This window comes from Triturus cristatus, chromosome 11, assembly GCF_964204655.1.
Source record: "Triturus cristatus chromosome 11, aTriCri1.1, whole genome shotgun sequence".
Classification (NCBI taxonomy): Eukaryota; Metazoa; Chordata; class Amphibia; order Caudata; family Salamandridae; genus Triturus; species Triturus cristatus.
The window spans coordinates 74,478,255-74,710,771 of record NC_140594.1 but is presented as its reverse complement, the minus strand read 5'-3'; the positions used below and the strand labels follow the sequence as shown (position 1 = coordinate 74,710,771).

General features: G+C 46.8%; 1 protein-coding gene across 1 annotated transcript; it reads left to right on the top strand.

Moving 5' to 3' along the window:
• Window positions 1-77,096: 77,096 nt before the first annotated feature.
• PPM1F (protein phosphatase, Mg2+/Mn2+ dependent 1F) lies at window positions 77,097-208,169 on the top strand. The gene is made up of 8 exons (XM_085636038.1): window positions 77,097-77,367; window positions 87,548-87,831; window positions 138,284-138,408; window positions 144,511-144,713; window positions 146,378-146,566; window positions 187,320-187,463; window positions 188,120-188,213; window positions 207,055-208,169. Exons 2-8 carry the CDS (start codon window positions 87,614-87,616, stop codon window positions 207,405-207,407), a joined length of 1,326 nt encoding a protein of 441 aa, XP_085492164.1. The 5' UTR covers window positions 77,097-77,367; window positions 87,548-87,613; the 3' UTR covers window positions 207,408-208,169.
• Window positions 208,170-232,517: the final 24,348 nt, after the last annotated feature.

Here is a 232,517-nt window from a genome sequence, read left to right as displayed (position 1 = left end):
TGAATGGCCATCTTGGGTATGTGCAGAATAACAGTGCAAAATGGCCAACTGACGCTTTTGGCTTTACCCTTGCTTGTGTCGCAGTTCTCCAAGCATTGGCAAAGCCAATACCAGCAGTGAACAAGGTTTGTCAAAGCAAAACCGAATGGCTTTGCTAATGCCTGTTTAGAAATGAAGCCTGTAGCCAGCTAGCCAATCTCAGATTCCACAAGAGGTCAAAACTCTTTCATTTTGTGGATCAGAATCGGCAGTCGCAGTAGAAGGCTGGCATTCTGTGTATATAAGGTGCTCAGGGATGTGATCTTTGTGTTAAAATCTTTTATTTTGTATAGCACATGTTTACAATATTACAGGTCCCGCAGCTTCAAATATTACACTATGATATATATGGGCATTGGAAAATAGCAAATGGCTTGGGCAGGAACCTTGGGCAACTGAAGATGACAAAATGAAGAGAGCGAGAAGCAACTTATGTCCAAGTGTTGCGCAAGCTTAACCAAATCATTAATCTCCATTGCTAAATCCTCTTCTCCCCTCAAACGCTATCCTGAGCAACATGATGACGATGCCCGGGTTAACGGCGCCAAGGGAGTCAGATCAGCTTCTAATTCCATACCTAGCCCTTCTTTCTGCCATGTACTGAAGTGTTGACAAAGGACCATCTGCCAAGCAAAATCCCTCCAATACTGAAAGTCAACGTCCTTTTAAGGAAGGAGAGGAAGGCAAGATACTGTGAGCTAAATCCCTCCCTCTGCTCCTTGCTTCCTTATTTGTGCAACCCCATATGCCCAAGCGAACCTGAACAGCAAAATATCACACAGAGGGGTGCATTTCCTTTCTCAAGTCCATGCACATATTAGGTGACATTCTATGTCCTCAAAGAGAAGATGGGGTTTGCGGCCTTGAATGGAAGAGAAAACATCAAACCTTGGGATGGGGAGAGGTTGGTCAAGGGACCTCACACCTTAACAGGAGGAACAGAGGCAAGGAATGACTCTTATCCAGTATTAGGGGTGTCTTTCATAGATTCACATGCCTGAATCATTCCCCGTCGTCGAGACGGGAGCCTCCGGTACATAAAAAAGTAATGTCCTATAGACATACATAGAGAAAAATAGGCCTAAGGGCCTCCCCTTAGCTGCCTATCCTAGTCCTTATGTAAAAAGGACCAAACTCTTAGAGTCAGCCAATCAGCTATCACCTCCCTCTAGAACCTTCCTGGCAGGAGCCTCAGTCCCTCAGATTTTCTACCGCACGTTGTGCTAGGGAGTCTCCAGCCTGAGTTCTCCTCAGGATCTCTTCCAAGCCAGATTATTCACGTTTTTTGGTGACTTTTTCCTTCGGGATTTCAACGCTGACTACTTCAGGCCTCTTATTGCTGCAGTGAGTGTTTATTTCATCTACAACTCCTGGCATGTCTGAATCCCAGAAGAAAGCCCTTTTCAGGGCTTGTTCTTCATGTGGGAAGAAGAGGCTGCATGTGGACGACAAGCATGAACTATGCTTGTATTGCCTTTATCCGGACCACGTCCCTAAGGACTGTAAAATATGTAGGTCTTTTCCACATAAGACCTTGAGAGACAGGGAGGGCCGCCTGCTTATCTGGCTGGACAGGCTCAAGGACAAAGACAGTGTGGTGTCCTCAGAGGCGAGCTTTTCCGGAACCTCTGAAGTCTCCCTGAAGAGGCTGAGAGTGACATCTCCTGGCCCCTCAGACGCTCCTCCTAAGAAGACACACAAGACGTCTTCAGAGGCAAGATCTTCGAAATCTTCAGCGTCTGGCAAGGTCTCTCTCACTTTCAAGAAGCCTACTCTGTCGGCCACAAAAATTGCGACACCATCCTCTGCGCAAAAAAGGCCATCAGGACATGTCTCCACAGCAACGACGACCGTGTCCACATCCACGGCGGCGTCAGTCCGCTCGTCGACGACGACAACCCCTTCATCATTGTCTGCAGGTACCCCTATCTCGTCTATTATACTCTTAAAACCGTCGTCTAAATCATCGTCGACGACGAAGATAGTCCCGTTGAGGACCTCGTCAATGAGGAGCCCTCCGTCGACGGAAGAGTCGACGACGAGGATATCAATTACGAGCGCGTCGACGACGAAGGCATCGTCGACGAAGATGTCGACGAAGATGTCGACGACCAAGGCATCGTCGACGACCAAGGCATCGTCGTCGAAGGCGTCGACGACGAAGGCGTCGACGACGAAAGCGTCGACGACGGAAGCGTCGACGACGGAGGCGTCGACGACGAAAGCGTCGACGACCAAGGCAACGACGACGACTGAATCGTCTACGAGCGCATCGTCGACGAAGTCTTCGTCGACGAGGAAATTATCGTCGATGGGGACCCCGGTGGTGACAATAACGGAGCCATCGACGGGAATGTCGTCGTCGTCCATGGGGCAGAAAACCACGGAGGTTTCTGTGCAAGGATCTGCTGGCAAACTTTCCAGACCACAGATTACCCCGGAAACAACATCTCCAAGCAAGGTCCAAACCAATTTACCTCTGGAGATTCTGCAGAGTGAGGAGTCCGAGGAGGAACTCTTTCAGCAAGCTACTTCCCCTTCCGAGCTGTTTGTCAAATACCAAAGCACGGACGAGGAGCAGGAAGATTCAAGCGCGCAGGAGCGCCCCGTCCAGGAACAGGTCCGCACGGAGGTCACTCCAATGGTCTGCCTCCCTCTGGCAATAGTTAAGGACCTCAAGTTCCTTATCAGGGATTACAAACAACGTTTCCCAGAACCACCAAGGATGGATACAGGGGTCCCAATACCAACTACAAACCCCCCATCGACAGCCCCAAGGCAATCACGGCCGGTTACGAAGGTCTGCCACGAGCCGCCACCTCAGGTGATAGAGTCATCGGATGAGGAGGCTGAGGAGATGGAAGAGGGAGAGGTCCAGGGAGACCAAACAGACCAGGATGAGGAGGAGGAGTATGTAGCATCTTCACCACCTTCCCCGCAACCGCGCCAGGCGGATTCACCACCTGTGGACATTGGTGGTTTTCATAAGCTCGTTGAACGGGCTGCAACGCGCTTCCATATGGTCATGGAGTCGGCGGAGACGGAATGCTTCCTCCATGACTTTAAAGAGCAGACAAAGAAGACGACCAAATCAATCCCTATCATCGACTTCCTCTGGGACCAGGGAAAGAAGTTGATCCTGACGCCAGCCTCAGTTCCTGCGGTTGTTCCGCGCCTGGATAAGAAGTATAAGGCACCGTCCACGGCACCAGCTTGCCTGACTGGCCACCCGAAGCCGGATTCTGTCGTGACTCAAGCAGCCCAGAAAAATTCTCGAAATCCCTCCTCGCCTCTGTCAGCACCACCGGACAAGGAGGGCAGAAAATTAGACACTATAGGCAAAAGGTTTTCGACCACTTCGGCAATGACCATCAAGGTGGCCAATTCCATAGCCCTTTTAGGGCGTTATAACCGCCAACTTTGGGAGGATATTGCCCCATATTTAGAAGAACTTCCGAGTGCGGTTCATGATGAGGTGAAGGCACTACTGTCCGAAGGCCAGACTTCTGCGGCCGAGATTATCGACTGCGCCATAGATGTAGCCATGACAGGCTTTCGCCAACTGGCTGGGGCTGCAGTCCTGCGCCGTCAAGGATGGCTCAAGGCGACATCGTTCAGGCAGGAAGTACAGACGAAGGTGCTAGATATGCCCTTCGACGGACAGCATCTATTTGGAGATAAAATAGACGAGGCGCTACAAGCCATTAAAAAGGACACGGACACGGCTAGAGCGCTTGGAACCCTGCAGGCAAGGAACCAGTCCTTTCGAGGCAACAAATCTAGAGGTCAGTCCTCCTACAGAGGATCCTTCCAGAATAAGTCCTCATATTCTTACCAGAATAAGACCCAGTACCAGCAAAAGCAACAACAGGGTCGACAGTCATCTTACGGAAGATCTAATTTCAAGGGTAAGAACCAGAAGAGAGGCACCGGCGGACGCCAGTGACCGCTTACTCCAGCCAGTCCAGCTACCATCTTCTTCTTCACAAATTGGAGGAAAGTTGACCCATTTCCTAAAAAATTGGCGCATCATCACCTCAGATCGTTGGGTGCTCCAACTCCTCAGATTCGGCCATTCCCTAGAATTTACCGCCATCCCACCTACAACCCCTCCCCGCAAGTTTCCACACAGACATCTGCGGCTGCTGCTCCGGGAAATATCGGAGATGTTACGCAAGGGAGCAATAGAGCGAGTTCCATTAGCTCAGAAGGAGAAAGGATTCTACTCCCGTTTCTTTCTGATACGAAAGAAAGAAAAGAAGTGGAGGCCTACCTTGGATCTCAGAGCACTCAACTCTTTCCTGAAGAGTCAGTCGTTCAGGATGGTGACGCTCCAAGAAATCCTAGGCATTCTGGAGGAAGGAGATTTCATGACATCCTTGGATCTTCAGGATGCTTACTATCACATCCCGATTCTCAGGGGGCACAGAAAGTTTCTACGTTTCGAGGTGGCAGGACAGCACTACCAGTTCAAGGTCCTCCCGTTTGGCCTCAAATCCGCTCCGCGGATTTTCACCAAGTGCCTTTCTCCTGTGGCAGCTTTCCTACGTCAAATGGGTCACCAAGTTTTCCCCTACCTAGACGACTGGCTGGTCAAGGCGCCCACGGCCGTAGGCGCAACCAAATCCTCCAACGCTTGTACCAATCTTTTCCAACATCTAGACTGACACTCAATCTTCAGAAATCACATATGTCCCCAACGAGAAGCATCACCTTTCTCGGGGCTACCTTAAATACGGAATGTGCGAGAGCATTTCCTTCAGACGAAAGAAAACACAGGATCATATCGCTGGCCAAGACGGTGGCATCAAGGAAATCCCTGAGGGTTCGCACCTTCAAGTCACTCCTGGGAATGATGTCTTCATGTATACTACTGATCCCTCACTGCAGGCTCCGGATGCGTCCACTGCAGGAGGCCCTCTCGAACCAGTGGACTCAGAGTACAGGTTCGTTCGAAGACATTATAAGCATAACACCGCAAATATCCAAGAGTCTCGAGTGGTGGAAGGACTCCACAAACCTCTCGAGAGGACTACCGTTCCTGCTCCCAGCAGCGCCACTGGTGATCACCACAGATGCATCCCTAGCGGGCTGGGGAGCTGTCCTTCAGGACCTCAGAGTAAGTGGCAAATGGTCGGATCGGGAACAACGCCTCCATATCAATCTGCTGGAGTTGAGGGCCGTGTATCTAGCGCTGCAGGCCTTTTTACCACGCATCCAGAACTCCCAGGTGCTCGTCAGAACGGACAACACCACGACGATGCATTATCTGAACAAGCAGGGAGGAACGCGTTCGCTCACTCTATCGCGCGAATCGCAGAAGATCTGGAACTGGCTTGTTCTCCATGGGATCACCCTCAGGGCGGACTACGTCCCGGGAAAGGACAACACCATTGCGGACGCCCTAAGCAGGCAGAAATCCCTCTCCCACGAATGGGAGCTCAACGAGAGTGCACTAACATACGTATTCTCGGAGTGGGGGGTTCCAGGAATCGACCTGTTCGCCACCAGGGAGAACGCCAAATGCCCAAGCTTCGCAAGTTGGCATCCCCAACCGGAGTCACTCGGAAATGCCTTTTCCATAGGCTGGTTCAGCGTATTTGCGTACGCTTTTCCACCGTTCCCGATGATTCCCAGGGTCCTCAGGAAGATGAAGGCGGAGCCCTGTACTCTAATTCTGATCGCCCCGTACTGGCCGAGGCAGCACTGGTTCTCGGACCTTCATCGCCTCTCCATCAGGACTCCGATTCGTCTAACACAGCACCCGAACCTACTGACGATGTCCAACGGGCAGGTGCAATACCCGAACCTCCAATCGCTCAGGTTATCGGCCTGGCTCCTGAGCACAGAGAGTTCTGCCACTTGAACATCCCGCAGGATTGCAGGGACGTGCTAGCGAAAGCAAGGGCGGACAGTACCAACAAAACCTACTCTCTCAAATGGAAACGCTTCTGCGTTTGGTGCTCGGAGAAGGGCCTGAGACCACTTCATATCACGCCCGAACAGATATTGCCATACCTCTTGCTCTTGGCACAGTCCGGATTAGCGCATGCATCCATAAAGGTGCATCTGGCGGCAATTTCATGTTTTACCAGGACTTTCAAAGGCCCGTCTCTCTGGTCCAGTAGACTTGTTAAACAGTTCCTTAAGGGTCTTTATAGGTCCTTTCCAAGACCTCGAAGGATTCCACCGACATGGCACCTCAACTTGGTCCTTAACCAACTCATGAAGCACCCCTTTGAGCCCATCCACCGAGCTTCCACCAAGTACATCTCATGGAAAACGGCTCTATTACTTGCCCTAACATCTGCCAGGAGAGTCAGCGAGTTGCAAGCTCTCTCCATTCAGGAGCCCTTCATGCAGTTCAAACAGGACAGGGTGGTGCTGAGGACAAATCCCAAGTTTATACCGAAAGTGCCTTCAGACTTTCACCTCAACGAGCCGGTGGTCCTACGCTCCTTCTTTGCAAACCCTACCACGGCAGCAGAAAGGACGCTCCATTCTCTGGATCTCAAACGGTGTCTTAAGTTTTATATAGACAGGACAAAAACCTTCAGAAAGTCTTCGCAGTTATTTGTGGCCTACAGCAGACCAAGGCTGGGTATGCCACTAACAAAACAGAGCATTTCAAGGTGGATCTCTTCTGCAATAACGTTCTGCCATGAAGGGGCCGGACGGCCGTTGCGAGACAGGGTGGAAGCACACTCCACCAGAGCGATGTCCACATCAGCAGCACTGTTCGCTGGAGTGCCGATTTTGGACATCTGTAGAGCGGCGACGTGGAAGTCACCGCATACCTTCTCCAGACACTACTGCCTGGATGCCGAACTTACGAAGGATGCGGCAGTGGGCCAGGCGGTGCTCCGCCATCTGTTCCAGTGAGGTGAGCCTTCCAACAACCCGCCTTCCTGGTATGCACATTCTTTACTGTTTTACTGTTGGTGGTATGCCAATGTTTCAAACTGTTATGGTAATATGTGTATTATCTAAAATAACTATATGGCATGTTACCTCAGAAATGTGCATAATGTATTGCTAACTACTCTGATTCAGGCATGTGAATCTATGAAGCTCCCGCTTTTCTTACAGAGGGCCGATATCACAGCACTGCTGCAAAACCGCCACCCTGTAAGAAACACAGGGTGAAATTTTACTTCGCCAAGCACAAGTAGACACAGCACCGGTACTGCTCCAAGCTCCGCTCCAAGTCGAAAGCTCATTCCTGGAGTCGTCAGAGCCGCTCTCAAGGCCGGTTTTCATTGCGCTCTAAATCCTTAGGTGAGCATAAGAAACAAAATAAGTTGAAGCGGAGTTCTGCTCCTTCACGCCATTCCTACTCCCCGAACAAAGCACCGAGTGCCGCCAATGGTTCCTTTCACGCTCTGTAAGTCGGCCAATTTAAGAACCAATTTCACTACTGGTTCTGTCACAACCTGGGTTTCCAGGACCTTCAGCCACACAGCGTCAAATAGAGTTTTGCTCAGCCATGCTCCAGCTCTTAAGTTCTTTACCAACTCCATCTGGCACAGCTTCAGGTCCCAAGGAGTCGACAGGCCTACCGCTTAGATTACCGCCGGTGGGATCATTGTTCGTGCCAGCCAGACCCTTTGTGCCAAACTCGCCCTCGGGACCCTTACCCAATCGAGGTCCATGCACATTGATGCCAATGCCGACTTCGCCGCCCGAAGAGGTGGCCCCAATTGTCCTTTGCAACACCAACTCAACGCCACTCTGAATTCGACTCGGGTCTCAACCGAATCCGACAGAGGTTTCTGCTCTCGCATTACAACTGGCAGGCAACAATCTTTATATTCTCTTTTTGGCATATTCTTAGACAATGATCCTGACCTTGATGCTCCGCCCTATGCCGATGACATTTGGAATGAGGACTTACATTAGGCTAGTATGCTAGACACTGCCCCAGAGTCCTCCCTTTTCTCCACTTCTGTTCCAGCCATGGAAGAAATCTGCCTCCTACGCCATGGTCATGCGTAGGGTGGCCGAAGTCCTTATCCTTGAACTCTCCACTATGGAGGTCAGAACGAACATCTTGAATGAAGTCCTGCAGCCTGGCCAGACTGTTTCTGAGACTCTCCTCCCCTTCAACGAGTCCTTGACAGATACCCTTCTGTGGGCCTGGGCTAAACCATGAACCAGCACTTCAGTTAACTGGCATGTTGCCAGTACATCTCTCAGCACCCCTTTCCACAGAGTCTTGTGGTCCAAGCTTCCAATAGCCAGACCAATCGTAACAATTTTCTTGAAATTCCTACTGACTGGGAATCTTGGAGAGTAGAGACTGTTGGAAAACATTTGTTCTCCTCCACTAGTTTGGCTCTGCGATCAGTCAACATCTCCTGTTTACTGGGCCCTTATACTCGCAGCCCCTGGGACTCTGTGGCACAAGTCCTCCCTGATGTTCCGGAAGACCTTTGCCCTGTTCTCTGAGGCCATCCATGATGTTCGTAATGCGACCAGTTAATTGTGGGTTGGACAGCCCCGACTTCGTTGGGCGGGCCATATGCACTAGCGTCTCTATTCGTCAGCATGCGTGGCTACAATCCACTGGATTCTCAGGCGATGCCAATCCTCCCTAATAGACATGCATTTGATGGGACTTGCTTGTTCTTGACAAGGCTGACTCTGCCCTTTAATGATTAGAAAGAGTAGGGCTACTGCTTCCACTCAACTTTGCCACCCATACTTCCAACATTACTTTTGTGGCTTCAGCAGTCATTCCCTACCGCCAGCCTATCCCACCCCAACAGGGAACCCAATGAAGGCTATGGTACCCACCGCCAACGCATCCATGGTCGGCGTGCCACTCAGCCCGCTGCCCTCCTCCTCCGCAGCCCCACCTGCTAAGCTCCTTTAGTGTACCCTTACAGGGTCCCAGGCAGTCCGTGGGAGGCAGAATCCACAGATTCTATCTGGGTTGGCAGGCAATCACATTGGAAGGTAGGTCCTTCAAATTATTCGCAAAGACTACGCTTTACCCCTGCTTTCGTCTCAGCCCACCTTTCACTGTCTACCCAATGACTGACAGAGGACCATCTCTCCATTTTGCTGCAGGAGGTGCAAGTCCTTATGGCAAAGGGGCTACCAAGAGGGTGCTTGGAAGTAGGAGGTGGTGGTTGTTCCCGCTACTTTCTTGTGCCCAAGAAAAACTGAGGTCTTCGACCTGTGCCCTCTCCATTTCTTCCTCCGCAAGGAGAAGTTCAAATTGCTGTCCCTGGCCCAGGTGTTCCCTGGTGACTGGATTGTGGTAAATATTCTTTTTTTACCTTGACTGAATTTCATACAGAATCTAAAATAAAGTAAAATAGCTCAGAATAACAAGAGGCAGAATCCGTGGTATAAGAGATTTTCTGAATGGGCTTTATTCCAAAATGGCCGACTCGAGTGGCGGCCTTCAGGTTCCGTCACCACGAGGGTTCAGGAAGTGAAGTACAATACTTTATTGACAAGAAGTAACTTTTATAGTTCATACATTACAATGAAATGAATGCAAAAGGCGTAACAATTGATAAGAGAAATGACATATTGGTGCGTAATCGAAACTAGGCGTAATAAGGAGCAGAAAGAAACATGATTGGCTCTGATTATCATGCATAGGTGGATCTATAAGATAATACTTAACATAGATGCGCGCGCAGCAGCATGACGTGTGATTGACGTGCAACTAGGGGGTGAAGGGGACTTGACATTTAGCTCTACATGTGGAGACGAGAAGTCTGGGGGGTCAAGTCAACCTAATCCCAAATCATATCTAACATCCTATGTTTAGAGAACTATGTTATCCACAAGAAAAGACTCTCGGACAGAATCTATTCTATACTGACTGTGTGTGCGTGTACAAGCGTCTAAGTGTCTATATGAGATGCGAGGGGCAGAAAACTTTCCATGGCAACAGGGCTATGAATTACTTGCAGGAGGACGGAAAGGCCGAGTCCTTTGCTTGTGAGCTTAGAGGAAATGTTTACCTAAATCACTGGACAGGAATGCATCGGCTGAAGAGCAAAGTAGATAATTCGAAGGTGAAATACAGCTTCTTGGCAGGCAGGCAAAACTGGCCGAGGCAGGCACCGTTAGCTGCACAGGGAGTAGGACAAAGTTCATGGATACAGATGCGAGCTCAAGCTGAAGCTGTCAGAGACAGAGAGCAGGGAAGGCTTTAAGGACAGGATCGGGCCTACTTGCCTGAACTGTAAAAATGGAGTAACTTAGCCATATAAAGTCGGTGGCCTTTCATACTTAGGAATCGAATATCCAGCCCATTGATGGCGGATCTGACAGAGAACATGTTGACGGTGGACGCACATATGTTTGCGTTTTGGAAACTGGAACTGGAGGGAACATACATGTACTTGTGACATGCACATAGAACCGTTGGGGTCCAAGATAGGGGACATAACTGATCAGGAAAATCCACATTTCCACATTCCCTCCTTGTCCCCTACTTGCCCTTCAAGAGATATCAATCTTCATCATTCCATCGATTTGCTCATGGAGCATCATTTCTTCTTCCTTCTTCTTCCGGTATTTTGAACGAGAACCTTGATATGGAATGCATGATGTGGCACACAGACCACAAATCGCTGGTCCACATTGCAGGCATAAACAACAACTGAAGAGCATAAGAAGGCCAATACCTAGGAAGGATAGAACTCTCCATCCCCAGGCTGATATCACACTCCAAAACCACCCGGACCACGTCCAAGTGCCTGGATTTTCGTGTATCTGGCTCACAATCTTATGAAGGCGTGTTATAGCTTTATATACAGATGGCGAATTTTCTGGTATGAATATGCAGCAGCTGGATCCGATGACCCTGCAAGCTCCGCCCCTATCGGCCAGGATGACGTCAAGGACAAGACGATTCTGGAGAACAACAATTCTCATTACTGATTGTTCCTCTGTCAGATTGCCTAGGGCGGCTATAGTCTCGTTTACTACAGCTTCGAGAGTCTTGGTTAGTTTACGTATCAGCTTACTATTTGATATTGTACCTATATAGGGAAAGATACCTTTATTGAAATCTACATACTTGTCCCATGCCGTCTCAGTATAATCGACAACTGGGAGATCTCTTCGCTCTCTATTGTGTACTAAATGAACATTCCGATAATAATCAGGTGGAGCTAGGAAAACAGGTGGCAGAAGGAATGCTATGTAACAGGTACCATCCCAATCTAGAGGCAGACGCATATATGCCGTCTGACCACATATAAAGTAAGAATGGCGAGAAGCTCTAAATGAAGATTTACCTTGATCACTATATTCTACTGTAGTAACGCATTGGCTATGGCCCATATGTATGGAACCAACTTTTCTTACACATAATTCACCCTTAACTGAAAATACTGACATAGTGGGCAGAATTAGTTCAACTTCGGATTTGACATTCAGAATCATAAGATTAGGTGTAAAATTACCTAATTTATACACTTCATTTTCTAGATCAGTTCCTGTTCTACTGGGGCGACCCTCCTTATTAGGATGACAGACTTTGAATAAAACTAGATTCAGATTTCCCCATATCCAATGTTGTTGATAAACTGCTGTGTCTGGGTCTATGGAGTTTAGTAAACTAAACCATGCTCCACAGGAGCCATTGTGTGTGAATGGATGTGGAAAGAAAGGCAGAACTCCTTTGTTATTCTGATAGGGAGGGAGTCGGCCACACACCCAACAATTGGTGGCATTACTAGTCTGATGGGAATGATGTAACATACTAATGAAAGTGTTATTGCGCAGCGCAAGTCTATAAGATAATTCATGTGGCGGTAGGTCACTAAAAGAATGTTCAGCAGCAACATTATAAACATGTCTAGAAATAGGATGATATATGTGCAAAATCACACTCGTAATAATTACTAAAACACTCAATAAAAACAAAATTAATAATGTCCTCATACAGTAGCTACGCAGTGATTTACAATACGCCTGTCGTTTCAACATTTCTCGGGTATTTTCTCTACTCAGGTCCAAGGGATACATGTCGGAGACAATTCAACCGCTTCACCTTGGAGAGGACTTAAACAATCAAATTGCTCGACTGTTTGGGCCTAAGCTTTAATTTATAGCACTGAGAGTCATTCTGTTCAACAAAAGGAAGTTTTGAATCAGTCTGTGAGGGAGTGCAGGGCACAGTGTCTATATCCGAGGATAGTCCATGAAATTTCTTAATGTTGCTGGAATGTATCCAGCCCTTGCGGCCCTCAACTTTCACGGCTGTTCTTGTGGTCAGCAGGACTAGCTTCGGTGCTTTCCACCTGGGCTCCAACTGGGTCTTCCGATCAAAATTTCTCACAAACACCAGATCCCCCGGAGCAACGTCATGGGGTTTCACCTCAGTGTTGTCAGGAAAAGCTGCAGTTACCTGTGAACGACAAGATTGTAGTGCAGACATCAAGGAAGCCAAGTAATCTGTCAGCATATTACAATTAACATCAGTTATTTTACGTGGTATAGGCGTCCCCCACATATTTGGTGGTCTTCCGAAGATCACCTCATACGGGGATAGCCCTGTTCGAGAGTGTGCTACCATTCTTATGTAAAATAGTGCAACTGGTAATGCTACTATCCAGTCAACACCCTTCTCCTTACATATTTTAGACAATCTGATTTTCAAAATTTGATTATGTCGTTCCACGAGACCTGCTGCCTCGGGGTGTCGGACACAGTGGAATTTCCACTGATATCCCAACAAAAGTGAGACATGTTTCATTAATTCGGATGAGAAAGGCTGGCCGTTATCTGAATATACAACACGTGGTAAACCGTACCGCGGGAAGAATTCTCGAACTAACTGTTTGGCAGTAGTCGGGGCCGTGTAATCTGATACTGGGTACGCCTCAGTCCATCGGGAGAGAGCGCAGACAACTACCAGAACATATTTGAATCCTCGACATCGTTCCATCTGGATATAATCCATTTGGAGCACTTCAAAAGGATGATCAGGAGTCTGGAATCCACCCTGTTCTACGGGAACACTTTTTCCTGGGTTGAACTGACAACATATCATACAGGTACGGACTTTTTGTTTAGCTGCTGCTCGTAAATGTTTGTTGAACCAAATGTGTTGAATGCTATCTAGCATAGCTTTCTCTCCTAAATGCGCTGGGCTGTGAATTGTAGCTATAATGGCCTGGACCATAGAGTCAGGAAGAAACCATACAGATTTCTCCTTCGTCATCCATCCCTGATCTGTCTGGATCCCTCCTAGTTCAGTCCATTTCTTTAATTCCTCTGCAGTAGCATGTGTCTGTATGTCAATTACGTCAAGTGCGGGATCCTTAATTGTCATACACTGTGTTGGTGTCTGAACTATTGGCTTTGTCATGTCTAATGTGCGATTCTGAGCAGTCTGTTTAGCTGTTCTGTCAGCTAAATCATTGCCTTGAGAAATGATATCAGTAACCTTCGTGTGTGCTTTACATTTCATAATCGATATGGCAGTTGGTAGATGTATTGCGTCTAACAAGGCATGAATGAGGGTTCCGTGCTGAATGTGGGCACCATGGGAGGTTAAATAACCTCTCTCTCGCCACAGCACGCCGAAGTCGTGTACAACTCCGAATGCATAACGTGAGTCAGTGTATACATTAACTTTCTTATTTGTGGCTTGAATACAGGCTTGTGTTAGAGCAATAAGTTCTGCTGCTTGGGCTGACAAAGTATCTATACAATTTGTCTCAATAACTTCAGTGTCTGTTGTGACTGCATACGCGGCCACTAAGTTTCCTGTACTTGCTCTCATGCACGATCCATCTACATACAACGTCAGGTCTGGATCTAACAATGGAACGTCTGTCAAGTCTTGTCTAGGTTTCGTCTTTATTTCAATAATTTCAACACAATCATGAGCTAGTGGGTCTGTTCCAATTACAGGTAATAGTGTAGCAGGATTCAATGTATTACACCGTCGGATCTCTATGTGTGGCTGAAACAATGTCAGTTCATAACCGGTAAGTCTTGCTATGGTCAAGTGTTGTGTTTGTGTTCGGTTCACAAGAACTTCTACTGCATGTGGTACTTGTACTGTCAATGGATGTCCTAACACTATGGCATCGCTTTGTCTGATTGCTAAAGCTGTTGCTGCCACTGATTTCAGGCATGCGGGCAAAACCTGAGCTACGGGATCTAATGTACTGGAAAAATAAGCACATGGCTTGCGTGATCCTGCTTGTTCCTGTGTGAGTACTGACAAAGCAGTACCTTCGCGTTCTGTGACAAAGAGTGTAAAATGTTTGCTATAACATGGTGTTGCTAAAACAGGTGCTTGACATAAAGCTTCCTTTAAGCTTTCAAAAGCTTGTGTATGTTCCTGAGTCCAAGGGAGAACAGTCGATGTGGCTGCCTCCTGTGTGGTTAACTGAATGAGTGGTTTTGCTAGAAATGCGTACTGAGGGATCCACTGCCTACAATATGAAGTGAGGCCTATGAAAGCCCGCACCTCCTTTTGTGTCTGGGGTATTGACATGTTAGCAATTAACTGGATGCGATCTGGTGTAAGCTGCCTTCCCTCCTTGGACAGCGAGTGACCAAGATAAATAACTCGCTGGGCACAGAATTGCAGCTTAGAGGGAGACACTTTGTGCCCCTTGTCGGCTAGAAAATGTAAACTGTCAGAGAAGCCTTTTCACATTCAGGTTCGCTTCTCGCGGTGATCAGCAGATCATCGACATATTGAAGCAGTGCAGTATTGACTGGCATGTGGATACTGTCAAGTTCTCGTTTCAGTGCTTGGCTGTAGATGCTGGGGCTTTCTGTGAATCCTTGGGGAGCGCGTGAGAATTTAAAGCTGCGCCCATTTAAACTGAATCCGAACAAATATTGGCTTTCCGGATCTATTGGGACGCTAAAAAAGGCATTCTTGAGATCAATTACAGTAAAGAATGTTGCTTCGGAATCAATTGCTGTCAATAATGATGATATATCGGGGACCACAGGAAATTGTGGCACAATGCACTTGTTTAGTTCCCGCAAATCAATAACCAATCGGTATACTGGCGGAGCAGTAGGGTCAGTTCGTTTAAGAATCGGAATTATCGGTGAATTACATACATTGGAGTCTGTTTCTACAACTACTCCTTGGGCAATTAACTCATCAATGATTTTCAGCAAAGCCACTACAGCATCTTGCGGTAACTTGTATTGTCGCATTCGTGGTAATACCACTCCTGCCTTGAGTGTAACTCGGTATGGTGTAATGTTCATGCAACCAACATCAGTAGGGCCTTGTGCCCATAGATGTGCTGGTAAAGTCTGTAGTCGGGGATCCATGTCTCTAGACACATAGTGACCTTTAAAATCACGTAAAAACAACCTTATTCCTTCCGGAGAACAACATATTATGGCTCCTAGGGCTTTCAGAGTTTTAATTCCTAACAAATTTTCTGGGCATGATTTAGTAAGCAATAAATCTGTAGTTCGTGTCAAAGGTCCTATCGTAAGTGGAAGAGGCTGTGATACTTCGTTAACAATAGGTTTTCCTGAAAAACCAAGGGAAACATTTTGAGAGCCTGAGAGGGGTGCCCCTGGAACTTCACTACGTTTTATAGTTGTACGACTTGCCCCTGTATCGAGTAAGAATTTTCTATCTTGACCTAATAATTCACTATGTACATAAGGTCCTTCTTGATCTACAGGAATCTCGATAAGCGGTAAGTCAACTTCCCTCTCTAGGCTGGTTCATGCGTAACGCTGATACTCAGGATATTCATACTGTGCAGTCTGATACATTTGTCGTGTGGTGGTTTGTGTGGCAGTAACAGGCAACGGTGGTGCAGCTGGCACAAACTGTATTGGCTGTTGTGCGGCTGGCATGGCCTGGGAATGTGGCATAGCTCCTTGTTCATTCTGATCTTGTCTGAGTGGCCGTGATCTTTCTTGTGTTTTACCTATGGCGATATTGTGTTTTAAAACTGGACAATCGTGTACGTAATGACCTGGCTTTTTGCAATAATTGCATGTCCCTTTTACCGGTCCTGCTGAATCGGACTGTGTCATACCCTTTTTATGTCCTTCAGCCGGTACTGTCTGAGACACTAGCATTTTCATTTTTGTATCTTTCATACGTCTTTGTTCGTGTTCTTGTTCATCTCTAATTCTATTGTGATGATACTGTAACATTTGTAGCATTTGTGACGGAGTGTTACTTTGCCAGGTACTCTCGAATTTCAATATTCTATTCTTTACTGGAGGTAATGCATTTTCTACTAATTTTGTCACAAATAAATGTGGATACGACTCACTACTTGTTTTTATACCACTATTTATTCCAAAACATTTTTCAAATCGGGCATAATAGTCACTTGTGTCTTCATCATGCTTTTGTTTACAGGCCGTGATTGCACCCCAATCTTCCTTTTTCGTAGTTAACAAACGTGGCAGTACTTGTACTAGTAAACCTGGTAATGCTTTGACTTTATCCCCGAGCCCTGAACCTGCAGCTCGGGCCTTTTCTTCCGTTTCTAATGCTGTCCAATCTATCTTTTGGTCTCCCACTTCCCACTCTTTTTCTTTCAGTTTTTCATAAATACCAGCAGGTAAGAGCACCTTTAATATCGTCATAATATCAGGATAGGTATACTCTCCCATCAGCAACATGTCCTTAATTTCTCGGTGGAAACCCGCTGGGTCTTTGTCATGACTTGGTACTACTTTCTTCATTTCTAACAATTCAATTTTTGATATGGGTGTGTATACAAATACACGGTGAAACTCATTGTCTTCGCCTTTTATTGGGTGCACTTCTCGTAAGGGATTTTGTCTATCCATATAATACGGCGTTCTTTCTCTGCGGGGCAGCGGGAAAGAATCCGGATTTACAAAAAGGACATACTGTTTACGTGACACTAATATTTCTTTAATCAGCTTGTTACTAGAACCTCTCCATCTGTTCGTGAGTAGTTCCGATAATATATCAGGTAAAGGACCAGGGTCAGCATGTTGGCTCTTATATAATATAAGGAGTTGCTGAATCATATAGATTCCAGCTAAACGTTGTTCATCTGCACTAAGGTTAAAAAACGTGTGTGCTACGGTCTCATCACCGTATTTTTCAGGACTGTCAATCCAGTGAACGGCTGATCTGGCCAATTCTTGCTCATCCATGGAATCGAGGAGGTGGTAACCCCTTCGTTCTCGTAGTAGTTTATCTGCGGCTTGGAACAGATGTTCAGGAGACTTTAAATTTATTACAGGCGTCGGATACGTTCTGCTATTATTTGGACATACAGAGTGTATGGGATCAGAAAAACATCTAGTATTATCACAGGATCTTCCTCTGCCTACATAGGCTATGGTCTCTGACTGTCTTGCGGAATTCCCTGATTCGGAGACTTCATCTTGCTCGAACTCGTCTATTTCCAATCTTTCTTCGTGAATGCGTTCTATTTCTCTACGGATTTTTCGGCACATGGCTATTATACAGTTTTTCTTATCGTGTCTCCCTTCTGATATATTCTGGCTCCATCTTGTAAGAATAAGCATTGTATTCGGGTCTACCCCCGGACGGTCTTGATTTCTGATCACGCAGTTTATGAGGAAACGTAACAGTTCCCCCTGTATCTCTACTTTCTGGAATTCCATAGCTCTGTTAATACATTCTGGGTCTCGCCCTGTTTGGACAAAATGATATATGTTATCTAGATGCGTAGTCATTCCTGGTAACCTCGCTAAATACTCTGCGGCTCGTCTGATACGTAATGATGCCAGGACCATTTCGTCCTCTTTACCGACCACCGGGTCATATCTACAATCTATAAGGAGTTCCTTAAGCGTACGTTCACTTACGAATTTGGGTGTACGTGAGTGCGCTGATTCTTGAAAAATAAGTTTATTTATTCTAGGTGGCGTAAAAGTATTGCTTGCACCTCCCGTGGCCCCTTCAGGGGCGTCGGGTGTGAATGGATTCGTCGAACGTGACACAGCAACTATAGGTGTCGATACCACTGTAGAATCGACTGCGGGGACAGATGCGGAAACAGACGTGCTTGCCGGAGCTCGCGTCGGGACTTGCTGTTGCACGGGGGCAGATACCTGATCCTGACGTTGAACCCCTCCGCCAGACGGTCTATGTGGTGTGGGGTTAGCATACTCGGGAGCTGCGTCATCTAGATATGAGGAAAGAAAAACATCTTCTGCGGTTCTGGGATGCCCTTTTGGATGTACCTTAATTGGAAATAATGGGGGTGGCAAGTCTTTTGGCATCTCTGGAACAGCCTTAGGTAGTCCTTCGGCTAGGAGGGGATACATACCACTCATAAGAGCGTTTCTTTGTCTATCTACTTGTTCTGATTTTACTCGGATACCTTCCTCAATTAATATATTTTCTTGAACTTCCTTTGAACTCTCTTTACTCCTCTCCTCCTGTCTACGTGCTTTTTCTGTACGTCTATGAGATTCTTTACGCCATAACTCAACAGCGTCTTTCTGTGACTGTCTGACTTTTCTTTTCCATAACTCTTCTTCCACTTTCATGATGCACTCTGCATCCCAGGTTCCCGCTGCGGGCCACCTTTGACTTTCCGGCAATCCCTTGGTATAATCTACCCATAGATCAAGAAACAATATGGCATCTAAGCCATGCTTATGATACATAAAATGCCCTGGGGTGTCCCTAGGAGGAATAGGAACTGCTTCTTCGAGCACCCCTTTTCTGGTAGTAATCTGTCTTAACTTCGAGAAGAGCGGCATCTCGACAACTGATCTGATACTTACTCTTGAATTCACTTAATACGGAAAACACAATAATGAACGGTGAACAATGAACAATCATTCATACCACAATATGCAAGACATTTGAACACTTTAAACATTTAAACATTAAACACTTTAAAAATGACCGACGATGATGACAGTCTGCATGACTAATCACCAAGCTGAATTCTTGACAATAACTGAATACTTCGGAATACTTGATATACTGCTAAACAGTACATATACACTGCTAAACAGTGCAGACCGGATTTGTGTACCCAAATCCGTCTTGACCGGCACAACCTATGTGCTGTCAACACGCCTCCCCGGCGATGGTACTCACCGAGTAGCTCCTTGAAACGGAAGGCCTCAGAGAATGAACGGGACTCGATGACTGCGGACAGCGGACCCTCTGGACATCGGGATTTCGAAAACCTGGTGGGCCTCTGTATACCTCGGATCTTGCTCTCTCAGCTCGGCTCTGGTCGGGATACTTCGCACTTCTCACCGCCTCGTCTGGGTTGATCGCAGCCTCAGTCGCCCCCGCTTGACCGGAGGGAGCTTACAGGAAATCCTGCTGGTACGCGTTTATGGTCCGTCCAGCTGTGGCAGGAGACCGGGCCTGCAACGCACCGCCGGCGCGTGAGATGAGAAAGTGTCCCTGTTCGGGCGCCATTATGTGGTAAATATTCTTTTTTTACCTTGACTGAATTTCATACAGAATCTAAAATAAAGTAAAATAGCTCAGAATAACAAGAGGCAGAATCCGTGGTATAAGAGATTTTCTGAATGGGCTTTATTCCAAAATGGCCGACTCGAGTGGCGGCCTTCAGGTTCCGTCACCACGAGGGTTCAGGAAGTGAAGTACAATACTTTATTGACAAGAAGTAACTTTTATAGTTCATACATTACAATGAAATGAATGCAAAAGGCGTAACAATTGATAAGAGAAATGACATATTGGTGCGTAATCGAAACTAGGCGTAATAAGGAGCAGAAAGAAACATGATTGGCTCTGATTATCATGCATAGGTGGATCTATAAGATAATACTTAACATAGATGCGCGCGCAGCAGCATGACGTGTGATTGACGTGCAACTAGGGGGTGAAGGGGACTTGACATTTAGCTCTACATGTGGAGACGAGAAGTCTGGGGGGTCAAGTCAACCTAATCCCAAATCATATCTAACATCCTATGTTTAGAGAACTATGTTATCCACAAGAAAAGACTCTCGGACAGAATCTATTCTATACTGACTGTGTGTGCGTGTACAAGCGTCTAAGTGTCTATATGAGATGCGAGGGGCAGAAAACTTTCCATGGCAACAGGGCTATGAATTACTTGCAGGAGGACGGAAAGGCCGAGTCCTTTGCTTGTGAGCTTAGAGGAAATGTTTACCTAAATCACTGGACAGGAATGCATCGGCTGAAGAGCAAAGTAGATAATTCGAAGGTGAAATACAGCTTCTTGGCAGGCAGGCAAAACTGGCCGAGGCAGGCACCGTTAGCTGCACAGGGAGTAGGACAAAGTTCATGGATACAGATGCGAGCTCAAGCTGAAGCTGTCAGAGACAGAGAGCAGGGAAGGCTTTAAGGACAGGATCGGGCCTACTTGCCTGAACTGTAAAAATGGAGTAACTTAGCCATATAAAGTCGGTGGCCTTTCATACTTAGGAATCGAATATCCAGCCCATTGATGGCGGATCTGACAGAGAACATGTTGACGGTGGACGCACATATGTTTGCGTTTTGGAAACTGGAACTGGAGGGAACATACATGTACTTGTGACATGCACATAGAACCGTTGGGGTCCAAGATAGGGGACATAACTGATCAGGAAAATCCACATTTCCACAGGATCGTAGTGGTGAACCTGCAGGAAGGTTAACTTTATATTCTAGTCTTGCGACCCATCTGGGCTACCTGTGATTTGTGGTGGGTGAGGAGCATTTTCAATTTGCTGTGCTCCCCTTTGCTCTCACCAGCGCCCCTCAGGTGTTCATGAAAGTGATAGCAGTGGTGGCAGCACACCTTCGGAGATTAGGGGTGCCAGTCTTCCCCTACCTCGATGACTGGCCGTTGAAGGCAGGCTCGGCCCAGAGCGTTGTCACCCACCTCCAGACCATGGCGAACCTCCTGTCAGTTTTGGGGCTCACTATCAATGTGCGGTAGTCACACACCTGACTCTTCCTTAGACGCTCCTTTTCATCTGGCTATTCTGGACCCAGTTTCCTGCCTTCACTCCAGGTAAGAAAGTCCAGGACATTCAGGCTATGATCCCCATCTTTCCGCCTCAGTCCTGGATTTCAGTGAGGTCAACTCTGAGGCTACTCGGACTGTTGACCTCCTGCATCCTGCTGGTTGAGCATGCCCGGTGGCATATTGCTAGCTTTGAAGTGGGATCTGAAGTCCTAGTGGGCCCAACATCAAGGGAACCTCTCTGACCACGTCCAGATCTCAGAGGAGACTGAAAAAGATCTGCAGTGGTGGCTATGAAACTGTGTTTGGGTCTGTGACAGACCCCTCTCTCACCCATGCACACAGTAATGACAGTGGTGACCAATGCATCACTTCTGGGTTGGGGCGGCCATCTTGGAGAGGTGGAGATCAGATGCCTGGTCTACGGAGGAGTTCCAGCTCCATATCATCCTTCTACAGCTGAGGGCTATCCGTTTGGTGCTGAAAGCCCTCCTGCCATCCATCAAGGGGAGGCTGGTGCAGGTGCTCACGGACAACACCACTCCATCTGTCACTGCAACAAACAGTGTGAGTGAGGTCATGGAACCTGTGCCAGGAGGTCTTGCGCCTCTTAACATGGCTGGACTATCAAGGCCGCTTCCTGGTGCTGATGCGGGCTTACTAAATGCCAGGGCGGACAAACTCAGCCATTGGTGCCCAGCAGATCACGAGAGGCAGTTACACCCAGAGGTGGTGGAGATGTCTTCTGCGAATGGGGAGAACCTTGGCTTTTTGCCACTGCAAGGGACTTGCAGTGTCAGCACTTCTGTGCATTGGAGTTTCCAAGAAGCCCCTCCTCCTGCCTTGAGTGCAACTCAGGACTCCTGTATACCTTTCCGCCAATACCACTCCTTACCTGAGTTCTCAAGAAGATCTGGAAAGACTGGGCCCAAGTTACCCAAGTGGCACCAAACTAGAGAATTTGGTATTGAGAACTCCTGGGCATGAGCATCTGTCCTCCAATCAGGCTGCCCCTCTTGGAGGATCTGCTACCGCAAGAGAACGGTCATGTTCACCATCCCGGCCTTCGCAATCTCCACCGTCATGCGTGGTGATTGAACAGCGACAGCTGAACACCTTTGACCTTCCTCCAGAGGTAGGTAATGTCATCCTAGCAGCCAGGCACTGACAAAAACTGGAACAATTTGTGGTTTGGTGCGGTGCTCGCCACATTGACCTCCTCTAGACCAAACTCTGATGTTTTATTATTTGTGCTGCCTCTTGCCTGGCAAGGCATTGTTCTGGGCACAGTTAAAGGTTATTTTATGGCCCTCTTGGACTTCCTACGGTTGCCTGATCAGACCTCTTTAATTAAATGACCTGTTGTGATGTGCTTCTTGAAAGGGCTGCAACATGTGTTTTCCCTGTCTCCGTTTCTGATGCCCCAATGGAACCTTAATCTTCTCCTTACATAAATGATGTGTACAACACAAGAAAGCCAATACAGCACACCAATACGTATATTCAAATAGATCATATAAGTTAATATATGTCACAAGTCAATAGTTTTTATGTGTTGACCAATTAGTCAGTCCATACAGTTCTGCAATGTTTCATAACCAGTATTAAAGACACAAAGGGTATTCCACCAGATTCTTTTCATAGAAAACGTATCCTTTATTGGTCCATTTCATTAGATCCCAGCAAATAGAACAGCCAACACGTGTTTCGTCTGTACATGTGGGTACAATGACTTTTTCAAGGCTAAATACAGTCAAAGTATATGAAAAGAAATGACATGGCCACAGGACAATCCTCTTAATAAAGAACCATGGATAGACCTATGTGTTCAAATGACGATTGTATCAAATAAAGTGCTGAAGGAGTAAAATAACGAAGAACAAACAGTACAGGGGGCCAATGTCGTAGAGCTCAAATCTTGGCAGTGTGTCTCCCTTAGCACATGTCTGACTTAAAAGAAAGTATACAAAGCGTTTATCGGAGATTCTCGTGTTAGCGCCGATGTGCGCGGTGGGGTTGGAGCGGCTGTGTGTAATTCGTATGGGCGTAGGACGTACTGTTGTCCCGCCCGCGGTGTCTCCGAAAAACGCTTTGTATACATTGGTTGTGTGTACATGGGCACCCTTTCTCCCGAACGTTGTGACACTGTTCTACGTCAGCCAATATATCACTGTCGGCGTGGACGATCAGCTCTGTGCGGGTTCGCGGGAGTGAAAAAAGACCAGGCTGTGCAGACGTGTTCTCAAACTGGATCGTGCATTGCATCAAGATCTGTTACGCACTGGCAAAGAAGCAGCCTCTGGAAGGACTGCATGTCCATTCCACCAGGACCAGAGCTGCTACCATTGTGTTAGCACGCTGTACTAGACATCTGACAGGCAGCTACGTGGGCGTCCCTCCATATGTTCACAAAGCACTATTGTCTGGACAGCTAAGTCTGCTGAGAAGAGTATTTTGGCTGCTTGGTCCTGACAGACTTTCTGGTTTGATTCCATTCACAGCCCTCCGCTCTTAGGTACTGTTTTGGTATCTATTCAAAAGTTGAGAAATCTGCGACTGGAAGTCTCTATCAGAAGAACATATTATTTACCTTCTGTATCGCTCTTCCTGGTAGAGACTCTAGCCGCAGATTCCTCACTGACCAGCACATCCTTCCCTTTCTGTGGTTGAACTTTATCCATTAATAAGATCCTTCTTCTAGGAATCTGCACACTTAGTCTACCGATTTGATTTTGAGGCTCCATTCCTGGAGGTATGGACGGTCTCGAAAGCAACTGACATCAGAATGTGGGAGTGGCCCCTATTTAAGCCCCGCATGTAATTTCAGGAAGGAGCAGAACCGCATCAATTCAGAGCTGCATGGTGCCAACTTCCAGCGCGATGAGGTACTACGAAAAAGTTTCAGGATCCAGTCTGACGTCTGGGGAATATTCAAAAGGTGAGGAATTTGTGGCTAGTCTCTAACAGAAAGGGTTTTATCAAAGATAAGTAACTGCTTCTTCGCAGCCTACGTCATAGAGGCATTGGGACAGATAGTTCAGGTCTAACTAGATGCTTTGCTGGTACCGCTGCTCTGCTGATTGAGACTTTGTAAACTCTGTGGTAAAATACCTTGAATCTATCTTTGAGCCATATGCTGTATTGCAGGAAAGTGGTTTGTGGTCTTTCTTCAAATTTGAAATTGATTAATATTCATGATTGACGCAGAAGATTGACGCAAAACTTTTGGGCTAGCAAGAGAAAGATCCGAAAAAACAATAGGTGGATTATGAAGTAGAGGAACTGTTGAAAGGTAGTTGTGGCTGTGCAGCAACCCATAAATCCAGGGCATGGAATTCTGCAGTTTTGCGGCGTTTTCTGCATAGTTATGAATTTGCAGAAGTTGTTGCATAGTTCATCATCATTTGCATATTTAAAAAAATTGCTTCTAGCTCAAACAGATCAAACGGTACTAACATTGCAGCAATGTGCTGCAGTGCAGTGGAAGGCCCTTTGCAAAGGCTAACTTGGGTCACATTTCTTTTGCTTATTATTGTATTTGGGAGTTAAACTGGTACTAACAAGGTGAAACCTTTGCATAGACAGTGTTAATATGTGTAAAAATGACCAAAGTAATACTAGCAGAAAAAGTGCAGCATTATTTGCCTTTTGTAGCGACATCATTTGGTCCTCCCCAGCCACATCATTCCAGTGACTCTTCATAAATCCCTCAAACTTTGAAGACCTCATTATTTCTTGCACCTGAAAGGAAGTAGCCACAGACAGTTCTGATCTATAGGTGTAACTCTCTTTGTGGGCATCGACTGGTGAAGGCAGTGATTAGGTCATAGATGTGCTTGTAATTGTTAAAAGGATGGGTTTTGCTGGGTGCAATTCTGTTGCACCCGCTCAAACACAATTGGGAGTGTGGACTGCGGCCATACGTCCACAAGTGTTCGCCCAGGTGAAGTTGTGATGGGTTCATAGAACTCTGTGAAGCTTTAAAAGGAGGCACATTACACACCTGGATGAGCTACCACAGAGAAGGCTATCGTGGGCAATCAGAAGTGAAGGGGGACAGTCAATAGATAAGTCACACAACTCACTGGGCTTTCGATCTCAAGGAGGGAACGCAGTGGGAGGCATATTTGGAGTAACCAGTAGGGGTGGGCGGAATTTGCAAAATTCACTTTTGCAAATTATCGCGAAAATGTTAAAAATCTCCGCAAACACGCGGAAATATCGCGAAGATGCGGACGTTTTTTTCCCGCCCGTTCGCGGTATTTTCTGCGTGGTCGCGGCTCGCCAACTTACCCAGGCGGTTGCTCGCGGGTGCGGCCATCTTGTTTTCACTTGTCTCGCGGTGCATGATCGCGAGAAGAAAGACGTGATCGCGCGACGAATGATGTTACTGCGGGCACGAACTGTCGCGAGAAAGAGCAAATGGCTACCAACAATCCAACATCTCGTGGAGAACGCGACCGGATCGGGAAAACTTGTCGGCGAACGCGGGGATTCAGGTAAGGCGATCGCGCGCACGCGAGAATGTATTATTTTACAGTGCAAGCAAGCAAGCAAAAAATTTCCAGTAAAATGCGGATTGCGGAAATTTTTACATTTTCGCGCTCTCCGCGGAACGCGAAAATTTAAAATTATCGCAATTTCCGCGAGCGCAACGGATTTTTAGCCCAGGCCTAGTAACCAGCCAGAAGATGTGCCACTCCTTGGAGCTCCCCACACACCAGCCCCGTTCATTGCTCCCCACATCCTCCCAGCCGGAGAGAACCCTGAGGCACACTGGATTGTATACCATGTTGCTGCGGTGTGTCGGGCGCTGTGCTCCCCGGGCTGCGGTTGGCGATAGGGGCGGGGCTGGTGAAGGGCTGCTGGGACTCTGTGCGCTGCTATCAATCCTATGACTAGGAGTCCTGCTGCAGTAGAGAGGGGCGGGGGGGAGTGAGCGCGGCAGCGTGGTGAACGCACTATTTAGAACAAGATTGCGTTGGACTGTCCACAGTCCGTACGGACACGAGCATGCTGTTTGCTGTGGACCAATGTCGAGAGCTGCCATGTTTGTCCATGCAGACGCGTGCATGAAAGCCCTCTGCAGAATCGATTCCAAAAGGTACACGCAATAGCGAGAGCAGCGCATGTGCTGCTTTCGCCAGGTGAGACCTATAAAGGAGGCACAGAGGGCTGGTGTGAAAGCTCCATTGACACAACAGAGAAACAAGAGGTAGGACAAGACAGAAAAAATGGAGCCAGAGTACGGGGTCAGACAGCTTGCTGATGTCCAGTTCCGGATAGACAGTGAGTGTTCTGAGCCCGAACATTGATGTATCTGCCCCACGCACCGCAGAGTGAGTGGGGGATGTGTGCCACATCTGACCATCTCTGTGCCTTGCATCTGTTCTAGCAACAGGGAAAGAACCCAGCATGCCTTGGGATCTGGGCAGAACCCACCAGCCTTGACTGTAACATTAAGCTTAAAGACTATCCTACCAATGGATCTGGGTGCCAAAGATGAACAACAGAAGAGGGCTTTGCTGTTGGAACACATTGGCAACTTCTTTGTTGGAGGAGACTGAGCCAGCCAGTGGCCAACAAGGCTCTCTTGGTGTGGCACTGGTCGGATGTCTTTTTTTATCCTCCCTATTGTAGAAATTGCAATGTCCTGTGTTTGTGTAGGGATGGATACTCTAAGTGAGGATAAAAAGCTGAGTTCCTCTTTGCCTCACCACATTCAAAACAATGTGCACCCATAAGAGACCCATGTCTTGCTGATTTAGCAGCACATGTCCTAGGGGTATCAAGGCACCTATGCTATAAACCAATGTCCACACCTAAAGTTAGAGTACACCACACTTTATTTCAACAAAACAAAAGTACCAATCTGCGGACACACAGTGGAAAATCCATGCTCAGGCGATGGTAGTCCAACTCCCCATGGCCAGACAAAATTACCAACAAACTTTCTCCCAGTGCCTTTCTTCAGCTGTAGATTCACCAGATCCTTTGTAACCAGTGTCCACTTCTTCCAGTTTCTCACAAAGAGGATAGTTCTCAAAGTCTCCAGCTCTTTGGGGGCTTTTCTGGATATTGGCATGACCTTCGTAGCCTGCTAGAGATCTTCCCAGACCCCAGGCTCCCTGAAGCAACGGCATATTTTGTATAGAATTTGCTCTTTCTGAGTCTTCTCACAAATACCCTTGCAAGAGTTTTCAATCATGGCACAAATAACTTTTCTCTCTGACATATATTGCAGACATGTTAATTATATTTTGTCCAAGAGAGTTTCTTCTTAATATAGTACTTGCCGTACCCTGTCTCTTGGTTAGTGGGGTTACTCCCTTTTTTTCTATATCTATAGACCTGTTAACTTACACAGTCTCAGCCCCCTTTCCATGATTTTGCGACCTCCCCAGGCCCTACTCCCTTCTCACACAAAGGGAGATTTGTTTTCACAATCAGCAGGTTTGACCTTTTCCAGTCCTTCAGACATATTCATACATTTAAATATCTAAGACCAGACCGTTGTGTGAGACCGTACATTCACGCCAGGTCATCTTACCCAAGAAAACACCCCTGTAAAATATGGCGAATCCCAGTCCGCTCAGAGTAGGCGGACCAGATGTTGAAAAACCAGGACATTGAGCAAAACCTAGAAGAAAGACTACAATTTTACATCAGCTGAGGGACACTGAATAATTTAAATGATGGCGCTCATCAACATAGAAACAGACAACGAGGCAGGGTCGGATTGGTAGGGCTGGCACGCGGGCAATGGCTGAGGGGCCGGTATCCGAGTTCCAGCTGTGGGCTGCTATTTTAGGCAGCCTGGGGGTAGTGCCCAATTTGTGCGGTGTCGGTGTTGTTCGGCCTGAGTTGCCTTTTTGAAGGCAGATGGGCGTCCATTACCTCCCTTTTTTTACCAACGGGGCAGTGGGTCACTCCCTTTCTCTCGCTGGGCTGGCCCTTTAATTTATACATATTCAAGGGGCCTGAGCAGAAGTTGCCTCACTTGTTTTCAGGTGTGTTTCACCAATGTGAACGAATCTGTGCATTTTTTTAAAATCTAAGTGAAGTTAAGAAAACATGCCTCCGTTAGAGATCCTCCTCCCCGCCCCCTTCTTTTCATAAAACTTCACCGAAGCAGTGTTTTGCGGAAAGGCAATATGCCAATTTGGGCCACTTTTTTTTTTTTACCATTCCTGGTCCTTTTTTTTATACCAAGCCAACCCTGCAACGAGGCACTATGAGACTAATTAAATGCAACTTTTAAACCCAGCTTCATGTGGGTTAACTGAATATCTCACTGATAAGAGCGTCTTGCTTAAAAACATGCCTCCCTCTGTTTTCAGTCGACCCTCTCCAAAAACATGCTAAATTTACTGAAATCTGCCAGGACAGCTTGTGAAGTACCAGGGCTGTCCCGGCAAATGCGGGACGCCTAGTCACCCTAGCTCAGTGTCTAAACCAATTCTGGGTACAAGTGCTCACCAAAACAAACATGGCCTTTTAAAAAAAAATCTGTTCTCAAACAGAAAACAGTGACGTCCCTCTCCAGACAGCCTACATATAGGAAGCTGTACACAGGACAGGCTTACACCGGTTACAGCCCAAGGGAAATGTCATGGGCTGCTCTATGGATGGACCCCAGCCTTGCCCTTAAGCTTCCCCGGATGTGACTGAGAGTAGGGCCCCTTTATTCTTCTCCCATTGGCTCTTGCAATTACTGCCATTGAGAGTACCTAATGTGTGAAAGACTGAGCGACGGTCCCCAAAGCTCTGCTCAGAAGCCTGCGGCTGGCACTATTAAATAATGGTGTTCCGAAAAGGTGATCGCCAATGCCAGGCAGGCTTCAGTCCAACTTATGTCTCTGCAATGCACCACCAGACTTTTCTTGTCTCTTTATCTCGCTCTTGCAGGTTTCTGCTTTCTCCCCTTGTGACAGTGTTTCCATCTTGCTCTTCATCTCTCTCTTTTGTGTGTTTTTCCCTCTCTTGCTCTCAGGAAATGTCTAATGAGGAAAAATAAGTGCCGGTCCTGAAAAATGAGTGCCTGTGGCCTCCAGTGGCAACCACTGGCTCAAATTAAGTACTGGGTAGGGTGAAGATTGGAGTTGTCAGATAGAGAACCTACACGTAGCCCAAGAAGTGGGTGGTACACAGGTAAGAACGCAGTGCTTAATTTGAGTGGGTGGTTGCAGGTGGAGCCCACCGGCACTGATGTTTTGGGGACCGGCACTTATCTTTCCTCATCAGACCTAGCCCCAGTGCAAGACAACTACAGAAACACTGTGACCAAAAAAAGAGAGCAGGGATGAAAAAGAACCTGAAAGAGTGACACAAAGGGGCAGGGAGTCTCTACTCGTGGATAAGAGGCACAAGGTGAAATAAAGACTATACAGCCTTGATATTCGATAGTGCCAGCCATTGGATTCTGAGCAAGCGTTTGGCCTCGGCATGTATTCTTTTACAAATTAACCATTGTCTGAATGTACAATGATTGCGAGATTGAGTAGTTCAAGTGGGGAAGAGTGTAAGGAAATATGAGGGAAACCCAGGGATTACTGGTTTGGCTAAGATCCAGTATACAGGTGCGATAGTTAATCCGGACACGTGTTTAATCTTTCAGGGCTTCTGCAACTCAATAGAGAACCTGACTAGTGCCAATACTCTGTGTAACTGTAGGTATCGAGTAAGCAGTTAATGTGACACTTTTCAGGAAGTATGCATGTTGGTCCAAAGAAACGGACTAAGCCTGAAAGCGGAGAATGTAGTGATATATTTATTTAAGAGTTTTATATAGCGCTGGCAAGGCCCTAGAATATCTGAGCACTTTACAGCATTTTTCAACCATTACCGTACAATCGTGGTATAGTCTACATGCATTGATAAGGTTTGTGTCATTACCAGTTCCAGTCAGGCGTTGCATATTTCAAGCTTTAGGAGGGGTATGTACATCCCATGGTGGAGGTTTAAGGTGCTGGTTCAGTAGGAATTCATGTAGTTGCCTCTTGAAGCTCATGAAGGAGGGATTGGTTCTGATATGTAATGGGAGGGAGTTCCAGATTCTGGGAGCATTGCCCAGAGAAAGTGCCTAGAACGGTTAATGTTCTTACTAGGTTGCAGAAGAGCTTGTATATGTTAGGAAGGTGTCTCTGTGGTGGGTGCATGGGCCTGTTGTCCCCTTTAGGTGGCCGTTCTCTATTCAGTCTTGTGGGGTGGGATAACTGGGTGCAATTTGAGAGAGATCCCCAAGGAAGGTACAGCACCTGGGAAGGATCCCAAGAGTGCAAGAGACTACCCTGATCTAATGGTTGATGATCATATGGGCATCTGATCTCAGCCCCACCACTCAGATGGGTACAGGGCTGATGACATAGTGCTGGGGTTCTGAATGGGAGACAGTAAGCGAGTATCCTTTTCTCTAGCATGCATGTGGCGCAAGGGTTGTTAGGCAATCCTTGTAACTAGCAGCAGGTATTGCCATGCTCCTTGGAAACAAAGGAACAAGATACTGCTGCAAGCTCATTGAGTTGCTAAGTACATCTGTGGCAAGGCGAAAGAAGGGGGAACACCTTTTAGGCTAGGACAGGAAAAGGGGTCCCCACAGAAAACTCAGCCAAAACCTATAATGGAGTCGGCACATCTATACACATTGTTGTCTTGAATACATGACCAAGTAAGACAGCGACTCCTGTTTCAGTTCACAGGTTGCTGCTCTTCTTGCTTTCCCATGGCGACTTGTCGCACTCGCTGCACAGGTCTTGGACTGGGAAGTTTAAGATCTACAGAGATTTTGATTGGGTTTGTTAACTCCGCTTCCACCCACATAGAGAAGTTTAAAATGATGGGGATGAATCTGTGCTAAACATATGGTAAGATATGCATTAGTCCCAGTAGGCCATTCTAAATGTATGTATTGGTATTCATATAGCACTGTACATTGCATGAGGGGGAGACAGGCTTTACAACCGGATGCCGTTACCACGACTATGCTTTTACCATGCATGCCACAACAAAATGTAAGTATATTTAAGATAAGTGAGTTTAAACTTATATATATAATTTAATTTAGGGGCTAGTAAGGGTATTGAGTGGTAAGGGTTTCGGGGTGAGTAGAGGTATAGGGTGGTAAGGGTATTTTTAAGGGGTAGAGGTATAGGGTGGTATGTTTTTAAGGTTTATGATGTGTAAGAGTATAGGGTGATAGAAGTGTTTTATAGGGTTTAGGAGTGGATAGGGGTATAGGGTGATGTTGTTTTTAGGGTTTAGGGGTGGGTAATGGTATTGGGTGCTTTTTAGGGTTTAGGGGAGAGTAAAAGTGTAGGATGGTAAGGTTACTAAAAGAAAACAAATATTTTTATAATCCATTTTTTTTTTAAATAGTGGGGTTTGAGGAGTCTCTCTCCCCCCCCCCCCTAATTGAGAACATATTTAAATTACAGCAATTTAAAAAAAATGGGGGGTTTGGGAGTTCTCACCACAATTTAAAAAAAACATTAACTTTAAGTTATATATACACACATACACCAAAAGGAGGGGTCTCACTTACCTTGTATATACTTAGCTTGCACTGTGAAGGCATGCGTGCTAAAGGCATTTGTGGTAAAGGATGCGTGTTAAAGGCATTCATTGTAAACTCATTCTCTATAATGCCATGCAACCCATGAGGGGGTTGGAGACACTCTACAAGATGGTATTCAGCAAGTTGGGATTGTTTAACTGCATTTGAGGCACATAGTGATTAAGTGATTTGCCCAGAATGTACAGACGGGGACATTAATTGATTTGCACATACTCCTAAAATGTTGTCTAGCGTCTAGAATTTGAACCTGTGACCCTGGGTTTCAAAGGGGCAGCTTGAGCTGCTAGGCAACACCTCTCCCTGAAGTTAGATTTGTAGTATGAGTGAATACAGGCACAGTTTAAGACATTTAGGAAGGGCATCTTAAATAGCAAAGAGCACGTGGAGGAAATCCAATCAGAAAATAGAGACCAGTTCCTTTGGGATGAGATTGTAGAACCCTATGCCAGTGGACTAACAGAGCATACATACCATTTGATAACAGTTGTATCCAGTTAACCCTGGTGCTGTGTATGTTGTATCAATTTGTATATTGCACTAATCACTTGAGAGGGAATTCAGGCACTTGATACAGACTGGAGAGAGTTAAAGCAGAACGTTTTATGACAGTTTCACATCATCCCGTGCAACACCAAGGAGCATACACCTTCCAAATTAGTGAAGGATACATTACAGTCTCTAAGATGAATTCTGGGATGACATGTAATGAGCATGGTTTCATAAATATTCCTAGAGTGCTGAAAGCCAAACTGAGAGCAAAAAGTGGTCTGCAGCAAGATGTCCTGCTGAAAAGATACAATTCCAGGTAGGATGCTTGGTCGAAGTTAGTACTTCTAGGTAGTGCTTAATTTGAGCCAGTGGTTTCAGTTGTGGGCACCGGCACTCAATTGTCAACACTGGCCCTTATGACACTCTCTCACACAGTGGTGCTGTTTGTCTAATTTAGAGATTAACACAACAACAGTTGTTTATTAAATACATATGCATTAAAAATGGCAAATACCTGCCACCCATGTCATTCTTTTAGCTTTGGGTGCCTGAAATACTCTGAAGTATAACACTTATAGGAATGTGATGTTTAGTAGTTGTGTTGGTACTGTCATTGGCAGAGCTGGCAGGGGCAATGGGTGATGTGAGCTGCAGTGGCCTCCAGACAAGAGACTTGGCAATTGTTTTTTAAACAAAGTAAGCACTGGTTCTAGTATGAGATGCATGTGTTGGTCAAGAACACGGACCCTGAGAAGACTGTTGAGGATAAAAGGCATTAAATTGTGTTTTATGATGAAAACAAAGAAGCAGAGTAGGCTTTGTCAATAACAATGTTATTAAGAGTGGAAGTCTGTGGTGAGAGGGGTGGGTGGTGGCGCAATATGGCAGCCACCACTCTGCAGTTATGCTGAAGGAGAGCACTCCTTTGGTGATCTGATTCTTATTCTCTGAATTGAATTGTTAACTATGGTGCAACAGTTATGTAGAAGTTTGTCCCCTTCTACGAAGTGGAAACTGAGTTAAAGACAGGATGAGAACCTGTGTATAGCTGTGCACTATTCACAAAGTGTCTACTCCGACACTAAGTTACTTTTACGCAAGTTGTACTTTTATTTTTCAAAGTTACAACCAGCACTTTGTACAAATGCATACCACTCTATACAATGCTGTTTCAAAGATGCTTATCAATGAGCAATACAATCAGCATTAAACATGGTAACAATTCGCAATCATTGTTGTACTTTTTGCATTCATAAACATACAAATAAAGTTGTTTGACATTAACAGATTAGTAACAACACGTATACAATTGCCCAATGTATTTCGGAACCAGCCGGTTCCTTCATCAGGGGCCAATCTGAAACAAGAAAATGAACAAATGCGGATGAATGTATACTGAAGGGCTCAATCTCAGGATTTACTTGTAATGCACAGACTTAACTGAATGTTATTACCTGTGTAAACGATCTGAAGGGTGCACTGTACTGGGAACAAGGAATGGGTATGAACGTTAGCGTCTGAGTCTCTGAATCATAAAAAAGTGGATAATAATTAAAGGTAGGGGGTCGTGCTTACCTGAAGACATGTAAGCTGATATCTGTGTAAACAGAAACAATAATGAGGTGTAAGACTGAACTTCGTTGTGTTATACCATAGAAGGTGTGCACAGAGTCTAACTAAGCTGATGCAAATGGGGTTAAACGCTCCCGAAGCTTACCTTAGTGTATGCGTTCGATGTGTTCTAAAGAAACAGAAGGTAATAAAGAGGAAGGAAACATCTCATGAATAAGCGTCCCGGCGCAAAGATACAAAACTTTGAAAAACGGACATGAAAGCGTCGTAAATGTCTTACCGAATAGAAAGATCGTAGAGTAAACAGCAGTGCACCGCCAAAAGAAAAAGCGAGTGTAATGCGCCGAAATGCTCGTGTTTATAAGTAAAATGAGAACCGGAAAAAAACTCCGAGCCGGAACATAGAAAGAGGACTGTATTGAGAATACGTAAGAACATAGTCGGATGGGCGCCATCTTAGAATGGCTGAAGATGCTCAAGGAAAGAGACCTTGTACTAAAGTAATGTGAAGTCGATCTGTGGTGGACACCATCTTAGAGCGGCTATGAATACAAGTGTATGATGCTGGAGCCTCTGACTGAATAAAGTGCTCTGTCAAATATCTGGAAATAAACAATAATAAAAATTGGTAGTACGCTGCCATCTGAAAGATGGAAGTAAAACTAAAAAGACTCTACTCAGAGATGTAGAAAGGGAATTGCTCAAGAGACCGCGAACATATGTATATGAATCAAGTGAATGAAACAGCTGAATGTCGGAAGCTGCACGTTATAAATAATGAAAAGTAAAAAGTAAAAAATAGATAGTAAAACTGGGTGCTATTGTGTTCTAAAGGTAATCAGAAGATGGTGAAAGGAACATAAATAGGCTATCAAGGGTTACTTGATGTGTATCCTGGGTTGATGGATCATGATGAGATGTGGTTATAGGTCATATTCATGTAGCATTGTATAACCACCTGTGTGGCAATAGGAAATGAATGTCAGGGAATAGAAAATGTTAAGCAGAAGAGGGTAATTGAGTGAAATTAATGAGACCCGGTGTGGTACTGTAAAGAAGATATCTGTGCACATATGTGATATTTGAAGATCCATGTATTAAATAAAGCATGACATGTCTAATCTGTCATTCAATCCTCTTGGAGACATTGTATCTAGATATTTTATCCAGTATACCTCTCTCTGCAATAATTTGCGGTGAGTGTTTACTCCATGTTGTGGCACAATATGTTCTATGATTTGAAACCTAAGTTGGGATATCGAGTGACAGGCCTCGTTCCAATGGATAGCCAGAGGAGAGTTTGTGTTCTTGGTTCTGATCCGACTCTTGTGTTCTGTAAGACGTACTTTGATTTTACGTTCCGTTTTGCCCACGTACAGTTTACCGCATGGGCATTTGATTCCATATACTACATTAGTAGTATTACAGTCACTGGTATGTCTAAGCAAAACGTCTTTGCCTGTGGTTGGATGTGTCAAGATGTTGCCTAGGATTATATTGTTACAATGTGAACAATTTTGGCATTTCAAGGTTCCTTTGTCAGTTGTTCTGTTTTTTGTTGTTTTAGTTGGTGCTATAAGTTCCCGGAGGTTTTGACCTCTTGTGTAGGCGTGCAATGGTGGTTGCTGGAAGATGTTATTAAAATCCGGTTCATTAGATAAAAGTTCCCATCTCTTGTTGATGATCTTTTTAATGGCTCTTGAACTTGTGGAAAATTTAGATATGAATACTACGTTGTTTTTGTTGGATGATTTGGTGGTTGCTAATAATTCTCCACGTGATTTTTGCATCGCTCTTTGTTCACATTCTTGGAGAATTTTTGTGGGATAGCCTCGTTGGTGGTATTTCTCTTTGTACTCTGTGATTTTTGCTCTGCAGTCCTGTGTATCTGAACAAATGCGTTTAATCCTGATGAATTGAGAGTATGGAAGATTGTTGATGAGACTTATTGGATGAAAACTTGCAGCACGCCCGCACTAGCTAACCATTAACATCCTGGAGCAGGCAGACTGTTGAGACCTGGAAAAAGCCACTCGTCAAGTAGCAAACGATCGGGGAATTGAGAGAGAACCTGGAGGTGCAATATAACCAACCCCCTCCTGCCAGGAACACAAGAAGCGTGGTGGTGGCGGCACTCAGCCACAAGGGAGCAGGCTGCGTGAAGCGAGGCCCCAGCCAAGCGGCACTGCACTACCAAAAGCCCCGTGGGGGACACAGAACCTCAGGCCTCCGGGCTGGACCAGCTGAAGCACCATCCCAAGGGCCAGAGGGTTGCAGGCATCCTGAGGAACAGCAACAGCAGAGGGGAGGAGAGACACTGCCAGGAGGGGTTGCTCCCACAGAGCCCACCAATTGCAAGGATTCCGGAGAGTGGAAGCATCTTGAGTGTCTGTGGCTGCAGTGTGGGCATGGGGGAGAAGCAGAGGCGAGAGTGAGGAGGGGCCCTGGCCCAAGGAGAGGAACAGAGGCCCCGTCCCAATGACTGAGGGGGCGCAGGCAGCCTAGTATTAAAGTGGCTGGAGGAGAGAAGGGCACAACTGGGTGGGGCTGATATATTGAGAGCAAAAATCAGATTCATCCTGGCCTGGGAGGGGTCCTGGAAACAGCAGGGACCGGCAAGTAGAAAAAGGGAACATAGTCCCCTCTGTTCTTTCAGCAACAGCCTTACAGAAGAAATCAAACCAGTGTCCTGTAGGTGCACCTAGGGAAGTACTGTGGCATCCCCGGTACCCCAAGGGCTAATTGAGAGATGCTCAGAGATAAGAGAGAGGCTGCCCGAGCCAGTCTCCTCCCCCGTGCCCCCCCCCCAAGGGCTTTGAAGTGAGGTCTGGTCGGCTGTGGTTGCTGAAGGCTACAGGCTGCAGGGGAGGGACTGATGCACAAGACAAGATTCCCCCAAACAAGAGAGGATGGATACATTTGCTAAGCCATTGACACTGCCTATCATGGTGCTGGCGGCAACCTGGGGGTCCCACTGAGGGTCAATCCAAGAACTCTGCTAGACACAACAAAAATGAAAAGGGACAAAGATCGAGTTAGCGGCTGAGCAGAAGACGCCGAGGGTCGCTCCCGGCGCAATAATTTACGCTTTGTGAGATTCCCAGAAGGCGTGGAGGGATCCTGGGATCAGGGAATAATTCCTTAAACATTGGCTGGGCACCTTTGTGCCAACAGAGAACCTTTCCTCCTATTTCCTCATTGAGCAGGCTCATCGTGCCCAGTTACGAAAGCCTCTGCCGGGAGCGACACCCAGAGCAGTCATAGCTCGATTCCTGAATTATAGGGACTCGAACCTCATTCTGCGCAGAGGAAGAGACTCTCCATTGTTCCGAGAAGATACTAATTTTCCTGGACTATATCAGATTGGTACAACAGCAACGTAAATCATTCAAAATGGTGAAGCATAACTGCAAGCTGTGAATGTAAAGTATATGTAACTCTCCCCTGATAAACTCCGGGTCAATTCCAGGGGAAGGATTTCTACTTCGAGAATCTGGACCAGGCATGGTAATGGTTCGTGGAACGATTCCCCAGGAACAGCCAGGATGAAAACTCAAGGGGCAGAGCGACCTACAGGAGGAAGGCAGTGACATGCCCATTGGGCAACTCAAAGCAGGTGATCAATGCAGCAACAAAAGGGGGTGACTGCAGAAATTCTGAGGCACACCACTGACGATCGATCCACTGACACGGATGCCAGAGATGGCCATGACACAGCGGGAGTTGGAGGGGCAATCAGACAAATCAGGGCCTCCAAGGAGTAATCAGCTTGCAGGGTACAAGACTTGAGGTTGGGTAAGTGGTAAAGCCACTGTAAGAGTGGGTTAACTGCCCTCTAAGTTAGTTTTGGGGTAGGATCATTGGGTAGGGGCGACAGACCTTTCCACAGTTGGGGAAGTGGGCAGTTCAAAGTCCACATACAGGTAAAGTTGGGAGGGGACACAGGGGATAAAGGTTAATGTGCAATACTTAAGACACCACATACACCTCAGCTATTGCAACACGAGGAGACGGGGGCACATGGAGGATAAGGGATCATGCCCTAGCCACAAAGCAAATCCTGATCATACATGCAGGCCTAGTGGATGACCAATTGAGAGTCCTTTCCTGAAATGTAAATGGAATGGGCTGCAAGATCAAAAGCGAACTGGTAGCGCAATACCTTTGGCGGTACTCCCCAGAAATAGTTCTGCTTCAAGAAACACACCTGCTGGGAAATAATTGTAAATACCTTCACAGCGGCAGGTACGCCCTGCTGGCACACACAGGCTTCACAGGAGGTTTGAGAGGGGTGTCAATACTAGCAAAGAAACATCCCCCCTTGCACGTTATTAAGCAATAGACCCTGAGGAGTGTTGTGTTGTAATACAGGGTAGATAGAACAAGAGATAACTCCTCATAGTGAATGTATATGCCCCTCCCCAGCTACAGCGCAGAACCCTGGACAAATTGGGTGCCCTATTATTTGACACAAGCAAACATGGTGGGTGGGGACTTTGATGAGGTGATGCATAGGCAACATGACAGATACCCGCTGAGTGCACAGCCACAACATGGAAACACGGGCATGGCGTGTTTTGTACATACCATGGGACTGGTAGATGTGTTGAGGGAGAAGCACCTGACGGACAGACAATATTCACTTTTGTCAGAGGCACATGGGTCGCTTTCACATCTAGACTACGTGCTCCTGCCGGCAGGTGAGCACTCTGTGGGACAGGTGGAATACCTAGCCCGGACTATAGCAGACCATTCTCCACTGCAGATCATAGGGGCATGCAGACCAGATTTGGCCCAACTATGGAGATTAGATATGTGGGCACTTCAAGCTAAGGATATAATTAGGACCTGGCAGGTAGACTCCTAGTTATACTATCAAGAGAATGAAGAGTCAGTAGACACCCTAGTGACTCTATGGGAGGCTTACAAGACAGTGCTTAGAGGTACAGCTCAGAACATAGTGGCCGTAAAGTGTACTGGTAAGGAACAACAGGAGCACAACCTAGAGAGACCACTTATAGCTTTGGAAAGGGAATGGCTATGATTAAGGGACTCCAAGACATATAGGCGACTGGTTGTAGCCCGGGAGCAGCTGTGCAACCTTATCTGGAAGTCAGAGGTACACGCTGGTACACGGCGCCCATCCACTATTTTCACAGGGTGGACACTGTCCACCCTGCAAGAAGCTGGGCCCTCTGAAATATGATGAAATTGTACAAGTGTAATTTCCGGGCAGGGCAGAGACAGCACTATGGCAGGGCAGAGAGAGCACTATGGCAGTCAGTGAGAGCACTATGGCAAGGCAGAGAGAGCGGGATGGCAGTCAGTGAGAGCACTATGGTAGTCAGTGAGAGCACTATGGCAGGGCAGAGAGAGCACTATGGCAGTCAGTGAGAGCACTATGGCAAGGCAGAGAGAGCGGGATGGCAGTCAGTGAGAGCACTATGGTAGTCAGTGAGAGCACTATGGCAGGGCAGAGAGAGCACTATGGCAGTCAGTGAGAGCACTATGGCAGGGCAGAGCGAGCGCTATGGCAGGGCAGAGAGAGCGCTATGGCAGGGCAGAGAGAGTGCTATGGCAATCAGTGGGAGCACTATGGCAGGGCAGAGAGCACTATGGCAGGGCAGAGAGAGCGCTGTGGCAGGGCAGAGAGCGCTATGGCAGGGCAGAGAGAGCACTATGGCAGTCAGTGAGAGCACTATGGCAGGGCAGAGAGAGCACTATGGCAAGGCAGAGAGAGCACTATGGCAAGGCAGAGAGAGCACTATGGCAGGGCAGAGAGAGCACTATGGCAGGACAGAGAGAGCGCTATGGCAGGGCAGAGAGAGCACTATGGCAGTCAGTGAGAGCACTATGGTAGTCAGTGAGAGCGCTATGGCAGGGCAGAGAGAGCACTATGGCAGTCAGTGGGAGCACTATGGTAGTCAGTGAGAGCACTATGGCAGGGCAGAGAGAGCACTATGGCAGTCAGTGAGAGCACTATGGCAGGGCAGAGCGAGCGCTATGGCAGGGCAGAGAGAGCGCTATGGCAATCAGTGGGAGCACTATGGCAGGGCAGAGAGCACTATGGCAGGGCAGAGAGAGCGCTGTGGCAGGGCAGAGAGCGCTATGGCAGGGCAGAGAGAGCACTATGGCAGTCAGTGAGAGCACTATGGCAGGGCAGAGAGAGCACTATGGCAAGGCAGAGAGAGCACTATGACAAGGCAGAGAGAGCACTATGGCAAGGCAGAGAGAGCACTATGGCAGGGCAGAGAGAGCACTATGGCAGGACAGAGAGAGCGCTATGGCAGGGCAGAGAGAGCACTATGGCAGTCAGTGAGAGCACTATGGCAGTCAGTGAGAGCGCTATGGCAGGGCAGAGAGAGCACTATGGCAGTCAGTGGGAGCACTATGGTAGTCAGTGAGAGCACTATGGCAGGGCAGAGAGAGCACTATGGCAGTCAGTGAGAGCACTATGGCAGGGCAGAGCGAGCGCTATGGCAGGGCAGAGAGAGCGCTATGGCAGTCAGTGGGAGCACTATGGCAGGGCAGAGAGCACTATGGCAGGGCAGAGAGAGCGCTGTGGCAGGGCAGAGAGCGCTATGACAGGGCAGAGAGAGCGCTATGGCAGGGCAGAGAGAGCACTATGGCAGTCAGTGAGAGCACTATGGCAGGGCAGAGAGAGCGCTATGACAGGGCAGAGAGAGCGCTATGGCAGGGCAGAGAGAGCACTATGGCAGGGCAGAGAGAGCACTATGGCAGGACAGAGAGAGCGCTATGGCAGGACAGAGAAAGCGCTATGGCAGGGCAGAGAGAGCACTATGGCAGTCAGTGAGAGCACTATGGCAGGGCAGAGAGAGCACTATGGCAGTCAGTGAGAGCACTATGACAGGGCAGAGAGCTCTATGGCAGGACAGAGAGAGCGCTATGGCAGGGCAGAGAGAGCACTATGGCAGTCAGTGAGAGCACTATGGTAGTCAGTGAGAGCGCTATGGCAGGGCAGAGAGAGCACTATGGCAGTCAGTGGGAGCACTATGGTAGTCAGTGAGAGCACTATGGCAGGGCAGAGAGAGCACTATGGCAGTCAGTGAGAGCACTATGGCAGGGCAGAGCGAGCACTATGGCAATCAGTGGGAGCACTATGGCAGGGCAGAGAGCACTATGGCAGGGCAGAGAGAGCGCTGTGGCAGGGCAGAGAGCGCTATGGCAGGGCAGAGAGAGCACTATGGCAGTCAGTGAGAGCACTATGGCAGGGCAGAGAGAGCACTACGGCAAGGCAGAGAGAGCACTACGGCAGGGCAGAGAGAGCACTATGGCAGGACAGAGAGAGCGCTATGGCAGGGCAGAGAGAGCACTATGGCAGTCAGTGAGAGAACTATGGTAGTCAGTGAGAGCGCTATGGCAGGGCAGAGAGAGCACTATGGCAGTCAGTGGGAGCACTATGGTAGTCAGTGAGAGCACTATGGCAGGGCAGAGAGAGCACTATGGCAGTCAGTGAGAGCAGTGTGACAGGGCAGAGCGAGCGCTATGGCAGTCAGTGGGAGCACTATGGCAGGGCAGAGAGCACTATGGCAGGGCAGAGAGAGCGCTGTGGCAGGGCAGAGAGCGCTATGACAGGGCAGAGAGAGCGCTATGGCAGGGCAGAGAGAGCACTATGGCAGTCAGTGAGAGCACTATGGCAGGGCAGAGAGAGCACTATGGCAGGGCAGAGAGAGCACTATGGCAGGGCAGAGAGAGCACTATGGCAGGGCAGAGAGAGCACTATGGCAGGACAGAGAGAGCGCTATGGCAGGACAGAGAAAGCGCTATAGCAGGGCAGAGAGAGCACTATGGCAGTCAGTGAGAGCACTATGGCAGGGCAGAGAGAGCACTATGGCAGTCAGTGAGAGCACTATGACAGGGCAGAGAGAGCACTATGGCAGGGCAGAGAGAGCACTATGGCAGGACAGAGAGAGCGCTATGGCAGGGCAGAGAGAGCACTATGGCAGTCAGTGAGAGCACTATGGTAGTCAGTGAGAGCGCTATGGCAGGGCAGAGAGAGCACTATGGCAGTCAGTGGGAGCACTATGGTAGTCAGTGAGAGCACTATGGCAGGGCAGAGAGAGCACTATGGCAGGGCAGAGAGAGCGCTATGGCAGGGCAGAGAGAGTGCTATGGCAATCAGTGGGAGCACTATGGCAGGGCAGAGAGCACTATGGCAGGGCAGAGAGAGCGCTGTGGCAGGGCAGAGAGCGCTATGGCAGGGCAGAGAGAGCACTATGGCAGTCAGTGAGAGCACTATGGCAGGGCAGAGAGAGCACTATGGCAAGGCAGAGAGAGCACTATGGCAAGGCAGAGAGAGCACTATGGCAGGGCAGAGAGAGCACTATGGCAGGACAGAGAGAGCGCTATGGCAGGGCAGAGAGAGCACTATGGTAGTCAGTGAGAGCGCTATGGCAGGGCAGAGAGAGCACTATGGCAGTCAGTGGGAGCACTATGGTAGTCAGTGAGAGCACTATGGCAGGGCAGAGAGAGCACTATGGCAGTCAGTGAGAGCACTATGGCAGGGCAGAGCGAGCGCTATGGCAGGGCAGAGAGAGCGCTGTGGCAGTCAGTGGGAGCACTATGGCAGGGCAGAGAGCACTATGGCAGGGCAGAGAGAGCGCTGTGGCAGGGCAGAGAGCGCTATGACAGGGCAGAGAGAGCGCTATGGCAGGGCAGAGAGAGCACTTTGGCAGTCAGTGGGAGCACTATGGCAGGGCAGAGAGAGCACTATGGCAGGGCAGAGAGAGCACTATGGCAGGGCAGAGAGAGCACTATGGCAGGACAGAGAGAGCGCTATGGCAGGACAGAGAAAGCGCTATGGCAGGGCAGAGAGAGCACTATGGCTGTCAGTGAGAGCACTATGACAGGGCAGAGAGAGCACTATGGCAGGGCAGAGAGAGCACTATGGCAGGGCAGAGAGAGCACTATGGCAGTCAGTGAGAGCACTATGGCAGGGCAGAGAGAGCACTATGGCTGTCAGTGAGAGCACTATGACAGGGCAGAGAGAGCACTATGGCAGGGCAGAGAGAGCACTATGGCAGGGCAGAGAGAGCACTATGGCAGTCAGTGAGAGCACTATGGCAGGGCAGAGAGAGCACTATGGCAAGGCAGAGAGAGCACTATGGCAAGGCAGAGAGAGCACTATGGCAGGGCAGAGAGAGCACTATGGCAGGACAGAGAGAGCGCTATGGCAGGGCAGAGAGAGCACTATGGCAGTCAGTGAGAGCACTATGGTAGTCAGTGAGAGCGCTATGGCAGGGCAGAGAGAGCACTATGGCAGTCAGTGGGAGCACTATGGTAGTCAGTGAGAGCACTATGGCAGGGCAGAGAGAGCACTATGGCAGTCAGTGAGAGCACTATGGCAGGGCAGAGCGAGCGCTATGGCAGGGCAGAGAGAGCGCTATGGCAGTCAGTGGGAGCACTATGGCAGGGCAGAGAGCACTATGGCAGGGCAGAGAGAGCGCTGTGGCAGGGCAGAGAGCGCTATGGCAGGGCAGAGAGAGCACTATGGCAGTCAGTGAGAGCACTATGGCAGGGCAGAGAGAGCACTATGGCAAGGCAGAGAGAGCACTATGGCAAGGCAGAGAGAGCACTATGGCAGGGCAGAGAGAGCACTATGGCAGGACAGAGAGAGCGCTATGGCAGGGCAGAGAGAGCACTATGGCAGTCAGTGAGAGCACTATGGTAGTCAGTGAGAGCGCTATGGCAGGGCAGAGAGAGCACTATGGCAGTCAGTGGGAGCATTATGGTAGTCAGTGAGAGCACTATGGCAGGGCAGAGAGAGCACTATGGCAGTCAGTGAGAGCACTATGGCAGGGCAGAGCGAGCGCTATGGCAGGGCAGATAGAGCGCTATTGCAGGGCAGAGAGAGCGCTATGGCAGGGCAGAGAGAGCGCTATGGCAGGGCAGAGAGAGCACTATGGCAGGGCAGAGAGAGCACTATGGCAGGGCAGAGAGAGCGCTATGGCAGGGTAGAGAGAGCACTATGGCAGTCAGTGAGAGCACTATTGCAGGGCAGAGAGAGCACTATGGCAGTCAGTGAGAGCACTGTGGCAGGGCAGAGAGCACTATGGCAGGGCAGAGAGAGCGCTGTGGCAGGGCAGAGAGCGCTATGGCAGGGCAGAGAGCACTATGGCAGGGCAGAGAGAGCGCTATGGCAGGGCAGAGAGAGCGCTATGGCAGGGCAGAGAGAGCGCTATGGCAGGGCAGAGAGAGCACTATGGCAGGGCAGAGAGAGCACTATGGCAGGGCAGAGAGAGCGCTATGGCAGGGCAGAGAGAGCACTATGGCAGTCAGTGAGAGCACTATTGCAGGGCAGAGAGAGCGCTATGGCAGGGCAGAGAGAGCGCTATGGCAGGGCAGAGAGAGCGCTATGGCAGGGCAGAGAGAGCACTATGGCAGGGCAGAGAGAGCACTATGGCAGGGCAGAGAGAGCGCTATGGCAGGGTAGAGAGAGCACTATGGCAGTCAGTGAGAGCACTATTGCAGGGCAGAGAGAGCGCTATGGCAGGGCAGAGAGAGCACTATGGCAGGGCAGAGAGAGCACTATGGCAGGGCAGAGAGAGCACTATGGCAGGGCAGAGAGAGCACTATGGCAGGGCAGAGAGAGCGCTATGGCAGGGTAGAGAGAGCACTATGGCAGTCAGTGAGAGCACTATTGCAGGGCAGAGAGAGCGCTATGGCAGGGCAGAGAGAGCGCTATGGCAGGGCAGAGAGAGCGCTATGGCAGGGCAGAGAGAGCACTATGGCAGGGCAGAGAGAGCACTATGGCAGGGCAGAGAGAGCGATATGGCAGGGCAGAGAGAGCACTATGGCAGGGCAGAGAGAGCACTATGGCAGGGTAGAGAGAGCACTATGGCAGTCAGTGAGAGCACTATTGCAGGGCAGAGAGAGCGCTATGGCAGTCAGTGAGAGCACTATGGCAGGGCAGAGAGAGCGCTATGGCAGGGCAGAGAGAGCGCTATGGCAGGGCAGAGAGAGCGCTATGGCAGGGCAGAGAGAGCACTATGGCAGGGCAGAGAGAGCACTATGGCAGGGCAGAGAGAGCGCTATGGCAGGGTAGAGAGAGCACTATGGCAGTCAGTGAGAGCACTATGGCAGGGCAGAGAGAGCGCTATGGCAGGGCAGAGAGAGCGCTATGGCAGGGCAGAGAGAGCGCTATGGCAGGGCAGAGAGAGCGCTATGGCAGGGCAGAGAGAGCGCTATGGTGCCTGCCCGTGGTCTTCTTTCTTGCAAAGCAGCAACATGCAGGCGGGGAGGGGGCTTTCATATTTCAGACTCCAGCTCGGCCCATCACAAAAGCCGAATTAAAGGGGCCATCAGGCCTCCTTTTGTTCCCCTATCCTGATTGAGAGCTATCTGAGTGGTCACACCTAGATGCAAGGGAGGGGAAGCAAAGACTTGCAGTTTTTTTTCCACAAATACTTGAGAGGAGTGCTTTTTACTTTCTTCAATCCCTGTATATAAGGGATATGCATGCACTGTAAGAATGTCAAATGTGCTGGTCTGTCCCAGTATCTACACACATAACATTTTAAATACCATTATTTTATTGCCTGAAGATATTTAAAAATGTGGACTTTGCAACCCATTAAGCAGAACAGATTTACTGCCACGTTTCTCCTTGGTGTCAATTTGTTTATGGCATAGTTTTTACAAAAATAAATGTATTGGTTGAGGCTCACATTTTGTCAGCAATGCGTCACTTTTTTGGCACAATCCCGACGCAAAATCTTGTAATGAGCTCAAAGGTACTCATGACAGACCTGCGAAACATATGTGTGAGGTGTTAGGATCTGATGCCACTTCCTGTGAGGTCATGGGTTGTGATGTCACTTCCTGTGAAGCCGTGCCATGCTGTCACGCTGGGATGTCATGCGCCCTGATGTCACTTGCCTACTGCCTTACTTGGTTAGTCCCCCCCTCACCATCATATCTCGATACAGAGAAAGTTGTATAAAGCAGGCGATAAAGCAGGCTGCCTAGTGGCATGGCTGGGCAGAAGAGGCAAGATGGTTTGAAGAAATTTGGACAGAACATGGAAAATTAGTCAACACGGACAGAGAGACAGCACAGGAGTTTGCACTGTATTTTTATATGTTATACAAAGTAAGGAAGGGTAGTCCGAACAAGACAATACAGTATTTCTACAGAGAAATAAGGGTCCCGTGGCTAGATGAGGTAGATTGTGATGCACTAAAGGCAGACCTATCCATTAAGGAGACAGAAGAAGCCCTGGTGGCCATGAAATCTGGGGAAACGCCAGGAGTGAATGGCTTCCCAGTGGAAATGTACAAGTGCCTCTCCCCACTACTTAAACCACATCTTAGAAATGTATTCCACGCAGCCAGGGATGAGGGGGGACTCCCACCAGACCTTACTCATGCTATCATAGTGGTAATTCATAACCACGGCAAACCCGAAGACCTCTGGTCCTCTTACAGGCCCATTTCATTGCTAAATACGGAAAGCAAAATATTGGCCAAGATCTGGCAACGAGAGTGGCTGGAGTAATCACATCTTCAATACATGAAGACCAGGCAGGATTCATGCCAGGGGGAGCCACTCGCCTTGACCTTAGACAGTTACGAGCATGGCTGGATGTCACTAAAAATTACCGAAAACCCAGAGCTGTTCTATAACTGGATGCTGAAAAAGGGTTTGACTGAATAGATTTGACATACCTACATCTGACTCTGAAGTGCTTTGGGTTTGGTCCTAAATTCTGCCAGTGGATTGCCGTACTATATAGGACCCCGACTGCAGTGGTGAGAGTGAATGGGATACTGTCAAACAAATTTCAGCTGGGTTGAGGGTCAAGACAGGGCTGCCCACTCTCCCCCTTATTTGCGCTCTCCCTGAAGCACCCGGCGTGTTGGGTGCGCAGCATTGCCGACTTATCTGGGTTTCCTGGAATGACCAGTGAACCAGAAGAAATCTCGCTATATGTGAATGATGTTTTAATATACATTGCCATTCCAGCGATGACAATCCCAGCATTCCTGTCCATCTTTTGTAACTGAGGAGTATTCATGTTACCGTATAAAGTGGGACAAGTCAACCCTGTATCATTTGGGGGACTGGGAGGGGATCAGATCCGTATTGGAGAAATTTAAAGTCCCAGTAGAAGGCTTCAGGTACCTGGGAATTGAAGTCATGTTTAACAGAGACAACTTTCAGGTAAACCATCTCGATGAGGTCCTGGATGGATATCAGGCAGACGTAAGGAGATGGCGCAAACTGACCTTAAAGATTATGGGACAGGCTGCCCTGTACAAGATGACCTCCCTACCCAAGTTCTTGTATATACTAAAAACCTCACCCTTTGAGATGCCAGAGGCCTGGTTTGGAAAAGTAGACAAAGTTTCGAGAAGGCTACTTTGGAATGAAGTAGCCCCGATGATACCGCTGTAGACCTTATACAGGTCGAGTTATCATGGAGGCGTCATCATCATCATCATTCAGATGCACAGCTTCAGATCATTAATGAATGGGGGTTTGTGCTGCGTAATGCGCCAGCAACCTGACTAGAAAGAGCCAGAATGGCACCAGCCACACACCTACACTACATATATGGGAGACTGGACAGGTAACATTTGCTTACCCTAACCAAGGCCACGCTAAAAGTGTTGGACGATGCCACTAGGGCCCTTGGATGGCATGGGACGATAACACTGGCAACGTCTTCGGGGAAAGGAAGGGTCTTTAAGGAAGGCCATAAACTGTGGGGCTCCACTCAATGGGATCTCGTGGGGGTAGAAGCACGTGGAGACATGATCGATGGGGGTGAGATGAAGACATTCGAAACTTTGCAACAGGAATTCAATAAGCACTCACCCAACGGTACAAGTATATCCAACTGATACATGTACTAAGATCAGACAAAATGACTGGTGGATGTCCCAGAACACTGGGTACTGCTAAACGAATAATACGCCTGATAACCTCCAACACCTGCGCACCAGATGGGAGAGGGCGATGAAGACCCTGGAAGATGTTGATTGGGAGGCATCCCTGTTTCATCCGAGGGAGATGGCTATCACAGTACGGCTGAGGTTGATTCACCTGAAAATACTTCACCAAATTCATTTTCCTAGACGTAAACTATTTAAAATGGGAAGGGCCGCCAACCACAACTGCTTACAATGCGTTACTGAGGAAGGTACATTCCTTAGCACACAGTGGGGGTGTTCCACAATTAAAAAATACTCTGAGGCAGTTTTTTGAGACTTAGAGGCCGTTTGGGAACTGGAAATCCCCAACACACACCACCTGCTGATACTGGGGATCCCAAGCAAAGCTGACATCCTTAGGGTCGCACTGAGTTATTGCATGCTGGACTTTTATCATTGCATAAAGGGATGTTGCACAAATGTGGGGCAAGCAACAAGTCCCCATATTAGAAAAGTGGAAGGAGGTGATGAATATGTGTGTGGAAGTGGAAAAGGTGGTCTACGAGGGTAGAGGATGTCCCAACAATTTAACAAAGCGTTAGGGAAGTGGAAGCCTTTTCATGGGCAGGATGTGGAGCCTGACGACTCATGGGAGGTCGAACCCTTCAAGGGACCTGCCAAAGGCGCTTGTGCAACCGCATTTATTTCAATTTTTCACAGAAAAGCTGCCTTATTTAGTAATGACAACGCAGGTGGTATTAGTTCTGTAGACTCCAGTTGCTGGGTCCGCAGTTTTCTCTTTCTTGCAGGATAAGTTTTATTAAGGGTTGTGAACAAGGCCCCTCAACAACTTATAACATACCTGCTATCAACATAAAAATACACTGCCCTTCCCTTAACTTGAAACTTTTTTTCTAGAAAGACATCTTCTACCAGTACAAATGAATGTGTAATATAAGTATTTTTTTCCAAATGTACTCATATAGCTCCTCAAAGAATTAAACACAACACATTAACAGTTGCAGCAAAATGGAAAAGAGATACCTGTACAGTAGCTGAATTGCATGAAAAAATGGTGTCAATCTCGGATTTTCTGCTGGATAATTTCTTTACTTCATCATTCTACTACACTTTACTTCATCAGTTCACTTCACTTTACTCCTTTCTTATGCACTTTACTTCATTTTTGACACTTACTTTACTCCACTCTGCTACCTTTTCCTTGATCATTTCATTTGAGAGTTTGTGGTGTATACAAAAACCTCTCTAGTGTTTGGTTTACTAGACTATGATGTTGTCGTACTTCTATTAATAATAAAGACCATATATTTGGGGTACATATCTGATTGCCTTTTGGTTCATGAGTGGCCTTGTCCAGGCATAGGAGGGGCGTTTATGAATGTTTCAAAGTTCATGTTTAGGAAACATCACTTGTACTAAATGCCACTGAATTAAGTTCAATAATCCAATGTATCAAAGTGAAACAGCACCAAATATCAAACAAAATACACAATACACTTTTTTGATTTTTGAGGAATGTTTATCATTTTTGTAAAGTGACGTTTGTTATGTTATGTTAGAGACATTTGTAGTGCGCACAGCTGCCCCAGCTAAGGGGCGTCCTGGCGCATGACAAGGTAAACATAGCTAACACTGAACATAGAAACAGAGAAAAAAAAAAGAGCGCAATTAAAAAAGGGAGAAATTAAAACAGGAAGGTTTTTTTAGCTTTACGGAACAAAAGAAGGTCTTCCATTTGTTGCATGATTCACATGCCATTTATTTTTATGACGTGGCTCATGCTTGAACTTTTAGGGCCATGCCAGAGCCCCAACTTGGCTCAGCTTCTGCATCTGCTGGCTTGCTTATGTTGGAAAAGGAATGTCCCCTGCATGGTGTGGAGTTTTATTTATTTGATCGACCAATAGCATGAACGTACACATCATGAAAATCTCAAATACATAGTATTGCATAGAAACCATTAAGAACAATTCTTAAAACATAGTTAAAACAGTGGTTTAAAACCTAGCTTAGCTCGACTGTCAATTGCACTTAAGACAGATTACAATTTTACAAATCTAAAGAAGACAGGAATATCAGTTTACGGACACATATATTACAGCTAGTTTAACCCCAACACTTATTATAATGTAACCATCGATCTCTGCCACCAAGCATATAACAGGTATCTGGTTATTGTAAAAAAAAAAAGCCACTTTGTTGTATCTGACCTTAATATGCGTAAAGCTTCAGAGGGGCGTGAGAAGGAAAGCAGTCAGCAGGCTGGAATAATCCATGATTTCCCTGAGCTTGCATTTGCAGGACAGAAAAAAATAAAGTGCTCTATGGTTTCTGCGGTAGAATGACAGGACGGGCACAAGGGAGATATAGTAACATTTGCCCAACTGTTTTTAACCATGCATTCAGTGGAAGAGTCCCTGTCCTAAACTGTATGAAAAGTGCTCGTGCCTAGGAGAGTTTAATATCATCCATATACATGTCAAACTTAAAACAACTTTTAACATTTAAAAATTGTAGAGTTAGAGTGCCTCGCGCTACAATATTAATACCATAAGAATCAACAAAGTCCTAATATCTCTTTTTTAACAGGGGGGCATTTTTTTAGTAATAGACTGTGGGGCCTCCCACATCACATCCAGGCCCTGTCTAAAGAGCCACTCTCTGACATTATTAAACCAGGCCAGTTGGCCTGTCTGTCTTTGGAGGGTTAATAATTCCACTACTGCTTCCTTTACTGGAATCTGGGTATTATTAGTCCAAAGTCTGACCCAAAACATTAAAGCTTTGAGAACAGCAAAATGTGTAATGGACTTAAGCCCTAAGTCAAGGCGTAGTGGCAGTATAGGTGTATTGATCTGGAGATTGAGGATTACCCCAAAGAATTTGTTTTCCGCTACCTCTAACTGTTTCATGTTCTCCAGCCCCCACAGTTCAGCCCCACAAAGGGCCGCACCTAGGCCTTTGGCCCTATGTATTTCAAGTATGGGAGAGATTGGGCAGAAAATTGAGCGTTTTGCCCTCTTTGCTATTGCGCAGTCCGCATGTTGAAGTGCCTGCTCACTCTTCTGGATTTTGGGTGACCATGATATATTATCATTGATTCTTACTCCCAGGTAGTCGAAAGCCTTAACCTGTTCTAGGAGTTGGGTACCCAACATCAGTTTCCCCTTGGTGGATTTGTAAGGGTTAAAAACCATGTATTTTGTTTTAGAGCAGTTAATCTCAGGGCGCCGATCCTTGCATGCTTCGGCAAACATTATTTAGGACATTCTGAATGCCCATCGGGGTCTTAGAGATGAGCAATGTATCGTCTGAGAATAGCAAGGAGGGTATAAGGCTACCTGCTAGTCTTGGTGGGTCGCCTCCACAATCATATAACTCTTCTATTAACCCATTTATGTGAAAAGGGTTGGGGCAAGCACACAACCCTGGCACACCCCTTTGGAAATGATTATGCTGTTAGAGAGTCTACCATCAGACTTCCACCTAACTTTGGTGAAGTTGTCATGATGTAAACGGACCAATAGGTGGAGTAAATCGCCTGGGACTCCTAAATTTCTAAGTGTGGTTCAAAGCTTGTTGCGGTCAATGGAATCAAATGCCGTTTTAAGGTCAACAAATACGACGTATAAGTGACCCTTCCGAATCTTCACTTCCTTCCAAATAAGCAACAAGAATCTAAACACTTGATCTAGGGTACTCGTGGATGACCTAAAGCCTGCCTGCAGGTGTGAAATAGTGTTGTTATCCAGTATTGGGGTATCTTTCATAGATTCACATGCCTGAATCATTCCCCGTCGCCGAGGTGGGAGTCTCGGTAGATAAAAAAGTAGTGCCAAAAAATAATTAGTAGTAGTAGTAGTAGTAGTAGGCCCAAAGAAAAAAGGCCCTAAGGCCTATATCTTAGAAGCCTATCTACTTCGTTATGTAAAATAACCCAAGAATTGGTAGCAACCAATCAGACATCAGCACCCTTCTAGAACCCTCTCAGCAGAGCCAGCTCTCCTCAGATTTTCACCGCACGTCGTGTGGAAGGGAGTCTCCCTGAGTGCCTACTCAGTTTCTTCTTTTCTTCAGTCATGTCTGACAAAAAAGCTTTGTTTAGACCCTGCAGGACCTGTGATAAGAAGAGGGTCCATGTAGACGACCAGCATGAGGAGTGTATTTATTGTCTACATCCTAAGCATGTTGCTAAGGATTGTAGAATTTGCCGGACTTTCCCTCCTAAGACCTTAAGGGACAGAGAGGCAAGAGTATTGTTATGGTTGAAATCTTCCTCGGCTGAGGAGGATGACAGGGCCTCGACATCTAGCAAGAGAGCTAGATCAATTGATAGTTCTTCCAGTGAAGGGAGAAAACATCATAAGGCCTCTCATGTAACTTCTGACCATTCACAGAAGTCACAAGACTCTGACAGATCCAAGAAGTCTTCAACTACAAAAACCGTGAGTAAATCTCAGGTTAAGACTTTGTCAGTGGGATCATCTTATACTATCTCTGTGACTTCTGCTGCTCCTCTGTCGACGGCTACAGTCTCCACTACTTCGATATCGTCACCTATCATGTCTCCTAGGACGTCTAAGACTCCGTCGACAGTTGCGTCGACGTCGAGCTTGAAGGAAGTTCTGTCAACATCGTCGATGACAACATCGACGACGAAGACCACGTCGACGACGACGAAAACCCCGTCGACGACGAAGACCGCGTCGACGACGAAGACCCCGTCGACGACGAAGACCCCGTCGACGACGAGGGCCCCGTCGACGACGAAGACCCCGTCGACGACGAAGACCTCGTCGACGATGACGATCCCGTCGACGGAGAAGACCCCGTCGACGACGACTATTCCGTCGACGGCGAAGACCTCGTCGACGATGACGATCCCGTCGACGGCGAAGACCTCGTCGACGATGCTCTCGTCGACGACGATGACAATCCCGTCGACGCCTCAAAAGACAGCAAGTCCGTCGATGAGGGGAAGCCCGTCGACGAGAGGTTTCCTTAAAGCGATTCCACCAACTACCCATGTTACGCCTATTGCGTACACGCATATTCAGCTAAAAACTTTTCATAAACAGGATTACAGCAATATTTCTCCTTTGCTGCCTTCGCATATCCTGGACTCATATACGGAAGGTGATGATTTTGAAGAGGAGGATGATGAGGGTCCTTTCGGGATAGCTAGGCACCCCTCGGAGTTGCATATTAAGTGTCAAGAGGTGGATGAGGAGGATGACTATCATGAGCATGCGTACCAGGAAGGCCTTGCTGCACCAGTTTACAGGCATCCCTCAAGGGATTGGAATCGTAGAGAATCCAGTCACCTCCCACCTACACTGATTCAGGACCTTCAGGCCATGCTGGCGGATTACCGCCAACGCTTTCCTCCACAACAACCTCTTCCTAATTTACAACCGACGGAAGAGTCACACACGGACATTCCAAATTCGCCGCTTCACCCTGCTGGTTCGGGGACACAATCGCACCATGATACCATTTCCTCTGATGAGGAAGATATCGAAGAAGGTGAAGTACCGGATAAAGACACCACTCTGGATCCTTGGGATGATTACATTATTCCCATGCCTTCTCCACCTATTCCGCAGCCATCGGATTCTCCTCCAGAGGATATAGGTGGCTTTCACAATTTAATGCAACGTGCAGCAGTCAGGTTTCAACTACCAGTCACTGTGGAGCATACGGATTGTTTCCTCCATGACTTTAAAGAGGAGCAAAGGAAAATTACCAAAGCAATTCCCATCATCGATTTTATTTGGAATGAGGGGTTAAAAATTATGAAGACACCTGCTTCTGTACCTGCGGTCCTCCCTCGTATTGATAAGAAATTTCGTGCTCCTCCAGAGACGCCCTCCTGTCTAATCGGTCATCCCCGACCAGATTCCGTTATATCACAAGCTGCTCAACAAAAGTCCAAAAATCCGGCTATGCCGATATCAACGCCGCCGGATAGGGAAGGGCGAAGATTGGATCTGATCGGCAAGAAGTTCTCTACGATGGCGGCAACTTCTATCAAAGCTGCAAACTCCTTGGCCATTCTTGGTCGCTATGACCGCCAGATGTGGTCAGAATTCTCTGAATTTATAGACCTCATTCCTGAAGATCGTCAACAAGAGGCAAGGAAAATACTTCAAGAGGGAGAACGAGCCGCATCAGAGATCATAGACTGTGCTCTGGATATTGCAAATACCAACTTTAGGCAACTTGCAGGGGCTGCAGTTCTTAGGCGTCAAGGATGGCTTAAAGCAACATCTTTTAGGCCAGAGGTTCAAGCCAAAATCATTGATATGGCCTATGATGGAGAATCCTTGTTTGGGAAACATATAGACGAGGCCCTCCTAGCGATCAAGACCGATACGGATACAGCTAAGTCACTAGCTGCTCTCCAATACAAACGGGGATCTTTCCGTGGTGCAAGAGGTCGAGGCTTTGTATCAAGAGGAAATTATCAAAATCAGCAAAACAGACAATATCAGTCTCAATATAGACAGCCTTATGGACGATCATCATACTGGCAATCTTCCTCGAATAGTTTCTCTCGTCAGGGAGGTAGAAGGCGATCGAACAATCAGGGTCGCGACGCCAACAAGAAACAATGATTTACGCTGGACGCCAGTCATCCCTCCTTCCCTCCCAGTGGGAGCAAAGATAACAACTTTTGCACACAATTGGGAGGAGATCACCTCGGATCGTTGGGTCATCGACCTAGTCAGAAACGGTCACACCCTGGAGTTCTCAAAACAACCTCCTACTGCCCCGCCCAGGGGTCCCCCTCCCCCTCGTCTTCACTTATTGTTCAAAGAAGCTTTAATAATGCTCCGCAAGAACGCAATAGAGAAAGTTCCTTCGCCCCGGAAAGGAACCGGGTTCTATTCTCGATTTTTCCTCATAAAGAAAAAGTCAGGGGAGTGGCGCCCGATTCTGGATCTCCGCAAGCTCAACAAATTTCTAAAGAAGCAGAGTTTTCGGATGGTTACAGTGGCCGAAGTTTTGAACTGCCTAAACAAAGGGGATTTTATGGCTTCTCTGGACATGGAGGACGCGTACTTCCACATTCCTATCCTTCCCAAGCATCGCAAGTACCTGCGATTTGTAGTGGCTGGCGTCCACTATCAGTTCAAAGTCCTTCCGTTTGGGCTGAAATCTGCTCCAAGAATTTTTACAAAGTGTCTTGCACCAGTAGCAGCGACTCTAAGGTCACAGGGAATACAGGTATTTCCGTACCTGGACGACTGGCTGCTCAAAGGCCCTTCGAAGCAGACTACCGTAGAGGCAGTTTCAGCATGCCTAAGTCTATTCTCAAACTTAGGCCTCACTCTCAACAAAAGCAAATCTCAACTGCTCCCTCTTCAAAGGATTCAGTTTCTGGGAGCAATGCTGGACACCAAACAATGCAAGGCATTCTTGTCAGAGGAACGTCAGCTTTGTTTACAAAAGCTAGCACTTTCAATCGCAAGAAGAAAGTCAGTTTCTGTCCGGAGGTTTGCGTCTCTTCTGGGGATGTGTTCATCAACTATAAATCTTGTACCTTTAGCACGGCTCCGAATGAGACCTCTGCAGGAACAGTTACATCTACAATGGAAACAGGCCGTGGGGTCGTTCAACGACTCCATCAGGATAACACCTCACATGATGGTCTCTCTGCATTGGTGGTCACAGATGGAAAACCTGGCTCTGGGCCTTTCTTTTCTAACATCTCCTCCAGAATTCGTGGTAACAACAGACGCCTCCATGGAGGGGTGGGGAGGACATCTCCAAGATCTACAGATTCAGGGACGATGGTCCCAGGAATACCGCCAACAGCATATCAACAGACTGGAGCTTCGCGCCATTTTTCTCACTCTGCAGGCGTTCCTCCCGAGGATTGCAGGGGCCTCAGTGCTGGTCCGGACGGACAACACGACCAGCATGTATTATGTCAACAAACAGGGAGGAACGAGGTCACTGTCCCTTTCGCAGGAAGCTCAGGAACTATGGGAATGGCTTACAACACACAAGATAACCTTACGAGCGGAGCACGTCAGGGGCCTTCACAACACGTTGGCCGACAACCTAAGCAGATCTCTGGCAGGCTGTCACGAATGGGAGATAGAGCAGAAGCAACTAGACGAAGTTTTTCAATCATGGGGCAAACCGGCACTGGATTTGTTTGCTACAAAGGAAAACAAGAAATGCCGCTATTACGCAAGCAGATTCCCTCAACAGGGATCAAGAGGAAATGCCCTGTCCATGAGATGGTCAGGGCTTTGTGCGTACGCTTTTCCCCCGATACCACTAATTGCGAAGGTGATCCGCAAAGTGAAGATGGAACATTGCCGCCTCATCCTGATTGCACCCCGTTGGCCAAGGCAATATTGGTTCCAGGAGCTGCTTCTTCTAGCTCACAGCTCCATTCGTCTAATACCAACGATGACGATGTTGACAAGGGAAAGGGGTCAAATACTCCATCCAGATCCACAGTCGCTGCACTTGCACGCATGGCTCCTGATTTCCTAGAATACAAAGATCTAACCATTTCACAGGAATGCCGTGAATCACGCGCACAAAGTACTTTAAAAACTTATCGTTTGAAGTGGAAACGATTTTGTCATTGGTGCGAGGGGAAGGATGTCCATCCTTTACAAGCTCCAGTAGAGCAAATCCTTCCTTATTTGTTATCCCTAGCCAAATCTGGGCTTGCATTCTCATCAATTAAAGTTCATCTTGCGGCTCTATCAAGATTTAGGAAGAGTACTTCTAAGCCTTCGCTCTGTTCCTCTTCATTAGTAAAACAATTTATGAAGGGGCTATTCCGTGTTTTTCCACCAATCCGTGCACCTCCTCCAGAGTGGGATTTGAACACAGTTCTAGCTCAATTGATGAAAAGGCCTTTTGAACCTATCCACAAGGCTGAGCTAAAATTTTTAACATGGAAGGTGGCTATTCTTTTGGCTCTTACATCGGCTCGAAGAGTCAGTGAGATTCAAGCGTTCACCATCTCAGAACCCTTTTTGCAGTTCTCTAAAGACTTTGTTACTCTCAGGACAAATCCACGATTCATCCCTAAAGTTCCGACTCAGTTCCACTTAAATGAGCCAGTGAAACTTAAAGTTTTCTTCCCAGATCCAGCCACTCCATCTGAGAGAGCGTTGCATTCACTGGATATAAAACGCTGTCTGAAATTTTACTTGCAAAGGACTAAGGACATCAGGCGGTCCAATCAATTGCTTGTAGCTTATGGTCAAGCTACACTTGGGTCTGCTGTGACTAAAGCGACTATAGCCAGATGGTTGGCTTCTACAATTCATTTTTGTCATGATAAAGCCAATAAACCATTACAAAGAAAGGTCAAGGCGCATTCTACTAGAACCATGGCAGCATCTACTGCATTGTTCGCAGGAGTATCCTTGGAAAATATTTGTCGTGCTGCAACGTGGAGGAATGTGCACACATTCACAAAGCACTACTGTCTGCAATCTACTCTGCAGGAAGATACAGCGGTAGGACAAGCCGTCCTTCAGCATCTTTTAAACTAAGGTCAGATATATATGTTTCTTCAATTTACTGTTTATAATTGCTATATTTTAAGCTACATTGTCTTTTCTTTATGTAAGATACATGCTTGGATTTTAACAGAAAACATCTTATGCCTTCTACTTATCAAATTGCGGGCGTAATTGGGAGTGTATCAGCAATAGTCTCCCACCATCCGCAGACGACTGTATGCTTGGCATACTGCTTGCTACTCTGATTCAGGCATGTGAATCTATGAAAGATACCCCAATACTGGATAAGAAAACAAGTTACTTACCTGTAACTACAGTTATCCAGTATTGGTATCTTTCATAGATTCACATGCACCCACCCTCCTCCCCGCAGAGTCAGTTCTCTATGTTTGGGATATAAGCTTCCCACTCGTGCTAGGAAAATCTGAGGAGAGCTGGCTCTGCTGAGAGGGTTCTAGAAGGGTGCTGATGTCTGATTGGTTGCTACCAATTCTTGGGTTATTTTACATAACGAAGTAGATAGGCTTCTAAGATATAGACCTTAGGGCCTTTTTTCTTTGGGCCTACTACTACTACTAATTATTTTTTGGCACTACTTTTTTATCTACCGAAACTCCCGCCTCGGCGACGGGGAATGATTCAGGCATGTGAATCTATGAAAGATACCAATACTGGATAACTGTAGTTACAGGTAAGTAACTTGTTTTCTTCTCCTCTATCCAATTTTGGAGACGAAGCAGAATTACTTTGCAAAAAACTTTTTGGGAGACATCTATCAGACTTATTGGTCTATAATTTGAAGGGTCCCCTTTGTCTCCTTTTTTAAAAATGGGAATTATTTCGGCTCCTTTCCAAGTTGGGGGGATGTCCCCACCTCGCTGGATGGCATTAAAGACCTTTTGGAGCAATAGGCCCCAGATGTTAGGCTCTGCTTTGTACAGGTCTCCTGGGAGTGTGTCTAGGCCAGGAGCTCTCCCTGTCTGGAGTAGGTTAATTGCTGTTATAATTTCCTTTGGGGAGAACCCTTCAGCGTATTCCTGTGTTGACATTAGGAAATCTTCCCCTGCTAATGATACTATTCCCTTCTCTGGGTCAGGGGCCACACCAATATAGAGCTTATTAAAATATTTTTCACAGACATGTGGTTGTATGTAATAATTGTCTTCACTAACCTGCTTAGTTGAACCCTTAGAAAGAAGGTGCCAGAAAAGCTGGCTATCCTTCCGTTTGGAAGCCTCAGCTAGTGTATGCCAATTCTCAGCTTCCCAACTTCTTTTAGCCCTGTCCTGGGCCTTCTTTAACATCATCCTTCTGTTTTTAATGTCGTCTCGTGTCCCCTGCTTTACTGCCACTCTTAGATTGTCCTTAGCTAATCTGCAATCTTCATTGTACCACAGGGCGAGGTTTCATTTGGACTTGTTAAAATTAAACAGTTTCCTAAAATAAGGTTTCATGCTGTTAGTTTTTGAAAACTGGCCACAATAAGATCATCCTCTTTTTGGTCTAGGTCACTAAGTGCCATAAGGGTTTGTGCCACTTCTTTATAAAGTTTTGGGAGTATTTTCCCATCTGTCGTAACCTGGGGCCATTTAATTCTCCTGTTATTATTCGTGGTTACAATTGGAGCTGTTATTTGGTGAGTTTGATTATGTAAGGTGGAAAGGCCAGTTAGCTCCAGAAGAAGGGCATTGTGATCACTGTCCTCACGGTTTTGAACGCTCATATCCTTAACATACGGCCACAAATCAAGGTCCACCATGATATAATCTATCCAACTTTTAATAGTCCCCATCTTAAATGTGAACCTGGCTTCCTCATCTGAGGGTGTCCACCCATTACAGGCACACACCTCATGGGCTAGAGTGAAAGACAGTACCTGCTGCCCAAACTTGGTGCATCTTTTAATAGGGGGAAACTGTAGCTTATTTACACCCCTCGCTGGCTCTTCTTCCTGCACTAGTTCTTGTACAAAATCTATTGGCTCATAAGTCGTATTAAAGTCGCCAGATAAGATAAGACTCTTTACTGCGGGTTTCAAGAAAGTTAGCAAGTGTTGTTATGGTTTCTGAGTGCTTGTGATGGCTACTGAACCTGTTCTATATATTGAATAGCCTAAGATGGATACTCCCATTGGGCCGTATCATATCAATGCTAAGAATCTCCCGGGATTCTACCTCTAGTAATTTAATTTTGCAATCCAATGCGGTCCTGACCCATATTAACAGTCCTCCAGCCGGGCGGCCCGCTGTTGATGGCCTAGCCTCAATACTAAATGTATTGAACCCCGTCCTGTACACCCACTCTGTTGCCCAGGTTTCCTAAAACACGCATACATGACTACTGTCCACCTTTCTGCCCCACTTAGGGTCACTTAGCTTAGATTTTATTCCTGCAATTTTCCAAGAAACAATCTGAAGAGACTGTTCAGCACCCAAGCTTCCCTGTTGCGGGCAGCTAGTTATAGAATTTACAGGTGTTGGATCTTGGGCAGGTGCACAGATAATTGGTTGGGTGGGTAGGGTGTTATTCACTATCTCATTATAGATGGTATTACCAGTTTTTATTATTCCCTCTGCTAGGATGGTTGTGACTACAGCGTGGGCCGGCATAATTTTACATTCCCTTGATTTAGTCAATCTTGGCTATCCAAATCAGTAAGAGCTTCATATCTATTACTGATTTCCATGGGGAAATGGGCCTTTCTGTTTGATGGTTTCTGGGCAGGACGGGCATTCAATGGGGGAGCTAACCCGGCTGGCTTAAGATGCTTATAGAAAAAAATGAGTGGCACTAGATCAACCCACCCAGATAGCTTCCTCCTACTTTGGAGTAGCTGCCCTGCAATATCTGGAGATCTGCAATTGATCACTATGCAGTCTCCTTTTGCAGCCTTTCGTAAGGGACCAACCCAGCTCACTCTTCGGACAAATAGGATATCATGGAAACAAGAATTAGAAAAAATCAGTGTTCCGTGATAGCCAGTGACATACTTTGGTTCTTCAATTGAGTGGTGGATTCCTTTTGATTACCCATAAGAGGCGGGACATTAGTTAAGATCACCACATATGGGCAGCATTCTGGGGGAGGTGAGGAATCACATCATTGCAGGTATCTGCCCCTGTGGGAGTATTGCTTAGTTGTGGGTTGAGCTGTCTGGAGGGTTCAATTCCTTCCCATTTAGTGGGGGACTGGTGGTGTTGGGTCCGGAGTAGTTACCAGAGTACCCCTCCTCGATTAGATGATGGTTGTGGACCATAGCTTTACGTCTAGAAGGGACTTCCTGTGTGTCATGACCATTTTCTTGAGCAGTGGTCACAACTAAGGGTCGTAATGAGTTACCGTGATGATTTTCCACCGTGGTATTGGGCTTCCTGTGATTTTTACCCCCCAGTTGTGCTACAGATTCTGGACATGAGGGGCCATAATTCCCTGTCTCTATTGCTAAGATGTATAGCGACTTTTTTATATTTTCCACTTTAGCTTTTAAGTTGTCAAGCCTATTCATAATGGGTGACAAACTATTTAGCATTATTTTTTTTTAATTCGTTCATTAAAAGCTTAATATCTTACGGAGATAGAACTGCAGGGACAGGTGGCACAGGGTGGGAGTGCGATACTGCTGGTGATACTAAATTAGAGCCATTTCGATTCACAATTAGGGCCTCTTTGGCTTTTCTCTTGGGTTTAGTATTAGCTGCTAGTAGGTGTTTTTGCTTCGTCTTCCTTTTGGCTGGTGGGCAAGGCATTGGAGATACTTGAGGTTGGGACAAAGGCTCCACAGGAGGAATATGTTCCAATACAGATTGATATACGGTGTAGCTCTCTAGTTTCATATTCTTTGTTTGGGCATTTGAGGAAATATCTAGGTTTGAGCCTGTGGTTGAGCCCCCCTCTATAGATAGCCGACGTTGTACTATGAATATTTCTTTGTCTATGTCTTTCACAGCCCGTGTTAAAAAACGTCAAGGGTGGAATTCTGGAAGGGTTTAGGGGTACTCTCCCTCTACCCTGTGCGCTTAATTTTTGCCATAAGCCAGGCTAAATAGAGTCACACTAGATAAGACTAAAATCAGTACAGGATGTCCAGCGGACTTACTTTACAGAGTTCTTCTTGAGGGTGAGTCACTGTTCCAGGCTGTACAAATCCAAGGAAAAATGAAACAGGACAGTTAGAAACCAAGAGGGTGGGCCCAGCCCGGCCTCATCGGGCTATGACGGGCGCAGACGGGCCGGCCCTTGGCCCAGGCAAGCCTAAGCGCGTCCCACGCTGCGGCAGCCCGCGGCCAATTTTATGGCACCTCCTGGTGCGATGACGCAAGCGGCAGCACGCCACCAGTAGAGCCTGGACTTGTGGTGCCTGTAGCGCGACAACAATCACCTAAACACTTTATATCTGATGATCCAGAACTCCCCGGAGAAGAGGCTGACGCTGTCCCAGGTAAGATGCCCCCTCCTATGACTTGTCTTGTTCGCCACTAGGCTCACTGCATGCTGTTAATGCCGCAACCCCGAGCCCCCTTTCAGGGGTCACACATGCTGCCTTAACCAGCTCTCATCCCTTCCAGGGCACTGTCACCAGGACACAGCTTTGATTATTATTTTTTTACTTGGTCCTAGACTAAAAATAAACTAGCGTGTGCCAGAGGTCTAGGTCTTTCCCTTCACGAGTGAGGCCCTGAACCTGTCCTGTGGCCTGGAAGGGCTCACCAACATGCCTTCATTTTCCAGACAGTGAACTACAATCCCTGTCACTGTCAATACGATGGTGGTGAGAATGTACAGTGCTTTGTGAAACCATAGTTGTGACCACACATTTTTATCTGTGTCACAGGAGAGGAGGCCTACCGGCCCACTCTTATAAAGTTTTGGTTATATCTACTAGCCCCGCACTAACACCCCAAGTGTATTTTGTGTGTGTGTGAGTATTTTGTCTGTGTAGTACATGTATGGTGTTTATGAGTGAACCAAAGTAATGGAGACCTGTGGGATCCTTTTTGGACACCCTAAGCATGGCATTGTGCTCAAGAAGGATGTGAAGTTGTATTCCCACACAATTGAAGTGTATTGATAAAGCTTGAGGAATGAGACCTGAACACTGGAATGTTGGAGGTGAGGCGAGGGGAGGGGAAGGGAGGGGAGGGACAACGCTTCTTTAGAAATTCAGTTAGGCCTTGTGCTGAACAGAGCTTCTGTTTATCTTTCTGAGGCACTGTCATTTATTAGATAGTGGGGTTGAAAAGTTGAACTCCATTCTCCGTTTTCCAAGGTGAAAGGGAACTTGTAGGTGAGGTCTGCATTTTGTCTTTTCACTCATCACTCTTCAGTGTAGCTTATGACAACCAGGTGCAGAAAGCTCACACCCCTTGGGTGCCTCTGTTGTGGGTGCTCCAGCCTGTGAGAAGCATCACTGTAAACAAAGGCTGTATCTGGAGAGCAGCCAGGAGAAGACACTGGGAAGAGCAATCACTGCAAAGCAGTTCTCAGATTGGAGAGAGTAGATCCAAATGTATTTTATACTCCTACTGCATAAAGATGAAAACCACTGGCCTACTTGTTATTCCATATCCAAGTACTCTATGAACAACTAAAGGAGTGCTCCACAAAGTACTCAAAGGACTACTATCAACCAGAGCTGGTTTCTGCCTGACGGCCAGCTTCCCAGAGGTGAGGGACCTCGCCTGAGTCCATCCCTAACTTCAACAGCTGATTACTTGTCCTGAAGTGCCTAGATGCCAGTTTGTCAGCTGAGAGTGGAAAGAAATCAGTCAACCCTTCAGAAGTGACTGTCCAGGAGGAGCAAGGCGCAGTGGATCATCAGAAGTGCAAGACTGGAAAGAGCAATCTGCGTGGCCTCAAGCGAGCAGGCTCCAGACTCCATTGTGATTCCCAGCGGCAACAGTGAAGTTGTGGCATGACCTGAGCCTCTCAGCCCAATCTATGAAGCTGTGGCATGACCTGAACTGCTCAGCTTTGCCTGTAAAGTTGCGGAGTGATGTGAACTGCTGCACCTGAATTGTGAAACTGTGGCATGGCTTGAAGCTCTGTCCCTGCACCGAGTTGCAGAATGACCCAGAGCAGCTGTGCGACCTGAGACTTCAGCGTACCAGAAGCTGTGGTCCACTATTCAACCAACAAGAGCTGTGCAAGGCCTCACCATCTGCTCAAACCCAGCCAGGTGCCGAGCAGCCCAAGGATGCACCGAGCACCCGCCGGACCAGTCGTGAGGAGATCCAGTACTCTCCTGAACAGAGTCCCCTATCTCTGCTGAATCACCCAGATGCAACCACTGAGCAGGCCAAGTGGAACTGCAGGCAACCTGGAAGATGGTAGCGAATGAGCACTGGAGAAGGCAGGCAGCTGTCTGCGAAGCACCTGTCTGTTCACAGACTGGAAGAGACTAGTTGGGAACGAATAAGTGAACTAAGTTAAAAAGACTGTGCGCTAAAACTATTATTATTATTATTATTATTTTGTGATTTCTAGAGCGCCTGGTGACCCGTAGGCATCCCCGCGCTGTAAATCTGTCAGGCCAGAAGGGGGGAGAAGGGGAAGGATGATATTAGTTAGGAAAACAGATGAGTCTTGAGTTTCTTACGAAACAGGGTGTGCGAGGGTTCCAAACGAAGGCTGTGAGGGAGTGCATTCCAGCCTCTGGAAGCTTTGACAGCAAAGCGGCGGCCGCCGGTTCTAGCCTTTCTGAATTTTGGTACAGTGGCCAGATGTCCGGTGTCAGAGCGGAGGGGTCTGGAAGCTTTATAGGGTGTAACCATGTGTTTTAGTGCGGCTGGACCAACTCCATTAATAAGCTTATGGGTGATGCACAGGGCTTTAAATTCTACTCTCTGCGGACAGGAAGCCAGTGTAGGGTTTTAAGGGCAGGCTTGGCTGAAACTCTGGGAGGGAGGTTCATAATAAGCCTGGCCGCCGCATTTTGGGTGCGTTGGAGTTTGGTCAGGGTGTGTTCTGGGGCCCCGAAATAGATGGCATTACAGTAGTCGAGCCGGGCTAAAACAAGACCCTGGATCAGTAATTTCCTAGATAGCGGGGGGAGAATGGATAGGATCTTACGCACGGATCGCAAGAGACCAATGCACGTACCAGCAGTCTTGGTCGCCTGCGTCTTCATGGTTAGGTCGGGTTCCAACCATACTCCTAGAGTTTTTATCTCCTTTTTAGGTGCGGGGATTTCGCCAAAGGAGTCAGGCCAAACTGAAGGTGGGATGGACGTCCATTTGTTGCCCAGAAGCATGATCTCGGTCTTTGCACCGTTCAGCTTCAAGGCCGAGTCACACATCCAGGTATGGATGTCCTGGAGACAGTTCAGCAGGCTGTCAGGATGGTTGTCCAGGTGAGACAGGGAGACGACTAGTTGAGTGTCGTCTGCGTAGTTTATTATTTTTATACCATAAGGGGCCACTACGTCTTCCAAGGGGGCCATATACACATTAAACAGGGTGGGGCTGAGCGACGAACCCTGGGGAACTCCGTTCTTGAGATGAAGAGGTTCTGACCGAGAGTTACCGTCCCACACCTGAAAGGAACGGTTGGAGAGAAAGGATTTAATCCATGCTCGCACCGTGCCCACAATTCCTGCCTTGGCCAAGCGATGTAATAAGACACGGTGGTCCACCGTATCAAAGGCGGCACTAAGGTCCAGGAGGATCACTGCCACCGATCGTCCTGTGTCCAAAATGCCCCTAGCCTCCTCGATGACAGAGAGGAGGGCGGTGTCCGTACCATGGCCGGGTCGGAACCCGGTTTGGGATTGGCGCAGAAGATGGTTGGTCTCAAGGAATTGGGACAGTTGCGAGTTGACCAGCTTTTCCGCCATCTTGCTGATACAGGGGAGCAGCGAGATGGGACGGTAGTTGGCCATGTCGTCCGGGTTGAGATTACGCGGGATAATCTGCACCCGAGTCTAATCATACTAGATTCAGACCTGAGGAGAAACTCCCTGGACCATAAGGTGGTGCGAGAACAAGGTTAATAGTGGGAACAGGCACTAACCTACTCTAGCACCAGGAAACTAAATTGCATTGTGTACATGTGCAGTATTTAGTTGTAATGCATTAAAGTACTTTTCTTCCTGAAAGTCAAGCACTGCTTTAAAAACAATCATTCATATAGCATTGTGTGTGTTAGACCTGGCACCATTGGCGTGGGTCTCCCTTCCATTTTTTGCTTTTGTCTCCTCTGTGTTTGCCGGTGTTAGATGCTTTGGGTGCTGTGCCACTGCCATTCAGTGCCACAGCGCGAATGCTCCCTATTGTAAATTGACTGTATGAATTGGTATAATCCTAATTGATCCAAGGAACATGATAGGAAAGTCGAATTTAGTATGCCTGAGCTCCAAATATTAAAGTGCATCTTTTAGTGACGATTATTTTTATATTCTGTGTTTAAAACTACCACTTTTGGGAAGTAGGTATTTTCTTGCCTAAGCCTTCCCGTGTGCTCTGCTGTTATATGGAGGGTCAGGGAAGGCTGAGTCCGACCTGGATTAAATAGAGAGATCTGCAGTTGGAATATGGGGAGGGGTGACCCTTTGATCTGAGCAGGGCTGTGCCTGGCAAGGTGAATGATGGCTCCACCTCCCACTGTGCGTCTGATGGCAGACCCCCTCTTCCTGAAAGGCAGGATGTAGCTTCGTAAATAAAGTGCTCCAGGACGACACCAAACTGTTTCTGGCTGGGTTCAGTGATTTGTGACTTTTTGAGAACAAAGACTTTTGGGGTATAAAGATCTGTGCTAAAACCCCTACATGGTGTGTTACTTCGGGATGTCAAGACGAACCTCTGTCCGTGTAACGAGAGGGAAAGGACTTTGAAACTTTTATCCATCTTGCTGAAGCAACTACCCAAGGGCCTGATTTAAGCTTGCCTCCTGCTGAAGTCTCAGGGACATTAGACTTCACCCCGTCAGTGGTCCGGATTCCTATTTGAGAGGAATTCTACTCGCAGGTGAGGCCTCTGTTGAGAATTCCAGGGCCTCTGGGTCTACTGCGGGGAACGCGGGCTGAAAGTCATCGCATCGCTATTGTGGGCCGCCGCAATTGAGGAGCTGTTGCCGCTGAGAGCCCGCATTTGCCTGTGTTACCAAAGTCATTGTGATCGCTATTGTGGGCCACCGCAGCTGAGGAGCTGTTGCCGTTGAGAGCCCGCCTTGGCCGTCCTACGAGAATCATCGCTATCGCTATTGTGGGCCGCTGCAGCTGAGGAGCTGTGCCGCTGAGTGCCCGCATTTACTATCCTACGAGAATCATCGCTAATCTATTGTGGGCCGCTGCAGCTGAGGAGCTGTGCTGCTGAGTGCCCGCATTTGCCGTCCTACGAGAATCATCGCTATCGCTATTGTGGGCCGCTGCAGCTGAGGAGCTGTTGCCGCTGAGAGCCCGCATTTGCCTGTGTTACCAAAGTCATCATGATCGCTATTTTGGGCCGCTGCAGCTGAGGAGCTGTTGCCGATGAGAGCCCACATTTGCCTGTGTTACCAAAGTCATTGTGATCGCTATTGTGGGCCGCCGCAGCTGAGGAGCTGTTGCCGCTGACAGCCCGCATTTGCCTGTGTTAACAAAGTCACCGTGATCGCTATTGTGGGCTGCCGCAGCTGAGGATCTGTTGCCGCTGAGAGCCCGCCTTGGCCGTCCTACGAGAATCATCGCTATCGCTATTGTGGGCCGCTGCAGCTGAGGAGCTGTGCCGCTGAGTGCCCGCATTTACTATCCTACGAGAATCATCGCTATTGTGGGCCACTGCAGCTGAGGAGCTGTGCCGCTGAGTGCCCGCATTTGCCGTCCTACGAGAATCAACGCTATCGCTATTGTGGGCTGCTGCAGCTGAGGAGCTGTGCCACTGAATGCCCGCACTAGTCACCACTTTGAGGATCTTGTTATCCCCTGCGGGTGCTGCTGGGTGCCCGCCTTTAAGCCCCGTCCCAGGATTATTGTGAGTGCATGCCGCGGACCGCTACAGCGGGGAGCTGTGGCCGTTGCGAGTCCGCCTGTGAGGCTGCGTGCCGTGCCCCTTTAAATCTCAGGGACATTGTGCATCACCGGGTCGCGTGGACCCCGGCCTCGAACTACGTTCGTTCCACACTCTTTTTGAGTGCCTTTATTGCTTTTGAAGTGAATCTGTGATTATGTGCATTGTGGTTTCTTGATTGCTTTTGAGCCTTGTGTTAAGCCTATATAAAGATACTTATTTTTCTATATCTACTTGTCAGGTGTCCCTTTGTAGTGTCTTCACTGCATTATTGTGTATGGTCATAAGTGCTTCACACATTGCCTCTGAGATAGGCCTGTCTGCTCGTGCTACGTTACCACAAGGTTGAGCAGGGGTTATCAAAGGGTGTAGCCCCTTACTCTGACTTAAGAAGAAGGATGCCTATTTGGACATCGGTGTCAGCCGCTGCCAACTAGAGATCCCCATTTCTAACATTGTGTATGTTAAGTGCTGAGCTCGAGCATCCCCACACTATATCTCTGAGAAGCGTGTAACTGCTCGCCATCGCTACTGCTGGGAGTCAAGAGCTGAAGGAGTTGTCCTCTGCTCAGTTTCAAGAGTTGTAGTAGAATAGAACACAAGACTGCAGAGACAAATAACCTCAACCCTCATGGTTAAGGGCCATGGCACTCTGGATTACATTCCAGTTACAGAGAACCTTTTGCAGCTAGGTCCTTGCTAAATAAACCCCTAATATGATGGTGAACTAGGTTGCAAAAAACAGACCCTGATTTACAGCTTACAAATTCAGTGCTTAATTAGTAAAATGAACGAGGCCAGTGCCCAAAGCTCTGCTGAGAAGCCTGCTGCCTGTGCAATTAAAAACTGGTGTGCTGAGTACCAGGTTGAGTAGTCTAAAATCCACCTTGTGCTGCTTTAATCAATTACCAGATGCTCCTGACCCTTTATCTCACTGTTGCAGGTTCCTGCTTTTTCCCATTGTGATAGTCTTTCTGCTCTGTGTTTTGCGCTCCATTGTTATGGGTCAACTTCTGACGAGGACAAATAAGTGCTGGTCCCCAAAAATAAGTGCCGGTGGCCCCCAACAGCTCAAATTAATAACTGCCTGGGTTAAAGTTTGCAGTATCCATGGAGAAAATATTATAGACCACACAGAGCCCAGTGACGCTAAAAGCTTTTATAAACAGTAGGACCTTCTCTATGTGGGGGTGAGGAGACAGCAGAGAAGGCCAAGGGAACCAAGGGGGCGGGGGCCATAGTCTACTTTGCCCTTGGACGATAGGGGCACAATAACAGAGCCTATGGTTTGAAGGCGACAGATGATGCAAAAGATACCCTTATTTATGGACTGCTGTGGAAATGGGGGATAGGCTTAAAGCCTCCGGTGTAAGGCGACCGCCTGCCATTTTTAGGTCGAGCCTAGCGCAGCGCGCATGCGGTGCTCTAGGAGATTACCTCTTGGAATCGGTCTGCACTTTTCTGAAACTTGTGCGTGTGGCGGCCTCCAGCTTGCGGGAGTGAGCAAGGGCGCGCATGGTGCCATCTGTTCCTTATCATGTTTCCAAGGGTCGCTTTCACTTTCGTGGCCACGCTTGTTTTTGTTACCAGAGACTTGACCCAGTCGAGCTCCAGGCCTCGATCTCTACCTCGTGAGGAGGGAGGTCTCAAGAACGAGACGGAGCAGAGGCTTTTAGAGCTTCAATCTCCTTGTGACCTCCCCCTCGGCGTTTGCCCCCACTCTCAGATGTTGGCACTGCTTGCTCATAAACTGTCTCTATTAATACCATGTCCGGGGTGGAGTTTAACTCCTTCTTGCCACGCTGCAGAATCGTCTCAGATCTCGCCGGCCTGGTTTTGGCGCTCGGGTTGCGGGTGGCAATCTCCATCTAGACTCCAATAAACGTGTCACACGAGAAGCCTTTAAAGCACTTTTCGCTCCAGCCTAATTGAGCGGTTCATGAGCGAAAACTAAGAACGTCACAAAATTTGCAGCATAAAATAAATCCAGGAACCACCGTTGTAACATTTATCATCACGGTCCCAGCGGGTTGCTTAGCTTGAAAGTAAAGACATCAATAACAAGCATTGGCATGGCCAATAGGTCTCGCTTTTGGGACCTTATAAGTGTTTAGTTATCCAGCACAATATCCTTGGTGCAACAACATCAACTGTTGCATGGCTAAAGACTTATAAGGTCTCAAAGGCGAGACCTATTGGCTATGCCAATGCTTGTTTTTAGAGGCCTGGCATGCACTTTTAAATGTAGGCTGATAAGAAAGGTGCCAGCCCGAGGGGCAAGGTCTAGAGAGAAATAAGATAGGACGAGAGATGAGTTCGAATGAGATAGTACATATAGAAAGGTGAAGCACAGAATGACAGGTCAGGTAAACAAAGTAGCGAGGCAGAGAGGCAGGTAGAGCCGGTGGGATAAAAAATAGAAAGATATGAGAAGAAGAGAGAAAAGGTGCAGATGAGGTAGAGAGATGAGGCTAATACAGAGGAAGGGCGAGGGAGAAGTAGAGAATGGTGAAATAGGGAGAGAGAGACAGAGGTAAGACAAATGTATTAAACAAGCAAGACATTAGAAGCAGAGAGAGTGAACAGAAACAGTGAAGGAGATAGAAAGAGAGATAAAAGCAAAGGGAGTGATAGATGGAGTGGAAGAGGTAGAGAGAGCATTGTAGAGAGAAAGAAATAAAATAATGGGAAAGGTGAGGGAAAGAGGACATCAATAAAAAGAGAGACATAGAAGGCCAATAGGTGAGGTAAGAGAGAGGCTAATGCAAGCAAGCACTCAGGATGTGGTAAACCAATGTGTGCTTCCCAAATTATAACACGAGCAGAAAACTCATGGCTGTGCAAACATCATGCTTGACTCAGACAGAGTGTCTGCAGCAAGGTTAAGAAACAATGCGGCCATCTTGCATAGGCGGAAGGGTTTAAAAACACACTAACCATCCACTGCACATGAATATATCAATTTTTTGTACAACTAAACAATCTGTTGCAGCAGGGCTCATAGATCGGAAGAGTGGACAGGACATCCCTTGCAGGTGAGCACAAGCATTCCCTGGCAGCGAACACATGCACTAGGAGCATGGACAAACCATCCCTAGCAGGCAAGCACCATAACAGTTCAACCTGAATGATATTCACAGAAGATGTGCATTTAAGGGTGAGGGGAAGACTGCAGTGAGGGGCCAGAGAACATCTTCCAGGGCTGTGAACATTCTCAGCTTAAAAACTGAACTGCTGTGCACGGAGACTTTATTTGGGCTAGGTGTATAGGACACACAGAACTCTTCGACTGTGCATCTCCAGCATGAACACCGTACAAAGAGGGTGTGTGTATGAACGATAGAAGTGGCACAGACATATCAATCCATCAGGAGTTGGTAAAGCACAACTACACACCTGTCAGGGTCTCAAGGTACTGGGTCACCCCCTCACATGAGCTAAATGACGGGTACAGACAGGCCATGCCGATGCTAATTGCAAGTTTGTGCATCATGTCTGGGGCTTGTGTGGGTATGCACATACAGCATGTAACCGATGGATCAAAGTAAGATGGCCCACAAGGATGGAGATCAGAGCAAGCACCATGTAGATGAATGAACAATCTTTATCTGAGCAGTTAAGTGCAACCATTGCAATTAATAAAATAGGCTTAGGAGGACGACAAATGTAAGTCAATTCATCCAGGCATTTGTTACAATCATAAAACCAGATAAGAACTAGGATTATAAAGTCCATGGCATCGACGACAAAAATTCTTACACAGCTAAAAACTAAAAACGCATACAACAACAATGTCAAAGCAAACACAATGTATGAATAGCGCCGTCACACCTCACGCAGTACGCACACAAATAAAATGTACATACAACTCTTGCAGACATGTGGAATGGAAACACCTAACAGCGTGAACATGTGGGAGGCCAAACTAAGAGAGCATCTGCAGGAAAGAGCACCACGATGATCCTGAATGAGACACTCTGAGCAGCCCTTACATGCAGCCAAGTAAGGGAGAGACAGTCACCTGCAGGCTGAGGGTATGCAGGGAGATCACAGATCCATCATATTTTGCAGGCGAACATTTGTAAACCAAACACAGTAATTCCAGATGAACATCAAGCATTGGAAGATAACAGAGACCGGCCCTTCCAGGCAAGGATCACGCAGGACGACACAGATCATGCTTTACAGGTGTGTATTGCACATGGGGAATAACACGGCCTGCCAAGTGGGTAATGGACAACACACTGAGCGCTCGATTGGGGCACAAATTGCCTCCCCCTTTAAAAGTATGACAGCGAGTTTCAGCCATGTGGGAATCACCATAGCAGACTAGCCCCTGCTGTCAGAGGCCAGCACATGCATGAGAGAGGTAGGCACACATGCAGCCTCGCTGGGCTGTGTATGAGCTTCACAGCTCGCTCTTTCCCAGCTGCAAAAGCAGCATACATAGAGATCATGTCTGTAAACGCTGGAAGGGAGCACAAATAGACCACCCCAGCTGGGAAAGAGCAGCCTGCGCGCTCAGGGAGGCGTCTGCGGGGAGGCGCGCAGGGCTTGGGCATGCCATCCCCGTGGGAAGGAAAGGAGAGGGAGGGTATGCAAAGGAGAGGGAGGGTATGCATGGCGCAAGAACCAGAGAGGTGACAGGAGTCTTAACATAACGGTGACAGTGAGGGCAGCAAATGATACCACAGGGTGGCACATACATGCAGCCACCAGACTCTAGTGTGTTATCGTGCGCAACTGCTCATGGGGAAAAAACAATCCGTGCAAATCACGATTGCAGAGCATTACTTCGAACAAACTACCAGGCGTGGTTGCCCTTTAAGGTACACACAACACACATGTCAGCCTTACGAAGTTAAAATGGGTAGTATCGGGTGCAGGTGGGAGGCGTGCACCCTTTCCCCGACAGCGCCTTGCATAAAGGTATTTTCTGATGCATGAATAAACTACGCATTTGCACCTGAGAAGCGAACCAGCAGCCCTGCAGCTCCCGGTGGCGTGCGCAGCCATGAAAGTGACGCGGCCGCCAAAGTGAAAGTGATCGTGACAGCCCGTGAGCAATGCACTTAATGAGCCATAATGATAGAGGAAAGCCAGATGGCGCCTCTGCTCGTAACTGTGCGCGTAACCGCACATGGGGAGCATGTAGGGCGGCGGCTGAGGAGGAGTGCAGGAGAGGGTATAACGGGGGAAAGCCTGGAATGAAAGGCCTGGGGGAAGCAGGGCGCGGTAAGGCATGGGCAAAGTGGGCAATTACCCAGGGCCCACCTTCCAAAGGGCCCCCTCTGTATCAACTCTATTTCTGTTTGCAAACGACTGTTCTCTCTGCTGCCCGCTTCACCCGTTTCTGCTTATCGGGGTCAGTTTAAGGAGTTGGGGCCCGGGGCAAATGCATTTTCCCCCTATAACGAAGTTGTATTGGTTTTTTATTTATTGGCAAAACCAAGGGTATGCCTCATCATTCTAATATAGACAAGAGATATTTCAACTGGTTTTAAGTGACCTCCATTCCCGACAGTTTGGTTGCGTTGTACAGGCCGGAATTAGCAGAAAATGGGTAATAAACGTCCCCTTATCTGGACTACTTGACGGGATTTATGTTTACCACATCATAAGACACTTCCATTTATTTTGCGTGAGAATATATTTCTTGGCTGTTTATTAACGGTGTATGTGGTGATAATTAACGCAACGGATCACCCCTGTCAAATTTTTAGGTCCGTACGGGATTTGTTAATCCAGCCCAAGTGCGCTTGTGTGTTATAATTGGGTCTCCTGACTGGAAAACAATTCCGAACTTACCATGATAATTTCCCGCAAAAAAAAAAAATTATGTGTGCCATTGTTAACTCCTTTTTAGGTCTCGGCTCTAGATGGTGCGCATGCGTTGTTGCGAACCGACGCTGAACATCCTGTGATTCTGGGCAAATCACTTAAACTCCCCGTGCCTAACAAAAATCAATGTGTCCTCATGTAACGCAACTGGTGCTATGTAAAACTCAGTTAAAAAAAAAAATCTGTTCTATGTTGAGATGTTCCTGCTACAATAAAAATTGTATCCGTAAAGTGCGCAGTTGCAACTTGAGGCCAGATCTGCGCTAGATCAAATATTTAGAACGCATCCTAAATGTGATGTTAGAATTATTGTCGCTTGAAGAAGGGGCTTTGATTTCAAGGCGTGGTCACATGTATGTTTATTATTGCTTGCTGAGTCCCTCTCCTGGTTATTTCGAACACCGTTTTGCTGCAAATAAAGTTGCTAATGCGCTTGTGGTGGGGCTGATGCCGTCTGCTTCACGAGGACTGTAGAATCTCTAATTATGATTGTATTCTGCACACCCGCAGCCATGGTGCAAATGGAAACTGCAAGGAAGTTACCAGTTTACGTTTTTTTCATGTTCCGCGCTCGATTATCTCCAGAGATGAAAAGAGTGTTTCATACGGCGCGGAGAAAAAAAGAGGGAGCACGAGGGGTGGGACTGGGGCAGTCAGGGAAGGTTAGAGAGGCCCTGAGCAGAGCTCGCTGTGCATGCTTCCCCCGGAAATTGCTGAGCAGAGTGAGCATTCGGCATTTGTGATTCTGCGAAAAGTTGCCTGAGAAATCTGGTTGAGGGATCGACCCGGAGTGTGCCCTTTTAACAGGCAATATGGAGATCAGCCACAAGATTCGGGTAGGTGAAAGTCTTTCTTCGATTTGAGAGATCAAAGGAGACTGTCGGTAGGAGATAAAGTTACACCGGTTGAATGTTGTAAAGGTAGCTTGGTAGATGAGCCAGAGAGAAGGAGCAACAAGACCCACAGCCGCGAGACGCGCTTTGTGGTGGGGGAGGGGCGTTGAAGCGCGAGCAAGGCAGAGAGGCGGAGCGAGGCGCGCACGCGCGCTTGGGAAACCGAGAGGAAAGCCAGATGGCGCCTCTGCTCGTAACTGTGCGCGTAATCGCACGCTCTATGCCACACAAAAAGCTGTGGCCGGCTTTTTAAAGCCCACTCGCTAAATGTCTCGCAGAGCAGCACATGCGCTGGCTCAGGCGAGACCTAAAAACACTCCAAGGAAAATAATATTTCACTTTGTAGCTCGTGTGTGCCACTTTAAATTAAATTTACTCCTAATGGAAAGCCAGTCTCCTCATAGGAATTCTCACTGCAGTCCCAGGCTCTCACTTGGTAGGCGAATATAACAATTTATCTCCTAAGACGAGAATGTCTAATATGAATATGGCATGCCACGACCCTTCTTTACTCAAATGTAAAGAATCTATGAGCATCCTCTGTCCTTTCACTCTGAGTCTCTTACAGATTTTAGGCCTGTGTTTGACTCAAACGCGCGTTCATGTTTTTTTTTGCAATGGCTTGGCACATAGGCAGCATTAGGGTGACCAACCGTCCGTAATTTTCACGGACAGTCCGTAATTTCGGCCGTCTGTCCGTTGTCCGTGAAGGATTGTTTAACGGACGCCATTTGTCCGTAATTTTAACCAGGCACCGGTCGCACCACGCTAAGCCGGCACAGCTTCCACCCACCTCCCTTCTTGACTCCGATGCTGTACCAAAGCTCAGATACCCAGCAGCACTGGAGAGGCACAGCGGGATGGCAACCCTCACACCTTCAGCCCTTGATGAGCTGTTAAGAGGTGCTTGAAGGTGACAGAGGGAGGGGCTGCAGCTTCAGGATCAGGGGCATCTATTCAGATGCAAACAGCCCTGATGCGTTATGTCTCTGCAATTTAGAGGGGCCTCACACATTCCCTTTCTGCCCAGGGCCCCAAACATCCTAGAACAGGGCCCTGATTTCACAGAGCTTAATTACTGTCACTAAATTGTAAGCAAACCTCGGTTCTTCAAACATGCAGTCTATAATGTAATAAATAAATAAAAAAGAAATGGCACAATCGCACCCACACTGATTAACAAAGTATGGAGGACAATCAGTTAAATCAGTTCTCTTGGAGTATCTCCTTTAAGTACTGTACATCACAGTGGGGGATGGCAAAACTAAAATTTAGGAAAGAGAGCTTGTCTTCTCGTTGTCCTGTCCAGGAGGGGGTGAGGATCCCTACCCCACCCTGGAAGAGACCAAGATGATACTAGTATACTGCATGCCCACCCCTGTGCCCACCCTGGTAGATCCTGTTCCCCCTCCTGTGATGGCTCCTACCCCCCCCCCCCCCAGTGATGGTTCCTGTCCCCCATGTGGTGACCCCTGTCCCCCCCCTGCCTGTGATGGCTCCTGCCCCCCCCCTGTGGTGGATCCCGTCTCCGCCCTGGGTGGCTTCTGTCCCAGTCCTGGAATGGCTCCTTCAGCGAGGGTGAAGTTCTTGATGGGCCTCTTCTCAAAAAGGCTCAGCTCAAAATGAATATGAAAAGTTGGGCAAGTGAGTAAGTGAAGGGATGGCTGGATGAATTAGTGAAAGGGTGAATGGACGAATGAAAGATTGAATAGATGGATAATGAGAGAGGATGGATTGATGAGTGAGTGGAGGGATGGATGAGAGAAAAGGTAAATAGCTGAATGTATGGGTGGAAGGGTAGCTGGATGGGTAAAAGGGTGGATGGATGAGTGAAAGTATGGATGAGTGAAAAGGTGGATGATGAGTGAGTGGGTGGATGGATGAGTGAAATGATTGACGGATTGATGAATTGATAAGTGCAAGGGTGAATGGATGGACGGATGAGTGAAAGGGTGGGTGTAAGGATGGATGAGTGAGTGAAAGGGAGGGTAGATGGACAAAAGGATGAATAGATGAATGAAGGAGTGAAAGGATAGATGGATGAGAAAGGATGGATGAGTGATAGGGTCAATGGATGGATTCATGAGTGGATGAGTAAATGGATGGGTGGGTGGATGGATGGAAGGAAGGAAGGATGGCTAAGTGAAAGGGTCGATAGAGAGAGAAAGGGAGGATGGATGGATGACTGGAAGGGTGGATGGGTGGAAGGATGAGTGACTGGGTGGATGGATGAGTAAGTGAAAGGATGGCTGGATGAAAGGGTAAATGGCTGGATGGATGGGTAGAAGAGTGGATGGATGAGTGTACCGATGGATAGGGTGAAAGGGTGGATAGATGGATAATGGATTGATGAGTGAAAGAATGGATGAAGGGATGGATGAGTGAAATGATAGATGGATGGATACATGATGGATAGGTTTGCAAATGGTTGAATATGTTTGGATATGGCTGGGCTTACTTATATACTATTTCGCGACCTCCTCTGATGTGTCTGTAAAACTTACCTATTGTCCTTAAGTTTTGTCCTGAATTTTGACCCTTTGTCCTGAATTTTTACACTCACCGTCCTGAATTTGCACCAATGCCAGTTGGTCACCCTAGGCAGCATGCCACAAATTCAACACAGCTCCACAGTTCCTAAGCCGTCAGCCACATCCAACTAACACACGAAAAAAGCCCACCAGCACTGCAAAAAAAAATCGGACTCCATTGCTAGAACACCCGCAATTTTCTGCTATTTTTACACGGCCCCAGCTACCACAGGGAGAACAAGCCAAACCCTGACCACTGTGCCCCCATCCAACGGTCAGCTGCCCCGGACGTCACGCCACATCCCTTCTCAGAGCATCATGCCCCCCACCCCCTTAACTCAGTTCCTTTCAATACACCAAAAAAAAGGCTACTTCGCCAGCTCAACGATCCCTGCACAAACCATACTGTCGTCTCTATCCGAACATCAGGAAGTCTCTACATTCCAGGCATCTTCACATGTGAAGAGCACTCCACACATTCCACTAGGTTCCCCAAGTCCAAGAGTGACTGTATGTCTGTTGGTCTTCGAGAGTAGAGATATCAATATATGTTTTTTCATTATTTTTTTTTTTTTGTTAACAAGGAGGTCAATCCGTAGTTTCAGCCTAATTTCCATTGTTACTCGAATCGTGTCGTGTAGAGCGTGACAGTAGCCCATGATAAATAATGTAAGCACTTCCGGCATTCACGACAGCCAATCCCACGGCTGGACATAATCGGGAGAGTAGGCGGGCGGCGTGATGTTTAAAATAACCTAGGATTGGAGCATCGATTGGCACCTTCACCAATCCCAGCGTGCTGCACAGGCTCCAGAGGCGCTGATTGGCCGCGGAGTCCGCACGTGCCCCTGCGGTGTACAAAACACTCACCGAGCCGTCCCCGGTCTCCGCCAGTGGGCGGGCGCCACGCAGCGTGGAGCGGGCCCGGTCTGGCTGGTGGAGGACCCATGGTGAGTCAATCACGGACGGGGGACCCAAGCCGCGGGATGACAGCCCGTCTCGGTCCAGCTGTACCCGCCCACAGGGGTTCCCCAGGGGAAGTCGGTCAATGAGAGGGAACTGAGCAACGACTGACAGCTGCCCGATTGACAGCTGCCCTAGCTGCCTTCACTGCTGCCCAGGTAGGGGAGCTCAGGCCTGTTGGGGGACTGACCTCAGACTGTGGGTGCAAGTCGTGTGGTATATTTAGGTTTACTCCACTTTTATGTCACCAATTGGATGGCACCGTAGGGTTACTTTGCAGCTACCTGCTCCTCGCCTGGCTTTCAGGCTGAGCAGGGCGGTTCTCGTTCTGCATGTCACTCATCCGCCAGGCTACACTGTTAACATTTGGAAATATATTATTTATCCTTCATGTGTTTGCAATGTTTATATTAAAAATTGATTTTTGCTTGGAATATGATACTTATAGAGTCGGACCCTCTTCCATTTTCCTGCATTGCAGTACATTTAATGTTAACGTTTTAAACAGTTAAATGTTTTGATGCTGTTTTAAGTACATATTTTTGTCTAACTATTTTGGGTGGATGATACCTATCTTAAGCTGTTTTCTGACTTAAACTGAGAAATGGTGTAAGTGATAGTACTTTAATCTGATTATTGTAAAAGTCTCGCTTATAATTTTGGTTTGTGATGAACCATCCTTGTTTTTAAATTAAAAAATCGGGTAAAGAGTGCGCATTTTAAGGTAGAATGAGGCATTCTGTAAGATCTTGAATTGAACAGGTATGCGTGTATATTCACACGTCACTTAGCAGGTGGGGAGAGAGAGTTTGGGAGGGTACGGGAAGAGGGATCCAGAGACAGTGAGTGAATTAGTGAAAACAGTTTCTTAAAACGTTAAAATATAGAGATCTCGGCTTGATGGAAATCTGAAATTAGGACGATGTTCTCACTGACTAGATGGATTTCACAACTGGACAAACGTCCCTAATCCCATACTAGCTTGGCTAGATCTATCAGTTCATTGGTACTCGCAAACATTTTCCCAGGGGCCAAAAAAGTTTGTTCTGTAATGTGACCGAGGGCTGCATTTATGTCAACATGGTGGCTGTCTTTGGGGAGGAGGGGGGGGGGGGATGGTTCTGCATGTTAATGAAATACTCATTGTTTGAATTTTGAGACCTTATCGTATTTTACACATTTCTGCACGATCGCTTTGAAAATGAAGGGGTTCCTAAATTTAAATGGTGCAGGACAACCTAGTTACTTCAATTAACCTTTAAATATAGGCTTTCCTGATTACCTGTTTATTTAACATATTTTTTTTGTATTGACGCGGAGTCAAGTGAATAGCAGCCCAGTGCTGCTGTTGATCAGGGGGCTGCATGCGCCCCCCCCGGGTCGTACTTCGGGTATCACTGAACTAGCTCTTCCGTGATTGTGGATTTTGTAATGCATGTACTACAGGCTTTCCTTGCTTAACCATCATAGACCAGATTTAATACAAATGTTGTGATTTTCAATAGCTCATGTATGTTTTGTAGACAACTCCCTTGTGTAATATCCCAAAAAGGTAATCCTTGCGTGTAAATGCCTGGTGTTACAAGTGCTTTTTTACTGCACTCCATACAGTTAGAGGCAGATAATATACCCAAAAAAAAATGTTGTGGCACACTACAGACAAAAATACGTTTTGTGATGTTTTTTAAGATTAATTTATTTTTTTTAAAAGAAAAGTATATTTATTACACAGTCCAATTTAAAAGAAAAAAAAACCACACAAGTGTTATTTTTGTGATGGGTCTTTTTTTGTCTGCCATTTGGAAGAGAGCTTAGTGGTATATTGCTTTAGTGAGCGCATGCTTTGTAAAGTAACTGATCAATTCTATTCCCTTCTACTGTTTCATCAGAGGTACTGTAGTATTATCTGCATCCTATTCGTCAAACTCACATTGATACCTCGAATCTGTACAGCCACCCAGATATAAGCAATGGACCAGGGTGCACCCCAACATAATGATGTAAATGGGAAAGCTCACACATCCGATCACATAATTCCTTACACAAAACCATAACAAGATGTCTGTCCACTATGCAGTTTAATCCTTTACTAGATAATGTGTCTGTCTACACTAAACATTCAAACCACTATCCTATAATTCACATCTAAAGAGGCAATCTCTGCTTTATATATGTTTCTTTAAGTTCCAAAACATAACACACTTGAGTGGTAACTAATCCCTATGATAGAGTCCCAAGAATCATTTCAGCTTCCTCACTCATGCGTCAGCCCAACAAGAATGCCACATAAGTATTTCAAATAAGCGGTCGACTTAGTGGTTTCCTGCCACTGCAGAGTACGGTACTGGCACTTGTTGTGTCTCATTAGAAGGCCACTCATTCACACAACGGATATGTTCTCATGGAATCACAACATAACTTGTGGATTGGCTGTTATTGTTGATCTTAAAACTTCCTGTAGTTTCCCCGGTCGATGAAAACCTCACGTTAGCTCTTGTGTCATTGTGCAGGTCCGCAAGGAACTCCACAATCCCCTTATCAATGCCTTTATCCCTCATGGTCTGCCACAGCCTCCCCCTGTTAACACAGTCGAAAGCAGAGGACAGATCCATGAAGGCAAGGTGAATTGTTCCTTTATACACAACAGTATATTTATTCAATATAAGAAACAAATTAAGACATTGAGTTATAGTTGAACGCCCTTCACAAAAACCATATTGAGAGGTCGACAGGATATTATTTTCGTTCGTCCAGCTTGTTAGGCGTTGAAGTATCACTCTCCCCATGATCTTCACCATCGAATCGATTAACGAGATTGGACGATAACACAGAGCACTTCCCCTGTCTCCTTTCTTAAAGACAGGAACTATTGTTGAGAGACCCCAAGTCCCCGGACAACCCAATATGACTGCTGCATTAAAAACAGCGGTCAGAATGGGGGCCCAGAAGTCTGGATCAGATTTGTAAAGATCAGGTGGTATTCCATCAGGGCCAGGGGCTTTATTAGCAGTAAGACCCATTATAGCGACCAAAACCTCATTTATATCAAAAATAATTGCAGTACTGTCCCTATCAGAGGGGACAGCAGCCATGGTTCCATCTGCCTCTGAATAATATAAACTTTTAAAATGACTCTCCCATTCCTCCTTGGTTATACAACAAACCAGTCCATCTCCCGGGTCCTCAGTCAAAAAAGGTTTCTTTACCAGACCCCAAAATTTAGTACTGTTATTCAAAGTAGAGGGATCAAGCAATTCCTCCCAGGCCTCTTTCCTCAAAAACTCTTTGCGGGCAGCAATAATAGCCTTATATTCCTTTCTGCAAAGTTTTACGGCCTCCCTGTTCCTCGGGGTTGCTGCCAAGGCTACCCTCAAATTACGGGCAGCTAGAGTACAGTCATGACTGAACCATCTCGGGCCTAAGTTAGGTCGGGGTTTATATGGGACCGATAGAAATGCTGATACCTTTTCCGCAATATTTTGGTAAGCTTCTAGGACCAACTTGGGCTCACCTCCCCCATTCATACAAACTTTAATATCATCTGCACATCCTGCAGTGATGTTCTTATAGAGGACATCCTCAGAAACCATAGACCATTTTAAGCGCCTCTTACCATCTGTTGTAGCCAAACTACCTTGCCTGATAATCGTACTACCTTTTTTAAACCAGGGGCAGTTTAAACCGATTATAAGAGGGTTGTGGTCACTAAATTCACTAAAGACAATGCTAAAAGAATCCACAAAAGTTTGCATCGTCCGTGAGACCAGTATATGGTCTATAAAGGTACCCCTTCCATGCCCTTTAAAAGTAGGGGTGTCAAAGCAAAATAGCGGGTCTTTAAGAGACATAGCCAAAGAGAGGTCATGGTCATTCAAGAAGTCATTACACAATTCCCCCTCCTTTGTGTGCTCCATATGGAGACAGTCTGCCCGATCACACACCATTTCTGGTAAACATTTGTGCAATGGGTCTATACAAGGATGCAAATTAAAATCCCCCATAATCAGGAGGTTATGGCCCACATTTTGCATAAAATTTGAGACAAAGGAGTTTAAAAAATAAATATGATTCCTGCCTCCACTATCGTAAACAGCATTATAAAAATTCACCAGCCCGACACGAACATTACCTCCGCTTAGAGTTATGCCCATTACACCTGTATGCTGTGCTACAATTCTTTGTACTTCACAGGGAATTGATATAGATACAAAAATTACAAGACCCCCCTTGGGCCTACCCCGCACAGATGGCAAGGCTGGCACAAAGAAGGCCTTGTACCCTTCTAAGAAGAGGTCACAGCCCAATTCCCAGGTCTCTTGTAAACAAATAATCGAAAATTGTTTAATATAGATCACCCAGTTTACATCAGACATTTTGGCAGCAAGACCCGCAATGTTCCAAGAGACAGCAAGACATCCTGGCAATTTACCTACCAAATTATCTGGATTAATAGGTTCACCTGAAGCCCCGATGTCCTGAGCTACAGGTGCCCCCCGTCAATCGCACAGCTCAAGACCAGATAACACTTCAAACCTATTCTGTGTGTGAAGATTCGGCCCATATTGATAGTGTCCAGCACTAACACTCCTATTAGACACACCCATGGGTCCACCTACACCACAGAAATTAGTAATATTATGTAGAAGATGGGTCTCTTGCACAGGAGTAAAAGGTTCACGTCCCCGCCTGGTTATATTCTGTTGCATTCGTGGTTTGCACAAGTGTGCATAAAAATAACCCAAGGGGCGTACACAGATACTATTAATATTATAAACCAGTGCAGAAGCTCTCAAAAGTACGGTTGCTACATGCTGGGGGTGTTTAAAATTTACGACTATACAATCCCCCGCACCAGACTTTTTTGACGGCCCCACCCAGTTTACACGCCTTACTGTCAGTATCTGGTCAAAATATGAAATCGGGAAACCACAATTTTTGTTGAGCCAGGACACTGTCTTATTTTTCAGAGAGATAGAGGATTCAATATAAGGAGATGCGGGATGGGTACCACAGGAGGGCACATTGGTCAGTACTACCACAAACGGAGCACAATCTGGTGGTAGATTAAGGTGACCATTGTGCCTCGCCAAACTAGAAGCTCTATTACTGTGGGGAATTATAGATAATTGTTGCTGCAAAGCAGTTTCCACAGGAATTTCCGACTGGGTAGAAGTTACAGGTCCTGGGATAACTGTAACAGCAGGTTCTCCCCTCCCCTTATTCTCTATATCATTAAGTACAGCAGTATCTCTCCTTTTCCCGCCAAAGTATTCAACTCCACTAGGCTGAGCAATCTCCCGAGACAATAACAGATCACCCAGCCTTGTCACTTCCTTAGCTAAATCATCAATCTTAGCGGTTAATGGTTTAATAAGCTCCTCCATTTTGACTGTAAAAGAAGCTTCTAGGTTTTTTATAAGTGAGGCAATCATATCCGAGTTTAGATTAGCTCCATTACCAATACCATTGGTGGCCGTGAATACAAAAGGGTTTGGTGTGACAGTACCGGTATTTGACTTACCGACCTTCTTTTTTGGCTTACAATTATTATGTTTCCCGTTCTCCCGTTGAGACCGTGTTCTACATGATCTCATATGCCTAATCTCAGATTGGGTCTCATTTAGCACATCAGCATCAGAACTTAACGACACCCGGGAATCAGAATGGACCTCCACCTCTACAAGGACGGGAACTGGGAGGGCCATAGAAATGGCACCACTCGGGTTGATCTCAAGGTCTTGGGGCTGGCTTAGAGAAACATTTTCTGATGGTGTATCTTCAATCACAGTGCCTTTCCCCAAAGATACACGTCTATCATTATTAATCTGTGTTACTTTCCTAACCAGAAAATTATCTAGGGTAGCAGGAGCCACCACCACTTTGTCAGTTTTTGATTTAACCATTTCGTTCTGTTAGAGGTTAAGCTTCCACCCAGATACCCTAGTGTCTGCCTATGCACTCACAAACAGGGCAGTCACATTAAAAAGAAGAAATATAGAAATAAAACATACGGACATATCAAGTGGCTAAGATAGTCAATGCGCAATAAAACACCAATCGTCACGATGTAAAGAACCTGGCCCAGTCCAGTCTCCTCAGGCCTCTGAGGGCCACAGAGGGCCCGCCCTTTGCCCGGGCTTAGCCCCGGGCGTCCCGCGACGCGGGAGAGGGGCAATGATTTATGGCGCCTCCAGGCGCGTAGCCAGCGTTTCCGGGTCCCGCCTTTGGTCCGCTAGGGTGTCTGGGTCCTGTAGTTCTTTCTCGCTGCGGCCGCGGTATTTGCAGTGCGGCGGCGAGAGGGAAGGCGGGAAGGAGCAGTCACCCCCAGGGCAGCAGCACAATTGAGGCAGGTGAGTTCGCTATGTCCGGTGCCGATTTCTGTATGGAACAGTCCCCCGCTCCACCGCAGAGGGGCAATGATTTATGGCGCCTCCAGGCGCGTAGCCAGCGTTTCCGGGTCCCGCCTTTGGTCCGCTAGGGTGTCTGGGTCCTGTAGTTCTTTCTCGCTGCGGCCGCGGTATTTGCAGTGCGGCGGCGAGAGGGAAGGCGGGAAGGAGCAGTCACCCCCAGGGCAGCAGCACAATTGAGGCAGGTGAGTTCGCTATGTCCGGTGCCGATTTTTGTATAGAACAGTCCCCCGCTCCACCGCAGAGGGGCAATGATTTATGGCGCCTCCAGGCGCGTAGCCAGCGTTTCCGGGTCCCGCCTTTGGTCCGCTAGGGTGTCTGGGTCCTGTAGTTCTTTCTCGCTGCGGCCGCGGTATTTGCAGTGCGGCGGCGAGAGGGAAGGCGGGAAGGAGCAGTCACCCCCAGGGCAGCAGCACAATTGAGGCAGGTGAGTTCGCTATGTCCGGTGCCGATTTCTGTATGGAACAGTCACCCGCTCCACCGCAGAGGGGCAATGATTTATGGCGCCTCCAGGCGCGTAGCCAGCGTTTCCGGGTCCCGCCTTTGGTCCGCTAGGGTGTCTGGGTCCTGTAGTTCTTTCTCGCTGCGGCCGCGGTATTTGCAGTGCGGCGGCGAGAGGGAAGGCGGGAAGGAGCAGTCACCCCCAGGGCAGCAGCACAATTGAGGCAGGTGAGTTCGCTATGTCCGGTGCCGATTTCTGCTTTAAACACGTTGGTTTCAAAAACGCCTAACCTCCTTTTCTCTCTCCAACAAGCCTTCTCATGGAATCACAACATAACTTGTGGATTGGCTGTTATTTATTCTGTCACGCACACTCTGCATTAGTTTTTGAGTAATTGACTTTATTATAAGCTATCCACTGTTGTTTCTGACACCTGCATTGTTTTTCCCTGTTAGATGTAGCACATTGTGAGCTGTACACAGAATATTTCACATGTACAACAGTGCTTAGGTTTATCTGGTGCTATGCTACAAATATCACCAAAGTTAAGCACGCACTATAAACCAATAAATACACATACAGACCTTTACCCCACACACATCCACTCTTCCTAGTCGGCTGTCATCGGACATCCTACAGGTTTCCTGCCAATCAGCACTTAGTGCAGAACATATTTCCAAGTACGCTTATAGTTTGCCTTTCCCAAATAGAGCAAGTTAGACAGAATCCAGACACCCTTCTATGCTAACCACAGCTCCACTGCAATGTAGTTGGCAGTGCTGCAACTGAACAACAGTCTCCCCTCAACACACCAACATAGATCATAAAACTATCTCATATTTTTATAATCCTGGTTAGCGATGCACGTCTTGAAGGTCTGCACAGGCCAGTAAATGGACAAGTGGAAATTCATCTCAACAAAAAACATGATTAAGCCCTTTGGCACAGCCACTTGTAACGTGAAGCACTGTAAAGATTTGTGTATATATACACCACTGTTTCAGTTGTAAGATGTCTCCCTCTTCCAGTAGAGTACACATGATAATTTGCTGTAATCATTGAATGCTTTCCTCATTAGTGAAGCGGTATTATCTCTGTAGTGGTGTTGTGCTGACTGCTAGCCTGCCCTCTATGTGCGTTTACAGTTGTGCCCTGAGTTGGCTGGTGGTATTTTCAGTTGTTCCATTATACTTTTTACACTGCCTTCCACTGACCATCTTTTCCTTCATTTTTTCGCATTGGCTCTTCGTCTCCGCCCCCTTTTTTATGATTTGCCTACCATTTGGAGTCAAGTACTAGGCTGCTGTTGGCCTGCTCTCCTTTGCCTGTTTTGGTGCATGCTATTCTGTTATGTCCTGTCTGCTTCGCCTGTTATGACTGTACTGTGTCTTCCAGACAAATTATGATGCAGCCATATGCTTGACTGCTGCTAGTTAAGCCTTGTTTATCCATTACAAGTCCATGTGTCCTGGTGGCAGGATGTTGAAGCCAGGCAGGGTTTCAAATTGCACCAGCCACATTTCTTTTCTAAAATTAGACAAAGCGTTTCAAAACAGGGAATGACGACGAATTTTTACGAGTTTTCACTCTGTTCTCCTTATATGACCATATCAGCTGTAGCGGCTACACCACATTACAATAGGGCTGTCTGGTCTGGAGAGAGCCTTTAAGGCAAGATGTTCCTTTTGTGATTTCTAATTCCTGAAAAGAAAGTGTGTATTACGCAAAAAATACCCGCATTTGTAAATGCAAATGTTTAGCTATCTGAGATCTTTGGAGTGAGAATTAATATTTTATGCCTTAACAAATCTTTCCCTTCAAATTTGCAGGATAAGGGGCAGAATACCATTTCTTCAGGGTGTTGTTATATGTAGACCTTCTATAATGTGCTCCTCAGTTAGTGCTGTGACCTTGTTCTCCATCAGACGTGTGCAATGTTTCTATGTGGCTGCATGCCACATGTATGTGTTGGTTTTATCTGCACATTTGTTTGTAGCACTACATGTGCTCCCTCACACTCCTGTCCTGTTTGGACCTTGTCATGTCTCCCAGGAGCAGTGCTGCAGAAGTCCGTCCCCTCGCACTCCTTCCGTGTCTTATCTTTGTGAGATGTCACAAGCTCGCTGGTTCCCCTTTAAAGAGCCTTTGCACCAGCAACCCTTATTGTTCGCCGCTTCCTGCCGAGCGTTTCCTCTTGCGAGGCACTTCCTACCCAAATCTTTCCATTATTAACTTCTGCTGCAGGGGGCGGGAGGGCGGTTGGGGGCCCTCCATGAAAGAGCCGCAGTGTGCCAGATGGCCTGTGCTGATTGCAGCCCAGAGAGGCCATCTGGCCCCTGCCCACAGCCCGGACAGGGTTTCTGTGCCCCGACCTCCGCGGGGACCACGGGCGTTTCCTAAAGACATGATACTGTGGCTCAGGAGGGATGCTGGGAGATGCGGTTTAAGTTCGGTTGCCAGGAGCCCTGGGCGGTGCTGCCGCAGCACCGAGACCAGGAAGGAGCCTTCAGTTGTCGGTGTGTGAGTAATCGCTGTGGTGGTGGTGGTGACCCTGATGTTTTCAGATGCGTTCTGTCTTCCTTGCATCTTCTGGCAAGAGTGAACTGCATTCCTGAGACGGGCATGTTGGGACAACGGGCCCGCTGTCCGCTGCACATTCTTCAGCCTTCCCCTATGGATTCCTGCCCCCTGCTTGCCTCGGCGCTCTCGCTTCTAAGAGGAAAACAATCTGTGGATTGTAGCTATATATAACACATGCGTCATAACTGTTGGTGTGTAGTACATTTATTTTGTGCCATTTCTTTACAGTTAATATTCGCCCGTAGTGAACTTTGTTGGGTTAAGTTCGCCTAGGCCCAGGTTTTTCGCATATTACAAGATAAATTTCACTACGAGATAACTTCACTCTAATCAAATCCATCTAACTACAAACATGTGTGCAGACGTGTTCTTTCCAAGTTTCTTTTCGGGTGTTTTCTACGTATTCAGAATTTTTTTTTTATGCAAGTTTCGTGTTTGCAACGTGTTGCTGTAGAGACAGTTTTCATGTACATGCGGCAAAGTATAAAATGGTTATCCACACATAATTATCCACGGAATTTCATGGAAGTTACAAAAATTAACCTTTTTGCATGTTTGTGTCACAAAGAGATGTATGTGTAAGTCACGTTTTGAAAGGAAGGTCTTCATTAACAGTCTGCCTTAAGAATATAATTAGGGTAGCAAAAAAATAGTTCTATTAACCGGCATTTCCTTTACACAACATAACTTTTTTGATAACATGTTGCCTGAAGAGGTGGACTGGATAAGTAGATTGTATTAGGTTTGGTTGCTAGATTTTTCTGCGTTCATTTTGACAGGATGCAGGACCAGCGATTGTCCAAGTGCTTGTAGTTCTCGTTCCATGGAAGTTGGCGGGATGGACTGCCTGCGTCAGAGGAACCATCATAATATCAGTTTTACTAATCTTGCTTCTATTTTTCTCTGCAGCATCTCCCAGCTTCATGATGTTGGAAGAGCGTAAACCATAGTCTGGGTGGAAACTTCTCTGCAGACATGACCACCCCTGAAACTGCACGGCCTGCTGCTGGAACGAACAGTGAGGCAGCTGAGGCTGAGATGGCGCGGAAGTTCCTGGATTCATTTCTGCACGAGTTCCCAAGCCCACCGGGACCAGAAGACCCTCTCCCTGTGAGCCTCCAGACCAAAATGCTGAGCCGTGCGGAAGTGGAAGGGGAAGTGATTGAGATGGCGCTGAGGCTGCTGGGTAGTAGGTAAGACAGGGCACACCCATGAAGCCGAAGGACCGCTTAGACTACTTTTGTCGACTTTGAGGGGAACAGTCTGACTTCAGTTGATGTTGGATTATATGGACTTGTTTGTAAAGGGCAGGGCTAGTACAGCGTGTTAAAGCTAGTGGGCTACCATATTTCTGGCTGTCCTGTGTTTTTTAGCATGACTCTAATGAGTAGATAGGTTCTTCGGGAAAACCTGAGTGACTACAAAGTTGATTAGGGTGCAATGAATATATATTGGCGTTTATATTTTCATTTCTGTTCTTTGCCACACAACTCTCAGCAGCTTTGACTAAGACTACTTCTCCAGAATTGCTGCAAATGCTTACCCGAATGGTAAAATGTTGCTGGCAATTACATTCAGTGGGATGGATGTGTATATTTTATAAATGGGCTTGTGGAAAAGTAACTGGACTGGTAAACATGTTCAAGGCTGCTGTACTGTAATAGACTTGGCTAAAGAAAAATGGATTTTAACAAATGTTGGTGAATGAGATAAAGTGAGGCAAACGTATTAATACTCGTAAACTATGGGTTATAACTATGAGTCTGAAGGGAGAGCTGTGTGGTAGTGACCGACAGTCATTCCGGAGCAAAACAGCACACTACCAGTGGGCCTTTTGTAGATGCAGCACAATATTATAAAGTTAAGAGTTCACCAACTTGAAGTAAAAGGTTTCCAGAGTGAATGATGAAGTTGCAGCAATGATCAGAAAGGCCCTTGTGATAACCACACAATAGGACTTGAATGGAAAAGGGGCTGATCCTTTGCATTCTTCACACCCCATTACTAGGCTGCCTGTCTGAGTTTAATTTTGACCTTGCCTAGTCAGGACTAGAAAAATCATAAAATGTTACTAGACCTACAGGTCTAGGAACTTGAATAATCTACTTGGCCTAACTGTAATGTACCTTACCCATAAACTGGTCTCAATATGTCATCCTGGGCAATTATTTTGTTTCTTTGCACAGCATATCACATTTCGATATAATACATGAAGAGCCAGCTTCCTACATCCACCAACTGGATGAACCTCAACTGCCTGAATCTCAACATAGACAAGACCGAGGTACTGATTTTCGGAAGCAAAAACTCCCCATGGGATACATCCTGATGGCCCTTAGATCTCGGACCTATTCCTACTCCCACTGACCACGCTAGAAACCTAGGCATCATTCTGGACAACAAGCTAACCATGAGGACTCAGGTTCACTCAGTCTCCTCCTGCTTCTTCACCATCTGCATGCTTAGCAAGATATTCAAATGGCTATCACAAAGCTCAAGATGCACCATTACGTAGTCCCTCCTCTCCAGCCGACTTGACTATGGCACCACTATCTACGAAGGGATCAGAGCTCACCTCCTGAGGCGACTATCGACCTTACAGCATGCTGGAGCTAGACTTGTCCTGGATATCTGTAGACAAATCCACATCATTCCTTACCTCAAGGAACTCCACTGACTCCCTGTACAGAAAAAAATACAAGTTCAAGCTTCTGACCCATACATATAAGGCCCTACACATCTGTGGACCCACCTACTTGAACTACCACCTGAACTTCCACCAGATTCCCCCCCCCCCCCACTCTCCCTCCTCTAACCCTCACACTGCATAGAATGCAGGTGTTCCCGTATGAGTTGACAGGGGCTTGCTCTAGCAATCCAAAGGTGCTTTTTTTTGGGGGGGGGAGGGGGTTAGTGTTGTCGATCAGCCTTAGGCTTATCAGAGAGGAATGTTAGACATCTGCAGATATGCACAACATTCAATAAATGATGCACACTAATCAATAAGGAGATCCACAATAATTGATGAAAATAAAACGTATCTTTGTATATGTTTAGGCATCAGAATGAATACGATTCGGTAAGCACGGTTTTCAAAAGAAGTACGTTTGCGTTTAAACAGTCGGAACTTGGTTCATTTTTCAGAGGTTGCAGTGTGATCCTATGGAAAGAAAAAAAAATTGTGGCATACAAGTTCTTTGCAGCAAGTTACAAGACTGACCTCTGGGACTTGAGGTGTGTATGGGGCAAAGTCCAAGACAGCCCTAGGAGGTCACCTCCAGCGGCACTAGGGCAGCCGGGTGTAGTGGTGCCAAACAGTGATGGGTGCCCGATGCAAGTCGATGGGGGATTGGCCTTTGGGAACAGATGCTGCAGTGCCCGACTGGGAGTCCAGTCGGGCTGATAGAACATGCTGTGGGGAAGGGGGGTGGCCTCAGGAAGTGGGGAGGACCTCATGATGCTCTGGATGGGGTGAGACACCTGGAGTCCTCTTCTGCATGGACCTGGGGCGATGGGTGCAAAGGTGTCCTTAGGTGTTGGATTTTCATCCCTGGGAGTGGTCATGGTAGAGGGGGGGGCCTGCAAACAGCGTTGAAGTCCACAGTGGGGAGACCAAAGGTGGGCTTCGTGTCTGGTGTGTTTGGGGACCACGTTGGCAGCATTGTCCCATTTTAGCTTGGAGTAGGCAGCTCGGGTATAGTGGTGGTTCCTGGTGTCTGGCTTTCGCACATTTGGAGCCTCACAACTCACCCTTTATTACCTGCAAGATGCAGAGAAATTGCTCTGGTGTTCCATGGGAATTCCTGTGTCTTTTGAATAAGGGCTGGCAGTCCTCCTAGGCTTTGGAGCATCAGCAGCTTTAGGGTGAGATGACTTTGGTGCAGTTGTGGAATAGGGGAACAGGTCGACAGGGCTGGTGCCAAGTCAGTTACTTCTTTGCAGTTCTTGCTTTTGTGGCTCTTCGGCGCTACTTCTTGTTGTCGGCAGGATTTGCTTTCTGGTACCGGAGTGCCCTAAATACTGAATTTAGAGGTGGGGTGGGAGGTTGCAGGCTAGTAGCCAATAGGCTACCTACCTTGGGATCGCTATGCCCCCTATATGACCACTTCCTGGGGGAGGTGGTCATAACCCTGTCCCAGAATTCCTGATTTTGCCATCACTAACCTGGGTAACTTTGAAAAGTTGCCTCCACCTATAGTACACCTTGGGGATGGCACTAGCCTGAGAGTGGACATACCTATCGGACTAGCTACTTTTTCCTGCTGGTCCAGGTGCCAAATGGCTCTTGACAGAAGGGGTCGGCTTCTTCTCCTGTGAGAGAAACAAAATGTGCATACTAAAAGTGGTAGTCCCTTTGAAGCTGCCCTGCCTTGGAATTCTAATCTGCAGGTCATCCTGTGGAAGTATTTGAAAACGCCCCCTACCCGAACAGGCTCGGTTAATGGCCCCCCGAGAGCAAAGGTTCCCACTCATGAGGGTCAGAAACTCATCTCTGGTGGCAGGCTGGCGAAAACCAGACGGACAGCATGCCAGTGGCTGGTAGGCTTTAAGTGGGCACCTCTAATGTGCCCTTAGTGTACATGTATTACTAAATCCGACACTGGCATCAGTGTGGTTTTATTTAACAAGATGTTTGGTACCAAACATCCCTATTTTCAGTGAAGCCATCATGTATCTGAGGAACTTGTTTTCACCAGTGTCCAGCACATTCTTTCGAAATGCCTTTCCTGATCTTTTGTACTGGCAGTAATGGTACTGACCAGCACAGGTGCCTATCTGCTCACACAGTTGTGCCCTCGCATGTAGTATAGTGCACCTTGCCATAGGGCTGTAAGACATGCAGTAGAGGTGACTGAGTTCTACTGCATGCTGTGTTGGCAGGTATGGTACACAGGCTGTGTGCCATGTCGTGTTTTCGCTTTTGTCCATCCCAGGACACGCAGCCTGCAGTAGCAGTTTGCATGAACTTGGTGAGGTGTCCCTTATGGTGGTACAGTTCGTGCAGCAGCCCTTAGGGACGCTCTTTAGTACCTCAGGCCCTTGATACCAGTGGTACCATTTACTAGTGTCTTCCAGAGGGTGCTAAAGGTATTTCCAAATGGGTAAGCAATTGCACAGTTTTGGCAAAGATCTGGCACTCAGGGCCTGGTTAGCAGGAACCCAGCGCACTTCCAGTCAAAATCACATTAAATACATGGCAAAAAAGTGGGGGTGACCATGTCAAACAAGGCACTTTTCTACAGTGGCGTCTGTCATGCAGCTGTGGAAGTTTGGTCTTGGTGGTGTCTTTGGAGAGGATGAATTGTGTTGTCAGTGTAGGATATGATGAGTCCGTGGGTTTTGGTGATGCTGGCCAGACGTGCCATATAAGTGTTGACGAGGTTGAACAGAGCTAGGATCCTAGGGGTCCTCCACTGATGATTTCCTTGGGGTTTGAGGTGAAGGGTGGAAGGCAGACTGTTTACGTTCTTCTGGTGAGGAAAGATGCGATTCATCTGACAGCGGTTGCTTTGATGCCTGTGTCGTGCAGCTTTGTGATGAGTGTTTGATGGGAGACTGTTTCAAAGGCTGCTGAGAGGCCTAGGAGGATCAGAGCTGATGTCTCTCCTCGGTCGAGTAGGACTCGGATGTCGGTAGCTGCGATGAGTGCTGTCTTGGTGCAGTTGTTGCTGCAGAATCTGGATTGGGAGGAGTTTAGTTGGAAGTTCCGTTCTAGATGTGAGGTGATTTGTTGGTTGATGGCTTTCTCCAATACTTTGGCTGGGAACGGGAGCACAGAGATCGATCGGTCTGTAGCTGTTGAGTTCATTGGGGTCTGCCAATTGTTTCTTTAGTAGGACATTGACTTCTGCGAGTTTCAGGTCCTCTGGGAAGGTGGCCATGGCAATTAAGGTGTTGAAGGTGGTAATTACATGGCTGATTCTGCCTTCCCTTAGGTTGAAGATGTGGTGAGGGCATGAGTTGGTTGGTGCCCCTGAATGGAACGAGTCCACGATGGAGTCGGTGCCCCATGGGGCGAGCTGGCTCCATTCTGTTGGTCGGATGTCTGTTGTGGTAACAAGGTCGTTGTGTTGCTTGAAGTCTGTGGCCTTGGGCTGGGGTTTGAAGTTTCTGTAAATGATGGTGATCTTATTGTGGAAGACGTTTGCAAGCTTGTCGCACAGTTCCTGTGGGGGGGGTAAGGTTTGTTGGAGGTGAGGGGTTGGAGAATTCTTTGATGTTGAAGAGTTCTTTCTGTTATTGGAGCTTGATTCGATGCGTGAGGCTAAGGCCTTTTTCTTTGATTCTCTCAACTGTCTGTGGTAGAGGTTGAGAGGTGTGTCTTGAAAGCAGTCTTGTTGGTCGCGTCCTTCCAGTTGTTTACAATGTTGTTTAGCGGTTCTGTTACAAGATAAAAACAAGATTTAAAGGTATCTTTAATGCTCTTTCACTTTGTGAGTTAACAGAGCACTTGTTTATCAGCTCGCCAGAAGGGACGATTAGGCCCTAAATATAGCTCTCCCTATTAAAATCGGACTCGCCATAGTGAATGGGCGAGTAGATTTATCGAGGACTGCTAGTCATGGGCTCCTCAGATTTTTGGGCCAAACCCTATGTCCAAACTGCCTGCTTAGACCATTTAAGGATCTGCACTTCTAACCTTTGTCTCCTTCCCATGGGCAGCTCTCCTCTGCCTGCTGGCTGTCACTCTAGCCATGTCATGGTTTCTCTGCCCCCAACGGGCAGCCTTCCACCGGTTTTCCTCCGGCCTCAGTCCCTTTTAACAAGCTCTTTCCTACTGTTCCCCATCGTTAGTGCCCCAACCCCATCTCACCACGTGACGAAAGTCCCACTCCGAGACTGCATGTGCCATTGTCTGTCTGACAAGACGTGCCTGCCGTGTATGCAGATGTTCGATTCGGGAGGACTAATGCTGTTAATATGATTTCACTCGATAATTAACAAGTAACCACCACCATCTTGCGGTCACAGGTGGGAGAGTTACAAGGCCGGGCCAGGGGCAGAACGTGTGGGTTGTGTATCGCCATTAAATATCCGATCCACTGTATTGACTGCCACTATATGGTCAAGGTAAGGAGCTATGGAGGAGCAATGATTAAGTATAATTCGTTTCTAGGCTTCTACTGGCCTTGACGGTACAGTGGTAGTCGGCATTTAGAATTTTATATATATATTTTTTTTATGTTTTTTTGGAAGGTCAGTAGTTCGATCACGGGGTGGTGACTCCCTACAAATGAGCGTTGTACAAATGGCCGTGACATAGCTGTACATTTCACGTCTGTCAGGCTGTCTTCCACCCGGGGTCTAAATGGAGGAAACTTGTGTGGGAAGCAGAACCAGGAACCGTTGGGCTCCTGTCTGTCCGGCCGTGCATGGAGCCCAGCCCCGGGCACACTTAACCTTTAGATGTAATTTACTGCGGTGCTAACTACCAGAAGACGACCCACCCGCCTCCACTACGAACTGAAGGGGGGAGGGGTGCTTGTGCCTGACCGGCTCCTACTTCGCCAGGCAGGGCAACTGGAAGGAAAGAGGAGTGTACTCATTTGCCCAGGATCACAACGCTTGGATTGTTTTAGGACCAAGTTCGAATGACTCGCATCTCCAGGCTCTAAGGCTGCGATGCATTTCAAGCCGCACGTCTCTTTATGGTGTGACGTCTCCTGCCCATTTGCTGCAGTCACTAGTAAACATTTGGTGTCCGTGTGCAGGCGCGCAACACCCATGGACTCACAGGGCTTCAGCCCCCCCGTCGCGTGTGGCAGCCCGGGATGAGACACCTTCCCGGGCAAAAAAGCAGCCGCACCCGAGCACTTCACAGGTCTTTAAAAGACCATCTGCATGTTAATGAGGCCTCGCTGTTGTTTCACCCCTTCTAAGAGCCCCTGCAGCTCCACTCTGCCTATTGCTTCAAGTTCAGCCCACCCCGAAATTTTTGCTCAGCCCCCCCCCCCCCCCGAAATTTGGCTCTAGTTGCGCCTCTGTCCGTGTGTGAGTGTTTTTTATTTTGTCCAGAAGGGTCAGCCAGTGCTTGATTCTAGGGTGAAATCCTTTGAACAGGGGTGCCTGGCGTGTGGATTGGAACAGTTGGGGCGCCATCCCCCCTGCTGTACCCCTTGTTGATATAAATGTAGCACTTCTTTCTCCTCCGCCTGTCTCTGGCAGCTGCATTCCTGCATACCGAGAGATTCACTTCCTGCCTCGGGCTGCTGCGGATTCCTTAGGGGGGGGGGGGGGGGGGAATGGTTAGCATGTTCGTGTGGTCTGCCGTTCTTTGCATGTGTGTGCTTCGCAGACGCACCTTGCAGTGTCCCCTCATTCACTGACTTTATAGGGGAGCCCCTCGGCCTCACATATCTCCACGCAACAGCGAGGCCAAAAGCTGGGCTGCACAGTAAAGCGCTTTAACGCCTCAGGTGTAGTAAGCGCTATATAAATACAGTTCGAGTTAAAAACCTTTGCTTAAGAACCGATCTACGTTGCTGGCCTCTCGTGCATACGCGGCTGCAGGGGTTGGGTTGGGTGTCGCCGCTTATCCGGATGCTGCTGTCATTGCTTAGACTATGCCTATGTACAAGTGCGTCACCACTCACCAGCCACTTAGCGCTTTTCTTCCCCCCTACTATAGTATCGCTAGCACATGACCAGTGGCAGTCTTTGTAGTGTGGCCATCACTCCGCCTGGAGGGGTCCACTCACTAAACACACATGCCTCCGAGCAGAGCCGGATTGGGATCAAAATCAGGCCCCGGCATTAAACGAAAAAGTGGCCCACACTTGTGCATAATGACTTTCCATAAAATGTTGGTTAGTTAGTATCGGGGGATTCATTTTACTCTCATAATTTCCTTTTCTCTTCCCTTCTTCTGTCATTCTTCTCCACGCCTCACTTATCATTTTGCTTCCACACTGCGTCGTCGCGCATTTAATTTTATTACTTCCCTTGGCTATTCTCCCTCCTTTGTCAGTTTGTCCCAGGATGAATGTTTTTCACAACAATGTGAAAAAATTGTTTTGATAACAGACTCCCAGTGCGACATGATGTACAATGTATTACTCTTTAGTGGAATGCATACATAGTGGGACCACTATTGATGGACGTACTGTGGACAGGCTTGCTTGTACATTTGTTTTTTTTACATGTGATACCTTGTTTTTAATAAAAAAACGTTAAAAAAATTAAAGAAAAAACTGTTTTGAGTTGCCCATAAAGTTTTTCTTTTTGCTTAATTTGGTTGTTAGCCGTATTTTTTTTATTTTCTCTAATTGAAAAACGGATGTCCTCTACCATTTTTAGGTCTCGCCTAGGCAGTGCTCGCGCTGTCTCTTCCAGACATGCTGTAATCAGGATATGGGCATAAAGCTCGCCCACTTTCTGCCCATCTTTTATTTTATTGGCTCCTGTCCCTGTCCTTTGTAAATGGTGGCTTTTCATTGGTCAATATGCTTAGTAGTCCTTCCTTAGTACCGCCTTGTCTCTTCTTGTAACCTCCCATGAGGACACCCCCTGTTACATGTGCCCAGACGGCCAGCCAGCTACGTAAACGTATTAGTCATTGTGATCTTAGCCAAAAGTCTGAAAAGCGATCAAGGCACTATCTTCTTAAAATACTTAAGGCAAGATACACCCTTGGTCCTAAGCTAGGCTGGCAGTGGTTACTTCGCTCACTAGAACATCTCACATTTATATGAGACAGTCTATACATTTTCCTTCATCCTCTCCACACAGAGTACAACCTAATCCGAAATTAATGTAATAATTGTTTTGTCACATTTTTTTTTTTAAACTTGTTTTTATTGTATTCATTAGCAGCAGCACAATACAGTAATCAGACACATAATTTTCCACAATGTAGAGCAATGCAGTAGCCCCTGAATGCGGCAAGTTGGCAGAAAACAGTTCAACAGCGGTACATTTCTCCAACATCCACCATCCCACTCCCCCACCCCCGGGCTCCCCCATCCCAGTCTGTGTCTGAGGCATCGTCTTCAGGGTCTGAGGGCGGGTCACAGATGTCACCCCTATAGGAGTTCCACGCTCCCCATACTTTACTCCATTTGCCAGGACAGCCCCGTCTAATAAAGGCCGACTTCTCTGCAAACATGGCCTCGTCCATGTCTGTGCCCCAAGCAGTGAGGCGCGGCAGTTCCCCTGTCCCCCATTTTTGAGCTATGTTGCATTTAGCTATCATTATTCCTAATGTGGCCCAGCCCTGCGCCAGGCGCGAGAGGTCGTTAGGCTCCCAGATATTCAGCAGGCAGCGTCTGGGTTCTGGCACCAGCGTGACTCCCCCCGACTGTGACAGCATGTTCATCACCCCCCGCCAGTACTCCTGAAGCACGGGGCATTCCCATATGGTATGGAAGAAGCCTCCCACCTCCCCGCAACCACGCAGGCAGAAAGGATGTGTCGCGCTGCCGATCTTGTGCAGTGTGTGCCTGGTGTAATAGGAGCAGTGGAAGATGCGAAGCTGCACCAGCCTGAGCCTCGATGGTATACCCGCCTCCCGTGGCGAGGCCAGCGCCTCTCGCCACTCCGGTTCGTCGAATTCCCCCAGATCACGGGACCATTTCTCGCGGAGAGAGCCCATTGGGTCCGGCAGGTTGTTAATCAGCTTACGGTATGTAAACGATGTGGCCCTTTTCGGCATATAATCCGTTAATAACCGGTCCTCCAAGGGCGATGCCTCTGGTACCGCCACACCCGGTGTTAGCCGTGCCAGCAAGGCGTGTTTAATTTGCGTGTAGCGGAACCATTTGGAGGGCGCCAGTTCATATTGCTGTTGGAGACGGTCGAATGTGATAACGTCATTCCCATGCCACATGTCGCCAATCGTAGAGATCCCTATAGCGTCCCACTTGTCAAATCCCCTGCTGTGCCGGAGCCTCCCAAGCTGCCTGGTGTCCCACAGCGGTGTGAGCTTGGTCAGCACCCCGCGCCACCCTAATCTGGCCTGTGCTGCATGCCATATGGCCACCGTTTGTCTGAGAGGGCCGATGAAAGCCGGAGTCAGCCCACCATCATACAGGGTTGCCAACACACCTCGCTCCCCCATTATGTCCCTATCTGCTCTGAATGCCGGGTCCGTATGCGGGACATGAAGCCACTGGTTTATTACTTTGATCTGCGCTGCCCAATAATAGAGCTGAATGTCGGGAAGCGCTATCCCCCCGTCGTACCAGCCGCGAGACAATTTTGACTGCGCTATGCGGGGCGGTCTGCCACCCCACAGAAGGGTAGTCACCTGCGCTGCTATCGCGCGGAAGTAGTCTGGCGGGACGCGATACGGTGTGTTTTCCAGCACGTAGACGAACCGGGGAAGGGCCATCATTTTAAAGAGGGCCGCCTTCCCCAGCAACGCGAGCGGTAGCGTACCCCAGTGGCGCACATCGCGCCGGAGACGGTCTAATGGGGGGTGCAGATTTAGTTGTAAGAAGTCCGTGAGGTTGGCCGTGATGTGGATACCAAGATACTTAAACGACTCCGTCACCGTCTGCAACGGGCAGTCCACGGGGAGCCGGGGAGTGGGGCCGCGCAGCACATAGAGCACCGACTTCGACCAGTTGATAGTATAACCGGACGCTCTCCCGAAAATATCACAAATGTTGAGTAGGGCAAGGATGGAGCGTCTCGGGGAGGAGAGATAGAGTAGCACGTCATCCGCGTAGAGGGAGATATGATCCTCCCAGTCATTTGTCCATTTAAGTCCCCGTATCTGGGGTTCCCAGCGGATCCAAGCCGCCAAGGGTTCTAGCACCAGAGCGAAGAGCAGGGGCAACAGGGGGCATCCCTGTCGGGTGCCACGCGTTGGGGGAAAGTCTCTCGATATGTGTCCGTTCACGGCCACATGGGCCAGCGGTTGGGCATATAAGAGCCGGACCCAGGCCCTAAATTTGGGCCCAAAGCCCAAGTGCGACAAGACGGCAAAGAGGAAGGGCCATTCGACCATGCCAAATGCCATTCGCGCATCCAATGAGAGCAGCACCGCCGGTTCCCGCACCTGTCCCACACGGGCCAACACTCCGTGTAATCGTCGCAGATTAAGGGCCGTGCTCCTGCCAGGCATAAAACCCGATTGGTCTGGGTGTACAATGTCCGGCAAATGCGGCGTGAGCCTGGATGCCAAGAGTTTCGCGAGGATCTTCGCCTCTGCGTTCAGCAGAGAGATAGGGCGATAGGAAGTGCATTCTGACGCCGGCTTGCCAGGTTTTGGGATAGCCATAATAGTAGCTGTCCGTTGGTCCTGCGGGAGTACACCCGCTCGGAGACTATCCGTAAACATGTTGAGCAAATGAGGGGCGACCGTCCCGGCCATTCGCTTGTATAGCTCGACCGGTATACCGTTAGGTCCCGTCGCCTTACCCGACTGCAGCGCAAGGACTGCCATTTGCACCTCCTCCACTGTAATGTCAGCCCCCAAGACAAGTTTGGTCACATTTTAAAGTTACTAATTGTGTATATGGACACAATTTAAATGTACTTGTAGTACTGTTTTGCATGCAATGCATTATGAGTAGGGCTCCCGGTTTTATGGTATTTATTTTTTTAGCATTTCCGTCTGTATTTATCCATATTTATTTTCTGCCCACTTTATCTGTATTTATCCATATTTATTTTGTTTCGCAGATAATTGAAGTGGTAAAACAGTACATTTCCATATTTGTTTAACTGATAGACGCGCACACATACTTTGTCTGTCTTTTTTAGCTATTTCAGCTGCCGCATATTATATAACAAAACATCCACTGGTAAATATTCGCATTCTACCACAAATGTATGTTGACACATGGCATTATTTAATGAAATTGCATCTTTTTTTTATTTTCGCGTGGTGTCCATCTGCTCAGGTGTTGCCAGATAGTTCATGAAAGGCAGCACAGAGTGACTTAAAAGAAGCCCAGTTATCTGTATTTATCCACTTTTAAAAATAAATGCAGACAGAAAACACATTGTTTTCTGTCTGTATTTATCTGTAAAAATCCGGAAAAGCAGGAGCCTTAATTATGAGTAGGGTGAATTTACCATATCTTCTGCAGGGTGCAGTACCATATGTGACCAAAAGAGGTCAGCAGTGCTGGTGCCTTGCTCACTAGGGACCTCTAGGAGCAGCTTGCGGTACTGCACCGAGACATACAATGCTGGTTCCTGGCTCACTATGCAAGCATTTGCAGTGCACTAGGTCTCGCGTTACTGAAAGTATGAGCTATAGGCGTTGCATTATTTACAACACCAATACCTCAAACTATCAGTAATGCGAGACCTATTGCATTGCAAATGTTTGTTGAAGATGGCAAGGTGGCAGCAGAGACCAGAGGCTCATCTGTCTGCTGCGGGATACAAAAGTAGAGGCTCTTAAATGGCCACCCCTTGTAATCTGACTCCTTGTACAACCCCCTCTCACTCCACCTCCACGTAACATTAGTGCTAGCTGTGATGCTCAAACTGCATTGCTACTCCCTCAGGCCTCTGTCCTACTGTAAGCCGAGGGCCAGCAGTTTTAGGCCTTTCGAGCAGCTAACGCTGGAGGTTTTAGCCCCTATACTTAGTCAGCACCCCATTCCCTTTAGTGGCCTCTTGGAGAAGGACGTTCTCGCACTTGAAGGCTGGCTCCAGGAGTGGTCTATGAAACTAGCCCCGCCCAAAACTCAAGTAGCCAAAACGGGCCAAGCTTCCGCCCCATGGTTCACAGAGGCGCTTAGAAAAAGAAAAAGCGCCTGTAAATGCCTGGAGAGACTATGGAGGAAAAACTTTGATCCCGTAAATAAAATTACCTATAAACTGGCTTTGAAGGCGAATTATGCCAAAGTCAGCGAGGGGGGGAAAAAGATCTTGTTTGGCCTCAAAAATTGAAAAGGTTGGGTATTGCAGCAGAGAACTGTTCAAGATTGTAAAGGACGTCTCCTCCCCAATGCAATTAGAGCCCTTTCCCCCCTACATATGAATGGGTGTTGGAGGGAGGACCACCGGGGGGTCAGGGGGTCCACTCAGGGGCACCTTCCTACCGCAAAGTTATAGCCGAGCGCCGCTGAGAAGCCTCCTAGGAGAGGTCTTTCTCCTATGATCGTACTAGGCCCAGTAACACCACCACACAGGACTCCGTATCAGTTGCTTATCTAGGTACTTTATCAATAGTAGTATATTCGAAATATTTACAGGGGGATCGAGAGATCCAGAAAGAGTCTCAATGTCTTTGTAGGGACAGGGTAGCGGGACAGTCTTGGTACCAGCCTGGTACGGGGAAGCTCTGCGCCAGACCTTGAGTTAGGCCGAAGGTGGCTCCGGGAATCGGAGCGGCAGGTGCTGGTCTCAAAGCAGCTCGGACGTGGAGAGCCGCGACGGTGTCTGCAGGGCTCGGGTGGTAGTTCCGCTTGGGTCGAGCCGCGACGAGGTCAGCTGGGCTCTGATGGTAAGTTCAACAAGGTCGGGCCGCGACAGTGTCAGAAGGGCCCCAAAGGTTCGTGAAGGTCTTTAAGCACGGTGGAGCCGCGACGTAGTCAGCAGGGCTCAGGGCGTGGTTCCAGGATGAGTCTTTCTCCGTAGGGTCAGCCGCGATCCGATCAGCAGGGCTCTTGACTCCGGGATACAACTGCTGTCCTGTCGCAGGGTCGCCCCAGATATAGGTCTGGAGCCCTTTGATGTCCAGACCCTTGCGCCGGGGGGGGCGGAGAGGCCGGGTCGGGAGCGGCCAGACGCTCAGCAGGAGAGGCGCCAGGCCCAGGAGAACTGTGGGGCGATCGCACCTAGGTGTGGGAGGACGGTTGGGGGTCCCATCGATACTGCCCTCCGCCGGGAGTGGGGGGAAGTGTTCACGTGGTACCCCCTGGCCAGTTGTTGGTGCCTTGATGTCGGGGCTTGCTGGGGGCCGAGGCCGGGTTGAGCGGGGTCACGTAGGCTGGTGCGCAGAGTCACGTACAATCCAAAATGGAGGAGCCCAGAGGTGCAGGGGACCTCGTGCGGCTTGGCGAGGGGGAACAGGACCACGCCACGAGGCCGGCTCCAACAATGGGCAAGCCACATTGCACAATACTTCTATAATAAAATTAAAACCATCCAGGATTCATTTGGGGATCTGCCTCAAGCCATCAGTGGCAACTTAGACTTGCCCTCCCCCCTCCGTCTACTCCAACTTAGATGGGACCCTCTCGGAGATCCCCCTCCCCTATTCCGCTCCCCTATTCCGCTGACCAGGTCTCTTAAAATAATGAAAGTGTTGAAATTCGGCTCTCCCTTGGACCATTGTCCAGCTAAAGTATTGGCATCTATCGCCGAGGTTATCAACCCAGCTGTTAACCTGGTTTTGAACCTTTCTTTGTCCGAGTTATTGATGCCGGATAGTTGGAAACATGAGCTCTTAAAAAAGCCCTCGGCAGATCCTTCTGTAGCCAGTAATTACAGGCCAATATCTCCGTTGCCCTACTTCTCCAAGGCTTTGGAGAAGTATGTGAACACTGTGGTCACTGATTTTGTAGAGGCAACTCCTGCACTGCATCCTAGCCAATTAGGGTTCAGAGCCAACTTTAGTACGGAGACGGCCTTATTGGAAGTCTCGGATACCATTAAAACCACTCTTGATAGAGGAGGAAAAGCGGTATTGATATTACTGGACCTCTCGGCGTCTTTCGATACTGTGCCGCACGATTTACTTCTGCACAGACTCCAGGACTGTGGCATCGGGGGCACGGTCCTTGGGTGGTTTTCCTCTTTTTTGGAAAGCCGACAGCAAACAGTATGGTTCCCCCAACCCCCCCCTTTTTTCTGCCTCTATCCCCCCGATGAGGGTAGGAGTGCCACAGGGCTATGTTTTGAGTACAACTTTGTTCAGCTTATGGCTCCCCTTGCACTACAGGCAGAGGAACAAGGAGCTAAAGTTATATCCTATGCCGATGACACGCAGTTGTTGTTTACCTGCGAGAAGGATGATGCTCCGAGAGGAAGTGAAATAAACAATTGCCTGACAAAGGGGTTCCCCTGGTTTAGGCAAAATCGATAGCTATGCAACTCAGAAAAGTCGGAAATCATTTTAATGGCGCCAATGGTGGCCCCAGGAAATGTCCTGCACGGGCTCCCGGTGCGAAAGAGGGTTCATTTTAAGGCCCTGGTGCGGTCCTTTAAAGCCTTTCACAACATTGGGGCCCCTTGTATCAAGAACAGAATTCAGCCTTATGCACCATCCAGAACCTTGCGATCGTGGACTCGGAGGTTGTCGATTGTGCCCAAGTTAGCTCGTGCGCGTATGCTCTTTCCAGGTTGCGGCCTCAAAGCTATGGAATAGCCTGCCGCCCTCCCTGAGACGGGTGCAAGATCTCCTTAGCTTGAGGAGAAAGCTAAAAATGTGTCTTTTTCAACATTAGATGAAGCACCCGCTGATGTGTACACTGTTAGGTCTATGGGGTCAAGCCAGCGCCGGGACACACTCAGGAGTAGCCCCTGTAACATAACATTGTGGCGCTCAGTGACTCAAGATGGGTGAAGACCCACCACATGGTGTGCCTATTCAGTTTGGCCCATTGTCCTACTGTGCATGACAATGAGCCACCAACGTTCTGCACTTGGTCATACTGATGTCTGACGTCTGCTCAAGGCCAGCCTTTCGGGTGGTGTACCATAGGCCAAGATGGCACAGGCAAATGTTGGGAGTTTATTTGCAGCTGAAAACAGAATGGCCAACAAGCTGGTCTTTGCCACAGGCCCCTCAGGCAATGGCCGATTGCCTGTCCTGCCAATCTGACCTGCCTCCATGGGTCTGCAAAGCCCAGTTTGCAGTCGAGGCCCACTGGTGAGATGCCAGGCACACACTGTTCTGAGTACTTCTGTCCATGAGCCTGTAGTGCCACCCAGGGACGGCTCCTGTGAGGTGAGAATAAATTCTGGTCAGCACCAGCATTGTGCAGTGTTTTCCTTCTATATGCCAAGAACTACTTTCAGTATTCTAAGGCCTGCAATGTATAACACCCCCAACATTATGCTATTGGTGCCTTTCCCCAGTAACTAAGAATTCCCTCTACGAGGGCTAGCAGCATATCGCAGCCGCCGCAGACAAGCTTTCACACACACTTGCATGTGGGGTCTCACTTGCACTCACACACATGCCCACACTCACTAATGCTCTCAAAGGCTCCCATACTCACTCTCCCATACTTGCTATCACTCTCATAGACTCTCTCACACACCCTTTTTTTTCTAGTTAACTTGTTTACAGAAGCTTGTGCTGTAGATTCCCCTGCTATATCCCACTTGCCTCCATGCGAAGCTTGGCAAAAACTTCGATGCAGTATTCAAAAGTCCAAATAAATGCCTTTTACAATAATTGTTTTCATGCGTGGTGTAAGTACAGTAGTGCACTGCAGTCCATACAGAAATGCAGAGGTGCTCACTCCATACAGTAATGCAGTGGTACTCACTCCATACAGTACTGCAGCAGTGATCCTTACATACAGTAATGCAGTGGTGCTCACTCCATATAGTAATGCTTTGGTACTCCATACAGAAATGCAGTGGTGCTCACTCCATACAGTAATGCAGTGGTACTCACTCCATACAGTAATGCAGTGTAGTGCTCACTCCATACAGTAATGTAGTGGTGCTCACTCCATATAGTAATGTATAGTAATGCAGTGGTACTCACTCCATACAGTAATGCAGTAGTGGTCACTCCATACAGTAATGCAGTGATCCTCACTCCATACAGTACTGCAGCGGTCATCCTTACGTACAGTAATGCAGTGGTACTCCATATAGTAATGCTTTGCTACTCCATACAGAAATGCAGTGGTACTCACTCCATACAGTAATGCAGTGGTAAATCCAAAATTTTCAAGAAAGATCTGAGAGGGAGAGGTGTGGAGCAGCGGTCCGGCAGCTGACTCCAGAGCACAGGGCTCATGGTTTGATCGCCGGTGGCAGCTCAGCACCATGTGACTCTGGCCAGTAACTCACTTAATCTCCTCGACAGCCCCCAGCACCTTGAGACCCTTAAGGGTGAGTAGTTTGCTCTTTACAAATACCGGATCTAGTTTTGTATTTCTAATTATATACAGTAAAGCAGTGGCACTAGCTCCATACAGAAATACAGTGGTGCTCACTCCATACAGTAATTCTGATGTACTCACTCCATACACTACTTCCATGGTGCTCACTCCACACAGCACTGCAGTGGTGCTCCATACAGAAATGCAGTGGTATGTACTCACCCCATACACTAATGTAGTGGTACTCACTCCACACAGTAATGCAGTGGTACTCAATGCATTTTGCTCACTCCATACAGTATGGCAGTGGTGCTCCATACAGAAATGCATTGGTACGTACTCACTCCATGCAGTAATGTAGTGGTACTGACTCCATACAGTAATGCAGTGGTACTTACTGGGGTTTACTCACTCTATACAGTACTGCAGTGGGGCTCCCTCTGTACGGTACTGCAGTGGGGCTCCCTCTGTACGGTACTGCAGTGGGGCTCACTGTACGGTACTGCAGTGGGGCTCACTCTGTACGCTGCTGCAGTGGGGCTCACTGTACGGTACTGCAGTGGGGCTCACTGTACGGTACTGCAGTGGGGCTCACTGTACGGTACTGCAGTGGGGCTCACTCTGTACGCTGCTGCAGTGGGGCTCACTACGCTGCTGCAGTGGGGTTCCCTCTGTACGGTACTGCAGTGGGGCTCACTGTACGGTACTGCAGTGGGGCTCACTGTACGGTACTGCAGTGGGGCTCACACTGTAGCAGTGGGGCTCACTTTACACTACTGCAGTGGAGCTCACTCTGTACGCTACTGCAGTGGGGCTCACTCTGTACGCTACTGCAGTGGGGCTCACTCTGTACGCTACTGCAGTGGGGCTCACTCTGTACGCTACTGCAGTGGGGCTCACTCTGTACGCTACTGCAGTGGGGCTCACTCTGTACGCTACTGCAGTGGGGCTCACTCTGTACGCTACTGCAGTGGGGCTCACTCTGTAGGGTACTGCAGTGGGGCTCACTCTGTAGGGTACTGCAGTGGGGCTCACTCTGTAGGGTACTGCAGTGGGGCTCACTCTGTAGGGTACTGCAGTGGGGCTCACTCTGTAGGGTACTGCAGTGGGGCTCACTGTAGGGTACTGCAGTGGGGCTCACTCTGTAGGGTACTGCAGTGGGGCTCACTCTGTAGGGTACTGCAGTGGGGCTCACTCTGTAGGGTACTGCAGTGGGGCTCACTCTGTAGGGTACTGCAGTGGGGCTCACTCTGTAGGGTACTGCAGTGGGGCTCACTCTGTAGGGTACTGCAGTGGGGCTCACTCTGTACGGTACTGCAGTGGGGCTCACTCTGTACGGTACTGCAGTGGGGCTCACTCTGTACGGTACTGCAGTGGGGCTCACTCTGTAGGGTACTGCAGTGGGGCTCACTGTAGGGTACTGCAGTGGGGCTCACTGTAGGGTACTGCAGTGGGGCTCACTGTAGGGTACTGCAGTGGGGCTCACTGTAGGGTACTGCAGTGGGGCTCACTGTAGGGTACTGCAGTGGGGCTCACTCTGTACGATACTGCAGTGGGGCTCACTCTGTACGATACTGCAGTGGGGCTCACTCTACGGTACTGCAGTGGGGCTCACTCTACGGTACTGCAGTGGGGCTCACTCTGTACGGTACTGCAGTGGGGCTCACACTGTACGGTACTGCAGTGGGGCTCACTGTAGGGTACTGCAGTGGGGCTCACTCTGTACGGTACTGCAGTGGGGCTCACTCTGTACGGTACTGCAGTGGGGCTCACTCTGTACGGTATTGCAGTGGGGCTCACTCTGTACGGTACTGCAGTGGGGCTCACTGTACGGTACTGCAGTGGGGCTCACTCTGTAGGCTGCTGCAGTGGGGCTCACTGTACGGTTCCCTGTACGGTACTGCAGTGGGGCTCACTGTACGGTACTGCAGTGGGGCTCACACTGTAGCAGTGGGGCTCACTGTACGCCACTGCAGTGGAGCTCACTCTGTACGCTACTGCAGTGGGGCTCACTCTGTACGCTACTGCAGTGGGGCTCACTCTGTAGCAGTGGGGCTCACTGTAGGGTACTGCAGTGGGGCTCACTGTAGGGTACTGCAGTGGGGCTCTCTGTAGGGTACTGCAGTGGGGCTCACTCTGTACGGTACTGCAGTTGGGCTCACTCTGTACGGTACTGCAGTTGGGCGCACTCTGTACGGTACTGCAGTGGGGCTCACTCTGTACGGTACTGCAGTGGGGCTCACTCTGTACGGTACTGCAGTGGGGCTCACTCTGTACGGTACTGCAGTGGGGCTCACTCTGTACGGTACTGCAGTGGGGCTCACTCTGTACGGTACTGCAGTGGGGCTCACTCTGTACGGTACTGCAGTGGGGCTCACTCTGTACGGTACTGCAGTGGGGCTCACTCTGTACGGTACTGCAGTGGGGCTCACTCTGTACGGTACTGCAGTGAGGCTCACTCTGTACGATACTGCAGTGGGGCTCACTCTGTAGCAGTGGTGCTCACTGTAGGGTACTGCAGTGGGGCTCACTGTAGGGTACTGCAGTTGGGCTCACTCTGTAGGGTACTGCAGTTGGGCTCACTCTGTAGGGTACTGCAGTGGGGCTCACTCTGTAGGGTACTGCAGTGGGGCTCACTCTGTAGGGTACTGCAGTGGGGCTCACTCTGTAGGGTACTGCAGTGGGGCTCACTCTGTAGGGTACTGCAGTGGGGCTCACTCTGTAGGGTACTGCAGTGGGGCTCACTCTGTAGGGTACTGCAGTGGGGCTCACTCTGTAGGGTACTGCAGTGGGGCTCACTCTGTAGGGTACTGCAGTGGGGCTCACTCTGTAGGGTACTGCAGTGGGGCTCACTCTGTAGGGTACTGCAGTGGGGCTCACTCTGTAGGGTACTGCAGTGGGGCTCACTCTGTAGGGTACTGCAGTGGGGCTCACTCTGTAGGGTACTGCAGTGGGGCTCACTCTGTAGGGTACTGCAGTGGGGCTCACTCTGTACGGTACTGCAGTGGGGCTCACTCTGTACGGTACTGCAGTGGGGCTCACTCTGTACGGTACTGCAGTGGGGCTCACTCTGTACGGTACTGCAGTGGGGCTCACTCTGTACGGTACTGCAGTGGGGCTCACTGTAGGGTACTGCAGTGGGGCTCACTGTAGGGTACTGCAGTGGGGCTCACTGTAGGGTACTGCAGTGGGGCTCACTGTAGGGTACTGCAGTGGGGCTCACTGTAGGGTACTGCAGTGGGGCTCACTGTAGGGTACTGCAGTGGGGCTCACTGTAGGGTACTGCAGTGGGGCTCACTGTAGGGTACTGCAGTGGGGCTCACTGTAGGGTACTGCAGTGGGGCTCACTGTAGGGTACTGCAGTGGGGCTCACTGTAGGGTACTGCAGTGGGGCTCACTCTGTACGGTACTGCAGTGGGGCTCACTCTGTACGGTACTGCAGTGGGGCTCACTCTGTACGGTACTGCAGTGGGGCTCACTCTGTAGGGTACTGCAGTGGGGCTCACTGTAGGGTACTGCAGTGGGGCTCTCTGTAGGGTACTGCAGTGGGGCTCTCTGTAGGGTACTGCAGTGGGGCTCTCTGTAGGGTACTGCAGTGGGGCTCACTGTAGGGTACTGCAGTGGGGCTCACTGTAGGGTACTGCAGTGGGGCTCACTCTGTAGGGTACTGCAGTGGGGCTCACTCTGTAGGGTACTGCAGTGGGGCTCACTCTGTAGGGTACTGCAGTGGGGCTCACTCTGTAGGGTACTGCAGTGGGGCTCACTCTGTAGGGTACTGCAGTGGGGCTCACTCTGTAGGGTACTGCAGTGGGGCTCACTGTAGGGTACTGCAGTGGGGCTCACTCTGTACGGTACTGCAGTGGGGCTCACTGTAGGGTACTGCAGTGGGGCTCACTCTGTACGATACTGCAGTGGGGCTCACTGTACGGTACTGCAGTGGGGCTCACTGTACGGTACTGCAGTGGGGCTCACTCTGTACGGTACTGCAGTGGCGCCTATACTCCTCACCAGGGTGAGAACCCTTCTGACCCCATCTGCCACCCCCAAACCTCCTGTGATCACGCCAGGTGGCTGCAGCAACAGCTGAACACGTGTGAATGAATGGGCAGAAGTCTCACTGCCCCTCGCACACCCCAGGCCTCGATGGACTTTCATGAGCCCCTTGGCTGAAGTGCTGCCGAAGCCCGCAAGATACAAAACTGCACACTGCAGCGTTGGCACACGGTGCGAGAGCCTCAGGACTGCACGCACTGCACATGAGATCTGTACATTGTATGAATCTGATGCCAGCTTGCACTCCATGTCGAATTTCCCTGCATTGAATGGTGGTTTCACTGGGCCTGAGGCGTTCCTTGCACTGCAAATGGTGTCACATGGGACCTCTACCCTGTATTCGTTTGAGGGGTCAAGGGCTCTACACCCACCATCTCTATACAGTGCATGATGGTTTAGACCTGCAATGGCTGCTCTTGCATCCAGCTGCAGTGAATGCATGTGGGCGCCATTGCAGTGAATACCTGCTGTGTGGGTATTGTTGTGACTGTGAAGGGGCAAGAACTCGGAGGCTTGTGGCAGCCACCCACCCACCCGCAGAGCCCCGACTTGCCTAAATGAGGGGTTCTGGCTTCCTATCACATGGCCATCAATGTATTAAAACTCTCACCGTTTTAAAGCATTCTGGATTAAGATAGGGCTGAGGTCCCCTGCAGAAGGGCAGACTGGATGTATCATGGTGGTGACCTGCGCGTCCATCATGGGCACAGGAAGGCATGTTTACTCTGCCCTTGGCCTTCAGCGGTGGACAGCATCCTCTGACAGAACAGGAACAATAGCTGGCAGGACGCCAGGCCTCTGCTGCCTGACCCTTCCTGCACCCGGCTGTCCCCCCTGCTCTGCAGCGTCACTGTTTGCGTGTCCAGTGGCCACAGCAATTATCCATGAATGAACTAAACCTCTTCCTCGTCGGAATAGCTGGTAAAGGCGGGAGCTTGTCCGCGGGTCTAGTGCCTCTTTGAGTTCTCATCTTACCACTTATTTATTTATTTAATGCAGTTTTATATTGCGCAGACTTTACCCAAAGGTGTCAGAGCGCTTTACAATAGAGCCAAGTACGTTACATAAGGCGATTTACATACTTAAACGTTACAAATACAATCAGGATAGTTAAAAAAGTAAAAATAAAATAAGAGGTGGCAAAATTAGGTTAGAACCGGTATAGAATACATTTTTACAACGTTGAGCTAAAGTGAATGCCAAGCGGCCTTGAGCGTCATAGTGTTGATTTAATCCTGGCAGTGTCTTTGGAAGAGAAGAGATTTGAGATCTGTTTTGAAAGTCCGGATAGAGGTGGTGGTTCGGATTATTTTAGAAAAAGAATTCCAGATTCTAGCCGCTTAGCCTGAGAAGGATGAGCCATAAATCTTTCCCTTTTGAAAGTAGGGGGCACCAGCAATACGTTTTCACCATTGCATGAAGGTCTAGAGCTGCCTGAGATTTCGAGTTTATTCACCAGGTGTCGAGGGGCGGAAGTGTGCAAGGCTTTGTGGGTGATACAGACAGTCTTGTAAATTGACCTTGCTTCGATGGGAAGCCAGCGAATAGAAAACAGTATGGGTGTGATGTGATCGTTTCTTTTGGCCCAATAAACACAACGTGCCACTGAATGGAGGACGGATTTAAGAGGGGAACGGTGGGTTTTGGGGATGCCAGCAAGGGGAGAGTTGCAATAGTCCAATCTGGAGAGAATCCGTAATTGGACCAAGTTTTTTAGGTCTTTAGGAAACGAAACGCAGAACCCCCCCAGAGAAGGCGAAGTTGGTAACGTGCATTCAAGGTAATGGAATTGATATGGGAGCGAGGATAGAGCCTTGAGGGACGCCTTGACCTATCGCCATTTAAGTAGAAGGACCGTTCGCTATTTTAATCATTTGAGATCGACCCAAGAGGAAAGAAGCAAACCATTTGAGCACTGTGCCCTCAACGCCTTTTCTTTGGTTTTAAGTGTTCAGAAGAGGGTTGTGATTAACAGTGTCAAAGGCTGCGGAGAAGTCGAGAAGAATCAAGAGACAGGACTCGCCCGAATCAAGTACATGCAGAGCATTGTCTATCACTTGAAGCAGGGCTGTTTCAGGGAAAGTTACTTCGCTACTCACCTTTATGTGATTTTCACAAGAAAAGGGAGGTTGATGATAGGGCAGACGTTGAGGTCATTCACATCAGCTGAGGTTTTTTTTTTTTTTAAGGAAGTGTGGTAACCTGTCCTGTTTTAAGGACAACAGGAAGGGAGCTTTGGTTGTAGAATAGGTTTACAAGACTGGTCCAATAGGAAAGAGTGTGGGTGTAGAAGTCCATTGCGAAGTCACTCTGGGTGGGGTCAAGAGAAGGGTTAGAGGGTTTTGTTTCAAGAATGCTTTTGAGGAGGGCATCTTTAGCGATGACGTCAAAGTTCTGCCATGGGACTAAGGTTTTGTGTTTTTTCGGGGGGGGGGGGGTCGGGGGTGGAGGGGGTGTTAGGGTGAATGACCTGATCCACCAGGGAAAAATTCTGCTGCTTTTTTCGGAGGGTGGTCGAACTTGATGGATGAGGGAGAGATATTGGTACTTTTGATGAGGTCAAATTATTTTTAATGCCTGTTCTTGGCTGAGTCGAGGGGGGTTTTGAAGTGCAACGCTTTTTCACAGGAGATGTTTGTGGTTGTTCAATCTTGCTGAACATCAATTATAAAGATTAGTGGTGGAAGGAGATTGTCTCAATTTTTTCTCCAGGTACCTAAAGTTCTTCATTTCCTCATATAGCGATTTATTGAACCATGGTGCAGGAGATGGCCTTTTCTTTTTACTATGTAGTGGGCAACATTTTCAATTTCGACTGAAATACTGTAGAGGTATTGGGAGGTAAGAGCGTTGACATCAGAGTTGAGGTCTAAGATTGGAAGTGATAACATAGCAGAATTGCACAGAATGTCAAGGTCTATGTTTTCGGTGTTACGGAACCAGGTATTAGTCCCTTTAGTTTGGCCAACACTTACAGAGTGAGATAGGTGCAGAGAGAAGGGGATGGGGAAGTGGTCAGATCAGTCTACTTGAATAGGGTTATCAGTAGTTGGCATATCTGCTTTGGGTATAACAAGGTCTAGAATGGAGACCTTAGAGTATGTCTATTTCGTGCAGTGTTGGATAAGATCATTTCCTAAGAGAAAAATGGCAAGCCTGTTGGCAGCCGAGTCTTCCAAGGAGCCCCAGTAAAGATTAAAGTCTCCCTGAAAAATTTGCCTGTCACTTTGAGAGTATTGGTCACTGGTAAAGTCAGTGAATTCCTCCATGAAGACAGCTCAGTCACCAGGCAGGTGATGAATGACATGAAATCTGAAAAGGGAGCAGTGTTCTACTTGAAGCTCCAGTAAAAGGCATTCGAATTTACGGATGGAGCTGTCGGGAAAACCTTGAATTGAAGGGAGTTTCTAAAGATAACTGCACTCCTCACCCAACTTTATCTAATCTATCATTTCTGATAATGGAATAGTTGGCGGGGAGCAGCAGATCGAAAGTAGTATGAGAGGTGTCATTGAACTAGGTCTCAGTGAGAAGTATGATAGGATTTGTTCCTAAATAAGGAGTATAGAGGGGAGTACTCCTTGGTTCTTTGCGCTATCTTGTGGACTCAAAGACACTTGTCAGCTGTTGGGTGCGGATCTCTATAGCCTCTGCCCTCTTTCTCTTGTGTTCATACTCAGTGAGAAGTATAGCAAGATTGTGAAGGTTGATGGCGTCTGAAATTTCTAGCTTGTTTGTTTGCAGATCTGCAGTTGTGAAGCAAACCGCGCAACTCTGACAAGACTGTTTTTGTGAAGGGGGTGTTAGGGCTTTTAGGGGCGATAGGGATAATGTTCCTTACTGATGGTGCCAGGGTAGAATAAGGCTGGTGTTTAATTCGGGCAGAGAAGATGGTCAGACTAGTGCAAAGATTAGTATTATCTGGAGAGGAGAGGGTGAGGCGGTTGGCGTTAGAAGTCTTGTAACTAGCCAATAAATTAGAGCTGTCTAGGGGGGACAGATTGTGTGTGGCTATTTTGGGGCGTGGGAGCAGGATACTCCTTGGGAGTTTGGGGAAGTGAGTGCTGGCCAGGGGGATTGGGTTGTTGAGTAAAGTGGATATTTTAGCTCTTAGGAGTGAGATGGTAGCGTCAAGCTGGGAGGAGGTATATCCCAGTCTGTTTTCTAAGGAGAGTAGGGCTCAGCACAGGAGGTTAAGTGGCTTGATCGGTTCAGGACGGAGTGCAACTTGAGAGGGAGAGCAAGGAGAGGGGGGAAGGAGTGTTTGGGTGTAGGAGTGAAAGGTGGGGGGAGAATCATATGATGTTGATTGGTAGATATGGTCGGTGCAGCTGTGGTGGAGATAATTATCTGGGCATATATTGAACAAAAAATAAGTATTGAGTTCAAGATTAGGAGGAGAATGCTGTGGTGAAAGGACTGAATGAGGTTATAGAGGGGAGTCAGAGAAGGGCAGGAGGTGGGGGAGAAGAGGAGTAAGGGCTGGAGAGGGCGCATGGGCATGGGAGAGGTGAATGTATGGGGGCTGGAACCAAGCAAGTTGGGGAGGATTGATCTGGAGGGTAGTCTAAGAAAGATTTTGGTTCTAGTAGGCTAGGGTATGGGGGAGGGAAGAGGAAGAGATTGCCATGAGAGGATAGTGGGTCGAGCAGCATTATTGGAGAAATGGGGGGCGGGGTGATGAGAGATGAAAGGGGTTTGTCCAGAGTTCAGGTTAAAGGGCGAGGGGAGAACGGGTGGGGTGGAAGAAAAGGGAGGGCATAAGGTGGAAAAGTCGCTAAGTGAGCTGGGAAATCAGGCTGTAAGGAAAATGGAATGGATAAGGGGGTGGTTAGCCTGGTGGAAGGGGGAGGTTGCTTCAGGATTCCAGGATGGTGCTGAGGGGTAAAGAAGAGTGCTGGCGATTGGCATGGCTGGTGTTTTGAGGGTAACGCCCCATTTGGAGAGGAGCAGATTGGGAGATGGGAAAGCAAGGGAGAAGGAGGGGAACGGGTCTGCAGGAGTGGGAGGCCTGTGCCTTTTGGGAGAGCAGTTTGGTGTCCAGGAGGGTTGGGGGAGGCGAGGGGGAGGTGGAGGAGGAGTTAGTTGAAGAGTCGGAGGAGATCACAGTCCAGGGCTGGGGAGCAGGGACCGAAAGAGGTAGTCTAAAAGAGAGAGACACATGTCTTTAGCTTGAATCAAGACTGTGCTGTTGTTTTAGAGTGAGAAAGTGAGTGAACCACTGAAACAAGTAGAGGGGGAGATGTTTAGTTGGTGCCACTGAGGGATAGAGGAGGAAGAAACGTTGAAGGAGCTGTTGAAGATAGTGGTCCAGGAAGGGATATCGTAGGTGAAGACAATGAGGTCCATTTTAGGCCTTCCATAATGACCGCTATGGTATTGGTCAACAAAGAGGGAGTCAGGAAATTGTTCAAGTGTGTTATGTTTGAAACGTTTTGCTGATGCTTTGGACAAATTGGGTGGGGTGAATGATCTTGAAGCAGTTGACTCCAGTCTTCACACGATTGGCTGACATATTTAAAAAATGAAGAGGGTGAGTATGATGGGGGGGGGGGGGGGGGGGGAGTAGGAAAGCGCCGCGAGGGTGAGTAGAAGCAGTGGGAGGAGATGGCGCGTAGCTCGGGGGAGCCTTAATTAAGACATGTAAAAGGAGAGGACCGGTATTGAAAACAACGTTGATGAAGCTGAGACACCGGGGCAGGAAGTGTACCAGTCACAGGAAGATGTACATTGATGTAGCAGACCTCCAGTAGTGTAGGAATAGTCCTTCTTTTGTGACAGAGGGCTAGTGCTGCTGAGACCTTACTTGATGCTCAAGGCACTCCAAGAGACCTAACTTTATTTAGTTTCAACCTTCACAGCTGGGGTGAGGCAGGGTCTGTTTTGCTACCAGTGAACAAACTGTGGGGCTGGGAATGAGTGTCTTTTGACCTTTTTTAGGCCGAGCCTGAGCCAGCGCACATACACTCCTCTACGAGGCTTCTTGTGAGCACTCTAAACTACTCTGTGTGGGTCTGACTCCTTCCTCACATAGGATTGGCTTTTGCATGTGTCTTTCAGTAATGAAAGCACGCAAATGGCTATAGGCGGGTTCTTCTCCCACCTTCTTTTTTTGATGTTCACTCCCACAGCGTTTTGCTCTCGGGAGCGAGCAGTGGCGAGCAGGGTAGCAGCTGCATTCCTTGTCGTGGATCAGGTTATTAATTAAACACAGCGCGGTCGCTTTCACTTAAGCGGCCGCACTTGCTGTTTTGTGTGGGCTTGTTTCCTAATTTCCTGTTTTACTTTGCTCCTTTCCCCCTTCCTGCCGTGTTCACTATGCTCCTGCCCCCTTCCTGCCGTGTTCACTATGCTCCCGCACCCCCTTCCCGCCTTGTTCACCATGCTCCCACCCCCCCTCCCGTTGTCTGGATTTCCTTTGCTCCTGCCCCCCTCCCGCTGTACTTTCGTTTGCAGTTTTCTGCTTTGACGATCATAGCCGGTCGAGCAGGTCATGGCACCGGCCGAGTCTGCTGCTGCTCACCCTTTCCCTTGCAGCGGCACGTGAACCACCCCCCCAGCCTTCTCGCCACAGTTTTTATTGAACTATGGCGGGCCAAGCACTCCCCTTCCCCTGCCATCATCTCACACAGCATGCCCCTGTTTACTGTTTACAGTGGCCAGTATTGCTGTTAATGGGACAGTCCCAGCAGTTTTATGGCACTGGCGTGAAAGGCTTGCACGGTGCTTTGAGAGTGTGCGAGAGGCACTTTATTACAGGGTGGGCCTAGTATAAAGTTCACAGGAGGGGTGGGGTCTTGTGAATAGCGTCCTCTTGGCGGGGAGTTCTTAAGAACTGCTCGTGCAGACCCTTTAGTCAGCCGGAAACATCAGGCAATGTCGCAGAAACGTGCTGTGTGTGGGAGGCAGGCAGAGGCCATTTATCATGCCACTGTTTGTTTAGGGCAGCCAGTAGTGCTTTTGATGGGACAGTACCAGCACTTTTCATCATTCTATTTAGCGGAGACGCACAGAGCTCTCTCAGCTGTTGGCAGTATGGATGGCGATTGAGAGAAATAAACCGCAGGTTGAACCCATGTTGCAGGGTGGACAGTGCTGTTTTGTTTTCACAGGATACACAGATCTTTACTTGTCTGAGAGCCACTTTTGGAAGGAGTAATTAGGGTTGTATGGGGAAAGCAGTGGTCTCCAGTGAGACTGCTGCATCTGTGCTGCCTGGTATTAAAACTTCCGAGACGTTTTGGGGTATTAGGCACCCTTGACGAGGGAGCAAACTTCCTACTTGGTACTGCCATCCAGCACTGCCTTTTTGCTCTATTGTGAGTAAACGTTTGGGCTAGCTGGGTGCTGTGTTGCCGGCATAAGCATGAGGTGATGATTAATGCACGTCGACGACGAGCGGATTACTTGTGCAACCGTGCTTAGAGACCTGGGCAATAGATAATGGGGAGTGTTGCTTTGGCTCCACTGCATCTCACCTGTCTGTACCTATTTGCTGGTGTCGGGCCCATCGAAGTATATGTATAGGTAAGTTATTTATTTTTTTCATCCTGAGGGTGAGGGCAAAAAGGAGAGTCCAATAGGGACCTGTCTCAGCATCTACTTTTAAAAACTACAGGCTACTGAGCACTGGCAGGACCAGGCCTCTTAAAGCTCTACCCCGGAGTATCAGGAACTCTGTGTTTGATTAATTTAACAGGCATGTTGTCAAACTGGGTCTTCCGCTCCCGTTAGACGAAACTGCAAAGTAGAACAAAATCTTTTATTATTAATTTCAAATAAACATGCTCACTTTATCCTTCATAGTTTAAAATAACTTCTACTGTGTCTTTTCCCTTAAAACTCGCCATGTGGCAGGTTTTCTGCCAACACCTATGCGTGGCCTTGTTTTGCTGCGCCATACGTGTCTCACTAATGAACTGGCTTTTTAGGTCGAGCCTAGAGTCAGCCTAGCTCTTGCCAAACACTTATAAGGTCCCAAAGGTAAGACCTATTGGCCATGCCATTGCTTGTTTTAATTCTGGGAGGGTATTATAGGACCTTGTCAGTTTCAATTATTTTTGCTGTGTGGTTGGATTAAGTCCACTTTCAGTTTCTACTATTAGTTCCTGTGAGGGTTTTCCCTGAATCCTTTCTTTATGGAGCTGCACGAGGCAAAACTGTTTAAAATGGCCACGATTAGGATCTTTGGATAAAAACATGGAAGGTTCCAGGTTGTCATATTATGGGTGCTGCTACGAGGTGAGTACTTCAGTAGGCAGCGTCTCTATGGTTGTTGAGGACATTGGAAGGTGAGACAGCAAACACCAGCGGTGGAGAAGGTCTGCTCTGCTTGCTTCTGTCTCATGCCTCTGCCCCACCCCCCTTCCTTCTCTCCTTCATCCAAGAAGAACAACAAATTCGTTCTGTTGGAAAAGGTGCACAGCTGGCAAAAGCATTGCAAAGTTCAACAGCAAAAATGCGAGACCTATGGCCTTTGCCCGCGCTTGTTAAAGAAGGGATTAAAAGCCAACTTTGTATAAATCAGAAACCGAGTGGGTTATTTGGTCGTGTTCCATCAGCACGAGAGAGAAGAATGCAACACTGTACACCCTCTTGGTTGCTTTAATACGGAAACCAGTGAGGCGGGAGACGCGCTGGATCTGTGTGTCAGGAGAAGGCTGGAATGGTGGAGTGGAGCCCGGGCCCGGTCACTGACGCAGGATTTCTGCTCTTTGATTTTTGTTTGCTTTATCTTCAAAGGAAACGCTGACAGGGAAGGATGACACTAGAGATGCATATTTTAAAAGCTTCTAATTAACACCAAGAACAAGTATTGGCTGCGCGGCCGCGAAAGCGATCGCGGTAAGCATGTGAGTGGGGCGTGCGCAGCAGTGATCGCGCTGGAAGGGAGGCAGATGGCAGCTGCGCGCGTGCACACTCACATGAACGCAAGCGCTAGGCCAGCCAAAGCATGGGGTAGCACTTTGAAAACCCACCAACTAAATGTCTCGCAGAGCAGTGAATGCGTTGGCTCAGGCGAGACCTAAAAAGCTGTGGGGCCTCAGCATTGCAGGCCGTGCAGGCGAAGGTTCTGCCAGTCCATTCAAATGGAAGCAAAATCACGCTGGCTGGGAAATAATGCTAAATTGCTTGATACACTAATGATAAAAAATCTACAAAGGTGTCGTTCGTCTCCCAAAATCAGCCTCTTCAGCCCAGATTCGCCTAGAGTTTGGTCTGTCTCAGCAAAAAGTGGAACTATAAAGTTTTTTTTTTTTAACTTTATTTTCAAATGTTTTTCATAAATCCACGATACATAAATGCTTTTTCACTGTCATACAAAGTTTCATAACAATAGTCAACTTAATCTCCTAATATAGCATTGTACTGTTAACACGCCATCGATATTTAAGCATCAGTCAACGCATGTTTAATATCATAGCCCCCGTGTCTCTTCCTGTCCCACTTTTCAGCCCACAGCTGTTGTTTTCTTCCGTCTCTGGCCCTCTTTTAACATATATATATCCTAGCCGTTAGATTAGATGCATGGGGCCGACCACTATGGCCACCCAATCTAATAACTTCTTGAATATATAAATATATATTCAAGTTGTTATTAGATTGGGTGGCCATAGTGGTCGGCCCCATGCATCTAATCTAACGGCTAGGATCCATCACCCTACACCCTCTGGCACCAAGCCATGTGCCAGTTGTGAGTTTGAGTTTTGTCGTAGGGATTCCACATATGACCTGTATGGGCCCCATATGTCTTTGGGGTGGGACGAACTCAGCATGATGCTCGCATAAACCTAGCTATTAACATTACAGTATGCCAAGCTGCGTAGCCAACCCTGCAGAGTAGGAGCCGTCCTGCAGCCCCACATCAGAGCTATTTCTCTTTTGGCCAGCAATAGACCAAGGGACGCAAACCTTCTGACTTTCTTGGAGAAATTAACAGTGTAACCCAACAACGCCACTTCAGGCGTGGGAATAAGAGTCCGATTAATCATGGTTCCCAGTATGCTTCCAGTAAGTCTGCAGTCTAGGACAATTCCATGTGAGGTGTGCAAAATCTGCGTGCGGAGCATTGCATTTCTGTCAATTGTGTGGTCTGAAACGGTCTAACCTGTGTGTTGTGGCAGGAGTACAGTAAATGCGGCATAAAAACTTGAAATGGAGCAGCTTGTGCCTCATGTTAAGAGAGACTTCCCTCGTTACCGCGCAGCACTTAGCCCACTGTTCATCTGTGATGACTCGACCTAGGTCATTTTCCCATTTCTTACAGACTTTATCATCGCTCACCGGACGCACGCCTGCACATGCTTTGTATAGTTTAGAGATGAGATGTGCACCTGTCTCTCCCTCAATGATCAATGTTAATGGCTCGAAAGGAGTTCAACAGGGTAAGTGGATAGTGTGGCACGCAGGGCAGAGCAAATTCGCCCTAGTATAAATTTATCCATGAAAAAGACGTCCTGGAAACACTGAGAAGAAATGCCCCTCCGGATACAAGTCTATTGTAATTGCCAACCGCGGTGGGGGGGGGGGGGGCGGGGGGGGGGGGGGAGTTACGGAGGGGTAGGGCAGATGAGTAAAATGTGGAGGCGCCGGAAAGCCGCTGCAGCTTATCCCATGCCCAACTAGTAGTGGATACTGTCTATGTATTTTGGGTCTCTAGAGACGCCCTTCGGCAGCACAGCGGCTAGCGTTTCGGGTGATTCAAAGTCTGCCTCCGGGAGTAGAAATGGGATCCGTGCGTCTGGATGGAACCAGGCATATGCATAGCAACATTGGGCCACTAAATGTTTCAACTGGAGGTCTGGGACTCCAAATCCCCCCCTATCAAATGGGAGGGTAAGAACCTGCCAGCGAACCCGCGCCTATTTCCCTCCCCATACCAGTTTGATGAGGTGCGTGCGCAATGTTAAAAAAAAAAAAAAAAAAAAAAAAAAAGTTTGAAAGGGGTATAGGAATACTGTTAGAAAGATTTTAAAAAATTGGGAAGCACTACCATTTTGAACTCTGCCTGCCATAGATGGCGGTAAACGCAGCCATCGTTCCACTTGAGCCTCCAAGGCACTTACCGTGTGCCTGTAATTCAAGTGCAACTATAAAGTTGCGCCATTAGAACAGGTCTGCACCTCTTGATACTGTCAATAGATTGATGTAAAGATTGCTTGAGGCAGAGCAACTCATGCACGACACGTGACATGTTTGGACGATCTATGCCTCCAGGAGGCATGGATTCTGGTGGTAAATCCGAACCGGTTTAAGAAAATGGAGAAAGTCAATGCCCCGGCTTAGAGCATACATGCGGACAAAGAAATCCTGTCTCAGCGGTCCCATGCCTCGATAGTTGTACCATCATACAGTTTCCCGGGGAAGCAGCCCTATCTGGCAAATGCATATAAAAACAGACTACTGGCTTTCCGGTTTGGGGTTCTCCTAACATTGTATTATCTACCAAAGTAGCAAATCCATCCGCCGGAGTCGAGATGCAGACTCTAGCAAAGTGTGTGAATCCTTCCACCATGTTATGTCTGTGGCCTGCATTACTTGAACCCCGTCAATGGCTGCTTTCGAATTTAATGCTGGTTATGTTTTTGTCAATTTCGTCACCTATGGTGAAGTCACAAGGTCAAAGGCTGAAATGTGCTCTGCATCCATTACCTGGGAGAGACAGGACCTTTGCCCAGCAATACTAGAAATTGGGTAGTTAAAAGATTAATTCAAGACTGCATGTAAATAGGACAGTAAGCACCACAGTGACCTGCCTCCCCCACCCCCCAGTGTTTTGAAAGATGCAGGTGTAATGGCATAACACAATTGTGATCATTCCGTATAGCTGAGCTTGTTGTACTTGTTAGCTTTGTTGCGTTATAGTTCATTCTTGGCCTTCATTGTGCAGTAGTCTGTGTTGGTACAGAAATGATTAAAAAACTGGGTAGTTCTATCATTTTTCTCAGTATTTTTAAAATGTTTGTATCCTAGTCCCTGTTTCTCAACGAGGCAGTAGCATCATATGTGGGTTGATACTGCAATGAGATTTGTCTCCGGTATAGCGCTGAATCTCCTATATTGACGAAAGACAGCCTTTTTTTTTTTACAATTTGATGTATTATTAAAAGTTGGTCCATCCTACAGTGATGTCTGCACATAGAAGTTTCACACATAAATAAACAAACTGAGCAACACCTAATGGGAAGAATGACAATGCCATAATAAAAATAGTTGCATTGGGTGAATTACTCCTAAGGGGAGTTTGCCATGAGCCATTTTTGCGTCTTTCCAGTATGCATCATCTAGTGATTCCACCCATTCCTCCAATTTGTGTCTAATGGCAGTGAATTTATCAGGGGAATATAGGATTGTTTTGTAAATTTGATTGGTTCTATCCTTACCTAGTGGGCTCGTTATAAGTTTGGCCTCCACGGGGATGAACTGCGGGTGATAGTGCAGCAGTGTGAAGTGGGTTGCAAGAGCATGTCTGAGTTGGAGGCATTTATGGAACTGAGTGGTTGATAATGAAAGTTGCAGTTGCAAGTCATGAAAGGACTTCAGTGAGCCGTGTCCGACATCACCCAAGTATGTAATCCCTATTTTACCCCACCCGGTAAACCCTTTCAACTGTGCGGCCTGGTGGAGTCTAGTAACATTCCAAAGTGTTGTAAGATGTCGGGCCTCTTTTCCCATACCATCATTCGAGCGCTCTCCTCCATATCTGAAGTGCCACTCTAGTGGGGGTGGGGGTTGGGGGGAGGGATGGAAGGAAGGTCATGTAAAATCAACCTGCCGTATAGAAGGTGCAGGATGTTGTCCAGACCTAGAAGCGACAATTCAGCCTTGTAGACTGGGTCTCCCCTGCCCCTGCATCCAGTCATTCATCAACACTAGGTGAGAAGCTCAGTAGTAATGCTCAATATCGACCTTGTCCAGTCCCCCTTCAAATGTTGGCTGGCAGCATTTATCCAGTGCAATTCGGGGTCAGGGGCCAGCCCACAAAAAAGAACGGATTGCTACAGTCCGGTCTCGCAAACATGCAACTGTGATCGGTAGGAGAAAATTCTGTAGAGCATAGAGAAAGCGGGGAGGATTTTCATTTTGAAAAGGGCAATTCATCCAAGGATCTGGGGAGGGAGTCACCCAGGGCTGAAAGTAGTCTTTCATGGGTGCTACTAGTGGCCTCAGATTGAGATTCCAGGTCCAGTTTAGCACAGGCATATAGGTAAGCCCAGGTATCCGGAACAAAACCATCTCACGTTGATGGTTGTTCGCCACTTGTCCACCTCCGTAATATGCTTTTTAGATTGAGAACAGCCTAAAGACCTAAGATTATGCATCAAAATACGTGTTTATTGAACATATCCACTACACAGACCCATGCCATCTGTGCTACCGAAATCCTGCATCTTCATGGAAATCATGCAACGATCATCCTCTGATTGAGAACTCCTCCCATTCAATGAGGCACATTTGGAGAAATCCCACACTCCTAAGACGAGCTTTCTCTGATACATATTTTTGTCCTCACACCACACGCCACAGAGTCTCGTGTTTCAAGAGTCCTCTGCCTGATTTAAACCAGACCCTTCTCCAGACTGAAGTTGAAAAGACAGGACTATGTGGGTCGAAAAACTTTTGCTCTTTGCAATCTAGCCCTCACATTGCCATTGCCATGTGCCCTCTCAGCCCTCCTGTCTATATACTGTGTGGGTTGGTGGAGAAAGGCCATTATCAGCCTCCCAGAAACCTTTCAAACCTAGCAGTGGTCTAGATCAGTACTTCCCAAACTTTTTATAACCACAACCCAATTTCTAGAACGACAAACGTTTGCAACCCACCTAGCTTTAATAGACACGAGGCAGGCATTTTTAAAATTAAAGTAACTTAAGCATCATGTGGTAGCACTCTGTCATTTACAGCCAGCACATTTCCATTGAAATGGCCACTAAGTTTGCACAGACATAACGTTTTAATGAGCTAACTGTACTGCACACACATGATCATGTTTGTGAATCTTGTTTCATTGAATATTTATCATTGTGCATCACCAAGAGTCTTGCTGTGTGTTGATCCTATTAAAATCTGTTTCCATCACACTTCAGAATTACAAAAAAAAAGTGCTTCAATTTTAGTTTCCCAACTGCTGAATGTGCACAGTTCATTTACAGGTATTTACATTTTGTCGTGTTTAACAAGAAAATTACATCCTAGGAATTTTTCTTTCTCACTCATTGCACTCCAGCGAGATAGTCACATACTTCACTTTACTTTTCTTTATCTGACTGCAAAGTGAGAGGAGTTTGTAAACTCCAATCCTCATGTTAAACAAATAAGCAGCAATTTGTCAGAAGACATATTCTGACATTTGACCTCTGTCATTGAAGCACAACAAATGTGACAAGATAAATACAGAATTTATAGACATCCTTATTTATTGCTTGGACTTTCATAGCTCACAAATCAGGTGGCGACCCAAAGTTTGGGAAACACTGGTCTAGTTGCCTTTAAACATGCTCAAATGAATTTGAGACTCCTCTGATACAGTTGCGGGATCTGTGTCTGCATCAGTTATTCTAAGCAGATGCACCCCACAGACAGTTTGAGAGATATCTAACCATCCTCTCATTAGCTTAACCTTCGATGGAGAGTGGTTCCTCAGGAAGACCATAATTGTGAATGCGTTGTCTCCCGTAGGAGTAACGTCCTTTACTCGGCACTCCTTTGTTGTCAAAATTCAAATAATGGTAATTCAATTGGTGTAGTTTTCTTTAACAATTTATTTTCTGATTCAAATTGTAGACGATTTCATTAACATTCATACTATTTCCGGCATAGTATTGTTCATAGTAAAGTTCAAAATTCACTGTGTTTCAGCCCTATGCATTTCGGGCGAACCCTTCTTCAGGGGACTTACATTTCTTTTTAAATTGGATTTCACCACTCTACTCGACTGATACTTGATCGCGAGAAATTATCATTGTTCGCCACGGCAGACGGGCAGAAAAGAATGCTTGTTTTTCGAAAGAAATGCAAGTCCCCTGAAGAAGGGTTCGCCCGAAATGCATAGGGCTGAAACACAGTGAATTTTGAACTTTACTATGAACAATACTATGCCGGAAATAGTATGAATGTTAATGAAATCGTCTACAATTTGAATCAGAAAATAAATTGTTAAAGAAAACTACACCAATTGAATTACCATTATTTGAATTTTGACAACAAAGGAGTGCCGAGTAAAGGACGTTACTCCTACGGGAGACAACGCATTCACAATTATAGTTTTCACCTCCTGGCTCAGGAGGACATTTACCAGGCACCCTAAATAAACTCAACAGCATTTACCACTAACAACCAGGAGTGCGACGTTCCACAATCCATTTGGAGTTTCACATTTTCCTCAGGAAGACCACCATCGCCTGGAGTGCTTAAAAGTTGCATCGCACACTTGCTTGGTCTGGTTTTATTATGAATGCAGTTCCATCAGCTGTACTGCTGCTTTCGTGCCTTTTTCAGGGACAACAGCAAATTTCTCAGACAGTCCAGTCTCACCAGGAGAACCACCATCAGCATCTTCAGCCTTTGCTGTTTTCTGCTGGATCTGCCACCTCCAAATCTCCCTGACTCCATAGTACCAACCCCTCCCCCACCCCACCATCTGCTAAGTAAGTAAGTTGGGAAGCTCTCCCTCTCTCGCCTAGCGTTGCAGCGCGCATGCGCTGCTTGCTCTGCCAGAGCTAATATGATTTCAGAAGGGGACTTGAAGCCCCGCCCCTCATTTTCATTGGGTCGCGTCAGCGTTTATGCTAAACGCTGGCTTCCCATTGAAAAGGATGCTTCTTAGTTGCCGCCCTGTCTCCCTTTTGGACAGCCCATCTGGACTGGGTAGTCTGCTTCATGGCTGTAGTGAAGCAATTTCTTATCTTTGGGGGCGTGTAGTGGCTGATCAGGTTTCCTTTTATTACTACATCCTTGGCAGGCACGGAGCTCGAAGGCGCAGGGGGTCATGGGGAGGACAGGGGGATCCCGGCATACTCTAGGTGCTTTCACTTTCAGCAGTAGTGCGTGGCGTTTGTGTGTTGTATAACATGTTAGATCGTTATGGCGCTTTTACTTTTACAAACCGCGGGGCAATGTTCTTTGTAATAACGTTTTCCCTCTTTAAGGTGCTTGCAGTTTTGCAAACAGTGGCGCAACATTCGGCAATATGCTACGTCGGACTTAATAGGCAAAGAAACAAGGCGCTGAAGTCCGTAGAAAAATCTTCCACGAGCGTCGTCATTTTGGTTTTGATTAACTTATTTGTTCGCTCCAGGGCGCCTCGCAGCATCTGTTCCGGGTTACCTCGCCCAGCCCGGGCAGTGCAGCTTCTTCTAAATAATGAAACTTCTTTTCGCAGAGCATCCTAAAATAAAACTGGGGTAACCATTGGATGCTGCCCGCATACCTGGCGCTGCCTTTTCACCTTTATTACATAGCCTTTTTCACACAGTAGCATTCATCCTTCTTATATATGTGCCACAACTCCACTAAACTGTTTCACAACGCGTGAGACACAGTGACACTCATGTTATCGTCATCAGGAAGATAAGAGGTCGAGTCAGTCTTGTCGGCGTTTGGATAATTGATCATAAATACAGATCCCTGATGAATGGCACAGCCCAGCAGACTATCTTGCTGGCTTGAAACGGGGCTCCCGCTCTCCAGGCCACCTGTGGCTTCACCTCGCACAGACACCACATTCTCCACTTTGTGGCAAGCATGACATTAAAGTCGTTGTCCGTCGTCTGATGACTCGCAGAGAAGGTGAAGATTGGTGCCCCAAGGAGGGACGTACAGCTTTTTTTTTTTTCTTTTTTTTTTTTATTGTTCTCCTCTTTTTATTGGAGACAACTTAACATTACTGCTCAATATTTTACTTTTTTCAATAATCATTTGTAGGTTTGAAAAATGTCTTTCACAAGCTAACAATCCCAAAATAAATGTATCCTATAAAAATACATAACAGATAACTTGTGTGCTATGGTCTTGCATTGCTATCTTGGAATACTTCAGACAGTCACAAATCTTTCAGCCTTTGGCCTGATGGTTTATTATGACACCAGAAATTCACCAATTATGCCTAGCTACGAACAACTTAACACGTCAACACCTTGCACTGCTAAATACCTCACACATGACATCACCAATGACATCTCAAATGACAACACCAACGGCACCATAGATGATATCACACATAAAATCCCCAAAGACAACATCCCTGACTCATAAATGTTATCAATTATGTAATTTGAGATGTCATTATTCATGTCATTGAGGATGTAATTTTGTCATTAGTAATGTTTTTTTGTTGTTTTTTAAATTTCTTTATTAGGTGTTCCTCCATATTAGCAGACAATATATAATAATCCACATCGATCTCTCCCACCTCAGCCGCGGTGGAGCACGGTTTCATAATAATACAAGTCAGAATTTAAACCACAGGTTGGGGACGTACAGCTTATATATACGAAGCATACCTTTCCACGGCACCCCCACCTCCTTAACTGCATCACCCCTAAACTGCAGAGCAGAACCATCCTGAACCGCTTACATCAAATGCCCCCTCCCCTACGAGGGCATTGCACCTCATCCAGCCATGTGGGCGACCACTGATGCCTCTGAGCGGACCGGCCTCTGGGGCGAGGAATCAACATGAGGTGGCCAGTCCTTGGGCACTGACGGACATGCCCCAGCTTACTACAGATATTACTACTCGTGCGATAAACACGTGACTAGTTGCTCTCTCCAGCGGTGTCAGTGTCATTACATATTTACTACTATTCTGTCTTCAAGTATTGTTTTATGCTCTCTTTTCCCCCAACCCCTCGTTTTTTCCTCCCTTATTGTAATATGTAACATCATAAACCGCTTTAGTTCTTTCAACATAGGTGAATAGTCTTGTAGATTTCTTTATGTATCGGTTATCTTTGTAACTCACCTTTATGAGACTGTATTCTTAATAAAGCTGATTAGACGCTTCTCTTATATTTAATGTAGGGGAATCGCTTCTCCAGCATACGAATTTCATATCAATTCAACCCTTTGAATGTGTTCTCGGTCAGTATTTTACAACGTACAGCTAGGATTCTTCCATATACATTTCCATATTTTCCCGACAGAGAGCCATCCATGGTAACGTTTAGGTTGTCTATGCGCACCCACAAGCTTTCTACAGAGTTAAACTTCACCAGTGAAGTCAACAATCTTTTTCTGATTTACCTCCGGCCTTTATTCTTGTGGAAACGTGCCTTTCAGAACTGAACACATTAGAACATACAACCCCCACCCCGCCTTCTCACCCCCACCCCGCCTTCTCACCCCCACCCCGCCTTCTCACCCACTCTGCCGTCCCACCTCCACCCTGCCTTCTCACCCGACACTCCACCTTCTCACCCCCACCTTCTCTCCCCCTTCCCCCCCCTCCCCCGCCTTCTCACCCCGCGCTCCAGAACGGCATATAGGGTCCTAGATATAATCTCCGGAAGGGGGCGCAGTATTTAAGATGTGGCCTCCAACCGAGTGGAGCACTCCAGACGAGGCCTCCATAACTCAGCTAAGTACCCCACATGGGCCTTTCGGGACTGAACACATCGCTCCAGACATCACCCCCCGAGAGGGGCACAATAAATTTGCATGCCGTCCCCAGAATGCAAGAGCGTCTCCAGATGGGGACCACGAAAACAGGACATAATGTTCCAGGTGTGGTTTCCACTACAGGACACAATGTTCTAGCCTTGGCCTCCAGAAGTGTGCACAGTATTTTAGAAGTGACCTCCAGAAATGGACACAGTGCTCCAGAATGATATTCCTTTTGATATATTCTTTGATGTGGACAGAATACTTTAGATGGGGCCTCCAGAACTACACGCACTGCTCCAGAAGTAGCCGCCAAAAGGACACAGTTCTCCAGAACTGCACACACTGCTCCAGAAGTGGCCTCGAAAAGGCAATAGTTCTTCAGAAAATCTCTCCAGATCTCAGGGCATTGTAGATGAAGCCGAGCAGTTTCTGCAGACAGCAGTTGCATGCACTTCCAGTTCTCTGGCTTCACTCCTCCTTGTGTAATGGAGGCTCTTTTCCCAAAGCCAGTGCACACAGACTCTAATGCGTCACTTCCTCTTGTTACTTCTGTTGTTACATGGTATGTGTTATTTAGTCTGTAAGCACTATTTTTCTTTAATGAGTTTCTCCTACTTCAAGCATGACACGCATTCCTGCAACATTCAGCGCGCTTTCACATTCCAAGCAGGCCAGGACAATGGCCACTGCGTCTTTGAAATGAAATGGGTCTCACATTTACAAGAGTTTGAGCTATTGGCATTTTAAGTGTGTTAATTATCAAAATAGATTTATTAAAGGCATTGTCATTTGCAATTTCAATAGCTTAAACTCTCAAATGCGAGACCTATTGCATTACAAATGCTTGTTAAAGGACTCTATTCAAACGTCTGCACAGTTGTGTTTTGCTAACAGTATTTTTGGTGGATGCTATATCTTCTTGCAGGTTCCTCACAACCCTCTCTTCTCCCCTGTAAGTTCTTTGACTAGTTGGATCTCAAGGTGTGCAGATTTATGTAATGATGTAATCGGTGGCCAGTGCTCTCGTTTCACTTCCGTATGCCTCCAAGATGCGCAGAAATTGTTTTAGGTAGTGATGTTATCATACCAGTCGTCGCCAAATATACCATGATGATGTATTTGGGGGCAGCTGATGCACTGATCCTTGCAGCACTGGAAAGCTATTGCTGAGGGAAAAGAGTTTTCAGATCCAGTCTAGTGGGGAGTATTCAGAAAATTGAGCGTTGATCAGAAATATTGTTTCAGAAGGTAAGTAACTTATTCTTCTGTGTTAGGGCCTTCTGATGTCAGAAAGCATCTGTAATCAGAAAATTAAATGAATTACAGGAGTTTGTTCCTAAAGGAATAGTACTGACATAAATAATATGGGACCTGATGTACTAATCTCTGTTAGCTTAGTACAATAGGACCCATGTGTGCAAACGCCACACGGATTGATTTAACTGGCTTTCCTTTGCGAAGCAGCTGATGTATTTATCAGTCACATAACAACAAAATGTTTCAAAAGCCCTTTTGCAAGTGTGAAAGACTTTTCCAACTTGCAAAGTGGAGTTTGTACATTGCACAAGAGAGAAAATCCTCTTGGAGATAACCAAGGGGCTTCAGTCCCAGCACCGCAAAGATTGTGAGACCTTTACCATGAAAATGTAAGTAAACAGTCACCATTAGATAGTTATAGTTGGGCCCTAGTTTCCATGGGAAGAGCATTTTTTGATCTGCCAATAATATTTGCGCCGTTTGATGAATCTTCATGAAATTTTCAGAGCTGATATGACGCTCACTTCAGCTGCTATCTTGAAAGTTTCGGGTTTATCCGTCAAGCGGGGGCCGAGAACCAGGGGGTTGCGTAAAAGCATGTTTTACTCCTGTTCATTCCCATAGGACCTTTAGGCATGACTACAGCCCGAACTGCTGAACAAATTTACACCAAGTTTGGTCGGAAGGTAGATGTTGGTCCAAGGAAGTGCCTTTTTGTGATTTGGTGTAAATGCGTTCAGTAGTTTCGGAGTTATTTAAAGAAATTACCAGTTGTGTATGTGTGTGTGTGTGTGTATATAATATATATCTTCAAGGCATGTGAGCTGTATAGTGTTTGGTCCGGATGTTTGCACTTGTTTTTCTTCGAAGAAGTCTTTCCAGTCATGAGGTAGGTGACTCCTCCTTTCGATGATAGTGCAAATGGGCATCGACTCCATTGTTGTATTTTTCCACCATCGGGTTTGGATGTCTATCGCTGCGCTCCGGTTCGACTCCGTTCCTTCATTTTCCCTTGGTGCGCAAGATACCCTCGACGGTATTCTTTTCAATCGCGTTTTCCTTTTATCGCGTATCGTATTTCCTTGCAAAAACCAAACTTTTGATCGGAAAGCTTGTGGAAAGTGTCGGGCCGACCCGCAGTCGATGGAATGAACTCCCTTTAAATCCTGCCCTCGATGTCAGGCGAAATATTCGCGCACCATCTCACACAAAGTGTGTAACCTGTGTTTGTCCCCCTAAAACAGAGAACAGGACTGCGACGAGTGCCCGGCTTTCCGCTCCAAAAGACTCTTCATGACCGTCTGGCTCGACGTCGCGACATGTAGAACAAGCACACAAGCTCTATTCCGGACAACAATCTGACGAAGAGGCCGGCAAGGCCATGGGAACCGAGGAGGAGCAGGAGCCGAGCGTCATCCCAGAGCTCGACTCCAACCAAGAGGACAACATCCCACATGGACAATGTACCGAGAGTACAGCTCCCCCCTCGTCCAAAGACCCAACTCCACAAAAGAAGGCGGCTCCGGTCCAACCCGTGCCCTCGGGCTCCAGTCGGCACTGAGATCATGCTTCTGACGCCCTGCCTTCTGGCTTGGCACCGAAACCTACCAAAAAGCCTTCCGGCTCCGAAAAGTCACCCTCCAAATAAAGTTGGGAGCCGTGAACTTCAGGGTTGCATCACAAGTCCGGCGCCGACCCCACACATTCGGCACTGAAACACACTTTGGATCCGGAAACATCAACATCCAAGACTTCGGCACCGAAACCTTCAGCGCCCGAACTGTCAGATCTGCCGTAATCACCAAAAAGGCACCATTTCGAGTCTCCGACCGACAAACCAAATCCGAAACAAACGCTATATATTCATCCTCAAACTGGACATATCGGAACTAAAGCGACTTTAAAATGAAGGACTGATACAGAGGAAAAATACCACATTCCTTTAACGAGAACAGTTGGGACTAACCCTTCCCCCTCCTCCTCTTTCTCTTTCTTCACCTCACTCACCTCCGTTTCAGCCTATTTCACCTGAATATTCACCACCGCATACACCTGACAATCAGGATGATAATGGGGATGGGGATGATAATCAACCAATGCAAGACCCATGGGATGATTACAATACCAATTCACCCATGGGCAATTATCCTGATTTATATCCTAACCAGGCTCCTCCACCAGATGACAGTGTAGGTTACATTGAGTTACTGGGTAGAGCTGCCAACTACCATGGGGTTCAGCTACATCAGAAATCCCTAGAAGAGGATTTCCCCTTTGAAACCCGCAGTACCACGCAGAGGTCATCACATACACTACCTATGCTCAAAGGGATGATCAGGCATGTAGATGACATTTTTAACGACCCGGTCAGAGCTCATATTCTTACCCCTAGAGTAGACAAAAATACAAGCCAGCACCATCAGATCCAGTATATAATAAAGGTTAGTTGCCTCTAGACTCCCTGGTTGTGTCCAATGCAAGGAAAAGGGTCAGCTCTCAGACAACAGGAGAGGCTCCACCCACGAATAAGGAATCCAAACTTATTGATGCTTCCGGGAAAAGGATAGCCTCTCGGGCGGCCGATTTCTGGCATGTGTCTAAAACTCGGGCATTGCCAGCACGATATGGCCGTGCACACTGGGACGAGGTGGAGCAAATAATACAATATTTGCCACAGGAACATAGATCTAAGGCACAAAACCTGGTGCGTGAAGGGCAACTCACTTCCAATAATGCTATAAGATGTTCCCTAGATGCTGCAGACACTGCTGCTAGAGCGATAAACACCAGTGTCCTCTTGAGAAGACATGCTTGGCGTCGCATATCCGGGTTTAAACCAGAGGTCGAAACCTCCATTTTAAACACTCTCTTTGATAAAGAGCATCTATTTGTCCCAATGGTAGATTCTTCACTTGAAAAAATGAAGGACACTGAAGTGGCCAAATCCATGGGAGCCCTTCAGTCAGCACAAAGCCGTGGTACCTTTCGGTGCTCCTTTTACTGCGGAGGCTCAAAAAATACCTCCTCGGAGACCATCACTTAAAAAGGGTAATAACCAACCCTCTCCATCTAGGGGTTACTTTAGAGGGGTGAAGAACCGGAATAACCCACTTACTGGGTCTCGGCGGCGGGGGAACTGCCCAAGTCTTCCATACCCTCCATACGTAGTAAAAGGAGACACCGGGGCCTTCGTCTGCAGGAGGAACCCAGATTTATTCAAATAGCCCGGGCTATGGAACAGAGTCCCAAGCTAGTCGGAGACAAAACCCAGGAGGCTGCTGCTTTACTCTGCAGCTTACAAGCCTTTTATACTTTTTCATTGCATTCTTTTGGCTGTTAGTCCATTGTTCAATCAGGGCAGTGTTTGCAGTTGATAACCAGATCCAGACGATGTTTGTAGGTGGTGACCTGGTCAAGGCTTGGTACACCAATCATTGTTCACTCAGTGTGATCAAAGCTGGTCTTGCAGGTCATTGTTCACTCAGCTTGATCAAAGCCCGGTCTTTCAGGTCATTGTTTAATCACCCTGATCAAGGCCCAGCAGACAGACCATTGTCCAGATAACCTGATCACGGTGTCAAGGATGTTTACCAGGCTGGGAGCAGGAGATGGAAAACAAATCATTTACCCAGGGCTTGAGTGTCTAATGGCTTTCTGTTGAACTGCAAAGAACAGGGGGGTTGGGTGTGCGACAGTTCCTAGGCAGAAATGCAGGCTGCAAGATGGTTTTTGTCATGTCAGTTAGAATTTTCCCAGGCATCAGCAGAAACGACCAGGTGGGTCGTGTGGAAGTGTTTTGACACGAGATGGCAATGAAAAAACAATGGAGTCTCGGTACAAATTATGCCGATCAGAAGAACACTTTTCCTCAGGGGGTTACAGAGGTAACAACGGCAAAGACCGGGGCAGGGGTTCAAACACACGCACCTCCCCCTCCAATAAAAAGCAGTGACTTGTCTCCACTTCCCCCTTAACACCTGTCGGGGGAAAGCTGTCAGATTTCCTACCAATCTGGCAGTCCGTAACAGACAATTGGGTACTACAAATTATTCGTTCTGGTCACTTCCTAGAGTTCATCAACACTGCTCCAAACATTCCACCAACGTCACACAAACTTTCACCACATCACCTACACTTGCTCAAACAAGAGGTTCAGTCTCTACTTCTAAAAGGAGCTATAGAACCCGTACCACCGCAACATCACGGGTCGGGCGTATACTCTTTTTACTTCCTAATACCCAAAAAAGATGGTTCTCTCAGACCAATATTAGATCTCGGAGAACTCTATCTTTATATTCAGTTAGATCATTTCCACATGGTAACACTTCAACAAATACTTCCTCTGCTGAAGTAAGATGAATTTCTGTCTGATCTAGATTTAAGACACACATTTTCATATTCCAATCCACCCTGCTCATCGCAAATTCCTCAGGTTTGCGGTAGCGGGTCAACACTTCCAGTTCAAGGTACACCCATTCGGAGTCACCACAGCCCCGAGAGTCTTCAAAAAATGTCTGGCGTTAGTAGCTGCTCACCTAAGACAAAGCTTCCATGTCTTCCCATACTTGGACGACTGGGTCATCAAAACCAGCACATACCAGCAGTGTCTTCAGCACACTTTCAGAACGATTCAGTTACTACATCAACTAGGGTTCACAATCAATGTGACAATCACATCTCCAACCAGCCAATGCTCAGGACTACCTTGGAGCCACAATAGATACTCAAAAGGCTCTCGCCTTCACCAGCGCAGCCAGCATTCGAAATATTCAGGCTTTAGTTCTCCAGTTTCAACTAAATCATTGGATTCCAGCCAGAGTTTATATGCAACTGCTGGGAATGATGGCATCTTGCATCATAATCGTCCCCCATGCCAGGCTGCACATGCGTCCACTTCAAGACTGTTTAGCGAGTCAGTGGAACCAATCACCGGGTCAGTGGAACCAATCACCGGGTCAGTGGAACCAATCACCGGGTCTATCGACCGATCTAGTGTTGGTAAGCGGCTGTACTCCTCACTCTCTGCAGTGGTGAAACACACAAAATTTGTCAAAAGGACGGCCGTTCATAGACCTGGTTCCACAGATAGTACTGACAGCGGACACGTCCCTCACAGACTGGGGAGCTTGCCCACAGCATCACACAGTGCAAGGCCTTTGGAGTCAACAGGAGAAGTTGCTCCACATCAATCATCTAGAGTTGCTTGCAATCTTTCTAGCCCTCAAAGCGGTTCACACTCTCACCTAGAGGGCAAAGCTGTCTTGGTTCGTACAGACAACATGACCGCTATGTATTCCATGCAAAAACTGGGGGGGTGGGCACACTCTCTCCAACTGTCCCACTTAGCCCAAGACATCTGGAGGTGGGCCATTCACCACAGAATTTATCTTGTAGCGGAACACCTCCCAGGAGTGAACAACCAGATTGCAGATCTCCTCAGCTGGAAGAGGCAGCAAATACACAAATGGGAACTCCACCCTCAGGTTCTCCTCCAATACTTTCAAAGTTGAGAAGTCCCTCGCATAGACCTGTTCGCCACATACCAAAACGCAAAATGCCGAAGTTTCGCCTCCAGGTACCCACACCCGCAATCCAAGGGCAATGCACTATGGATGAACTGTTCAGGGATATTTGCCTACTCTTTTCCGCCTCTCCCACTCATTCCATTAGTGGTTCACAAGCTCAGGCAAACGTCTCTCACACTAATCCTAGTAGCTCCCACATGGGCACGTCAACCTTGGTTTACAACCCTGTTGGAGCAATCTCTGGTTCCGCATCAAAAGCTGGATTTAACCTCCAGTCTCCTTACACAGAGCCATGGAGAAATCAGACATCCAGATCCCAAACAGCTGAACCTCGCGATCTTGCTCCTGAAATTTTAGAGTTTGGTTACTTAAACCTTGCACCTGAATGTATGAATATCATGAAGGAAGCTAGAAGACCTACTACAAGGGCCTGCTACGCAGCTAAGTGGAAGAGATTTGTTGTCTACTGTGGTAACAATTATATTAACCATCTTAATGCTTCCTTACAGAACATCATATGCTATTTGTTACACTTGCAACAATCCGCGTTGGCTTATACCTCTATTAGACTACACCTTGCGGCAATTGCTGCATATCTCCAAAATAGACAGTATTTGTTGTTGTTTAGAGTACCTATGATCAAAGCTTTCATGGAAGGACTAGAAAGAGTCATACCACCAAAACTGCTACCAGCTCCACTGTGGAATCTTGATCTAGTCCTTATAATATTGATGGGCCAACCTTTTGAGCCCATGCTCAAATGTGAACTAAAATTCCTCTCTCGGAAAACGGCTTTCCTCATTGCAATCGCATCATTAAGGAGAGTGAGTGAATTACAGGCATTAACCATACAGAACCATTTTTCCAACTACACAAAGACAAAGTGGTTCTTCGTACTATTCCTACATATTTTTACCTAAGGTCGTATCTGCATTTCACATAAATCAGTCTGTAGAATTACCTGTATTCTTTCCGCAACCTGATTCAATTGCAGAAAGAGCTCTAAACACCTTAGATGTTAGAAGAGCACTATTGTACCACACTGAAAGGACAAAATCTTTTCGTGAAACAAAATAACTTTGTTGCTTTTGCGCCACCACACAGAGGCAATACTATCTCAAAATCCGGTATTGCAAGGTGGATTGTTAAGTACATTCAAACCTGCTACGCAAAAGCAAAGAGAACTTTAACTGTACCCCCTAGGGCACATTCCACTCGTAAGCTAGGGGCCACTATGGCTTTTTTAGGAAACATTCCTATTGTGGACATTTGCAAAGTTGCAACATGGTCTACACCGCTCAGATTCACTAAACATTATTGTGTAAATGTGTCAGCAAGACAACAAGCCAATAGGGGTCAAGCAGTACTTAAGACACTATTTCAGACAGCTACATGTTAGCCACTGCTTTGGGAGGATACTGCTATGTAATCCATGCACAGCATGTGATCTACAGCTCACATGCCTCAAATGGATAATGTTACTTGCCCAGTAAGCATGTTTTTGGCATGTTGAGCTGTAGAGCCACATGCGCCCACCCGCCGCCCAGTATACCTGTAGCTGCTGCAGCTCTCTATTTACTTTACATACATATGCATGGACATCTCTATTCTTTACTGCTACTCCATTCTCACCCTCTGCGGCAAACAATCAAACAATGGAGTCGATGCCGTTGTGCACTATCATCGAAAGGAGTAGTCACCTACCTCGTGACTGGAAAGACATCTTCAAAGAAAAACAAGTGCAAACATCCAGACCCAAAACTAGATGGCGAGCTATGCACCGCATGTGGCTCTACAGCTCTACATGCCAAGAACAGATGCTTACTGGGTAAGTAACATTATCCATATGTGTGTGTGTGTGTATGTATGTGTATAGCTGTATGTGTACACGTGTATGTGTATGTGTGTGTATATATGTGTGTTAGGCAACAAAAGGGACAAACTAAACTTGTAGAGCCTTCGGCAAATAAAGCAAGCAAATGGAAAGCCAGGATATGTGAGTTACAAACCACAAAGCCTGTGGTGATAAGCGGGTTGAATACATTTGTAGGTCAACTTTCTGAAATTCCCCAAGAAGTCTTTACCAAACCAGACAGCTATGCTGTCTGGTAGACTGCGGCCTATGAATGAACTCCAGGCTGCAAGCTACTCTGAAGTTGTCTTGGAGCTACTGGTAGATGGCGATCGACCAATTGGCTACACCCGAGTTAAATGAAGTTTTTCAATTGAATTAAATCCTGGTCTTATGATTGGATTTGGAATGTGAGCATTCAAGTGCATGCTCCGTCCTAGGCCATTGCGTGAAAGGGTGCAGTCGGGCTGGCCTTAGGTGTGCCATAGGCGTGCCATTTGCAAGCTAGCTGCGCTCGCCCAAGTAACAATGAAAGTGAGAACAAACTGGGCATAGAAATACTACCTGGAGTCCAGATGCTTCCCTCGCGCTCTGCAGGTTTCGCTGCCTTCTTCTGGGAAAGAAGAATGAACTAAAAAAGTGCAAAACATAAATCGTCGAAAGTGAGAAGAATTAAAATAATCAACTACTGCAAGAATAATTAAAAGAACAAATCGACGAAATAGAAGAACAGAGCCAGGACCTCTAACTACAAAAAAATAAAAGGGGGCAACCTAAATTTAAAAGCTTGCAATTAAAGCAGATTTTTGGGCTGACTTGCCAGCTATTTACCAGAGTGGCAAAGCAGGCGCCGTGTTTAAATACAATTCTGACATGAGGCTCTGTGTCAAGTGTGCAGATTTGTTTGTCATGAACAATAAAAGACTGGAAGAGGGAAAAGAAATACCAACTGGAGTCCAGATGCATTATGCACCCCTCCCACTCTGCAGGCTTCACTGCTGAGTAATAGGAAAGAAAACTCAACTATCAAAATGGTGCTAAACATAAATCAATTGACGTAATTCAAATTAAAAAGCGACTGGCGCATGAATAATTAACACAATTAATTAAAAAAAAAAAAAAAATAAGAGGCAGGACCACCAACTACAAGGATCTAAAAAGAGGCAACTCTTTATTAAAAAAATAAAAAAACGCTCGTTCGGCTCACCTAAAAGTTGTTCATCTGAAGTTGAAGGTGACGTTGAAAGTCCAAACAAAACATTGAAAAATTACCTTGGACATATATTTGGTCCATATGATCTACTGTTGGCTGTAGTAGACTATTGCTCACTGTGGCCAGAAGAAACATTTTTTTTGAACGAAGTGAATACTAGAACTAGTGTGGTTTTTGGGAGAATGTTTTATGAGTAAAGGATTACAGTGTTAACTGGTTACAGACCTTTGTATTGAATTTGTTCCAAGAGATTGGGAGACTTGTAGAAAAAAGAAGAATTTAAAACACAAGAATGTCTGTTTATCCCAAAGCAACCGATGGGTTGAAACATGGGGGTGGGGGGTAGGGGGGGGGCAGTGTGTGTGAGTGTGACATCGAGCCTCATGGATTGGTGAGAGAAACTCAAGTTATGATTAAAAAGAAGGTGCGTTCATTGATGAAACGGCAGAGGATGTTGATGGAGAAGGGAATGAGTGCTAAAGGAATGGAGGGAATAAATGAGAATGACAAAAGTAAGTGGAGCGAAAATATTGTATGAATTGTTGGGTTAGAATGAAGATGGGTGGCTTGGTGAGATAGAGGGTATATGAATACTCTGATCCACTGCAGTAGGGGAAGAGTCGGTAGAGGAGTGTTGGAACTGACCAATGGAAATCTAGGGAGGAATGATGAAAGAGCATGCATGTGTTTTCAGTGTAGAGAAAGTGAAGATTGACGAAGATAAAGAGTAGAAAGGAAAAGTGTCCAGGCTCCTAAATGTCCTTTATGATGGAGTGGTTACTGTTATGAATGAAATAGTGTGGTCCTGTTCATTGACAGTCTCTATTCTTTCGTGCATGTATGTAAATAAGGAAGGTTTGGTAAACCTTTTTTCTTCTCTTTTTTTAAGAATGAAGGAGAAACATGTTGTAAATAAATTCCATATATTGGTGTGTTTGGGTTAGGTAATTGAGCGGATGTCATACAGAATGTGTGACATATGATAGAGTTGGCGGTGCAGCTTGTTCCTTACTGAGTCACTTGCTATGTGCCAAATAAACTGCTTTAAATACCTACGCTCCAGATGTCCCAGAGGCCATTTCTCAACACTCAGCCCATGTCCTGTCTGCAGGAAACCACGTTGTTTACTCGCCCACAGTCCCCACTTAAAAATCTCATTTCTATGCCCACCAGGAATGCCCCACTGCCACTGGCGGCTGCCATCACACGTGCCGCTGTGGAGGAAGTGCTACAGGCGGATCTTGCGGGGTTTATGGTGAAGCAGACGACCGAGGAGGAACAGGAGAACACGGCCTCCTGTAAGTATGTAGCGCTTTAATGGAGCATCGCAGCAGCCCTGTCCTGTGACTTAACATCCACGTTCCCACTTGGGACAAGTTTGCCCCACACTTACATGCCCTCTGTATGACAGGGGTACACCTCCAGGTGTCGGAGCTAGGCTCAACCAATTATTGCTGGGGCCTGGGTATGTGATCCGTTCTACCAAGACCACATGCTCTCCGTGGCACGTGGGATGCCCTAGTCCTGGTGCTAGATGCCACAAGTACTGATCGCTGAAGCATGCACAGCCACTTATTCGTTTTATGTAATGTCAGCCAACTGACCCCGGTCCTCCCAGCTGCCTTCCCTACAAGCAGGGCACATGCCCTAAAACAATAGTTATGGGGGTGGATAATTAACTTAGCCAGTGTGAAGGATTACTAGGTCACAAGAAAAGTCCTGTCGCAGCCCTCTCATGCCCTTCATGTTAGTGAGAACTTGCCTCTTTTTACTGAAGACTATATACCCTTAGCTTCGTATGCAAAATTAGCAATTTTGGAATGTTGAGACCTGCGCGAGTCTACATTTAAAAAATAATAAACCATGAGCTTCGAAAAATTGATTTCTATCTGCTGTGCAGTAAAACACAATTTATGGAGTGAAGAGATTACTATGAGAACCAATGCATTTTTATCTCACTAGTCTTTAGTACTAGAAATTATCAGGTTAATGCAAGAGATGACCTATCACAGCAAAGACACTTGGGGGGGCCGAATACAATGTTCGGAAAGGCTCCCAATGGGATTCGGTATTGCAGAATCCGATTCGTAACCCTTGTTTCCAAACTAATCGTACACATTTCCCAATGACCGATTATGATGCCCGGAAACCTTTTCGGCAGTCCGAATTGATTTCGGAAGTCATTCAGACAGCCAGAGTCTTTCAGAGCCCAATGGTACAGCTCTGTGGACACTGTTTCCAATCCAGCGATTACGACGACCAACTCGGACAGTTGTTCCGATTCAGTCTGCCCGACACGAAACGGTTATTAGAATCTGTCTTTGGGGTCCCGTTACGAACCCCCCCCCCCCCCCCCCCCTTCACCTAGAGGCGCCCATTTGGGGCCCGTGGGGGTACCCAACGGACCCCTCTTCCCAACGATGCAAAATGCGGCAGGCACCATGGGGTGCCTGCCACAGGGTGCACAGTCTTTCCCAAACACCCCATTTTTCAATGGGAGCCTGTGTTCTTGTTCAGTATATAGGTTCCCATTGAAATCAATGCGAGTCCTACCGAACGATGTTGGGAAGCATTGTAATTGGTCAGTCTGACTCGTATGGAAACTATTCCGAGACTGATTCGTTCGGAACAGTTTCCGAACGACATCAAAATCGGCCTCTTAATTGTGACACATTAAATTTAGTGTGCCTTGGGACATGAGTGTTTTACATATAATCTTTGGAGTTTTGTGATCACATACTATTTTATCAGTGCTCTAACATGAGATTCTGCATCTGTAAAACATCTAATAATGGGTAATATCACACCGAGAAAGGTGAAAAAACGTGTTTTTGTTTTTTTCTTTTCATATGTTTTTTATGGTAATTGAGCTCATAAATGACTGAAAATGACAACATTTTAAAGGGTTGATGAATTTGTTAGTTTCATTTAAATGAACCTGTTTTCACTCAGTAAATAAAATATTTTGAGTGTATTTTTAGGTCTTGTGCACAGAACACATTAGCTGTTGATGAAGACGTCTACAATACGATGTACAGAGTGACCTTTGGATCCGCTCCTTGCTCATGATCGCATGACTTTCTTCGGTTTCTCAGTTCCCCTCGTCTTTTACTGGATGGCCTTCCACCTATTCTTGCTTGTCCCGCCCCTGGAGCATAGCTTGTTTATCAATTGGCTGTTTTGTGTGCGTCCACTGCTTTTGTAAGGGACTGTTTCTTTTTTTCTTTTTTCTTTCCATTTCAGTACTAACTTCACATGAGTGCATTGATTTCCTCCCTCTCTTCCGTCCATTTTCTAGCACCACTAGTACAGTGCGCAACCACCACCCAGTAACAGTACTTGTACATTGGTCCCTCACATCTCCCTGATCTATGCTTTCTTACTACTTTATTTTTATAATTGCACATGGAGAGTACAGGGGGAAGTGAACTGTGAGCCGCCCACTTTCCCAATCTCTGCCCCATGATCCCTTTTAAAAAAAAATTTTATTTGATCTGCAAGCGCTCCGGGCTGCTTGCTTTCCCGTCTGTTGCTCCTCAATTGCCACTTGCCGCTATGCACCATTTATAACCTTTTTACATTGTTCTACTGTGAGGACTCTGCTGCTGGACACTGTGTCTTTGAACCTTCTGTATGTGTTTGCATCATCTTTGGGGAGCTACAACACCCCTGGTATGCAGTCCCAGTGATAGCACTGCCCTTTCTTGCACATTTACTTGCTGTTGCATATACCAGTGATAGGGATTTAATATATCTCCGTTGATGCCTCACGCTTTGCAATTCACCCCTGTCAAATGGGTACAGCAGTCTCCAAAAAGGCCCTCTGCTCAACAGAACTGACTTTTTACTAGGGCACTTGTTGATGCCAGAAACATCTTCTCCAAGTTGGGCTTTAGCGAGGCTGAGTTGTGGCCTGGTTACTGACTGGATATCTTGCATATTTTACCGTTGATATGGTGTGTGGATCAGGCGTGCACACACCGTACAAATGTGTTTTATTAAAAGCAAACAAAAACATTTGAAGAATGGATTCTACAGAAAAAAAGTTATATTTTTTCAGCATATATTTTCAGATGTTTTTTCAGTGCTTGCACCCCAGTGTTGCAAGGCCACTCACCCACTGATTAGTAACAAGACAACCATCTTGGAATGGTCAACCATATTCGATTATCTTGGCCTTGCAGAGACAACATTTTTAAGAAGAGCCAGCAGGCAAGTGCGCATGTACTGCCGCTCAGCGATGACCTGTTGTATTCAAAAAGGGACTTTAAGTCCGCCCATTACTGATCATTGTTATCACTTTCCTTTGCTGCCTTCTAATTGAGCAGTGCGTGTGATGTTTCATTTCCTGTATCACTTCCTTGTTTTTGTGTGTCGCATAATCCAAGTGCAGATTGATGTTATTTAACTGCTGTCCGTCCGCTGCTCCCACTATGATTGAGGGTACGGTTTCTTTTTTATTTTGTTTAATAGAGTTTTAAATAGAGAAAACTTAACTCAACTGGAGGTTATTGGGGTGCTTTACATGAGCACTACTTAAGTTCACATTAATTATATTTTTTTACTTTTTAAGGCAGGGCGATTAAGTGATTTGCCTGAATCACATGATGTTGGGGAGGAGCAGAGACTTGAACCTTGTTCCTCGGATCTGAAGTTGGCATCTCTGCCCGCCGCGGCACATCCTTATTGACGTTGATGCTTGCTAGCCAGAGAAGCCTGTCTGGGGCCAGATGCAGACCCCTTGAATGACACCTTGTCCCCAGTCTTGTATTATGTGATCCATTTGAGAGTATTGGGCAATGGCCGTCTTTAACGTGATTTAAAAAAGTTTTTTGGGTCTTGAGCACGGCCTTTGTTCGTGTGCGTTCATGGTACTTTAATGAAGAGCTTCTCTGCAAACGGGGGTTTGCTTCAGTTCTAGTTGTTACCATCAGCTGATCTTGCGTTTTCCTTGGCGGTGTGTGCAACCCTGGCCTGTCTTGTACTCTGACCTTTTCCGGCTGTGTTTCGACACTTCTGTGAAAGCACTTGCGGCCATGACTGTGACAGCCCGCAACCACCACTGTCACAGCCAACAACCTAGGTTCTTTGTGTGGTGTAACACTCTGCTCTCTTTTACTGCCTCTACTTCTATTACAGCTTCACTCCACACCCCTGGTTACAATACAGACCCCCCCCCCCCACCCAATGCCAAAACTGCACCACATTTCCATAGTCTGTGAAATTTCCATTGGCAAGAACCCTATGCTCTTGAGTGGGATTTTCAATTACTGTGATCACCATTTATTTTAATCATTTATGCTAAACTTTTCATGTGGTTTAAAAAAAAGAAAAATCCAACATTAGAACCTCCCAAAAATGACATCAAAACATTTTTTTTATGATAGCCCACATCACACGGAACACATCGAATTTTCGACAAAGTACATTCTTGCAAGAGAGCATGACATTAAAACATTATAAATGCTCATCAGTATCCCAGTTATGAAACTCAACGCCCGAACGGGGCCTGTGTGTGTATTCAGGATCACTGGAATCTACTGGGACATAACCAGAGGGTGCACGCTCAGTGTGTAATCAAAGGTGCAAGTCCGGGATCTGCATTATACAATGTTCGACTCAAGAATTCCTGTGTGCCAATGCTGGCTTTTCCAGCATACTCCCTGGGTCTGAACGCTGTCGACACGTTTCAAACCCGACAAGAATGTGGGGTTCTTCAGTGTTACCTGTGATATGGGCTATCGTCTATAAAAATAAAATTAAAAAAAAGTTTGATTTGATGTTATATTTGTAGCTTGTTGTTCCATTGTTTACGACATTTAAAAAAGCGCATTAAAAAGTTTTACATAAAGATGAAAATAGATGTTGATCACAGTAATTTCATTGCGGGATCAGGAAAATAAAGTACTATTGGGATGAAGTCTGGTCAGTATTGGCACTTGTTTGGTATTATATAGTGGACTAGCCTTGCTGACATTAAACTGACCCAACCCCTTGTTCTTCTCTGTTACAAGCAGTCGGCACACGGCGCTGAACCACTGCAGATCGAGCACTACCAAATGTCTCTAAAATATGTTCCACAAAAAAATAAGCCACCTTTTTCTGTGCCTTCAATTCCTAAGTTACTTTTGAACGCTGTCTCCCCAATGCTACAACTGCATGCCGTCGAATTTAAATCTGCAATTCACCAGATACATTCTAGTGAAGGTACAGTAGAATAGAAAACTCTTGAGTAAAGTACTCTGGAGGGCTGATCAAGATGTGATTGACAATGTCTCAAACCAATGATTGAAGTTTCTGGAACAGAAGAAGCCAGTGGTTGATGGAGGCAGACCCAAAGTAAACCTAAAACCTGCTGCATACATCCCATATTATTAGAAAGGTGGCGTTTGGTGCCCTCTGCTGGCGTTTAAAAGAATTGTGCGCCGCAGTTGATTTTCTCTGGGTTTTTTTATCTATAGAAAGGAGAACTACTACTTTTCACTGCAGTTCACTTGTGCCAAATCGTGAAAAGAAGACCGTTGACTCTAGTTTTTGAGCTAGACTGAGGCTTCAGGGGAACCGCACCCACATTTGTCGAAAGAAATCGGCCGCATATGTGTTGGAATATAAAAACAAGAAAACCAAACGCGGCGCACAAGTTCAAACCCTTTACTATATAATCCTCTTTACGTGACCCCAGGCTTCGATGCGTGTGTTTTTCTAGGCAAGGCTCTTACCTTTGGAATGCCCAGGAGCCTACACTGCATCAAAAATCATGCTGACATCGCAAGGCGGCAAAAGCACACCTTTTTACAGAGTCTTTCAGCACACAAGTGGTTCAGTAAAGATGCCAGCCGCTCAAAACCAGGGAGTGCCCAGAACCAGCAGTGTGGCGCATGAAACGCTATAAAATAATCCCTAAAATACATCTATACGTCCCATACTGTCAGAAGTCTTGCAACACATGAAATCGCAATGTGTGTGAGCACGTCCCTGCTGTTAATAAAGGTACATTCCTTTTGGTCACTGCTCTATTTGATTCATTACTTCCGCATATTCCTCGCGACATTTGATAACATCCTGTATATAGCGCCAGATCATTCCCACTTCCGGTGAATCTGCGGTGTAAACCTGTGTATCATGGGCGGGGGGGGAGGACGTTCTCTTGTGCCATCTGCTGTACCCCCACTGAAAGGCCAATTGGTGCAAGAATTCTAGGAGTTTTTAGGTCCGGCTCCTAGTAACAGGGGGGTTGGAGTCGGTGTGTTGCTCTTGTCTGGCAGTTTTCAGACTCTAGTTGAAGGTGCCCGGATGTTCTGCGCTGCCCAGTCCAATGCGGAAACATACCATTGGTGGGGAACGGGGCATGATTTGACGGGCACTCTAGACTCTTGTCCTCTGTCTTCATTTGCCAACAGTGCTGGACGCAGAACCCTTGCAGCGCTTTTTCTTCAGTGAACTCCGCCAGGTGTGCCACCGGTGGCGAGAGCAGCTGCGTCCAATCCTGATGCCAGCCCAGCCGCACATGCTGATCTCTGCCCATGCCATCCGGAACACCCGCAGGAAGATGGAGGACAGACACGTGGCCATCCCAGAGTTCAACCAGCTCTTCGGAATTAAAGTAAGGTCCTCTGGGGGCGAGGGCTCCTTTTCAGTTGACCACCACAAGTGTATAGTTGGGCAGCAGCGGTGAGAGGGACGGGTAGAGGCTTTGTGAGGTGGCTACTGAATTGCGGAATGGAGAGAGGGCTTTTGTTATTGGAAGTGGGCGTTGATTTGCATTGATAGTTTCTAAGTTTGCAGGGTTTAACTATTGGGGAGTGTTCACCTGTGCAGGAACATTGCAGACTGTAACAGCTTCTATCATGCGCTTAGTATGCAGCTCCATGTACGTCCATAGATTAAGTCTAGCCTATAACGCGGATGGCATTTCCAGGAGCAGTGTAGCGCTGTGATGACTGTCTGATATCAGAAATGTGCAGCTGTGTATACATTTTCCGTGGTTCTCAGAGATTGATGACTCTCACAACTTGTTTGAGCTCCTTGCAGAACCACCCCACTCTAATCATCCTGGTGGCTTATTGAAATGTACTGCTTCTCAGGGTTTGTGTAGTTGTGCTTGATGGTTTTAGCGTTGGACGTTGAGCGCTGTGTGTGGGGTTTGGGCCTTAGTCATTTCTTGATCCTGTTCTCTATCTAAATTTGCTTTGTTGAAACACATATGTACGCAGTTGATATGGTGTTCGTCTGCTTTTATATCCATATAATATATATACACACAGCAGCGAGCCATGCGGATGACATTGCCTCGTGTAATATAGAGTGCTGATGAGATGCATTGGAATATGCAGCCGCGAGGATGACATTGCTGAATGAATGATGCAGTGCTGATCCCATTACCAAGAGAGATCTGCAGTGCTAATGCCATCTACAGATGAAAAATACAGCACTTAGGACCATAGCAAGAGGGATCTGCAGTGCTAATGCCATATACAGATGAAAAATACAGCACTTAGGACCATAGCAAGAGAGATCTGCAGTGCTAATGCCACATACAGATGAAAAATACAGCACTTAGGACCATAGCAAGAGAGATCTGCAGTGCTAATGCCATATACAGATGAAAAATACAGCACTTAGGACCATAGCAAGAGAGATCTGCAGTGCTAATGCCATATACAGATGAAAAATAGAGCACTTAGGACCATAGCAAGTGAGATCTGCAGGTGGGATAATGAATGGTAAAGTGCTACTGGCATTCAACTCTTACGAATGACCACAGCAGGCTCCGTAGTTCAGCGTACACTGCCTTGGCTGGAAGTGAGACAGTAGATTGTCTGTCAGGGGCAGACAGCGCAGTCCCCTGAAGACTATTGATCTAGTTAAACGTTTACTCCAGAGTCACTGATCAGCATCTCTGTTAATGGGGCCTATGGGGACTTTGGGAAATGTGAAAGTAAGGTATTTCCCTAAACCAAACAAGTGTATCGACTTTGATGCTGTCTCTGTGCAAGCAACCAATGCTGTGGCCAAGTTGGAGTAAGTTCAAAGATTTTGCATCTGCTCTGTGATCGTTGGGTAGGCCATCTAGGCAGAAATATTTTCACCCTAGTTGTAATGGTATAATGTTATTTTGTGATAGAAACAGCAGTTGAGTGCTGAATGTTCATGATGCTGATTGAAGGCAAACGTAGATTATCAAGGTATGCGCTGGATATGAGCGCATAACCTGTTTTAGAACATTATTTTGGTTTTGTGTAAAATTTGTGACCAATCTTTCCTCAGGATGGGGAGGATCGTGCTTACTTTGCTGTGTTTGATGGCCATGGCGGTGTGGATGCCGCAAACTATACAGCGACTCACCTTCATGTGAACCTAGCGCACCATGTGGACTTTCCCAAGAACCCAGGAAAAGCACTGCAGGAATCCTTCCAATGCACGGACGCCATGTTCCTTCAGAAAGCTAAGCGAGAGGTGAGAGGCTGTTACCCCAGCAGGCATGAAAGATGCACAGGACCTGGCAAGGGTTCCTGAGGGTGCAAGGGTTGGAAGGGGGAGATCTTCTTAGTTGCGATGTATTAGCGATGTGCTCGCTCATAGCATTATATTTGGAATCCAGCTGGATAAGTTGCCGGAGTTTCAGATAACATGAGCTTAGTTTGTGTCGAAAGAAATGTCAGCATTTTGCAGGCCATCCAATATCACTCGTTCTAGGATTTCTCTGCATCGTCCTCAAGACAACCGTTTCGTTCATCATATGAATCAAACTTTGGTGGAGGGTGTTCAGTGGGCATTAAGGAATAGGTTAGTGATTCAGGAGGCTTCTAGCAGGATCATGGGATTACCATACTGCTACCAGTGGTGTGACTGGTAAGATTCCTTTTGGAATTTTGAGCGGGCAGATTGGAATCTTTTAGAATGCGTCCTGTGCGGGTGAACAAATGGAATCGGAGGCTGGATTGTGAAAGAGGAGTGGACAAAAGATTAGGCCACAAGTTGAAGCATACCGGATTAAATCTTAACAAGCTTTTGATGTTAAGCATGGTGTTAAGGCAAGTATTTTTGGTCTGAATTTATGGTAATTGGATATGTATTAAGCCTCCTTAAGGTGTGCCTAAGGGGTTTGCCAAATTTGGGTCAGCAGTGAAGATGGAGGCCATCAGCTGGAGAGCTGTTTTGTACTAGGGGAAAGAGTGGTGGAATAGGAGTAGAATAGCTAAAGGTTGAATGACCTTTTAAGGTCTGTACAATCGTGCTTAAAGTTGGTCAGTCACATGTTTCGAATATAGCTCAAGGGTACAGAAGGCATCGCGTAGATTTCACCCCTTAATCTTTAGGGCATCAGTATTTCTCCTTTAACTGTTTATGCTCTGTCAAACTAGAGGAGGGTTCTTTGGGATAAAAGGACATGTTGTTGTGATGTATTCACTATGTGCACACTCGTAGCATTCTGTTTGGAATTTATTTGGATAAGTTACTTTGGTTTTCCAGATCAGTTGAATCCTGATGGCTGCTTATAAGACTTTAGGGAATAAACTTGTCTCATTCACCAACTGTTTCCTTTTTGATTTAAATATTTTACTACACTCTTCCCGTCTGGATTCTACTCACTTTTGAGTTTAATATGTGACAAATTCATTATGCAAATTATTGGCCACGCCTTCCTTAATGAAAAGATTCAGGTGGAAGAAGTAACTATGTTTAATCGTCATTCATGTTAAGGGCTGGGAAGTTCACCCTTGGTTTTAAATTGTAATGGGAGGGGTGGCCCGTGGGTCATGAGTTTTGTGTTGTAGCCTTGGACATTAAAGCAAACTGTCCTTGAGCTAGCAGAATGCACCCGAATAATGCCCCGTAGGTGAATATTGGCCACTAGTCTTGTTATGGAAATTTTAAAAGTTTGCAAGGAAACGCTGTAAACATTCTTTGTGCATTTTATGAACTGCTGTTTAGATGAGCTATTATTGGTTGCTTTTTGCTTGATACTACAGCAACGGCTGAACATTGTTATATTTTTTGGGTGGTGGTTAAACCTAGAACCTTCCAGAGTAATCCCTGGCTGTTCACCTTCACTGCCCTCGCCTAGTGGGAGGGGCTTGGTTATCCAGTTGAAGTGTAATTTCATTGGTGACCCGAGGACATTAGTAGCAAATGGAATACCCCCATGGGGTACCGGCCAGTGACCACCTAGTCCTCCTGTAACCCCCCCCCCCCCCCCCCAACAAAAAAAGCAAAGCTTCACTAAGTGCTGGCTCGAGTAGCAATTATTTTTCTACGACTGGGGTCCTGCGTGGGAAACAAAGGGTAATGGGGTTCATGGTTCAAAAACCATAACTCCAGCCAGCCACACTGGAGTGCATCTTCGCAGGTTTCCCTTCCAGGCTATTGCAAGGTCATAAAAATATGGATTTCCAGGGAAACTAGGCAAAGTTTCTGAATGGTGTCTGTCAGATCCTATTTAGGAGGCCATGGGGCAAGCAGCAGGCCATTAGGACACAGTCGTAGCAGTGGAGGCCTTTTACCACTGCTATTCCAGTGGTAAAAGGCCTCCACACTTGAGTCTCAGTGGTAGCGAGGGCGAGCAGTCACAGGCTTCTGAGGGAGCTTGGTGTGCAGGTAGTCAAGCTTAGCAATCAACACTACCCCACCATTAATAAATCAATCCATCCATCAGTATTTGTAAAGTGCACTGATCACCAGTGGGGTAACCAGACGCCCAATGTATAACCCAGTGCTTCTTTTTGTATAGAAGACAAGTACTTTATTTCTGAGAAGACCTAGAATTGTACTACACATACAATAATATATGGAAGCCCAATGTATGGCTGTGAGTCTTTGTTTCCAGGGCCCTTTTCTGGCTACCAGTTCCTCGTGGGTCCCCTCCTTTCTCGGGGCTGCTCATCTCTATCCAGAGTTCAAGGTACTGCTTATGGGTGCAGCTTGTTTGCCCTTTGCCCTCTGCCATCCCATTTAGTTTTAGCACTCAATCTGTCTGAAAATTATTGACAAAGCCAATAGATCTCGCATAGACGAAACCTATTGGCTTTGCCAATGTTTGCTTTTAGTCTCTGTTTTCTCCGAGTATAGGTGACTTCTTCAAGTTGCCGACCCTATTCTTTAAGCCATTACCACAAAAAGCGTTAGCGTGTGATCGCGGAGTGCCAATGTGTGTAATCGCGTTTAACAGCTGCCTCCTTCCAACAGAAAGAGAAGTGGGCACAGTGGCGGCAGAGTGTGCAGTAATTCTAAAGCACAGCACAGCTCGGGGAGGAAATGGAAACACGCATTTGCAAGGCAATGGGTCTCGCATTTGCGAGAGTGTGAGCTATTGGCATTAAATAACAATTCCTTTTATTGATGTGTTTTTAAAACAGATAAATAAAAGGCATTGTCATTTACAATGGCAATTGCAAAACTCTCGCAAATGTGAGACCCATTGCATTGCAAATGCTTTTTTTTTTAAAGTGCCCCATGTTGGCCGATGCAGCTGGAATATTGACTATTAATTCACAAGAATGATAAAATAATTACTGATATCACAAGTAAAGCGTTAATATACTTTCAAGAATTGGTGATAAGACACAAGACATATACACAACAAGCATTGGCATAGCCAATAGGTCTCGCTTTTGGGACCTTATAAGTATTTAGTTATGCAGCACAATATCCTTGGTGCAACAACATCAACTGTTGCATGGCTAAACATTAATAAGGCCCCAAAGGCGAGACCTGTTGGCTATGCCAATGCTTGTTTGTAGTTGTTGTATTTGTTGTTGGGGATGGAAATGGGGATGTGTAATAGTGTGGTATTCTGTGTTCAGCTTAGTTGTGTTCCTGTGCCCAGCTCTGTGATGTGCCATATAATGTTTCTTTTGTAATGCTCGGTTTCTTCATGGGGTTCTGGGTTGTTTATCTTGTAATGGGTCAGATGCTGGTGGTGCCTGGCTTGGCGAGCCACACGATTTTGCTTCTGAATAAACTTCAAGCTAATGCAAGCCAAAAGGGTGTATAGTTAGAAATGCTAACACAGCATTCAGACCCGAAACTGCACTGAGCATGTGAGAAAAGGGGAACCACAGAAAGAAACAGTCAACTTCTGAAGTACTAAGCGTTACGATAGGGTAGCACACACCCCTCAGTTGCAACACGGTCTGTCCACTCGTGGAAGGGGAAGAGGCATATTAAGGCTCAGTTGCAACATGCACGAGTACTAAACGCATCCAAATTTACTGCAGTTTGTAAAGTAACTTGGGAGCAAGACACAAAGGATGAAAGAAGTTAAACTGCAATTACAAACCATCAATCATGCATGCAAGTGGCACATCATGCTTTCTGTGCAAAAAATAGCGTCACATGCTTAGTACCCTACCTCGGAAAGAGGAGCAATCTCCCAATGAGGATCCCACTCATGAAGTGAGGATACCAAGTTCCTCTAGTGACCAGATTAAGATGGAAGGTAGAAACTACCTTGGATAGAAATTTTGGGTTAGGCCTAAGAACCACTTTACTATGATGCATCTGTAAAAATGGTTCTTGTATGGTTGATGCCTGGAGTTCACTAACTCTCCTGAGGGATGTGATGGCTACTAGGAAGGCTACTTTCCAAGTGAGGAATTGTAATTCACATTTGTGTAGAGGTTCAAATGGGGGGGCCATGTGCCTGGTAAGGACAATATTAAGGTTCCAGACTGGGGAGGTTATTCTTTTTAGTTCTTCCATAAATGCTTTGATAGCAGGAACTTGAACTAGAGACAAGTGTTGTCTATTTTGGAGGTAAGCGGCTATTGCAGCTAGATTTAGGCGTACAGATGTATATGTCAAATTACATTGTTGTAGATGTAGGAGATAACAGAATGTTTTGAATGGAAGCATCTAGTGGGTTGATGTTATTTGTACAATAAACAACTAATTGTTTCCACTTTGCTGCATAGCATACTCTTGCGGTAGGACGTCTAGCCTCTGATGACGTTCATACAATCGGGTGGGAGATTTAGGTAGCCAAACTCTAGGACCACAGGCGCCAAATCGCAAGATTGAGTTGTTTGGGATCTGGATGTCTTATCTCTCCATGGTTCTGCGTAAGGAGTTTGGTTGAGAGGTGTAGCTTTTGATGTGGAACTTTTGATAGTTTCAAAAGGGTTGTGAACCATGGTTATAGGGCCCATGTTGGAGCAACTAGGATCATTGTGAGGGAATGTTGTTTGAGTTTCCGAACCACTAACGGAATGAGCAGGAGAGGGGGAAAAGTGTAAGCAAATTCGTTTGACCAGTTCATCCATAGCGCATTGCCTTTGCACAATGGGTGTGGCTACCTGGAGGCGAAGTTTGGGCATTTCACGTTGTGGTGTGTGGCGAACAGTGTCCCCACATTTGAAAGAATGGAAGAAGAACTTGAGGATGAAGTTCTCATTCGTGAATTTGTTGTGTTTGTTGACTGAGCAGATCCGCGATTCAATTGTGTTCTCCTGGTAGATGTTCTGCAAGGAGGTATATCTTTTGCGCAATAGCCCATCTCCATATAGTTTGCGCTAGGCGCGAAAGTTTGAGAGTGTGTCCCCCCTGCTTTTGAATGTAATACATTGCTGTCGTGTTGTCTGTATGTATTAGGACAGCTTTGCCTAGTAGCAAAAGTTGGAAAGATTTTAGCGCTAAAAAGATTGCTAGTAACTCCAGGTGGTTTATGTGTAGTTGTTTCTGTCGAGGGGTCCATAAGCCCTGGACAGTTTCTCTTTGTAGAGGAGCTCCCCAGCTGGTGAGCGATGCGTCTGTTAGTACTATCTGTGGCCGCCCTCTGTAAAGGTGTTCCACACCGCAGACAGTGATGTGTGCGGCTGTCCACCAAATCAGATCTGTCAGCTGGCCTTGAGCTTGATTCCACTGATGTGCTAAACATTCTTGCAAGGGCCGCATTTGGAGTCTTGCATAAGGGACGATGAGAATGCAAGAATCCATCATTCCGATTAGCTGCATAAACACTCGCGCTGGCAACGAGTGTTGAGGTCGAAGTTGTAATATTAGCACCTGCATGGATTGAATCCTGCCTGGATTTGGGTATGCTAGAGCTTTTGAGGTGTCCAGAGTAGTCCCTAGATACTGTTGTATGTTGAATGGCTGAAGGTGAGACTTGTTCAGGTTTACTGTGAAACACAAGTTGTGAAGTAGTAGGATAGTTTTGTGTGAGTTCTGCACACAATTGTTGCAGGATTTGGCCTTTATGAGCCAGTCGTCCAGCTAAGGGAACACAGCTTAAATGGGCCGCCACAACTGCGAAGCATTTTGTGAAGACTCTGGGTGCCGTGGTACTCCAAATGGAAGGACTTTGAACTGATAATGTTGTCTGTCCACTGTGAACCTGAGGTACTTTCTGTGAGCAGGGTGAATAGGAATATGAAAGTAGGAGTCCTTTAGATCCAGAGTGGAGAGGAAGTTGCCTTGTGGAAGTAGTGGGAGCAACTGTTGGAAAGTGACCATGTGGAAGTGGTCTGATTGGATGTAAAAGTATAGGGGTCCGAGGTCTAATATTGGCCTGAGAGAGCCGTCCTTTTTTGGAATCAGAAGGTAGAGTGAATAAACCCCTGTGCCCTGTTGGGGTAAGGGAACCGGTTCTATTGCGTTTTTGTCTAGCAGAGAGAGAACTGGCTGTTTGAATAGAGTCAAATGTTGTGTGGACATTGGACGGTGTTTGGGAGAAATGTGTGGGGGAGTGGACATTAGTTCCAGGCAGTAACCATACTGGATAATTTGTCTCACCCACCTGTCTATGGGGGATGGAATTCCAGACAGGTGGGAAGTGTTAAAGGCGTCCCCCGACAGGTGTGGAGTGGTCGGGGGGGGGGGGGGGGGGGTAGCGCAGGGAAGTCACTGCTTGGTGGTTGGCGGAGCGGCCGGTGTGTTTACCCCGGCCTCTGCCCTTGTTGTTGTTACCCCTGTAACCTCCCCTAAAGTATCCTTTGGTAAAGGAACTCTGATTAGGGCTTTTGTAAGATGAGGATGGGTGCTATGTTGTGTTGGTTTTTGAGTCCGCCCTATAAAAGGAGCGTCGAAAGGAGCTTCTAGGAGAAGCTAGCTGCAAGGCTCCCATAGACTTTGCGGTTTCAGTGCCCTTTTTCATCTTTTCTAAAAAGGTGTCCACTGCAGGTCCAAAGAGGTGCTCTTGGTAGAAGGGCTGATTAAGGATACTGGTTTGCACCTCCTGTTTAAAGTCTGATATCCTGAGTCAAGCATGCCTGCGTAACAATACGCTAGTATTGACTGCGCGGGACGCGGTGTCCGCGGCATCTAGGGCACATTTGATGGATGTGTTTTTGATCAATTTGCCTTCTTGTATGAGGTCATTGGCCTTTTCTTTGTATTGTTCTGGAAGGTGTTGGATGAGTTTCTCTAGCTCATCGTAGTGAGCCCTATCGTACCTTGTCAAGAGAGGTTGTGTATTGGCTATTTTCCAAAAGCTGGCAGCTTGAGATGCCATACGTTTGCCTGAGGCATCTAATAATTTGGATTCTTTATCCGGGGGTGGGGCGTCACCCGAACCTGGAGAATTGTCCCTTTTACGTGCATTGGCTACCACCAGGGAATCTAAAAGAAGTTTACCCTTAATGTATATGGGATCACTGGGATCATCCTTGGATTTCTTGTCTATTCTTGGGTTAAGAACCCTAGTCCTAGCAGGGTCCTTAAACACTTCTGGTGCGTGTCTAGTGAGCCCTTTTAACATTGGTTGGACGTGCGAGGATTTCTGTGGCTGGACAAAAGTCTCTAAGAGAAAACCCTCTTCTACAGGGTCTGAATGTAGATTTACTCCGTGGTATGTTGCAGCCCTAGTGATCAGTTGGGCAAGATTGACATTATCGTCTGGTGGGGATGACTAAGAGGGATAAAGATCTGGGTATGTTAAGTCGGGATCTGTGTTATAGTCTATCCATGGATCTGTATCCTGTGGGGGATCCTCATTGTCATCATTATCTGGTTGTGGGATTATGTTATCCCATTGTCCGTCCCCATTATCACTATCCTCTGGTTGTGAGAGTGGAAAAGTGTGTTCTGGAGAGTGTACTGGAGAGATAAGTAAATTGGGATTAACAGGTGGAGGAGGAGGGGGAGGGGGTGGAGAGGTGTTGGTGCCCATGTCCATTCTCTTTGCCGGCTCCTGTGGATCTTGCAAATGGTCCGGTTTCCTTTTTGTAGGTTGTTTGGAGAGAATATGACCAGTCTTTGGATGGATATAAATGGTTTTCTAGTTGGGATCCTGGACAAAAAGTTCTTCGGAGCCGGTGTTCTTTTTCAGTGCCGAAGTTTTGTCTTTGTGAGGAGGCTTAGACTGTTTAGCCATAGTGTCCGGTTTAGAAGCCTTTTGTGGTTCCGAAGATTTCGGTGTCGATTGTTTCGGCTCCGGAGTGGTTTGTTTCGAGGGTTTAGGCTTGGAAGGTTTTTCCTTGGATTGTTTCGGCTCCGAGGTTTTCGGTGTCGAAGTTTTCCCCGTTTGCTTCAGCTCCTATGGTTTGTCCTTGAGCTGTTTCGGTGCCGGAGGGTTTTCCGGTGCCGATGGAGGAAGGCGTGGCATATCTGTGGCCTTGGATTTTGGTGCTGAAGGTTGTTTTTAGGTACCGGAGTGCGGTTGGCTGGAGCTGGAGAGCTTATCTTCGGTTTTCGTAGCCGAGCCAGAGGGTGGCGCATCTGAAATGTTCGACCGGTGTGGACCTGGGCCTTGTGGCAAAGGTGTTACCGGAGCCTTTGGTATTGGCTTGGGTGGGGCAGGGGTCTCGGTACTCACAGTCCGTTGAGCTGAGGTGACTTCGTCTTCGGTGTCGGAGTCATCTGTGGAAACTGAGACCGGTTCCTCCTGTTCTTGCTCTGGAAGGCTGTCGGGCCTGGATGGAACATGACTGCGCGTCAAAGGGGGTTTCGGTAATGACACAGACCCGGAGCGCAGCAAGTCACATCCGAACCCAATGGCGGAAAAAAACAATCTCGGGATGGAGTCGATGCCCATGCGCACTGTCACTACAAGGAGAAGTCACCTATCTCGTGACTAACAAAACTTCTTCGACAAAAACAAACTGCAAACATCCGAACCCAACACTAGATGGCGATCAATGCTAAAGTGTACAATCTACAGCTCATATGCCGCAAACATATTTTTAAAAGTTTTTCTTTTGAGCATTGACCAAAGGCAGAGTCTATGATATCAAGCATAAGCTCACAATGCACCAGAGCGTCTACTCCGTCTTTAGTTTCGTTTTCTGATTTACGTTTTAAAACTTGAACTTATATTTTGCAGTTACTGTCCTCCATTCACCAGCAGATAGGAAGGTTGCATGTAAATCTAGTAAAGTTTCAAGCTGAAAAACTATGTTCGAGGCATATGAGCTGCAGATTATACACTTTTGCATAGATCGCCATCTGGTGTTGGGCCCGGATGTTTGCAGTTTGTTTTTCTTCTTGGACAGTCTTTGGAAGTCACAAGTTCGCTGACTCCTCCTTCGGTCCGTACTGCGCATGGGCTTCGGCTCCATCCTCAGATTGTTTTTTTCCGCCATCGGGCTCGGATGTGATACTTCGTGCTCCGGCTTCGAAATTTTCCAGTTCGACCTTCGACGGAAAATCCTCGTCCATCGAGATTCTTAAGACAAAAATCATCTTCTTCATCTCTCTCGGCGGCACTTCTCGATTCCAGACATCGGCACCGGCCTTCGGGCCTACCTCGACTCCGGTCTCGGCCGATGGAAAGGACTCCCTTCAAAAAGTGCCCAAAATGTGGGTCTAAATTTCCCCACACCGATCTGCATCAGGTGTGTAACCTCTGCCTCTCTCCCGAACACGAGGCCCGAGACTGCCCCGCCTAGAAGTCTTTTCGATCAAAAAAGACCATCCGGGATCGAAGAGCTCGACGCACCATGGCGCACTCATCGACTTCGGCTCCACCTGACATCTTCGGAGACGACACCGAAGCTTCGGGGCAGCAGCACACCGAGCAGGAGGAAGAAATCGTCAGCGCTTCCGAGGCCGACGATTTCGACCTGGAGGAGATCACACCGGCGCAGAGGGTCGTGAGTTCTCTACCCCCTCCCACTCCCGTACCCACACTGAAAGAGACTCCGGTTACACCTTCGCCTCCGGGCCTAGGGAAAACCAAACATACAGCTTCTATCACCCCACCTTCGGGCCCGGTGTCGAAGCATCATAAGTCTCCCGGCTGCTCGGGCTCGAGCCAGCCTACTCCTGGTGCCGAAAAACACCGTTCGGCACCGAAGAAAACTACACCCAGTTCGGCTCCGAAGCCATCGGTCTCGAAACCTGCACTCTCGGTGCCGACAAAACAGAAACATAAATCCCTCGGCACCGACGCTCCGGCGCCGAAGCCTGCCTCGGCACCAAAGAAATCGGAGCCCCCGAAAAAGCATGGCATGGAGAAACCATCGAAGCCCTCGGCTCCGAAAACATCGGCACCAACAGACGATTCGGTGCCAGGAGAACTATTTACGCCAGATCCTTATCAAAAGACTTTAACAAAGGATCCAAAGACTGGACATTTAACTTTGTCTTCCAAAAAAAGACATTTAAACAAGCCAGATCCTCCTCCACGCCAAAACGGAAGGACTCTGCCACCTCTCCCTTCAGAGTACCCTCCCCACCACCTCCTCCAGCTCCTCCACCTCCCATATCTCCGCCACCTTTGCCTCACCGCTCTCCAACCCCATCTCCAGACCCTGATTATGGAGATCCAGATTATGATCCAGCAGACGCCCCACTAGACCCCACACCTCCAGGGACACCAGACCCATGGGAGGATTACCACAACCCCGATGTACCAGATATGCCTCAGGATGACATTTATCCATCAAGGCCATCACCTCCAGAGGACCCCCTGGGGTTCCACCACTTAATACAGCGGGCGGCACACTACCATGGGGTAGAATTACACAGTGAGCCAGTTGAGGACGATTTCCTACTGGACACTTTTGACATACAAGATAAGGCCACAGCAATATTACCCATGCTAAAAGGAGTAACCAAACATGCTGCTGCGGTGTTCAAGGACCCAGTCAGAGCTAGGGTGTTAAACCCCAGGATAGAGAAGCAATATAAAGCAGCCCCCACAGATCCTGCATATATTAAAGGACCTGCTCCCTTAGACTCATTAGTGGTATCCACAGCTAGGAAGCGGTCTAACTCTCAATCATCAGGGGAGGCTCCACCACCAGATAAGGAGTCAAAGCTCTTAGATGCGTCTGGTAAACGCACTGCCTCGCAAGCTGCAAATATGTGGCGCATCGCCAACACGCAAGCACTGCTTGCACGTTATGATAGCCTCCAGCTCATCGTAATGTGCTCTATCATGCAACACCTCCCAGACAAACAAACACAGGGCTCATGAGCTAATACAGGAGGTAAAGCTCATTACCAACACCTCAATTAAATGTGCCCTCGACGCAGCAGACACAGCTTCTAGAGCTATAAACACCAGTGTTTTGCTTCGTCGTCATGCCTGGCTCAGAATCTCAGGGTTCAAGCCAGAAGTCCAGGCATCTATATTAAATCACCCCTTTGACCAACACCTATTTGGTCCAAAGGCCGACGAAGCATTGGAGAAAATGAAAAAGGACACGGATGCAGCAAAGTCTATGGGGGCATTACAATCCCATACCCCTAGACGTTCATTTCGTCGTTCCTCCTTTCGTGGCACAGGCAGAGGTTACTCTGCCGATAGCGCCTCTACTTCCTACAAGTCCCCTCCTCAGACTACCTTCTCGAAGGGCTATCAAAGAGGTGGATATAGAGGGAACAATAATAAGGGCAGGGGCATAACCAACACCACCCGTTCTGCCACACCGCCCACCCAATTACTTTCCCCCGCTCCCCTCAAACCATTCCACTCCAGTCGGGGGCAGACTACGACATTTTCTTTCCACCTGGGAGACCATAACATCAGACAAATGGGTGACACAAATTGTTCAGTCAGGCTACTGTCTCGAACTAACATCTACCCCACCCAATATTCCACCCAGGCACCGTACAATGTCACAAGAACACACCACACTGCTCAAACAGGAGGTAATCTCCCTCCTGCAAAAACAAGCTATAGAGCAGGTCCCCGTCAATCAGCAAAATTTAGGGGTCTACTCTCTGTATTTTCTAATACCAAAGAGAGACGAGACCCTACGGCCCATTCTAGACCTCCGGCCTCTAAATGCATACATACATTCGGACCATTTCCACATGGTAACCCTCCAACAAGTTCTCCCACTCCTCTGCCAGGGAGACTTTCTCACTACACTGGACTTGAAAGACGCATACTTTCATATTCCAATACACCCTTCTCACAGGAAGTACCTCAGGTTTGTGGTGGACGGTCAGCATTACCAATTCAGAGTTCTCCCCTTCGGGGTCACAACCGCACCACGGGTGTTTACCAAATGCCTAGCGGTAGTAGCAGCACACCTCAGAAGACAACACATTCACGTCTTCCCTTACTTGGACGACTGGCTGATAAAAGCCGCGTCCTACAACCAGTGTGTGCAACATACAAACAGTACCATCCACCTGCTCCACCAGCTAGGCTTCACGGTGAACCATCAAAAGTCCCACCTCATACCATCTCACACAAAGCAATATCTCGGGGCCACTATAGACACCTCCAAAGCTATAGCCTATCCCAATTCAGCCAGAATCGCAAGCCAAGCCTTGCGCCAAACATTCATTCTTCAGCACTCTCTCCCAGCAAGAGTGTTTATGAAGCTAATAGGGATGATGGCATCTTGCATCTTCATAGTGCCCCATGCAAGACTCCACATGCGTCCCCTCCAAGAGTGCCTAGCACGGCAGTGGAACCAGGCCCAGGGACAGCTGACGGATCTGGTGTTGGTGGACGGCCACACCCATCACTCTCTGCAGTGGTGGAACACCACAAACCTTTCCAAAGGGCGGCCGTTCCTGGACCCGGTTCCTCAGGTGATTCTAACAACGGACGCATCGCTCTCCGGCTGGGGAGCGCACCTTCTACACCTCACAGTGCAAGGTCTATGGACGCCACAGCAAAAGTTACTCCACATCAACCATCTGGAGCTATTGGCGATCTTTCTAGCCCTGAAATCCTTTCAGAAACAAATTTCAGCCAAAGCAGTCCTCATTCGCACAGACAATATGACTGCAATGTATTATATTAAAAAACAGGGGGGGGGACACACTCTCCCCAGCTCTCCCGCTTAGCACAGAGCATATGGAGATGGGCAATTCCACAAAAAATCTTTCTCCTGGCACAACACGTCCCAGGCATACAAAACACCATGGCAGATCTGCTCAGCAGACAAACGCAGCAAATGCACGAATGGGAACTGCATCCACAAGTTCTTCGCCCATTCTTCCACAAGTGGGGCATCCTCAGATAGACCTCTTCGCCACCCACGAAAACAAAAAATGCCCAAACTTCGCCGCCAGTTACCCACACCCATTGTCCAAAGGCAATGCGATATGGATGAACTGGTCAGGCAAATTTGCATACGCCTTTCCACCTCTCCCGCTAATTCCATTAGTGGTAAGGAAGCTACAACAGCACTCCCTCAAACTCATTCTGGTAGCTCCAACATGAGCCAGGCAGCCGTGGTACACCACACTACTACAGCTCTCGGTGGTACCACACCAAAAGCTGCACCTGTCCCCATGCCTCCTAACCCAGAACCATGGAGAAATCAGGCACCCGGACCCAGCTCAGCTCAACCTTGCGATCTGGCTCCTGAAATCTTAGAATTTGGATACCTTAATCTTCCCTCTGATTGCATGAACATTATCAAGGAAGCCAGACGTCCTACCACTCGAGCATGCTATGCCACAAAGTGGAAGAGATTTGTTGTTTACTGCCGTAACAATACAATCAACCCTTTAGATGCATCCATACAGCACATCATATGCTATCTGCTCCATCTTCAAAGGTGTAACCTGGCATATTCATCCATACGTCTACACCTAGCAGCAATTGCTGCTTACCTACAAAACAGACAGCATTTATCACTGTTCAGAGTGCCTGCTATTAAAGCCTTTATGGAAGGCCTTAAACGAGTAATTCCACCCAGGGCACCACCTTCCCCTGTATGGAATCTAAACGTAGTTCTTACAAGGCTAATGGGTCCGCCTTTCGAACCAATGCATAAATGTGAGCTACAGTTCCTCCCTTGGAAAACAGCTTTCCTCGTAGCTATCACTTCCCTTAGAAGGGTTAGTGAGATACAAGCGTTCACTATACAAGAACCCTTTTTACAAATACATCACTGCAAGGTGATACTTCGCACAAATCCAAAATTTCTGCCCAAGGTCATTTCCCCCTTCCATCTTAATCAATCGGTGGAATTACCGTTTTTTTTCTCGCAACCTCAATCTGTTGCGGAAAGGGCTCTACATACACTTGATGTTAAAAGGGCTTTACTGTACTACATACAAAGAACGCAACCTTTCAGAAAGACTAAACAATTGTTTGTCTCCTTCTCTCCACCGCATAAAGGCAACCCCATCTCTAAATCGGGGATAGCTAGGTGGATTGTAAAGTGCATACAAATTTGCTATCACTAAGCAAAAAGAACATTATCTGTTCCACCTAAAGCCCACTCTACAAGAAAGATAGGGGCTTCTATGGCTTATCTAGGGAACATACCCTTAGATGACATCTGTAAAGCAGCCACATGGTCAACACCGCACACCTTCACAAAACATTACTGTGTAGACCTGCACTCCAAACAACAAGCTAGTGTGGGCCCGGCTGTACTAAAGACACTATTTCAAACCACTGCAACGGATACCGGTGGTCGCCGCTAGGGCTGGGTACTGCTATATAATCTATGCAAAAGTGTATAATCTGCAGCTCATATGCCTCGAACGGAATATGCTACTTACCAGTATGCATCTGTTCTTGGCATGTAGAGCTGCAGATCTATACACGCCCACCCGCCTCCCCGGCTACCTGTATCTGGTCCAGTCTATCTTATTTAGATACAACACACATGGGTTTCTTACTATTATCACTACGCTCCATCTTTTCCCTGCTGGCGAAAAACAATCTGAGGATGGAGCCGAAGCCCATGCGCAGTACGGACCGAAGGAGGAGTCACCGAACTCGTGACTTCCAAAGACTGTCCAAGAAGAAAAACAAACTGCAAACATCCGGGCCCAACACCAGATGGCGATCTATGCAAAAGTGTATAGATCTGCAGCTCTACATGCCAAGAACAGATGCATACTGGTAAGTAGCATATTCCTACTACAGGCAAGTCGCTAGTTTCTTTTTCTTTTGAAGCCTTAACCTATGTTATATTCATATGGTATGTATTAATTATAAAGAGCTTTCCCCCTCTTTAGTGTGAAGAGTGGGTACTGCTAAATATAGGTCTTAACATGTACTCATCCGCTTGTGTCTCAATCTTTGCTTGAATATCCACAGAGTAATGCTTTGCGCCAAGAAAATGTAATTTAGAAGTATATTTAACACTTATGCTAGGACTGCCATCTTCCTTCTCAGAGAATGGGTTTTGACCAAATCTGAATGCCTCTCCTGCCACAGAATTGCGTAAAGAAATCTTTGATCATCTGCTGACAAACTTTTGAGGAGCCCCAAAACCAAGAGAGCACATTGGGGAGGGAGGAGTTTCATAGCAGAAAAAGCCAAGCTATAGAACATTCCACCTTTGAATTAAAAAAAAAAAAGCCCCAATTTAATCTTTCAGGAAACTATTGAAAACCTGTCTCTTTGGAAATCATTTATAGGTCATTACAAACCAGCAATAGTTTGTTGATTAAGCAGCGCCAAGACGCCCCAGTGCATTCGAGCGCTGTAGAAAAAGAAAACCAATCATTCAAATTTGAAGTATTTATTAAACACATGTTGCTACAAAAGCACTTGTGACTGGCTGATCTTTAGATTGTGGCGCATGTGAAAGAATATAATAGGGAGGTTTTATTTCCTTTGCTGTTTAGACATACAACACTTTTGCTCTCCTGACAGTGCGTGTAGGGTTCTTTCTGCTGGTGTTTTTGATAGTTTGAAAAAAGCAGGACAATAAACAGACTAGTTCACATTGCAACTGATTCCACTTTTGGGATGAATTTTGGTTAGTTCTCATCACTATCTGTGAAAAAGTGCCCTATTTCTGCATGGTTACCCCCACTTTTTGCTGCATTGCTGATGTGCTTTGACTGAGTGTGCCCTGGGCACCTGCTAGTCGGGTACCCTGGGACTATGTTCTATGCCAGGGCAGTGGGTTGTAGGCATGGCACACAGGGATGTGTGTCATGCAGACTCTTCACTTTGTTCTCCACCAAAACATGCAGCCTGCAAAGGCAGTGTGTGAGTGTAATGGTACAGGGCCTCTAAGGGTGGCACAATAAGTTCGGCAGCCCTTAGAGGCCTTCTCTGGTCACAGTGACCTGGGTACCTGTGGTACCAATTACTAGAGGCTGACCTGTGGCCAGAGATGCCAACTGGGTTTTGTTTTCTTTTTTTTTTATTTTATTTTTTTTTATTTATTTATTTATTTATTTATTTATTATTTTTTTTTTAGGGTATTCATTGCTTTATTGTGGAACTGCAAACCTTGCTTATGGTTTATCTCTTTCCTTATTCATGTATTCATGTGTATTTCTTTTTTTTTTTAATTATCTTTATTCAAAAATTTCCAACAGTTATCACCCCGCCCTCCCACCCTCCGAAGTCAGACAGATATACAGGCAAATTCCTTATGTTTGTAAAGACACAAATACATAGATAGAAAGGAATCAGCAACACATTCTTATTTATCATACAGTTAAGGAGAGAGAAAGAGAAAAAAAAAAAAAAAAAAAGAGCAAAGGAAAAAAAAGTAACAGAATTTTTCGCGGTTAATCGTGAGCTAAGCTCCATTGCAAAAGTGGAGTCCAAATACTCAAACCCCGCTTGCGCCGTAGCTTGCCCTTACGCTTATATATGGCAACCTCCAAATTAGACATAGCTAGAAGCCTGGCTAACCACTGTTGGAAAGACGGTGCTATAGGGTCCAGCCAAGCGGAAGCTATGCACAGTCTTAAAACCGCCATTGCGATAAAAATAAGCTCATTGCCGGGCCCAAGGTTATCAGGGTCATCGGCCCCTAATAACATTATTGCACTAGTTAATGTTATCTCTCTATGTAATATAATAGTCAAAAATTTCTCTATGTCTTGTTTTAGTGTTGTTAATCCAATGCAGGTAGCAAAAATATGAATAGAATCAGCGTTGGACATCATACATCTGGGGCAGCAGGTTCCCTTGCCGCTCCCCCATTTAGCTATTTTATCTGGGTTATAGTATAGAAAAAAGCAGGTTTTGTAAAACTGAGCCTGAAGTTTGGTTGAAATGAGTATAGTATGCGAGAGGAGATAGGCATGGTTAAAACCATCGGCAGATATTTCTAGCTTATCCTGCCACTTCTGTGAGATTTTCTCCAAATCATCCGAAAACATGGAAATAAGAGAAGAGTAAACATCTCCTATAGTGTGATTCCTATTATGTATAGCTATTTCCACTACAGATATTTCTTGACCTAAAGGCTTCCCCCTTAATTTGTGTGTAAGAAAATCCCTGATTTGTAGAAATTTAAAAAAATCACGCCAATCCAAATGATATTCATTCTTCAGGGTTTCGAAAGATTTAATCCCAGATGGGCAGGAAAGACATCCTAATTGTACAATTCCTGCTTTGTTCCATCTATCTATACAATTATCTCTAAAAATAGCCCCCGGAAGAGTTGGATTATCCAGCAGGGGTGTATAGTATGACACTTGCCCTAAGCCTAACATTTTCCTCACCGCCTTCCAAGCCTTAAACCCGCTGTAGATGGTTTTAAATTTGACCTTTTTATGATAATTATCATGTAGATATCTCCATAGATACCCTCTACTTTTATTGCCAAGAATTAATTGGAAGATAGACGGTGTACTATCTTTATACATTGCTTCAACCCCCGTATTTTGTAATAGCTCACTACTATAGAGTAGAACCGATGCCCAATAATAGGCTTTTAAGTTGGGGAGAGCTAGACCTCCTCTGTCTTTGGGGAGAGTAAGGAAACTGTAAGCACGTCGAGGTTGAGAATATGCCCAGATAAAATTAGAGAACATACGTTCCATAGATTTAAACCAGTAACTATTGAATTCAAGGCAGATTGCTCTGAACAAATACAATATTTTCGGGAAGTACACCATCTTCACTGCATTCACTCTTCCAATTATAGACAGGTGTAGATTATCTAATCGACGTAAATCTTTTTGCATTGAGCCCATAATCGGTTTTAGGTTTATATCAACCATATCATCAAGATTAGAGGAGATGGTGATTCCCAGGTATGTAGCTTTTTCCACCACCCGAGGATCAACCATATTGCTTTTTTTATTTAATACGATCTGTGTCTTCCCGCGATTGAGTGTATAGCCAGAAACTAGGCCAAATTTACTAGCTTCGCTCTCAATGACAGACATAGCCATGATGGGGTCGGCGGTGACAATAGCTATATCGTCAGCATATGCTAATGTTTTGGTTGGAAATGATTGCAATACAATAGGTCTTATTTCCCTATTTCTTTCCAAACTTCGGATGAAGGGGTCAATGTAAATTGCAAAAAGCAATGGAGAACATGGACAGCCCTGGCGTGTTCCTCGAGAGATTATTAATTCTTTAGTTAACGTTCCATTTACAAATACCACAGCTCTGGGATTGATATATAATTTTTGAACTGCCTGTATAAAACCTTCCCTGATCCCAACCTTAAGCATAGATCTCCACAAAAATTGCCAGGAGACCCTATCGAACGCCTTCTCAGCATCGAGAAGGATCAGTGCCATAGGGTCTCCTGCAACCTCCGTACCATCAAATAGGGTGATTACTCTCTGAATATGGTTAATGGTTGACCTCCCCGGGATAAAGCCGTGTTGACATTTAGCTACCACATTATGCATAATGGGGGCTATCCTATTAGCTAGTATTTTTGAATACATTTTGGAATCAGCATTAATAAGAGTAATAGGGCGGTAAGAACCGAGTTGTTCTGGGGGTTTGTTCTTTTTAGGGAAAATAATTATTTTTGCCCTAGACCAAGAGTTTGGAGGTTGGCCACCTTTAAAAATATATATGATTAATTCTAAAAAAACTTGTTTAATTTGCTCTAAAAATGTTAAATAGAATTCGGAGGGGATGCCATCCAATCCCGTAGCTTTCCCCTTCGGGAGATTTTTAATAGTAGTTAAGATTTCATCTAGATTAGGTGTTTCCTCCAAAATGTTCTGGTCTTCCTCTTCAAACTTTTCATAGTTGCCACCGTCTAGGTAACTATCAACCTCGGATAAGCCCCCCCTACCATCTTCAGTATACAGGTCTTGATAAAATCGCCATGGGTTTTGTTTTCAATGCAGTTTTATGGAAAGAACATAGGCCCTGGGTACCTGATCAGCAGGTGCCCAGGGCACACTCAGTCAAAGCACATCTGCAATTCATCACAAAGTGGGGGCAACCATGCAGAAAGCAGGCACTTTCTCACCCGCCCCCCCGCCCTTCCCCACCCAAACGAAAGAGGATGAGACTAACCTTTCCCTAGAAAGTCTTCATTTTCTAAGTGGAAAAACTTGGAAAGTCAAACTGCATTGGCATGGGCAGTCCCAGGTCTGTGTTCCACTACAAAGTCCATTTCCTGCAGGGAGATGGGCCACCTCAACAGTTTAGGATTTTCACCTTTCATCTGCAGTAGCCATCTGAGGGGTCTGAACAGTTTCAACTAGGAAGTGAGTACCAAACAAGTATGGTCTCAGCTTCTTCAGGGACTAAACCACAGCAAAGGCCTCCCTCTCAATGGCACTCCAAAGCTGCTCCCTGGGGAGAAACCTTCTGCTTATAAAAGCAACAGGTTGGTCTTGGCCTTCATCATTGGTCTGGGATAGCACTGCTCCTATCCCTAACTCAGAGGCATCAGTCTGCACAATGAACTGCTAGGCATAGTCTGGAGCTTTGAGAATTGGAGCTGAGCACATTGCCTCTTTCAGGGTGTCAAAAGCCTTTTGACAGCTAACTGTCCAGTACACCTTTTTTGGGCATCTTCTTGGAGGTAAAATAAAATAAAATAAATGATGGTGAGTTCTGTGAGGGGAGCCACAATGGACCCATATCCCTTCACAAACCTCCTGCAGTACCCAGTCAAGCCAAGAAATGCGTTGACTTGGGTCTGGGTTGTTGGAGCTGCCCAGTCCAGGATAGCCTGGATCTTGGGCTGTAAGGGTTGTACCTGGCCTCCACCAGCAAGGTGGCCCAAGTACATCACAGTACCCTGCCCTATCAGGCCTTTGGATGCCTTCATAGTTAGGCCTGCAGTTTGCAGGGCATTTAAATTCTTCCCCGGGAGGATCAGGTGATCCTACCAGGTGGAACTAAAGACAGAAATATCATCTATATAAACTGCACTAAAGGGTTCCAGTGCAGCAAGGACTTGATTCACCAACCTCTGGAAGGTGGCAGGGGCATTCTTCAAACCAAAGGGCATAACAGTAAACTGATAATGCCCATCAGGTGTGGAGACTGCTGTCTTTTCTTTAGCTCCTGGTGCCATGCCAATCTGCCAGTACCTGGCCGTTAAGTCGAAGGTTCTTAGAAATTTGGCTACACCTAGTTTGTCTATCAGTTCATCTGCTCTTGGAATAGGGAGAGCGACTGTCTTGGTGACAGAGTTGAACCCTCTATAGTCCACACAGAACCTCATTTCTCTCTTTCCACCCTGTGGATGAGGTTTGGGGACTAGAACCACTGGGCTGGCCCAGGGGCTCTCAGAGGGTTCAATAACCCCCAATTCCAGCATCTAGCTGACTTCAGCTCTGATGCTTTCCTTGACTTGATCAGACTGTCAATAGATTTTGTTTTTGACAGGTGAACTGTCACCAGTGTCCACATCATGGGTAAACCAGTTTGTCTGACCAGGGGTCAAGGAAAAGAGCTTTTGCATTCTGCTGCAAGACTTGCTTGTAATCAATCTGCTGTTGGGCCAAGAGGGTGTCTGAAAAGACAACTCCATCCACTGACCCATCTTTTGGGCTGTATGAGAGGTGGTCAGGGAGAGGTTCACTCTGTCTCCTGATCCTCATCAGTCAACACCAGCATGGTGATGTCAGCCCTATCATGGAAAAGCTTAAGGCGGTTCACATGGATCACCCTTTTGGGTGTCCTGCTTGTTCCCAGGTCAACCAAGTAGGTGACCTCACTTTTATTTTCTAAGATGGGGTAAAGGCCACTCCATCTGTCCTGGAGAACCATTGGTGTCACTGGCTCCAAAGCCCACACCTTCTGCCCTGGGTGAAATTCTACCAGTGCAGCTTTTTGGTCATACCAGTGCTTCTGAAGTTCCTGGCTAGCCTCAAGATTCTTGGATGCTTTTTCCATGTACTTAGCCCTTCTGGTCCTTAGGCCAAGCTCATAGTCCACAATATCTTGTTTGGGTTCTTGGAGAGGCTTCTCCCAACCCTCGTTTACAAGACAGAGTGGTCCTCTCACAGCATGGCAAAACAGAAGTTCAAAGGGGCACCTCTCTGTAAGCGAAAAGCATGCATGGTAAGAGGATATCCCATCTCCTTTTGAGTTTTTCAGGGAGCCCCATAATCATGCCTTTCAATGTCTTGTTGAATCTCTCAACAAGGCCATTGGTTTGTGGGTGATAGGGTGTAATAAACGTGTACTGCACTCCACACTCTTTCCACATGTGCTTTAGGTAAGCAGACATGAAGTTGAAACCTCTGTCTGAAACCACCTCCTTAGGAAACCCTACTCTGGTGAAGACACCAGTGAGGGCCTTGGCTACTGCAGGAGCTGTAATAGTCCTAAGGGGAATTGCCTCCGGATACCTAGTGGCATGATCCACTACCACTAGTATAAATGTGTTTCCTGATGCCGTGGGAGGTTCAAGTGGACCCACTATGTCCACACCTACCCTTTCAAAGAGAACCCAAACCATTGGTAGTGGTATCAAGGGCACCTTTGGGTGTCCATCTGTTTTGCCATTGGCTTGACAGGAGACACAGAAGCTGACAAACTCCTTTACTTTCTGAGACATCCGGGGCCAGTAATAGTGGCTAACTAGCCTTTCCCAGGTTTTGATTTTGCCCACATGCCCAGCTAGAGGGATATCATGAGCTAAAGTTAGGAGGAACTCCATGTACTTCTGAGGCACTACCACTCTCCTAGTGGCTCCAGGGTTGGGGTCTCTGGCCTCGGTGTACAGTAGCCTCTCTTCCCAATAGACTCTGTGGGTACCACTGACATCTCCCTTTTCCTGTGCAGCAGCTTGCTGCCTTAGGCTTTCAAGAGTGGGACAGTCCTGCTGTCCAAGGCACAGCTCTTCCCTAGAGGGTCCCCCTGGGTACAAGAGTTCAACCTAGTAAGGGTCAAGCTCCATGGACTTAATTCTCTCTGGGGGATTCCAAGTCCTCTCCCTGAGGTGAGGGGTCCTGATCCTTTTGCTGTATAGAATCTGGTTTCCCAGTCTTCTTACCTTTCCTCTTGGGAGATTGGGCCATACTTTCAGGCTCCAACACTTCTTGTTCACCCTGTTTTCTGCTCTGTGCTCTTGTTTTTACACATCATCTCAGGGATATCCAGCATTGCTGCATGGGTTTTCAGTTTAACCTCAGCCCATGCGGACGTTTCCAGGTCATTGCCAAGCAGACATGCAACTAGTAGCTTTGGAGAGACCACTACCAGTTTCAGGCTAGTAAACCCCACCCCACCGGTCTAATGTCGCGATTGCATGGTTAGTTGTAACACTGTCAGCATTGGAACTGGGTAAGTTCTCACAATCCAGTATTGCTCAGGGGAAACCAGTGTATCTCTCACCATAGTGACACTGGCACCTGTATCCCTCAGAGCTTCTATCGTAGTTCCATTTATCCAAGGGTATTGCAAATACTTCTTTAAGTCGGGTGGCCACACAGCTACAGTGGCAAACTCAACTTCCCCTTTGGAAACTAGAACTGCTTCAGTGTGCAACCCGATTTGCTCTTGGCACACTATTGATTCCATCTGGAAACTGGCTACACCAGGAGTAGCTGTACTAGGACTAGGGGGCTTCTTGTTAGGACAAGTAGCATCTCCAGTTAAGTGTCCCAACTTTCTACAGTTGTCACACAAGGCCTTTAAAGGATCAAAGTTCTTTCCCCTGTACTTGTTAGTAGATCGGGAAGAGTTTTGGGACCCGACACACCCCTGTGCAGGTTTTTGGGGCCCTTTTTGAAGACTGTGGCTTTTTATCTTGGGGATTCTCACCACCTTTCCCATGGGGAGGTTTTGTAACCTTTTTGGTCACCCCCAGTGGTTGTTTGTGTCTTGACCCAATGGTCTGCCTTCTTTTACAATTCTTGGGGAGAAATTAGACCTAGGTCTACCAAATGCTGATGTAACTTTTCATTAGTGCAATTACTTAAAATATGTTCTTTCATAAACAGATTTAAGTCCATTGAAATCATGCACATTGTGTCCAGTTAAACAACCATCTAGTGTTTTAACTGAGTAGTCTACAAAGTCAATCCAGATTGGTTTTTGGTTTTGTCAGCCCCCCCCTCAATCTAATTCTATATTCCTCAGTTGTGAGTCCAAATCCCTAAATCAGAGTTCTCTTCATGAGGTCATAAGACCCAGCATCTGCCCCAGAAAGTGTCAGGAGTCTGTCCCTGCAGTTACCAGAGAACAGTTCCCAAAGGAGTGCCCCCCAGTATGACTTCTTCACTTTTCTCATTTCACAAGCCCTCTCAAAGGCTGTGAACCATTTTGTGATCTCATCACTCTCGTCCTATTTAGGGACAATCCCTTTGGGGATTTTAAGATCATAAGATTGCTCTTCATTCTTATTAGTAAATTGCTGCCACCATTGATGGGTGGGTAGGCCCATCTCCGCTCTCCCTCTCTCTCTAGAGCCAGCAACCTGGTCTCTAGATCCAGTCTTTTGGTCTACCTTGATAAAAGGCTGTCCTCCTCATTGAGGCTGTTCTCAATGTCCTTAGTACTGCCTGATCCACCTGTATGGCTTCTAGTTACGAAGAGGTTTACTCCTCGAGTCAGGGACCCTTGGGCCCTTTTCTCTCTATGAAAGGGGGGGAGGGGTGGTCTACCTGCTCATCTCCTCCCTCATCTGATTGTTCTTCACCATTTTCAGATGGGTGGTCATTAGCATATTCCTGAAGTTTGATCCGCGGTGGACACCCGGTCAGACACTTTTCGCAGATCACCGCAACAGGCTGGCCTCAATAGCTACAGAGTCAATCTTGTGGACCATTCCGTCTCAAGAGGTCTGGATTGCAGCCATTATATCTACAAGAGAAGGGGGTGTCTCCACTGCCAGTGTCCTCCCCTCTCCTCCTTCTGCCATGGTTATTTTCTGGGCTTCTCCGCCCTGGGGCATAGAGTGCACATAGTTAAGTATTTTGTTGGCTTGGGCCATCATATTTCCTTTTTCCTTCACCATAGTTTAGCCCCTCGGGAGGTGGTCACCATCTCCAGAGCACTGCAGTAACTTGTCGGCAGACTAGTAGGAGCACTCGCCATCCAAACACTTCCTCCCAAGGCCTTCCTGCATACCGTTGGGCAGGGGGGGGGGGGCCTGAAGCGCCTCAGACGTCCTCTCCCGCCTCGCAGCAGTTCTCATACTCCTTCGCCAGGGTACTCAACTCTTCCAAGCCTCCTCCAGTCCTAGTTGCTCCTCAGCGTATCGGAGGCCCAGCCACCAGGTCAAACCTTCGGTGCTTCCATCAAGTCTCCAGAGGCACTATTCGGTCCACACCAGGGTCTTTTCCCTCACCACAGGTCCTTCAAATATGGCGGCCAAGTCCACCCAGTTGGCTAGGACCTAGCTCGTAGAATCACAGCAAATCATGACCGCCCCCTTAGGAATTTAGGGCCAATCTATTTCTCGTGCTGCATTGTTTATGGGCCTACCCTGGTGAGGAAATGCTGCAGTTCCGGCTCACCTTTTATCCTCTGCACCTCAGCACTGTGTTTCTTCTTTTTCTTTTTTGTATGTGTGTTTTTTTTTTTTTTTTTTTTGCTAGAAATCCTCCCAGTTCAGCCCCAGGATGACTCGTGGCTCTCCTCCAATGCCGCCTGCAAAGGGACGCTCCTCTCGGGCACGCTTTCAGCAGGGGGCACTCCAGCCACCACTTCACTAGCAGCCCGATTCAACTGTGTGGGCCGCCCACCTTCTGTCCTGGCAGAGCAACGCACCTTCGGGCTCCTGCGGCACGTCCCCAGCCACTGTCTCCGCAGGCCAGCTCCGGACCGATAGTCCCGGCTCCCAGGCGGGAGCCCGTGCACTTTTTCTTCTCGGCAGCTCACAGAGCAACCAGGGCAGCCCAGCTCCCCTTATCCAGGCAGACTTGGGTGTGCCGCAGCTCCTCCACCCCTGTCTAGGCTGCGTCGCCACCCGGTCACCAAGAACGCTGCACCCACAGTGGGTGAGGAGTCTTTCCCACCGTCTTACCACTGCCACAGGTACTGTTGGGCTGCCGGCCCCCTAGCGCACCACTAGTCATTTCGGGGGCCGGCTAAACTCCACACCTTCGTTCCAAGCGCAGTTGTCCTCAGAGGCGCCTCAGGTGGTCTGCTCCCCGGTCTCAGCCAGCGTGGGTAAAATGGAGTCAGCCCGGTGCTCGGCCTCCACCTAGTCCGTGCCCTCCTTTCAGACCACTGTGGTGCAGTAGACCCTCAATCAGGTCTCTGGCAAGGGTGGCAGTCGGCGGTTCCAGGATTAGGGAAGCAGTCGCAGGATTTGGCAGGATTAAGGCCGGATAATATTTGTCAGAAGGAGCGCCGGTAGAGACGTGTACTCGACCCCGACAAACACCACCAGGTTTAGCCTTAACCCAACTACTCCCATTGATCATGCGCTTGCTCCGATCTCACTCTGAGGTCTTGCTCAACACTTTAGAAACCTGTTCCCGCATCCACAAAGGAATCAACTTGGGGCCTGATTTAAATCTTTGCAGGACTCCCTTCATCCCTCCGTGGCAGCGGTTACAAGTACTCCAGCGAGCTGACTGAGTCCTGCCCGCCTTATTTAGATATGTACTGGCTTAACCGCCGTGCAAATCGACAGACTGTTTACCATCACGTAAACTGCGCACCTCCGTCAACACAATGGACTTAATTGCTGACTAAAAGTACTCCGTTGCCGTCAGGCCGGTGGGTTTGCGCTGAGTTGATTTAGATTTCCCTGTTGTGCTGGTGTTGTCCTATCCACAGATTCCTGATGGAGTGAGTTTCTGGTGGAGTGGAGAGTGGTAAGTACCACTTTCATAATGCGTCACTACACATATAGGTTGTGTTTGGTTTAAAAGCATGAGTAGGAAATATGTCATGCCCCTTTTTGTACTTATAGCATAGCACCCATACAACATACAGACACTATTGGATGTACACCCACATGCACCACAAACGCAACACCCGCCACTACCACAACAAAAATATAAGAGGTGTATGCATTTGACATTGATAACTAATGGGTTACACATAAGAAAAATATACACAAGGCTAAAACAAATGTCGGTACCGAATTTATATTTAGACGTGTAATAAACGTACCTTTGATTCCGGCGACAATGGAGTTGATTGTTGCTATAGCTTGAGCTCGACGCTAAAGGACTGACCTGGACAATGGGGTTCAAGAATAAAATGGAAGTGGGAAACAGAAAAAAGGTAAGTTACCTTATTTTCTTTGATTCTGCCAACTCAAGTATGGAGGTATTCCCTCCACAGTTGTTATGACAGAAAGGCACATCGTGATTAGCCCGGCGGTAATCCTGGCTAGACTCCCTCTGACAGTTGCTTTTACCTAAAACACCGTTGAAGTGGGAGGGAAATCCTGGCGGAGTCGGTGGCACTCGGACAGTCTTTAGTCCATGGACCCGTAAACCTATAAATCAAACGGGCGGACCGCCAAGTAGGCGGGCGGCGAAAACTTAGAAAAAGTGACGGCGGGATCAGTTGTGTCCACAAAATGTCCTTTAGAAAACTCTGCACAACCAATCCTGCACTACTTGCCAGCTCCATGGTTCCCTTAATCAACCGGTTGATCCTCTCCACCTGACCATTTCCTTGTGACTTGTACTAGGAAGTACAAACGTGCTTCACACCATTGTTACTCAAACTCTAATTTCACTGGAAGTAAGTTGCATGCCATTGTCAGTTACCCACACCAAAGGAATGTCTTCTCTCATGAAAATTTCTCCCAACACTGTAATTGTAGCGTTTGTGCTAATCCACTTCATGACCGCTGCATGCCTCATGTTCAGCCAAGAAAATAAAATCAGTATATCAATCAACTAGAAACGGCCACATCACAGTACTTTGAAGAAAATACAACGGATACTTCAAAACAAATAACTTGGGATGCTTATAAAGCTGTGATAAGGGGAAAATTGCTTAGTCTAGGAGCACATAAATTAAAAACAAAGAAATTGGAAATCAATAAGATGGAAATGGATATCAAAAAAATTGGAAGTAGAATTAGAGAACGAAACTGTTCCGGAAAGAAAAGAAGAACTGGGGATAAAATTCCAAAGATCAAAAGAAAAACTAGAAAGTTTTTTTGAAAATATAGTGAGAGAAAAATGGGAAAATAGTAAATTAGCGGATTATGAATACGGGGAAGGTTGCGGGAAATTATTGGCATGGAAAATCAAAAGTGAACAATCTAGGAGTAATATACCATGCATCCAGATACCAGATCAAACAATAGAAACCTTCGACGACGATAAAATAAGACAGGAGTTTTTAAAATATTATTCGGGTATATTTGACGAAGATACAAATCCAACAGAAGAACAAATAGGGAAATACCTAGAAGCTATCTCTATCCCTAAACTAACAAAGGAAGAAAAGGCAGAGTTAACTCAAAGAATTAAATCGGAGGAAGTCAAAGAAGTAATAAACAACTTAAAAAGAGGAAAAGCCGCTGGACCAGACGCCCTACCAAACGAATTTTATATAACAGTAAAAGAGCATCTAGTTAACCAACTAACAGATCTAATGAACTGCATATATATAGATCATGAAAAAATTCCAGACTCTTGGAATGATGCGATAATCAGCATTATTTTAAAACCGGGGAAAAATCCAAAGAGTTGTGAGTCATATAGACCAATATCGCTGCTTAACTGCGATTTATAAAATCTTTACATTGGTTATTGCAAAACGACTTGCCACGGTCATGCCTAAATTGATTAACCCAGATCAGAAGGGCTTTATAAAAGGGCGGCAAATCCATGAAATTACCCATGAGTTGTTTGCGGCAATTGATATCGCCACTTCTAAAAAAACTCCCCCTAACTATAATCACCTACGATGCAGCCAAAGCTTTTGACAGGGTAAATTGGGCCTTCCTAAACGCAGCGATAGGAAAATATGATCTTGGATAGTATTGCTCATTCTATAAAAGCAATATATAAGAACCCAAGAGCCAAAGTAATAGTTAATGGCCGTCTTACCAATAACATCCAAATACAACGTGGTACACGGCAAGGGTGTCCACTGTCGCCGTTACTTTTTAACCTATATATTGAACCATTGGCTGTTCTGATTAGAGGTCACCCACAGATTTTCCCTTTCAAATACCAAAACTGGTCCAAAAAAATAGCGCTATATGCGGATGATCACAACAGAATACGAAAATACACATAAAGTATTGGACAAGATGATGAGCGATTTTGGTAAAGTTTCGGGTTACCTAACAAACAAAGAAAAAACGGAAACAATGAGCTGGAATTGCAACCCAACTTCGCCCTATAATAGGGACAAATTAAAATACCTAGGAGTCACTTTAGTTAAAGAACTGGATAAAGTCCCACAATTAAATTTAATGATAATCGCTAAAGAAATGAGAAGAATATTTAAAACATGGTCAAGCTTATCATTAACTTTTTTGGGAAGATCAAATGTAATAAAAATGTCGATTATTCCAAAGTTCACATATCTTTTTAACACTATACCATTGGATTTTAAAAAAGAACCCATGAAGAAGATACAAAGCGAAATTGCAAGTTTCATTTGGGCCTCCAAAGGAACGAGAATAGCCTGGAACAAACTAAGGAGGAAGAGAGAGCAAGGAGGGATAGCTAGTCCTGATTTATTTGAATATTATAGGTCCTTCCAATTTAAGAATTCTAGATCTCTACTAAGGAAGCATCAATACTACCCAAGTTTCCTGCAAAGTATGACGGAGAACACAGACCACTTCTTGTATAAATTTGGTCACCCAAAATTAAAAAAAAATAAAAAATTAAAGATTCTATTCAATGCTGCTAGACTTTGGTTCCAACTAAGAAGTTTAGTAAATATACCATACTATAGCACTAAAGCACCAATATGGGAGTCTCCAGGGACGCCGGATTGCTTAAAAGACTCTCTAGCATTACCACTTAAAACAGCAGGAATATTACTATGGGGACAATTACTAAAAGGTAACGAGATAATTCCCTGGAATTTACTATATGATCAAACGGAAGGCAAGATATCAAAATTCAAATATTATCAATTATCAAACTGGGCCAAGTCCTTAAAAGAAGACAACATCGGAAATGAGATTATTGAAAATGAAATGATAAGATCCACATTAATAAGGAAAGAAATATCAAAATGGTACTGGACACTAATTGAATCAGGGGAAGAAGATTTCCTAATTCCGGAGAACACTTGGAGAAGTGATATACCAGACCAAAATATAGATTTACAAAGGACGTGGCAGGAATCTATGGGGAAATGTTGGTCTTGTATAAAATCAGCACCACTAAGGAGAAACCATCTGCTTACAGTACACCGTGCATATTGGTCCCCAAAAAAAACTGTCTAAATTTAAAGGTTCCAGTATCAAGCTCTGTCCCAAATGCGGAGAAGCAAGAGCTGATGACATCCATATGTTTCAAAAATGTCCTGCAATAAATGACTACTGGGAGGAGATTGGTAAGACCGTGAATAAGATCTTAAAAACCAACATAACTGTAAGTACCTCTCTTATCATTTTTGGGATCCATAGTGGTATAGAGACGGATAGCAATAAGCTAAATAAAAAACAGGAAAATTTACTTTTCGTATTAATGCTATTAGCTCGAAGAGAAATTTGTATTAACTGGGTTAAACCAATCGCTCCAAATTATACAAATTGGTTAAATTACATTATAAAAATCAATAATCTCGACAAAAGCAGAGGCCATACAAAGAGAACAGATTTTTGGGAAATCTGGGAAAATTACTTCCAAAGCAATTGATCGCTTTTCTGGGTCATAAATGAGAAATCCAATGATTAATGCGTAAACCATAATACCAGGCAGAAATGATTTCTGCCGAGTAGCCAAATTGGCTAGCTCTTCCCCACAAACCAATGGCAATATGGGAAAAAATAAAGGGTAATTGGAGGAAAACTGATGGATCGAAGAATGAAAGTGATACTCTCCTATGAGTTTCTCCAGAAAACGAAGGGCTGAAAAGGCAAAGATTAACGAAAGAAAAGATCATCAGACTCCAGAAACCTCCTTATCAATTCAATCGCAAAATGAGGATAAAAAAAAAAAAGAAAGAAAATAAAATCCTAGCATATATTTTTTTCCCACACAAGTTGCTTTAGATACATGTTGATCATTTTCCAATATGCCTAAACCTACTCTTTCTTCTCTGAACCTTTGCACACCTCTCACTCTCCCACCCAATTCTTCACCTGACTATCCATGACTAGACACCAAAATCTTTCCTTGAGTCGTAGTGTCAACATCTGATGCAAATAACCTTCATGCGCTAAACTTGTACGTTTTTATCCCTGACTGCAATAGGTGGCGCAAACCTCTTGCCTCTTATCGTGAACATGTCCCCAAAGAAAGACAATTCATCGTCCACCTTGTGAAAATAGTTTCACCGCATCTGGAAATGTACTCTTGATCATATAAACCACTGTTTTGAGAACACTATCTCCTTCCATTGTGCACATCCAATCTTCCATCGCTTCCCAATCCTGCAAACCTTCAATGGCATCCTCCACACCTGCCTCCACTTACTCTGCATCACGTCATTCGGCAGCCTTGACAAGCAAATCGCCACCTTGTTCTTCCAGCCTGATACATATTCGACACAACAATCCTAATCCTGTAATTTTACGGCCCCAAGCCATTATTTTTGCCATTGGGTCCCAAAACCTTCAAAAAAGGTATGTGCTCGGTTCACAGTACCACCCTAGTGCCCCAAATGAAGCTACGAAAATAGTTTGTTGCCTACGCAGAAACTAATAACTCCTGTTCGATGACCGAATAGTTCCCTTCAGTGCTAGACCACGAATGGGAAGCAAAAGCCACTGTCTTCTGTCCTCCCATGACCCTGTGACAACACTGCACCTATACCAAATTTACTGGCATCCACAGTGAAAATCGTCTTCACCCCTACCTGAAATGGAACCAAAATGCCAGTGTTCACATTATGTGCTTAATCTGCAAAAAAAGTTGCCTGTTGGGCTCTTCCCCCCCCCCCCCCACACCCCACGTGAATTTCCTACCCATCCTCAACAACTCTCTCAAGGTATCTGTTATAAAAGCAAAATCTATTACAAATTTGGAATAATATTCCACTAAACCCATGAATGATCAAAGTTTGTTTATCATCTGGCACCTCCACATTGACCATAGCACTGACCATATTCATCTTAGGTCTGACTCCCTCTCTCGTGATGAGATACCCCAAATATTTGACTTCTTGCACCTTAAATTTTCCCTTTTCCAAAGTCTAGCCAGCTTTGGAAATAAGAATTTAGACCTCTCGCAAAGCATCGATGCTTTCCCCAAAGACTGACATGTCGTCTTGAAAAAATCCCAACATTTTTGACTATATAGAATACATTTGATATTAGTCTCTGGAAAACACTTGCTGCAGGGTACAACCCAAAAGGTAACATGTTAAATTTCCCCTTTCTTGTGATAAAAGAAGTGAAATGCTACGTTTCCAGTCTGGCTTGAAAAAGCACTATTCCCCCAGACAACGGTAAAATCAGTTCATTGATATTTGGCAGATGGAAACAATCCATGACAATGTTCTGCTTGAGACTGCTTAAGTCAACACAAAACCTCGATGACCCATCTGAATTTTTTGTTATTACTACGGGAGACTACGTTTGTGTGGCCTCAACAGGCACTGCCACCTTGTCCTGCATCATTGGCTCGAGTATACCTTTTACTTCTGTCCTTATCGCCACAGGAATCTTCATTGCCTCTTGTCACACAGGCACGGCATTCTTCCTCAGTACAATTTCATGTTTATATTATTTTGCCTCTCCCAACCTGTTCTCAAAAACGGATTTGAACTGTTCCAGAACTCCGCATAGTTCTCCATTGTCCATCACCATCACTTAGTTGGCCAGCTCTTGGGTTCACTACTATGTGCAAGTCATATTGATGACTGGGTGTAGAATTAGTGATGTTGCATCACAATATTCACTGTTTTCGCAAATCGGCTCTGAAATTGCAATTTAACCTCCTTGTACACATTCTCGATCTTATTTCCACTATCATCGTATACTTGTGGTAAGTATTTATTTAAACACGTGTTGGCCCTTTGTACCAAAACAACCTATACGAACTGCTTTTTTTCTGAGTGGATAAAAACTGGTGCTCTCAAGCGCCAATAAATAGTTCTCAATTGTTCAGTGACGTAACAAAACTTAAAGGTACAAAAGGGGGATTCAAAAGGCTTGGCAGTTTGGGCTGGACTGTTCCCATGAGGCACAGGGTCAGACTGATTTGCATATGGCCATGTCTGAACTGGGGTGGCAGAGTGGGCTAAAGAACGGTGATGGATCAAACCCAGATCTGTTGACTGGGTGTGAGTGTTTGATTGGTTCTGATGCTCCGTCCATCACCACCCCCTTTTGTACCGCTTTGTTCGCCATAAGTTGGCAGGGTATGCTCAGACGTGAGTCCCTTGCTCACTTTGCCACTGGATTCAAGCAAGCCTGGCTGAAGATGGCTGAAATGCCAGAAACCGGTCCTAGGAAGCTTATTTCCAATCCAGGGAAGGCATGGCTTGGCAGTTTAGGCTGAACTGTTCCCATGAGGCACAAGGTCAGACTGATTTGCATATGGCCATGTCTGAACTGGTTTGGCAGAGTGGGCTAAAGAACGGTGATGGATCAAACCCAGATCTGTTGACTGGGTGCGAGTGTTTGATTGGTTCTGATGCTCCGTCCATCACCACCCCCTTTTGTACCGTAACAAAACTTAACGGCACCCCTCCTGCAAAGTACATGGGTGGGGCCCCCCAACAATCCGGACCCAGTCAAAACCTCTCAGCACTGCCTGTGCACACGGCCGTAGGGGGTCCCCTAGAGCTTAGGGGGGCCCCTGCACTGCGGGGACTATAGTTACACCACTGCAAATGTCTCTATCCAATCTTCCTATCCAATCGGTGGATCTCCAGGTTGCATAAGAAATGAGGGAGAAATCGCAATAGACTGGTTTATGTTCATGATAAATTGTAGCACAGAAAGTTCAAAGAAGGCAGTATTGTTAAAAATGCACTAGATAGCACTGCAGCACACAAGAACAGTGACCAATGGCCATAGAGTTCAAACAAGTAGGTTTGAAGTGAGCCTGGGGGACCCTTAGGAGGTGGTGTTTCCTCGTGTATTGAATTTTGGCTAAGGGTCAACTGCCAGCTCGTAACCCTACAGCGGGCAACAGTTTTAAAGCGGCTCACAGATGTAAGGAAACTTTATCTGTGGCATGCACTGGCTGAGGCGCTGTGGCCTGTAGTTAGAACAATGCACGCTGTCTGCAAAGTAGAGCGCACAAGTGGAATGCTTGAAGGAGCGACAGCGAGGCAGTATGCACAGACCCAAGAATAGCACACGAGGCCACGCTCATGCTCTGACAGTTTCCCTTGTGGGGACCCAAGGAGATCCCGTTATCTCTTTAGAGACTGGGTTCCGCTATCTGCTATTAAAGAAACGAGCTCTAAGCTGCAGCGGCACTAAAGGACAGGACAGATGTGGGAATGCGGTGTCCCCTGGTACCCGGTGTCCCCGGTGTACCAACGATCTCCTGGCCTACTGTTTGAGACAGAAGTTTGGGAGCTATGTCATCAGGATTTCGCTGCTGCTGATCGCAGTCTGACAGGTGCCTGGCTATCCTCATCACCAAAAATATTGTAGTAAACACATTGAAGAAGGCTGTAGAATTTGAACACTTAAAGTTTATTCAGAAGCAAAATCATGTGACTCGCCAAGCCAGGTACCAATAGCATCTGACCATTCCCAGAAAAATAACCCCAGATCCCCTATAGTCACAGAGTGTTACATAAACAACATTCTTTGGGCACATCACAGAGCTGGGCACAAGAAAGCAACTAAGATGAACACAGAATAAGTCCACACTGTTGCACAGACCTGCTCGAACGGAGCAAGGAACGCACAATACCACCTACTTGCTGCACCGCAAGGGGGTAAGGCTTGAGAATAATAGTCAACTGGGTGCACATTTTACCTTTGGGAAACCAAGGACTTGCACCTTAGCATGATTCATGCTGTTATCCGATTACAGATCAACTAGTGAAAGCTCACCCAGGAGTAACTAGCAAGAGGGGTCAGTGGAACAAGCACCACAAGGGAGGATCACTTTCAGGGACACTGCAGTGTAAAATAAATGTAGTTGTGTAGTAGGTAGCATGTACTGCTTTTTACGATGTACAGTTTTTCTAGTTGAAATGTTTGATTGTAGTTAAAACATATGATTTGAGTGACATTTCCCGTGGATGTCAACTGTAGGCTATTACGTGCTATACTATGGTTTATTTATACCTACCTTTCGAATTTCCCCTTTAAATTCCAGATTCTAGTTGCTCACATTTTTTCCTGAAGATGAACTCGAATAATTGAGTTCAAAACGTCGTCGACCCCTCACAACATGAACTCCTTAAACTGTGTAAAAAATCTTTAAAGGTGGTTCTACAACTGTTGTCAATGCGATGTCTTTATTTTAAGTTCACCCTCACTTCTCACGTCGCGCTTATTGTCACTTACTGTGTGAGCACCTGAATTCTATCAATGTGTAATAAATGCTTTTCATACATTGACCTACATGTCCCTCCTTATATTAACTATTGCTCTCCTCTGAGAAATAAGTTCTTATACCTCTACTGACCTCATTGCCCTTTACAGGGTCAATTCTCCCTGGACCTTTTTAGGCCAACTAGAACCATTGTTCCTCTCTACAACGTATCACCCCTGGTTCGCATATTGGGGTACCCTTGTCCTCCTAAAACACTTAAAAATGTTAAAGGCTCTGGCCTTTTGAGGCTCCTGTTCGGATGGGGCCAGGCTGCTGTTGGTTGTGTTGCATCATGACTGGTCCACCCGCATTGTTTTCCTCGGCCTGTTTGACATTTGTGCAGGTGAGTTTATTTGTTTTTTAAAGAGCACTTGAAAGCTAGAGTCTTGCAATTCCAGCCATCCTCTTAAATTGCACGTTGCTGTTAAATGTTAGAATTGTGGCTGGTTTTGTAATGATAAAATGTGATAATTCCTACTGCCCTCAGAAACGACGCCTACACACTGTTACAGAATGTTGGAAAAGTCTTCAGCTCTCCGTGGGCAGCATATTCTGAATGTTGGCACCAAATGGTGGGAGAACTCATGGCTGCCTCTGTTGAGCACATTTCAAACCCTAAGCACCCTTTACTGTCTGAGAGCAAACCTGTTTCCCAGTCTGTGAATGGTTCTTTAGTTAGTGTTTTGCTGAGTACTCGGCCTTTGAAGTCTCTGCATAATTCACACAACTGTGTGTGTCCAGGGAGCCCAACATCAAGATCACTCAAATGTCCTTTCCTTTCTGGGCTGTTCTGTTGTGCAGCCTGTAAATGGCTGTGTGCAGATTCATTTTTTGTTACTGTGCAGGGACCATGCCTGTGGACCCTCTCTGTACAACACTCTTCCCTGAATGAATAGCTCTTTTCGTGGCTGACTACCAGACCGCTGTTTATAGTATAAAAAGTCTGTAGGTACCAAAAACTTACAGTGGGCTTAGAGCCCTTCCATTGTTTACAATTGGCTTTCTCTGGTGGCTTAGTGAACGAATGCATGCACTGTAGATGCCTGTGTTCGACCTCATGGTCAGAGGTTCAAATCCGTGCTGGTCCACTCAGCATTTCATCCTTTTATGGTCAATAAAATGAGTTGGGTGACAAACATCTGTTATTCAGCACCAAGATACCCTTCTGGGTGAAGGTGTGCTTTACAAATACATGTTATGTTGTTATCACCATTCTATATGAAGAACCCTTCAGTGACATGGCTAAGTGTCGAAGGCTGTAAACCTATTGAGCGAGGACCTCTTGTTATGTGTATTCATGGCACTCAAGCTCTGGAACCCACCCCACGGGAACTGGCTGTTTTGTGCCAGGAACCATTCCCTTTTGAATACTGAGTTTTGCAGCCTCTGGAACACCTCTGTTTCTCGTGCGATTTATTTTGTCAATAATCCTTTCATGCTTGATTGCAGAAGACTCAACTCTGTGCATTCCCCCACTCTCTCTGTGAGACACACACACACACACACATTTGTAAAGAACCCTTTCTTCCTTGGTTGCAGTGTACTAAGTCCTACAAAGGTGTGGGGTGAGGGTGCTTCTGCCATAGCCTACAAATGGCTGTCCACGAAGAGCACGATCTCCAGAAGTATACTGCTCTGTGCAAAGAGTCCAATCCAGCTGGGCAGCATTGTTCGCAGTCTGTAGCTGCCCTGCTCAAAGAGCCTTTTCCTGCGCGGGAGTTGTATATTCCACAGAAGTTCCTCTTGCTTTAAATAGCATTTCTTCCCGTACAGTCTGTTCCACAATCTGTGTTTTCTCTGTCAGTGACCTGTTTCGTGTGGGTGGGTATTTCACAATTTGCAACCATTTGGTGTAAATAGCCCTCTCCATCTGTTGTGACAGCAGCAGAAAGCTGTCAACTCTTGCACATAGAATGTGTTCCTTTCTAGAGTCCTATGTCTTCTTAGAATATGCAGTCTATTCCAATTTTAAGCAACCTATTCCTCATCTTCAAACCACTGTGGTGGGTTAGAAGTGGTAAGGCTGGGGAGAATGGCAGAGTGTGTGTAATGTACTTCACAAGTTTCCATTGCTGTAATTTATTTTTCTAACAAGTTTCCATTGCTGTAATTTATTTTTCTATATCGCTTGATACTGCATCTGTGCCATTTAAGAACACTATAAAGACTAGGTGTTAGTCACCCAATTTAATGTTACTCTGTTAATTGCCTTCAGAAGGATGAGGCCCCACCTCACTCCTCCCTCCTGCACTGCTTTTAAACTCTTGAAAAACTCATGCAGAGTACAAGAGCGAGCACCTAATTTACTCATCTGGCCAAATAACTTGTTATATACTGAAAACTTCTAAGCAGCTGTGTAACTGTCCTGCCTAGTAGCAGATCAGTAACTTGAGTAGCAGTTATATACTTTCCTTCTTGTGTTGTCCCTCCCCTGGAGAATGCCCTATTTGCAGTGCTTTTGGTTGCCTGGCTTGCATCCTTGCACTGCGTACGTTTAAAAAAAACTATTTTTTCTTTTTTCAGCCAGCACTCCATGAGAGTGAATTTCTTTCTAGCTCTCCTTCCTGTGCTGCCCTTCATCCCCCAAACGTTCTGCTCTGTGTTGCTCCCCACCTGTCCCAGCTTATCTGTAAAAACACAACAGGGATATTTTTGCTTCGGTATGGCTGAAGAGCAGATTTTAAGGTTTGTTTGTGTTTCATCTCCTGCAGTCCACAAAATGCATGTAAGCAGAAGCTAGGGCACAGAAAGGATTTTATGGCGCTGGAAGAGGACTGTCTCCTACGCTCACACAACTGGTGTCTGAGGCAGAAGAGGATCTTAGGATAACACTTGTCCTGAAGGCCCATAAATAGTCTCCCCAACTTACTATGTTGCACCAAATTGCTGAATCCAATGGAAACTAAATTTAGGCCTTGGCAAGAATTTCCCTTTACATTCTAACGCTTTCTTTTGAAATTATTTTCAGAGTTTCCAAAGAGAAAATTATTTGAAAAATAAACCATGGGATTCATATGAATTGAAATGTACAGTTGTGAGATACCATAGTATTCGTTTGCTTTTTCTACAGAATGCTATTTTAAAACAGTAAATTATAGACAAAAAAGGACAACAGCTTGGCACATGCATTATAAAGGCAAGACCTACTGGGTTTGCCAGTGCTTGTTTCTCAAGCTCCTAGCTACATACATGCCAAAATTCAGGACTAACTGCAGGTGGAACAGAGCCACCTCCCGTGGAGACCCAGTTGGCGATTGAGATAGGCGGTTCCAGTCCTTCGTTTGTAGGGCCCATTTCAAGCATCTACGGCTCGCTCCATCGGTACTTCGCCAGTACCTAGGTTACACACGATTTAATCATAAGTCGGAGGGCCCATCACAAACATCTACAGCTTTGTCTATCTGTCCTTCGTCAGTCAGAGGACCCATCACAGGCGTCGAAAGATCTGTCAGTCAGACTTCTGTACCTCGGTTACACATGATTTAATTATAAGGTATAGAGGGCTCATCACCAGCATCTACAGCTCTGTCCATCTGTCCTTCTTCTCTACCCAGATTACTCGTTTAATCACAAGTCCTAGAGGGCCCATCACAAGCTTCTACTGCTCTTCAACGGTCCTTAGTTTCTACCTAGGTTCCACATGATATCATCACAAGCCAGAGAGCCCATTGCAAGCTCCTACAGCTTTCTCCATCACTCTGTGTTCTATACCCAGGTTACACATGATTTAATCACAAGTTATAAAGGGCCCATTGCAAGCATCTACAGTTCTATCACCAGTTCTTCTTCTGTACCTGTATCACCGGCATCTACATCTGTGTCCTTCAGTCCTTTTGTCTGTACCTGGTCTTCATGCATTTGATTGTAATTCGCTGAAGGCTAGGTCACAAAATCCTTCAGCCTTTTTTTCTGAATTGCATCAAGAATTGGTCCATACAAAACTTGTACCATGTGGAAACTTAACGAGTACCCACAACTCTGTCCATGAGCTTCTTTGGGAGATGGATTTCTATTTACTATATTTGTAGTTAGCAAAATAGCACTATTTGAAGTGCGCCCCCTGAACTGAAACAATATTTGTTCTGAACAATTCTACCTATCCGTTGTCTCTTTCTCTCCTCTCTCTTTGACTGTCTCTCTCAATGCTGCTGCTTACTTAGAATCCATATGAAGACTTTTGAAAACGAATAGAGTTATTTCAGTAAATGATGCCCATGCAGATTCTGCTCCTTGCCACAGGCCTAATCATGATGTCCACTTGGCACAAAGGCTGGAAGGCGAAGGATATCCCTATTTGGATACCTTTTAACTCCTAAGCTCTTGATTCCAAGTCCGCCAGTGGACTCATTGTGTCATTGTCTATTAAGAAGGGCTGAAACCAACCTTGTTAGGCGTTAATTCACTGTAATTGGTTCATCCATCTTGGTGCACGATAATAACTCTGGCTGCGTTCTGCTGGCTATCGAAAGTCATTATGGACGTTGTTTCCTGTCTTATGCTCTCATGTGACAGCCTAATGCATCCTGGTTGTTGTATTCTTGGTGTGGACACACCTGATAGCGATGATTTGTTGTCAGAATGCCTGTGACTAGGAACATTGAGTGTGATGACATAGTGAGGTGGTCACTCTACAAACATTTGGTGTGCACATAGGGCCCTTCTAAAATGAGCTGAACAGTATGCTTAAAATGCAAACCAGATACATAAGACGGGTTTGAAATGGCTCGGTGGACTGATGAATCTTCGAGAGAAGTGTTTGACCCCACAATCTCAAGGTCGAATCACATCAGATTCACTCATTCTTTCATTCTTCCAAAGTTGATAAAATGGTTACCATTGAGTTAACAAACATCTGTTGTCTGCCATTGAGCTTGTGAGACCTGTTTGGGGCTAAACGTGCGCACATGTAGGCCTGGAGAATGGCAGGGTCTTGGCCCTTGAGCTTCTACTTATTAAATATATTTACAATTATTTATTTTTGTTTTTATTATTTTAACTGCTCTTCTGTCAGGGTCCGTTATGTTGTGTTAGATCAGTACATTCATACCAGTAGATGCCCTCCCTATAAGTCGGGGGGCACAGAATACTCCTATATATGCATATTTCTTGAATACACATGCTTGAGTACTTCTGCATGGTCAGGCTGGAAACCCTGATGACTGGTAAATTTTCCAGCATATGAATGTGATGGATACCAACGCTGGAGAACCATACTTGCACATAAATAACCCTTTTCCTCTGTGCTTAGTTTACAGTGTGTAAAACAGGAGAGACCTACTTCCTTTTGAAAGAAATGTCTTTTGGATCATTTGTGTGTGTACATTTGCTTGAGTGTGAGCTCCAGTGCGATAGATTGTTGGCATAAGTCATTTCTTTGAAGAGATTTGCGTAATCTGCAGGTTGCAGGCTTGAATATCGCAAAGCCATGTCTGTCTTAGATCCTTGAGACACCATTGTCCTGGGTAGAAATGTGTTACTCAGTAGAAACAACTATTTATTATGCTCCAAGAGACAATTCAGTCAGCAGTGTATGCTTCATAGTATTAATATTGACAATATTACTGGTTCTTGTGTAGCAAAAGCATTCCAAGAACTGAGCTTTTCTGAAATGATATCTCCTCTAGGCAATCAGTATATGGATGACATATTGCAAAGCGTTATAGGGAAGCAGCAAGTAAACTGGAACCTAAGAGATATAACTATGAGTCTTTAGACTAATCTTAAGATACTGGAATGTATGCTGAGAAGTATTTAGGTCCCAGTAGTACATTTCAGTCCGGCTACTGCATCTACCACTTCCGACAAATACTTACTGATCTGCGTAGAAATCCAAGCTTTAATCTATTGATTGACCTTTTAGACAGCACCGTAGACCACAATCTATAAACTGCATCTGGCAGCACCTAAACCCCCCTACTGTGCATCGAGTGCTCGTGCTTTGAACACGTTTAAACCTCTGTCTTTCTTTGGATGTGTGTGAATGTCTGTAAATATGGAATCATTCTAAGTAACTCTTGTGAAAAAAGCAACCACACTATCAAGCATTTTCCTGACTCCATTTTGTCTGACAGTAGTGTAGAATTGCCTGTAGTTCCACTTTTATCTCATTGCCCCATTGTACAGATCATGTGTTTGATTCTTGCAGAAGCTGCGGAGCGGCACAACTGGTGTCTCTGCAGTCATTGTAGGGGACATGCTGCACGTAGCCTGGCTGGGGGATTCACAGGTCATGCTTGTACGTCATGGAGAAGCTGTGACACTAATGGATCCTCACAAGCCCGATCGAGAGGTGAGCATACAGTCTTTCACTGAAATGATTTATTTCTGTAACCTAAGCCGCAGGCACATGGATATGTGATTGCTGTGTGGATAAATGGAAGAAAAAAGCATAAGGCCAGTCTGATAGAGGTATTGTGTTAGTTGATTAGTGGTACAGCTGTTTGAGGCTGGGCATGAAGCTTAACTTCCGACTTTGACTTAATTTCTGCAGCAGCTTGCAGTTAAGGTGCAAATAATCTAGGTTGCTTTAATTGAGACCTTTGAGGAGATCTGTGCAGTAGCTACATCAAGTTCTTAGCTCCTAAGTCTATTGAAGCCCCGAAACGTAAAGATACATAAGCAAACTGTAGGATGCTGCCCTACTTCTAGTATATTTAATTTAAGGGCAGAGTGAGAGAGGCACACTTGGATAGTTCCACTGACTATGCAAGAAATATCTATAATCCAAAGTCGGTAGTCCTATTCAGCTTCTATTTTGGGAGCCCTGTCATTATCCAACGGCTGTACATTGAAAACGTTTAAGGCTGCCTTACAGTTGCATTGTCTTGGATGCCTGGTTTCTGCAAATGACTGACCACACATGCAATACTAAATATGATTTGATAGGTAGGGCTAAATTCTGTGTTCTGCTGTAAAGAAGTTAATATATGTATCTCAATCTTCTAGGATGAAAGAGAACGGATTGAGGAACTCGGCGGCTGTGTAGCATACATGGGATGCTGGAGGGTGAACGGGACTCTGGCCGTCTCGAGGGCTATTGGCAAGTAGAAATCCTACAATTAAGCCTGTGGCATCCAGGAATAGTCATTGTTTTTCTTTGGAGGACGTATGCTGAAGAGGGAACTGGAATTTGGTTAAGCAGGTTATTGCTGCAGTATCCATATTAGAGACATTTTAGATTCCAACAGGGTGAGATTTTCTGTAAATTTGCTTGGTACAGTATTGCCTGACATCACGGGAAAGCCTCTCGGGAAACACTTAGGGGTATGGTTGTAGCCAATCAAATCATTTGCATTACAAGAGTAATCCTAGAGTGATTGTTTGTTGAGAAAGAAGTCAGAGCTTGTGAAAGCTGCGTTGTCTGGCCTTGTTTTTTTCTAGGTTATTTATTATTTTCCCCTTCATGGGACTGTACAATCACTAAATCCACGGGAGGAGTGGCTGACAGTTGCTTTGTTAACGAGTGAGGGAAGGACTGTTCTGACTTGTCTATCTTTCAGTGAGTGACCCCTCATTTAGAGTAATTGGGGGCACCTCTGAATTAGACTTTTTCACAGTAGCCAGTGACCCATTCTGATTAATTTGTTCATGGGCACTTCTGTTGTTGATTTTACAGAGAATAGGCGCTACCCTTGGATTCTACTAAGTGATCAGATCTCCCGCCCCCACATATCGGCCCATTCATACACTCCTATTGTGCGTGACTCACAGAAGGTTGTATATGGTTCAGCTTATTTTACGTCCTGATGAAGACTCGCCAGTTAGGTCTTTAATTGCCACACTCATTATCTGGGTTGAAACGTCGACGACCTAACTATACAAGCCTGGATTGTTTTCTTATCCTAAAGACAGATGAGATTCGATTGATAGGCCTCTTTCTCTTATATGGATATATTTGATAAATATGTGAGACCTTTTCTGACAGGTTTACCCCAGTGACATGGTTCTTTGCCACTGCTCAGTGTTGTCTATAACTTTCAGATTAATCTTTTCCTCTTTTTTTTTCACGTCACTTGAGCACTTTCCCATGCTCTTAAAGGAACAACCTAAAAGCAGGGATTGTATGCAAATGCATTTTTTGTTTGTCAAAAATATAAAGAATTTAATTTATCTTCATGATACAGTGTACATTTGTTTTTTTTCTTCCTCTCTCTTGCTTATCAATTTTGTTTGATGTAAATACAATATTGAGTATAGTTTTGTGTCCTTGCCAATAGGACAAATTGTTTTTTGTATGGTATTGGGTCATGGACCTCCTTTGGCTGTAAGGTTACAACTTTTCGAATCTTTTCCAGCCAAGGGCGAAGGAATCTTCACCATTTCCCTCTATTGTTGACTTTGGAACCTGGTTCCTAAAACATTGGTGGATGCACATATTGCCGTTTCTGATTAAACATTACCATAAAATTTTACATGAGAAGGCATCTTTGCTTTTACCAATTGACCCAGGAAATTAATAGAAATCCACTGAATTTAGCTTTAATCGATGTGCTCTCTCTTCTCGTTTGTTGACTGTCGCAGACTACTTGAAAGATTCAACCAAGAGCCACTGTTCTGGCACAGTGGTTTACCTTAAATACATTTGACTGTACCTTGTTGAAGCAAGGCCTTTCTGATGCATTGTTATGTCTGTATTGTTTCAAAATCCAGCTCCTCAGTAAGATGTCAATCATGCCTGGACTTCCTTTGTGCACTTGCTGTATGAACCTGTGCCATGATGTGTTGACCAGCTAGGCCAACTTTCGGATTGCTGTCACCTCAGTTGGGAGAATTCGTGATCTTTAAATCCTTTACATTGTTTACCGCAAATGCAAGGTGGTTCTCCGGGTAGGCCCTACTTTCCATCTGAATATACTGACAGAATTTCATGTCGGCCAGGAAATAATTTTTCCTATGTTACAGCCATCTTGCGCTTTTGTCTGATGAGACTTTAAATAATCCACATTTTTCAGAAACAAGATGTTCTATATAGAAATAAAAAGGTGCATTAGAGCATCAAAATATTTGAGTGTGTATGCTGAACTTAAACCCAGAGAAGGAAACCACACAATCCAGTGCTAGAAAAGGATCAGTGTTCCTATAACTCGCATGAAATTAGAGGAGTTTCCTTTGCATCCAAATCATTATGCTCAGTCTAGCAGAGCAAATTCAGTATCTTTCTTTGCACGTTGCCATTGCAGACATGTTAAACACCCAACACAGGCAGCTTCTCATACATGCTTTTTCTGGGCATTACTACCTTCATGCATCTTTAAGAAAGGACGTGGTTTTCATGCAGGGATTTCTGTACACTCTACTTGCTTGAAGCCCAGTCTGACGTATCCTGGCTTTGCCCATCTTGTCTTTCTTGGTGAAATCAAGTTCCGAGCCAGAGAGCTGCATATGCATCTGTGGTGAGCCCAGTACTACTTTGCCATGCTGTCTTTTCTTCACAGCATCCACCATCAACAAACTCATTGGAGTGATGTTGTTAAAGTTGATGGGTGTTTTTTAAAAGCAGCTTTTCTTGCTCATGTTTGGTGGTGTAGACAATTATCTATCAGTTGTAAAGGAGTAGTGCAGGATTTGTCTTGAAGGTAATTTTTTTCCCTTCTTTTGAATCTGACCGAGGGAGTAATTTTTATCTGGAATCAGATTGTTTTTTTTTTTTTTTTTTTTTTTGAAACCGTTTATTACAAAATTCAAAGAAATATACAAAGATGGGCCTACAACCTTCAGGCCGGCCGCTAGTAAGCAAAAGGAGCATGTGATACAGGCAATAGCGCGCATGTTGCGGCAAAGGGAAATGCACAGGAGTTAGCAGCGTTGATGGCCACACCATCCAGACCCCACATAATGGTTTCATTTTAATATAAATAACAACAAAAAACAAATCCACAAGGCAACCCACAATCGGAAACAGCAGCATGTGCTCCCCTAGAAGGGGGACCCTACCAATCCATAGGAGTATTAAGGGGGGGAAAAGGTCAGGACAAGGACTAGGTGGACTCAGTGCTCGGTACCGGGGAGATAAACTGGCTAAGGGGACGGGGCCGGAGACGGATCGGGCAATAACGGCGGGGTACAGATTCCCCCGCGGTAGGCGTTCCAGGGGCCCCATACTTTCACCCATGTCCCAAGCTTACCTCTCGCAACATACACCACCTTTTCCCGAAACAAGCACCAATCCATATTCTCCTTCCATGCCGAGACAGTCGGCGACCTCTGGAAACCCCACAATTGAGCAATGTCGCGTTTGGCCACCATATATCCCAGAGTCACCCACCACGTCTGCGGCGCCGAGTAGTCGGTTGGCTCCCACACATTCAGAAGGCATCTCCTCGCTTCAGGTAGCAGCGACACACGCGTGACCACCCGCAGGACCTCATGCACACCACGCCAGAATCGCTCCACCTCCGGGCATTCCCACAAAATATGGAGAAAGGTCCCCAAAGAACCGCACCCACGCTTACACAACCCGTCCACAGCATAGCCCATACGCCATAGCCTTGGCCCCGTGACGTAGACCCTGTGGAGGATCTTGAGCTGGACGAAGCGAAGGCGGGCCGGTATGGCCACCTCTTTCGGGGAGGCCACCGCAGATACCCAATCCTCGTCGTCCAGCTCCAATCCATCGGCAACCCATGCCTCACGAAGGTTAGTCAGCAGTCCCGAGCGGTCATTGATGAGTTTTTTATAGATTAATGAAATCGTGCTGTCCGGTACGTGGCCATCTAGCACTCTATCCTCCAGAGGGGAATACTCCGGGATGGAAGCAACGTCCGGGAAGACGGAGCATAGCGCATGACGGATCTGCATATACCGAAAGTACTCCCTGTCGTGCAACTGGAATTCCGTCTGCAGCATCTCGAACGTTTTGAATCCCCCCCTCGTCCAGAGGTCACCCACCCTGCTGATGCCTATCATGTCCCACTTCTCAAAGCCCTTAGAGGTCCACAGGGAGCCCAACTGCTCAGATGCGTACAGTGGCGACGCCCGGGTCAAACGATCTTTCCACCCCATCGCCACATTAGCCGCGTGCCACACTCGTACCATGACACGCGTGGGGCCCGTCAGACGTGCGTCGAGCGAGCTGGAGTAAAGCGCTCGGTGATGATCACCACCCGGCAGTAACATCTTATCCATTTCAAAGGCCGGGTTTAGAGCGGGCCCGTACAGGCCGTGATTAATCGCAGCCAACTGGGAGGCCCAATAATACCGTTTGATATCCGGGAGGGCAATCCCCCCGTCATACCACGGGAGCGTCCGCTTCGCCAGGGCGATACGCGGTCTACCTTCCCAGAACAGTCGGCGCTGCAAACTCTCCACCTCGCGAAAATAACGCACCGGGACGACGTCCAGTGTGTTCTGCAGAGCGTACAGGAAACGCGGCAGCGACATCATCTTAAACAATGCCGCCCGGCCGAGCGGCGAGAGCGGCAAGCGCCTCCAACGCGCGACATCCTCCTTTAGGCGCTGGAGGGGGGGAAGCAAGTTCTGACTATATCGGGCCTCCGCATCCAGGGTGATGAAGACACCCAGGTACCTAAACCCCCGCGGGGCGATCTGGATAGGACAGCCCCGCGGAAGGATAGGATCCTCCCCAGAGAGAACATACACGCACGATTTAGCCCAGTTGATGACAAGGCCGGAGTTATGGCCAAATGAGTGCAATACGTCAACCAGTACTATCAGTGATTTACGTGGGGAGGCCAGGTACAGGAGAATATCATCAGCGTATAGAGATACGCGGTCCTCATACTCGGGGGTCCAGCGGAGACCACGGATAGAAGGATGCCACCGCAGCCACTCCGCCAGGGGCTCCAAGGCGAGCGCGAAAAGGAGCGGCGATAACGGGCAGCCCTGCCGCGTGCCCCTGCCCAGCTCGAACGGAGCCGACACTCTACCGTTCACAACCACCTGCGCCAGCGGGCCCGAGTACAACAATTTTACCCAGCCGATAAATCCTGGGCCAAACCCAAACTTCGCGAGCGTCGCCCAAATATATGGCCATTCAAGTGTGTCAAACGCCATAGTGGCGTCCAAGGACGCCAAGATGGCCGGCTCCCGTATGAACGGGACACGTGCGAGCACCCCATGCAAACGCCGCAGATTAAGCGCTGTGTTGCGATGGGGGATAAAGCCAGACTGATCCTGGTGAACCAAGTCACACACTACGCTGACCAGCCGATTGGCCAATACCTTGGCGAGAATTTTGGGCTCCGCATTCAATAGTGAAATGGGCCGATAGGATGTGACCCGGTCCCGTGGCCTCCCCTCCTTGTGGATAACCACGATGGTAGCCAGACGCTGGTCTAGCGGGAGGGAACCCGCCGAGTGGGCCGCAAGGAACATAGCCCGGAGATGCGGCGCCAGCGTATCCGGTCGCAGTTTATACAGCTCGATGGGAAGACCATTAGGACCCATGGCCTTGCCGGAAGCGACCGAACGTATGGCGAGGGCAATTTCTTCGGAAGTTGGAGCGGCGTCCAACGACACTCTGTCCTCCTCAGAAAGGGAGGGCAGCGCGATATCTCTGAGCAGGGCATGGGAATCCTCTTCAGAGCGGGAGGACACCGGGGAATACACCCCACGGAAATAGTCCGCAAAGCAGGAGACAATTTCTTCCGGTTCAGTGACACACACACCATTCTGTTTCTCAATCAACGGGACAACTCGACTCGCTCTCTCCTTTTTGTCCAACCACGCAATCAGTTTACCAGCCTTATCACCCACGTCATACAGTCTCCCCTGTTTCTCTCTACTGAGGCCCCTGGCCGCCTCCGTGACGAGGGCCTTATAGGCCGCTTGCTTGAGTCGGAGGACATGTAATTTGTCATCCGTCACCCCACATTCTAGATCACCCTCCAACTCGGTTATCTCAGCTTCAACACGGGTCACCTCCTCCTGCTCGCGCCTCCGGGAGTGGGAAATAAGGGACAGGGCCTCTCCCCGGAGTACCGTCTTGAACGCCTCCCACAGTGAGACCGCCGATGCCACAGACCCCACATTCTCATCAAAGAAGCGCTTAAGGGATTTAACCAGCTCTGCGCGAATGGTGGGGTCACGCAGGTACCAGGGATTAATCGGGACCACCCTACCCTCTCCCCTCGGGAGAATATCAAAGTGCAACAAGAGCGGGGAGTGGTCCGAAATACCCCGTGCCAAATGGCGCACCTCCCCCACCCTCCCCACATGAGCCGCCGGAACCAGGACATAATCTAGCCGTGAGAGACTACCATGAGCCCCTGAATGGAAGGTGTACTGTAGCTGCGTGGGATGTTTCAAACGCCAACAATCCACCAGCCCCAAGGTATCCAAGAGGCCAGACAACCACGCGTGGGCCCGGGGGAGATCCCTAGGGGGGTGACGATCCACAGTTCCGGAAACCACAGCATTAAAGTCCCCCCCCCCACCACTAGAAGCCCCTCCGGAAGGCCAAGGAGGAGGCGCCCCAGGTCCGCAAAGGTGGTCGTCTGCATCCCCGGCGGGACATATACCGACACAAAAACAACCACTCTGCCCTCCATTCTACCCACCAAGACCGTGTAACGTCCCCTGTCGTCATGGAGCACCTCATCAATCTCCAACGGGAGCGAGTTTTTAACCATAATGCCCACACCCCTGGAACCAGACGTGAAGCCCGAATGGGCCACAAGGCGGTAGCCCCGTCGATTCATGGCACAAAAGGAGTTGCCAATGAGGTGTGTCTCCTGCAGAAAAACTATATCGGGCGAAATTCGCTTCAAGAACTGCAGGACCACACCTCGTTTTATCCTGTCCCCCAGTCCATTAACATTCCAGGACAATAGACTCAGTCCCCTACCCCCCATCATAAACAGAAACCATCACTCGTCCCCCAGAGAGCACTTTAGAGACAACACAACGATACTTTTGCCTTGTGGTATAAACGAACAACACCCCACCCCAACCCACCCCAACAAAACTCCCCCCTCCCTGCACCCCTGCATGAGCCCAGACAGCCCCCCCAACTTGCAGTGTGCCTGTCGCCCCTATATAATGAAACTAGCTAGACCCCCTAGAGGAGGAAAGAGTACCCCTTCTAGACCCCACACAACCTCCAAGGGAGGGGAAAGAACAAAAAACAGAGGCTTGGTCGAAGGAGGCATCATAGTCGTCCAGAGTGAGGCCCAATATCAACCCCTCAGTCCCGATCCAGTGGGCCGTCTCCTCCCGCCGCCCCCCCCGCCATCTCGATCCCGATCCCCAGACAGAGTGTCCAGCCAGTCCCCGGCCGCGTCGGGACGATCAAAAAAATGCGTGCGACCATCCACCTCCACCCGCAGCTTGGCCGGGAAGAGCATGGCGTATTTTAAGTTCATGTCCCGAAGCCGGCGCTTAACGCCCAGGAAGCTCAGTCTCTGCTTCTGGACCGCTTGGGTAAAATCAGGGTAAAAGTTCACCTCCATATTTTCCAGCTTAATCGGCCCTTGCAGTCTGGAGGCTTGCAAGATCGCGTCCCTGTCCCGAAAGTTAAAAATCCGGGCAATGAGAGGCCGCGGAGGGGCTCCGACCTTCGGCCTTCCCCCGGGAACTCTGTGGGCCCTCTCCACGGCAAAGAATTTACTCAGTCCCCGAGGCTGGAGATGGGTAGCGATCAGGTCCTCTACTAATAGATCCGCCGCCGCTTCCTCCCGTCCCTCGGGTACTCCGATGATGCGGATGTTGTTCCTCCGGGCCCAACTCTCGGAATCCTCCAGGCGGCGATCCATCAGTGCACTCGCCTGACGAAGTCGGCGCACCTCCGTTTGTAGGGCCGCCACCTCAGTCGTGAGGCCCGACGCGGTTTGGGCCAAAGAATCAACCCGGTCGTTGGTCTTGGAGAGATCAGCCCTCACCAGGCCGACATCCACGAGGACCGCGTCGATCTTGTGTGCCAAGGTGTCGAACCGCTGGCCTACCGAGGCCTTCATCTCGGCAATGGCGCCCATGACGTCCTGCAGAGTCAGATCCGTGGGCAAATCCGGGGCATCAGGGGGGCCCTCAGAGGACTTATGCGGTCCGCCGGGAGATCCCTTCTGGAGGGTATAGCGGTCCATGATGTTGACCTGATGGACGGCGCCACGCCGGGTCGACTTAGTCTTTGACCGATCTCCATCTTGTTTCGTGGCCATCGCCACAGGTCTCACACCCGCACCAGCGACGCCGCAGAGGGCAGGCGACCAAGGCCACGAGCTCCGGGGGGCCACCCCTGATCGGCGGGGTGGGTCTCAGCCGGCAGGCAGGCAGGGTCCCCCAGCGAGGCCACACCAACACGATGAGCTCCGCGAGCCCACTCGCAGAGACTGCAAGGGGGTGCGAAAGCGAAAGTGAAAGTGCGGGGTACGCGACTCGCCAGGCCCAGCCCGCTGGTGTTGTTCACTTTGCCACTGGGTCACCCCCCAGCGCAAATCCGGGGTCCGGGGAGAAGAAGGCCGCAAACTTCAATCGGTGCTCACTCCGGCACCCGAGGTCCGATTCGAGAACGGGAAACGGGTGCCACCTCGGCTCAGGCTCACCGACACAGTCCCCTCAACCGAGGCAGGATGAGGACGGGATAGACGTAGGAGGTTGCGGAGGTCCTCGGGAGCCTCGCACCTACGCGGCCATCTTGGTTGCGCGCTAGGCTCCTCCTCCTGGAATCAGATTGTTGTTCATTTAATTTGTTTGCCTATAAAGCAGATTTTTGGCTAAAATCATCAAAATGCCTGAATAAGAAACAATACAAGAACACAAGCTGTCAAAAGGATTACAACAGCAAGAGGGAAAAGGCTCTGGAAAAAATCTACCCCCAAAGACTAAAGGTCAATATTTCAACAAAAGTCAGATTGGCACCCACACACTCACCAATTCAGAAAGAGGTGGTTTGTGGGTTATAGGTCCCGATTGTTGACTTTAGCTGGTGAGCAGAGATCCGGCTGTGACGTGTGAAGGCCTGGCAAGCCTTGCATTCGTTTGCTTATGATAGAGGAGACTTTTGTATATTTCAACATTGTAAATGCTTATTACTTTAGAACCTTGCAGAAAAAACATAGTGTTTAATACGAGTTTTAAGCAATTTCAATTTCAGCTCAAAATCTAACTAAGGCACAGCGGTGTTTGTTGAAGTTTGGAGAACAGGATTAGAACCCAAGTCTCCATAGGGGGTGCCTAGCCACTAGACCACCAGATCTCTTTTGCAAGCATGTTCGTGTATCTTCAAAGTTGGCTACGATTGAGGACTGTTTTGCGGCTAAGCAAGCGAACAACAGCTGAATTCAGCTTTACAAGGAGTCCGAACTTAAAAGTTTTGGTTTTGAAATTCTCAGCTTCCTCCACTGTGCTGATGCATATTCTGGATTCTTTCCAGGATTCACTTGTGATTCTTTGCTTGCCTCTCGCTACAAAGCAGACTACTCAACAGTTAAGAAATGTAGGGCAGTGGGAATGTGCTACCCATGAGTCCAAGATCTTGACCGGTGCATGTCATAGGTCAGTAGCCCGTTGTTTTTATAGGTATACATAAGATTATATTAGTGAGAGATTACACCAGCAGTAGCTCAGAAGAAGAATTTTGTTAAGGGTGTGTGGAAACTTCAATTTTCTCTGAAAAAATGTTATTACAAGATTTAGTAATTCATTGAATTTCTCTTTGGTGATAGCCTCTGACAATAAATACATCCGTGAATTCGAGATTAAACAGAGAATCTCTCAAACCTAACATAGAAAGATTCTCTGGGCAGATTTAGGCAAGAGGCTGGTGGCTGCAATTGCATCAGGTATGAAATGTAGAGACTGGTACTTTTTAAAAAGTTTTTTTTTTTTTCTTTTTTTTTAACAATGGTCCCTTAGTCTTTCTCCTATTTTCTTGCCACAAATTTGAAAAAACTTGGGGTTTGGAAAGAAACTTTCAGCTTTCACTGATAAAATTGCCTTAATTAACTTTTATTTCTGACAGCTACTTCTCCCTGCAGATTTCTCACCTTATGAATACCCCCATGCACCAGACTGGATCTGAAGATTTTTCTCACCATTGTGCCCGCACGCCAGCAGGTACACTGGCTCAAATGGGGTTGTGCAGCTCCATGTAGACTTCATCCCACCCCATGCCAGTCGCCACTGTTAACATCACTGCTGAGGTGGGGAGGACACCTGGGAGAGGTAGAGATCAGAGAGCTATGGTCTCTGATAAAGACCTGTCTTGTTGGAGTTAAAGGCAATTGGCTTGGCATTGAAGGCCTTCTTTATGACCATCAAGGGGAGGCTGGTTCAGGTCCTCAAGGAGAATACCACTGGCAAGTGGTAGTGCAACAAGCAGGGCGTTTGGCTCTTCAGTCCTGTGCCAGGAGGCTCTGCCTGTAGACCTGGCTGAACAGTCAGGGGTTTTCACTGATTGTGAGCCAGCTGGTGGTTTTGTTAAAAGCCAGGGTGGAGGAACTCTGCAACCTACATCGAACAGATCATGCATGGCAGTTACACCCGTAGGTGGTCCAGGGTGTCTTTGCAGAGAATTCTGGGTCAATCTCTTTGCCACTACTTAGAATGCACCATGTCAGCACTTTTGTGTGCAGGAGTCCCCAAGTAGGCTCTCTCTGACACATGCCATCTAGAGTGTTGCTCCAGACTCCTGTATCCCTTCACACCTCTACCTCTCCTGTCTTGAGTTCTAAAGCAGATGAGAAACAAACAGGCTCAGGACATTCTAGTGGCTCTGGATAGGGCTAGAAGAGTGTGGTACCTGCGAACTCTGGACATCAGCATCTGTCACCTGATCAGGTTGCCTCTTTGGAAGGATCTTCTTTTGGAGCAGCAGAGCAGGTTCCTACACCCAGGTTTGCATAATCTGCACCTCCTTTTGTGGAATTTGAGCTGCAGCAGTTGACTACTTTTGACCTCCCTCCTGAAGCCTTGGAAGTCCTCCTGGTGGCCAGGGGAGTAACCACAGTATCTGTTAATACAGGTTGCTGGGATAGGTTTGTTGGTGTAATTCCTGCCATACAGACACATTATAAGCAAGGTAGTTGGATGTTTTGCTTTTTCTGTTGTCTTTAGGCCAGCAATGACTCACCGTGGACACGTTTAAAGTTAATCGTCTGCCTTTCTGCATTTGCAGAACTAATCCTTGTTCAAATCACCAGATGTGATGCATTTTTAAAAGCCTTAGTTCATATATTTCCGCCCAAATCTTATGTGATGCCACAGAGGGACCTTTAATTTGGTTCTCACATTTCTCATGTGTACCCCATTTAAGCCGATGCACAACTGTCCTTTGAATCTCCTGACTCATAAAACACTCTTTCTCGTTATGATAACTTCAGTACAACAGAAGAATGGTCTGCAGACTCTGTTCAACCTCCATACACCACCTTTCTCCCCATGCAAACCGCTGTTGTGAACCAGAGCAGCCTTTCTGCCGAAGGTTGCGACTCCCTTTCATGTTGTCCAACTCCTCACTCTTCTGGCATTCTTTTCTCCGCCTCACCACTCAAGAGGAGACAAGACTATAACTTGCACTCCAAAAGAGCCTTGAGTTTTTACATCGATCATATCCAGGGCCATTGGGTGGATGATATACTCTTTGTGGAGTACTTTGGAGCAAAGAGGGGCAAGGCCGTGAAGAAAAAGACAATATTGAAGTGGATAGTCCTCTGTATTAAGATCTGCTAAGCATTGGACAAGAAGCAAGCAGCCTTTGGAGAGCTCATTCGACCAGAGCCAATGCAGCTATCACTGTACAGCTGCCGAGTACCTGTTCTGGATATTTGTCAGGCCTTCATGTTGAGTCTCTTTACACACTGACAAAGCACTACTTCCTTCATAGCCAAGTCTTGTCAGAGGGGCACTTTGCCCGTTCGGTCCTGCAGGACATTTTTGGTTTACATCATTCGACATACCCACCACCTTGGGAGGTACTGCTTTGGTTTCTATTCACAAGGTGAGAAATCTTTGGTTAGAAGTATCCATCAGGAGAACAAGTTACTCACCTTTGGTAATTCTCTTTCTGCTGAATACTCTACTCTATTTCTCTCCGTCCTCCCAACTCTTTTTTTTTTTTTTTTTTTTTTTTTTTTTTTTAATAAAAAGTTCCCATTCTAGACATCTGCACACTGTCGTATCTGTCCACTTAGTAGGCTTAACGTATGACAGCGCGAATAAAGTCAAGAAATAAATTGATGCCCGCGCATATATGTGGCTCCGGCGTCACTTCCTAGTCGGGATGAGGTCAGCGTAGAGCAGGACGGCTCCACCTTCTGGTGCTCAGCAGCAACGATTAGAAAAATCTCCAGATCCAGCCTGGAGCTTAGATCGAATCAAAAAGTGAGGAATCTGCAGGTAGTATCCTGCAGAAAAAGCGTAACTTGTTCTTTACTACCTATTGCTACTTGGAGGCGAAGATCTGTGGCCTACGGAACTACTTACAAAAATAAGCCAGAGTTTGTGCTTTTGGAAATTGAGGTTTTCTCACGTGTCTGCACCATTCCTATGGGACTGGTTCTGTACTTTCAAGGTTGACTGAATCTGCTTGGACGTTCCTTGAGGCGTGAAGCCACTTGTTGCTATTTGAATTACCTGTGAAAGGCATATAAACTGCACAGACTTGAGAGGAGTAGAGCATTTCTTGAGTTGAAAGCATTGCTGGCCGAGACACAGTGCTTAGTAACCAGCTCTGAAAAAGAACATGGGTTGGGTGTGTACCCGTAAGTAGTGTGAGTGAAATTACAAACCAAATGTATACCTAGTGTGCCCCTGATTTCTTTGAATAGACGGGTAGATAGATACGAGTATTGTGATGGTGCAGGTGTTAGGAAGATGGTGTCATTAGTTGCTGTGATTCTCTAGTCTGAGCTTGTGAGTCATAAGAAAGGCCTGCAAACCTGGAAGAGAGGCCATCACTTGGAAGGTGTCAGAAAGCACCTTTCAGTGGGAAGGCTCTGGCACATCTTCAGGATCACATTTTAGACTTGGGTCGGAAATTGTAGGGTGATGATTAGCTCTTAAATGGTCATTCACAAGTTTGAATTTGTTTTGTGACGGGAACCTTTTTAAGAATGAGTTGTGGGGATGTCTGTGACTAAAAACATTTGAGATCATGTGCTTCTTTTGCTTTCATTATCGACGTTATCGTTTTGCAGTATTGAATCGAGAAGTTTGCATAGTTTTCATTTTGAAGCTAGTTTAAGTTACAAAATGAGCATTAGGAAATCAAACAGCCCAATTACAAATGAAATATTACTTCTGTCTTCTGAAGTTGCAAAACCACTTCAAATAAGGCTTCTTACAGTATGTCAATGGACCTAACATCACCATTAAAAACCTACCTTTACAATAAAGTTCTAGCTGGAAAAAATCTTCTTGCAAAATGGCATATTTGTGCAAGTTTCTAGTTTGTTCCTCTGCAACTGAGGTGAAGGCAAATGGCTTCAAGAAGTTAATTTTATCGACCCTGAGCATCATATCGCTCCGGTTTGAGCATGATGTGGAGGGTGGGGGGATGTGTGGGCTTGCTGTCATTCTGTGCCGGTCTCCCTGCTACCAAGCTGAGGAAGTCTAAGGAAATTGAAAAGGGTACACACAACAGAGTTACTAATCTTATCCTTAGAGAGAATGTAAGGTAGGATAGATGGGGTGAGACGGGGACGGAGGGGCAGTTGTGAAACATCATTTGTCTCGTAACTAAAGCATTGAATTAGGGGCTGGCTGATTAGGTTGGGTAGATCTTGCATTAATATTGCCTATATTGAGCACCTGATATGTAGCTATGACTGTCGGGAAGCCAATGTTTACAGGTGCATGGTAGGGTTGTAGAGCATGCTCAGGTTTCCTGCCGTGTTTACGCGTTGGGTAAGGAAGTGGATCGGGTAGGGTGCTCGGTGCGGTGTCTTTCCCTCCTCACCTCTGAGTCTCCTCCCCCTTTCGCCCTGGCATCATCTCACCTGCTCTCAACTTCTTCAAGGTTGTTTTTAACACCTCTGAAGCTGGGTTCTTTGTCATTGAAGTGATGATATAGGTGTCCTTTCGCCCCTGGTAAGAAATCCCTAAATTATGGCAGGGTTTGTTTTTCTCTTGTTCGTCTGCCTTCACCCTTCTACGAGGCAGGGTTCTGTCTATGGGCCTCAGTGCACTCCTTGCCTAAACTGCCTCTCCCTATGGCTTCATCCCAAAAGCTGGGGGCACAGTTTCTGCTACCCGCGCCCTCCTCACTCTCAGTGCGTTGGGAGTCAGGATGTATCGATGCTGCTGGCCAAGCATCCTAAGGCATACCTTCTATTTTTGCCTTCTGTTCAGCAAGCGAGGTGTAGGTTAATTGCTGGGTAGAGTGGGGCCAAAGTTGGCCATGCTCCATTGTGCTTTGAGGACTGGTGACCACTTGGCGAGCTGTAGTTGGAGACCAGAAAAACAGGTGCCTTCAGAAGTTGATGTGCATTTAATTTAAGGCTATTAAAGAGGCAGTCTGATGTTGAACACCGGAGGAGAATTTGGTATCACCACCGCATGTCATCCAACTCCTGCACACTGCTCCAATTAAAAAAAGCAGAGTGGCACCACAAGATGGCGGCTCTATAAAGCGAGAACTTGAAGGGATCTTCACCCACAGTGCTAAGATGCTATGTAAACATGCCTGTCCAGAAGTTAACAGCAGGAACCAGACGTGCCAGACCAGATATAAGTTTACTTCATGCTGACTAACAAAAGCGGTAAAATGGTTGGTCCAATTGACTCCTGTGGGTGACTGGATTTTGTCTGCCCAAACCAGTAGGAGATTTGTACAGAGCAGTAATATGAAGAAAAGTGAGGGACCTGCATATCAGTGGTTCATCGTGATACACAAGTGTGCCTGGGAAATCTTTACTCTGGGTCTTATGCTGGGCATGCAAAGAAGACATCCAGAGTATGAGACACAAGGGCTTATTGAATCACCCCTCTTCCTTCCAGAGATATAGTATCCACGGTATCTGTTGTGGCTTCAGGAAGTCTTAGCTGGCAGGCGAGCGATGGCAGTGACAACCATGCTGGTAAGGGTCCACAGTTCCCATGATGGTGCCTGGCCTAACATTCAGAGTTGTCAGAGTACTAGATAGTACTAACTCTGAAGTGGGTGGTGCTTCTGGTCAGGATACTATTAGCAGAGAACGAACAGTCCAGTGGGCTTGTACCAAAGTGATCCAGAGCGTGTCATTGGGCGAGCTATGCCTAAAGGTATGAAAAAGAAGGCATTGGAAGGGGTGACTTGTTGGCAGGGTGGGGATTGATGTGTAAATAGGGGTGTTGTGTGGGAAAATATACTAACTATTGGCTTGCTCTCTGCTGACCTAAAGGACAATTAGGCAGTGACAACTCTGGGTGCAAATGTTGATTTTGTTTGCGGGGCATTTCTTGAATGGTTTGAAGCAAATAATATAATAAACCAATGGTATGCGATAACCTACAGACAAACATTGAATTTGGATGGTTCCCAATTGATCAAATACAATTGTTTGTGTCTGGTTTTATACAGAAAGTAAACTACTCTTCCCCGTAGTTTTGGGGTATCACCCAAATGAGTTGTGCCACATTTCTTAAGCCCATATAAGCCATACCGTTTCCCCGATAAGTGGGTACATTCCCCAGACCCTCGAGGCAGTCTGATCTAGGACTTTGAAGATTTTCTTTTTACAATAAAAGGGTCCCTCACAAATGACCCCGTGGTGAGGCCTCTGTGTATCATTCTCGTTAGGAGCGCAGGATCATCCTAGTATGCCTTGTGCTGTACTCACTTTGAGAATGCTGCGACTTTAAGCCACAAGCTCCCCCCAAATTCAACAGAAAGTGCATCAGATTGTCAGTGGGCGTTTGATGCTAAAATTAGCCAGCAGCACGAGCAGTCTTGACAGTTTTGATTGCAGAATCTCCCCATTAAGCGACAGAGAAGAAAACGATCGGGCTAAGTGGCTGGGGTGTGGGGGCTTCTCGGAGAAGGCAGAGAATTGTGAACTAATTTATGCCAAAGGAGCTGCTCCTGTTGAAAAGCAAAATTCAGGGCTATTTCGTAGGGTGGGTGGTGGCACCCAGTGGGAGAGCTGCACTCTAGCAATGGCACCCAGTGGGAGAGCCTGCCCCGGTGCTTACCCCCTCTCCTTCCTGATCCCAGCAGAGGTGGCTGTGGCCAGCCCCGCTGATATGCCATTTGTTTCCTATAATCCACCACTCCTGTGTACTTTGAAATGACGCCTGCAGTTCAGTGAGATTGCAGTGCTGCTGCCTTTGTAAGATTTGCAGACATGGGTACATGGATTCATGACCAGTCTACACCAAGAGAATACACAGCAGCACACAGACAGTACGAACACCTGGGATAAGAAGAATAACGTTTCTGCATGGGATGAAAATGAGGAGAAATTATTTTCGTGATTTTGGCATAGTTAACTTAGCTTGAGGAGTGGTATGTGAGCAGCATTATTATGCAAATTGTTCTGACCCGTACCCTGGTGCAGAGGAGTTCATTCTTTAGACCTATAAGCTGGTACAGAGAGGATTCATACTTCTGACCTGTAAAGTGGTGTAGAGGGGTTCATATATTGAATATGTTACCTTGTGCAGAGGGGCTCATACGTTGGACCTGTAGGCTGGTGTGGAGGGGTTCATATATTGGACATATAACCTGGTGAAGAGGGGCTCATGCTTTGGACCTGTAAGCTGGTGTGGAGGGGTTCATATTTTGGACCTGGTGCCGAGGGGGGTTCCTATTGTGGACCTGTAAGCTGTTACAGAGGTTCATACTTCTGACCTTTAAGCAGGCACAGAGAGGTTCATAATTCTGACCTTTAAACTGATGCAGAAGGGTTCATACTTTGAACCTGCAAGCACCTGCAGAAGGGTTCAAACTTGGGACCTGTAAGCAGCTACAGAAGGGTTCATACTTGGGACCTGTAAGCAGCTACAGAAGGGTTCAAACTTGGGACCTGTAAGCAGCTACAGAAGGGTTCAAACTTGGGATCTGTAAGCTGGTGCAGAAGGGTTCAAACTTGGGACCTGTAAGCTGGTGCAGAAGGGTTCATACTTCGGACCTGTAAGCTGGTATAGAGGGGTTCATACTGTGGACAGTAAACTGGTGCAGAGTGGTTCATACTTTGGACCTGTAACCTCACACAGGGGTTTATGCTTTGGACTTGCAGGCTGGCACAGAGAGGGCTGATACCTTGAACCTATAAGCTGATGAAGGTGGGTTCGTACTTTGGACCTGTAAACTGGTGCACAGGGGTTCATACTTTCGACCTGTAATTTGGGGCACAAGGGTTCATGCTTTGAAACTGTAAGCTGGTGCAGAGGGCTTCATACTTCTGACCTGGACGCTAGTTCAGAGTGGTACATTCTTCACACCTGTAAGCTTGTCGTGCAGGGGGGTACATACTTTGTACTTGTATGGCGGTGCCGGGGGCTTCATAGTTTGAACCTGTAAGTTGGTGGTGCAGGGGTTTCAGATTTCTCACCTATATGCTGGTGCAGAGGGGTTCATACTTTGGACTTGCAAGCTTACAAGGTGAGATTTATACTTTGGACCTATAAGTTGGTAAGGAGGGGTTCATTCTTTTGTACTTGCACGCTTGTGGAGGGAGATTTATATTTTGTGCCTGTCTTTTGGTGCTATCTGCTTGTTTGAGATCAGTTAACTCCTGAAGAATACATGGATATATAAGATTATGAAGAATATATAGATTCAATCTGCAACCGGATGCACAGTGAATTCGTTCATGGATTTAAATTGGTGCCACATTACTCAAAACTTTGGATTAAACTTTGGGAATTCTGCTGCCTCACTCTGTAGTGGTTGTTGAGAGGTTTGGTGGATTCTGACTGTTATATGTTTGTGTACCTCTGTGCATGGCAGGGCCTAACTTTATAACATACTTTTTTTAAAGCATTTAAACACTCTACCTATTTAATACATCCCTTGGGAATACCTACAGTCAAACTGCAGGCACATATTGGAATCACAGTTTGTTGACTTGACCTTTCGTTCTTCTTTGCTCGAAAAATGAGAACAGTCTGGATAATAATTAATTACAAACATTGAGTATTGTGAGTCACGCAGGTACAATTATTATTGTTGTTGACATTGTTAATGGTATTATTCTCATTTAACATTGTCATCTAGACAGCCAATCTGAATGCTTCCTTTATTGGGATAAACACTATGAGGAAGCCTACTTAGGTTGCCAGGTGATGCATCCCAATCCCCGGCTGAGTTCGAGGCCATCTTCATAGATGTTGGTACCAGATTGTAAACTATGGCTTTCCTTTCTGCCTACCAAGCTGCTTTGCTTTTGGTCTCCCAAAGATTTGTTTGTACCATGTTGTGGTGATTTCATGTAATGGACGGGCAGCCTGCGGCGCATGCGGGAGCTCAAACTGAATTGTACATCGGTCTTAACTGCACAGTAATTCATAACGCATTTGATTACCCAGTCGAGTGTGCCATGGAACCAGTGCACGATTCTGCCATCGCCTCTCACACCTTGCCGCGTACATGTGGTTTCCGTGATCTGTAACTGGTTCTCTGTTATGAATACACTCATTAGGTTGCATGCTACTGTTTCTCTGTGCATCTCTAGTCATGTACTCTTGCATAACCCATACCATTCCTCCTGGTCCTTTAGTATGAGTTCAGTATTAATAATTCCTTCTCGTTATTTCCCTGGTCCTGCAGCTTACAAACCTTACTCATTGGTTCTCCTGCATGCTATATGCGTTTTACACGTTTCACCTAGTATACATGCCATTCCCCTAAGTCCTGTTATGGGTTCCCCATTTGCCTGTTGAGCAGCATTCTTTTGTTGAAGAGAAAGACATTAGTTCCCCATATGCCATCTCTCATTCCTCACACCGGTCATTCTTTAGCACCACTTCATGCCAATCTGATGTATTTCGTTTTTCTTTTTGCACAGGTGACATTGATCATAAGCCTTACGTCTCCGGTGACGCAGACAGTGCCTCGTTCAAACTGGTGGGCTCAGAGGACTACCTGCTTTTGGCTTGCGATGGTTTCTTCGATGCAGTGCAACCCTGCGACGTCCCTGCCCTGGTTCTGGAGCACTTGAAGGCCAGTGAGGGCGATGGCCATGGGGCAGCAGAAAGGTTGGTGGCTGCCGCCAAGCATGGAGGCTCCAGCGACAACATAACAGTCCTGTTGGTCTTTTTACGGAACCCCAGCAGCATTCTGGCTGATAGCCTGAGACCTAGCCAAGCCTCTGACAGCGAGAAGAGAGCTTCAAATGGATTATTCACTTTCTTTACCTAAGAAAGCAGCACCCAGTCTTATTGCTGAAGGACAATGGAATGCACTGATGAGGCAGACCGCAAACGTGCCGATGGATCTCATGGCAGCCTTAGACCTACACCATGTGCACCGCAAGTGTTCTATTTTTTAACTCTTTCATCTTTCAGCAAGACGATGAATAGTTCATCAGCGGCTGGTCTATTGCCCAAGCAGCAACTCCTCTCCATACATACTGCTTCGTCCAAGGTGTAGGGACTGTATATGCTACGACCAACATACTGCCACCTTATTTAGACTGCCTTGTAAACCCTGGTCGATGAGTTGCAGCGCCATCATTGAAAAAAATGATCATGTTACAATATAGCCCACAGTGTTTGAAAAACTAATAACAAAGACTCAGTATTTTTAAGAAAACTGTGTAAACCTGCAAGAAGACACGCTTTGCTGGCGGCTACCATATTTTATGTTGTGCCAAAGAGGATCGGCTGAGATGTCTTTCGATGATGTGTATGGCATTGTGAAGAGTTTGTCACTGCTGTGAAAACCGAAGAAGAGTTTGTAATCTGGATGTAGCAGAAGGCGCCATAAAGACCTCGTAATCGTAGTTAAACTATTCATATAAAGCATTATGCCAAGAGCGGTGCTTTAAAAAACGTTTAAACTTAACCTATTGCCCTGTCTAATTTTGGTTTTTGAGACTGAGTAAGTTGCCTTTGCAGGAGGACACAACCCGAAGTATCCTTTTAGAATCGCAGCTATTGTTTAGAAGAAGCTGCACACACCAAAAAACCTGCACTTTGGTTACATGTTTAGTTTTGTTCATTTTAAATTCTGAAATGAATTCCAAGTTTGCTTGTGTAATCGTTCCAGTTGTTGCTAAATTACCAGTTTGCCCCCAGAGCACTTGAACACAATCCTGCTACTAAATAAGACATTGATTTCTGCATATTGAAGGCGGTTTGTTACCAAAGACATTTAAAAATACTATATCTGTTTGAGTCACCTAAGATAGGCGACTAAGAAGGAAGGAGTAATAAGTGACTGGGATATAATAACTGGAGAGTACAGGTCTGTAATATAAATTGATCAGTGCAGAGGCTTTTTCAAGCTAGTTCTTAAAGCTTTGTCCTTGGGATCGTAACCGGGATTATAGCCCAAGCCGATGTCTTATTCTCTGGCAACGCACACCCTCACTCCTAAAACAGGTGATTCATTTGGATCAACTATTTGTTAAGCATCCTTTTTATAAACTGCACGAATAAAAACCTTGGAAGAGGGTCTACTTGCACTGATTCCAAAGATTGCGAACTACCTGGAAGAATCAAGTGCTGGGAGACCCAAGGGTTTAAATGGATTGTTTGAACTTAGATCAGTAATGATGCTTTAGTTTTGCAGAGTGGGAAGATTGTCCACCACCCCTTCCTTTCAGCTGCCGGCCACACTTGGTTTGTGGTGCATTCTTTACTTTCATGTCACCAGACAGTCTTAATGAATCTGATGCCATTACCAGAACCGTCAGTGCCAATTGGTTCTATGCATCCACCGTTCCTTCTATAAAGATGCTGTTGTGAAGAACTGTCGTACTCTCCTGGCCTTCCCCCAAAAAGGTTCCACTCTGCTTCCTTGGGCACTTAAGAAGTTAACTTCTTGCCCATTATTCCTAATCCTGTTTATTTGGATAGCTGTCTAATCCCTGTTCTGTATCCTCTGCTCCTTGATGGATCATTTTTGCTGCACCTGTACTCTGTTTTCCTCTGGTTTTCTTTTACTATATATGAAAATGTGGTCTTCGAAGCGGGGCCTAAGACCTAACTCTTTAAAAACAGTGCATACATCTCTTGCTACTTAATTAAAATTTCCATTAAATGCTCTGTGTATTTAGCACTGGACTATTGGATACAAAATATAGCGATGTCGCAACACCGTGAAGAGCGTTCAAGGCAGTACAGTTGTCTGTAGGGAGAGCACTATGGATATATCAAGTGAAATGGTTGACGCATTGGATGCTCTCTAGTTACCATCTATGCTATGTATTCTATACAGTGCAGAGTATGTTGTTATACTTCAGTTGTGTCGTAATTAGACTTTTATTTCAGAACACTGTAAGCTCCTTCGTTACTTCTGGGGTGCTCTTATAACCTCTTCGCTTGGAGCAAGTATGTTGTCTTCTGCACAGTGTTGCATGCGCTGTAGAACCCTTAGATAGTTGCCTGTTTTTATGCTTTGCATAGTGCCAAGTAACAGTAATATTTTAGCTTAGTGCCAATTTTATGTCTAATGTACAGTGCTGAGTGCACTGTAAGCTCATTGGATAATGCCTTTGCTTTCTTTCATTTTCTATTGTGCTGAGAGCACAGTAAGATTCTTTTATTTATTCATTGATTTATAACCAAATGACAAAGCAAGAAGTGCGCCCTGTATAGAGGATTGTGATGCATTCCTGGGGGTTGTGTGGTGAGTCCACGCACATGCAAGTGTGTGAGGTGGCCCGATATTACTTTCCAACTTTACTCTGTTAATGTAGTAAGGCTTTTCGCCTGGCCACATGCTGGACAGATTTTGCCCACCCCTCACCCCTCTCCATTGCCAGCGAAACTTAATAGAAGAAGCAGAATAACCCCCTCTTCATAGACTTACTGTACGGCAGTAGCCCCGGCAGAGTGGTGTCCTCGATCGTGCATCCTCTGCTGCCTCCTTTATCTTGAGAGACTTCAGGAGCTCTTCTGCTTTTTTAGTTCTATAGTGAATGTATTCTTTCTGTTATAAGTCACTCAGAGCACTGTGAGCTTCTTGTGCATGATATCTGTGCACTGATGGCTCTAGCTGTAGTGCAGCTCCTCCTGTTTGTTGTACAGGTGAGTTGGCAATGCAGACATTTCAAGTGAAGCCTGTGTCTGTCCTCTAACAATGCTGAGTGTACTGTAAGAGCCTCAGGCCCAGTTAGGACTCTCTTCTTTCCTGTGGGCAGAGTGCGCAGAATGCTCTTTGAGCATCCTTTGTATGCACCAAGTGGTCTTGGGCCAGTGTCCTACTTCTGTGTGTTGCATAGACAAGTAGGCAAAGAAACCTCTTCATGTAGAGCACCTCAGGACCGTTTACTCTGGAAGCCTTTGTGGCTGAACTCTGTCCTTTTTAAGGCCCGAAGCATATTGCAAACTCTTGTGCCAGGATCTATGGGATTATCCTTCATACGGATAACTTAATCTATTGGTTTAAACTGAAGTTGCTCTTCGGGGTAATAGACTGAAGGGATGTGTTCCTGTAGCAGAAGTTGTGCCGCCCCCTAAACGCCATCCACTGTGGTAATCCCCACCTGAACAGGGCTTATCAAGGAAGCTACAGGATTCTGTGTCTGTTCTTTAATGCATTCTGTTGCCTAATTTGCAGCCGTTCATTAGTTTGGATCGTTGTTTAAATCTGAAGGACAAAAATATAAAATATTTTAATCAATGTTTTACCATCAATATAAGCCTACATAAGAAAGTGTAGGTGTACCATTCTAATGCCATATCTACTTACCTTGACCATAAAGTTAAATTCAATATATTTCTAGTTCAATATAAAACTCTTTATTTTGGCACCACATACTTTAGGGATTTTACATAAAGTTCCACACTTGGTTTGGATAGGTTCTCGCCAACGGTTGTAAAGCTGTTCGGCCAAATTAGGTTTTTCCATCCCGGTCAGACTTTGATAGTGATATGAATATATCAAAGAAGCTGCTCATGGAGCATATCCAAACTTTGCCATGAGTGGCACAGTAAAACATCGATGTGCACCATTTTTGTGATTTGGTTATTTCCATCCTCCAGTAATATTGGGATGCTTCCTACTGTCTTTTTTCTAAAAAAGGAAAATTCTAAAAGTTTGAAACTCACCTTTTTCAGAAAATAGCAACTCATGTCTGCCGTGAACACATACATTTAAAGAGCGAAAGAAGCTTAGATTGCCTCTTTCATAAAATATCTTATTGGAATTAAATTAAATATCCCTTAAAAATATCTAAAACTTGGTAACAAGGTATGTAAATCGTCGTTAGGCGTCTGAAGTTAGAGGGACCATGTTAAAGCTGTCATTAGCCAAGACTGGACTTTGTGAGTTCGTCCCATCTTTTCTGGTCTTTGAAAGAATACTATTAAGACTGTCTTGGTCTGAGAAAATTCCTTCAAAAATCGGAACCAGAGCCTTAAGGGACTCTGTGCTGGTGAAAGAAAAATGACTAGACTTTGGAACTAACAAAAGTCTATCTTATGTGATAGCGGTCGAAGCACATATCCTCTGCTTGCTGCGGTTGTCGAGGAGCTGTTGGCTTTTCGGTATTCTCGGATTCATTGAGGTGTGCTTCTCTTAGTTTTAGGTTGATGGAAAAATTGTGCAAGCTCCCTTCTGAGACCCCCTTTTCTGGCGTACTTGTAGGTTAATCGTCTCTCACAACCACTTTCTGTGTCAGAAAGTGCCCAATGGCAATAACCTGTCTACTGCCGCTTGTACCAAGTAACTCAAACTGGAGAGTCTTGCTTTGCTAATCTGCGGAGTCCAGAGTTAACGAGGCTTTAAAGAAGAAACCAATAAAATGATAATTGCTCTGCTCCGGAAATTCATTCTTTGCCCAGTACTAGTCAGAGACCTATCACAGAGAAACAAAAAGTGATGCTGACAGAGAGGGTAGCACCTGGGAAATGTTCACTTGTGGAAGGAGGTGGCCGTTTCACCACCGTTTCCTGCTATTGGTGGTTTGTGTATGTTTCTAAAACCTCAGCCCTTTGGGGACCTACGCAGTGTATACACTGGTTTATATCAAAGAAAAGTATTTAAATTCTTTATTATTATTATTATTATGACTATTATGCAATATTTATATCTATTTACAGATCCTTTTTAAAAACCTGCAGTGTTATTTTCTTTTTTAACCTTAGCAGTAAATATATAGCTATATGTTTGAATATGTAATGTTACATATATATATATTTTTTGTGCATTGCCTTAACGTGCCTTCTGCAGCCCAGTTTGTGACCTTGTTTGCTCTGTCGTTTGATCTGGCTGCAGCATTGCTTATAAAAGTGTTTTTTCGGAAACGTCCGAAGGCGTTTTCTTTCCGTTCTTTACTGGTATTATAAGGTTGATGGTGCATTAAATGTATTTTATCGAAATAAAAATGTAATCTTTGTTAAAGCTGTTTTCAACCTGCCTCCTTTACTTGAAGTATGGTGATGAATGATTCTTTTTTCCTCATTGAGTTTGCTGTTGCGCTATGTTCACTCTACAAATGTTCAGTTTGTATGCAGTTTTCCTTGTCAATGTAATTGTGTAGCAACAATGGCATTTCCGCTTTCTCGTTTTGCATCTTCATAAATCTGTATAAGTGCATATGTTCGAGGCATATGAGCTGCAGATTATACACTGTGCATAGATCGCCATCTGGTGTTGGGCCCGGATGTTTGCAGTTTGTTTTTCCTCTTGGAAAGTCTTTGGAAGTCACGAGTTCGGTGACTCCTCCCTTGGTTCGTATTGCGCATGGGCTTCGGCTCCATCCTCAGATTGTTTTTTTCCGCCATCGGGCTCGGATGTAATACTTCGCGCTCCGGTTCCGAACTTTCCAGTTCACCGATCGACGCAAAATCCTCGCTCATCGAGATCCTTCAGATAATAAATCATCTTAATCACCTTCTCTTCGGCACTTCTTCGATTCCGGTCGTCGACGGTGGCCTTCGGGCCTATTCCGGCTCCGGTCTCGGCTGATGGAAAGAACTCCTTTCAAGAAGTGCCCTCGATGTGGGTCCAAGTTTCCCCACACCGATCTCCACGAGGTGTGCAACCTCTGCCTCTCCCCTGAACACAAGGCTCGAGACTGTCCCGCCTGCAAGTCTTTTCGATCCAAAAAGACTATTCGAGATCGACGGGCTAGACGCAACATGGCGCACTCCTCGACCTCCGCTCCAGTCGACATCTTCGGGGACGACGTCGAAGCTCCGGGACAACAGAACGTCAAAGAGGAGGACGACTACCTCGTCAGTGCTTCCGAGGCCGACGACTCAGATGTGGAGGACATCACCCCGGCGCAGAGGGTCGTGAGTACAATACCCCCTCCCACGCCGACACCCATAAAGGCTTCGGTCACGCCTTCGGGCCTAGGCAAGACCAAGGATACTGCTTCTCACACCCACCTTCGGGCCCGCTAAAGAAGCCTATTAAGCCTTCCGGCAGCTCAGGCTCGAGCCAGCCTACCATCGGTACCGAAAAACACCCTTCGGCACCAAAGAAAAGATCGGCCTCCATCTCCACACCGAACCCAGTACCAAAGCCTTCGGTGTCGAAACCTGCCCTGCCGGTGCCGACCAAACATCACAAGGCCCTCGGCACCGACGCTCCCTTGCCGAAGCCTTCTTCGGCGCCGACCAAAAAATCGGAGGTCCCAAAGAAGCACGCACGGCTTGGACAAGCCTAAAAAGCCGTTGGCCCCGAAAACTTCGGCGCCGACCGAACAACCAGTGTCGCAAGAACTTTTTACACCGGATCCTCTCCAAAAAACACTCGCCAAGGATCCAAAAACTGGACATTTGACATTGTCTACAAAAAAGAGACACTTGGACAAACCAGCTCCACCTCCACCTCCAAAGAGGAAAGACACTGCTACCTCCCCTTTCTGAGTGCCTTCCCCTCCTCCTCCTCCACCTCCTCCACCCTCCCCACCTCTACCCTCTCCACCCCCGCCTCATCGTTCCCTAACCATGTCTCCTGTCCCAGACGACTTAGGAGACCCATTTTATGATCCAGCAGATGTGCCACAGGATCCCACCCCTACTGGATCTCCAGACCCATGGGACGACTATAACAATCCGGACATCCCAGATGTCCCACAGGATGACCTTTACCCATCTAGGCCATCCCCACCTGAAGATTCCTTGGGTTTTCTCCACCTATTACAAAGGGCGGCACACTACCACGGGGTGGAGTTACACACTGAGCCAGTGGAGGAGGATTTTCTCCTAGACACCTTTGACGACGCACATAGGTCTACTGCCATCCTACCTATGTTAAAAGGGGTGATTAAACATGCACCGGAGGTCTTTAAAGACCCAGTCAGGGCCAGGGTCCTAAACCCCCGTATAGAGAAGAAATACAAAGCCGCCCCCACAGACCCTTCATATATTAAAGGCCCTGCACCATTGGATTCCCTAGTGGTATCTACAGCTAGGAAACGCTCCAATTCTCAGGCGTCCGGCGAAGCACCACCACCTGACAAAGAGTCCAAGCTCCTAGACACGTCAGGGAAGCGCACTGCGTCACAAGCCGCCAACATATGGCGTATTGCCAACACGCAAGCGCTATTGGCCAGATACGACAGGGCACATTACGATGAGTTAGAGACCATCATGCACCATCTCCCTGAAAAATATAAGAACCGGGCCAATGAATTGATCCAAGAGGGAAAACTAATAACTAATACCTCTATTCGCTGTGCCCTAGATGCAGAAGATACAGCCTCCAGGGCCATAAACACCAATGTCCTTCTAAGTCGTCATGCCTGGCTCAGAGTTTCAGGTTTTAAACCTGAGGTACAAGCCTCTATATTAAATCACCCATTCGACCAAGATCATCTATTTGCCCAAAAGTTGATGAAGCCCTCAAAGATGAAAAAAGATACTGACACGGCGAAATCCATGGGAGCCCTACAGTCACACACTCCTAGGCGCTCCTTTCGCCGCTCTTCCTTTCGAGGCAGAGGCTACTCCTCGGATAGTGCATCCACGTCCTACAAATCCCCTCCTCAATCTACCTTCACAAAGGGTTATCTAAGAGGCGGATCCAGAGGCAATAATAGTAAGGGCAGAGGCAAAACAAATACCGCCCGCTCTGCCACACCTACTACCCAATGACTTTCCCCCGCTCCCTCCAGACCATTCCACTCCGGTCGGGGGCAGAATACAACATTTCCTTCACGTCTGGGAGACAATCACCTCAGACAGATGGGTGACACAAATTATTCAGTCAGGGTATTGCTTGGAACTAACATCTGCCCCTCCAAACATTCCACCCACGCACCGCCCTATGTCTCAAGAACATACTGCACTGCTAAAACAGGAGGTGACCTCCCTCCTGCAAAAAGGAGCCATAGAGCAGGTCCCCATAAATCAGCAAAATTTAGGGGTCTACTCCCTGTACTTTCTGATTCCAAAGACAGACGAGACCCTACGACCTATCCTAGATCTCAGACCTCTAAACACTTACATATATTCAGACCATTTTCACATGGTAACCCTTCAACAGGTTCTCCCACTTCTCTCCCAGAACGATTTTCTCACCACTCTGGACTTGAAAGACGCATACTTTCATATTCCAGTACACCAGTCTCACAGAAAGTACCTCAGATTTGTGGTGGACAGGCAACACTACCAGTTCAAGGTGCTCCCGTTCGGGGTAACAGCACCAAGGGTATTCACCAAGTGCCTAGCAGTAGTGGATGCACACCTCAGAAGACAGCACATTCACGTCTTCCCGTATCTGGACGATTGGCTAATAAAAGCCACGTCCTACGAACAATGTGTGCAACATACCGCCGCTACAGTCCAAGTACTCCACCAGCTAGGGTTCACGGTGAACCATCAAAAATCCCACCTGGTACCATCACACACAAAACAATACCTCGGTGCCACCATAGACCCCTCAAAAGCCATAGCCTATCCCAATCCTGCCAGGATTGCAAAGATACAGGCTCTGCGTCAAAAATTCATATCTCAACACTCTCTCCCAGCAAGAGTGTTTATGCAACTAATAGGGATGATGGCCTCTTGCATCTTCATAGTGCCCCATGCAAGACTCCAGATGCGTCCACTCCAAGAGTGCTTAGCGCGCCAGTGGAACCAGGCCCAGGGACAACTGACAGATCTGATGTTGGTAGACGGTCGCACCCATCGCTCTCTGCAGTGGTGGAACACCACAAACCTTTCCAGAGGTCGACCGTTCCTGGACCCGGTCCCACAAATAATCCTAACAGACGCATCGCTCTCCGGCTGGGGAGCTCATCTGTTACATCTCACAGCACAGGGCACATGGACGCCACAACAGAAGTTACTCCACATCAACCATCTGGAGTTACTGGCAATCTTCCTCGCCCTAAAATCCTTCCAGACGCAGATTTCAGGCAAGGCAGTCCTCATTCGCACAGACAACATGACTGCCATGTACTACATTCAAAAGCAGGGGCCACACACTCTCCACAGCTCTCTCAGCTAGCACAGAGCATGTGGAGATTCCACAAAAAATCTTTCTCCTGGCCCAACACGTCCCAGGAGTCCAAAACACCGTGGCAGATCTGCTCAGCAGACAAACGCAGCAGATCCACGAGTGGGACCTTCACCCACAAGTTCTTCACCCGTTCTTTCAGAAGTGGGGGCATCCACACATAGACCTATTCGCCACCCACGAAAACAAAAAATTCCCAAGCTTCGCCGCCAAATATCCACACCCATTGTCCAAAGGCAATGCGATAAGGATGAACTGGTCAAACAAATTTGCATACGCTTTTCCACCTCTCCCACTAATTCCATTAGTGGTGCGAAAGCTACAACAGCATTCCCTAACACTGATCCTAGTAGCTCCAACATGGGCCAGACAACCGTGGTACACCACATTGCTGGAACTCTCAGTAGTACCACACCAAAAGCTACACCTCTCACCATACCTCCTAACCCAGAACCATGGAGAGATCAGGCACCCGGACCCAGCTCAGCTCAACCTTGCGATCTGGATCCTGAGGTCCTAAAATTCGGATACCTTAACCTTCCCCCTGATTGCATGAACATTATCAGGGAAGCTAGACACCCTAGGGCATGCTATGCTGCAAAGTGGAAAAGATTTGTTGTTTACTGCCACAACAACACAATCAATCCTTTAAATGTGTCCATACAGCACATCATATGTTATTTACTCCACCTACAAAGGTGTAACCTAGCATATACTTCCATTAGGTTACACCTCGCTGCCATTGCTGCTTACTTACAGAACAGGCAGCACCTATCACTCTTCAGAGTGCCTGCCATCAAGGCCTTCATGGAAGGCCTCAAAAGAGTAATTCCACCCAGAGTACCACCCTCACCGGTCTGGAATTTAAATATAGTTTTCACACGGTTAATGGGACCCCCTTTCGAACCATTACATAAATGTGAGCTCCAATTTCTCACATGGAAAACAGGTTTTCTAGTGGCCATCACTTCCCTCAGAAGGGTTTGTGAAATACAAGCACTCACTATACAGGAACCATTTCTCCAAATGCATCAGAACAAGGTTGTACTCCGCACCAACCCAAAGTTTCTACCCAAAGTCATTTCTCCATTCCATTTAAACCAGTCGGTAGAATTACCAGTCTTTTTCTCACAACCTCAAACTGTTGCGGAAAGAGCGTTACACACACTGGATGTAAAAAGGGCTTTACTTTACTACATCCAATGCACACAACCTTTCAGGGAAACCAAACAGCTATTTGTCTCCTTCTCTCCACCACATAAAGGCAACCCTATTTCTAAATCAGGGATAGCGAGGTGGATTGTAAAATGCATACAGATTTGCTACCACAAAGCAAAACGAACGCTATCGGTTCCCCCTAAAGCCCACTCTACAAGAAAGATTGGGGCTTCTATGGCTTTTCTAGGAAACACACCACTAGATGACATATGCAAAGTAGCCACATGGTCAACACCGCACACTTTCACAAAACATTACTGTGTAGATGTGCAAACCAAGCAACAAGCTACTGTAGGCCAGGCTGTACTCAAAACACTGTTCCAAACTACTGCAACGGATACCGGTGGTCGCCGCTAGGGTGGGGTACTGCTATATAATCTATGCACAGTGTATAATCTGCAGCTCATATGCCTCGAACGGAATATGCTACTTACCAGTATGCATCTGTTCTTGGCATGTAGAGCTGCAGATCTATACACGCCCACCCGCCTCCCCGGCTACCTGTATCCGTTCCAGTCTTATCTTATTTAGATACAACACACATGAGTTTCTTTACTGTTACCACTACGCTCCATCTTTCCCTGCTGGCGAAAAACAATCTGAGGATGGAGCCGAAGCCCATGCACAATACGAACCAAGGGAGGAGTCACCGAACTCGTGACTTCCAAAGACTTTCCAAGAGGAAAAACAAACTGCAAACATCCGGGCCCAACACCAGATGGCGATCTATGCACAGTGTATAGATCTGCAGCTCTACATGCCAAGAACAGATGCATACTGGTAAGTAGCATATTCCTTATTAACTAGATTTGCAGGAATGACAGCTTGTTATTATATGGCACTTCATACCGCACTTATGTGCGTTCTATACACGGTAAGTGATGCTATTTACTAATTTAAAAAGAATGAATTTACTAACCTCTTACGTGTAGATGCCACATGGTTCTTCGGCGAGTGTTCAGCTGATTGATTCATCCATCCTGATGAATAAATAGCTCAATAGGTCTGAAATATTCAGCAAATTGTATGGTTATTTGGACTTATTTTTATGCCGCCTCAAGGCGCTAAACAGGAGGGTAGGCTAGATGGTGTAGGACGTTATTTGGATTTATTTAACACCCGCATGATAAGACGGCACCTGTAAGGCAAAGGAGAGCACAGTGGCAGTGGATGTAGAAGTGGTTTTAAGACTAAAGGGTGCTGGGATAGCTAAAAATAGTTTGCGTAAGTATGTCTTTATATTCATGTGTTCTATAGTTTGCTATAGCAACTCTAGATGTTGTTGAAACTGAAGCAGTTCTCACTGGATCTTCATAGATTACCACTTTTTAATTATTTCCTGACAGACTGGGAACCATCAGCAATCATTGTTCCCATAGCAATATCTGAATACAGCAATTGACACCGAAAACAATCCTTGATCACAAGCAGCCCATTAACCTCATTTTATAACCAACATACTACCCAATTATGTAGGGGAGCCCCAGGTTACAACACAACCCTCCTTGGAAGCTCCAGCTGTCATATTTTTTACTGCATTGTATAAGCCAACAAGGAATTCAGAGGTTTGCTTATTTTTTCCTTATCCTTTTGAATTTTTCACAGGAATGACTCCTGTGTCTTTTCTGCTCAAAAGGTAAGCTGTGTCTGCTCCTTTCTGTACTAGAAACATTTCTATTTGCCTGGACACCATGCCTGAGGTTTCCGACTCAACTCTTCGTACCATGTGAGGTGTGTGGGGGCAAGGAAGGGTTTTAATTAAGACCCATGTACAAAATGCGGGCTCCATAAAGCTGATCATATACCCTGCAGTTGTTTTGTGTGTGACTTTCAACAACAAAACCCTAAAAGAGAGCAGGTCAGCAGCTGCGATTCCTGAAGCGGGACTTCGCTGTAAAGTAATTGTAAAACATTCTTATCGAAAGAGTTGTCTTGTCAATCACCCATCCCGACAACACTGTCGCCACCTAAAAAAGAAAACCAGAGAAAAACACAAAAGAGACTCCATAGAAAGAGGACCGGAGAACATACAAATACAGAAAACAAAAGACACCACATTGACGCATGCAGGTTTACCCGCAAAATAAGGCACAGCCATTTGGAGGTGTGGCCACAGGCCCGGAAGAGAGAAAACAAATGAAGGTGAAGAAACAGGCTCCAACTGAGAGTGTGTGGAACCACAAGCGGGACACCAAAGAAAGACTAGACGCCTCGGCACCTGCAGTGCGCAACCAAGACAATGAGGCCAGCCAGAGAAGTCCACCTCCTTAACTGCCGAACCTTTCATGACCCAAGGGACGGTGATGCTTCCTAAGGGGGTCCCACGCTGCTACCACTTAATGTCATTCCTTCTCACCCTCATACCCTGCCACATAGAGAACCCTCTCGCAGGTGCTGAGGAGGGGGGGGAAGGGTCAGGGAAAGAAGGAAGGAAGGAAACTGCCCTTTAATAAAACTGTCTAGACTGCATTACAGGCTGGAATTAAAAGGGTGACTTAAGTAACAAGTGAATGAGAGGAACCTGAACACAAAACATTTTTCTTGCTTTTACCTTGTTCTGGTTGACATAGAAATACTGAGTTTTAGTGGAAAAACATACAGGGAGTACATCAACTAAAGGTAAAACTTGAAATACAGGTATGCCAGATAATGGCCCGGGATTAGGGAAGATTGTTAGAGGGAATTTAGGAGGAGAAGGAATGACATAGCTTGAAATAGAGGGAAGGGAAGACCATGATGAAAAGAGAATTTTTTTAAAAAAAATTGGTCAACCCCCCCCCCCCCCCCCCCCCCCTCCCCCTTACTGATTCCTGCCATTCTTTTCCCCCTCCTGCCACTTCCACGCTGGAACCTGGAAAATGAGAAGCCACAACAGCATACTGACAAAATCTAGTGGACTTAGCACGAAGGCTTGAGTGCCCACTGAAAGGGATTATATGGATTGCCACCCCAATATATCACAAACGTAATCTAGTTAAAAAAAAAAAAACATGAAATATAAGCAGTGGGGAATTTTCTTAAAGAGCATCCTACGTTTTTAATTGAGTGGAAGCCCTACCCACGATGATAGTCAGCGGAGGACACTTTAAAAGCCAAAAAGCACACGCTACCATTGACCACACCAATGGATCCACTTACAGGTGCTTTGACTGTGTACTGTGCTGCTCCCACCAAAAAACCCTCTAGACGTGCTTTGAAGAAGCAGACATCACATCCTCATCTTACAGGTCCAAATCACCTTCAAAGAGACAGTCATCCGCTCTATCTATCAGTAAGATCACGCCAACTGTTTTAAAGAGGAAGCATCCTGAACGACGAACCCGGAACAACGCGTTCCAGAGTCACGCAAGTCGAACGACTTGCCCGAACAACAACTGAACCTTAACCAAGCACATGCATAGTTAAGATTAAGTCGGTCTACTGTTTTGGATGGGCCGGAGTTGAGAGGAGCATCAGACAGGAACAGGACAGAATAGAGGGGTGGGTCAGAGGGGGTTTGTGTTAGTTTTTAGGGGGTGGGGGTTTGTTTTCGTTTTTACAGGGTGGGAGGGGTTTGGGGTAGTTTTTAGGGGTGGGGGTTGATGTTTTTAGGGTGTGGGGGGTTCATGTTCGTTTTTAGGGGTGTGGGTTTGTGTTACTTTTTAGGGGGTGAGAAGAGTTTGGGGTAGTTTTTAGGGGGTGAGAGGGGTTCGGGTTACTTTTTAGGACATTTGGGGGTGTATATAGGGCTGAGGGGGAGAGGGAGGGCGGTGGTAAGCTTAGCCACTGATGGGCGTTTACCAAGCATGCTTTTACCACAAAACATTGTGGTAAAGGAATGCGTGGTAAAGCAATTTGTGGTTAAGGCACGGTTGTTGTAGAGACTGCGTTGTGAAGGTAGGCGTTGTTGAGGAACTTGTTGTTCCATCACACAACCGTTTTAAAGACTATGCTGACAATATTAACTCCAGCAATAGATGTTGTTTCTATACCGTGAACTAAACTACAAAACCTTTGATGAGCTCTGGTCTCTCAACTAAACCAGGCCAAAAACCTTGTCATCAACAAAGACTCTTACATCGTCTGTGGTTCCACTGTCAACAAAAACCCTATTGTCAGACTTAGTAACCATTCTCAATGGGTGAACTAATATTGTTGACAAACGCATCATTGTTAACAAAGTCACCATTGTCAATGAAACCACTACCATAGTTGACCAGGAGACCGTCTTCGATGTCCCTTTTTCTTCCTGCAGCAAGTGCTCTGGCACTCCCTGTCAGAGTGAGTTCTGCTTACACTTCTACGACGTTGACAGCCTCATCGTCCTCTCCACTCATAATACAACGACGCCTGAATTTCCTTCAACACCTATTCCCTCCACTCTGCTGCTCTTTCAGTTGGTGTCCCCAAATAGGATAACACAGGAGTCCTGACCAGAAAGTCATCTATAAGTTGTGTTAATCTGTACATAGCCAAGGCTACAGTGATCGGGATACTGATATATAACTGGTATCTTCTGATAATGAGATGCTGACTGAAATCGCCTGCGAGGCTGAGGAGCCTCATGCTCTTAATGTGCTTTCTCTTTGCGACGATGACAAGAAGACTTATGGCTACCAAGAGCCATCATATATTTGATGCCTTCACTTCCAGTCACACAAATGGTTCCTTGTCAATGGTCATGGAAAAAGTGATGGATGATTTGTATAACGGAATACCTTCAACTTGCCCTGAAAATTCGCCCTAGGTCCCTCTTGCTGGCCTGAGGCTGCATCCAGTCCTAGTTACGCAATGTGCCCAAATTGCCATCTCAGATAACTTCTCTAGAAGAGTAAGTAAATCCACTTTTTACAGTGCTCAATTGGACTGTAAGCAAGGACACCCAGTTGGATGCTGGTTATGTGGATGACAACAGATATTTGAACCAAGACAATAATGCTTCAAATGATGATCAGGAGAAACCCTCCACTGGATAATGTTTATAGTTTCCACGTTTTAGGGTGGCATACACACTTAACCTGCCAGTAACCACAATTGAGAAAAAAAATAACATTGTGCTTCGCTTTTAGGTAAAAAAAACGAATAAAAGAAATTGGAGATTAGTTAGGACTATTCCAGTGCTTGATACCATCTGGGAGGAGGGCCTGTCGAGTATGCACAATCTGGCTACAGATTTCACCCTCCATTTCAAGCCTGGAAAAGGATTTTAAAAAACTGACAACAGCTTGCCTATTAAATCTGGTCAAAGTGGACTCCGTTGTCTTTGCCTCAGCACAAAGTGCTCATGAAACCTAGCAGCGCCATATGTTGTACCCACAGATAGAGTATAGGATGCTAAATACAGTGGAGAAAAGAGTGGGAGTGTTTGCTGCAGCAGCTGTCAAGATAGCCAAAGTGAGTCTATTATGTCACATGTATGGCAGGCAGATGTGGAATGATGGTACACCTTACATTGATGGACTCCCAAGACAACTGCTGAGTTCTAGTGCAAACTGTTACATGAATTAGAAGAAACTTCATGAGCCTGCATCACTTAATGCTTCTGGCACAGGATTCCTTCAGGAGCTTACCAGGGCTGTTTTGAGGAGATACGGCTGGGTGTCTAGCACAACTTTTCATCCAGAGGTCCAGTCGAGGTTGCTGAACATGCCTTTCAACAGACCGTATTTGATTGGAAAACATGTTAATTACATATTACTGGCCACTAAAACAAACAGACACAGCAGTTCACTAGAAGTGCTCCAAAGGAGGCAGGCCTATTCTTACTCCAGAAGGCACCAGTATGGTCAGATAGTTGTTTCAGACTGGATGCTCCACAACCTTTGGCCTCTTTAGAGATGGACACTGTTCTCAAGGTCAGTCTGACCTCTAGTATGGGAGACAAATTAGGAGGGAGACAGTAGTGAAAACAAAGGACCCTGTCAATACCAAAAGCCAAGACAATGGCCACCGCACCTGACTTCTCATGCAGAAATGCACATTGCAGTCAGAAAATACAAAGGTTTTCTCGGTATAGCACTGATTTCCATTCCTTCAATCCTGCAGTGTTGGCCAAGAATTAGACCCCTACAAAAACAACTAGACCTGCAGTGAAAGCGGGTATCAGGCCAACGGGACGGCTGCGTTTTCATAACCAAAGCGATGACACAAGTCCTAGCTTGGTGGATGGCCTAAGAAAATATATATGTAGTGCAGGACCTTTTCTAAGGTGAAGCCTTAATATAAGAAACCTGTCTGCAGCTGACTTTGGACTTTCGTGCACATAATCCTACTAGAGTTAAGAAAAGTCCGATTGGCAATAAATGCTTTCCTGTTGCTGATCTCACACCAGGATGTCCGAACAAGGACAAGCAATATGACCTGTCTATACTGTATTTGGAAGCCTAGATGGACCATATCAAAACCGTTTTTTGTTTTTGTTTTACAGAGTTTTATATAGCGCAAACTTGACCCAAAGGTATTGGGTATCAGAGCGCTTTACATGAGCACCAGTTGCATTACATGAGGATACATTCATTTTTGTCAGGGAATTACCCAGAATCACAGGATGCTGCACGTCCTTGCTGAGACTCGAACCCGGTTCCCCAGATTCAAGGTCAACCGCCCTAGCCGTTAGGCCAACTCCTCTAAGTGCAGCAGCTATGGCATTCAATGTTGCGTCAAAAGGTCATCCTAGTGGACGATCATGTTCCAGGATTACCAAACAAGACAGCAGGTGTTTTAAGCAGAATGTTTGTGGAATGCCACAATGATAGTTTCCAGATTAGGCACACCTCCTTTGAACCTTTTTGCCATGCCAGGGAACACAAATGCCAGAGCTACTCAAGGATGTGGTGGTATCCAGACTCCCAAGAAGAAGTGTTTTAGTGTACGTTTTTCCCTTATCCCAAGGGTGTTATGGAAAATGAAAAAAAGAACTATATATGCTAACACTTGTTGCCCCGGTGTGGGCCAGGAAATTTTGCTATGGCTAAGTGATCTGTCAGACGCCGATCCAATTCAAACAATATCTGTATCTTCTTCCTAAGAATTCTTTCCACAGTCCAGTTCCTCTACACCTGACTTCCTGGCTGCTGTGTACCTAGAATTTGTATTCCACCAAACTATAAGAACATTTTTCAAGAAGCTAGCGCAACTTTCAGGGGTAAAACCTACTCTCTAAAATGGAAGATTTTTCCTTTTGGCGGCGTCTAATAAAACGTATCCTCTATCCATAAATCCTCATGAACAAGTCTAGTATTGGTCGGCTTGAGTTGTTCTTTGATTAAAGTATATCTGGCAGCTGTTCCTTGGGGCTCCCACTATACCATCCTTATTCTCAACCAGGGTGGGTAATGCGTTTGAGAGGTCTGTTCCACATGTATCCCCCTCCATCTAAGAATCTACAAGCTGGGAGCTGAATGTGGTAATGGAAGCTCTAACCAAGGAACATTTGAAGTCTATTCATAGGGCATCTCTGCAAATGCTGCCCTTGAAGACTGCTTTCTTACCAGCAATAACATCGGCAAGAGGAATCCTCTCAATACAGGTATTTTCTGTACAGTCCACTTACCTAAAACTTGAAAGAACAAAGTCACTTAATCTGTGACTTACTTATGCCTACCACCCCTTCTGGGGTATAGGCCATCAACCAGGACTTCTCAGCCATCTCTGTCCTGAGCCTTTCTTTCAATCTGACTCCAGGTGTAACTCATCTCCTTGCAGTCCGCCTCAAGGCCCCAGCGCCAGGTGTTTCTTAGCCTTCCTCTTTTCCTTTTCCCTTAAGGGTCCCAGGTCAGGGCTTGCTTGGTGGGGCTTGATGCGTGCTCATGCAGGGTATGACCTATCCAGCGCCAGTGTCTTCATGATTTGTTTATGAGCAAGGAGTGGGTAAGTCTGCTGCCTTAGGTCGTTGTTGCTGATGGTGTTTGGCCAGTGGATTCAGAGGATTTTCCTCAGACAGGTGTTAATGAAATTCTGGACTTTTGGTAGTGGTCACTGTTGTCCTCCAAGTTTCTGCTCCATTCAGAGGACCAATTTTACGTTGGTGTTAAAAGACCTGATCTTGGTTTGCAGTGTTGGGTCCTTGGAGCTCCAGAGCTTCTTCATCTGAATGAAAGCAGCCCTTGCATTGCCGATGCTTGCCTTGACGTCTGCATCTGTGCTGCCCAGGTAGGCGAAGGCCTCAACCTCTTCCACTGTATCACCTGCAAGGGTGACTGCAGTTGTGCTGGCAGTGTTAGCCTTCAGGATCCTTGTTTTTCCCCTGTGGATGTTGAGGTCAAGTTGTGCTGACATGACTGCCATATCGTTGGTCTTCTCTTGCATCTGCTGATGGGTATAGAATATTAGTACCAGGTCATCTGCAAAGTTTAGGTAATCGAGCTGTATCCAAGGTGTCCACTAAATCCCATTTCTTCTCCTTGCTGTGGATGTTTTCATGATCCAGCAAGAAGAGAAAAAGCAATAGCAAACAATCCTAGCGGACTCCGGTCCTGCACTTGGAAGGCTTCAGTGAGTTGTCTTCAATTGACTATCTTTTAGGTCATTCGCTCGCAAGAGTTCCAGATGATTCTTACAAGTATTTTTTTTTAAAATATTTTTTTATTATTTTCTGTCCAACATCGCAACCCCCCAACAGCCTCAGCCCTCCACCGGAGAGTGTCACCCTTGATATTTCAGGCATTTGAACATAAGAAAAATCACCCTTCCCGCGTGGGCTCCCCCCACCCTCTCCCTCCCTCAGCCCATGTCAGTGTGCCCCCTTCTGCCTGTCCTCCTGTTGAGACCCCACCTTCCTATGAATCATGTACAGCTACCTAGACCGTTCCCTGGAAGCTCGGGTTGTCCCCCCATGTCTAGCCACGGCTCGTGTGTCCACCTCTCCCCATGGCTTCCCTCCTACTCCCCACTTGCCGCTTCCTCCCGTCGATCGAATGTGTTCCCATCTCCTCCTGTGTCAGACATCAGCCCCTGAAGTTCCACCACCAACGCCTTCCATGCACGGGCCGTCGCCAATGCCTTCTCATCATCCCTCCTAAGTGCTATCTGCAACGGAGTGTGCCCTCTGCTCCTGCTCATCTCGCAAACGCCGTCCTCCACCTCAGAAAGCTAGGCCCCCCCGTGATTTCCAATGCATGGTTAGTTCCCTCTTGGCCATAATCAACCCCAAGTCGTAAAACTTACTGGTGATCTTCGTTTGGCGGGTATGGGGAAACAAGAGCAACAGGCAGGCCCCCATTTCCGGGGCAATATCGCGGTCTGTCACCTGATTCAGGCAGTCTATAACATCATCCCAATAGTCACCCAACTTCGCGCAGGACCAAAACATATGTTGAAAATCAGCCCCCTCTCCCCCACAACGCGGGCATTGAGAATGCGCCCCCCCAAAGTATTGCAATATCTTAACTGGCGTCAGATAGGCTCTGTGTAGTGTTAAAAACTGAACCAGCTGAAACCGGGCATTACGCGTTCCCTTCCAGGCCCGCCGCACCAGCGTGGACCATGTCGACTCGGGGATGGGCTTCCCGAGGTCCACCTCCCACCTATCCCTCAACGCGTCTAAGGGCCGCAGGCATGCTGTCGACAGCCTGCGATAGAGGCAGGTAATAGCCTTGGATGTCCCTGCCGCCATAACTACGTATTGGCAGCCCGCGGCGACCGGCGGCTCCGAGAGCCCCATACTCCAATGCCTCTGAAGGGATTCTTACAAGTATACCTGTGACACCAGATTTATTCCCAAAGAACCAACTTGCTTTAAATTAAATGAGAATATTTACTTCCCAATATTTTTACTGCAACTACTTACAGGTGCAGAAAGATATCTTCCTTCTTTGGACCTATAGTAATGTTCAATAATAGAACGAAGGACCTTAGCAAAACACATCAACTGTTTGTTCCGTATGGAAAGTCCAACAAAGGATGACTTTTCCAAAACCGTGTATATCTTGTAGAGTACATCATGTATCTACTTTTGCCTCGCCATCCGTATGGAGAGTACACCATTTAAGTGTTACTGTTAAGAAGAGGTCTCTGTTTTCAGACCAGCGTTGGTGTCTGTAACCTATGCCCTGTGAGGGCATACAACCTGTTCGGGCTGTGAAGTCTTTCAATGCAAAAAACGCCATTTACTGCAGTCTGGATTGATAGTGGGCACATTACAGGATGCAGCACCATGGATCTCCCGAGCTACCATTGAGAAAAGGTGTTGATGACCTCAAAATAAATTATTCAGACTGTGAAAGGTTGAGTCACTCTGGACACACAGGACTAAGATCATCCCTCGGGTTTCACATGCACCTCATAAAGAGAAACTTCCCTCAGAGGTTAAGCCTCGACAGGAGCCTTGACTCCAGGGTTATGAACGGCCTTGATATGCCATGCCTTAACCCCTGAGCTGCTGCAGAAGAGGGCTTGACAGTTGGTACAGCTTTGTTCCCAAAGCTACTCGACCCTGAAAATACACCTTTGACTGCCAGACACTCCTCTAGGTCCAGATGCTGAGCCTTGACACTGATATACCAAATTACAAAAGCCCTCTGAGTGGATCTTGGAAGTGATATAGACTCTAAAGTCGACCTCAGAGCTATCATCAATCCTCCATTTCGAATGACCCTGCTCCCTGCCGTGGACAAAGGCGACTCGCCCGACTTATTGCAGAGGAGGATTTACATCGATCCAGACTCCGACCACATCCTTGCACAACCTTCTCCTCCAGGTCAGTCTCGTGCCAAGAAATGCTCCTCTCTTTCAAAGGGGCACTTTTCTGAGAATGTAGGGCTCATCCTACAGAAACAAGTCGAGGCAGGGGCGGCATATATGGGCCAAATGGGCGGCGACCCCCCACAATCACTGGTCACTTCTTGCATCTCATTTGTTAAACTGCTACAGCTTTTTCATGTAGTTAATTGATCTCACCGATCATTTGTTTAGATGTGAAAGCTGCAATCTCACCTGCACCTGAAGAGGCTCCCCTGAGATGTATTGTGCACTGGGGACATCTAGGCACAGCTTGCGGTACTGCACCTACACATCTCGCATTTATATTAGGCCATCGATAAATCTCCCTTCAGCAGCTCCACATAGAGTACAACCTAATCCGGAATTAATATAATAATTCTTTTGTCACATTTAAAAGCTATTATTTGTGTATATATGGACATAGCTATTTGAATGTACTTGTGTTTTTTTTCCTAATCCTTGTTAGGGCCTCATTTCTGGTTCAGTACATCAATCGGCACCTTCCACAAAGCCCTATTTTAATCGTAAGTCGTTGGTAACAAACTTGACAACCAGTGCACAAGCTATTCCATTGACCTTTTACCTGTGAAGGAAGAAGGTCACATTAGTCAAATACATACAGTAAATAACTACAATTACTCCACCTGTCTTCATCCGCCTTCTCCTCTCCCCTGTCACCGACCATTTCCTGGGCATGGGGGGAAAAAATGAAAAAAACAGGTTAGTGGCCCCTCAGGCCCCCCCCCCCCTTCAAGGTAAGGGCAGGGGGACTCCTTGGGTCCTCAGCTGTCGTCTTGTTCGTTGCCTGTGCCGTCCAGGGTCCCCTCCCTCCCCTGTGAGGGTGCAAGGGGACCCCTGTGGGTCCTCAATCGTCTTCATCTGATCTGTCCAGTGCTGCGTAGTCGTGCAGGAGGGTATGGATCATCTTATGGCAGGCCAGGGTCGATGTCTCCTTCTTCCCTACTACCAGGCAGTTTCTGGAAGATAGAAGAATATCTTTAAAACCGCACAGGAGCCTCCAGCAGTTCTGGAGGTCACTCAGTGTGTGTGTGTCTCTGGGAACAAGCCATACATCAGAGTCCGCGGTGATGCAGGGCGTAGGTATCCAGGCCCTAACCTCAGTGCTTAGGGCCTTCAGCAGGCCCTGTGTGTACGTTCACTACCAGAAGAGATGGTGTGAGAAGTTGGTCTGGTATATGATGTCCACTAATTAAAGTGGGCACCTTGCACCAGTCCAATCAACCCTTATGGTGATTTAAGAGGTCAAATATAACCTTAGAAAGCTATCCAAGTGGTAGCTGTGGAGAGCAGCCTTCAGGCTTAGTCTTGAAGGAATGTTAAGCAGCTTGTTTTACCAGAATGCTACCTTATTGTATTGGTTAAATGGAAGGAGAACCACACAGTAGTTATAAAAATATGTATGTTCGAGGCATATGAGCTGCAGATTACACACTTCTGCATAGATCGCCATCTGGTGTTGGGCCCGGATGTTTGCAGTTTGTTTTTCCTCTTGGAAAGTCTTTGGAAATCACGAGGTCGGTGACTCCTCCCTTGGTTCTTATTGCGCATGGGCTTCGGCTCCATCCTCAGATAGTTTTTTTCCGCCATCGGGATCGGATGTAATACTTCGCGCTCCGGTTCCGAACATTCCAGTTCGACGATCGAAGCGAAATCCTCGCTCTCCACGGTATTGTTTAGATCCTAATCTCCTCAATCACCTTCTTCGACGCACCTTCGATTCCAGTCATCGACGGCGGCCTTCGGGCCTCTCCGGGCTCCGGTCCCGGCTGATGGAAAGAACTCCATTCAAGAAGTGCCCTCGATGTGGGTCCAAATTCCCCCACACCGATCTTCATGAGGTGTGCAACCTCTGCCTCTCCCCTGAACACGAGGCTCGAGACTGTCCCGCCTGCAAGTCTTTTAGATCTAAAAAGACTATTCGAGATCGAAGGGCCAGAAGAAAAATGGCGCACTCCTCGACCTCAGTTCCAGTCGACTTTTTCGGGGACGACGTCGAAGCTCCGGGACACCAGCACACCGAAGAGGACCTTGTCAGTGCTTCCGAAGCCGACGACTCGGATGTGGAGGACATCACCCCGGCGCAGAGGGTCGTGAGTAAAATACCCCCTCCCACACCCGCGCCGATGCCCAAAAAGGCTTCGGTCACGCCTTCGGGCCTAGGCAAGACCAAAGACACTGCTTCGAACACCCCACCTTCGGGCCCGGTAACGAAGCCAAGTAAGCCTTCCGGCGGCTCGGGCTCGAGCCAGCCTGCCAGCGGTGCCGAAAAACACCTTTCGGCACCGAAGAAAAGATCGGCCTCTACCTCCACACCGAGCTCCACACCAAAGCCCTCGGTGTCCAAACCCAGCCTCTCGGTGCCGACTAAACATCATAAGGCCCTCTGCACCGACCCTCCTGCGCCGAAGCCTGTATCTGCACCGAACAAAAAATCGGAGGTTCCCAAAAAGCACGGCACAGCCAAGCCTAAGAAGCCGTCGGCCCCGAAAACGTCAGCGCCGACCGAACAACCAGTGTCGCAAGAACTTTTTACATCGGATCCTTTGCAAAAGACACTTACCAAGGATCCAAAAACTGGACATTTGGCACTGTCTTCTAAAAATAGACATTTGGACAAACCAGCTCCACCTCCACCTCCACCTCCAAAGAGGAAGGACTGTGCTACCTCCCCTTTCAGAGTGCCTTCCCCGCCTCCTCCACCCTCTCCACCACCTCCACCCTCTCCACCACCACCCCCTCCACCTTCTCCACCCCTGCCTCATCGCTCTCCGACCCCGTCTCCCGACCATGATGATCAGGGGGACTCAAACTACGACCCAGCAGATGAGCCACAAGACCCCACCCCTACAGGATCCCCAGACCCCTGGGATGATTTTAATAATCCAGACATTCCAGATGTCCCACAAGATGACCTATATCCATCCAGGCCATCGCCACCAGAAGACTCGCTAGGTTTTCACCACCTACTTCAGAGGGCGGCACATTATCACGGGGTAGAGCTACACACTGACCCAGTAGAGGAAGATTTCCTCCTAGACACCTTTGATACAGCACATAGGTCTACTGCTATACTACCTATGCTCAAAGGGGTAATAAAACATGCACCAGAGGTTTTTAAAGACCCAGTCAGGGCTAGGGTCCTAAACCCACGCATAGCAAAAAGTATAGAGCTGCCCCTACAGATCCTGCCTACATCAAAGGGCCAGCGCCACTAGATTCTCTAGTGGTATCCACCGCAAGAAAGGTATCAAATTCCCAGGCGTCAGGCAAAGCACCACCACCTGACAAGGAATCAAAGCTCCTGGACGCATCAGGAAAACGCACTGCGTCACAGGCAGCTAATATATGGCGTATCGCCAACACTCAAGCGCTATTGGCCAGATACGACAGGGCGCATTATGATGAACTAGAAACCATCATGCACCATCTCCCAGAAAAATATAAAAATATGGCCAATTAACTAATCCAAGAGGTTAAGACCATAACCAATACCTCTATACGCTGTGCCTTAGACGCAGCTTCCAGGGCCATTAACACCAGTGTCCTACTCCGTCGACATGCTTAGCTGAGAGTGTCCGGCTTTAAACTCGAGGTACAAGCCTCAATATTAAACCATCCATTCGATCAGGAACATTTATTCGGCCCAAAGATAGATGAGGCCCTCGAGAAGATTAAAAAAGATACAGATACGGCGAAATCTATGGGAGCCCTACAGTCACACCCTCCTAGACGCTCCTTTTGCCGCTCTTCCTTTCGTGGCACGGGCAGAGGCTACTCCTCAGATAGCGCGTCCACGTCCTACAAATCCCCTCCTCAGTCCACCTTCACAAAAGGTTATCAAAGCGGCGGATATAGAGGAAATAACAATAAAGGCAGAGGCAAAACAAATACTGCCCGCTCTGCCACACCGCCTACCCAATGACTTTTCCCTGCTCCCCCCAGACCATCCCA

Excerpts from the sequence above, each read along its gene's own strand:
- PPM1F (XM_085636038.1), top strand. The coding sequence starts at position 87,614 with ATGACCACCCCTGAAACTGCACGGCCTGCTGCTGGAACGAACAGTGAG. Across the intron at positions 87,832-138,283 it reads CTGAGGCTGCTGGGTAGTAG|GAATGCCCCACTGCCACTGG; the intron begins GTAAGACAGGGC and ends TATGCCCACCAG. Across the intron at positions 146,567-187,319 it reads TTCAGAAAGCTAAGCGAGAG|AAGCTGCGGAGCGGCACAAC; the intron begins GTGAGAGGCTGT and ends TGATTCTTGCAG.